The 277892-nt window shown below is 46.2% G+C and overlaps 27 protein-coding genes, 3 long non-coding RNA genes, 3 other non-coding genes and 3 pseudogenes across 57 annotated transcripts in view; 17 read left to right on the top strand and 19 right to left on the bottom strand.

Moving 5' to 3' along the window:
* The window catches only part of LOC120666532 (probable polygalacturonase), a 5791-nt gene extending 823 nt beyond the window's left edge, over positions 1-4968 (top strand). For 3 of the 7 annotated variants that reach the window (XM_039946397.1, XM_039946434.1, XM_039946405.1), the window contains exons 3-7: positions 289-615; positions 890-1010; positions 1099-1273; positions 1368-1438; positions 1955-2869. In XM_039946397.1, the coding sequence (XP_039802331.1) occupies positions 289-615; positions 890-1010; positions 1099-1273; positions 1368-1438; positions 1955-2691 (1431 nt within the window). In that variant the 3' untranslated portion in view covers positions 2692-2869. Of the gene's footprint in view, positions 1-288; positions 616-889; positions 1011-1098; positions 1274-1367; positions 1439-1954; positions 2870-3097; positions 4679-4773 lie in introns of those variants that run through there. The other 4 variants (XM_039946427.1, XM_039946422.1, XM_039946411.1 and 1 more) reach the window with 4 other exon arrangements.
* A 1161-nt stretch (positions 4969-6129) lies between these two features.
* On the bottom strand, positions 6130-11558 carry LOC120666517. Of its 2 annotated transcripts, none has more exons than XM_039946389.1 (6): positions 10858-11558; positions 9525-9739; positions 7521-7695; positions 7341-7426; positions 6805-6896; positions 6130-6676 (listed from the first exon to the last, which is right to left on the bottom strand). In XM_039946389.1, the coding sequence occupies exons 1-6, from the start codon at positions 11251-11253 to the stop codon at positions 6417-6419; spliced, it is 1224 nt and encodes a 407-aa protein (XP_039802323.1). In that variant the 5' UTR covers positions 11254-11558; the 3' UTR covers positions 6130-6416. The 2 variants fall into 2 exon arrangements, with proteins under 2 accessions (XP_039802323.1, XP_039802315.1); XM_039946381.1 differs by having other exon boundaries at positions 7521-7740; positions 10858-11553.
* Positions 11559-16778: 5220 nt separating this feature from the next.
* LOC120666510 (protein transport protein SEC13 homolog B-like) lies at positions 16779-19587 on the bottom strand. The gene is made up of 2 exons (XM_039946369.1): positions 19397-19587; positions 16779-18008 (listed from the first exon to the last, which is right to left on the bottom strand). Exon 2 carries the CDS (start codon positions 17980-17982, stop codon positions 17077-17079), a length of 906 nt encoding a protein of 301 aa, XP_039802303.1. The 5' UTR covers positions 17983-18008; positions 19397-19587; the 3' UTR covers positions 16779-17076.
* A 1726-nt stretch (positions 19588-21313) lies between these two features.
* Positions 21314-26549, bottom strand: LOC120666496. Of its 2 annotated transcripts, none has more exons than XM_039946359.1 (6): positions 25890-26549; positions 24623-24837; positions 22613-22787; positions 22432-22517; positions 21927-22018; positions 21314-21858 (listed from the first exon to the last, which is right to left on the bottom strand). In XM_039946359.1, exons 1-6 carry the CDS (start codon positions 26277-26279, stop codon positions 21599-21601), a joined length of 1218 nt encoding a protein of 405 aa, XP_039802293.1. In that variant the 5' UTR covers positions 26280-26549; the 3' UTR covers positions 21314-21598. The 2 variants fall into 2 exon arrangements, with proteins under 2 accessions (XP_039802293.1, XP_039802286.1); XM_039946352.1 differs by having other exon boundaries at positions 22613-22832; positions 25890-26546.
* Positions 26550-50141: 23592 nt separating this feature from the next.
* Positions 50142-51189, top strand: LOC120695910 (pectinesterase inhibitor-like). Its single transcript, XM_039979118.1, has one exon. It carries the CDS (start codon positions 50158-50160, stop codon positions 50878-50880), a length of 723 nt encoding a protein of 240 aa, XP_039835052.1. The 5' UTR covers positions 50142-50157; the 3' UTR covers positions 50881-51189.
* Positions 51190-54720: 3531 nt separating this feature from the next.
* LOC120666485 lies at positions 54721-56497 on the bottom strand. Of its 2 annotated transcripts, XR_005671762.1 has the most exons (3): positions 56372-56497; positions 55550-56299; positions 54721-54997 (listed from the first exon to the last, which is right to left on the bottom strand). It is a non-coding gene; the product is annotated as an uncharacterized LOC120666485 (long non-coding RNA). The 2 variants fall into 2 exon arrangements; XR_005671760.1 differs by having other exon boundaries at positions 55550-56462.
* Positions 56498-57198: 701 nt separating this feature from the next.
* Positions 57199-58878, top strand: LOC120695909. Its single transcript, XM_039979117.1, has one exon. It carries the CDS (start codon positions 57788-57790, stop codon positions 58745-58747), a length of 960 nt encoding a protein of 319 aa, XP_039835051.1. The 5' UTR covers positions 57199-57787; the 3' UTR covers positions 58748-58878.
* Positions 58879-62666: 3788 nt separating this feature from the next.
* On the bottom strand, positions 62667-63774 carry LOC120666480. Its single transcript, XR_005671758.1, has 3 exons — positions 63613-63774; positions 63208-63265; positions 62667-63032 (listed from the first exon to the last, which is right to left on the bottom strand). It is a non-coding gene; the product is annotated as an uncharacterized LOC120666480 (long non-coding RNA).
* An 8048-nt stretch (positions 63775-71822) lies between these two features.
* LOC120695908 (brain acid soluble protein 1-like) lies at positions 71823-73383 on the top strand. The gene has a single exon (XM_039979116.1). It carries the CDS (start codon positions 72071-72073, stop codon positions 73043-73045), a length of 975 nt encoding a protein of 324 aa, XP_039835050.1. The 5' UTR covers positions 71823-72070; the 3' UTR covers positions 73046-73383.
* Positions 73384-76634: 3251 nt separating this feature from the next.
* On the top strand, positions 76635-81239 carry LOC120666466 (O-methyltransferase 1, chloroplastic-like). 2 transcript variants are annotated; one of them, XR_005671755.1, is made up of 7 exons: positions 76635-76912; positions 77401-77576; positions 77651-77771; positions 78394-78518; positions 78946-79054; positions 79158-79325; positions 80793-81239. XR_005671755.1 is itself a non-coding variant. In XM_039946323.1 (7 exons), exons 1-7 carry the CDS (start codon positions 76651-76653, stop codon positions 80862-80864), a joined length of 1053 nt encoding a protein of 350 aa, XP_039802257.1. In that variant the 5' UTR covers positions 76635-76650; the 3' UTR covers positions 80865-81239. The 2 variants fall into 2 exon arrangements, 1 of the variants encoding a protein (XP_039802257.1); XM_039946323.1 differs by having other exon boundaries at positions 78946-79074.
* Positions 81240-81354: 115 nt separating this feature from the next.
* TRNAE-CUC lies at positions 81355-81427 on the bottom strand. Its single transcript has one exon. It is a non-coding gene; the product is annotated as a tRNA-Glu (tRNA).
* A 1905-nt stretch (positions 81428-83332) lies between these two features.
* On the bottom strand, positions 83333-83405 carry TRNAE-CUC. The gene has a single exon. It is a non-coding gene; the product is annotated as a tRNA-Glu (tRNA).
* A 9551-nt stretch (positions 83406-92956) lies between these two features.
* LOC120695083 (MLO-like protein 1) lies at positions 92957-96510 on the top strand. The gene is made up of 9 exons (XM_039978401.1): positions 92957-93103; positions 93245-93302; positions 93431-93657; positions 93838-93954; positions 94075-94134; positions 94374-94583; positions 94920-94987; positions 95094-95154; positions 96264-96510. The coding sequence occupies exons 1-9, from the start codon at positions 92957-92959 to the stop codon at positions 96435-96437; spliced, it is 1122 nt and encodes a 373-aa protein (XP_039834335.1). The 3' UTR covers positions 96438-96510.
* Positions 96511-102778: 6268 nt separating this feature from the next.
* Positions 102779-112339, top strand: LOC120666447 (MLO-like protein 1). The gene is made up of 14 exons (XM_039946287.1): positions 102779-103199; positions 103325-103382; positions 103490-103710; positions 104204-104320; positions 104442-104493; positions 104605-104696; positions 106333-106407; positions 106521-106609; positions 106709-106758; positions 108868-108908; positions 109106-109315; positions 109626-109693; positions 109788-109848; positions 110340-112339. Exons 1-14 carry the CDS (start codon positions 103059-103061, stop codon positions 110418-110420), a joined length of 1356 nt encoding a protein of 451 aa, XP_039802221.1. The 5' UTR covers positions 102779-103058; the 3' UTR covers positions 110421-112339.
* TRNAE-CUC lies at positions 111813-111885 on the top strand. Its single transcript has one exon. It is a non-coding gene; the product is annotated as a tRNA-Glu (tRNA).
* Positions 112340-114268: 1929 nt separating the features above from the next.
* LOC120666438 (pentatricopeptide repeat-containing protein At3g06920-like) lies at positions 114269-117097 on the bottom strand. Its single transcript, XM_039946283.1, has one exon. The coding sequence runs from the start codon at positions 117080-117082 to the stop codon at positions 114431-114433; it is 2652 nt and encodes an 883-aa protein (XP_039802217.1). The 5' UTR covers positions 117083-117097; the 3' UTR covers positions 114269-114430.
* Positions 117098-118346: 1249 nt separating this feature from the next.
* Positions 118347-121222, top strand: LOC120666459 (vesicle-associated membrane protein 724-like). Its single transcript, XM_039946313.1, has 5 exons — positions 118347-118817; positions 119424-119565; positions 119647-119767; positions 120578-120640; positions 120740-121222. Exons 1-5 carry the CDS (start codon positions 118541-118543, stop codon positions 120896-120898), a joined length of 762 nt encoding a protein of 253 aa, XP_039802247.1. The 5' UTR covers positions 118347-118540; the 3' UTR covers positions 120899-121222.
* Positions 121223-122026: 804 nt separating this feature from the next.
* LOC120666451 (protein CIA1-like) lies at positions 122027-133040 on the bottom strand. 2 transcript variants are annotated; one of them, XM_039946294.1, is made up of 10 exons: positions 132616-133040; positions 132326-132472; positions 131986-132204; positions 131738-131802; positions 131082-131147; positions 125928-126005; positions 125305-125367; positions 124525-124594; positions 122626-122709; positions 122027-122421 (listed from the first exon to the last, which is right to left on the bottom strand). In XM_039946294.1, the coding sequence occupies exons 1-10, from the start codon at positions 132796-132798 to the stop codon at positions 122344-122346; spliced, it is 1053 nt and encodes a 350-aa protein (XP_039802228.1). In that variant the 5' UTR covers positions 132799-133040; the 3' UTR covers positions 122027-122343. The 2 variants fall into 2 exon arrangements, with proteins under 2 accessions (XP_039802228.1, XP_039802236.1); XM_039946302.1 differs by lacking the exon at positions 122027-122421 and having other exon boundaries at positions 122677-122815; positions 124418-124594; positions 132616-133033.
* A 7377-nt stretch (positions 133041-140417) lies between these two features.
* Positions 140418-141230, top strand: LOC120666428 (annotated as a pseudogene).
* A 346-nt stretch (positions 141231-141576) lies between these two features.
* LOC120666413 (probable LRR receptor-like serine/threonine-protein kinase At1g56130) lies at positions 141577-148224 on the bottom strand. 2 transcript variants are annotated; one of them, XM_039946267.1, is made up of 24 exons: positions 148081-148224; positions 147774-147978; positions 147326-147397; positions 147104-147175; positions 146936-147007; positions 146560-146631; positions 146376-146447; positions 146220-146291; positions 145761-145832; positions 145597-145668; positions 145435-145509; positions 145255-145326; positions 145100-145165; positions 144922-144987; positions 144798-144842; positions 144646-144710; positions 144171-144553; positions 143885-144083; positions 143633-143791; positions 143421-143539; positions 143053-143263; positions 142670-142904; positions 142427-142577; positions 141577-142214 (listed from the first exon to the last, which is right to left on the bottom strand). In XM_039946267.1, exons 1-24 carry the CDS (start codon positions 148184-148186, stop codon positions 141840-141842), a joined length of 3108 nt encoding a protein of 1035 aa, XP_039802201.1. In that variant the 5' UTR covers positions 148187-148224; the 3' UTR covers positions 141577-141839. The 2 variants fall into 2 exon arrangements, with proteins under 2 accessions (XP_039802201.1, XP_039802194.1); XM_039946260.1 differs by having other exon boundaries at positions 146220-146447.
* Positions 148225-150516: 2292 nt separating this feature from the next.
* LOC120695907 (60S acidic ribosomal protein P2B-like) lies at positions 150517-151294 on the top strand. The gene has a single exon (XM_039979114.1). It carries the CDS (start codon positions 150545-150547, stop codon positions 150902-150904), a length of 360 nt encoding a protein of 119 aa, XP_039835048.1. The 5' UTR covers positions 150517-150544; the 3' UTR covers positions 150905-151294.
* Positions 151295-153381: 2087 nt separating this feature from the next.
* Positions 153382-154443, top strand: LOC120695906 (NDR1/HIN1-like protein 10). The gene has a single exon (XM_039979113.1). The coding sequence runs from the start codon at positions 153476-153478 to the stop codon at positions 154121-154123; it is 648 nt and encodes a 215-aa protein (XP_039835047.1). The 5' UTR covers positions 153382-153475; the 3' UTR covers positions 154124-154443.
* Positions 154444-159386: 4943 nt separating this feature from the next.
* Positions 159387-160456, bottom strand: LOC120666405. Its single transcript, XM_039946249.1, has one exon. The coding sequence runs from the start codon at positions 160247-160249 to the stop codon at positions 159578-159580; it is 672 nt and encodes a 223-aa protein (XP_039802183.1). The 5' UTR covers positions 160250-160456; the 3' UTR covers positions 159387-159577.
* Positions 160457-163350: 2894 nt separating this feature from the next.
* LOC120666398 lies at positions 163351-164919 on the top strand (annotated as a pseudogene).
* Positions 164920-166085: 1166 nt separating this feature from the next.
* Positions 166086-167035, top strand: LOC120666381. The gene has a single exon (XM_039946220.1). It carries the CDS (start codon positions 166279-166281, stop codon positions 166915-166917), a length of 639 nt encoding a protein of 212 aa, XP_039802154.1. The 5' UTR covers positions 166086-166278; the 3' UTR covers positions 166918-167035.
* Positions 167036-168855: 1820 nt separating this feature from the next.
* LOC120666390 lies at positions 168856-173379 on the bottom strand. Its single transcript, XM_039946233.1, has 3 exons — positions 173111-173379; positions 172745-172972; positions 168856-169369 (listed from the first exon to the last, which is right to left on the bottom strand). Exons 2-3 carry the CDS (start codon positions 172904-172906, stop codon positions 169196-169198), a joined length of 336 nt encoding a protein of 111 aa, XP_039802167.1. The 5' UTR covers positions 172907-172972; positions 173111-173379; the 3' UTR covers positions 168856-169195.
* A 16453-nt stretch (positions 173380-189832) lies between these two features.
* On the bottom strand, positions 189833-191174 carry LOC120695905. Its single transcript, XM_039979112.1, has one exon. The coding sequence runs from the start codon at positions 191072-191074 to the stop codon at positions 190103-190105; it is 972 nt and encodes a 323-aa protein (XP_039835046.1). The 5' UTR covers positions 191075-191174; the 3' UTR covers positions 189833-190102.
* A 7629-nt stretch (positions 191175-198803) lies between these two features.
* LOC120666338 lies at positions 198804-205519 on the top strand (annotated as a pseudogene).
* On the bottom strand, positions 199920-202173 carry LOC120666348 (delta-1-pyrroline-5-carboxylate synthase 2-like). Of its 10 annotated transcripts, none has more exons than XR_005671685.1 (4): positions 201658-202173; positions 200790-201011; positions 200559-200672; positions 199920-200099 (listed from the first exon to the last, which is right to left on the bottom strand). XR_005671685.1 is itself a non-coding variant. In XM_039946179.1 (4 exons), exons 1-4 carry the CDS (start codon positions 201079-201081, stop codon positions 200069-200071), a joined length of 318 nt encoding a protein of 105 aa, XP_039802113.1. In that variant the 5' UTR covers positions 201082-201651; the 3' UTR covers positions 199920-200068. The 10 variants fall into 10 exon arrangements, 2 of the variants coding, with proteins under 2 accessions (XP_039802113.1, XP_039802119.1); XR_005671683.1 differs by having other exon boundaries at positions 200559-200649; XR_005671688.1 differs by having other exon boundaries at positions 199920-200672; positions 200790-200856; positions 200962-201011.
* Positions 205520-208123: 2604 nt separating the features above from the next.
* Positions 208124-214771, top strand: LOC120666319 (IAA-amino acid hydrolase ILR1-like 7). Of its 2 annotated transcripts, none has more exons than XM_039946148.1 (5): positions 208124-208489; positions 213031-213156; positions 213458-213772; positions 213912-214040; positions 214183-214771. In XM_039946148.1, exons 1-5 carry the CDS (start codon positions 208139-208141, stop codon positions 214558-214560), a joined length of 1299 nt encoding a protein of 432 aa, XP_039802082.1. In that variant the 5' UTR covers positions 208124-208138; the 3' UTR covers positions 214561-214771. The 2 variants fall into 2 exon arrangements, with proteins under 2 accessions (XP_039802082.1, XP_039802079.1); XM_039946145.1 differs by lacking the exon at positions 208124-208489 and adding an exon at positions 211753-212228 and having other exon boundaries at positions 214183-214760.
* Positions 214772-215072: 301 nt separating this feature from the next.
* On the bottom strand, positions 215073-216667 carry LOC120666329. The gene is made up of 4 exons (XM_039946159.1): positions 216381-216667; positions 215946-216135; positions 215602-215802; positions 215073-215502 (listed from the first exon to the last, which is right to left on the bottom strand). The coding sequence occupies exons 1-4, from the start codon at positions 216665-216667 to the stop codon at positions 215242-215244; spliced, it is 939 nt and encodes a 312-aa protein (XP_039802093.1). The 3' UTR covers positions 215073-215241.
* A 21432-nt stretch (positions 216668-238099) lies between these two features.
* LOC120666293 (mRNA-decapping enzyme-like protein) lies at positions 238100-244492 on the bottom strand. The gene is made up of 8 exons (XM_039946115.1): positions 243748-244492; positions 243574-243614; positions 242803-242852; positions 241790-241934; positions 240946-241002; positions 240351-240471; positions 239699-240208; positions 238100-238437 (listed from the first exon to the last, which is right to left on the bottom strand). Exons 1-8 carry the CDS (start codon positions 243922-243924, stop codon positions 238387-238389), a joined length of 1152 nt encoding a protein of 383 aa, XP_039802049.1. The 5' UTR covers positions 243925-244492; the 3' UTR covers positions 238100-238386.
* Positions 244493-245963: 1471 nt separating this feature from the next.
* Positions 245964-250355, bottom strand: LOC120666285 (IAA-amino acid hydrolase ILR1-like 9). Its single transcript, XM_039946103.1, has 6 exons — positions 249921-250355; positions 247679-247804; positions 247127-247441; positions 246759-246887; positions 246262-246688; positions 245964-246166 (listed from the first exon to the last, which is right to left on the bottom strand). The coding sequence occupies exons 1-5, from the start codon at positions 250266-250268 to the stop codon at positions 246314-246316; spliced, it is 1293 nt and encodes a 430-aa protein (XP_039802037.1). The 5' UTR covers positions 250269-250355; the 3' UTR covers positions 245964-246166; positions 246262-246313.
* A 1230-nt stretch (positions 250356-251585) lies between these two features.
* Positions 251586-255968, top strand: LOC120666304. Of its 3 annotated transcripts, none has more exons than XR_005671662.1 (7): positions 251586-252236; positions 252614-252665; positions 253243-253363; positions 253461-254379; positions 254545-254696; positions 254987-255064; positions 255599-255968. XR_005671662.1 is itself a non-coding variant. In XM_039946123.1 (7 exons), the coding sequence occupies exons 2-7, from the start codon at positions 252645-252647 to the stop codon at positions 255719-255721; spliced, it is 570 nt and encodes a 189-aa protein (XP_039802057.1). In that variant the 5' UTR covers positions 251785-252236; positions 252614-252644; the 3' UTR covers positions 255722-255946. The 3 variants fall into 3 exon arrangements, 2 of the variants coding, with proteins under 2 accessions (XP_039802057.1, XP_039802063.1); XM_039946123.1 differs by having other exon boundaries at positions 251785-252236; positions 253461-253542; positions 254545-254689; positions 255599-255946; XM_039946129.1 differs by having other exon boundaries at positions 251785-252236; positions 253461-253542; positions 255599-255946.
* A 4189-nt stretch (positions 255969-260157) lies between these two features.
* Positions 260158-264214, bottom strand: LOC120666277. The gene is made up of 2 exons (XR_005671639.1): positions 263261-264214; positions 260158-260542 (listed from the first exon to the last, which is right to left on the bottom strand). It is a non-coding gene; the product is annotated as an uncharacterized LOC120666277 (long non-coding RNA).
* Positions 264215-266885: 2671 nt separating this feature from the next.
* On the bottom strand, positions 266886-268652 carry LOC120666270. The gene is made up of 2 exons (XM_039946089.1): positions 267834-268652; positions 266886-267263 (listed from the first exon to the last, which is right to left on the bottom strand). The coding sequence occupies exons 1-2, from the start codon at positions 268282-268284 to the stop codon at positions 267208-267210; spliced, it is 507 nt and encodes a 168-aa protein (XP_039802023.1). The 5' UTR covers positions 268285-268652; the 3' UTR covers positions 266886-267207.
* Positions 268653-277892: the final 9240 nt, after the last annotated feature.

Here is a 277892-nt window from a genome sequence, read left to right as displayed (position 1 = left end):
AACTTGGAAAACAAAAACGACGTCAACTTGTTACAATTGAACCTTGAACGATTCAGCGATAACAACTTAGTTGTCATTCTTCTTTTGCTTTTTTCTTCTCATGTGACTTTTGAACTAATAAGAAAAAAAAAACAAAGAATGGTTGATCCAGACGTGTATCTGTTTGTGGATTATTTTGTTTTGCTTTGTTGCTTTGTTCCCGCAAAAAAAACACGTTTACTGATTGTTAATAATGGATGACTTTTCTGTATTTATCTGAATATGACGTTCTCTTGGAATTTTTTGCAGACATTTCAAGTCCTTTTGGTTTTAGCGACGATTGTTGCTCAGACACAATGGGCTAGAGCTAGTGTATCAGGCATGCACTGCAATGACTTGACACCAAGCGTTGAAAGGCCCCACAGTGCCTCAATAACCGATTTTGGTGCTGTTGGTGATGGCACAACTCTTAACACGAAAGCATTTCAGAATGCACTCTTCTACCTCAACTCATTTGCAAACAAGGGTGGGGCGCAGCTGTTTGTGCCTGCTGGAAGGTGGTTGACCGGGAGTTTTAGTCTAATCAGCCATCTCACGCTGTCACTGGACAAGGATGCAGTAATTCTTGGATCACCAGTAAGATGATTTAACAAATGGTTTGTAGACAATAATTTGCCCACTTCATTTTCTGTTTTGCATCACCTGTACTTTTAAATCTGCTATTCTCATGCTGTTCTCACATCTCACCTTGTGGAAAGAAAGTAGAACGACCTGCGCATCTTAATCTTAACAATAATAAATAATAATTATCATGTGGTAACTGTAAGATCTCAGTTTTTTTTATAAGTAACTTTCTATGAACCAACAGTGTATCCATTCCTTTATGGTACCCTTATGAGTATATCTGCAGGACTCATCTGACTGGCCAGTTATTGATGCTCTTCCATCCTATGGACGTGGTAGAGAACTCCCTGGTAAAAGACATCAAAGTTTGATATTTGGGTCCAATCTTACTGATGTGATAATAACTGGTAAGTATTGTAGTTGCATCGTGCATTTCATTTGGCTAGCATTTTAATCTTCTGGTACATGACAAGGTATTGATGGTGCTCCTTTCAGGTACTAATGGTACCATTGATGGCCAAGGTGCAATTTGGTGGGACTGGTTTCACAACCACACTTTGAATTATACTAGACCACCCCTCGTCGAACTGATGTACTCTACCAGAGTTATTATTTCCAATCTAACCTTTATAAATTCGCCATTTTGGAATATCCATCCTGTATACTGCAGGTTCCTTTCTAACATTCCTGTTGTCATTTATTTCTGAAACACCATCAATGGCATGGTGAATTTATCATGTTGATTGTTTTTGCCCAATTAACAGCCAAGTCCTTGTCCAGCATCTCACGATCTTAGCACCTATCAGTTCACCAAACACTGATGGCATTGATCCAGGTATGATTTTTTTCTTTGGTGCAACTTGTGATGCTAGATTGCCTGAACTCTTTCTTTGGATTCATAGTTGTTTTAGTTTATGCCCTGTTTTCAACATCTAGCAGTTAGCCCCTGTGCTTACTAAAAGAATCATCATCCAAAAATTTAGGACCTTGTTCTTGCTTTAACAAAACAATAATTCTGAACCAAGGAAAAAACATAAGTAACTCTTTGAAATATAGAGTACATGCTGTATTCGTATAGTCTGTACTCAGGATATTCATCAGATATGTGCTTCAAGTGTAGCTTTGATTCTTGCTTCAGATATATGATCCCTAACTAAATGAACGACCATAGTTATTACATAATGGAAAACTTTTAATGTTGTCTCTTGATATATGACACCAGTATTTTCCTGTATGATTCTGTCAACATTGTGAACTCCTGAACTGCGTGTTTTTCTCCAATTTCTTTTTCATTTCTTGTCCATCACCATCTCTAGTACTAAATTACTAATGCAACATGAAAGTCATCCAGACTCATCTACAAACGTCTGCATTGAAGACTGTTACATCAGGAATGGCGATGACATTGTCGTCATCAAGAGTGGGTGGGATGAATATGGCATTTCATTTGCTCATCCTAGCTCCAACATTAGCATCCGCAACATCACAGGACAGACAAGGAACAGTGCTGGAATCGCTTTTGGAAGCGAGATGTCAGGTGGCATATCAAATGTTCGAGCAGAGGGTATTCACATAGTCAACTCAGTGCATGGGATCAGAATCAAGACAGCCCCAGGGCGTGGAGGATATGTGAAAAATGTGTATGTAGCTGATGTGAGCTTGGACAACGTTTCCATAGCCATCAGGATCACTGGAAACTATGGTGAACATCCTGACGAGAACTACAACAAGAATGCACTCCCCACCATAAGCAACATAACTATCAAGAATATTGTGGGTGTCAATATTGGTGTTGCGGGAATGTTGCAAGGCATCTCAGGGGATAACTTCAGCAATATTTGCTTATCAAATGTTTCCCTCAGTGTCAGATCCACGAATCCATGGAATTGTTCACTTGTCGAAGGGTATTCGAACTCTGTGTCACCTGAGATATGTGAGCAACTTAGAAAAGGTCCTGGGCCTGGACAAGTATGCTATGATGGCAATAGCTATCCAGCAGCAGCAGCACAACCCCAGTCGCCACAGAAGTCAAGTGCTAGCCGATTGGTAAATCCTTTCTTTTGCACAAGTTGGTTTCTCTGTAGGTAACCATTGAGTATATCTACTTGATGCATTTGTTTCCTTGTTTCCCCAGCGGTTTGGTAATTGTACTTTAATGGATCAGTGTTTTGTACTCATGTTATTCCAAAACCTTCTTGTAAGGGTATGTAGGTACTGATTATTAGTGGAAATGAAATAAATATGTTTGGCTTGACGAACAAGGAAAGCAACTAGTGTCATTATTTTATTTTTTTTGTTCAAGCGTGTCCAATGCTGGCCTAGATTTTCCTTGTAGCATAGGGGCACTTACTTTGAATTTATCTACCATCTGTCTTGATGTCTCCGTTCAAACAAACCTGCAGGCTTGGATAATTAAATCTTTTGAGGTTGGCTTAGATAAAGAATTTGGTTAGGCAAAAATGCACTATAACATCATGCAAAAATGTATTTGCAGCTGAAGTTTTCTCATTGCAGCAAATGAAATAGCTTCAGCCTTCAGGGGCTGCTGCGCAACTTCGTCACCCCCAATCCTCCTCTGCCTAGATGGGGCAGCGTCTTGCATTGGCGTCCACCACCACCAGTGAGGATCAGCTTGTTCAGAGACCGGCCACAGCCGACGTTGATTCACCGTGGAGTAGCTATGGCAGCACAATCCGCAGCATCTCCTACCCCCAAGAAGTTGGCTGGTCAGCTTGGCTTCGCCGGTCTGGTGGCACAACCCCCGGCAGCTCCGTGCCGAGTTCGTGCACTGATGGTTCCCGCCCAAGCTCCTCCGCCTCCTCTTGGGGCTCGGGCGCTGCAGGATTCAATGCAATCAAGGCCAACGAGCTCAGGTTGATTGGACGTCGGATGGTCCATGACGGGCATCTGCAGGCGCTGACAAGAGAATTTCTGGGCGGCGGAAATAGTGTTCTTCGGGAGTGGTTCACCGAGCTGGACGTGGATTGGGTTCTGATGATGACAGAAGACATGCCATGGCGGGCGGAACGGACGGTGGTCCATGACCGTGCACGGAGGTGGATCCGTGGGTTCACCACCATGGCACACGCCTTCCTTGCTATGCGATCTGATCTCAGGCATGCGGTGGAGGGGGCCAATGTGCAGGAGCTGCAGTTAGGAGGATTTGCCTCGGCCAGCATCTCCAAGATGATGCTCTTTGTTGATGGAGTAATTGCTAACGTCGACTGGACGCCGGAGAACCTCCCGGCGGCGCTCGATGTCTACGTCTGCATCTCGGACGCGACAGCATCCTCTCGTGATCAGGCAAGCTCCACAGCGCAGCAGATCGTCCTGTCCATGTATGGTGGTGCCGCTGATCATGCCGGCCTGGTCACCAGCAAGAGGCGGAGGCTGTCCGCCGCCATCCACCGGGCGATGAGAAGCCTCTCGGTGGACTACTACGGGGACGGTGGCGCCTGCGGGGCTCCACGAGGGAGCGAGGTCCACACCGCGACGCAGTACACCATGGATTTTGTCAGGCTGCTCTGGAGGAACGCGGGTCTGGCCAGCTCTGTGCTGGAAGACGATGGCGGTGGCAACGTGGTCTTGCTGGCGAGCGATGTGATGCGGCGCTGGGAGTTCTCCCTGGCGTCGGCGTCCATGTTGCTCCCCGACGCCGCCCTTCGGTGCGTGTTCTTGCTCAACAACTACGACACCATGGCCGAGGCGTTCCCGGACTCCGGGCTCCAAGATGAGATCGGGCGGTGCGTGGAACGTTACCTCGACGCGGCCTGGGCGCCCGTGCTGTCCTGCTTGCACGGTGCAACAGCGTGGCACTCGCCGCCATCGGTCAAGCTGGCCGATTTCACGGCGAGGTTCTGGCGAACCTACGACGCTCAGAAGCTGTGGCGAGTCCGGAGCCCGGCGCTCAGAGGGAGGCTGCGGAGAGCGGTCGCGGACTTGGTCGTCTCAGCTTACGCCATGTACTTGAAGGAGCATCCTCTTAGGGACATGGGGAGCATCATGGCACCTGAGGAAATGGAAGAGATGCTGAATGAGCTGTTTGAAGGCTGAGAAATATAATTACGGACACCTGGTATGAAAGTTATGCCTGTTTACATCATCATTATAGATTAGACCTATGGCTTCACCGATTTCTCAAGAATGCGTTTGTGTGCGTACAATTTGCAGGTCCGATCCAGCACGCGCGCTGGAAGTGTGCCTGGGTGCTGTTTTGAGTGAGTTTGTGAGTTCGTTTAGATATTGTACATGTATCTAGCTCAAGAGGCTTGAAAAAAAAAGTGAAAAGTATGTGTGTTCAAGCTTATTGCCCCTAGAATCACTGATTGGGATATGGATAACTTGATTAGGTGCATTGCATAAACATTTTTCATAGCTGGGATATTGTGGGTTTTTCCCTGTATAGCTCTATAATGTCCACGTCAAGTCGATGCAGTTGAGGTAGATGAAGAGGAGAGGAGCCTTCCACATTCATCCCTACTCAAGCTTTTGACATGCAGGTCATCGTCTTTGTAGATGTTACTGTATTTTCCTATAAATATAATGAAAGTTAGACAAAGACAAAATAAAAATGACCTACATTTTGTTACGGAGGAAGTAGTTGCCACGGAGTTCCTAAACCTAAGAAATACTTAGTTCTTTCTAATTTTTCTTAAACAAAGTTCTTTATACTTTTAAAAAAACACTAACTATGCATTGGATACATACGCTTACAAATGATTAATAGAAAGCTTGCCATACACCTATTAAATGTTTAGTTGCCTTTGAGATATAGTAAGAGCGTTATAGCATACCAATTTTTTTCTGAGATCTCGCAAATGAAGAATTGAAGTGAGTAAACCGGTTCTTTTATTAATATGGTGTTACTCTGTTTATACTGTGGAAACTTAGGTACAAGTTGGCAATATAAAAGTCATTATAATATAAAAATGTACTCCGATGTTTCTCAAGCCCAATTGCGGCACAAAACTTTCCACTAGTTTGTAGTGTGGGATAGCAACAAAAAAGATAAAATGTTTACCTTATCATTTCCAGCCAAACTAGCGTATGGGATATTTTTCAAACAAAATCACAAAACTAGAACTTGTTGGCCTACTATTTTGGTGTGCATCATAGAACTAAAACTATTTTGGCGTATAACATATAAACTGTTTTAACACATGGAAGATGGAACTGTAGTATTGACACTTGTAGACCTATAACTCTCACAAATCTACAATTATTTCAAAGATGCCAGGTGTCAAATAGTTCGACTTCTATGTGCATCTAACAACTTGCTAGAATAATTATTATACAAATGTAAACCTACTCCATTTTCTGTATGACATCAGTCAAACTGAATCTGGCAACGATGGGAATAAAGGGAAATGACACAAATACGGGAAACGGTAAAAGGCCTCGAAATTTTTACTAGATTTTGCCTAAGGGACGGAGGCCATTATTTGTGGAACAGAAAATAATCATCGCTCAAATCCCCAACAACTCCAGCTTAGATAAAAAAAATGTAGAACTCGAGATGAAACACGATGATAAGATAATTGTTATCAATTCTATAAATTTAAACTTTATAACCACCAGTTTCTGTTTTACAAGCCTCCATTATGTTGTTTACTCCACTCAAAAGTTTACCTACAGCAAAATGAATTATTGGAGACGTTACAAATTAGCTGTCTGGCGTTGAACTACTGAACCATATAAAAAAAAAGTTCAGAGATGTAAGCGCTACGTTACAACATAGTGTTACAGGTAGCCCGGCTCAGCCAACAACAGAAAATACTAAAAACAATTTACAGCGTGAGGCGAGGCATCTCTTGTCATCTCAATGGTGTGTTGTAATGGGTGAGAAAGAACCGGAAGTCTGGATGATACACTTGGCGATGGCGAAGCCAGTCATCGGCTGCCTGCATGAGGGAGGCCGCAAGCTGCTGCTCCTCAGGCCTATTCGATGACCAAACAGAGCTCCGCAGTTTGTAGGATGCCAGTCCAAAGACTGGCAATGTTAGCTTACCAGCTGCGTTCATACAGTGGTTAAGCCCTCCGAAACTGGAGCATGGTGGTGTCCTGGGATCAGTATCTGCAAAAAAAGGCATCTAGTTATTCAACAACATGATAAAGACAAGAGCTTCATAGAGCTATAAAGAACAAGTAGTCTATTTGATGCAAAAAGGACAAATCTGAACACTATCATAAGACAGTACTTACCCTTGGAAGGTGTCGATAAGTAATGAAATGTCAAGAAACACGCATCTAGATCCTTGAGCGTTGGTCCAGTAGGGATTCTGTATATGGGGTACCTGCAATTGTATGCCCCAAGATGAAACCAACATGTAGATTCATAGCAACACTTAGTTAAAGTATTGCTCTTCTACAGAATGTACTTTGACTCAAATTTTGAGTGCGACCCTTTGTTTCAGTCATCGTGAAATGCATTCTCTGTTTGGGCCAGCATAGCAAATATGACAATTCCGGTTATAGCAAGGATGGTAATCTTTCATAGGACTTAAGCATTGGTGATAAATAGAATAAGATGGAAAACTGCAACTGTGGAACTAAATGTCATGAAACTATTGTTAGTTCAATGAACACGGTGTAGAGATACAGAGATGAGAAATGATTATTTAGATACCCTAAAATAATATAGTTGGAAACTTGTCCAATGAGAAATGGAAAATCTCAACAAAAAAAAACTATGAACACCAGTGAAAATGAAAGGAGAATACAGATCATTGCAACCATACCATGCAACAGACATCCAACTGGTTGGCAGCAGATCGCAACTTCTGAACGTCTTCAAATCTGGAAATTTACTTGCAAGAATTGATACCTGAAGTGACATTTAAAGTAAAGCGTCAACAAACAGGAATATATATGATATCCATAGTCAACTTTCATTTCACATATGAAAAAAAAAGACTTGCCTTATCTGTTAAAGGCTCTCTACCAAATGGTGGATCCGTCTCGAGATACTCAAATATTGGACGTGTGGACGGTGAGTGCATTTCAGCATCATCCCTTTGGAAACCACCCTCCAATCGACATGTTGCTTCCAGAGAACCTCTTAACCGGTCAACATCAGTTTCACTGCTGCCTTCGCTGCTAGTATCCATAGATTCCCCATCACTTTCCTCCCAAGGATGCCTTAAGTAAGTGAGAAAATTAACTAAGAGAATGTTATGAACTATGAAATTCGCAGAAGCAAAAAAGACAGCAAATATGGCATTTTGAAAAGTTGCGATTTCTTTTGTTTGCTTATTTTTACTTCCTTATGTGGAATAATGTTCCAAAGCAGCTAATATTGCATAGCTAAAAGACTTGTAAATATAATGATCTGTAAGCAGTAATTCTAGAGAAAATACACCGCATATATAGGAAGAAGGAACTATTTCTTGAAAATACTAGAAAAGGTGTACTTTCATCGTTAGGGAATATGAAAACCAAGCAAAAGGACTAACTTATATACGTATATCCCCTTTTCTGCTCTATAAGCTCCAATCATATGAGCACTCAAATTAACTTATATACAATAGATCAAGTTTCTATCCCCAAATTTTCAACAACAGGAACATGATAACTATTAAACTGGCATCGATGATTAATATATCCTATGGTAGTTTTGATAACTTCATTTTCTTCCCAGCAAACTAATAAGATGAGTCTGAGGATATCTATCTTGACATCTAAAACGGAGTGAATACCTTTTGTTCTAATATGTTCTAGTAACACTTGTGAGGAAAATGTCTATAATAAGGAACCCAATGCCAACATGAAATATAATAGCTACTGGCATAGTTAAACTATTCACAAGTGTTTTTGGCTGGCAGAAGCGGGGGAGGAGGAGGGGAAGCTTGCTCCCATTGCATTGCTATGGCAATCATCGGTCCACAAATAATGTTGGATGACCAAGCTAAATGTGACAAGATCAGAAAAACTTGACAAGTCCAAGAATCATTTTGGATGAACAAAGTGAACATGACAAGATCGGTTAGGTTAAACAAAAAACAAACCAATCAACCATTACTGAATAAACTGAGAAGTAACTCCTCAATACGAGAAGATTATTCATAGATCCAAGTGAATCCATGAGTGAATCTTAGACCCCCAATTTCTATTAGTGGTAAAACCAAATTAATGGCTTTCTCCAAGCAGTCGAAAAATAGAACACCACACAAACGAACAACAAACAAATAGGCTACACCTGACTACAAAACAACTTAGGAGACGAACTGGGTAAACACTAAACTCATAGTTTCTAACTCAAATAGTTACAACCTCAAGTATGAAATAAGAAATAAGCTTCAATGCTCAATAGACATGATGCATCTTTATTTATATTGATAACATCAATATGAGTAAATCATATAAACAAAAATTAGTTAATATCATTTATCAACACGAATTTCTAGACTCCATCACAAAGAAAACTGAATCGCTGATCCTATAGAGTTTAGTATAAACCATGCTTCCATTTAAGATCCATTTAAAATTCACTAAGCTCGTAAATAATATACTGTAAAGACTGTTTTGGAGTAATATTTGAAACTTTTAATAGATGAAAGATGAACAATATATAAACAATATGTTTCATTGACCCTCCAATTTTAACATCTACCCACAAAAAAAAAAGATGAAGCATTGTGGGCAGAAGCTTTTGGATGGAAATGATTTGGCTGTCAAGATGGTCTGAAAGGTAACAGCACATTGCATAGCCATAAAAGAACTGCAGTCCCATCATTACAGAAAAGCAATGCATGAAGCTTCACAGTTTGCATAACAATTATAAGGACTCAGGAACCATGATACTTTTTTACTTCCGTTTTGCATTTACATGAGCGAATCATTGAAGAACAGAAATTTGACAACTGGCAAACAAGCAACATAAAACCAAAGAAAGGGAAGAAGGTTGAGCTTAAATGCTATCTTACCTGATCCTCGCTGAAACCTTTGAAGGGTCTGCATACAGCTGTATGGCAGAAAGATATGGTACATAATACTGAATCACAGAGTCGCTGCCATTTAACACAAGGGGAACACCAGCCCCGTAAAAGCTCCACTCCTTGAAAGCCTCCCAGAGATCACCAAGGCAGAAATATGGTGGCGAATTTGTAGCATCACCAGTCCTCCATCCCCTCATGCTTGTCTAGATAAATGCATAATCCATTAGCACAAACAAACTCAAATAGCAGAAACTGAACAAAATGAACATATTCTTATCCTCACACAAGATGTTTTATTATTATAATAGAAACTGTACCTCTCCTGAAAACAAGACTGCTGGCCTGAACATAAACAATGACACTGACTAGATTCTTTTGGCACTAAATTGTTCCCATCCAGCCACCACTGAGAAATAACCTATATTGGCTGACTCACACGACCAAAGACCACCATAGGGAACTCATCCCAACGCCTTTAAAAAAGTAGTCGCCTTTCTGCACTTAAGTAAAAAAATCTGATCCTTTGCTCTAGCAAAACTTTCTATTTTCCAATAAACTGCTCAGATAATTACCAACATCAACAACATTTCAGCACATTTTTTTTTGCTAATCTGGTAGTCTAAAAAAAGATTAACTGTCGTCTTATATTTTCGTTTCTAATTGCAACACAAGGATACAGCAGCAGCACTGTGTCAAATTTGCTGGAAATGCAGAAGTGGCACTTTAAGATAGAGATAGATGAAATTCCTTCACAGCTATGGGTCTCAAACTATCCTCATCCAAAAAGAAACATAAACTATATATATATATATATATATATATATATATATATATATATATATATATATATATATATATATATATATATATATATATATATATATATATATATATATATATATATATATATATATATACACCACCGATCATCAGGGATCAGGCAAATAATTAACAATCTGTTTTATGTTGCATTTTCGTGCCAGAAGCCCAGAAGCATCTCTCCACACAGTCAAAACAAGCATATTGCGCGCGCATCAACCAGTGAGTCGAGTATGCAACTCTTTCACCAAGCGGAAGTGAAATTCATTACAAGCGTAACTTGGCACGAGAGAAAAGCAGAGTCCCTTCACACGCACGGGTCTCAAACTTTCCCCAATCGAAACAGCAATACGAATCAAATCCAACAATCTGCAGCAGTACCGCCCCAGAACATCTCGAAGCACAGTCATCGGAAGCACCAAGCACTCCAATCGGCCGGAGCAAAAGGCAGGCAAGCAACTATCGCACAAATGGGGGAAATAGAAATTCTGACGAGGCTGACCTTGGGCAAGTACTGCACGGGCACGGAGGGCGTGGTGGAGCTGAGGAACCTCTCGAGATTCCCCGCCTCATCCATCGGCGGCGCCGGCGGAGGGGCCACGCCCGCATCGGCCGCCACCGCCGCCTTTGCGGACGGCTTGGAGGGCGCGTCGGGCCGCCTCTCGGCCTCCTTTGGAGGCGGGGCGGCCGTCTCCGCGGCCCCAGAAGGAGGCGGCGGCGGCTTCTGCCTGGCGGCGGCCCTGGGCGTGAGCGCCACCGCCGCGGGGGACGAGGGGCGCTGGCCCTTGAGCCGCTGCAGCTGCTCCTCCTGCTGCTGGCGGCGCACGTGGGGCGGGCTGTAGAAGCGGTCGACCCCGACGCCGCCGCGCGAGGAGGAGGCGCCGGACGGCCCGGCCATGGCGGCGGCGGAGGCGGCGGCGCTAGGGTTTAGTCCGGCGCGGAGGCGCTCCGAGGCCGCGGGGCGAAGGCGGGGAGCGGACGCCGCGAGAGAGGGGAGGCGGGGGTAGGGTTTTGGCGGGCGCTATTTGGGGGGGGGGGGGGGGGGTGCGGAGGAAGATCTGGGAGTGGAGGCGAGCCGCCGGGGCGGCAGCGGCAGGGTTGGGGAAGCAGACGAGGAAGGAGGAGGGGGGGTTCCGTTTGCCGGTTTGGTTCTCCGTTCCCCCGTTGCCGTGCTGCTCGTTTGCCGGTTCGGTTCTCCCGCTAGCGGCTGCTACGGGGCACCAAAAGGGAAGTGCGTGGCGGCGTTAATAAACGGGGAGGTCCTTTTAAAACTTCAGAAAAATGGATTTATCGTCGAGACTAAGAGGTCATCATGGGTCGTTAGCTAATGTTTGGTTTGGTTAAACTTAAAAATAACCCTATCGGTTCAAAAGTCTAATGTCTATTCATCTCTCGAAAACATAATCTAGATGGTTGATCAATGCTCTAGCTAACTAGTTCGAAGAATCAGAATGTCTAATATTACATCTAGTTAATTGGCTCCAAGTATATGTGTAGCTTTTCTGGTGAGCATTCAATCATATTCACTTTGTTCGCTGTTTGGTTCCTCCAGTTAGCCAACAGTATTTTCTTTTCACACAGTTCCAACACCAGCCTCCAACCACCAGCCAGCCAACAGTATTTTTCTCTCACACCACTCCAGCACCAGCCACCAGCACCAGCATAGAGAACAGAGTGATTATATCTTGCCATCTAACTATACTATTAGTCAAGAATATAACTTCATTGACGCTAAATATTCTTAGTGTAGTGGTATAATTTTAGTTCTATAGAGTCATAATACATATTTTTTAATACCGTTGCATCATCATCATCACTAGTAACGAAAGTACTAGCGTCTAGCTAGAAGTTAGATGCTTTCGATCAGTGTACCTGGTCAAACCAACGAGCAAGATGGCGCCGAGTCGTTGACAAGCCGAGCAGGTGTTGGAAAAGAAACAAAAGAAAAGAAAGGTATAGGTGTGGCGGCACAGCACAAGTATCGAATTCGAATAAACAAAAGGATCGATAAACTAAAATCGTGGCGAGTTGAGGATAAATAAGCCGGATAAGATTTCCAACCAGGTGCGTGCGCTACTGTAGACCGCCAGCGATTCTCCCCGTTCCCGGATCTCCACCGTAGCCCGTAGGCCGTGGCAGGACATCCGCCGGGGCCCACCCGCTCGATCCGCCCCGTCCACGCTGCCCGGGGCCCGCCGATCCGATGGCCCACACGCGACGCGTGCGCGCCCCACGCGCGGCTGGCTGGTGCCGTGCGGGATTCTCTAGAGCCATCCTGGGACGTGGCGAATATTCGCCGCACCGCGGCCCCCCCGCCCGTCCGGGTGTGGGACCCGCGCTGGGGGCCGGCTCGGGGCCCACGTGTTAGGGGCACGGTCTGGCACTCTTGCAGCAGGGGCAGGGGGCAGGGCGCGGTGGGGGGCGTGCACGGGGCCTCCCACGTGAGGAACGACGCGGGGGGGGGGGGGGGTGTGATTGGTCGGTAGGCCTCGCGGGGCGATAAGGCCGGCGACAGCGACCGCGACCTGGGGCCCGTGCTGACGGTGGACCACGGATGGGCTCATGTCGTCGGCGAGCTAGGGGAAGCGGGCCCCACGAGACAGGAACGGATCAGATCAGATCTCGGACGCGCGCGCGTGTGGTGTGGGTAGGGGTGGAAAGGGACTTCAAATTTCGTTTAGAAAATTTAAGAGCTGGATTTTAAAAGGATCGGGTTCTAATTTTATATAATTTTGAGCTAAAATATTTAAGGATCATGTTAGACTATGAAGAGACCATTAGAATCATTAGGATCATTAATTTTAAAGGAGCTAATTAAGATAAAGATTGTTATTTCAGCATTGTAGATGTGTAGATATTGAATAGATCAAGACCGAGCACATATGTGTGGGGATTTGTTGTTTTTATCTTATTTATGATTTTTTTTTTGCAAAACACAATCAGCCAGATGGGTTATTCATGGTGATATGTTGGGTGGCGGGAGGTGGGATGCGACAGAGCAAGATGATGAATGTGTTGGTGGGAGAGTAGAATGTTGGACAGACGCGTCTGTGTTCTCGTGGGTGTACAAAGGATGACTGAGGATGGTAAAGTCAAATTGGCCACTGAGAATTCTCTAATAAAACATCTAATCCAATTGTGTTTTAGGTTGTAGATCTACTATGCGGCAATGCAACCATAGTTTATATTTGCACTGGCAGTATCACGTTTCTTCCTAGTACCTAATCATTGCTCCGGCTCCGGAGTTTTGGAACCAAGACAAGCTATGCTACACACACATCACAAGTGCAATGTTCAAACTCTTGCGTGGATGGATCTTGCAGGAGCTGCCAACGCGCATGGCCATGCCTTATTAGCGGTTTAATTTGTTTAGGAAACGCACATGGCTGGTGCCAGGCTGGCACCAAGAGTGCCTGGACCCTTGAAAACGGAGGAAAAGAAAGAAGGCGAGAAAAGACGTGCGACGAGGCGTGGAGTCAAAGCGTGCAGCAGCTTCCTTCCACGCTGACTGCAGGTGTATCCATGGATCGGATCCACCGACGGGAATCTCAGCCAGCCCACGTCGAGTCAAAGCCACACGTATTAACATATTATATATATAGCGGGATAGAGAGAATACATTGTTTTTTTTGGGAGAAGAATAAATTGTTGTTACACAATCTGAGCTCTTACAAACCGGTACACGAATAGTGCTCAACAGTGATTTATCACTGATTTTACATAAAGCCATCGATGTCGACTGACATCGCGATAAACAAGCCTTGCTCTGCCCCTGTCACAGCAACAACATCTAGAAATACACCAGTCAGGGGTCAACCATATATACAGCTACGTATATGATGTATTTAAATGTATAGGAGACTTTTGAATCTAGAAAAATTGAAATGATCCGTAGTTTATTAAATTTTAAAGCGGAGAGTATAGATCTCGTATGCATGCAATACATGAGCAGAGCTAGTTTGCATTATTGCCCACCGTAGCCTGGACGCCACCACTAGATCGATCCGAGGCCACCGCATGTGCGACACGCCCTCCCACGCCGCGTCGCGCCGACCCCGCCACGCATATAGCAGCGGCAGGCGGCGACGTGCCGCGCCAGACACTGTGCCAGTGCCACCCCCCCCGCGAGCCCATCGAGCTACCGCCTACCACCTCTCCTCTCCCAGTCTCCCTCGCCCTCTCCCATGGCGCCCGCGCCGCGCGCTCTCGCCCACCTCCTCCTCCTCCTCGCGGCGGCGGCCTGCGCGCTCCTGCTGGCCCCGCCGCCGCTGGCCGCCGCGGACGACGGCGAGCCCCTCGTGAAGCAGTTCTACTACTACTCCCCGCCGCCGCCGTCCACGCCCCCGGGCGCCGGGGCCGGCTCCGCCTACCCCTCCCCGCCCGCGACGGGGGCGCCGAACGGGGGCGCCCCGCCGTGCAACTGCGAGAAGCCGCCGCCGGGGGCCCCGACGACGACCCGCGCGCCGGGGGGCGGGCAGCAGGGGCAGGGGCGGCAGTACGCGTTCCTGTCCGCGTCCTCCCAGTCGGCGCCGGCGCTCCGGCTGCCGCTCCTCTGCGCCGCCGCCGCTGTGGCCCTTGCGCGGCGCTAGGCGCTAGCTGGTGTCGGTTCGGTTCCCCGCCGCCGCCGCCGTCGTTTATGTGTAACAGTAACAGTGTAAGGCCCGTTTAGTTTGCAAAAAAGTTTGGCGAAAAGTTAATGGAACACGTTTCGTTGTTAGTTGATAAATAATGTCCAATCATGAACTAATTAGGCTTAAAAGATTCAACTCGTGTTAATCAATTAGACTGTATCTCGTGTTAATCAGTTAGACTGTGTAATTAATTATTTTTTTAACTATATTTAATATTTCATGCATATGTCGAAAGATTCGATGTGACATAGTACTGTATGAAAAATTTTGGGACTAAATAGGGCCTAAGCGAATTGATGCGTGTACTGCCGCTTGCAAAATTCACCGGGGTCTCCTAGGCAAATTGTGTACGTGGTGGGTGCGATTTTATCCACATTTTGTATAGGGTGGAATAGGAAAGACATTGGATGCTCCGTGTAATTCAGAAAAGAATTTACCAAGTGTTTTTCCCCGTGGAAATCTTATTAACACAAAATATAACAATTCCACAAACCATCACTGTAAAATTGTTCCTAAAAAAAACCATCATGGTAAAATTACACCAACTATATTTACACTTGTTCGTTTGGTTTGTCAAGCCAGATTAGCACTACAGTATCACTATTGCTACAGTACCGCCACATATAGTAAGATTCTCGATATTTGAAACTTTACAATAACCATTTGCTACAATAACCAGCTACTACCGTACCACTGACACTACAATATTTCTCTCTCACATAAATCAGCCACAACTAGCCATTCCAGCCCAGCGAACAGGCATTCCAGCCCAGCGAACAGGGTGTTAAATGGACTGTGCGACTGTCAGCCCAACAGTACGGTAGGCTGTTGGTGCGTGGCGCCCACCGCCGGAAGACTGCATCAACTAATGGACCTTCAGCCCAACAGTACGGCGGGCTGTCTGTGCGTTTCACCCTGCGGTAAAAAAAAACTGTGCGTTTCACCTTGCGGTAAAAAAAAAATCATCCACGGAGGAGGAAGTGGTCGCCATTGAGTCCCTAAACCTATGGAATACTTAGTTCTTTCTATTTTTTTCAAAACAAAGTTCTTTGTACTTTTAAAACACTAACTGATGCATTAGATACATATGCTTGTAAATAAATAATAGAGAGCTTGTCAAACAACCATTAGATGTTCAGTTGCCTTTGAGATACAGCAAAAACGTGATAGCATACCAAAAAAATTTCCTCGGATCTAGCTAGAAGTGGTAAAGGGCGTAGGATTTTGAACTAGAAAATCTAAGAGGCGATCTCTAATCTTATACAATTTTGAACTAAATAATTAAAAAGCCTTGTTAGGACCATAGCCCATTACCACCCCTAGATCTAGCATATCAAGAATTGAAGTGAAGAGTATAGGAGTACAAGTAAACATGTTCTTTTATTAGGTACAAGTTGGCAACATGTTTGAGTTAGTTTTAGATTAAAAAAATGAGTTATTTGGGACATCACTTTTACATAATTGAATCGCGAAGCATGGCTTAGCTGATGATATTTTGGTTCACAGGTATGCACCTGAAAGCCGTACGTTTGCCAGTTGATGAGACGAAGAATGGCTTGGTGGTGCAGTTTCTTGCTGTTTGACTGAGGAAACGCGTTTGCTAACACAAGTCATCATCGTCTTGAGCGTTGCACTGTCGAGCTGCAAGACGTCACATTATCTTGTGAGCATCGCCACAGCAGACCAGAGCACCCTTTGGCCTCCAGCTTGTCCAGGCTAGACAGGGAGCTATGATCCTGATAGGCACGACACTCAAATTCATACAATGTACAGAACCACAGCACGAAGAACATCAAAGAATGCTACCCTGCTTATAACATTACTTGCAAGCTGGTAGCAGCTGTGATGTTTCACCCATAGCAAAAACAAAGTCGACGATATACGGAACCAAGATATACAGAACTAAGCAGGTTCACCAATCAGAAAGTGGCATTCTAATGCTCACCCCATCCATCGAACAGTATAATTGCTGATGACAAAGTACTAAAAATATGTGAATATAGTGTTTATCGACGAGCTAGTAAAACACAAAGGCAAACTCATCTCTGTCGAAACATGGATCTGCAAGAGACTTGAAAATGTCACACAGCCTAGGGTTCAACCTTCATCACCTCCTCCCAGTGACCATCTGACCCTTCCTTCCAGAGTGTAATGTTGTTTTCACCAGCAGCTATGGACAGTATGTTCCCAGTCAAGGACCAAGATACCCTCCAGACAGGAGACCCAAAGTCCCGCGTGAGCTTTCCCTCCCACTTGTCTCCATCTTTCCCCTTGGTCCAGATGACGACCTTCCCGTCTTGGGACCCGCTGGCAATGGTCGACTTGGCCAAGCCCAAAACTGGCGCCCATGCGACATCCCGAATACAATCGGTATGCATGTCAGAGATAAGAGCACTCTCCAGCTTCCAGCTACCATTGACAAATCCCCAGACTTTAACAACAGAGTCAAACCCTCCAGAGACAAGCTTATAAACAAGCTCCCCTGAGCCAGCCAGTGAACCAAGTGCAGTTGCTGGAGCCCAAGAGATGGCAGTCGCGCCAACAGGGTGTGCTCGCTCAATGGTTGAAGTATCCCAACCCCCATCAGCTCGCATAGTCAAGATAGATATTCTTCCATCAGAAGACGCACAGGCAAGGCAAAGGCCAACCTCATATGGAGCCCAAGCAATGGAGTTGACAGACGACTTGTGGTCCGTAAACACATGGACTTGAGACCAATTGCCTCGAGCATCCTCCTTCCAAACAATGACACGGCCATCATAGCCGCAGGATGCAAGGACTGTACCATACTTTGGATGGGCCCATGCAACACGCCACACAGGACCATAGTGGCCACTAAGCATTGCAAGAACCTGGGATGGGGCAGTTGCAGCACCAATGTCGATGATCTTCACAGTAGAGTCTGAGGAAGCAGTAGCAAGGCGCTTGCCGTAGTAATCAATAGCAGAGTCGTGGACCATATCCTTGTGATCCAACTCTACTTTCTTTGACGCCATGTTTCCACGCTGAATTATGCTGCTGCCTGTTAGAATATGCAATTAAATTAAATAATCAACATGAATTCAGAAACAAAGGGTACCTAACAGCATTTAAAATGATCAAACAAAGCCTTAATTAATTGAAATGAAGGATTGGCAGTTTGGTGTCAATGTCGATAACAATAAAAACCAGGAAATGCACAATATCAGAAGAAATGTTCATAAACCATGGCCTATTAACATAAAATCTTGAGTGAAACAATAACATTTCTAGTATAATGCTAAATCTACAGGATGGTCCTTTCAAAATAATTAACATGGAAATAAAGAGGTTTTTATACTTCTTGTAGCAATACGAATCACCAGCGTTCCTGCATGACAAATTCATTATATGCTAGCCCTGTAAGCACTATGTTGACATAATGTCAAGAAGGAACACCACAATGAACGCAACACAATATAGAACTAACAAAATGGCTACTCATGAGCATTTTGACTAAGGGCAACATAATAAACACAGGAGAATCGCTTGGTTGGGCTGAAAGAAGGATCTTCCATTCACGACTCAAACAACATCAAAACAGCAAATTCAAGTTTCAGAACTATCCACATTTCGTTTCAAATTCCACCAGTTCCTACATTGGGAAAAGAAAACTTGGAGCATTGATTTTTCATTTTTGTTATACGGAAACTCATGATACCTTTGGATCCAAAGAATTTCTTGTAAGGTGAGGCATTTGAACGACCCACATAAGCATTTGCCTGGCAAACTAGCTAGCACTACCTATGTTTACAAGAGGCAAATTAGTACTGCAGAGGATACGAAACCCTAGGAAATGCATGCTCCACTATTTGTTCGGCAAGATTCAAAACACATAGCTGCGAGTTGCTACGGATCACGTCTATGAGAGGCAATAACAGCTCCTGGATCCAATGTAACAGAGCTGTAGGTCCCCAATTATCCCTTGGGGAGCCATGGTTCTGTTGGGCTGTTGGCTGATGAATTTTCAATCTAGAAGTTGCGGTTGCTGACCAAAAAAAAAACGACTGAACATCCCATGGCAATTCTTTTGCTGGTTAAGATTTCCAGGCTAGGTGCAGCAAACAGATCACCTTTCCACACGGACCATACTGGCAAGAATCCCGTTGGCAGTGTAACTACGCATTGTAAATTGATAAACCCAAGCAAACCCTAAGCCACCAATCCGCAGTCTACACACGACGGCGCGGAACCAGGGCCGGGCTCAACGACAGGCCGCGGGGTTCCCAGTCGAACCTTGAAAGCCCCGCACAAAATCCTGAGTACCTAACGCGCATCGCCGCGAGATCGGAGCTTCCGCTCCCACGCCGCGGAGCACGACCCGGATCCAAGGTTTCCCCGCGGCCGCAAGCGGAGATCCAGCGCGTCGAGGGGAGGATAGGGTCCGCTTACCAGGGGACGGGGGCGACGGCGGATCTCCGCCGCGCGCCGGCGCGGGCGGGCGTGGACGGCGGGGGCGGCGGGGCGCCGGCTGCAGGAGGGAGGAGACGGGCGGGGAGGTGGCCGGATCTGGATCGAGGCGTGTTGGAACTTGGAACTCGGACGCGGTGGAGGAAGGCTGCGGGCGGGCGGGCGGGCCGTTTGTGGTGGGTTGGGTCGAGCCGGATGTACGATCTGTTCGCTTCCTTCCTTTGAAAGGCTTTTTGCCTTGATCAAATTAGTCGTAATGATGATAAACATATAAAAATTAGTCTAAACCTCTATGCAAGCAAACGTCCACATAAGCCTGACTATCAATGATAAAATTAGTCGCTATGCAAGCACTTGTGTTGAGATAAATATACTTGAACCTGGATCAAATTCGTTAGGCCAGCTCAAGTGTTGCAGGAAAACAAATCGTAGAAAGTGTGAATCGAATCGTGAACACTAGAAGCGTTGAACCATGGCTGTTAGAAGAGAAATCGGCATTTGCTGAAACGTCGAACCGAGGCAAATTAAATAATACTATTTCATGCACATGGCTGTTGCCTCTAGCCACCCGCCCATGCAAGCGAGAGAGGGATGGAACTCTGTACATGGGTCCTACCAGTTTTTGACACCGAGGGATCGAGCGTTTCTTATGTTTGCTTTTCATCTCTGACAATGTTCGACGCTACACTGGAGCTGATCTTATGAGTATATCTAATCATGGGCTGCCCGACTCGACGAATCCGATCCGTCCGAAAAAACTTGACCCGATCCAACGAATGTATGGGCTTGGTAGGGGCCAACATTGTTGACCTGAAACTTGAAAAAATCAGGTACAACCCGTCTTGAAAATTATATATAAAAACAAAATCAGATTTTACCCAACCCAACCACATATCGGGTCAAGCTCAGGTCGAAAAATCCGGTCTGGTGAATTCTTTTGACCCAACCCTATGGATGATTAGGTTTACTTATAAGCAACCTAAACAACTGAGTGCTACATTGCTACGCTCAGTTTCCATTTTTCAGGACATGTATAGCAGTACCAAAATGATCTTTTGAGTGCCACTTTGCATATTGCCACCATTTTTCAGAAAACCAACGAATTGGGTCTATTAGACTAGGTTTTTTGCACTCGGTCCATGTGTTATATGTTGGACGGTTGGTCTATCTCCTCCTTCGTTTATTTTTTTTGCCTGTGCAAATCCAAATATCTTAAATAAATGAGCAGTAGCCTTTTTTTTTGACGGGCAGATAGCGCATACTACAATTTACTCCAATTTTTCTCAAGCACAATTGTGGCACAAAACTTAGTTTATTTAGATTCTTCTCAAGGCAGCGTGCCACAAAACTTTCCACTAGTTTGTAGTGTGCCATATAGAAACAAAAGAGTAAAATGTTTACCTTATCATTTCCAGCAAAAATTTAACAACCCGAGTCTACTATGTGATGTTTTTCAAACAAAAGTGGCCTATACTATTTTGGCGTGCATCATAGAACTAAAACTATTTTGGCGTATAACACAAACTGTTTTCGCAGAAGGAAGATGGAACTGTAGAATTGACACTTGGTATCATAAACCTGTAACTCTCACAAAATTACAAATACTTCAAAGATGCCAGGTGTCGACTTCTATGTACATCTAGTAACATCTTGCTAGAATAATTATACAAATGTAAACCTACTCCATTTTCTCTGTGTGACATCAGTCAAACTGAGTCTCCCACGATCGGAGGGAAGGGAAATGACACAAATACAGAAAACCGTGAAAGACATCAAAGTTTTTTGCTAGATTTTGCCAAGTCACGGAGACCATTTTTTGAGGAACACAAAATAATCATCGGTCAAATCCCCAACAACTCCAGCTTAGATGAAAAATGTAGAACTCGAGATGAAACACGATGATAAGATAATTGTTCTCAATTCTATAAATTTAAATTTTATAACCACCAGTTTCTGTTTTACAAGTCTCCATTATGTTGTTTACTCCACTCAAAAGTTTACCTACAGCAAAGGAATTATTGGAGACGTTACAAATTAGCTGTCTGGCGTTGAACTACTGAACCATATCAAAAAAAAGTTCAGAGATGTAAGCGCTACGTTACAACATAGTGTTACAGGTAGCCCGGCTCAGCCAACAACAGAAAATACTAAAAACAATTTACAGCGTGAGCAAGCCATCTCTTGTCATCTCAATGCTGTATTGTAATGGGTGAGAAAGAACCGAAAGTCTGGATGATACACTTGGCGATGGCGAAGCCAGTCATCTGCCGCCTGCATTAGGGAGGCTGCATGCTGCTGCTCCTCGGGCCTACTCGATGACCAAACAGAGCTCCGCAGTTTGTAGGATGCTAGTCCGAAGACAGGCAATGTTAGCTTACCAGCTGCGTTCATACAGTGGTTAAGCCCTCCGAAACTGGGGCATGCTGGTGTCCTGGGATCAGTATCTGCAAAAAAAAAGTATCTATTTATTCAACAACATGATAAAGACAAGAGCTATAAAGACAGTACTTACCCTTGGAAGGTGTTGATAAGTAATGAAATGTCAAGAAACATGCATCTAGATCCTTGAGTGTTGGTCCAGTAGGGATTCTGTATATGGGGTACCTGCAATTGTATGCCCCAGGATGAAACCAATATGTAGATTCATAGCAACACTTAGTTAAAGTATTGCTCTTCTACAGAAAGTACTTTAACTCAAATTTTGCAAGCGATCCTTTGTTTATGTTGTCGTGAAATGCATTCTCTGTTTGAGCCAGCACAGCAAGTATGACAATTCCGGTTATAGCAAGGATGGTAAACTTTCATAGGACTTCAGCATTGGTGATAAATAGAATAAGATTAAAACTGCAACTGTGGAACTAAATCTCATGAAACTACTGTTAGCGCAATGAACAGTGTATAGAGACAGAGATGAGAAATAATTATTTAGATACCCTACGAGAAATGAAAATCTCAAAAAAAAAAAAGCTATGAACATCAGTGAAATGACGAGAGAATCGGGATCATTACAGACATACCATGCAACAGACATCCAGCTGGTTGGCAGCAGATCGCAACTTCTGAACGTCTTCAAATCTGGAAATTTACTTGCAAGAATTGATACCTGAAGTGATATTTTTAAAGTAAACCATCAACAAACAGGAATATATATGATATGCATAGTTGACTTTCATTTCACATATGAAAAAGAAGACTTGCCTTATCTGTTAAAGGCTCTCTACCAAATGGTGGATCTGTCTCGAGATACTCAAATATGGGACGAGTGGACGGTGAGTGCATTTCAGCATCATCCCTTTGGAAACCACCCTCCAATCGACATGATGCTTCCAGAGAACCTCTTAACCGGTCAACATCAGTTTCACTGCTGCCTTCGCTGCTAGTATCCATAGATTCCCCGTCACTTTCCTCCCAAGGATGCCTTAAGTAAGCGAGAAAATTAACTAAGAGAATGTTATGAACTAGAAATTCGCAGAAGCCAAAAGGACAGCAAAGATGCCATTTTGAAAAGTTGTGATTTCTTTTGTTTGCTTATTTTTATTTCCTTATGTGGAATAATGTTCCAAAGCAGCTAATATTGCACAGCTAAAAGACTTGTAAATATAATGATTTGTAGCGTGAATTCTAGAGAAAATACACTGCTACACCACATATATAGGAAGAAGGAACTATTTCTCAAAAATACTAGAAAAGGTGTATTTTCATCGTTAGGGAATATGAAAACCAAGCAAAAGGACTAACTCATATATGTATACCCCCTTTTCTGCTCTAAGCTCCAATCATATGAGCACTCAAATTAACTTATATGGAGTAAGTTTCTATCCCCAAACTTTCAACAACATGAACATGATAAGTTTTAAACTGGCATTGGTGATTAATATATCATATAGTAGTTTTGATAACTCCATTTTCTTCCCAGCAAACTAATAAGATGAGGGCCTCAGGACATCTATCTTGACATCTGAAATGGTGTGAATACCTTTTATTCTAATATGTTCTATTAACACTTGTTGCGAGGAAAATGAAAATAAATAAGGCACCCAATGCCAACATGAAATATAATAGCTACTGGCACAGTTAAAGTATTCACAAGTGTTTTTGACTGGGAGGAGCGGCAGAGGGGGAGGAGGAGCTTGTTCCCATTGCATTGCTATGGCAATCATCAGTCCACAAATCATGTTGGATGACCAAGCTAAACGTGACAAGATCAGAAAAACTTGACAAGTCCAAGAATCAGTTTGGATGACCAAGGCGAGCATGGCAAGATCAGTAAGGTTAAACAAAAACTTGACCAACAAACCAATCAACCATTACAGAATAAAGCTAAGAAGTAACTCCTCAATACAAGAAGATTATTCACAGATACATACATGAAGTGAATCCATGAGTAGAATCTCAGCACCCCAATTTCCATTAGTGATTAAACCAAATTAATGGCTTTCTCCAAGCAGTCAAAAAATAGAACACACAAACGAACAACAAACAAATAGACTACACAAATGAACAACAAACAAATAGACTACACAAACAAACAACAAAATACCTTAGGAAACGAACTGGGGAAACACTCAACTCATAGTTTCTAACTCAAATAGCTACAACCTCAAGTATGAGATAAGCTTCAATGCTCAATAGACACGATGCATCTTTATTTATATTGATAACATCAATATCAGTTAATCATATAAATAAAAAATAGTTAATATCATTTATCAACAGGAATTTCTAGACTCCATCACAAAGAAAACTAAATCGCTTATCCTGTAGAGTTTAGTATAAACCATGCCTCCATTTAGGATCCGTTTCAAATTCAATAAGCTCATAAATAATCTACTACAAAGACTTTGTTTTGGAGTATTATTCGAAAATTTTAATAGATGAAAGATGAACATATATAAACAAATATGTTTCATTGACCCTCCAATTTTAACATATACCCACAAAAAAAGATGAAGCATTCAAGGTTTATGAGCAGAGCTTTTGGATGGGAATGATTTGGCAGTCAAGGTGGTCTGAAAGGTAACAGCACAATGCATATGAATCTTCAGAGTTTGCAGAACAATTACAAGGACTCAGGAACCATGATATTTTTTACTTCTATTTTGCATTTATATCAGCGAAATCATTGAAGAACAGAAATTTGACAACTGGCAAAATAAGCAACATAAAGCCAAAGAAAAGGAAGAAGGTTGAGCTTAAATGCTATCTTACCTGATCCTCGCTGAAACCTTTGAAGGGTCTGCATACAGCTGTATAGCAGAAAGGTATGGAACATAATACTGAACCACAGACTCTCTACCATTTAACACAAGGGGAACACCAGCCCCGTAAAAGCTCCACTCCTTGAAAGCCTCCCAGAGATCACCAAGGCAGAAATATGGTGGTGGACTTGTAGCATCACAATTCCTCCATCCCCTCATGCTTGTCTGGATAAATGCATAATCCATTAGCACAAACAAACACAAATAGCAGAAATTGAACGACAAAATGAACATATTCTTCAATCGTCCTCACATAAGATGTTTTATTATTATAATAGAAACTGTACCTCTCCTGAAAACAAGACTGCTGGCCTGAACATAAACAATGATACTGACTAGATTCTGTTGGCACTAAGTTGTTCCCATCGGGCTACTACTGAAAAATAACCTGGATTGGCTGACTCACACGACCAAAGACCACCATAGGGAGCTCATCCCAACCCCTTTAAAAAAGTAGTCGTGTTTCTGTACTTAAGTAGAAATTCTGATCCTTTGTTCAAGCAAAACTTTCTATTTCTCAATAAACTGCTCAGCTAATTACGAACAGCAACAACACTTCATCACATTTTATTGCCAATCTGGTAGTTTAAAAAAAGATTAATCGTAGTCTTATATTTACTTTTCTAATTGCAACATGCCAACACGAAGATACTGCAGATGCATTGTGTCAAATTAGCTGGAAAGGCAGGAGTGCCACTTTAAGCTAGAGATAGATGAAATTACGCCACAGCTATGGGTCCCAAACTTTCCACATCCACAAAAGAAAAACAAGAACCATATATACATATACCACCTGATCATCAGGCAAATAATTCAACAGTCTGTTTTATGTTGCATTTTCGTGCCAGAAGCCCAGAAGCATCTCTCCGCACAGTCAAAACAAGCATATTGCGCGCACATCAATCGGTGAGAGTTGGTGACAGCAAAAGCAAGTACGCAACTATTTCACCAAGTGGAAGTGAAATTCATTGCAGACGTAACTTGGCACGAGAGAAAAGCAGAGTCCCTTCACACGCACGGGTCTCAACTTTCCCCAATCGAAACAGCAACACGAACCAAATCTAACAAGCTGCAGCAGTACCACTGCATGTTCGTGCCAGAAACATCTCGCAGCACAGTCATCGGAAGCATCAGGCACACCAATCGGCAGGAGCAAAAGGCAGGAAGGCAACTATTGCACAAAGGGATGGGGGGATGAAAATTCTGACGAGGCTGACCTTGGGCAAGTACTGCACGGGCACGGACGGCGTGGTGGAGCTGAGGAACCCCTCGAGATTACCTGCCTCATCCGTCGGCGGCGGCGGCGCCGGCGGCGGGGCCACGGCCGCATCGGCCGCCGCCTTCGCGGACGGCTTGGAGGGCGCGTCGGGCCGCCTCTCGGCCTCCTTTGGAGGCGGGGCGGCCGGCTCCGCGGCCCCAGCCGGCGGCGGCTTCTGCCTGGAGGCCCTGGGCGTGAGCGCCACCGCCGCGGGGGACGAGGGGCGCTGGCCCTTGAGCCGCTGGAGCTGCTCCTCCTGCTGCTGCTGGCGGCGCACGTGGGGCGGGCTGTAGAACCGGTCGACCCCGACGCCGCCGCGCGAGGAGGAGGCGCCGGACGGCCCGGCCATGGCGGCGGCGGCGCTCCGAGGCAGCGGGGCGGGGGACGGGGGCGGGGGCGGGGGCGGAGTCCGCGAAAGACGAGGGGGGCGGGGCTAGGGTTTTGGTGGGAGTGGAGGAAGATCTGGGAGTGGAGGCGAGGCGCCGTGGCGGGCGGCAGCGGCAGTAAACAAGGTGGGGGGATTGGGGAAGGAGGAAGGAGGGGTGGTTCCGTTTGCCGGTTTGGTTCTCCGTTCCGTTGCGGGCTGGCCGTGCTGCTCGTGTGCAGAGCCCCTCCCCCCGCTAGCGGCTGCTACGGGCACCAAAGGGAAGTGTGTCGCGGCGTGAATAAAAGGGAAAGCGCGTGATTGATCCGTTTATGCGAGGACCCGTTTGGATTGTTTGGATGTGCTTATAATAGCGCTCATATGGGTGCTAAAGCTTTTGAATTTCAGCTAAACTTTAGCCACCCCATTACAACTCTCGTGTTGAAGGCTTAATTCGATATGTACCATTATAACTCTACCGTATTGGAAGTGCCTTTATTTTTTAAGGAACTATGCTACTGCCATTACAATTTCACACTTACTTATTCAAACATATCGTTGTTACTATGTACCATTTCAATGTGTTTATGGAAAAATTTGGACCAAAATGCCCTCATCTTCAACCTACCACCCCTATCTTATTTCTCCCATCTCGACCGCCATAGTGGCTGCTGGGCCGCAGCATCTCCGTCGACATCAAGGCGCTCCCTCGACGTCCGGTGGGCGTAGCTCCGCGTCCTTGGTGGCAGTGTCGTCGGCGCTGGCACAGGAGCCCGCCACTGCATCTGCACGACCTGAATCCACGGCCACAACCACGGTTGAGGCTCCGGCTGTGACAATCCAAGTTTTAGGGGTTAAAAATAAATTTTTTGTATTGATTTAAAATTTAAACCATGATTTCCAGAGCAAGGGTATTTTTGTTATTTTGGAAAAGTGCAAAGTCCTTTTTACAAAATAATTTTTTTTCAAAAGGCAAAATTTCAAAATTTATGAGGGGTTAAAATGTATATTTTGTTTTTCACTTTTACCCTCATAAAAACATGTATTTATACTTAAGGATACCCTTGCAATTTTAAAATATAAGTTGTGTTCTTTTGCAAATGAAAGATTTGGCGACTTTCAAAATTATTTCAAAACCTTTGATCTAGTAAAAATTTGCACAACATGAAAGTTGTAGATCTTAAAAAGTTACACAACTTTCATGTTGAACACTTTTTCATTTGAGCCCTAAATCAACGGAAAATTTTACTTTTCAGTTAGACCCCTGAACTTTTGGAAAATTACAAAACCACCCTTACTACCCTTCTTCCTCTCCTATCTGCTAAAACAAGGGCGCCGCCGCTCACCGCCGGCCTTCTCCGCCCCTAGTGCCGCTTTCCCCAAACCCCCAGCCACCTCCACACGTCGTGCACGAGCACTCCACCGCCTCCGCTGTCCTCCTGCATACGCGCCACACCACCGCATCTTGCCACCTTGCCGGCCGCCGCTGGGAAACACGTCGTCGCCTCCGGTTTCACCCCTCCCCTACCGAGCTCACCCCCAGAACCCTCCTCTCGCTTATCCTGTCCACTCTGGGCTATAAAAAAGCCTCGACCGGGCTTCTTCCCCAACACACCACCGCCGCCCCTTCTCCATCAACTCCGGCGAGCCTCCGCCGCCGCCGATCTGCCGCCACAATGATGCTCCGACCACCCCAAGGCCCCAGATAGCTTCACAGTGACCTTGTGAAGCTAGCTATCCACTCGATTCAACCCATCCCCTGCCGAGACCTCCTCGCCGTCGTTCACCCCGCCGCCGTGCCCTACCCCACTGCCGACAAGCTTCTCCAGTCACTTTCCCCGGCACCCAAGCCCACCAACAGAAATAATATCGCTAGTCGACGGAACATACGAACTCATCCAGGAATGTGACGGAAGACAACGAAGACCTAAACGTGAACCCGAAGTCCGAGAGTGAACTGTATGAAGTCCAAGCCAACGTGTTTGAATTAACTGAAGCTCTGAACTCTGATTCGAAAGAGCTGAAGCCTACTAACTCTATAGACTCTACTAAAGGCAAGCCCAGTGCATAATTCTATATTTTAAATTATACAACTTACTATCTTTATTTACTTGTGCATTTAAGTTATTAGAGTTGATTGGAAACCTTAGATGCATAATCCTAGGTACCTATTGATTGAACACTAGAACTGAGTTCGAATAGATGCTATACTAATAGGACCGGTAAAAGTCGAGTGATTGCTTGTCACTAGCGAGCTTTATAGGAATTAATTGTTTACTTTATGTAATCACAATAAGTACCATGGACGGATTGGGTTATTAGTTTCAACTAGTTTCATGGTGGAAATATGTCTGTGTTGATAAAATTTTGCTAAGGCCGCAGTGTGTGTGGTAGTGTTGATTAAGCGTTTGAAAGTACTAGCCACATGCCGTAAATATGGTACGCGGCAAGCCTAGTAACCAATCGGCCCAGCAAGTGGACATACCTCCCACTCTCCCTTAGGGATAGCATGAATAAAATGGATGTGGGATGAGGTTGGTGCCCTGTTAAACAATGTAGCACTACAACTACGACTATGAGGAACGAGGTGGGTGCCCTATAGTCGGGGAGAGTGGCCCTGATCCACGAACCGGAATGAAAGGCAAACGGTTGCTTGGGAGTGACTCGTCAGTGCTCCAAGCGTGTGTGTTAGGTTTACCTTGCCAATATTGAAATTCGGTTTGAACTATTCCGCCGCTCACGGATATTGAGCCTGCTTAATCTCTTTGCCACATAGAGTAAGAAGTGAAATAAAGATGATACTCAATCTTGTTGGATGAAAATAATTCTCTACCATGCTTGTATAGATAGGTGCAAACCTAGAATGGTTAATCCAACTAGAATCTGAAAGCTAAAACTTGAAAATAAGAACCTACTCTTTGTTGCTTTTCCGCAAAAGAAAACCCAGAGCCTTCACAAGCCTTACATGTCTAGTTAAAGGGATATTATATACCCTTAGTCGGGTCAGCCTTGCTGAGTATTAATATACTCAGTCTTGCTTTTAACTTTGTTTTGAGGTAACTTTTTGGAATGCTTGGTGAGATTGACGTCATATAAGGGCTTCATCATGATGTCATACATCATCGCTAGTTATTATTTTCTTTCCGCTGTTTATAAACTCTGAAGAACTTATTTACTTTCAAATTTCTGAGGCACCCTGTTTGAATTCTCAAACTTAGTTTATAATAACATTTACTATTAAAGTTGGTTATTGTAATCTCTGGTCTCACCTTCGAGTGAGGTATGTTGTTTCGATCCGAAATACAGTGGTGTTATTGGGATTTTACCCGACAGACTGTTAAATTTCTCAGTTTAAAGTGCATGCTAACCATTTTAGCAGTAATAGTAATGGTTAGCACACTTAAACCGGATTAATTTAGGCGGTTCTGCCACAGCTGAACCTGGCTCTGATACCAGCTGTGGCAGAACCGCCTAAATTAATCCGTTTAAAGTGCATGTTAACCATTTTAGCAGTAATAGTGATTGTTAGCGCACTTAAACCAGATTAATTTAGGCGGTTCTGCCACACCGGCGCCCTCGGCGGAGGGGCTTGCTGGCGCTGCTAGTGCTACTGCTTGACGCCGTCATGGGTGATGCGCGGTTGTTCGTCAGGGGGCCGCACGCCCAGCATGGCATACCAGCACTCGGGGCCTCCCGTGCTGCGGCGACGTGCACATCGTAGGTCACCGCGACCTGTGCCGTGCTGGGGAGGGCCGGCATGAGCCTGGTCGGGGACTGCATCCACTGCCGGGGCCTCGTGGATGTTGCCCACGACGAAGTACTTCTATGTGAGCGCCTGCGGCCTCCTCCTTGCTGCCAGCGTTGTCCGCCATGGCTGCCGCTGGTGGTGCTCCCGACGGCCTCCCGTGAGCGGTGGCTTCCTGAGCGCCGTGCCGACGGCAGGGCGGCTGTGGCCTACCGTGGCTCGTGTTGGTGGTGCTCCCCGTGTGTGGGATGCCTGCAGCGGCCTGGGCATCGTGCCGCCGACGGGGCTGCGGCGGCCCGGCTGTCACTTTGGCGGTCAAGATGGGGGAGAAATGAGATAGGGGTGGGAGGTTGAAGATGAGAGCATTTCAATCTAAATTTTTTCATAAACACATTGAAAGGGTACATAATGGTATATTTTCGGACAAGTGTGAAATTGTAACAGCACTAGCATATTTTCTCGAGAAGTAATGACGCGCTTAAAATACTGTAGAGTTACAATGAATCCTATTTTCATTTCTTTAAAGTTTAGTTAAAACTCAAAAACTTTAGTGTTTCTTATATGAATCCTATTTTCATTTCTTTAATGAACAATTTGTCATGAGTGCGGAAAGGCTCAGGTTAGCCCTCGGTTTCCATAAAAGATGGCTGATTGATCCCAATGGCCTTGTTAAGGACCACTGACCGTAGTGTTTAGTGTAGTACAATTTCAGATGAACCTGCTAGCAGCAAGAATATCATAGTTTCAATTCATAATTCTACACTTAGTCTGCTTGCAAAATAACTTTGCATGGTTATTCATCCTTGCGCTGATTTGCGTCTTTTGTATCTCTCCGAGCTATAATGCCTCTATTCTCTGGCTAGCAAGGTAAAGTTTTCCCCTACCATGACCATGGTGTATCACTGGCAGAAAATGATCTCGGGAAGAGCACATCGACATAATCTCTTTGGTTACGCGGATCGCCGCGCATGTTGGTGTAGTGGAGGGCTCCTAGATCGCTTACTTGCCCTGAGTGCCAAACTCGCATTGGTCTGGAACATTTGGTATGGAGAATTTTGTGCAAAGGCACTTGATGTATGAGGGGCCAATTGATTATCCCGGATACGGTAGAGGAATCAAGCTTCCATGCCTGAGACCCTCCCTCTAGTCGGTGAAGAGACTAAATTTGCAGATGGCGAAGAGAACCGGCACACCACAGTGCATGCAGCGGGCCTGTCCACAGGACTGGTGACACGATGTAGAGCCCGACGTGGTAGCCAACAAATCAAAGAAGGAACATCGTAGCAAACAGACACTACCAAGTTGCTCGGACTATCCGCATCACACATGAGCTTTGAGGAAGTCTATGTGTACTATACCTATGGCAGCCCGAACCCATACCATGCAGGTGCCAGAAAGGAATACAATTTTTTTTGAGGTAACAGTAAGGAGTACAGTCACGACCAAGGATTCTACTACCCACAAGTGTGCAATATTCCTATGATCCGTAGGTGGGACTGTCGACCTTGGCGGGTTATGACTACAAGAACCTCTGATCACTCGAGGAATCTCGACCTCACAGACTGCGTCAACGCCCTCTGGTAATAGTGTCAGACTCGGGGCCATGAGACTACTTATGTGGCATGGATCTTGCTGTGATAGGGGTAGGACATGTCATATACCTTGAACATGTTGTAACGTACTCGAATACGAGTAGGACTATTCGGTACAATTACCCGGATAGTGCCTAGGTAGACTCTTAAGCTCGTATCAAACCAGGATACCTACAATCATGTCCCCCCTCTCCCTCCACAGTATATAAGGGTGAGCAGGGACTCCCTCCAAAGCATAACCAACAATCTACAATCTCATCAGGCAATACAAACCACTAAACAGAAATAGAGCATTACACAACTCGCGGTCCGAACCTATCTAAATATCATGATTTCACCTTCAAGTTTATGATCTCGGCGACACCCTGTCTACAAATCTACTACCTCAGGATATCCCTCGGTAGGCTTGGCGACAAAATACCAACAAACAACAAGACCTAATGAGTCAAGACATTACGCACAACACCGATCTGACGTAGTAGAACTGGGGACTGCCAAAAAACGGCTCATTCGTCCGCGGCAGTTAGTACCGGTGAAAGGCCCTTGTTTGGTTTTGGTAATTGAGTGATAACTTAGGTGGACTAATAAGTGTTTATGTTGAGATACACAGGAGATTAGTCCACACAAAGACACTAGTATGAGCAACATGTGCCATGGAGGAGAAATGGCTAAGTGTTGATGCTATGCTCATATAATGTGATCGAGGAGCTCATTGCATATGAGACATGACATGGAGTTATGTGACCAAAGTGGAGAAGATCAAGACAAGGCTTGGCTTGATGGACCGGTTGCAATGGAGAAGGGCAAGTCAAGGCTTTCAAGCGAGGGACCGCGAGGCGGTGAAGCTTGGGCAAGATTTGGCGCCGATGGACCGACGCAACGGTGAAGAGCGAGCAAGGTCAAGATTGATGGACCAAAAAGGTCATGTGATGATATGGAGTGGATCATATCATTCAAAGAAGATCAAGCCAAGTGTTGACTCATGATGATGATCAAAAGGCTTGATGGAGTTTGGTGCTTGTGTGGCATCAACATTTGGGAAGATGAAATGGAATGCGCAAGGCAAATGTATGACTTGTAGGGCATTTCATTTCACCGGTCAAAGGTTGTGTAGAGAAGTGCATGACCGGATTTAGGATAGATGGCCGTACTATCAAGAGGGGTAAACTTGTTTGCATATCGGTCATCTAGTGCCACTTGAGCGATCTAACATTGCGATGTTGCTAGGATCGAGTGGCGTGGTGAGATCAAGTGAAAATCCTTTGAAAATGATTGTGCAATGCTAACACACATGCACATGGTGTTGTTCACGTGGTGGTGTTGGCACATTTGCAAAGGAGAAAGAGTTGGAGTTGATGTTGATCAACTTTGGGAAGCAAGAAAGGTTTTTCGGTTTTCTTCGGAAATTAGGTGGTATCTTGGAGTGGAATACTGATTTGATCCATTGTGTTTTGGATCAAGTATTCAGTTGGTTGTGTAGTCCTCTGAATTAGCTTTCCATAGAGTCCAAGATCACCTAATTTGGACATCGGAGCTAAGAGTTATGGCCGTTTTACCGAGGTACATTTCTGCTGGAAATAGACCTGCGGACGGTCCGCCCATGGGGGGCGGACGGTCCGCCGTTATCTCGGATGAGCTCTAACAGAGCCGTTTTTGGCTCTGTTGGTGGTCCAAAATGAACTGCGGACCGTTCGGTCCTTGGGGGCGGACGGTCCGCCTCCTACTGAAAATTCTGGGACAGAAACACTGCGGTTTCTGTGTGTGCACACGTTTTGAACGGCGGACAGTCCGCCCCTGGGGAGCGGACAGTCCGCCGGTCACTTCCAGATTTAATCAGAGACGTTTGCAAATCGGTTGGTTCGAAGTTTTGAACCGCGGACAGTCCACCCAAGGGGCGCGGACAGTCCGCCCGGGGCTCTAACGGTCGACTCTGACACATAATCATTGCAGTTCTAGCCGTTGGTTTTGAATGGCGAACAGTCCGGTTTTTGTGAGGCGGACAGTCCGCGAAAACTCTGTTTTCACGGGATTTGAGTGTAACGGCTAGTTTGGGGCCTCCCTCTATAAATAGAGGGTGTGGCCGGCCATTTGAAGGGGCTGAGCACCTTGGGGACTTGGTGTCCATGTGTGAGAGTGCTTGAGAGCCCTCTAGTCACTCTAACTTGATAGTAATCATCCGATCGAGTGAGAGAGCGATTCTAGTGCGATTGCTTTGAGAGTTTGCATCGAGTGGCACTAGGTGATCGTGTTGCAAGCTGGTGTGGTTGTTACTCTTGGAGGTTGCCACCTCCTAGACGGCTTGGTGGCAAGAGGCTCCGTTGAAGCCCGCAAGAAGATTGTGCGGTGCTCCGGAGAAGAGATTGTGAGGGGTATTGTGCTCACCCCGCGGGAGCCGCGAAGAGCAACTCTAGTTGAGCGAGACGTGAAGAGCAAAAAGTGGTCCGGCCGGATCATGTGCTAGAGCTCGGTGTGAGCACTCCACGTGGGAGAGTGTGACTTGAGAGTCACCACTAGCAAGAGGATCGGCGGCAATCTTGGAGCTTGTCTCAACGGGGATTAGCTTGGTGGCAACCAAGTGAACATCGGGATAAAAATCACCGTGTCATTTTTGTCTACTCTTCTTGGTGGTTTGCATTCTCCAAATCACAAGCCTTGTATTTACATTCATCTATATCTTGTGCTTGTGTAGTTGCTCTCTAGTGATTAGTTAGCTTGTGTAGCTTGCTAATCATCATCTTGCTTGTGTAGCTAGAAGTAGAGATCCTTGTGTAACTAGTTAGCTTGTGTAGCTAAGCAAGTTGAGCTCTTGGATTTGGATTGTGTATTCTTGTCCTTGAGCATCTAGTGAGTTTAGGTTGGCTTTGTGCTTTTGCTCATTAGAATTGTGTAGGAGCTCACCCGGTTTGTGAAGTACTAGTGCTTAGGCTTGTGTGACTTGGCATTAGAATTGTTAGGAGAGCTCTTACTAGCTTGGCACTCCATTTGCTTTGTGTAGAATCTTTTTGGAGGTGCCTTAGAGTTATAGTTAGAGGGGTGTAGTCTTGGCTAAGCGAATAGTTTCATTTCCGCATAAGTTTCGGTTAGCCGGCGCAATTAGTTTTAGAAAGGACTATTCACCCCCCCTCTTGTCCGCCATCTCGACCCTACAAGTGGTATCAGAGCCGAGGTCTCTCATTTGTGGTCCTTACCGACCCGAGAGGATGGCGACTTATGGGCTAGATGTTGAGTATCCACATATTTTTGATGGCACACACTTTGCACAGTGGAAAAATTGGATGATATGAAATTTTAAATTTATTTGCCCTCAAATGTGGTGGATGGTGGATGTAGGTTTTTCTCATGTGTTAGATGAAGGAAATCTAACTCCAACACAAGAGAAATGCCTAGATCTAGACATCCAAGCTACTTACATCTTGTTTAGATCTTTGCATAATTGCATTCTTGGTGAGATCATGGACAAGGAAACCGCCCATGAGATTTGGAGTTATCTAAATGAGAAATATGGGGCGGCCTCCGATGATCATGATGATTATAAGACCAAGGAGGAAGTGCATGAGGATGATGAGCACATCCATGACATGGTGGTTGTGGAAGATTGCTCCACCTCATGGTCAAGTGATGACGATGATAATCAATCTACAACATGTTCACTTGACATGATTGATGATGATTCAAGTGTTGCAAATTATAATTCTACTCAAAGCATACTTGATGATCAAGTTGGCTCGTGTACGGATGATATTGCTATGTGAAGCTCATTTCCATCTCCACATTGCTTCATGTCACAAGGTGACACAAAGGTATCAAATTGCAATGTGATTGATCTTAATTCATATGATGAGCTCTTGAGTAGATATGCTAGCTTGACCAAATTATTTGAGGAAGTGTTAGCCAAAACAATCAAATTTGAAAGAGAAAACTCTTTTCTCAAAGACACATGTGAACAACAAAAGCATCTACTTTATGTCATGAGTTGTTCACATGAGGAGCTAAAATTGATTCATGAGGAGCTTAGTGTTGCTCATGAGAATTTGGTACTAGACCATGCTTTACTCACTAACAAATTTTCTAGTAAAGGAATTAAAACTAGTGAGAGCTCATCACATGGGTTAAAAGATCAATTGCAAAATGTTGCTAACCCTTGTGATGTAGGAAAGAAACATGTATCCACCTCATGTGATGATTTATTGTCTATGCCATGTACTTCACATATAGATGATTGTTCTTCTTCTACTATGCAATATGAGACTAACCTTGTAGAAGAAAACAAAGAGCTCCAAAGTCAAGTGAAGTATTTGAGCAACAAGATAGAGAGATGGACAAAATCAAAAGTCACCCTTGAAAGTATAATCAAAAATCAAAGAAGTTTCGGTGACATGAGTGGCATTGGTTCCAACAAGAGCAAAGCCAAAGGCAAGAAATAGGGAAAGAATAAATATAATAGGAAGATAAAGAAGCAAGAAGAAATAAAGTTATCTCATTTCATATGCTTTCAATGCCATGAGATGGGACACTTTGCTAATGGTTGCCCCAACAAAGAAAAGCTCAAGTTGAAGAAGGAAGAAGAGAAGTTTAAACATGTCAAATGCTTCAAGTGCCGCACTTGGGGTCACCTCACCTCAATGTGCCCAACCAAGCAATTGGTGAAGCAACAAGAACCTCAACCAAAGCCACAAGTTGAGCAAGAGAAGGCACCCCAACTTCAAGTCAAGATCAACCATGATGATCAAGTTGATGATTTGAAGATGATGAAAAAGAGAACAAGAAGGGGTGGCAAGGCAAGAGCAAGACATCCAACTCATATTCAAGATATCAAGATGTTGAGCAAGAACAAGATTCAAGATAAGAATCCACATGCTCACATCAAGTGCCATAGTTGTGCAATATTGGGTCACCTAGCTTCGGGTTGCCCAAACAAGCTTGAGAAGAAGGCTCAAGCAAACAATGAGAAGCAAGGCAATGAGAAGCATCAAATGAGTAAGGAAGAAAAGGCTCAACAAAAGAGTTGATGCTACTTATGCCGGGAAAGGGGACACATGGCTTATTCATGTCCCTTAGGTAACAATTCTAAGCCTATTTCAATTGATGCAAATATTATGCTTAGAAATGATGGTAATGGTACCTCGTTTGTTACTATTGCAAAACATCCCGCTATTCATAATAAGGCATTGCCAAAGTATGTTGCTCCTAACTTGAGAGGACCCAACCTAGTTTGGGTACCATCAAAACGTGGTTGAATGTGTGTAGGTGCCAAAGGCATTGGAGGCTTGATTCAAATAAAATTCATATTTTTGATATTATGATTGAATCAAGGAATTGAAGCTTTTTGCATATATACAACCCAATGCCATGACAAGCTTATGAAGTCCAAAGTGCTTTCAACATACAAGTGCAATTATCATGTTGTGGGTGATTCATTGAAAATATTTGATGGCTTGCAAATTTATTTGTGTTAAATCTTGCTTTTGGATGAAAAATCTTTTTACAAATTGAAAAATGAGCTAAATGTCATTTACTTCTCAAATGTGGCTTGAAAACTAGTACATATGATATTTGGTTTTTATGTGCACTCTTTGCTTGAAATTTTTGATTTTTCAAAGCTTTTATGGGCTATTTATGAGTTTCCTTGATTTTAATTGTTTTAATTTTGATTTCTCGTTCTTACTCACTCATATGAGTCTTTGGATGGTGTTCATGCTAGTTTTGTGATTTTTGGAATTTTATTTGAGCAATGTTCCCAATTCAAAGTTGAAATTGTGAAAATTGGAAAAATTCTGGGCTGTCTGAATTTTGGTAGTGCGGACAGTCCGCGGGTAAGAGGCGGACGGTCCGCCATTCATGAGACTTGTTTACCAGAGGCTCTGCAGAAAAGTTTTAAGCTGCAAAATTACACTGCGGACGGTCCGCTCATGGACTGCGGACGGTCCGCTCTTGGTGTTTTCAGGAGGATCCTAACAGCTAGACTTATCATGAGCTACAAAGGTATATCTCTAGTTGATCACATTCTTTTGGGTGCATATGAGATATTTGAATTGGATATATATGCTCTTGTTGCTTACTACAAGATGATTGAATGGATTAAATAATTAGTAATCAAAATTGAGTTAGTTTGAATGGATATGATCATGAGATGACATTCAATATGGGATATGATTAGATATATGTCTTGTGAGTTTATTCAAATAAGTTGACATCAAATTTGATTCAATTTGATAAAGTATAGCTCAATTGCTCAAAATCTGTCATTTATTGAAAATCTGAGTAAGCTGAGAAGATAGCCATAGTTGGATGATCAAATCAATTTGGATTGGCTTGAAATTTGGTATGCATTCCCTACACTTATGATACTAGTTGCTGTACAAGTTTCATGAGAATATGATGAGGGATACTTCGGTTTTGGAGTGGATCTTGTCAATGCATGTGCAGCAGTTTTCAGCATACATCTATGAGTGAAGATGTGAAATCTGGTAGCAATCTAGAAATGCATTGAAGCTCAAATTTTTATGGCTGCTATATGACTTAGTGTCACACATCTCCACAAAATTTCGTGGCAATTCAACTTGTACTTTGAGAGATTTGATGTATTCTTTGAGAAGTACAAAATCTGCCAGAAAAGTGACAAATATTGGATTGATCTTAAGTCACTTAAATTAAAAGGTCCTTAAGTTGGAATCATCTTTACAAATGGTTGAGGAACCTAGGTTTGGTTTTGAGAGGAGCTAGAAACATAGAGAGATTCATGATAGTTCAAGTATATTCAAGTGGTATTCTCTCAAGCGAGCAAAGATCAAAAAGAAGAAGCAAGCCAAACACCAACAAGATAGTGCACTTGATCATAAATAATTCTCAATTCATATGGGTGAAGAATGGTTTTCATATTGGTATTCATTATCTTCACCAAGCTATTATAATTGGACTCCATGATGCTAGTTGGAGAGCTAAATTGGAATCTAATGACTATCCTCTACTCCAACGTAGCAAGGTGAAATTGTCTGACATATGCATTCATACTATGCTAATAACATGATTAATGCATATAGTCATATATAGTGATCATTCATGAAAAATAAAATAATTCTAAATGTTTTATGATGCCACTATTGCTTCTATGCTTGATATGATCTAGTGGTAACATATGACATGTTCATGAGCTAGTAAACCCAAATAGTTGATCTAGAAAATGAGCTTTCAAGTGTTTAACTCAACATTGTCAAGATAACCCTTAGAATGAGGTGTGAAGAAGCTTGTCATTGGTTCAAACCGAGTTGAATTATTTGGGCAAGTAGTCTAGATCAAGTCAAAGAGAAAGAAGCTCATGGAAACAATCTAGTTCAAGAATTGGTTATCAATGTTAAATTCAACAAAGTGGTCCATCATGATTTTACAAGTAATACTAGATTCAACAAAAGGTATATCATTGTATCTCTACAAGTGATAAACATGGTCATACAAGTGGTATTCATTCAAGTAGATCTAGTGCAACAATGGTGGTTCCACAAGTGATCCTCGACTTTAAGTGATCAATTCAAATCAACAAAGCTACCCTCATCAAGAAGAGCTCAAGATTCAAGTAGATTGACAAACACTTTGACATAGGGGGAGGAGCCCCACTACAAGGTATCAAGGTCAAGAATCCTACTACTATCCTACATGTGGCATTTCAATGTGGTCTTCATGCTTTCACATGTTGTTGTTACAAGTGGTGTCAATTTTAATCAAATTAAAAGTGTCCATCAAAAATGAAGATTCAAGACTCAACCATCTACCCAAGTCCAACTCTTTGTATCAAACCACAAGCGCTTCATATGATTGCCTACAAGGGGTATCCAAGTGGTAACCCTACAAGTACAAGAGGTACAACTTCAAGTGGTGGCCATTGATCTTCACATGGCAAATTTCATGTGGCTTCGGCCCTTTTTTTGGTCATTGATGACAAAGGGGGAGAGAAATGAATAAAGATATGAATTATCCTTTGATGACAAAGGGGGGAGATGAGATGGGAGTGCGATCATGGACATGGATCAAGAGGATCAATATTCTTGGACAAGAGGAGCACACAAGTAGGGGGAGCAAGCTCATGAACTTGGTTGCTTGCATTTGATATGTGTGTAAGGATCACCGGGGTGTCCGACCCTAGAGGGGGAGGGGGTGAATAGGGTCGCTAATCGCTTTTCTATCCTAGGGCTCAATCTAATTGCATAAGATAAACCTAACGCGTCCTACACATGCTAGTTATGACTAAGGTTTATCTATGCTACCCTCTACTTACCCCAAAAGACTTGCAACCTAGCCAATCCTAATCAAACTAACTAGGAAAGTAAAGGTAAGCAAGAAAGAGTAAATGCGGAAACGTAATGCGGTAAGTAAAGCGGTAAGGGAGAGGATATGCAAACTCCCGTGAAGACACCAAGACACACGATTTAACGTGGTTCGGTTAGGACACCAAAGTCCCTCCCTACGTCCACGGCCACTTGCTCACAAAGAACAAGTGGGATGCCGAGTCTCTTCGCTTGATCACCGTCTTGCCACGCCTCCAAGGCTCCCGACAAGCAAAGGCTAAGTGACGCCAAGTCACAAAGACGAGGTCACCGCCACCGTCTATCTCGAAGCGTCACCACGGCACCGTCTTCACTATCTTGGAGCTTTAACACCAAGTAGGGGCCTCCTTCCCCGCACAAAGTGTCGTTGCCACTCCACACCAAGTCGGAGGGTCATACGACGAGTACACAAGTTGCTTGCCGCAGCAAGACTTTCTCTCAAGCTAGTTCTCTCAAGAACTAAGCCTAAACAAGCACTAAGCACTCTCACAAGTGTGCTTAAGCCTATATGATGTACAATGAAGCTCTATGGTGGTTGGAGATGATCTTTAGCTCTAGTATACTTCTTTGAACTCCAGCACACTCAAATGGTGCGGCCTTGGGGGTATATATAGGCAGCACAAGCAAATATAGCCGTTGGAGAAAAGCTGCCAGAAATGTGCTTAACACCGGTTAATCCGATGCTCCCCAAATCGCCATCGTCGGTTTAACCGGTGATACTAAACTGCCCACTGAAAACTAGCCGTTACGTGTATGGGCAATCAACCGACGCAATCGACCGGTGTATGTAATGTTAGCGTCGGTTTAACCGGTGAGTGCAACTGTCCTCTGATCCTTGAAAAACAAACTCTCTGGACAACTGCACCGACGCCATTAACCGGTGCATCATCGGTTCATCTGATGTATGCATTTTCCTTGGTCTGCTTCTGCCATTGCACCGACGTATTCAAACTTCCTATCGTCGGTTCATCCGGTGCCAAACCCTAGCCCGCCGGCCATCTCTGTCATTGCACCGATGAGTACATTTTGCCTTACGTCGGTTTAACCGGTGATACTAAAACTCCCAGACGTGCTCAAGTCAATGCACCGACGTGTGTAATTTGCTTGGCGTCGGTTCAACCGGTGACTTGATTTCTTTTAGCGGAACCCCCGTAGGGGCGGCCCTTCGGGCCTAGCTTCGCCTCTCTTCTCTTTGTCATCACTTGAACCTAAAAGCCTGAGTATATCATCTAAGCAAACACATTAGTTCAAGTGTTGCGTGTGTCATCAATCGCCAAAACATTATATTGAAATATGGCATGAGAGGCCATTTTCGCTACAATGTGCATATTCATGTGCTTGCTTGCATTTGCATAAGTTTTAAAATTTATATATGCATTGCTTGTGTGTGATGTATGCTAGTCATAGAACTTGATTGTTGATTTGATAACTAGCATGCATAGATTGTAGCTAGACATTTTTTTTACAAGTGAATCAAGAGCCTTGCTAATATTGTTGATCTCATGAGGTATCTTGAGTTTTTGATGAATGTCTAGTTACTCATTGATGCTAAGGAATGAACTTCAAGGAAGCAACTCAATTGGTATCACATTTCAAAGGTTTATCCTATATACCTTAGCATCACTTAGTAGTAATAACAATCCCACAAATTTCATATTTATGCATGTGTGTGAGTTTAAAACCAAATCTCTTGAGCACACATGTAGGGGGAGTTATCACTACCAAGTCGGATTTTTATGGTGCTTATCCAATCTTTTCCAAGTGGTCTTAATGGTGGATAAGAAACATAAAATCCAAACCAAGTTAGCTATTTACACATGTGTGAAGTGCTAGCTTGTAATATGCTTAATTTCCATATCTTTATAGAGTTGTCATCAATTACCAAAAAGGGAGAGATTGAAAGGCCCTTGTTTGGTTTTGGTAATTGAGTGATAACTTAGGTGGACTAATAAGTGTTTATGTTGAGATACACAGGAGATTAGTCCACACAAAGACACTAGTATGAGCAACATGTGCCATGGAGGAGAAATGGCTAAGTGTTGATGCTATGCTCATATAATGTGATCGAGGAGCTCATTGCATATGAGACATGACATGGAGTTATGTGACCAAAGTGGAGAAGATCAAGACAAGGCTTGGCTTGATGGACCGGTTGCAATGGAGAAGGGCAAGTCAAGGCTTTCAAGCGAGGGACCGCGAGGCGGTGAAGCTTGGGCAAGATTTGGCGCCGATGGACCGAGGCAACGGTGAAGAGCGAGCAAGGTCAAGATTGATGGACCAAAGAGGTCATGTGATGATATGGAGTGGATCATATCATTCAAAGAAGATCAAGCCAAGTGTTGACTCATGATGATGATCAAAAGGCTTGATGGAGTTTGGTGCTTGTGTGGCATCAACATTTGGGAAGATGAAATGGAATGCGCAAGACAAATGTATGACTTGTAGGGCATTTCATTTCACCGGTCAAAGGTTGTGTAGAGAAGTGCATGACCGGATTTAGGATAGATGGCCGTACTATCAAGAGGGGTAAACTTGTTTGCATATCGGTCATCTAGTGCCACTTGAGCGATCTAACATTGCGATGTTGCTAGGATCGAGTGGCGTGGTGAGATCAAGTGAAAATCCTTTGAAAATGATTGTGCAATGCTAACACACATGCACATGGTGTTGTTCACGTGGTGGTGTTGGCACATTTGCAAAGGAGAAAGAGTTGGAGTTGATGTTGATCAACTTTGGGAAGCAAGAAAGGTTTTTCGGTTTTCTTCGGAAATTAGGTGGTATCTTGGAGTGGAATACTGCTTTGATCCATTGTGTTTTGGATCAAGTATTCAGTTGGGTTGTGTAGTCCTCTGAATTAGCTTTCCATAGAGTCCAAGATCACCTAATTTGGACATCGGAGCTAAGAGTTATGACCGTTTTACCGAGGTACATTTCTGCTGGAAATAGACCTGCGGACGGTCCGCCCATGGGGGGTGGACGGTCCGCCGTTATCTCGGATGAGCTCTAACAGAGCCATTTTTTGCTCTGTTGGTGGTCCAAAATGAACTGCGGACCGTCCGGTCCTTGGGGGCGGACGGTCCGCCTCCTACTGAAAATTCTGGGACAGAAACACTGCGGTTTCTGTGTGTGCACACGTTTTGAACGGCGGACAGTCCGCCCCTGGGGAGCGGACAGTCCGCCCCTGGGGAGCGGACATTCCGCCGGTCACTTTCAGATTTAGTCAGAGACGTTTGCAAATCGGTTGGTTCGAAGTTTTGAACCGCGGACAGTCTGCCCAAGGGGCGCGGACAGTCCGCCCGGGGCTCTAACGGTCGACTCTGACACATAATCATTGCAATTCTAGCCGTTGGTTTTGAATGGCGGACAGTCCGGTTTTTGTGAGGCGGACAGTCCGCGAAAACTCTGTTTTCACGGGATTTGAGTGTAACGGCTAGTTTGGGGCCTCCCTCTATAAATAGAGGGTGTGGCCGGCCATTTGAAGGGGCTGAGCACCTTGGGGATTTGGTGTCCATGTGTGAGAGTGCTTGAGAGCCCTCTACTCACTCTAACTTGATAGTAATCATCCGATCGAGTGAGAGAGCGATTCTAGTGTGATTGCTTTGAGAGTTTGCATCGAGTGGCACTAGGTGATCGTGTTGCAAGCCGGTGTGCTTGTTACTCTTGGAGGTTGCCACCTCCTAGACGGCTTGGTGGCAAGAGGCTCCGTTGAAGCCCGCAAGAAGATTGTGCGGTGCTCCGGAGAAGAGATTGTGAGGGGTATTGTGCTCACCCCACGGGAGCCGCGAAGAGCAACTCTAGTTGAGCGAGACGTGAAGAGCAAAAAGTGGTCCGGCCGGATCATGTGCTAGAGCTCGGTGTGAGCACTCCACGTGGGAGAGTGTGACTTGAGAGTCACCACTAGCAAGAGGATCGGCGGCAACCTTGGAACTTGTCTCAACGGGGATTAGCTTGGTGGCAACCAAGTGAACCTCGGGATAAAAATCACCGTGTCATTTTTGTCTACTCTTCTCGGTGGTTTGCATTCTCCAAATCACAAGCCTTGTATTTATATTCATCTATATCTTGTGCTTGTGTAGTTGCTCTCTAGTGATTAGTTAGCTTGTGTAGCTTGCTAATCATCATCTTGCTTGTGTAGCTAGAAGTAGAGATCCTAGTGTAACTAGTTAGCTTGTGTAGCTAAGCAAGTTGAGCTCTTGGATTTGGATTGTGTATCCTTGTCCTTGAGCATCTAGTGAGCTTAGGTTGGCTTTGTGCTTTTGCTCATTAGAATTATGTAGGAGCTCCCCCGGTTTGTGAAGTACTAGTGCTTAGGCTTGTGTGACTTGGCATTAGAATTGTTAGGAGAGCTCTTACTAGCTTGGCACTCCATTTGCTTTGTGTAGAATCTTTTTGGAGGTGCCTTAGAGTTATAGTTAGAGGGGTGTAGTCTTGGCTAAGCGAATAGTTTCATTTCCGCATAAGTTTCGGTTAGCCGGCGTAATTAGTTTTAGAAAGGACTATTCACCCCCCTCTAGTCCGCCATCTCGACCCTACAACCGGGCGCACTTTGGTCCGGTACTAATGTGCTCATTTAGTACCGGGCCTGAGCTACAGTGCGCCTTGGAGTCTTTTAGTACCGGCTGGAGCCACCAGTCGGCACTAAAGTGCGCCACCGACGACGGCCGGGTGCAACAGCTAGGTGACAACTTAGTACCGGCTGGAGCCACCAGCCGGTACTAATTGGCGCCGATGACCTTTAGTACCGGCTGGAGACTCCGGCCGATACTAAATCTCGCCGCCGCCACCACTCATGCTGAGTCATCATCCTCATCCTCTCCTGCTAAGTCCTCTCTCTCTCTCTCTCCCACCCTCCCTCCCTCTCCCTCCCTCTCCCTCCCTCTCCCTCCTCAGGTAGGCCGCAGGGCGCGGTGGCCCTCTCCGGCCTCCCGGCGGCGTGCCTCGGCCGGGCCGGCCTTCCGGCGGCGGCAGGGCAGCCTCCCGGCAGTGCGCCTCGGCTGGGCAGGCTGGCCTCCATGGCGCCCGGGGTAGGCAGGCAGGCCTCCCATGGCGCGCGGGGCCAGGCCGGCCTCCGGGACGGCGTGCGGGGGCTCGGCCCTCCTGCGGCGGCACACGGGGCCGGCCGGCCTCCAGGACGGGGCGCGCCGTCCTGACAGCGCGTGAGGGCCAGGCCGGCCTCCCGACGGCACACGGGGCCGCCTGCTGCTCTGTCTCTAGTATTTTTTAAAAATTTGTGATTGCGAGATGTATTCTTCTGAAATTTGTGATTGTGAGATCTATTCTTCTGAAATTTGTGATTGTGATTGTGATGTGATTTTTTTATTGTGATGACCGGTGTTGTGGGAAAGGGAAAAGAAAGAAAAAAGAGAAAAGAAAATAAAAATGAAAAAAGAGGCGGGAAAGAAAAAGCTATTTGGACACGAAGGCTTTTAGTACCGGTCACCGACCGGTACTAAGCAACCTTTTAGTACCGGGCAGCTTGACCGGTATTAAATGACGTGTCATCATTTAATACCGGCCAAGCGGTACCGGGTAGTTGCCTGGTACTAATGGGGGATTCCGGCCCGGTATTAATGATTGTTTTTCTAGCAGTATATCTTTTGTCATCTTAACCTTGACCCCACTGAGCTTCATCCCAGCTTCAGGAGGCGCCATGTATGTAAGTTGTTCTACTTGTCCTTTCGTTCAAGAGAAGCATTGCCAGAAGCATTGCCAAGCCATAGTAGTAATAAGAGTTCTATGTATGAATAACCTCAATAGAAAAATCCAAACAAATTTATTGCTTTGAATAAAAAATATGCCAACCATATGTGTGGAAATCCGTGCAAGTTTTTATTATCTTGGAAACGATAAATAATTACTCTATTCATGCTCTACAAGCACCTTATATTCAACGGGTTACTCCCCTAGTACTTGAGTTTGTTGGCACATGGTAGTCTTTACCTTTGAAAATTTTGTTTTTGCGGGAGCATGAGCTTAAAATTCTAAGTCCAAGTTGTCATGAGAATGGAGATAGTTGGAATTGAAATAAAATTGCATGATATAGTAGAGAACCTCTCAAAATTTCTTTAAAATAAATCATGGTAAGATTTTTCATTTGGTTTTATATGTCCTATCCAGAGCTAAAATATTTTATCACTTGAGCCAAATATAAGCTATTTTGAGTTACTTTGAGCTTTGTTGAATGATGAGTCCATTCGAGAAAGGTACTTGTCATCTATCGATCCTTCTCCTTTGTGTACCCATTGTTTTCTAGCCTCCAAATGTCTGGCATGTCAATTACCCAATTTGGATAATCTCCATCCACACAACAGCCCATAATCTCCACAACGAACCTGTCCATTCAGAATGATCTACTCCAATAGCATTATGCCAATAACATGCTCCATGTCGATGCTTCACCATTGTGGAGTAGGGTTCATCTTCTTTAAAAAATGATGAGAAAAGAGAAAAGAAGAAGACAAAGACCCATATTTCTCCAAGAGCCACAAAATAAGGAGCTCAAATAAAAAGACCAAAACTAACTTTTCAAGTGTGAGTCCATCTGCTCTCTCCCCTTAACATTTTTTTTACCTTCCATAAGATTGGGATTTGATCGAGTATATATCATCCTCCTGCGATCCACTCTTTGGCTTGGCAGCATAGGTAATCAAGGTATGCTATACTTTTTCTACCTACAACATATCAGCCTTAGAATCAAGGGATCTCTAACTTGATGTAGGCCAATGCGAGTATATTTGGTAGTGCATACTCGAGTATATTTGCCTATTTGGTGTAATGACCCTATGCACCATTGAAGTTTAGAATGTGTTAAGCCAAAAAGAACAAGATTTCAGTAACAAGAGTAAATAGCACAAAAGCATATACGACACAGATTCCTCGCAAAATAGTCACAACAGATTTTATCTTTATGGATGGATAAACTCGCAAGCGTACTAGAGAATCAAATAAAGGTCACATCATGATTCACATATGAAACTTGGGAGCATCTTAGATAAAAATGCCTTACCTATCCAACCTATTGCAAATTCATTGAAAATCATATGCAAAAGTTTTCAAACTTTTTAAAAAACATTCTCAGCTAATGGTGAGATTATGTATTATCCAAGAAAACATCTAAGAAGAAATTATTGATTGTCGTATGAAAACGGACAGATTGGACCCATTTAAATATCCACTTAAATGTTTGTAGCAGAAGTGTGGTGACTTTTGTATCTTACTAAGCATGATCAATTTTCTTGAAAATCATAAATATTTTTTGGTAAATGTGCTACATTTTCAATAGTTGGCCAATTGCACCGATAAGTGAAACACATTTGGTCTTTCCACCTAATAATGTTAATGGCATAAGAAACTCAAAGGGCTGAGGAACTCTCTAAAAAAGCAATACGATATTCTACTTTAAAAATATTTTTATAGTTATATAAAAAACAAACACATGGCATTGTGAGGTAAATATATAAGTTTACAGTAATTAAGTGTACTAATTTAGTTTAGAACACCGGAATAAAAATCATGAAGTTTAGATGCATGATTCTAATTAGTTAATGAAAAAAGAAAAAAATCTTATGTTACCCTCTAGCTTTTTTTACTTTATATGAAGATGGATTGGGTAATTTTGCACAATAAATTGCCAAATGTTTCATCCTAAGAAATAGGAAAAACATGGAAATAGTTTAGTAGTAGTGGCTTGTTGACTCAACAAGAAGTTGAAGTATATTCGTGCAACAACATTCATAACATTGGCCATAAATTGAATCCATTGGCCAATATAAAAAAACTGGCCACAAAATGCATAATCCATTAAGCCATATTCATAAACACTTGCAGCTGGTAATATTCGAGAGTGATATTTGGACATGTGCATTTTATCACTCATAGATGTATTAAACTTCAGCAATTAAACAAATATGATCAATATTTAAGAAACATGAACATGTATACTGGATTATCGCTTCTAGTTTGCTCGACACAGATTTCATACAAAGTCTGGCATAACAAACACATATTTCCATTATTTGCATGTTCTTATTAACTCAATGTGGTACCAGTAAAGTCCATAAGTATGATGGCACCCGTCACTGCTTCCTCTCCATGTTGTTCGATTTGTTTTAGCATCAGTTCATTTCCGCAATCTATTGTCGTCAGCGTGGTACTCACAGCCACTTCCTGATCTTCGTTTGGATTCTTCTTTCTGTTGTCACCATTTTCATACAACTCAGTTACCTTCCTAGTGCGAACTCGATTGATACGCCTTGTATTCTTCCATTTGTCTTCCTCTCTTTCCAATTCTTGTGCCTCCAACCCTTTCCTTCGGTAACGGAGCCCACAGGCATTGCATAAAGACTATGTGCGCCCAATATATCAAAACAAGAAATCATGCACTCATAAATCTATAAGGTAATACCATCATTGCCAGATTTGTGAAATTTCATATCAGGATATTATAGGATTTAGGCTTTACCTTGCGACCAAAGGGGCCACTGCGCCAAAGTGATGTTACCGTGGTGTGGCATTGAGTACAGATCTTCGACTTGTTTTGGTCCAAAGAGATAACAACCTTCATCAATAAAAAAACACCAAGATGATGACAACCTTGAAAACATATGGAGAATAAATCTAGAGAGGATTGAGTTAAGATTTAAGCTCTCACCTTTTGGCAAGAGGGATCGACCGCCATGAGAAGGAGTACAAGATCACCGAAACCACCTCCTCTTCCACTGTACACATCTATGTGCTGGTGGAAGCTTTGAGGGTATTTATAAAGTTTCAAGGATATGCTATATCTTTGTATAGCTTAAATAATTAATGCGAACACAAATCCTAGAGTGTACAACAACATTTATGGCAGATAAGCCCTTTTGAGATTTCTAGATTTGATACCGGAATAAATTTATTTAAATTGTTTGTAAAATCCATTTACAAATTAGATTTTCACATATTAGAAGTACAGTTGCAAACCCACCCTTAATTAGCTCATGTATATATGGCAGGAGTAGCCATGGAGGTGGACATGAAAGAGCTTGTGTATTATTAAAAGGTTAGTGTCAGTCAGATGAATTGGCCATGATTGTTGTAAAATCCCTTTGATATAATTCAATTTTTCAATTTTTCTTTATCTGTTATATTAGCACTATAGACATCAAGGATAAATAAGGTATGTCAAAAGTCGGGGGCCATATCCTTGTGGATTGAACTGGAAAATGAATTTATTTCCCCTGTATCTCTCCCAATGCGTATGGATCGGAGGGGGCAACAAAGTATCCAAACCAAAGCCTTAAATTGAGACAAGCATCTTGGTGGGCATGCCAGAAAATCCGTGGTGGTCTTGTCGGTATCCAAACTGAACCCTTAGATTAAGATATGCGCCTTGGTGTGTAGGCCAAACAATCTGAGTTGGTCCTGCCTGCGTAAGGTGGGATACAGTTGTGGACAAGTTCAGTTGAAGGAAATGATGTGTGGGCCCTAGTCATAACTGACGTATGGAGAGAGAGGGAAGGCGGGGTTTTGTATGATATGAAACAAAATGGGCTAAGGCTATGCTTGGATGAGTTCTAAGGCAATCTTCCTCTTTCTACACTTATACAAATTCAAATCCTATTCAAATTCAAAAAGTAACTAAATTCATTTCCCTGAGTTAATAAATAGACCATTTGATTAAATTTAAATGCAAGCAGGTCGAGCACCGTATGTGCCACAAAAACAATTTCGAACATTTATTTCATTAGTTTTATTAGTTTAATTAAAAATACGAAATGAATTAAATATACGCTACGGATTACAAATGGATTTTTCAAAAACCAATACAATGATTATAGAATTATCAAATGGTTTATCATAAGAAAACCGTTTGCAATGTGTTGCAGATGGTCGGCGCATACATCTTGTGGTCGGCGCATATATTGCAAGCTACTCCCAAATTCCCAATTTGGCAATGGCGATGTAAAACCCTGTGGCCTATCGATTCTGAGCCACAGATCTTCAACCGCCGACACGACATCTGTCGCGGGAGGCACATTCCACTCCCCTACACCGGCGGCAAGCCATGCCTGCAGCTGCGTGCAGGGGAGAGAAGAGGTCCCTGGCCATGGAGGAAAACTCGGCCACCTGTAGTTAAGCTCGCAGGTAGCAGTATACTATATATAAGCCCGTGCAGGCGCCACCCTTCCTCGCTCTCAGATCAGATCACCACCGCCAAGCTAAGCAAGACCATGGCCATGGCCCGCCCCGTCGTCGCGCACCTCTTCTTCCTCCTCCTCCTCGTGTCGACGGCGCCGGCGGTGCGGACGACCCCGGACGCCGGCACCCTCTTCGAGGCGTGCAACAAGACGCTGTTCCCCAAGGTGTGCCTGCAGGCGCTCAAGGACAACCCCGAGTGCCAGGCGGCGACGCCGCGGCGGCTGGCGGAGCTGTCCGTGTACGTGACCGCGGAGGTGGGCATGACGGTGACGGCGTTCGCGCACCGCGAGCTCAACGGCATCAAGGACGCCGTGCTGTACCGGTGCCTGGACACCTGCTCCGAGGACATCGAGGAGGCGGTGGCGCACCTCTCGTCGCTCACCCGCGACCTCACCGACGCCAAGTTCCTCGAGGTCAAGACCTGGCTCGCCGCCACGCTCGGCGGCACCTCCACCTGCGAGGACGCCTGCAAGGACGCGCCCGTCAGCGACGTCAAGAACGCCTGCATCACCAAGAGCTTCGAGTTCGAGAAGCTGCTGCGCGTCACGCTCGACCTCATCACCGAGGCCTCGGGCTCCATGTCCGCCGAGGTCGCGCTGCCGCCGGCGGGCTCGGGCGCCAGCGCCGTGGCCGGCGCGCCGTCGTCGTACGGCGCCGCGGCGCCGTTCGGGGGCTACGGCGGCGGGCCGAGTGCGGGTGCTCCGGCGCCGTCGTCGGGGCCCGCCGGTGCCTCCGACGCCGACGCGACGGCATGAGCGCCTTGATCAGATCCGGATCCTCCCAGATTTGTCGATTGGTGATCATGCGTGCCTGTCTGTTAAGAATTTAGGATCGTTTGGAAGGTAGAACCGCCGCATAACTAGTGCAGAGGCCTGCAGCGAGTAGGCCTGATCGAGCTGAGTGTTTTTTTTTCCTCTTCTTTTCTTTTCTTCTCTTTTTGATATATAGGATGAGCTGCTGCTGGGTGATCTATCGTGAGATTATTGGTGTTAACTTCGACATATGTTACAACGGTTAGCCATCGTTATATTTGTTCAGAATCTATATAATGCACGATTTGATCACTGCAGTACTACGGTTGTTGATTACGGTCCTGTTTATTTGTTTACTCACTGAAAAAAAAATGGTGAACCATGATCCGATCCGATGAACGGCACAGCCAGCTATCAACATGCCCACGTGTGTATATATATATATATATATAGACACACACTTATTTCTAAAGCAAGTAAGCAATCCTTCGTGCATTCTGCCTACCTTGGAGTTTCGTTCGTTCATCCGTCCGTCACGCAAAGTCCGAGTGTATGCTTTGTTATCCACACGTAAATGGAATCGAATTCTAATTGACGCTAGCATTCAGTTCCACGGCGGCGGGCCCTACCTACTGCATTTTCTGTGCCGAGTTTGATCAGGACTGCGGGAGAATGCAGTGCGGTTGGGCGTGTGAGGCGGAGCTCGGCCATGTGGGAGCCGGCATGGGCGAGCACAGGCTCGGCAGTGACGCCGTGGAGCAGGTCTCAACGTTGCGTGGACGCGAGGTAGCTTCATTGCCGCCTCGCGGCGACAGGCCGGAGGCGAGGTGGACGGGGCGCACGAGGCGGCGCTTGGTTGCCGCCAAGCGCGGGGTGGAGGCTAGGAGCGCACGGCACGGCCCTCGGTCCTGGTGCCGCCGCCCGGCCGCTGTTGCGAGGCCAGCGTCGGCGGCTCGGAGGGGGAGTAAGGCGCGGCGCGGCGGCTGGACTCCCAGCTCAGGCGAGGAAGGCGTGCCGCCGGGCCAGCAACGCGAGGGAGGTGGAGCGCCGTGGCCGGGCTGCTAGCGCGGGCGCGTTGGAGCAGGGAGCGCCGCAGTAGCATGCGGGGATAGAGTTGGAGGTCAGGCCGCGTCAAGGAGGTGAAAGATGGACTCGATTAAAAAAAGAGTAAAGTCCATTTTTGGTCATCCAACTCTTGCCCGAGTTTGATTTTGGCCATCCAACTCCAAAACCGGGTAGCCTTGACCATCCAACTCTCAAAACCAGTCACATTTGGCCATCCTGGTGGTTTTGAGTGTGGTTTTGCTGACGTGGACGCCACGTGGCAGTGGGGCCCACCTGTCAGCGTTACCTCCCTCTCTCTCTCCTCTCTATATCTCCCTCTTTCTCTCTCTTGAGCGGCGTGCGGCTACGGCTTTGGGTCGAGGAAGCGGCCGCGCGTTCGGCGCCGAGGACCCCCGCACGCCATCGTCCCGCGCTCGCCGCCGTCCGCGTCCTCGGCCGCCGTGTTGTGCCGGTCGAGGAGGGTGACCAGGGGAGCTGCCGCCTGCAGAGGAGGGAGTGAAGGGCCGCCGCCGACTGCTCTTCCTCCCTCCTCCCTCCCGCGCGCGCCGTGCAGCCGCCGCTCCGCGCGCAGCTCCACCACGCTGTGCCCGCCCCGCCCGCACACGTGCTGGTGACGCCGCCGCGGAGGGAGGGCGAGGCCGCCGAGTCGAATCGAGGGAGGGAGGGCGGCCCCGCAGCTCCACTCGCCATGCCCGCGCCTCTGTTCCGCAGGCGAGCTCAAGGTCGGCCTCGGCGATGGCCGCACGGGTGAGCGGGCCCGACCATCGCGCGATGCAACTCTGCGTTGCCGAGGAGCGCCACTGGTGCCCCGCCTCGCCGGCGGAGGGAGTTGGGGAAGGGGCGCATGGTGCCTCGCCTCGCCGCCGCGCCGTGAATCCGAGTTCGAGGGAGGCACGGCGGAGGAGCTCCCTGCTCGATCCGGCGCGGAGGGAGAAGAGCGCTCGGCGCAGGAGATGGGGGGTGGAGGGGAGAGGGAGGCGCGGCGAGATAGGGGAGGGAAGAAGGGCCCCCGCTCCGCCGCGAGCTCGCCCGCCCGCGCGGCGCGGAGCTCGCCGGTTCGGTGCTCGGACCACGCTGGAGCCGCCGTCCCTCCTCGCGCCGTCGCTGCCGCTCCTCCACCGCTGGAGCTACTCCGTCGCCGCGGGGAGGGATGCCGCCGAAGGGAGCAGGGGTGTGAACGTCGCCGCCCGGACTGCTCGCGCCGCCGCCTCGCCGTCAGCCAGGGGAGCAGGGAGATATAGAGAGGAGAGAGAGTGAGGTAACACTGACAGGTGGGCCCTACTGCCGCGTGGCGTCCACGTTAGCGAAAACCGCCCTGCAAAACTGCCGGATGGCCAAATGTGAACGGTTTTAATAGTTGAGTGGTCGAAGATACCCGGTTTTGGAGTTCAATGGTCAAAACCAAACCGAGGTAAGAGTTGGATGGCCAAAAATAGACTTTACCCTTAAAAAAAATTGACGTATTGGACTCACAAATCTTTTGAATAAGTGTTACAGCTCAACCTTTAGATGATTGGTCTATATAAGGCCTTGTTTAGTTCCTTAAAAAATTTCAACAATACTTGTCACATCAAATGTTTGGATATATGCATAGAGCATTAAATGCAGTTGAAAAAAATAACTAATTACACAGTCTAACTAATTATCATGAGATGAATTTTTTAAACCTAATTAGTTCATAATTAGATATTATTTGTCAGGTAACAATGAAATGTGTTACAGTACCAAAACCAATAACTTTTCATCAACTAAACATGGCCTAATTCTATAGATGGACAAAATTATATGGAGCATCCTGACTATACTCTTACAGGATCCCTCTCCAACGGCCAAAGATGTTGGTGATGAACGACATGCGTGAGTGAGAAATAACAAAAAGCAAATCGCAGAAGAATAGCAGAATGGCACATCAATCTAGAAAGTTTGGATCCATATACTGTTGTTTTGTTTCTCTTACTTTGTCGGGATGCGGATCAAACAGTTAGATTATTGAATGCATAACTTTAGAGATAGTATAACTAGGAATATTAGAGAAGGCCTAACAGAAGAAAGAGAGTGTGCGTGAGAGAGTGTGCGTGAGAGAGAAGAGACGACATGTGTCATGCATCTTATTATGTACATGATTATGTTTCCAATTCACTACTATGGTTTTAGCTATGATTAGCTAAATCTCTTCCGGCAATCGCTATGTCTATATCTCTACATTTTCTGAAGCAAACAATGATTCTCCTTAGTTCGTCAATTGGAATTCTAATCGAAATCCGGACAAATCAAACAGAATCGGAATTGGAATCCGTGCAACTCAAACAAAATCCTAATATGGACAAATCAATTGGAATCCCATGGGAACCTGGGCAATCAATGTGTCGCATTATCACGGCATGATCTCCACGCGGTATGAACGTGTATAAAACTGGTGGTACTATATAGATTGGTTATATTACCCGTAGCAACGCACGGACAGTATGCTAGTACAGTGAAATTCCTCTTTTGAGGTAGAGTTTAAGAGTAACTCTTTTGGCTGTAGTCATTTGCTTGTGAATAATCAAGGCTGGAACTTTTTTCATAATGTAAAAAATAATGGACACAGCTAATTTACGGCTAGCTGTCGTACCGCCGCACCTTTTTCGGAAAGTAAAAACGGAATAGCTTTCTAGCTTTCTATTTTAAGCAATCAAATCTCGTGTCGCCCGCACTGTCGCTGCAGGCATGCTGCCACCCCGCTGCACACGCATGCATATCTGCACTTGAACTGCTGATAATTTTGGTCAAGCAACATCTCACAAATTCTTTGGCAGCCTTATATATACTTCAAGCTATTTTGTGTCATAGTTCTGTACAAAAGCAACCTAATCTGGTTTACTTATCCATTACAATTTGAAGTATTTGTATTCTCTGGACACAACCATATGAGCTGCAAATGCAATGATCATACTAATTCGGATCTTGCAAGCAATTAATTCTAATCTGGAGACTATGATATGATGTTTGTGCATTTGCACTACATCACAAGCAATTCACCAATAATGACTGCACATTTGCTTCCCTTAATGACCTGCAATACATTTAAGAAAAGAATATAATACACAATGAACATGCACAATCATAAGATGGGAATGGTGAACATCAAATTTTAGACATTGATAGACATAACATCCTCCGTTGATAGACATAACACTAGAATGAATAATTTGCTAGTTGATTTAGTATCTCATGATGCAGTTGCAGCTGTGGCGCAAGCACAATCATTTGTGCTGATGTTTCTAGTATTATTGCCTATCAAAGAATAATATTATTGCCTAATTCCTACCAATATTATTGCCTAGTTGTGAAAAATGCTTCTAGTATTTGATATATTTGCCTACTGGAAAGTATTGACATGCTTCTAGTATTTGAAATATTTGCCTACTGGAAAGTATTGAAATGCTTCTAGTATTTGATGTATTTGCCTACTGGGAAATAATGAAATGCTTCTAGTAATTGATATAATTCTCTATAGGAAAGTACTACTATTTGATAGAAATACCTACTGCAAAGTACTAAAATCCTTATGATGATGTGAAAAAAGAACGAGACAACCATTTCAAACCAAACTAAAGCTCCATACCTGAAATCCAAATTAACAGTGTTGCCCCTTCCAGGCAGATGGCCAGGCGTTGATCAGGACCCGCTCCCCGGCCAAACCACGAGCCCGTCGATGATGATGATGCAGCTGGCCATGGATAAGTGTGGCGCCCAGCATCCTTGGTATTCTACAGGTTCAACTCCATCATGCCAGTTTATTTTCTGATTCAATTCAACAGTTTGACAGTAGCAGATCAAAACAAGCAAAGCTCGATTGATTAACAGATCACCTATGCAAATAAGTAACCATTTCTCCAATGATTGATATGTATAGCAATCTGAATCATATAGGATGCACTTGCAAGATGTGAAGCACTCTAATAAGTGTGAATGTCTAAAAAAATATGAAAGGAAAATATACTGATCACAATTTCTTCATTATGATATTGACAGAGCCTTTCAGAGAATATACTTTTATAAGCATAGAAAGGTGATGTGCTTAGATCTCCATAAACAACACCAAAGCTAGAAGTAATGATTCATGAACCACTGAAATAATTTCACAAATGCAAAAACCAGAACCACGATGCACCACTAAATCCCTAGCCCCCTCACCTCGATGACGGAGATTGGAGAGCATCCATGGGGGCTCTAGAAAGGAGTGCAAAACAGAGTCAAGGTAAGAAGAGGAGAGGCCCTCACCCCTTCGTAAGGGCAGGCGGTGTGGAGATCTGCTCAGCCACCATGGTTGTTGACCTCCTCCCTTTCTAGAAGCCCTCGTTGTTAATGTATGCTAGCACACAAAAATGAAGGGTGGATTAGAATGCACACGCGAGGAAAATAGAGAGAGATGGGATGAAATTACATGTGCAAGTGATGCATCCGGATCTGCGACCCGTGCTCTGCCGCCGAACGAGACCGCTGGCCGCCTGCACGCCACCGCCGCACACCCCCACGCCGCTGCCCGCCTGCTGCCGCACGCCGTTGCAGCTGCTCTGCGACGCCCCTCTGCACGCAGCCCCTCGCGCCCCCGCATCGCTGCCGAGCCCCCTCGCGCCGCACCACCGCGCGCAGCCCCTTGCGTCCCCTCCCGCAGCGCCGCCGTGCGCGGGCCCTCGCGCCCCCACGTCGCTGCCGCGGCCCTGCGCGCCGTAGGTGAAGGGTGGCGGGGAGGGGAGGTGCGACGGGGTCGGGGCGGCAGAGGAGGGCCGGGAGAGAGAGAGAGGCGAGAGGGACCAGGAAGATGAGAATGGGGAGAGAGGGGTGTGGAAGAGGAATAAACCGTGAGCCTACGGCCGGCCTAAAACAAGTCATTACCAAAAATAATATGTTCAAGAAAAAAACGACTCCACCTAATGACGATGTTCGCTTTCCTCTAAAACATCCATAGTACATTATTAGTACTCCTGAAATCAGCTCAAGGCCCGGGGACGAAGATCCGTGGAACATCCTCAATGGATACGTATAACAGGTACAGGAGAACGAACCGTGTAATGTCGGCAAGGAATACCCGAAAGACAGAAAGATGGAGCATCGGCCATCGGCACTCGGCAGGAAAGAACAAGTATGGTAATTATTAGTAGGGGATACTGTTTATCTTTGTCAATCAATCTCTAGACCATCTTCAGAGGAAGGCATGTGTGCTTATCTTTGTCAATCAATCTCTAGACCATCTTCAGAGGAAGGCATGTGTGCTAAACTGCTAATCAAGCAACCTCGTACTAAAGCGGAGGGATCGGAAGGAAGAGCTAGCTATTTGATTGCAGCTGCAAATCTGCAATGCAAGCACCCATCGTCAGCTGCCTGCACAACACACCTGCTCCCTGCGATTCCGCCGCAGGTCCAGCGAAACTATGGAGGAGTACGTCCTCGAGAACTTGGAGGAGCTGAACAGGGTGCTGGAAAGTAATGCCGGTGATGAGATGAAGGAGCTGACGCCTGACATCCAGAGGGTCCCCAGAGGGCTAGCTCGCGTCGGCAAGGACGCCGCCGTCTGCTACGTCGCCCCAAGGGCCGTCCCGATCGGCCCTTACCACCGCCACTCGCCGGAGCTCCAGTACAAGACCAAGTTCATGAAGATGGCGGCCATCGGGTGGTTCCTGGGGGGGGCTGGCGGCGGCGCCCTCACCGCCGAGATGGTGGTGACGGAGGCCTTCAAGGCCATCGCCGCCCCGCCCAGCCCGCGGAGCTTCTACGACGACCAGTTCGAGGACATCGACGACGAGCACTTCACCAAGTGGATGTTCCAGGAGACCAGGACGGCTGCTTCCTGCTGGCGTTCATGATGGCCATGGGGGGTCGCGACGGCGGCGGCGGCGACGCGGCGCTTCAAGGGCTGTCGACGGTGATCTTCCAGCCGCGCATCGACAGCATCATGAGGGACGTGATGCTGCTCGAGAACCAGATCCCATGGTGGGTGCTCGAGGTCCTCATGGGGTTCCTGCCCGACCCAGTTCCCGTTGACAGGTTCCTTTCTGTGATGGCGGCCAAGTTCAACGTCCGTACGACGAGCGGTGGTGGTCACGATCAGAGGGCCGCGGCAGGTCCCGACGTCGCCGGCGACGAACTCGGCGGAGGCCGGCAAAGAAGACCCATGCACCTGCTGGCCCTCTTCCGTGACCACCAGGTGGTGGGTCTGCGCCCTCCGCACCCTGCGCCAGCTGAAGACAACCGCCGCCGGCTCATCTCCGCCACGCCGTCGGCCAACTTCAGCACGGCCATGGAGCTCGCGGAGATGGGCGTGCATCTGGCAGCCAGCAAGACAGGGCGGTTCGGGGACATGGCCGTCCAGGGCCGGCGGCTCTTCGGGAAGCTCTTCCTGGCGCCGGTGTTCCTGAACGACCTCACCGCGTGCTGGCTCGTCAACATGGCGGCGTACGAGGCGAGCGCCGGCCGCTCGGCCGACGACTACGCCGTCAGCTCCTACCTCTACCTGGTGGCGCTGCTGATGAACCGGGAGGACGACGTGCACCAGCTCCGCAGCAGGTGCGTCGTCCACAGCACCTTCAGCAACACGCGGACGCTCGAGTTCTTCAAGGGCCTCGCGCCGCACCTCCACTTTGGGAGGCAGTACGATCGCGTCCTGCAGGACCTCTTGGACTACAAGCGCGATAGGCCGGTCTTCGTTGCCGTTCACAAGTTTCTCTACAACAACTTCAAGACCATCCTCACCGTCTTGTCCATCGTCGGTGTGATTGCGCCCATCATCCGGGCATTGTTTTACCGTCAGAATCAGAACTAGCTATGCTTGTTCCATCATGCATACGTGGATATACACGCGATGATATAATGATGATGGAAGTACCGGGTATAGATAGAACATGCCATATACACATGCAGTTACTCAGTTAACAATACAATTTTATTTTTGAACAGACGGCAAGAGATTTGCTGAATTTTTATTAGAAGAGGAAAAATAACAAAATAACAACCAACAACCCAAAAGAGAAAACAGACGGTGGTGCTCCGTCCAACAACTCTCTGCACCAAAAGCACACTAAACACCTGGGGGCAACTAACCAAACAACTAACCACTAGCCATGGTACTGGTAAAAGAAAAGGCTAAATTGAACTGCTGGAAGTCTTCCTTTGCTAGAAAAGCCACTTCCTCTACTGACTTCGAGACGTGATTGAAAGTTCTTCTGTTGCGCTCTTTCCAAATATTCCACCAAAAGTAGATAATAATGCCATCGAAGAAAGGTTTGTTATGCTTGTCGAATCTAACTCTGCAACTTTTCCACCACCCCTTCAATGTGGTCGACGCTGTGCTTGGTGGTAAAATCCCAACTCCTAGCCAGCTTATGAGTCTATCCAAACTCACTCTCGTGAAAAAGCATTCTTTGCATAGATGTGTCGGCGTTTTTGGTTCGCTATTGCATAGCTTGCATAATGTGTCGTGCTGCCAACCCCTTTTCGCCAAATTGTCAGCTGTCAAGATCTTTTTCTGGAGTAGGAGCCAGGTGAAAAAACGGCATTTGGGCTCGGTTTTGGCCTTCCAAATTGGGTGGAACACTGACGTTTGTTTTTTTTTGGGAGAAGGTGGAACACTGACGTTTTGGTGTGGCCAATGAACTGAATACGATATGCACTCCTAGTTGTATATTCCCCATTAGGTGTCCACCGCCAGGTGATCTCAGCATCTGCATTAGCATCTCGTTCCTGTAGCTGAGTCACCTCCCACAACTCGGCATACTCTCTGATCTCCACTCCTGTCATCAGTGGGCATACTAGGTCTATCCAGTGGTTTTCATACAGCGCCTTTTGTACCGTAATATTTTTTCTTCTTGCTTTTTGAAAAAGCTGTGGTGCTAAATTCTTTGGCGATAAACCATTCAACCAACTCGAATGCCAGAAGAGTGCTTTGTTACCCTTGCCCACTTTGACAATCTTGGAAGTGTGGAACAACTCTTTGTCCGTCATGTCACAGGGGATGTCTAGTCCTGTCCATGGCCGTTCTTCATTTTTCCATTGGAACCAAAGTCATCTAAGTCTGAGTGCCCTTGCTAGTCGTTCTAAGTCTGAGTGCCCTTGCTAGTCGTTCAAGGTCGAGTATCCCAAGTCCTCCCAAATCCCTTGGCGTGCAAACCGATGGCCATTTAATTAGGCAATGACCTCCGTTCACTTTCTCCGGCTCGTCTCCTTTCCAAAGGAAGCTTCTTCTCATCCTATCGATTTGTTTGATCAACTTTTTTTGGGTTGGGAACACTGTTAGATGATAGATTGGCTGCGATGTGAGGACGCTTTTGACTAACGTTTCTCTTCCTGCCGATGATAACATTTTCCCTTTCCAACCTGGTAGTCTGTCCCAATCTTGTTGAGGAGCGGCTGCACGTCTACCCTACGGAGCTTGCGAGTGTGTAGTGGTAGGCCCAGATATTTGCCGGGGAATGAGGAAACTTTCCCCGGGAAATCCATCAACGCATCAGATACCAGGTCTTTGTTGCATCAAATTGGAAATATTTCCGTTTTGTTCATATTGACCTTTAGTCCCGAACATCTCGTAAAGACTTGTAACAGTTGGCCGATGCGACTCAATTCCTCACGGTCCGGGTTTGCAAAGAGGGCTCCATCATCTGCATATAGGGAACGTCTTAATTTTGCCGCCTTTGGGAGGACCTGTTGAAGAACCTTTCTTTGGGCTGCCAGCTCTATTATTTTTTGAAGGGGATTGATAGCTAGGATAAAAAGTAGTGGTGACACAGCTAAGAAAATCAATGATGACAATGAGTGATTCGTGGTAGGTAGTCATCCCACACCGTAATCGCTGTGTTTAGGCAGCATTCCGGGTTGATCATCCTTTCGAGAAACTGAAGCATTAGTAGCGACCAAATCAAGTTCAAGTAATTAAACAGTACTAGTAAAGTGTACGTGCAGCACACACGTATTTTTTAAATACTATTTAACATTTATTATATATAGTGATGGTTTATGAAATAGTCCAAATAGAATACATGTGTGACATGCATTTTCAGAAAACAAGTAAAAAGTACTTTATATTTATAGGAAAATTAATAAATACTAATTTTATATTTATAGCAAAAGATGTATTTTCAGAAAAAAAACTAATAATAATGTAGAGTCAATATATTATTAATGAAACTAAAATAAAAATCTATAATCAATTTAACTCATACGGAAGCCAATCTATGCGGTACCGATGAAAAGAATGATTTATAATTCTGTAAATTTTCTCATATGGTTGCATCGACTCTGTTGACATGATCAGCATACATGCACCTCTTTAATGTTCCCTGGTCGTGAAAGTTCAAAGAACTAAGCATATATACATCCTGGGAGTAGCAAGCGAATATATAATTCTTTGCACGCATTCTTTCCTAGGTTTTTTTTTTTCTGGTCATGTGCATCATGTCCGGTCGCGTCCTGCAGGACCTCTTGGACTACAAGCGCGACAGGCCGGTCTTCGTTGCCCTTCACGAGTTTCCCAACAACTTCAAGAGACCATCCACCGTCTTGTCCATCTCGTCGGTGTGATTGCGCCCATCCTCCGCGCATTGTAGTTTCACCGTCAGAAATAGATGCTTGTTATTCCCTCATGCTGGATATCTTAGTAATTAATATAACTAGTTATTGTATTATCAGCCGGATGTATATTGCTCGGTCGTACGAAAAGAAGATAAATGCTCCCTCCGTTTCAAAATATAAGACATCCCAAGAATCTTGAAGAGTCAAAGCAATCTCAAGTTTGACCAAGATTATAGAGAGAAATATAAAGATTTGTGATATTAAATTGATGTACAATGAAAACATAACTAATAAAGAATCTAATGGTACTTAATTTATATAATAAATGTCATTATTCTCTTATATAAATTTGGTCAAACATAAAAAACTTTGACTCTTCAAGATTGTTGGAATGTCTTATAATTTAGAACGGAGGGAGTACATAGGGAACATAAAGGTGCAAACCGTGCAAACTTCAATCTGGACCACTGCCGGCCTAATCACACTTTTGTAAACCTCCACTCCCACCCCCCCTGCGCGCCCCGCGCAGGGGGGTGGGAGGGGAGGTTTACAAAAGTGCGATTAGGCCGGCGGTGGCTCAGATTGAAGTTTGCACGGTTTGCATAAAAGGGTTGGTTTGCACTTGATATATTTCCAAATATATAGATGTCACAACCTCAAGAACATAATTATTTGGACATGAATGGTCGTAAGGAAAACATGGGAGTGATCCTAAGTTAAAGAATATTGAGAATGAATAAAGGAAATTTCTTATTTGACACTGAGAAAATGGCCCGTTCCTTCCTAGGCCCTCAAAAAATTTTCTGTTCCCTATTTGACATCCACATTATGTTTTATTCCCTATTTGACATCACCTTCGCTTCCGTTAGTTTCTACCGTGAATCACCCAATAGGAACATTTTGACAAGACAAAATTACCCCGGAACCTCCCACCCCCAAGCCAGACTCGTTCTCTCCCCCAACCCCCGAGCCCGACTCCTCTTCCCCTCGTTCTCCTCCCCCCTACTGCTCCCACCCCCATCAAACCCTAGCAGCGGCGGCGCCTAGGCTTTTCCACCGGCGCGCAGCTGCAAACGGCACTAATGGAAGGGAATGAGGCGGATCCGAAGAGGGGGGGCAACATCACCAGGTGGGAGGATGCGTGCCCTCCCGCACCGTCGCCCCCTATCTGTAGAGAGAGAGAGAGAGGGTGCATCTTCTTTATTAGCTTATTCATGTGAATATTACAATATGGTACTTCCTTTTTTCATTTCCATCATACACTGGTGGATTCAAATATGTTGCCTGGAGCACTCATCTATCCCGCCCATCTCCTTTCTTCCTGGTCTACTTCATCCATGGAAAACAACAGGGGTGATTGGATCCGCCCTGCTTCGGACGCCGCCGCCGCTCTGCTACTAGCTCTTGCAGTTCCAAGTTTACAAGATCGGAGAGAATGAGGAGTACCTGCAGCTGGTGCATCTTATCGGCCGCCATGATGGCCACCTTCCTCTCCTGGAACTTGGAAATTGGTCGGAGTGGGTTATCGTCATGCTCGAGCCAGGCTGCTAGTCCACACACACATGTACATGCATGTATGACAAGAAGCAATCAATTGACAGTAATACAATTTGTTACGTATTCCCTCCTTCCACTTATATATATATAAAGATAGTAAAGTTTGAATCTTTATGCTTGACACCAGTGAGTGGCTCGTGTTTAGATCATCTGATCCCGCACCTTTATCGCTGTTACCACCTCCACCTCTGCAGAGTTCCATTTTGATCCTTTCAAGAAACTGCAAATCAAGTAAAAGTAATTAAGGTCTTGTTTAGAAGCAAAATTCAAAATTCCAAAACTATCTTGCGGCACATGCATGGAGTATTAAATCTAGACAAAATTAAAAACTAATTGCATAGTTTGTTTGTAAATTATGAGCCTAATTAGGCTATAATTAGACAATGACAGATTAATTAGTCTTAATACTCGTAGTTTACAGACGAATTTTATAATTAGTTTTGCGATTATTCTATGTTTAATACTTCAAATGTTTAAATATTCAATTTCAAAAATTTTACATCTTGCATCTAAACATGGTCTAAGTTTCAGGTAGAGTGGGTTGGGGCTTTGCGTTTCCACACATACCTTTAGTTGTTGTGTGAGAGCTCGTTGTTCAATCCGGCCGTCTTGCCCGCTGCCTGCTTCCACGGCTACAGCTGCCTGCTTGCCACGGCAGTCGTCGAACAGGCGAGCGCCATACGACTCGCGAGCAGGGGGTATTTATCGTCCGATCGGCGAGTGACGCACCTGCTGACGACCGGCGGTTCTATTAGTTTGGTGGATAGCAGGAAGCACAAATTCGTCGCCTCACTTTGCACGTAAAAAATCTATCGCTTTATTATTATTGTTCGATGCTGCGACGATCTTATCGTATCTTATATTCGTAATTAGCGCTTATTACTCTTCGGAAGTGCCAAGGAATTATTCTCCAAGCAGCTGAAAACCGGAATTAGGGTCTGCTCGCATGGTTTGGCTTTTTGAGGTGCTTTTGGTCTTTGGAACCAAATGATTTAGGAGTGGGGAGGGTCTAAAGGAAAAGCCACCTTTTGAACCATGGGAATTGGAACGGGTTCCTTTCCAATAATAGTAGGGGGATTCGGTCACTTAGAGCAAGTATTATGGAGAAGTTTGAGCCGGCGACATCCAATAGGAAAGAGAGAAAGGAGTAGGCGACATCCAATAGGAAAGAGAGAGAAAGGAGTAGGCGACTGTCGAGTCGCCCGCTTGAGCCAGCTAAATCTGAAGCAAGTCAGATCTTCTCCATTCAATTGCTTCCACGTATTGAGCAACACATTAAATAGCTGTGGGACCCGCCACCACAGCTCGCAGCCCGAGTCGCTGAGTCGCCCGCGGCAGACGAAACCATAAACCATGCTCTTACGCGTGGGGCTGGATCCACGTGGCTGTGGCTGTATGCACCCTTTGTATATCTTGGATTCGAACATCGCGATTCGCAGATTTGCCATTTCTAACATCAACTTTGTAAAAATGAAATTCCAAACGTGTGCAACTTGATTTTTACGTCATTGTGTGTATTTCCTCCCTTTTCTATTTCGTTTCCACTAGGTTCGTGCCTGTACGTTGCTACGGACAAAATATTTATTGTTAAATACAAATACCTTGCAAATGTATTACATTCAAACCAAGCTTGACAAGTCATGTGGAAATTCAATTAAGTACAATCATATATTTATTTCTATGAATAGATAGGTACCCATTTGCTGCTTCAATCGAGAATGAGCATCAATTTCATACAACAATAAAGACATACTCTTTGATATGAAAAATATTCGTGCACCATTCCAAAGTAAGCAAACAAATAGCTAGATAAGTGATACAATAGAACAAAAGTAAAAATCGGTGCAACTTTATCGCTTTTCATCTCGCTCTCTACTTTCGCCTCCACGGGAACCACCCTAAACAGAAAGCCTTCCAAGTGGGAACTGGTGCTCCAGTTGAGCATCTATTGTTTGATAATCCTGATCATAGTTTTCATTTATAAAGAAGAGAAAAAGAACACTAAATGACTTGTGTGCAAAGTCCAAAATTTACATATAAGGACCAATATGGATACACCGATGTAGAGTTGTAGGCCATCCCTGAATTTTATTGATAAGCACCAATAAATTTATTGATAAGCGCCAATACATCTATACTGACGTAGACAATCTCTGATAACGATAATAGTGACTTAAGAAGGTTGGTGTCTTATCAACGGCTTATCTTAGCGAGAATACATACAACTCAAAAAATAATCCAGGCAGGGGTTGTACCAGTAGGAATGTTCTTAGAGCTACAGCTAGAGCATGGTTCCCAACACCTTTCTTGAAATGTGTTATGGACTCCACAAATTGGCTTACTAACACAAAGCCCTCACACGGCTTAAAAAAAAACACATATAGTCCTCACACGCGGAAGGGAAGATTTGCCGAATTAATTTAAATACTTACACAACAAAAACAAGTTATGGCATGCATAGGCAACCACAAACGTAATAGAAGAAAACACAAAAGTACAATAATTTTATGGTACCTTTGCGTGCCACTAAGATAAGAAAATGGAATAATTGATGGTACAGGTGAGGTATGTATGTTGATGGACATTTCAGACTTTCAGCTCTGCAAACAAAATGAACAATCCAGAGAATTCATATGAGCATTCAGTTTTGTATTCCTTTAAGTGGTGAAGAAAATATGAATATTAAGTCTGCAGTCACCAAGCACCAACATTATGTTTTTAACTGAAGTCCAGTTCTAGCACACATAACTGAAGTCTCCAATCTGAGACCACCACACACAATGGGTACTTTTTGTAAACTACAGTCCAATATGAAAGCGCATGCTCACTTGAAAAGAGATTCTTTGCTACCTGATCAAAATTCATTGTATAATCCTTTCTTTTACTATCATTTCCAGATAGAATTCTTGAAGCAAGGTGGGAGTAAAGAATGAATAACAATCTGGTTTCAAATGTTTTGATTACTCTCTCCGGTCAATATTTATTGACGTTCTTGCTGCTACTTTTGATTGTCTGGTCAAGCTTTGGTGACCTGCAGTATTTCATAGCAAGTTTTAGCAAGGATAATTGGATACCTATTTGACTATGCAGCAGAATTAGTATTTCACAACAAGATTCAGCATGGATACCTATTTAACTATGCAGCAGAATTTGTATCCATGGCTACCCATTTTAATATGTTGACATTCTCTCAAACAGTACTTATTCATTAGTGCCCAAACAGTCTGATATGTGCATGTGTTGCTATTTGACTACGTAACAGATCAAATTTTCTACCATTAATCAAGGGGACGCGATTCTTATCTATTGCACGATCTGCCATGCCAAAATTTAATTAGAAGATGACAGTTACAAGGAGTAAATTATTCCCAAATCGACAAGCATATGTATGTAAAACAGTAACACACCTTAAATGAAAATTGAGACACGGGGTTGAGCTTCTCCGTCAGCAGGGCTGATGACGAAGTCCAGGATTAGCATGTCCTCCAGCAGGGGGCTGACAGTTAGTGTTACGACAGATGATGAGATCTTTGCGGTTTGCGCTGCACACCTGCGCTATGCTAGTCCGCTACCTGCCGGGGTGGTCCGTGACCATGCCTCGGCGACGGCATCCCCTGCACACAGCTAAGGGAGTGGCGGACTCATGGATTGGCTGGCCGACTTTTTATTCTCCTCTCGCACTTCCGGTGCCTTGGCGTCCCTCCTGATGCAACGAGTGAGGATCGGAGGGTGCGGAGGGTAGACGAGTAGTGTGGCCGCGGGGCGTTCCGCGAGCCTCAGTGTGCCCTCGAGATGCCGCCGATTGAGGAGTGGTGCTGCGCAACAGCGCAGGCAAGAGGCGCGGTGGCGGCTTCCGTTTGTGCGGCGATGCCGGCGCGACTGCAGCGGCGCGGCCGGGAGCAGGCGCGGGGGCGGATCGAGGTGAATGTAGGTCCGTGCGGCGGGATGGCCCGGCGGGGCGACAGTCAGTGGCGGAATCAGGATTGAGTCGAACCCCGGGCCGAGTTTTAAGTATAGTCGTCCACAAAATCACAGTTCAAAAGATACATGAAAATATAAACGGAAAGATAGATAACATACAAAAAACATCATCGCAAAGTAATATATTTATTCTTCTTCAGCAATTGATCTAAGTCCTTCTTCAGCAATTGATCCAAGTCCAGAGGTAGAAGCTACTGCAAAATGAAAAAAATTTGGGCCGAACCCCGGGCCATGGCCCGGGTGGCCCGGGGTGTGCATCCGCCCCTGGCGACAGTGGAGTCGCGATGGCATCAAAGAGGGCACGACGGCAGGGCTGGCGAGCGGACGTGCGTGGATCGGTCAGGCGGGCAGGGAACCGGCGGGGGGAGGCGATGATCGCACCGGGGGGAGGATCGGACGGGTGAGATTCCTAGTTGGCAGAGCCACCACAGGAGACAGGGCTAAGGTCGCACTAAGTTTTTTTCTCCCAATCATTCTTTTTAGTAGTAGATAGAGATAGAGAAGAGATATATTTCGTAGGTGTCATTTTACCCTTCACACTTGCATGTTCGTGCCCGTACTGACCTGTACTGCTGGTGGCAGGCGTAGGAGTTGATCGATGCTATGTCGCGTGCGCTACATCCTCCCACCACCATCCCTGACTACTCGGATCCCTACATGTCCGCCACTTGCTTCTTGGCGGCGGCGCCCCTGCTGGAGCGGCGCGGGCCCGGTGGCGCAACGCGAACCGGAGGTGCCCGCTGTCCTTGAACCGCCTCCACTCCGACTCCACGACGTCGCCGTCCGGGAGCATCGTGGGGTAGCGCAGCGTGCCGTAGCAGGAGTAGACCATGCATGTTCTGCTACCGGATGGCCTGCTGCTTCTCCACCATCGTGATGGCCCGCCGCCCGTACGTCGCCGGCCACCATCCCGATGGGGTCGGCGCGGCAGCCGAGGAGCGCCATGTCCGTAAAGGAGGCGACGCCTAGTTGACGCCGTACCGGCCGCGCGAGGTGGCCCAGGTGGAGGCTCCCGGCCAGACGGTGGCGTACAGCGATATGGGCTTGGAGGGGAGGTCACCGCCGCCCATGGCGGCCAAGCGCCGGACCTCGCGGACGTCGTCCATGTAGAAGGCCACGGCGGCGGCTTGATGGACGCGCTGAAGAAGCGGTGCTGTTACATGGACAGCTGGACTACGACATGAAACCAGACCCTGCGCGGCAGCCACCTCTCAATCGATTGATAGATAATCGACCAATGCAATCCCCATGTCCCCAGAACACTAAGGAAGGATTAATCGACAAATCAAATCGATTCACAGGTGGAGAGGTCGAGCAGGAGGCTTAGGGTGGGGCCGTCGGCAGAGCGGCAGAATGCTCATTTAGTCCCGGTTCCCAACAACTTTTAGTCCCGGTTCTTCAACCAGGACTATCCAGCCGGGACAAATGTAAAAATCTTTTTATCCCGATGGCTATTGAACCGGGAACAAAGCCATTTTTCACAGAAAAAAAAGCTCGCTAGCTCTGGCATGCTAGCTCCGGCATTCGTGTTCGGGAGCCAGTTCTCCTAATCTAAAAAATTATCCAAAATTGTAATCTTAAAATGAATGATCTAATTCATCACATGCATATAAGTACATACAAGAAAACACAACAAAATTGATTGATTCACATCACACAAGAAAACACATCTTATCTCACAAATCCAAAATTGATTGATTCACATCACACAAAGATTCACAAACAAAAAAAATCACCAACAAAGCACAAGTTCGTCGCCAGTCTTGCCCTCGCCGGCCCATGGCGGCAGGAGTCCCCGCCCCCCTGTGCTTGCTGCGCCCTGTGGTGGCGGCTCGCCAGGCACCCTCCCGCGCCGGTCCTTGCGTGGCGGCGGCAGCTGGGGCCGGCCCATGGCAGCCGGCGCCTGGCTGCGCGGCACGACTCAGCGGCCCGCATCAGTCCCCGCCGGAGCCTAGCCTCGCGCGTCGGCAGCGCCTCGCCAGCCCCGACCCGCGTCCCTGCCGGCGCCTGGCGGCAGCCCACGCCCGCGCTGCAGCTCGCCAGCACCACTTGCGGCGGCGGTTCGCCGGCCCCTGGCGCTGAGCAACGGAGGAAGCTAACGGAGGGAAGAAGATGATGGAGGAAGAAAGTTGTGGCTGAGAGGATGAGAGAAAGAGATAAGGTTGAGAGGAAGACAGAGAGGGAGCTTGCGATAAATAAAATATGAGAGTCGGAGCCGACCTATTTTATCCCGGGTGGGCAGTTCAACCGGGATTAAAAGATCCTCTTTAGTCCTGGCTGGGGTTATCACCCGGGACTAAAACATTTTGTCCCGGGTGGTAACTCCACCCGGGATTAAAGAGGACATTTTGGTCCCGGTTGAATTGCCCACCCGGGACAAAATAAATTTTTTTTTGCCTTCTACCAACTCTAGATTTTAGAACCTGGACAAAATATCTTATTAATCCCGAGTTGAACCATAACCGGGATAAATGTATAGGATCAAAGACCTGTTCTGTAATAGTGAATGTTAACAGTGGTGCGTACGGCGTACGACCTGATCCGGGATAACGACTAAGATCTACTCTGCATGTTGAGTAAATCACACCTGCTAAATAACTCTCTTGCGCTTTCGTCCTCGCTCGCTTCGAGCAAAAAGTTACAACCGGAGTTATTCAATTTTCCTGGGCCTGGTATTTAAGCTGGTCTGGACTCGACTCAACTTCCAGTACGGGACTAAATCCGCGCCGCTACAGTAGCTGCTACAGTAGCTCCGAATTTGGCCCGGCCCACTCTAGCCCGTGGGCTGTTACAGTGTATGGCTAGGATCAAATTCTACCGGTGGCGAGCAGAACAGAGAGCTAAGAATGGATGGAGCTGCACCGGGGTTTGGCCGCGCAAGAGGAGCGGGTGTTCGCCGGCGGCAGGTCTGGCGGCCGCCATGGCTCGCCAGACTGTTGGCTACGCTACTGATTGCTGGTAGCCCGGACACGGCCGCGCCTGCCGCCAGGAGGACGAGCAGCGAAGAGAAACTATCGGGAGTCGAAACGATACATGGAGAGTGGAGAAAGTCCAGATCGTGGCGCCGGCGAGCAGCCCCAACACGGATGTGTGCACATCCTGCAGGGCATCAGGCTCACCCTGGATGGCGGCAAGCCGGCAGAGGCTTGGCACATCATGTAGTAGCTAATCAAACGATGAATAGTAGGGAGAATAAAATAAACTCCATATTTCTACGAGTGCTGGTAAAAACATGACGACATGTGTTACATGATTACATCAAAAGAAGTATATAGCCACCAGTGGCGAAGCTGGAAAAAAAATTAAAGGAGGGCCGGCGGGTCGAATAAACTCCGATAATATTTACAGATACAAGAATTTTGTAATTTGCACTAGTTTTTCATTGACTGTACTAGTTTTTCATTGACCGTACTAATATGCACTACCTAGTCACATTATATGTTACTTAATGGTGCAATGACAATTCACAAAGAAAAATAGGAGTGGGAGTCAATATATCTTGTTGATTTTAGTTTTGCATTGGTTTCATGCAAAAATTAGGCCTAATTTAAAAAATATATTATATTATGCGATATGAAATCAATAATGTTTACAGAGCATACCATATCAATAATAATTATTTATAAAGGTTAAAATTGGAGAAGTATAGACATAAGCCATGGCTGTGATATGTCTATTGTGATTGCATTAATAGAGCAGATGGTTTGTTGTTACCGTCCATCTCGGCTGTGGCTGCCTGTCTGCTTGCCATTGGTGCCATGTCGTGCATTCGTGGGATGCTAATCGTGAGACATGAGTCCGCTGACACTCTCCACTCAACCACACACAGAGAACGGAGAGACCTTGTGGGAGTAGAGATCAGGGTGGATTCTGACTTCTGATCAGGGTGGATTCTGAGTTATGATCAGGGTGGATTCAGACTTCTGAGGAATCGAATAAAACTGTGGGCTTTTATTATGGGCTGAAGTAGGTTAAGATCAAAATCTGCTTAAAAACTTGAGCTGAGTTTAAAAATATACTTAAGAACTTGAGCTAAGATTAAGTTAATATTAAAGGGTACTTAACAAAATTTGTGTTGTTAGGGGGGCCATGGCCCCTGCCAGGCCCCCTAGCTCCGCCACTAATAGCCACCAAAATAAAATGAGCAGTGGTTAATCATGTCTTATACATGTATTAATATGCAATCTTTTGTATTTACGCGGACCATATGTTAATTGTGGATGCAAAACGAGTTGTTACTGGAATTGAATGAAGTAAATTGCTTTTCATATTCAAGAATGGGTAATAAGGCAAATTTCTATGGACCTAGTCGTATTGTGGAGCAAAATAAGAGTAAGTCATGCCCAGACAAGGACTCGAACCCGGTGCACAGATAAGCTTCCAATCCAACTTCCAGTATGCAACTTGATTAGATTGATTATTGTGTGGAGTAGGCTAGGGTACCGACAGCTGATAGGTTCGTTTATCTATTTTTGAACAGGTTGGCATTTCCCGAAAAGATTCTTCATTTTATTACCCTTTACAGATTTACTTTACCCGTCTAAATTCTTGAATAAACTGGCCCCAAGCCCAGACAAGAGGAATTTACGAACAACTTGGTTTACAAACGCTCAGTCTCAGTGTGCAACAAATAATTGGGAAAGGTGCTAAAATATTCCCCTTGCTATTTCTTAATTAATCAAGGTCCTCGTGGTGGCACAGTTTTGGCGAATAACGCCAGTGCAAGAACGTTGAAACAACCCTGACCGAGTGAGATGAGAGAGAGCCACACATCTGCAGTGTGGCCAAAGAAGGAAAACGAGGACACCTGTCGGAGGAGGCCCTCGTCATCCTGGGAACCCAAGACCACCCAACATGTGTCGCGGATGCCACCTTCCACTCTCCAACAATGGCGGGATGCCATACACGAAGACGAAGAGCAGGTCGCTCCGTGGCCTTGGGAAACCCCACGGTATATAAGCACCGTACCCCAGGAGCTAGCTAGCAGAACAGCCACGCAAATAAAGAAATCCAGCTCCATTGAATCCGAGCATCATCCTGCGCCATGGCCATGGCTCGCCGCTCCTCTCTGGCGCCTCTCTTCCTCCTCCTCCTCTCCGTCCTCGTCTCCGGCGCGGCGGCCGCCCGGACCGTGGCCGACAGCGTGCAGGTCGCGTGCAGCAAGTCGCAGTTCCCCAAGATCTGCGCCGACGGGCTGACGGCCACGCCGGAGAGCCAGGCGGATGCCCAGAAGGCGACGCCGCGGCGCCTGGCCGAGCTGTTCGCGGCCTTCGCGGCCGGGAAGGGCGCGGGCATGGGCGCGTCCCAGGAGGGCAAGGCCAGCACCAAGGACCCCGCCCTGCTCAAGTGCTTCGACGCCTGCGGCGACGACGTCGACGAGGCCATGGCGCACCTCAACGGCCTCATCCGCGAGCCCACCGACGGCAAGTTCCTCGAGCTCAAGTCCTGGCTCGCCTCCACGCTCGGCGGCACCTCCACCTGCGAGGACGCCTGCAAGGACGCGCCCAAGAGCGCCGACAAGGACGAGATCGTCGGCAACAGCCTCGAGTTCGAGAAGCTGCTGCGCGTCACGCTCGACCTCATCACCGAGGCCTCCGGGTCCATGTCCGCGGACATCGCCCTGCCGCCCTCCGACGCCGCGGCCGCGCCGGCGTACGGCGCGGCCGCGCCCTTCGGCGGCGACGCCTCGCCGTCCTCCGGCTCCGACGCCTCGCCCTCGTCCTCGTCGGCAGACGCCCCCGCCTCGTCCTCGTCGGCGGACGCCCCCGCCGCCGCGGCAGAGGGACCTGCCGCCGCGTCCAAGTCGTACGGCGGCGGCGCCAGCGGCCCCGCCGCTGCGGACTCGCCGGCGGCCGCCGCGGATGCGCCTTCGTCCGGCGAGGCCTCCAGCGCGCCGGCGCCGTCTGGATCCTCCGCCGCCGATGCCGATGCGCCGGCCGGGGACTCTGCCGACGCGCCGGCGCCGGGGTCCGACGAGACCGCTCCCGACGACGACGCCAACGACACCAAGAAAGAGTGATGAGCGCCACGGCGCGGGGCTTCGCCGCCTGTTCAAAGACGTTCTTTCTTTCCATGGCAAAATCTGCCGTCCTTTCCCCCCTCCTAACTACTACTACTACTATTAATTATCCACTAATAATAATGAAGCTTATGATTGGGCTGGCTAAGCACAACATGAGGCCCATTTAGATGAATGTGCCTACATGGTGAGCCTGTGCTGGAGCAAGACCGAGGCCCGTGGCAGAGTTGACATGTTTGTTTTAGCTTGTGGTTGTGCAAAGCAGCTTGCAGATTATAGATTTTTTTTAAAAATTTGGATTGTAACAATTTTCGATTGTAAGAAGTCTCTGTTTGGCATCCTGGATTGTGAGAGGATTGGATTCCCTTTTTTTTCTCCTTGTATATCTGCAGTACACCTTACTTAATGTCATGTTTTTTCCCCAATTGTCAAACTTTTAAACATGAATGCCGAGTTGGACATTTTGGTGAGAGAATTCTGTTCAAATATTTCTTTTTGATTGCGCATATCGGTTCGCACTACCCTTACGGTGTAGCATCAAAATGGAAAAAAAAGAGAGAGAAATAACTACTACTCGAAGAGAATTAGAGAAAAACAAGCAAATAATGCATAGTTTTAAATGGAGATTCGGCAAACATACAGTCATACACAGGTAGAAAAGCAAGTAAATAATTCTTTGGCTCCGTTGCTATGAAACTACAATCCCTGATTTGAAAGTTGTGGACGCCACAGAAATGCAAATTTTTCACCTAGCTTATCATCAAGAATAAGTTTGGACGTCTGACCGCATGGTCAGGTCAGGGGTTGTCCGAGGAGCGCCGTTTGCCTATTATGTTGGGCTGAGCCAAAATCCGCGCACCACCTGCTAGTTACGTGTCATTTCACTAGGTGTTTGTGGACCCTAATTGCGGAGTGGGCCCAACCACCAGCTCCTCCCAAGTCGGGCTGATGAAGCAAGATCATACTGAAGAGCAGATGTGGGCCGTCATCCTAGCTAGGTGGGTGTGTGCGTTGGGGGGGCTGCGAGGCAAGTGTGTGGGGGAAGATGCTCTGCTTCTCTGCAGGTGCAGACAGAGGCTACTTAGGCTCTCCGCACTCGTCACTCTCTAAATTCACTCTCTAAAAAGAATATTCCATCCTGGTAATCGAGATTCTCTACTCTACGTTCAGTTTCTCCGCGCTCGTTCACTCTCTATATCTCACTCTCTATATCCTAGTCATCTATATTTTCTACTCAAATCTATTCCACCCACCTCTTCTACTATCCCTGACGAGTGGGACCCACCCAACCTTATCTCCCACCCATCCACTCCCTCTCCCCATGTCTCTCTCCTCCCCTGCTTCTCCTCCGCGGCGAGTGGGCGGCGCCGGCCTTCCCCGGCGGCCCTCCCCGCGCCCGTGGCTGGCAGAGCTCGGAGGGCCCCCTGCTGCTCACCCGCCGGCGGCCCTCCTCCCTCCCTCGCCACGGCCCCCCGCGGCGGAGGAGCGCGCGGCCACTGCAGGGCGAGGCCGCGGCCATGGCGGCCTCCAGGGCTCCCGGGAGCGGCGGCGAGCTCCGCGAAGGCGGCGGGGCAGCAACGGGGGGAACGGGGCGCCCGACGGCCGCGGCGGCGTGGCCAGCAGGCCGGCGAAGGGGGCAGTCCACGCCGCAGCCTCCCCTTCTGCTCCCTCAACTCGCGTGCTGGACGCGGCTCGCTCGGGCGGGCGGGCGGGACGGTGCCGCAGGCGAGCTCGGCGGCGCAGGCGGGCTGCCTCGCCGACGCGTCCTCCTCCGCGCCTGCGCCCCACTCCTCGCGGCCTGCGCCCCACTCCTCGCGGCCGCCGCCTCCTCATCTCTGGCCGCGCTCCGCGCGCGGGGGGCGGACGCCCGTCCCTACCCCTGCCCCCGGCGGCGGGGTTGCTCGGCCCGGGGCGGGCCTGCGCGGCGAGGCAGGGCGGCGGCCTCCCTCCCTCCCTCTCCCTCCCTGGCGAGCTCCCCCACGGTGGCGCGCGCCCTCCCTCCCGCGCGGGGCCATGGCGCCCACCTCGCCGCGACTCCTCCTCGCGGCCGAGCTGCAGTGGCCCTCGAGCTCGCCTGCTTGGACGGCACGGCTCGAGCTCGGCGGCCCGGCTCAAGCTCGGCGGCCCGGATTCGGCGCCGGGGAGCTCCGCGCAGGGCGGCGGCCGAGCTCGCCGCGGCCGGGCCTTCCCTCTCCTCCCCTGCCCCGCACTCTCTCCGCCCTCGTCACCTTCTCTCCTTCCTCTGCGGCGCCTCCCCCCTTCCATGCGGGGCCATGGCGGCTCGGGGCGGGACGGCGCGAGCTCGAACAGGGGCGGCGGCGGTGGAGGCCCGCGGCGGGGCGACCTTCGCGCGGCCCGGCGTGCGGACCGAGCTCGCGCGGCTCGGCGAGCAGGGGCGGCCGCGGTGGTGCGGCGAGCGGGGCGGACGCAGCGAGGCCGCGGGACGGTGTGGGACCCGCGCCACGGTGGCGGCGTAGCGCGCGGCCGCTATCTGCGCTGGGTTTGGAGAGCGGAGTCTCGCCCGCAACCATAGAGAGCGAGGTAGCGCGCCCCGCTGCAGCGTTTTTCTCTCTAAATCGGCTCTGTAAGTTGCGTTGCGTATCGCTTACAGAGCCCAGTGCGGGCAGCCTTAGGCCTCCTCCAATGGTGAGACAACCGGTAGCTCATAGCTGCAGTAGAAAAGTCAGCACAGTACAGGCGTGAGAGAGGGAGTCCATCTCGGGAGCTGAGCGAGCTAGCGCGCCGCAGAGCGGTAGCCGCCTGAGTTCTACACTGTTTGAGTGACTAAAAAATTTAAGAGCTGGCCTCCGCGCTACCTTTGGAGGAGGCCTTACACACCAAAAGCCTTGGCGCTGGTGTGGAGTACATCTCCTATGTCTGGCTTCTGCTGTCATATGCAGGGATGGAGACTCTGCCGGAGAGGCTTCAGAGAAACGAGCCAATTCCGGCGCTCAAGATTGGCGGCGAAATCTACTCGCCTTACGAGGACACGGATCTCGCGACAGAGGAAGAAACCTATGCTTTTTCCATCGACATCCCAAGACACGGATTCATCGACCTCCCAACGCGAAGGCAATGGCTCGGAGATTGAGATTGTTGTTTCATCATAAGAACTCAATTGCGCTTTCTTTATTTTTCTTCTCATCGTGCTGGCGCCTCCGTTTTTTTTTCGTTTTTCTTTCTTCATTTGTTATTACTTCTTGTTGCCATGTGTTGGTGGCATTCGGACCAATCACCACTTCTATTGTACTACAAGTTATGTAATGTCCATGAAGGACTCGTTGTTGGCACTATATATATATATATATATATATATATATATATATATATATATATATATATATATATATATATCTTCGAGTATCTATTTCTTAAAATAAGGGATATAAATAATTTAGATACAAATTTAGATGTTACTTTAAGTTACTTCAATAATGATAGAGGTGATTAGTCAGAGTATAAATTTAGAAATCTAATTTATTTTTTTAATTAGATCACAATCTAATTTCCCACACCAATACCTGTTTCCCCACCAGGAGTGACATGTAGGAGTATATCTAATTTGGAATACGTTTCCCCGCAACAAAAACGGAAACTGGAGAAGCATGGTTGGATTATGCATTGTCACGGCCTCACCGGCGGCGGCCCCAACCGTGCGTCTCACGCCGCCGACCCTGCCACCGCCGCCGCGCCCCCTCTGCTGTGCCTGCTCCTTGGGCAGAAGGAGGCGCTCGCCGCGGCCCCCCTTGGCCACCGCCGCCGGCGCGCCCCGCGGAGACCCGATCCCGGAGCCTGAAGAGGTGGACCAGCACCTCCTCGCCGCCCTCCCCGCCGCTCGCGTCCGGGACGAGGAGTCTCGCCGCTCAGGTTTTGTTTATGTTTCTGACTTCCTTTCATGCGTTGTTGCTTGATTGAGTTTTCGATCTGGCTAGTGCTGCTGAACTGCGCGTTGCCTGTTCGAAGAATTGAGGATATATTGTAATTGCTCATCTCGAACTACCTGCCATTGCGATTCTTTTCCACTTGCGAAAGGCGAAACCTCGGTGGCTGTATATTCTTTCCATTATGAACTCATTTAGCAAGGGAATGGTACACGCGCACTCTGTTTGACATGGTTCACTTTCAAGTCATTTAATCACCCGCTCAAAAAAAAATCATTTAATCACAATGGGAGACGCTAAGTTTCTCATGATGCAAATGTTGGTGTATGTCCACTACTGTTTGAATCATGCTATACTCTTTCCTTGGAAAGCTCTGATAATAACCACTGTAGAGTATTAACTTTGTTAGGCTGCAAATGTGTGCTTATTTGTTGGTTCAAATGTAATGTTAATGTAATGATGCTATGCTTGCAGATCCTCTTTTCATTGATCCATACGCTGCAGTTCTTCTTTCACATGATGTGGCACACCGTCATATGGATCATCTAGTTCCACATGCAGTGGCTTGCCAAGACCATTATAGGCTGACAACCAGATATATTGATGACAAATTACAGAATTTGATCAGCAGTTCGGAAGATATTAGACAGGTAAATCTAACTAAATGTTATGCTAAACTCTTTGCTTCCAACTGATGGAGAATATGTTGGCTCATTCCTTATAGATTGTTCTGTTGACAGATGGAATGGACACTCGTCCATATAGGCTGAGCTGGCCTAGGCTATCTGTTGTATACGATGTGTCACCAGGAAAAGTTTTCAATACAGCAACTCGGCAGCTTAGAGGTGTAATATGGACTTATAGAATCACAAGTTCCTTTGTTTCATTTGTTTCGAAGAATTGATGACAAGTTTTCTCCCTTTGGTAATAAAAAATAGCATCTGGAGAAAGTAGCTCTCCACAAAAGCTTTTCATCACGGAAGTCGATTATTTTGAAAACAGATGTAGTGAAAATGTGCTGATTGCACTGTGGTTTGTCCTCCAGTTACAAGGCTGCCAACCAGGATAGGAGCCCTGGTTCGCGCAAAAAAGGCCTTTTGTTGTGTGTTTTTTCCCTGTTGTCATGGCGCGGTCGCTAAAGCGATAGTGTGTGGCTAGTAGCAGGCTTTCAGGGCCTTTTCTTGACCCTAAGTTCAATTCCTTTCGGGATGTCTCTCCTCTAAGGTTGATTTTTTTAAAACAGATGTAGCAGTGACCATAAAAATGCAATTAGCTCATCCCTTTTATGCTGCTAATAAGTTCATGTCTGATGTCTCACCAACATATTGGCCTCATAACGAGTGGCATACTGTAGACCATGAACTTATTCAGTGGCATCTGATTGATCTTACTTTTTTAAGAAAACTGAGAGCTTCATTAATGATTGCCAAAATTTCATGTGCATTCCTTATTTCTTGTGGTTCACAGGATCTGGAGCAAAAGTATCACGAAATCGTGTCTTGCTTCATACTCCTTTGGAGTCCCCTGATTTACAAGAGGGCTTGACCAAAAATGGCTTCAATGGGAATAGGCTCAGCTTATGGGTACTGCAGGTAGTTAGCTTGACTTGGAACCTTGGTAAATTTTTAGTTCATTTCCTTATATATCTGTTTAATTATATATAAAAATGCATATTTAAAAAAGCGAATTTACAAATGTTTTGATTGGACTTGAGCACGATTCAGCAATTCAGTCATGGTATATATGAATTTTTTGTCCTCTTAGCTTTCAGTCAGTAACAACATGGAAGGATTGAACCAATTTATGTCTTAACACTAGCAGATTATGTACTAAATGTATTTACATGAAATCTCAAACCATGAAACCAAGTTCAAAACAGGGAAAAGCTTCCCAGTGTACATGCACTCTTGTACATTATCATTGGTTTTTTGTGTCATTAATTTGGATATCTCAATATTTGGTGTTCTCTTGGTCCTATAATCATCTGATTTTTGTGTAATGAAAATTTAATCATTGCAGGGTTTACCTCTGCCCACAACCACGAGTTTGGAAAATCTCCTGCTTGTTATAAGCAATTTAGCAATGAAAGGAAGTATCTTCATAGGAGAACTGCCCCATTTTCCAGACTGTACGGCATCAATGGACATGGTTGATTAAGTATATACTTCAAAATCCCATATTGTCTTTAGAATGGGTTGTCAATAATTGTTCCCCTGTACATTGTCTTGCAGGCATTGGAACAGGACAATCTGGAAAAGTTTTTCTTTACTCAGGGTTTTCGAGTCAACTTTGTGCAATATGATGATGTTGCGAAGGATATTGGCTTAGATCTAGCTACTCCATGGGAATGTGGCAGAATGCTTTTTGTTGCAGAACAGCTGCGGTTTTCAGATGCACAGGTAAGCCAGTGAATAATTTCCACTTGATTTTTTGTTTCAGTTTGATATTTTAAAGTTAAGATGATCTGAGCAGATTTTGAGATCATGGCCAATATTTCACTGGTTTCTGGCCAATATGATCTGAGCAGAATATATCCTGCTAGATGAACAGTTTGCAAATTTTGACTGGTTTCTGGTAGACACTCTGAAATCTAAATTCAAATGATTCTGAAAAATGTCAACCTGACATTGGTCAAGAACAATATGATTTTTTTAAGAGCCAGACAAATAAAAAAATACTTTTTGATGCCCTATTTTTAGCTATCACTATCAATTCTGTATGAAATCCATTGCCAAATGCCAACAGTACATTTAAGTCCTAGCATAAAAAAGCACGTACAAGTAAGTAATAAACCACTGAGGGCCATTGTGTTTTATGTTTGAATTGGTTTTATACCATAAGAGGAAATGGTATATACATAATTTTTCGTGAAAAAGAAAACGCTTCACTATCGGTAGATGTGACTCCCTGCTCCATATCGTTATAGCTCTGTTGAGAAATTTAGATTGTAGATCTGATACCCAGCTAGTTCCTTGTGGCGTTTTTAATTTTATGTCAAGACCTATTCCCGGACCATCCAGTTGTAATACCTTGTGCAATCGGACAAGCCAAGAGATCAGGTCCTTAGATCAACTCTGTGCCTAGAAACAGAAAATGAACTCGAATGTGAAACACTGAAACCTATCTAGAAAAGTGAAATCTTTAATGACTGAAACTGCATCGCGGTCCTGGCCGGAGAGGCCATCCACGTCAGCCACGGAAAAAACCGGCCGTTCGATCGTGCACGGATGGCTCAGATTGCTGGAGATGGTATGCAGTTTTTCATAAAACCCCTTATCATTTTCTGAAATCAACCCGCACTCTAGAACCCTCTCTAGAAATTTTACAAAATTGCCTTCGAAGTTTGAAGAATCAACCTGCAGTCCACTTTCCTTTAAAACTTTACAAAACAAACCTCAATTTCCCACAAAATCAATCTGCGGTCAGCTTTTCTTGGTAATCATACAAAAAGTCCTCATTTTCTTATGGAATCAACCACCGTAAACGGATATATATCGAATAAGAACCTTCTTCTCTTAAAATAATTACCCATACCGAATACATGGAATCAACCTTCTTCTCTTATAATAACATCCCGAACCGAATAGATGAAACGCTGCACACTGTTGTAGTTTATATGAATCTCCAAGAAACTGCTAGCTTAGAAATAGCAAATGGTGCAACCTCTCAAATCTGGATTGCTGTTGCTCACCACCTGTACTAGTTTGTACCTTTCTGTAACAGTGATTTCATAAGAACCTTACCACATTTCTATCAAATCTTGCTTGTGAAATCATCCTTACAAATTCTTTTTTTTTTACGTTAAGTCATCCAGAGGTTTGCACTTTGAACATTCATTTCATTTCTCCTTTCCCTGGCATTCGTAGATGGAGAGCTTCCGGATGCATTTTGAAAGAATAGAGGAGGATGCCGACAAAGAAGGATTTGAGGAACTCTAATCAGCTACGTGATGTTTGACGCAAATGAGGCTTGATAGTGGTTTACTGGTTTTAGCTTTGTGCAGAAACCTTGCTATGGATCAGAAGGGACCTGGTAGAAGAAAACTGGAGCCAAGTTTCTTCTTGGAGAGTAGAAGAATCAACGATCTTTAGAACATAACTCTTTTGTTGATAAAGCTAAACCTAATTCAATGTTTGATCAGGAGGCGAGTTTCTTTTTTTTCACCTGTTTTGTATAGATCTTGCATTATCGGAGCAGATGTAAAAGGCTGAACCGACTTGCACATGGTCCTTTACAAACAAAGAGAAAACATAACCATGGCGCAGTATAGGAATCCCAGATGGAGGGAGGGATCAAATATTTTGTAGCAGGAATGTTCGGATGTTTGTTAGCCAGCACATGGACTTAGCTAGTTAGCCACGCATCCGTAGCATGATGATGAGCAGATAGAAACTGCAGGCAAGAAGAATTGAACCCCAAAAAAGAAAATTCCGTTGCCGGGACTCGAACCCGGGTCTCTCGGGTGAGAGCCGAGTATCCTAACCAGCTAGACTACAACGGATTGTTGGTGTGTTTACGTTACCACTATATTCAGTAGCTGATTTATGATTGCTACGCCTTTACGCCTCAGCGATGTTTCTGAACGTCTTCACTAATTTACATCACTTAATTTTGAAGAAGTTGGGTAACCTGCTCCTGTCATCACTTTTTAAAAGACGCGTGTGTGGTGTACAGTGTGCTGGTGCGTGCGACAACCAAACCAGGCAGCAGCTTTTCCGGTCACTGGACGTACTCGCCAAACGTTCGACGATGCTCCCGTCGGCGGCGCCGGTCCAGGGAGAAGAAGAGACCGGCGGCGGCGCCGGCGTGCACCGACTGCTCCGTGGTGGTGGTGGCCGTGCTCCCGAGTCCCGACGGTGTCGGCTGCCCTCTAGCTAGCTCCGCGGCTTCCCGCGCGTCTGCCGCGTCGACCGGCACCTCCCGCCGCTCGACGTCGCCTCCGCGTTCCCTGGCGCCGACCCTTAAGCTTTCCTGCGCCGCTGGGAGGCCTCGCGGCGCTCTCGTCGCACCTCCTCGGCCCGCTCGTCGCCGGCGCCTGCATCCCGCGCGTCTCCTCCGTCGTCACGGGCGTGGCGCAGGCCTCCCACGTCGTCCCCGTCACCAGGGTGAAATCTGAAATTAATAATCGCCGTTCAGGGGGCGGCGCTGATCGAGCCACCCGTCGGTGGGGCTGTTCTCGTCGGCCGGGAGACGCCGTCATGGCCGTCGCCGCCGATGGCGGCACGAGCTACCGAATCATGCAAGTTTTTTTTTGTTTTTTACGGTCATGCAAGAGTTTGTTGCCAAGCTCAAGTTCCCCTTAAGCAATCTGTGGTAGCCTGGAGTTTGGTTGCAATTACAAGGAAGTTTCAGACTCACCTTGTTTGTCAGAGATGTTAGATTTGAGAGAAATCAGTTACCAAGGTTGTATGATCTGGGGAAGTGAGATGGCTCAAAGGTCACAGTTGGTTTTGCGTTAGGAAAAAGTCTGTATCACCCCCTCACCTATGGGGGTTGACTACATAACTCCCAAACTATGAAACAGTCTATATCACATTCTGAACTTTCCAAAACCGATCAAATTACAACCTAAATCAGTTTTGAAAAAACATAGTAAATCATAGAAAAATCATAAAATAGAAAATCCAATTGTGTTAGACTCCAAATGAGTAGATCTACACAATAAACATATAATATGGTATGCTTTAATACAATTTTTTACAGCTATGAAGAAAAATATAGATCTAAAGCTACAACAAAAAAATATACTAAAGTATATCATATTATATGTTCATTGTGTAGATCTACTCATTTGGAGTCTAACACAATTGCATTTTCCATTTTATGATTTTTCTATGATTTAATATGATTTTTCAAAACTATTTTAGGGGGTAATTTGACCGGTTTTGGAAAGTTTAGGGAGTGATATAGACCATTTCATAGTTTGGAAGTTATGTAGTCCACACCCCATAGGTAAGGGGGTGATATAGACTTTTTCCTTTGCGTTATCCTGAACTGCAGTAATAAATTGCTCCTACATGTAACTTAGATTTTCAAGCGGGAGGGGAAAAAAAAAGGAGAATCTAACTGAAAACCAGTGGCAATGCGAGCAATTTGCTGTCCTTGGCAATTGCCGTTTTTCCGAATTTTTTTGTTAAGAAAGCCTTTTGTTATGTCCTCTCAAATGGTGCGCTGGCAGTCGTGTTCTTGTATTGCATTTTGCCTATATAGTGGTGTCAAAAACTTGAGGTTTTCTTTTTCCAATTAAGGGGGGCATAGGAGGTCTTTGACCCTGGATGGAGAGAGAGACAAAAAAAAGTGCGAGCTGTTACAGTGATGGATCATAATGTGATTTCTGCGTGGCTGAGACGGAGATGAACCCGACCATTGAGGCTAACAAAAAGGAGGAATAATAAAATTAAAAATATTCCGTTGCCGGGACTCGAACCCGGGTCTCTCGGGTGAGAGCCGAGTATCCTAACCAGCTAGACTACAACGGAATGCTAGCATGCTTGGGATAAAGGTCATTTTAACTTCTACTCCTCCTTGCCACCGGGGCTACAGTTCCACTGGACGTAGCCACAAACGGAACGCCCAGATGGCGAGCGTCGCGGCGTCAAGAACTAGAAGACGGCAAAGGCCAGCACGCACGACGCGAGCACCCAGTGGCGGGCACAGGGGGCCGGCACCCACGCCGTGGGATGATCTCTTGGCTAATAAGCACTGGAACTTTGCACTGTTGTTTTTGTTCCTAGAAAATAGGGAACTAAACTAGGGCAAATGTTAGGAGTCACTCGGGCTACTGGCAGTTAAATCATCGCACAAGATCCAATAACTACTTTTTGTTTCAGAACAAAAAATTTTTTGTTCCCGAACAAATTTTTTGTATTGCTAGAACAATTAAAAAATTATTTCGGAACAAAATAAATAATTATGGCTCAATTTGTTGGACCAGTTTAGGCCCCATAATATAAAATCTGTAGTGTGTGGTCTGCTGGGAGTCACCCGCGTAACCTCCGGCAGCGCCCCTAAACTAGCCCATGCCTTCTGCATTTGCTCATTGTTTGGTTTGCTCATTTACACGTGATGGGTTCCCGGAGAAGCCCGTGCTTTGGGCCCATTACAACTTTAGACCCATTATTTTTTTCTACTTTTTCTTTTGAGACTTCAAGCTGCAAGTGTCGCAGCATTATCCCTTCTTTTTTGTGTTTATTTCTCCAAAAAAATTTAATTTTTGTTTTTTCATTTATTTTTTCCTTGAAATGCTTGAATTTATTATTTATTTATTTTTATTTCCCTCTTTTTCATTCTAAAGCTCATTTACAATCAAATCAAATGTTCGTGATATGTAATATTTTGTTCGTTGTACATTATTATTTTTTATTATGTTTAATTTTTTGTTCATCAAAATAATTATTAGTTCATGTTGTTAAATTATTTATTTCTAGGATCCGAAATTAATTATTTAGTGTAAATTTTTTAAATATCGTGCAAACATGATCTTGTTTTGAAGGTATTATCATACGAAAGATAATTGTGCCATTCAAATTTAATTTGGATGCTCGGTTTAATACTTATAACTTTTTTTAATTTTAAAATTGCATGCATGTGGGTGATGTGATCATCCAAGTTCTTTTTGCATGTACAAAATCTTTTTTTCAATAGACCTAATTAGAGCCCAAAATACCGGTTCGATCGCTGCTTCAGGTGATGATTTATCCAACCCTGAAGCGACACATAGCCGCGCCCAGGTCGACAGCCTCCTTTAGATAAGTCCTTCAGCTGTCGAGTGTCGACCTCGTTTTCAAGCACTTATCTCCATCAACCTGCAATTTTCACACACTTACATATATAACAGAACGAGATTATGGACGTCAGCATCCACCCCACCCTATCCTCCGGTTTGAGAGTGCAAATATAAGATCGCCTATATATAAACTAAGTAAAAACTCAAAATTGCTTATTACTTACTAAACCTTGCAAATGCCAGCCTAATTTAATTTATACTTATTATAAATAAATAGCAAAGTTAAATAGGTGTTTTTTCTTGCAGAAAAGTGATATATGTATTTTCTCTACTTAATGAAAAACGTGCTCAGGCACGGTTATGAAACAAAACGATACATGTATTTCAAAGATTATTGTTTGAGAACCAATCGTTCATTCATTGCGTAAAGAGAACTTGGGCACAATTTGGATCAAACGATGAACTTCAAAAGGATTACAAAAGTTCTTGGGGGAATTTCTATACTCTCCAATACAAACTTGCCATTATTAAGGAAAAGTATAGTTTACACCATTGAGTTATTATCACGAAAGGCAGATTTTCAGCCTACAACTACAAAATCAGATAAGAAAAGTCATCCAACTATTAAAATCGGATAAATTTGGCCCTTGAATGGTTTTCAAAGGTGGTTTTTTTATTTTTTTACAAGTTATAAATATTCAAGTTCAAACTAAACAAATTTATATATAATTCATTTTAAATCAGAAAAATATGAAACGGGTGCCACAATTTTTCTAAAAATGCAACATATCTGTTTGTACTCTAATTGGTAGTTATTTGGATCCAATTTTCTCATGTTTCTAGTATTTATTTGCTTGTAGTTATGTCTATTCTTTTTGAACAAATAAGGTTCAGATATAGCATCAATAGATAGTTACATTTTTTAAAAAATATCAGTTTCATATTTTTCTATTTTAAAATAAATTAATTTTGATTTTTAGATCTAACAAGAATTTTTAAATTTAAAGAAACCAAAACTACTTTTGAAACCACCTAAAGGGCGAAATTTGTCTAATTTCAATAGTTATGAGTGGTCCATGTCTGATTTTGTAGTTTGAGGTTAAAAATCGGACTATTGTGGTAGTTTAAAGGTATAAGTTAAACTTCTCCCCCATTATTAATCCAAATAGTTTGGTTTATTTGAACAATGGATGCTCTACGCCTCTATGATGTACACAACTCGATGATGTGTAGCTTGTATGTGAAACAAACAACATGAACAGGTATTACATACGTCACACATAAGTTGATATGCGCGAGCACAAGCTACAGACATGCATGCATGATCACCAAGCTTCAGTTGCTGGCAGCCTGGCACACGGACTTTGCATTGTAGCACTTGATTAAACTCAAGTGGCCATTACAGTTTTATTTTTTCAGGAATATAATAAGGATCAATCTGTATCGCCCTAGTCTTACTACCCAAGTTAATCGGGCGATTAATTAAGGCTTGCAAGTTGCAACCAACTAGTGTGCATAATGAATCATTTCTCGCAGGTGTTTCTGATGGAGTGCAGCCTCACCAGGTAACAGACTCACGTCGAACTGATTAGTTCTTGACCTGTTTAATTTGTTGGAGGGATTAATAAGTTGCGTTGGGGTGCCCTGCATCCACATTGTCATGAGCTCAATATCTAGCTTGTTTGACGCAAGTTAGAGACAGCATGCGTTCACATACATTTACATTATTGTCAAAAAAAAAGCTCCATCACCTGTGTTAATTTGGCCTTTTGTGTAAAAGTCAGATCCATGAGCTCGGTTAACGTATCAGACATAGCAGGAGTAACTCGGTAAGTATGACCACGTGCGCATGGCATGCTTCTTTGATCTGGCAGATCCAGCTCAAGCGACAAATTCATTTGGTTGAGACAGCCATCTCATTGGGAGATGAGTTCCCATATCATGTCGGACAGAGTAAGTTCGTTCGTTATTGCTCTTCACTAGAAGAACCTGGGAAAGTGACATTTTATCACTTCCTAAAGTTCCAAATTAGATTTCACTCTAGTGTTGTCCAAAGTCAAACTTTTCTAACTTCAACTAAGTTTATACAAAAATGTAACAAAATTTACAACACCAAATAAATGCACTATCAAGACAATTAAATTGAGGATCCAATGAAACTAATTTCATAGTGGATCCATTGAAACTAATTTGATACTATATACATTGATGTTTTTTTCTACAAACTTGGTCAAAGTTAGAGAAATTTGAGTTAAAACAAATCTAAATTGAGCTAGAATGGAGAGAGTAGCAAGAAAGAGACTATACATCCTCCCGCCACTAGGATTGCATGATGTGAAACCATATGCTACGACAATATTGAGTCAAACCATTTTCTGGATTTGAAAATTTCAGTTCACTCTGGAAAAGTGACATTTTATTACTTCCTAAAGTTCCAAATTAGAGTCCACTCTAGTGTTGTCCAAAGTCAATTTTTTCTAACTTTGACTAAGTTTGTACAAAATTGTAACAAAATTTACAATACCAAATAAGTGCAATATCAAGACAAATTTCATAGTGGATTCAATGAAACTAATTTGATACTATGGATATTGATATTTTTCTACAAACTTGGTCAAAGTTAGAGAAATTGACTTAAAGCTAAATTAAGCTATAATTTAGATTAGCAAGAAAGAGACTATACATCCTGCCGCCATGTAACATCCCAAAATTTACCTAAATTAAATCACGCGCTAAAATATTTTTTTTCCATCGTTGAGCTCAAAACCTTCATAAACCTCTGAACCCTAAACCTGTCCCCTCGGAGTTCTGCCCCGACACCCGAAATCAGTCGCTGTCTCATTCCTCTCTTTTTCCTATTCCGCGCATCGCGTACCGCCGACCGTCGCGCCGCGCCGCGCCCGACCAACGCGCAGGATGTATCTCTCTCTCTTTCCCTTTTCTCTTTTACCCCATTTTTCTTTTTCTTTTCCTATTTTCTTTTCCTTCTCTCTCTCTCCTTCCTCTCCTCTGCCCCGCTCCCGCACGCCCGGCCTCGGCTCCCCGCGCTCGCCCCGGCCGCTCCCGGCTCCCTGCCCTCGCGCGCGCACCTCCTCCCTCGGCCGTGCACCCCGCCGCGCCAAGCAACCCCCTTGGGCCGCGCACGCGCACGGGCTCGCCGCGCCGAGCCGTGCACGCCGCGCACGCCGCACCCACACACCGCACGCCCCTCCTTCCCTGCACCGCCCCGCGCGTCACGCGTTCCACGAGCCCCGAGCCTCGCCGCGCCGCCCGTCGACTCGCCACCGCACTGCACCCACGTGGGGCACGCGCCCCTGCTCGCCGCGCCTCCCGCCGCCAAGCACTGCATCGCTTACCCCGCGCACGCCTGCTCGAGCCATCCCATCACCAGTGTTGGCCTCGCCGGTCGCCATTAAAGCGCCCCGCACCGCTCGCCGGACCGCCACCTGCCCCGGCCTCGCCACCGCCTTACTCGCCCTATAAAGGGACCCCCGCGCCGCTCCTCCGCCCCACAACCACCTCCGCCACCTCTAGCCCCCTCTCTCCTAGCTCCGTAGCGCCGCCGCCACGCGTTTCTTGGCCCGCCACCACCCGCCACTGCGGAGGGCCACCCACAAGCCACCCCGGCCCAAGGTAGGGGGCGCACCGGGATCCCCTCGCCTCCCCTCTTCTTTTCCCCTGCTCCTTGGCCGCCACCGAGCTCCGCAGCGGCGCCACCACGGCCTCCGCCGCTCACCGCCGCCGCCCTCGTGGCCGGGCCGCCTCGGACCACCCCGGCCCAAGCCACGACCGGGGATCGGATCATTCCCCCTCCCTCTCTCTTTTCCCTCACTCCAGAGCCGCCCTCGCACCTTGAGCCGCCGGCCCGGGCCGCCGCCGGCGAGCCACCCCTCCCTCCCCTGTTCTGCGGTCGGGAGGAAGGAGAGAAGGGCAAAAATGCCCAAAGCCCCCTGGCCTCCTTCCTTTTTATTTAAGAACCCTCCCACTCCTTTGTCTTTTTGCAAAAGAATCCATTCCCTTTATTCTATTTCAAAATAAACCCTTCCCTCATATAAACTTAATTCTAAATAAACCCCTGACCTTTTCCAGAATAACTCGGATAATTTATAAAATACCAATCAAGCCCCACCTTCTCAGAATAATTGCAAACAGGTCCCTGATTCCTTATTTGACCCCTGAACCTTTATATAACCTATCATTTCATGCGCCAAACAATCTCAGATCGACCTGAAACTTTACCACGCCTCTCATAACATAGTTCTGGCCATGCCATTAGGAAATCGCCCAAAAATATTACTTCCATCTCCATATTTCAATTGTTTCCGAATCGAGCTCAGCGATAAAACTTTTATTTCTTTTTCTTGATTGTGTGTTTGTTTGTATGCGTCGTAGATCACGGTGTGAACGAGGGAGAACTCGTCGACGAGCAGTACTGCGAGCAGGCGAACGAGGACCAGTTCCGCAATCCCGAGCCCGAAGGACAGTACTTCAACCAGGACCTCCCGGAAGGCTTCGAAGACGGCAAGTACATCCCCGCCCTTTGATGCATGTTTTGTCCTAGTTTTTTATAAACACAACCTATTGGCCTGTTTTACAAAATTGCATATGTTTTGCCTGCTGAAAACACGGTTGGATAGCCACCCCTTGATTTGTTATAACCATTCCTTAACTACCTAGGTTAATGTCTGAATGCGTTTGGACGTTAATCGCTACTAGAACGCTTAGGACCTTAAACTTAATACAATTTGTTTTATAAAAGGAAAATGTGTGAGTGTGTGGGAAGGGAAAATTGTGAAATTTCGAAAGATGAGTTTAGACGGGATGGATGACATTTCTGTGTGATTTGCCGATTGGTGTGCTCGTGCCTGTGTGGCAGAGCAGGGAAGGGAGATATCCATCTTGTCATCACTAAGGACCGAGTTGGTGTGTCATCTCACCTAACTCCACTGTCGTGCAAACCACTCGACCGTTGAATGAGCAACGGCTTAGCATAAACCCTACTAGTTAGTCTGATAGCCATCAGGAGAGCTGAGAGCAACGGGTGATCAAGGAGAAGGGATTAACTCTGTGTGACTTATGCCCCGGTTAGAACCTCTGTGATAGGTCAATGACCCCTTGGTAGATCCCGTGATGGCTAGTCAGGTCTAGCTAAGGTGGGTAATGGCTTTGTTGGGGTCTGCACCAACGCTTGTGGGTAAAGTTGCACACCTCTGCAGAGTTAAAATCTATTCGAATAGCCGTGCCCACGGTACTGGGCGAGTTACGGTGTGGTCACGCAACTAGTGTTTATTCCGGGAAGGGATGGGTTGGCGTGAGTTGTTTTGGGAAAAGTGTCCGACAGTTGTGCTGTGTGCTACGGCGGATGGGGAGTCCGATAGCAGCTTAAAACTTGGATCTTGTGTGGGTCAACACTACGTGTTACTCGGTACAAGAAAACTCGCTTTGAAAATCCTTTCTTTCAAATGAACCCCTGCATAAAAATTAGCTTTCCGCAAATTAACTCTAGTCTTATCCTTGATTTACCCTGTGCATTATATTCTGTTTATACCCCCCTCCGTGGGTGTGGTTGGACTTGCTGAGTACGTTTGTACTCACCTCATTCTTAATTTTTACAGAGGAAGATCCAGACTACGTTCCCGAAGACGTCGAGTAGGGCACCGTCCTGCACCCAGCCTTGCCTGTGGATAGGGTCACCCACAGGAAGTTCCGTATGGCGCAAGACTCTGATGACCCCCTCTTCGTAGTTAATGTAGTTGTGTGGGTTTTAGTTGTTATCCTCGCGATAGTGGCACTTCACTGCCCACTTCCGCGTAGAGTTGTACAGTGATGTACCATCTGATGTAATAAAAGTGTTATCAGCCTCCTGGGACTGATATTGTATCACTTTTAAGTCTTCTCTCATGAGGGGACGCTTCACGCCACTAGGATTGCATGATGTGAAACCATAAGCTATGACTCAAATTTGGAGTTAACCATATTCTTAATTTGAAATTTTGATACTTGAATCTAGTTTTTCCCTATCTTTGTTTGAGCGTTGTGGAAGTCAACCTTGAGCGAGGAAGTAATTTACTACTTAATTAGGTTTCTATATATACTGCTGCAATTTGACCACTCTTCGATCTTCCCATGTGCTAGCTTTGATTTATTTTAAGGGTATATATATTTCTTGATTTTTGGTCTTTTTTCACCAGATCCGTATTGTAACGAACATGGCACCATTCATGCCATTTCGAGTGATTTTGGTGATCGAATGACAACGCAATCAATGGGACTAATGGTTTTGTTAAGTGAACATTTCTAGATCACAAGGATGATGTAAAAAGGCCATACAAACAAATACACGAAGAAAGAACTCAAAGAAATGCTGAATTGGACGAGTTCTACTAAAACTAGTAGCACCGGAAGAACCGATGCCTATAGCATCGGTGCATCCGATGGTTGCCGGAAGATCCGACGGCCTGGCTTTGGTGCAAGACTGAGTGCCTCTGGAGATCAAGTGAAGAAAGAATGAAGCACCGGTTGAACCGACGGTGTCAAGAGAAGTGTCGGTGCAATCAACGTACTATGTTCCAGAGACGATGTCAAGCGCGAGGGAGCCACACCTTCAGCACCGGTTGAACCGGTGGAGTGTTAGAGCAATGTGTCGGTGCAATGACGTCAGCAAGGGCAACGGCTACATAGAGATCTAGAGGCACCGATTGAACCAACACTAAGTCATCGGTTAAACCGGTGGTTGCCAACTCAGCTGCAGAAGCGTTAGAGAAGCCAACGGCTAGTTTCAGCCTGTGAGTGACCGGAAGAATCGATGCTGAAGCACCGGAAGTTCCGATGCCCACGCAGAAAAGCAGCTAACGGCTACAAACGGCTAGTTCGACTTGGAAGCCTATATATATGAGCTCCCCCGGCCATTTGAAGTTGGCTGGAGTCCCAAGACATCACATACACACCCAAGAACACCTCCAAGACATCCAAGAGCATAAAGATCAAATCCTTAGTCCTTAGCACAAGCTTTATGAGTGTTAGTGCTAGGTTAGCTCTTGAGTGAGTGATCAAGCAAGGTTTAGATCCTTGTGCTGTGGTTCTAAAGTGAACCAAAAGTGTATCTTGGTGTGCCGGCCATCCTTGGAGCTTTGGTGGCTCGCCGGCAAGTCAACGACCCTCCGGCTTGGTGTGGAGCGGCGTCGACAACATTGTGCGGGGGACGGAGACCCCTCCTTCGTGGGCAATCTCCCTTAGTGAAGATCGGGATCAAGGTGACCGTGATTGTGTTCACGGAAGAGACTTGATTGCCGGGAAGCGATACTCTTCGCGAGTGCTTCAACAACGTGGACGTAGGTGCGCCTTTGTGGCAATCCGAACCACGAGATAAATCTTCGTGTCGAGAGTTCGCTTCCTCTCATCCCTCCATTTAAGCTTCCGCATTTCATATTGCAACTTGTGTGCCTTTACTTTCTTAGTGTAGTATCTTGCTAGGATTGGCTATAGGTTGCAAAACTCTTTTGGGATGAGGATTTCACACTAAGGTGAACCGTAGTTGCACATCTAGATAGCTTGATCTAGTTTAAGTTTTGTGCAAACTAATTGGAGCCATAGATTAAGGTTTTAATAGTGCCTAATTCACCCCCTCTCCCTCTTAGGCTAGAGCACCCGATCGCTTTCACGTATGCTATATTGCATCAGACGTACGCCTTACTTGTCTAGCACATTGATTTCTGAATACTGTTCAGCTCTAACACGAGACCGACTATTGACGTATCTAAACATTCTTGTCTTGCCAAGAAGTAGTACATTTAGCATTGACATGAAAAGTACACCCCAATGAAAACAGAGCAAAAGGACACACAATAAGTCTTAATCAGATTTATTACCATTGACTCTGGATCCTAAGGTCGGGAAATTGGATGAATATAATGTGGTTATATATTTTGGTCTATACACGCTCAACTTTATGTTGCGCATTGTTCCTCAATATTTTAATCTTTTGCGCAGGTGCATATTAAGTTCATCAAGTCGACGCTAAGTCGGGTTAAAGAATCTGTTGATATTTTAATTTGGATGAAATCATCCTGGTGGTGATATGATGTGCATACATGCACATAATAAAGTTGGATCGAAGAAGTATTCAATCCTTAGAAGGTCTCTTGTCGTCCTAAAATTTCTGTTATATAGTGAGCTGTCTATCTCTGTCTCACTACTGCAGAAAAGGAATGTTGTACCATGTAAAGCGCCATTATAAATAGACCCAACAAGAGGCAACTTTGCTGCAACCCAACCCAGCAAGCCCTTTTGACATTCTTGAGCACCATGGCCGGAGGAGGAGGAGGAGCAGAAGCTAGCGTCGTGCCGGAGATAACGCTGGAGTACACGCCCACATGGATCGTTGCCTCCGTTTGCTCCGTCATCGTCGTCATTTCCCTACTCTTCGAGCGGATGCTCCATCGTCTTGGCAAGGTGTGTCCGCTGATCTCTCTCATATATAGTCTCATGCAGCATGCGCCATGTGCATGTCTTCTATAGTTCATTGCAGTGTGCATGATGAGTTTTCACGCACCGGCTAGTGTACCAAATGATGACTTTAATTCTCGTCAACAGAGGCTACTGAAAAGAAGTAAGAAGACCCAATACGAGGCCCTCCTTAAGATCCAGAAAGGTTGGACACCATCTCTCTCTCTCTCTCTCTCTCTCTCTCTCTCTCTCTCTCTCTCTCTCTCTCTCTCTCTCTCTCTCTCTCTCTCTCTCTCATAATCCATATAATCATCTCGCTGTGGATTGATGCAGAGCTGATGCTGCTGGGGTTCATATCGCTGATGTTGGGCGTGCTCCAGGGTGCCACACAGAAGATATGCGTCAAGGAGAGCGTCATGCACCACCTTCTCCCCTGCCCGCTGCCGTCAGCTGGGCATGCCGGTGCCAAGTACGGCGCCACCATGTTCACCGGCGTGCTAGGCGGCGCAAGGAGGCTTCTGTCTGGGGGAAGCGCCACCGATGACTACTGCCTGAGGAAGGTATTTGCTTTGGTTTCATGGCTGGAATACAATGTTTGGGCAATAGTACACTTGATTGAACATACCTTGCACGGTTGTCTACTTGTGTTGGTATGGTTCAACGTTTAATCCTTGGACGACCATGCTACAATATGTTTCAATTCTTTCAAACCAGTTAAATATGATCATAATTTTGAACAGGGCAAAGTTCCAATTCTTTCACTTGAAGCATTGCATCGATTGGACATGTTTATCTTCAACCTAGCAGTCACACATGTGGTTCTTAGCCTTCTTACATTTGTCGTTGGAGTCGCACAGGTACTGGAACTTACAGAATGATTTTCCAAAATGATTTTTGCCATTTTAAAATCATTGTTGACCAATATATTTATGTTGGACAAATATATTTATCCTTGATTCAAAAACTAATGCTACTTTTCTGTTGATGTTGTTATAGGGTGGTATGTCTATACATGGTTACCATTGGCACCTTTTATTGTAAGTTAACAATACTCATTGGTGAGAGTTTTACATATGTCCACACAATCTACAAATTCTAACTAGATATGGGGATTGTTGAACTCTAAATAATGTAGAATAATCATAGACACCACACATAATCATTGTGTCCTTGGTGATTTTTCACTAATGAAGTTTAGATATAATAACATATAATTAAGTTTCCATTTTAAAAGGTAAAATCATGGATAAATGTTGTATTTATTAATCCTTTGCAGCTGTTGCTTGTGGTTGGATGTAAGATGGAGCATGTCATTACTGAGTTGGCTGTTGAGGTTGCAAAGAAACATACAGCAATAGAAGGGGATGTGATAGTCGCTCCTTCGGATGATTTTTTCTGGCTCCATAGGCCTAAAGTGGTCCTCTACTTGATCCACTTCATTCTATTTCAGATAGCGTTTGAGATAGCATTTTTCTTCTGGCTGTTGGTAAGAACAGTAAGCTAGTATCCCAAAATGTATCATCTTGGGATAAATGTTGAAATAGATATACAAATATATAGGAGGACTCTTATTATATTACCACAATTGACTATTGATAGTTTGATACTTAGGTTTGTAGGCTGTCTTTATTCTGAATCTGGTATGTTACAATATCATACAAAATTACAAGCTCAAAACACATGGCCCACTCAAATGTCAAACATCCCATCAAATTATATCCAAGATTTTAGCTTATTTTAATAATAGTTTATATTTATTTAGACTGATAAGGGTGTAAGGAGAAGTAGAAGTCACCTCTGACATCCATGTCAACCCTTGCAGGCAGCATATGGGTATAAATCATGCATCATGGGAAGACATGCACATGCTATTGCTCGACTTGTATTGAGGTATATATCATTAAAAAATATCTGTGTCAGTAGCAATACTTGAGATAATGTTTAGAAATTACAAACTTTATGATATATATATATATATCCAATTGCATGCTTTCAGTGTCGCCAGCCGAATCTTATGTGGTTACAGCACCCTACCTCTTTACGTGATCGTCTCTCATGTAAGTTTAATTTTTTGAAGCATTGTTATATTCAGCTTTTTTATATACAATAAATTAGCACTATAAGTTACACCAAGAGCTCATGCACAAGTGCTAAAATATATTTGGTAAAAATATTATCATGCTAGAAAAATGACGCATCAAATTTATAATACCCCAGTACACAAATACATGTATATGTTTATGTATATGTCTTCCGTGGTTTCAAGGAATTTGAAATTTAAATATTTTACTTATTATATATCTTATATTTTGACAACCCCAATTATGTTTCTAGCATCATTTTCTACCATATGTGTATAGTATCACAAATCATACGTTGAGGAACAACCATAGTTATTACCAAAATTGTGATTCATTGAGTTCTTTGTTCCTATCCATATCAAGCAATAAGCGGCAGCCATAAAAGATCCGAATATCAATAAAGAAACTTAGGACAATAGTAGTAAAAATATAATGGGCTATCAAAGTTCGGTGATGGCTCATCTCAACGAACCCATAATGTCTTCTATTGAATACGTGACTCTAAATACTATGACACATGTCCAGTAGTCCTCCTATGACCTCACAACTCTTAGATCATGCAACTATCTCCAAAACTCACAATTCAAATAATGACTTGATGTTGGAAATGACTAAAATGGAGGATGATGGTTCTAGGCACCAAAACACAATGGGGACAATGTAGTGCCAACTGAGGATGGGTCTACGTACATGCATCCTTCCCTTTAACTTTTCTGTTTATTGGTTTCCGTTATTGTCAATAGATATGGATTCTTTACTCCCTGCAAAACACAATATGTATTGGTGAGAATTGAAATCCATATCCAAAATTTATACCATGTAATTTCATGGTAATATAATAGCTATATATATTGAAGTAACTAGCCTAATAAAAGTTTTGAATAAGGGTGATAGTTTCTTTTTGTTGTTGGCTATTTGTTGTGAAAAAAACTTAGAATAAACTCTACCACCTACGAGGAAGTGTTTATTACAAATATGTTCATTTATTAAAGTCCTCATCAATCATAGTGGTTTTTATCCATTTACTCTTCTCTTGTTAGATCCAATGCTAATGCTATTTTTTGTATTCCTTTCTACTTATAAAGATGGGAAGCTCATTCAATAAAGCCATATTTGATGATAATGTATCTGAGGACCTTGTTAACTGGGCTCAAAGTGCTAGAAGACGTAAAGGGAAGAACAAAACAAATAATGCAGATGTGGCAACCTCTTCTACTGATGAGAGACATGGTGGTTCGGTTCAAATGACAGATGCATGAAAAGACTTATTAGCAATATAGTATGGGACTGCTAAGCTAGGCTAAGTGCTTAGCTAAGAACTACTAGTGGACTTAGTTGTATCTTGATTGAGTAATATATTTCCTTCTTGACTGAACTTGTCTTTGGTCTGGAGGATAAATAATGGATTACATCTCTACTTTGTTTTTGCAAGTTGTTTCTGTGTGCAATTACGTACAACTTGGAAACTCTCAATCAATCTTTTTTTCAAGTTTCACTAATGTTCCCACGGGGTTCAACTTTCAACGAATGTTTCATTTTCCATATTCAATAATGTTGATTAGGGTTCAAATGGTTTAAATGCTTTAGTAGTGTTAATTTGAACGTTGTTTCTGACGAGTTCGAACCTAGTTACTTTCGTGTAAATTTGATCTTTAATTTTACAGCGTGATTTCAGAATGAAGTGTATCACCTAGGTATACATATACCTGGACATGCAAGTCATAATATGTTCACAAAATTATCATATATAAGAAATAGCCACACAAAAGCTCAAGCTTTTTACATGAAGGCTTAAGCTTTTTACACGAAGCGAGGATGAAAGTGTAAAAGCGATATTATACGTATGCGAGCGTGTTTCGCATGAGGAGCTAGGTCGTAAGCAGATTTTAGAGCGGGGTGTTGTGCCAGCCATGTTTGACTCCCTATACAATAAAGGCAACATCCACATTTAGTTTAATGCGACCCGGCCTTGGTATAGTTCCCAGCTTCTTAATTAATGAGACCTGGTCGGGCCTTGAACTTCTCTTCTTAATCAACACATGCTTATTACCCTAGTCTTTGTGTTTCTTTTTCTTTTTCTTTTGAGGAATTAATCTTATAGACCGTTCTTAAATTCCTAAGATAATTGGTCAGCCACGACGCGACTTGCAAATTGCAACGATTGCGCTCATATTATGAACCATTTCTAGCTGGTATTGTTAACTGCGTCCTCCGCGAGGACCTATTTTTCTGTCAGTCTTAAAAATCTTCAGATCGATTCAGTCTCTCTTATAGACCCTTCGTAGGTCCGGGTAAACTGTGTGTGATGAGTTCATTGAGGTAAGTACGCGTGCGTGTATGTAAAGTTGATACTAATCAGTTCACTTAACACATGTGTACGTGATGGCAGTCCTACATGCCGCGGCACGACTGCAACATGCATTGCTTTGGATTCACGTGTGACAACCATTTCTTTTGGTTGACAAGAAGGCAAATAATCCCATGAAAGTCATCCCTTGCTTGCTTAATTAACTAGACTAGGTCCTCTCTATGGATGATGTCGCAGAGCGAAATCGTTGAGCTCTTCACCAGAAGCAACTGGGACAGCGACTTTTTATTAACAGCTAAGATCTATATTCTACTGCAAATAATAATAACAAGCCTTTCACTACGTCGTTTTTTTTTTAATTTTTTGTCAAGAAGCTGCAGTGGCTGTTGAGCTCTAACCCATTGGAGAAGCCGTGGACTTGGAAAAAAATACGAGTCTTGTGCTTGTCCACAAAGTGGAACATTAAAAGTATTAATGCACGTCATTTTGCCCGATCCATGTGGTCATCATAAGCCAGATTAATTGTTGGGCCTGCTGTGCAATCCATGTCATCGTGGAAGACACGACAACTATAAAAGATAAGGAAAGGCAAAGGTTGCTGCTGGGTCTTCTATACGTGCTTGCTGCATTCTTGACCAAGCAAGTGTTATATTGTGATCCAAATTCTGATGGAAGATTGTTGGAATTTGGGCTTGGCCCATTAAGGCCCATGTGGTGCAAACTTTTAATCCCACATTACTAGTAGAAGTTGAGGAGACCACGTGATTCTCCTATATATCTAATCCATAGGCTTCACCGGAGAATATCAATCCTATTATTCCTCTTGTAAGCCGCCGCTAGGCGTTGTACACAAACACCCGATATAGTGAAGTTCTTACTGGCTGTCGCCCGTGGTTTTTACCCTTCGCATTGGAGGGGTTTTCCACGTTAAATCCTCGTGTTTTTCTACGGTTTGATCTTTCTATTTTTCATCGTTTTGTTCGCCGTCGCTTCTAACAAGTGGTATCAGAGCCGTGGTTTCAAGTTAGGGTTTCGTGATGGCGTCGATAAAGTATGATCTACCGATGTTGGACTACAAGACAAGATTCTCGCTGTGGCAAGTCAAGATGAGAGCTATTCTGGCGCAAACCAATGATCTTGATGAGGCGCTGGAAAAATTCGGGAAGAAAAAGAAGGATGAGTGGACCGATGAGGAGAAGCGCAAGGACCGTAAGGCTCTTTCTCTTATTCAGCTTCATCTATCTAATGATATTCTACAAGAAGTGCTGCAGGAAAAGACTGCTGCAGAATTGTGGCTAAAACTAGAATCGATCTGCATGTCGAAGGATCTTACCAGTAAATTGCATATGAAGTTGAAGTTGTACACGCTTAAGATGCAGGAGGGTGATTCGGTGATGGGTCACCTATCTGTCTTCAAGGAGATCGTTGCTGACCTAGGGTCGATGGAGGTTAAGTATGAAGATGAGGACTTAGGTCTTCTTTTATTATGCTCTTTGCCAAGTTCTTATGCAAGTTTCCATGACACCATACTATCAAGCCGTGATGAACTAACCCTTGCGGAAGTTTGTGAGGCACTCCAGTCTAAGGAAAAGATGAAAGGCATGGTGCAGACAGATGGCTCGTCCTCTAGGGGCGACGCTTTGCATGTCAGAGGCAGATCAGAGCAAAGATCCTCAAGTGATAACAACGATCGTGGCAAGAGCAATGACGGTAGAGGCCGCTCCCAGTCCAAAGGTCCCAAGAAGAAATTCTGTAAGTATTGCAAGAAGAAATCTCATATGATTGAGGATTGCTGGAAATTGCAGAATAAGGAGAAGAAGAAAAATAAATCTGATGGTAAGGCTAGTGTTGCTTCTGCTGGTGAAAACTCTGAGTCAGATTGTTTGGTTGTCTTTGCTGGTTGTGTTGCTGGTCATGATGAGTGGATTCTTGATTCTGCATGTTCTTTTCATATCTGCACTAATAGAGATTGGTTCAGTTCCTATGAGTCTTTGCAGAACGGTGATTTTGTGCGCATAGGAGATGATAACCCGTGTGAGATTATTGGCATTGGCTCTGTTCAGATCAAGACCCATGATGGCATGATTCGCATACTGAAGAATGTAAGGCACATACCAGGGATGAAAAGAAATCTGATCTCGTTGAGCACACTTGATAAAGAAGGACTCAAATACACCGGTTCAGGTGGAGTTGTGAATGTATCTAAAGGTTCTCTTGTATGTTTGCTGGGTGATCTCAATCCTTCAAATTTATATGTTCTCAGAGGTTGTACTTTGCATGGTTCTGTTTCTGCTGCTAATGTTGCTAATGCTGAACCTAGTAAGACTGACCTTTGGCATATGCGTCTTGGACACATGAGTGAACTCGGTATGGCAGAATTGATGAAGAGAAACCTGCTGGATGGCTGCATTATGAGTGGCAAGAAGTTCTGTGAGCATTGTGTATTTGGTAAGCATAAGAGGGTCAAATTCAATACCTCTGTTCATACCACAAAAGGTACACTTGATTATGTTCATGCTGATTTATGGGGTCCTTCATGTAAGCCTTCATATGGTGATGCTTGTTATATGCTTACCGTTATTGATGATTACTCTAGAAGAGTCTGGCCTTATTTTCTGAAAAGCAAAGATGATACTTTTGCTGCTTTTATAGAATGGAAAGTTATGATAGAAAGGCAAACTGAGAAGAAGGTCAAGGTGCTTCGAACTGATAATGGTGGAGAGTTCTGTTCAGATGCTTTTGATGATTATTGCAGAAAAGAAGGCATTGTTAGGCATCACACCATACCATACACTCCTCAGCAGAATGGTGTGGCCGAGCGTATGAACAGGACTATCATCTCGAAGGCTCGTTGCATGCTGCCCAATGCCCATATGAATAAGCGTTTTTGGGCTGAGGCTGCTAATACAACATGTTATTTGATCAACAGATCGCCTTCTATTCCACTCAACAAGAAGACTCCTATTGAGGTATGGTCTGGTACACCTGCAGATTATTCACACTTGAGAGTTTTTGGCTGCACTGCTTATGCTCATGTTGATAATGGAAAATTAGAGCCTAGAGCTATTAAATGTCTGTTTCTTGGTTATGGTTCGGGAGTCAAAGGATATAAATTGTGAAATCCTGAAACTAGAAAGACTTTCATGAGCAGAAGTGTTGTTTTCAATGAATCTGTGATGTTTACTGACAGTTTGTCCACAGATGATGCTTTAGTTGAGAAATTGCAGTCACAAGTTAGTGTGCAGGTGGAGCTTATGGATGACCAGAAAAATGAAGTTGTTGGTAATGATGTTTCAGATAGTGTTCCTGATACTGTTCAGCACTCACCTCCAGTTTCACAGTCTGATTTGCAGCATGAGGAGGATGTAGATTTACCTATTACTCTTCGCAGATCAAAGAGGAGTTGTGGACCTCCAAACCATTTAATTGAGGAGTGTAATCTGACTTATTATGCTTTGAGTTGTGCTGAACAGGTGGAGGATGCTAGTGAGCCAGCAACATATTCTGAAGCCATTGATTCTGTTGATAAGAAGAAGTGGATCTCAGCTATGCAGGAGGAGATGCAGTCTCTTGAGAAGAATGGCACATGTGAGATTGTAAGCTTGCCTGAGAAAAAGAAGACTGTTCGCTGCAAATGGGTCTTCAAGAGAAAGGAGGGTTTGTCTTCTAGTGAGCCTCCAAGATTTAAGGCAAGGTTAGTTGCAAAGGGTTTCAGTCAGATTTCTGGTGTTGACTATAATGATGTGTTCTCTCCAGTTGTGAAGCATAGCTCAATTCGGACTTTCTTTAGTATTGTTGCTATGCATGATCTTGAGCTTAAGCAGTTAGATGTGAAGACTGCATTTTTGCATGGAGAGCTTGAGGAGGAAATTTACATGGATCAGCCAGAAGGATTCATAGTGCCAAGCAAAGAGAATTATGTTTGCAAATTAAAGAAGTCCTTGTATGGTTTGAAACAGTCTCCTCGTCAGTGGTATAAGAGGTTTGATTCATTTATGTTGTTACATGGTTTTAAAAGATCTGAATATGATAGTTGTGTTTACATTAAGATTGTTGAGGAATCACCTATATACTTGCTGTTATATGTTGATGACATGCTTATTGCTGCCAAGAGCAAAAAAGAAATCACTACAGTAAAGAAATTATTGAGTAGTGAATTTGATATGAAGGATCTTGGTGTTGCTAAGAAAATTCTAGGTATGGAGATTACTAGAGACAAAAAATCTGGTTTATTATTTCTTAGTCAGCATAATTACATTAACAAGGTTCTTCAGCGTTTCAATATGCCTGATTCAAAGCCAGTTAGTACTCCTATTGCACCTCACTTTAAATTGTCAGCTGCTCAGTGCCCTAGTTCTGAGGAGGATGTTGAATACATGTCAAAAGTCCCATATTCTAGTGCTGTTGGTTCTTTGATGTATGCCATGGTTTGCTCTCGCCCAGATTTATCATATGCTATGAGTTTGGTTAGCAGATACATGTCTAATCTTGGTAAAGAACACTGGAAGGCAGTTCAGTGGATTTTCAGGTACCTCAGAGGAACAGCAGATTCTTGTTTGAAGTTTGGGAGAACTGATCAGGGACTCATTGGTTATGTGGATTCAGATTATGCTACTGATTTGGATAGGCGCAGGTCACTCACAGATTATGTGTTCACTATTAGCAGTTGTGCTGTGAGTTGGAATGCTACTTTGCAGCCTGTTGTTGCTATGTCTACCACAGAAGCAGAATATATGGCTATTGCTGAAGCATGCAAGGAGTCAGTTTGGCTGAAAGGTTTGTTTGCTGAGCTGTGTGGAGTTGATTCTTGCATTGATCTATTCTGTGACAGTCAAAGTGCTATTTGCCTCACTAAAGATCATATGTTTCATGAAAGGACGAAGCATATTGATGTCAAGTACCATTATGTTCGTGATGTTATTTCACAAGGTAAATTGAAGGTATGCAAGATCAGTACTCATGATAATCCAGCTGATATGATGACTAAACCAGTTCCTGTAGCTAAGTTTGAGCTTTGCTCAAGCTTAGTTGGTTTGACAGTTTAGCCCAAGAGGCTATTTGGCGCCAGAAGTTCTGTTCTTTGTTGTGTTCAGGTGATGATTTTGATATGCTACAAGAAGGAATTTGTCTCAAGGTGGAGTATGTTATATTGTGATACAAATTCTGATGGGAGATTGTTGGAATTTGGGCTTGGCCCATTAAAGCCCATGTGGTGCAAACTTTTAATCCCACATTGCTAGTAGAAGTTGAGGAGACTACGTGACTCTCCTATATATCTAACACATAGGCTTCACCGGAGAATATCAATCATATTATTCCTCTTGTAAGCCGCCGCTAGGCGTTGTACACAAACACCCGATATAGTGAAGTTCTTGCTGGCTGGCGCCCGTGATTTTTACCCTTCGCATTGGAGAGGTTTTCCACATTAAATCCTCGTGTTTTTCTACAGTTTGATCTTTCTATTTTTCATCGTTTTGTTCGCCGTCGCTTCTAACAGCAAGAACATATAGCTAGCAAAGAGAGCGGCTGAGGTCGTCCTCGTCGTCCGAAAAGCCAACGTTGGCCTTTGGCCATGGCCGGAGAAGGAACGGGAACCGGCGGCGAGCCGGAGATCACGCTGGAGCACACGCCCACATGGATCGTGGCCGCCGTTTGCTCCGTCATCGTTGTCATCTCCCTAGTCTTCGAGCGGCTGCTCCACGGCCTTGGCAAGGTGCGCTACCTGCTGGCTGCTGCTGCCTCCCATCCAGCACCTACTGTAGCTGGATCAGTAATTCTTGTTCTCTTTAATTTCACTAACCAATTCAAATCATCTCCCATTAATTCATGCGTGAACAGAGGCTGAAGAAAGGCAGCAAGAAGCCGCTGTACGATGCCCTCCTCAAGATCAAAGAAGGTTAGTTGTTGGACACACCATATGCATCCTATTGTACTTTTCACTGTAAAAAAGATCTAGTGGCGCCGATGAGACTGACAATTGCGCGCGGCGGCCCGGCGGCGCAGAGCTGATGCTGCTAGGGTTCATCTCGCTCCTGCTCAGCGTGTTCCAGGGCGCCATGCAGAAGATATGCGTCCGGGAGAGCATCATGCACCACATGCTTCCCTGCCCGCTGCCGCCGCGTGCCGGTGTCAAGTACGGCGCCGCAGCGTTCACCGGCGTGCTGGGTGGCGCGAGGAGGCTCCTGGCTGGAGGAGGTGCCGCCAGTGACTACTGCCAGAGAAAGGTATAATTTGCTTGGTTTAATTTGCCGTCCGGAATTCCAGCTGGCAACCGGCACATTAGAAAAATTCAGAGACCTCCTCTAACAATGCCATATGTGCTTAGCAGAAACATACCAAGTAAAATTTTGAATATAGCTTCAGTGCAAGGATCGATGCCACTTGTTGCATGCGTCCGATTTCAAATATAATACAGAAAGTAGTTTTGCAAATATGATAGAAACTGTTCGTTGAATTTTTGTTTTTGAATATGAGTACTGCCTATGCATGTCATCCAAAACTTCGATAACTAATTCTGCTGGTGGATAGATGGTCTTTTTTAAGAAAAAAAAACAATATAGACCGTTTGACTTAGTTCATTCCCTTCTTTTTACCGGGTACCATTAATATCATATTATTCCGCACGTTTCCTTTCCTGTTAATTTGGTTGAAACTCACCTGTTTTCATTGTGTTCTCATGCATTCCGTTTGAATATTCATTTTTAATTTTGTGTGCAGGGCAAAGTTCCAATTCTCTCGGTTGAAGCTACGCATCAGTTACACATATTCATCTTTGTCTTAGCAGTCACACATGTGGTTCTCAGTGCTATTACAGCTATTCTTGGAATCGCACAGGTATCAGAACTTGTATCATGGTCCCCTTTCGCAAAAAAAAAAGAAAAAAAAAAGAAATTGTATCATGGTATACATAATGACCTATCATGTTAAACCTCGCTAAGATTTCATTGTCATGTAGACCAGAAACTGGAGACGGTGGGAAGAACAGATCCAACTCAATAATGACAGTGGTATGATACACCACATACTCCCGTACTTCCAAGTTTACAAATTACTAATAACTTCATGGCTTCACTTATATTAACTCTGTTGTATAATGCCACATGGGTCAAAATATGTAGATCCACAGATGATCAAACACGTGCAAGAATTCAAATTTATTCGAGATCACGTTAAAGGGCATGGTAAACGTTGGAAAATACATGGCTGGCTGGTATTTATTCCCTTGTGCCCAAAACCTATAAACACATTGTAACGAACATGGCACCATTGATGCCATTTCGAGTGATTTTGGTGATCGAATGACAACACAACACTTGGACTAATATGATTGTTAAGATGATCATTCTCAGGCTTTTAGGTTCAAGTGATGACAAAGAGAAAGAGAAGATAGGCGTAGCAAGGCCCGATGGACTGCCCCTACGGGGGTTCCGCTACCCGGTTAGCGGACGGGGGTCGAGGGGGAGCCGCCCCTCGCGGGTCTCAGGGCAGCGCCCTGAAAGCTCTTCGATTCAGGAGCACCGGAAGAACCGACGCCAGGGCATCGGAGCATCCGATGGTAGTCGGAAGAACCGACGCCTTGATACTTTGGTGCAGAAGGGAATCGAAGCCAAGTCAGCCTATAGGCACCGGTTGAACCGACGGTCTAAAATAGGGCATCGGTGCAATGGCCGTCCTTTGTACCAGAGACGATGTCAAGTGCCCAGAAGAAGTTTCTTCAGCACCGGTTCAACCGACGGTGCATCGGTGCATACCACCGGTGTAATGACGTCAGCGTCCAGGAGAAGATTCCTTCAGCACCGGTTGAACCGGTGAGGCATCGGTGCAAAGCATCGGTTCAACCGGTGGTCTCTGCGTCAGCCATCAGGAGTCCAACGGCTACTTCGTGTTATGAGTGACCGGATGAACCGACGCTACCCTGCCAAGAGGCATCGGTTCTTCCGGTGGTACGCAGATTCTCAGCTAACCGATGGAGCAACGGCTACAAGACTTGGTGGTCTATATATACGCCTCACCCCGGCCATTTGAAGATTGCTGGAGTTGCTGGACATCCCACACACACCCAAGAACATCTCCAAGCCATACAAAAGCATCAAGATCATATCCTTAGCCCTTAGCACACTTTGAGAGTGTTGTGTAAAGGATTAGCTCTTAGTGAGTGAGTTTGCAAGGCTTAGAGCCTTTGTGCTGTGGTTCATTAGTGAACCAAAACAAGAGCTTGGTGCGCCGGCACCTTGGAGCGTGGAGCTCGCCGGCAACGTCATCGACCCTCCGACTTGGTGTGGAGCGGCGACGACACCTTTGTGCGGGGGACGTGGAGACCCCCATCCTTTGTGGAGAAGCTCCTTAGTGGAACCCGGGGCCAAGGTGACCGTGATTGTGTTCACGGAAGAGACTTGGTGGCCGAGTAGCAATACTCTTAGTGAGTGCTACAACAACGTGGATGTAGGTGTGCCTTTGTGGCTAACCGAACCACGGGATAAACACCCGCGTCAAGAGTTTGCTATCTCCTATCCCGCTTTTTAAGCTTCCGCATTTCATTCTAGTAATTTGTATGCCTTTACTTTCATAGAATAGTTTCTTGATAGAAAAGGCTATAGGTTGCTAAACTCTTTTGGGATAGGGGTTTTACACTAGAACAACCTAGTTGCACATCTAGATAGCTTGTTTTAGTTTAAGCTTTGTGCAAACTAGTTGAAGCCATAGGTCTAAGTTTTTATTAGTGCCTAATTCACCCCCTCCCCCTCTTAGGCTAGAGCACCCGATCACTTTCACACATAATTTTTTTTATCTTTTGATGACAATGGAATTAAAGAACACTTATATATACACATCTTAAACTAATTCAGAGGTCGTTCTTCAAACAACTATACTGGTCAGTCACTGAGGAGGACTATACAGCCATGCGGCTTGGCTTCATAACGGTAGTTAATTAGAAATGTACTCTCAATCTTTCATCACTCAAACACCTAACTGATTATATTGTGCATGCCATATACTATGTAAAATAAACACATTTGTTGATCCCATGTCGTAGAAACATTGCAAGGGGCACCCGAAATTCAATTTTTACAAGTATATGATTAGAGCATTTGAGGCTGATTTCAAAAAAGTTGTTGGTATAAGGTAAATGACTGAACTATTGCTGTCTTATCTGCTTTTAATATGGTTTGTTGGTATATTAGTAATGTTGAAATATAATGCAAATGTGCTTTCCTTGTGCAGTTGGTACCTTTGGGCTTTGCTAGTGGCATTGTTACTATTGAACGTCCATGGTATAATTCCTATCTCACAAAATCAGTCCAAATTTCATTACTATATATAGCTAAAAGTTCGATATCTGACTTTTAGAGACATCATTTTTGAGGCAATTTCCTACGCGGCATTAGAAAAGTTTCCAATTCCTTACGTGCCACTGCAAAACTTCTCTCTCCAACCAGCCATGGCCCCAACTTTCTTTGGACTCCTATATATGCCACTGCCATCAACTTCCGTAGAAACGGGCAGCTAGCTAACAAAAGCCGAAAATATCCATTTCACCCTCTTACAGGTAGGCCCCATGAGCCGCCTTCTTCCTCCAGCCTCACCACTCGGCGCCTGCGCCTCCTGTCCAGGCAGGGGGCCACCTAGAGCAACAGCAGCAGGTCCAGCCCGTCACCTGTGCCACCGCGCGCAGCGTTGCCTCGCCCGCCACGGACACTCGCGAGCGCAATGGCCGACACCCTCCGCGGGGCACGATCCCATCACCTTCATACCTCAACGGCTGGACCCCGCCATGATGCAAGCACGGGCCCACCTGCGACGGCGGCGGTCAGGAGGAGGGCGGCGGCGGCGAACGTCGCGCGGGACCTGGCTTGGTCGGCGGTGGCGCGCGGGAACCGCTCGTGGTCCCGGCACGAGTCCCCGTCTCGATCGATCGCTCTCGCTCTCGCCCTCGCCATGCTGCTGCTGCGCGCGGCCACGCCCGCCAGGGACAATCGTGGTCGTGTGGAGCTCACAGCGCCATCGTTGTTCCTTCACCTCCACGCTTCCTCACTCCATGATGTCTACATCACCTTCCTTCCCGTTCCACGCCGACTCTCCAGCACCATCCCTCCACCCACGCTAGCCGGCGAGCGGCCATGGGCACTGCTGCCTGTGCATGTCTCCAACAGGCCATAGGCCACCTCCGGGCGGGCCGAGGCCACCTGGGAGCTCAGTCGCTCCCTCGCCGCCGCGAACACGCCCTGGCCCCCATGTCACCCCTCGATTACAGAGGCAGGCCCAGCTCCGGCAGCACATCCGCGGCGATTATGGCGGAGCTAGGAATTTGCGGCCGGGTATTCTACATATAAAAAAATCAAAAAATATATAATATAATGGACATTAAGTTATAATGGCCTCAACAAATTCATAATAGTAACCAAATACATAGTCCGAAGAAGGTTGACATGCGGTACCCACCTGTAAGAGAGGGACAAAAGAGACATTTCAAACTCCTATTAGTTGCCGTTACTATGAAAGTTGATGGTTGTGGTATATGAGTCCCAACAAAGTTGGGTTGATGGCTGGTTGGAAATGAGAAGTCTTCCGGTGGCACGTAGGGAATTGGAAACTTTTTTAATGCCACGTAGGGAATTGCCTCATCATTTTTAGATCCACTTTTATAAAGTGTAAATCACACATCTGATGCATTATAATATGTTATATGACTGTAATAAAGTTATCTAGGACGTAGTTATGTGCTTAAAGCCATATTTACAAGTTCATTGGCATCACATACCACATACGTATCAAACCCTTATAGATACTTTATGCGCTACTTACAAAGTAGGGGTGGTAAAGGGGCTAAAAATTAGCCTACAAATTTAAGGATCAGCCTAAAAAAGGGCAGGGTTCATATTTTATATAATTTGGAGCTAAGGATGATTAAGTGCTGAGTTTGTGAAGATAGTATTAGGGCTATGATCCATTGCACATGCGCCGGCACTGGAAGTACAGATGTGTCCAGGAAAGTCGATCCTGAACCGATGTCTTATACGGGTAAGCTGGTTCGATAGCTCGACGAGGACATCGATCCTTAGGGTGGGTGTGTTGTAACAAGCCAACTCATGGCTGTTGGGTTGAAATTGTCCCAGCACACGCGATAGGTGCTACGAGCACTAAGAACCCAGAGAAATAGTCACACATTGCTTAGGCAAGAGGAGCTAGACCAACTTAAATAGCTAGCTTGAGGAAGTTATTAACTCAGGTTGCAACCTTTTGCATGAAGCGAGGACGAAAGCGCAAGAGAGTTGTGTGGTCCATTCAACGTGTAGAGTGGATCGTTACATTTGGTCCCCTATTTACAAGTGGGTAAGTTGTGCTTGTAATTCTAAAAAATAATGCTTTGTTTGTTTCTGTAGGATGGAACGTCTACGTATGGTTGTCGTTAGCCCCTCTCATTGTAAGTAAACATATGCTTTGTCAAGATAAAATTTAATATTTACACATCCACAAGTTATAAGTACATATGAGGGTTATTGCGAAACTTTATAAATAATGCAAATTGTTACTATTTTTGTTGGATCTCCTTATAATAAAAAAGTATTATACTAATACAACTCAATAGGAAAATTATAGCATATATATTTTTTTTTGCAGTTGCTACTTGTGGTTGGAAGTAAGATGGAACATATCATTACTGAGTTGGCTGTCGAAGTTGTCCAGAAACATACAGCAATAGAAGGGGACGTGGTTGTCGCTCCTTCAGATGATTTCTTTTGGTTCCACCGGCCTAAATTAGTCCTCCTCTTGATACACATTGTTCTGTTCCAAAATGCATTTGAGATTGCATTCTTCTTTTGGCTGTGGGTAAGGACATGAAGCTAGTAGCTCCATAACTCCAAATCGTATTGAATTCAGGACAAAATTGCATTTACAACATAAGGATGAACTTGATGGTGCCACTCTTACTTATTAAATTATGATAATTTGAAATGGCGATGAGAATTCATAGTCACAAGTAGTTTACATGCAGTTGTATATCTTCATTCTATATCTGATGCACCATGCTATTATGAACAACAAAGTATATACAAGAGAAACTAGCATAGTCAAATATCAACATCACATAAAACTGTCACTGAATGTTTACTTTTAAGACCATTTATTTGCCTTTCAGGTATCATTTGGATTCAAATCATGCATTATGGGAAAATCAGGATATTCTCTTGCTCGACTTATAATAAGGTACCCTCTATAAAGATTTATATTAACAATAACACTTGATATTAACATATGTGGAAACAATAATTCATATATGTTATTTATGTGTTTTTTCTAGTGTCATCAGCCAACTACTTTGTGGTTATAGCACACTGCCTCTCTACGCTATCGTCTCTCATGTAAGTTTATAATGTTCACAAAGGACTTCTATTTCAGGTTGTACTTGATCTCTAGTGAACAAGTCAATTTAGTTTTTGCAAAGAAGTCTAACCATAAGTAAAATATTTACATAATTCAGAAATGCTACATCAAAATGGCACTGTGAAGTCCTCAAATATCACCATAACTTTAACTTATTGTCCAAATAAATATTCTACATGCACAAAGATAACTTTAACTCATATGACCTTATATTCTTCTTAGTGTCCGATCATGCTAAGAGAATAACACACATGATTTAAGCATTGAATAGGGGTGAATTTGTACCTTAGTATCAGGGCAATATCTTGGGAAAAAGGTACATCTAGTTCTGCATAAATAATGTATTGTATCTTTCGTATGGCATACACACATGTTCAACTATTCTAGCCATCATTGAACGCTAGCTAACAATACACTACTCTTAACCTCAAATCTAATGCTAAAATTATTTTGTTCCTTACATGTAAAGATGGGAAATTCGTTCAAGAAAGCCATATTTGACAATAACGTATCTGAAGGACTTGTCAACTGGGCTAAAAAATGTAACTAGTTTACTTTAACTAAAATACCCTGCGGACTGTCCGCGCCCAAGTGGCGGACTGTCCGCCGTACTATCCTACCAACCCGACAGAGGCAACAACTTCTCTGGAACTCTTTCCCAATCTACCTGCGGACTGTCCGGCCACCCCTGGCGGACCGTCCGCAGTTCAAGTACTCAACCCACCAGAGGCGAAAACGTCTCTGGACAATTTCCTAGACTCTACTGCGGACTGTCCGCGCCCAAGCGGCGGACCGTCCGCAGTTCACCCCTGCGAACCTCCAGAGACGACATCGTCTCTGGAACAAATTCAAGCCTCAACGGCGGACCGTCCGCTCCCCTATAGCAGACTGTCCGCAGTAAATCCTGCAAAAACAACCAGAGGCAACATCGTCTCTGGACAAAAACTAACCTGACCGGCGGACCGTCCGCGCCTCCCAGGCAGACCGGCCGCGACACCTAATTTCTAACCCTCGCCCCAGGCGGCAGCAAGGGCGGCGACGACGGCGGCGGCCGTACTCCTGCTCCGGCGACACGCCATGGAAGGGGAAAAAGGCTGTGAAGCATAAGAAACTCACCACGAATCCATTCTCGCGGTCGGTTCGAGTGGAGGGCGACCGGAGAGGCGGATCGGCGGTGGAACTGAGCTTCAACACCTCCAATGGCGTCCGGCGGTGGTGGGAAGGATTCCGGCCGTGAGGAGCCGGTCTGGAGGTTTGGGAAAGTGGAGGAGGGGCTAGGGAAGGTACTCACGCAAGGAATCGAGTTAGGATGGCCGGAAGGGGGAGATCGAGGGGAGGGGGGCGACGTCGAGGCGAGCGGTCTAGCTTTGCTCCGTTCTGGACGAAATGAGAAGGAAGAGAGAACTGACCAGCGGGTCCCACATCTGTCCAGATAAATATCTGGCGATGCCTCGCGGACTGTCCGCGAGTCAGGTGTTACAATCAGGACTTCAAAACAAATTCCATGAATGTGGCCCTCAAATTAAACAGGTGAAGCATAGATTTGAATGTTAATAGCATGAGAGGTATCAAAAACGAAATCAGAAATTCTCAAAGATGAGGGCAAAAAATGTCTTGGCATACTGCGGTTAAGCAATCTCTATAATGTCTCTATATTGGGGGCTCTCAAATCAAATGTGTGAGGGGGAATCAAACTAGTATGCTTCGCATGCGCATGGTCATGCAATGTCTCCACTATACTTCCCGCTCCTCATTGGTGCCATCCTAATTCCTAACACCAACGCACATCGAACTCAAAATGTGAGACGTGAAAAAAATCCGGGCGTTCTCATGGCACGAAGCGCTGTTACGGAAACAGACGGGTCCAATTTCCCCTAACCCCCTAATAATAAGTGCAGAATTTTATTGGATTAAGGCAGCTGAGTGTCAAGCTGTACACAAATCCGTTGTAGTCTAGCTGGTTAGGATACTCGGCTCTCACCCGAGAGACCCGGGTTCGAGTCCCGGCAACGGAATTTTTTGGTTTATGTGCCTGTGCAACATAAAAGCCCACAGCGCAAATTTTTGTCTATATTATATTTCTGTCAATTCTCCAAATAATGTGTGTAATAATTTCACCTCACTACGGTACAAAACACTGTAATCATACTGTCCGTGTGTATGTGTAATCATACAAACCTTTGTTTTGGATGATGATAATCTGATAAAAAGAGCATTCTAAATTTCTAATGACCAGATTATTCAGAGCACCTCTGCTTCTACTTGCAAGGCCCGGTGTTTCGATAGTCACCTCAAACAGTCTGGTGGGCAGTAGTTTCCTCCTATCCTGTCCTCCAAAAAGCACAAACTAACTCGATGTCCTATTGGACTCCACTTTTTTTAAAAATTTAGTCCCTGGACACGATAGACGAGGTCCCACAGATTGTTCTCCTGTCTTCCCTCTTGAGGTGTTCCACCAGCCCCGATGTACTTATAGTTGAAAAATGTGTGCCTGGAAAGAGTGAATGAGAACAGATATAAGTATATAACTGTTAAAAACGCTACATACACGAATGAGGGGGAACATAAAGTCTGTAGCAGGTGTATGTGAAGTGAAAGGGGTATTTAAGGAAGGGCAACAAATCAAAGGCAGTCGCCTAAAAATTTCAGTTCAACATCAAGCCAAGATGGAAAAACATCCTGAACAAAATGGTGATGTGAATGAATGATAGAATCATTTGACTCAACTTCAAATCAATAAGCTGGGGAAAGAACGCCCTCAAAGTATTGGAGAAGAAATATAAAAGGAAAAGACAGGTTTTCCCTGAATATGTTTTCCTCTCTGTTTATAATTTGCAATAATTTCCAATCTGTTACATTAATATTAGAACAAATCTGACTAGGTAATTCAGAAATACATCTAGAATGTCTTTTCAGAAAAATCACAAGGATTACCGAATCAGAAGTAATTGCATGACTGGACACCAACAAAAATAAGTGGGAACTGGACTTCAAAAAAAAAAATCTTTCAAAGCCCCAACTGTATGAGCCAGAGTAGCAAACATACCTCTTGATCAAACATGCACAAGACATGTGCAAACTAATCATGGAGACAAAACAAATTATGACTGCAATCATACATACTTGGTATGGCAACAATTTACCTCAAGCTCCAGGGTATTACTGGTCAGTAAGTTACCCAATCTCAGATTTTATCATCACATACTGATGCAAACTTCAACTCCAGTCATCTCATCTTGTGCTTGGGTAAGAAGAAATTTTCACCAAGTGCACAGACAAAAATAACATCTGGAGGAGCACATTAGTATACGATTTGGCTAACTTTCATCATTCCAGGTTGGAAAGTTATTAAGGATAGCTCATAATAAAAAAATCTAACAGGGTAACATAAAAGAATATGACATCATTCTTCTTTCAGAAGAAAAAAGAAATGGCATCCTGTTTTTGATGGCAAAAGATGAAGCCTCACCATATCTCGATCGGGAAAAGGATGCAACTAATGTTTAACAGTAATCAGTAATCAGAACAGACAAAAAAAACAAATCAATAAAAATACTAGGAAAACAAAATGTATCTTGCATTTATGTTTTAGAAAGCAGAAAAAGCAAATCAAACCACTGCGGTATTTCTGAAATGGGCATTACTAGGGAAACAAAATGTATCTTGCATTTATGTTTTAGAAAGCATAAAAGACAGCAAATCAAACCATCATGGAATTTCTGAACAGGGCATGAAGTAATTGTGCCTGTAGTAATAGATGCCAAAAAATTTTGGTCAAAATCCTATCAATCTCAGATTTTATCATGAATGGTGCAAACTTCAACTCTACTCAGAAGTCTTAACACAATGTGCTTGGCAGTTTAAAAATAGAAAAAGGACAACAACAGAACTGATGAAGAACACTCTAGAGGTCACCATAGTACCATACTATGATTTGGCTAACTATCATCACTCCAGGTGACCAGAATCCAGATGGTTGAACATAGACCAGAAATGCAAAGAAATAGTTTGAACAAGTAAATAACACACAAAGAAAAAATCCCAAAAGTTTGTGCAGTAATTCTATGCCAAGCATTGGACATTGGAGGCTCGCAATAATTGAAAGTTAATGAATTCTTTGATTGAGGGCTAGCTACGAACATAATTACCTGTCTTGAAGTTTCATTTAAACTTCTGAATCAGCATGCTGAGCCAGGGATTCTTTGACATCTCTGGCGAACAATCCTCAGTTTGTAGACATGATTATATGAAGCCACCAAGTAGCAATGGAGCTACAATGATATTATTCTCCTAGTTACCTGGCTGAGATTTGGAGATTTAGACCTCCTTTACATTATCAGCATTGGCAGAAATGCTTGACAAAGTGTTCACACCGAATCATAGAACACTATCTTAAGGTTGAACCACAATAACGTCAAAACTTCTTACTAATTATCAACCGGTCAAACAGTATGAACAAGCCTAATTAATTTGGCTGATGTTTGCAGTATGTCCTGTGCTATAAAATGATTATATTCATAACATCAATACTGTAAAGATAGCAACCAGTGAAGCTGAATTTTACAAGGATCTCGAAGCATGCTGGGACTTTGCAATCTCTCTCAAAACTGCACCCACAACAGCAGCCTGCTCAAGACATTCAGCTTTGTTCAAAGCATCTAGAAGACTGATGCATGCCTTTACATTAATTCTACATCCTCGTAATCGAGTTTCTTCAAATACCTGATATGCCTCAATTGCTCTATTCGCATGGCTCATTCCCTCTATAAGAGCATTGAAACTTGCTGCATCAGGGATTCCACCGTTGGCCTTAAATCTCTCAAAGAGACTGCAAGCATCTGTTATGTTCCCTACCTTTGCAAGCCCAGCAATCATGGTTGTGTAAGTCACAACATTAGGAACCAATCCCTGTTTCTGCATTTCTTGCCAGAACACAAAAGCCTTATTGTACTTCTGTACGCGGCAAAGGCCATTTATAAGAATACTGTATGTATAAGTGTTAGGTGAACATTTCATTTCCTTCATTGACTGGAAACAAATAAGGGCTTCATTGATTTCTTCAGCTTTCACTAAAGCATCCATAAGGCTGTTCCATGTGTAAACATTCGGAGTAAGACCCTTCTTCATCATCTCTTCTAATATTAAATAAGCTTCATCTATCCTACCAACCTTTCCAAATCCATCCATGAGGGAGCTATAGACAATAACATTCAATTCCATTCCTTTTGATTTTGCTTCCTCAAAAAGCATATAAGCTTCATCTAACCTGTCAATCTTAGCTAAACCATCAATAATTGTTCCATATGTAGCAATTGTAGGAGGTACACGCTTTGCCTTCATCTCCTCAAGAACTTCATAGGCCTTATCCACCTTACCAGATTTACAGAACCCATCAACAACGGAATTATAAGCCCGGGCATCAAGAACAAAGCCTTGCTGCTTCATGGCATGAAAAATGTTGGAAGTTTCTCTAGCATGGCCAGCTTTCGTGAGACCATGAATCAAAATGGAATAACTTCGGACATCAGGAAGGAAACCATAACCCTTGATGTCATCAAATATTGCTCTTCCCCTTTCAACATCACCAGCTTTGAAAGTACAGTCCATGTATGTATTGAGTAGGGTAAGATCAGGCCGGCATCCTCGACGGTTCATCTCTTTGAAGATTTTGTGTCCATCTTCTTTCCTCCCATGCATGAAGAAATTCCTTATCAAGGATGTATATACAACAGGATTAGCATTGTAGCCTGCATCTAACATATTCTCAAATAACCTATAAGCGTCATCGACCTGTCCCTTCTTTCCTAATCCATCAATAAGAGAACAGTAAGTCACAGGATTAGGTTTGCAACCTATTTGACTTGCAGTTTCAAAAATCTTACAGGCCTCCTCAAGCTTCTTTGCCTTGCAAAACCTATCAACCATTATATTCACTGTTAACAAGTTAGGGAACAGGCCAGCATGCTCCATCTCATCCCTTATCTTATAGGCCTCCTCAACCTTTCCAGCAATGCAAAGCATATCAATGATGATGTTATATGTCGAGGAATTTGGCTCTGCATCCTTCTTCATGGCCTCAAACAAGGTCAGCGCCTCATCAACTTTCCTCTTCTTCCCAAGGCAAGTGAGAATCGAATTAAATGACACAACAGATGGAATACAACCCCTCTCCTTTAACTGATCAAGCAGCTTATAGGCATCCTCAAACTGGCCCGCAGACCCATAACCCATAATCATTGTATTATACGCATATGCACAAGGCACAGCTCTTTCTGCCTCCATCTGACCAAACAGCTCCTCAGCCTCGCTTAGCCTCCCCGCCTTGCACAATACCCAAATCATGCTCGTGTACGAGACGTCATCCGGCTGCAGCCCTTGTGCCTTCAATTCGTGGAAGAACTTCCAGGCCATATCCACATTCCCAGCCTTCCCGAAACAATCGATGCACACATTGTACAGGACGATATCCGGCTCCAGGCAGCTCCGCTTCACCTCATCCACCAGCTCCAGTGCGCCCTCCACGCTCCCCTCACGGGCCAGTGCCCGCACCAGAGTCGTGAACAGCGGCACGCCCACCTCGTACCCAACCTCCTGCATCTGCCGCAGCAGCTCCAGCGCGCGCTCCGGCCACCCTGCCTCCGCCAGCGCGCCGATCAGCACGGTGTACGCCGAGAACGCCGGGCGGAACTTGAGCCGCCGCATGGCCGCGACAGCGCGCTCGGCGTCGTCGAGGCGGCGGGCGCGGACGAGGGTGGCGACGAGGTCGGCGCAGGCGGGGTTGGGGACGCCGTACCCGAGGACGCTCATCTCCTCGAGGACCTTTTCCAGGGCCGCGAGGTCGTGGGAGAGGAACGGGAGGACGGCGCTGTAGGCGTCGGCGGGGAGCGGGTGCGGGGACGAGGCGGAGGAGGCAACGAGGAAGAATGGGGCGGCGAGGGACGGGTTCCTGAGGGCGCGGAGGACGGGTACGACGACGTCCGCGGCGGAGGCGGGGGCGCTAGAGAGGGAGGAGGAGACGGCGTCGGCGAGGTCGGGCGTCCAAGAGGAGGCGGCGGAGAGGAGGCGGAGGAGCTCCGAGGCGAGGGGATTGGGGTGGTGCGGCGGAGGTGGTGGGTCGGTGGACGAGAGGTGGCGGCAGGTGCGGACGAGCGCGGAAGCGGCGAGGAGCGGGCGGCGAACCGCCGGCGTCCGCAGCGCCGCCGCCGCCGCCATGGGGAGGGAGTGGGAAAGACCTAGCAGGGGTACAAGGTGGGTTTGCCCGTTTGGGCCCTCGCGAAGTCGCAAAGACTTCGAGAATGGGAAATGGGCCAATGGCAGGCCTTATTTGTTCGGATGAACCTTTTTTTTTAATAAACTTCGGATGAACTTCAAAAGGTTATATTCTCTTGTTTTCCTCTTTTGAATTTTTCAAGGTTACGTTTTTCGCAAAAAGAGATACAAAACCTGCTTTTAAAAGATAATAGTGTACAGAGCTAATTAGACTGAGCTCAACAAGTAAATATCGTTTTTTCTGAAGCTTAATCACAAAATTTCTCCTAGTTGTAGCACACTTGCAAATAGCAAATACTCACCTTCCTCCTTAATTCTGGCATGACATCCTCCACTCTCATCGAGATTAGGATTTGGATTTTAGTGTCAGGAGTGTTTGAGAAATTGCAGGGTTCAAAGAGGAGAGACGATGAAGGTCAACCTAGTAGAGACAGTGATGGTAGACCAAGGGAGGGTCAAAGTAGGGGCAGTTCATACTGACACGTTAATGTAGCGACGAGATGATAACATCAGAATAAGATCGAGATGAGGCATATTGCTTGAATGGGCAGATGACACATCGTTCGGCTCATAGCATATGTTGATTTTTGCTAAAATTAAAATTTATGAGGGGATTCGCGTGGATGCTCACCTGAGTTCTTAGCCTCCGTGCTCCAAGCTAGTTTTAGAAAAACAAAACAAATAGTGCGGTCCATACCGTCGTGTCATCCCGGTCTCTAAACTTGCAAATCGACTATTTGAAAAAGTTATAAATTATTTTTTAATATAGAGTATTTAGATCACACTGTTTTGAGCCAGATGAAACTCAAAATCAAGTTTAGGGATTGCGACAAAACTGAACAAGTTTGAGAACTTAAACTGTCGATTTGCAAATTTAGAGATCAGGATGATACTGTTGAACAAGTTTAAGGACCGATAATAGACTTCACTCAATAGCGAACTTACTACACAACTTCTGGAAAGTTTTTTTTCAGAGTCTAGAAAGTTAAAAGAATCGTTTAAAAGCTAACTTTTTAAAACAAAAGGTCAGCTATAATTTTAAAAAAAGTTTCAAAAACTATTAGTTCAAACAAACAAATCTTAACGAGAGGATAGACTATAGTCCGCAGGACGGAGGTGGCGAACAAAGGAAGAAACCAGGCAGTCCAGCACGAGGAGTGCAAAAAAGCAACCAGAAAAAGCCGACCGGACGCTGGCAGGCAGCACGCATTCCTACTCCAGCATAGACTGACAGCGTTCGCCACTGCACACTCACGCGATCGCGCTCGCTACTCTCCCCCCCCGGCATCAAGAAACCCCCGGAATCGCCCCTCCACCACCTTTCCTTGCTCCCTCTTCCCTCCCGATCTTGCCAAGAATCCGAGATCCGCCTGCGGCGGCGAGCGGCCCCGTCCTGATCCGATGGCGTCGCCGGCGCCCGGGGGGAAGGGGGCCGGGGACGGCGGCGGCGGCAAGGCGGAGTGGCTGATCTACGCCTTCGTGGCGCGCGGCACGGCGGTGCTGGTGGAGTACACCGAGTTCACCGGCAACTTCCCCGCTATCGCCGCGCAGTGCCTGCAGCGGCTACCCGCCGGCTCGTCCTCCGTCAGCGCCGGCGGCGGCGGCGGCGGCGCGCCGGCTCGGTTCAGCTACGCTTGCGACCGGCACACGTTCAACTTCCTTCTCCACCGCGGCTACGGTGAGGCGCGATCCGGCTGCGATCAATCGATCCCTTAAGCCTTCCGCTCGTTTTCATCAGTAATGTTCTAGCAGTCTAGTAGAAGTAGGAAGTGCTATATGGGGGCAACCGGGCAAGGATTAAACTCTTGTGTGGCTTCTTATTTGTGCTCAAAATGGTAGCGGCAAAGTTCCAATCTTGATTGGTGCAGAATGTACATAGCAAAAGAGAATTACCGATCTGGGGTTCTGTCGCAATTGGACAGCAAGATCACCCTGAATAGGCACCATCGGTCCTTATGGAAACAAAACATTCCAAAATGGAACAAAAATGGAAGAGAAGAAAGGGAGACCATTTCAGGATCTTATGTTGAATAATGCTCTTCATTGTTAACACCAGGATCTCAAGCTCTGTCTCTGACAATTGCAGTCTCATAGATGGGAGGAGGCATATGTGTTTGTACACAACGACACATGGAACAAAACTATATCTCCTGGAGCTATAAACTTAACAGCAATGCTGTGGACCTTGAAGATCTGGCCACAACTTTTTAACTGATATAGATCGCGTGGTAATTTAATAATCTGTAGATTCATGGTGACACCTTGCTCTTTGACTATTTTGCAGCCTATTGTGTAGTTGCGAAGGAATCCGTTCCAAAGAATGTCTCGGTGGCCTTTCTTGAGAGGTTAAAAGATGACTTCATGAAGAGATATGGAGGTGGTAAAGCTGATACAGCTCTTGCAAAAAGTCTAAATAAAGAATATGGGTATGTCTTGTAGTAAGTTGTGTTGATAATTTCGTAGAATGTTTTTTCCTTTTTCTGAAATTGAGCTTTTCATCAATGCAGACCAGTTATAAAGCAGCACATTCAGTATGTTCTTGATCATTCAGAGGAACTAGACAAAACTTTGAAAGTGCAAGCCCAAGTTTCAGAAGTTAAAAATATCATGTTAAACAATATAGAAAAGGTATGTTATCCCTACCTTTGTATAAAGCCATTTCATGGGCCGAGGTACATGATTAATGTGTCCTATACTTGGTTAAGGTGCCACCTAAACCAATCAATCACTCATGTACAGAGATCATTTTCCATTACTGCTATTATTTTTATAATTGTGTTGTCTCATTAATACAGATAACTTCTTAAGCACAGAGAACAATTAAAGCCATTTTTTTTTCAAACGGAGCATGCACCACTAGTAAATTTATTTACCTGGTTAGGTGTATTGTTCTCTCAATTTTATGCTACCTGAACCTGCTTTTAGATGTTAGTTTGATTTCATCTTCTTCAGTAAAAGTAGCTGACTTTAGTAGGTAAATTGGTTACATTTTATGTTTCCTTGTATTTAAATTTAAGCATGCATACCCAGTTCCCACGAGCAAGTGTACATGACTTTCTATTGAAAAAAAAGTATATTTAATGTTAGAAGGATAATAAGATTACACACCAGTATGAGAGCCATCATTCCTGCTTTAGTTGTACATTAGACATGGCATGCAGACATCAGGAAATCATTCATAGTTGCAATCATTACCCTTCAAAGAAATGGTACAGGCTTTGCACAAGTTGAGTGTGTTGCATGGAAATTATCGACTTGCTCTTATGGCTGCTATGCACATTGTAATGATCATGTAAACAAAAGTACAAAAAAGTTGGAGATGTTGCCATACTTGTACATATTTGTTGAATTCCTGGAGCACTTCACCATTCCTTTTATTGTTGGCTTCAACTGGGTCCCTATTAGTTTCTTCATTTCTGCCTCCTGTGGTATCTTCAGACATTGGACCGTGGAGAAAAGTTGAGTGAACTCCAAGACAAAACTTCTGATCTTCATAGTCAGGTATATGTCATCCCTTATCAAAAATTCAAAATAGCAGTCTTGTGCTGCTTTTCCTTCCTGGCATGCATAATCAACCTGTGTTGTATGTATGTAATTCAGGCTCAGGAGTTCAAGAAACAAGGGGTGAAAATTCGTAGGAAGACTTGGTTGCAGAACATGAAAATTAAGTTAGTGGTTCTTGGAATCCTTTTGCTTCTTGTGCTTATCGTCTGGGTGTCTGTTTGTCAAGGGTTTGACTGCACAAAGCATGAAACATAGTAAGATTGATACACCACTACTACTGTGGTAGCTAGGAGTCGAGATGAACGTGAATTGTGCTGATGAAATCAATTGTACCGGCTTATGCTTGTCTCTCTAGTTTGATTTCATGGAACATTTACAACTATATGAGGTGTATTCAGAATGTATGCCCTGCCTGATATGATGTGATATGGTTTCTTGTGTATCTAGCCAAAAAAATGTATTCCTTCTTTCCTCTTTGCTGAATATAACATATATAGAGTAAACTAAGTGTTGTATGTAAACCCAATTGTGGCACTGCGGGCAATTATGACAATATCATTCAGTAATACTTATTTAAGATATTTCGGTGTTAGATTAGCTATTTTCCCCAAATGGAACGATGTCACAAACAGAGATAAATGTGTGTTTTTAATAGCAGTAAATCACGAGTGGAAATCTGTTTTAAAAAACCATTGAACTTCAATTTGGTTTGCCACCAGATTAGTGATTGCTATCAGCTTCAGATTTCTTACACCTAAGTTTATACTCCCTCCATTCCAAAATATAGGCCGTTTTGACTTTTTTAGATTTATAGTGTTTGCTATGCACCTAGATATAACATATGTCTAAGTACATAGTAAAATTTATGAATCTAGAAAGTCAAAACGATCTACATTTTGGAACGGATGAAGTAAGAGATAGAATCTGTTACAAATAGGAAAGCATGGGGTGCCATCTTCTTTATCAGATTGTTGGTTAAGCCCACTCTCACTTGGTTAGGTTCCTGCTAACAATTTCCATTTTGTTTGCTTCCACGGAATTGTTAAACTCTACAGGATGGTTGATCTTCAGTCTTGTGCCTGGAACTCCAAGCCACTAGTTTACCAGCTATTCAATCAAACGTTTACCACCCCCACTGAACTAAGGTTCCCATTGCACATTGATAGTCGATATCACAAAATTGTCAGCCATTCAAGTGAAACGCTAACAGGAGCCAATTCAGTTGCAAAGAAGAATATATAACAAGAATAGAGTACATAACAAAAATTACATGAACAAACCATTTCTCATCGTTTGCCAACCTCACCAAGGGGTTGCAGGGGCATAAATTTCTTATAACTCTTTCGTCATAAACCAAATTAATAGCAACAAGGTTTCAAACCATTGGAACAAGAAACTATAAATCTGTACTTTGGAGTCTATCATTTAGGCGAGCTGTATCTTCGATGACTTATTTGTAAAAATGGTTGGACCATAATGTACAAGCAAACAATTCCACATCTTGGTATGATGGAATTGTTCATACTTTGCATGGTAAATCTGATCAAACAACATCACCAAGCACCCTCTTGACATACACTAATAAACAAAACAGGGAGCAGAGTTCGGTAAAACAGAAACCCCAAAGGTGATGCCTGATCTGCTCTATAATCTCAAGTTACACACCTAGAACTAGGAGTATATTGTAAACAGAACAAAACTCAATCCAGTACACTCCCCCTCGGCTCCCACAATTTCACGGTGCCATCATCGCTTGCAGATGCCAATAACCTCGGGTCCTAGAAATTTGTTTGAGAAGATAAGTACTTCTACCCAAAAATAAGGAACCATTATGGATAGAAGTAGAGGCAAACACATAAGGTAGGAGCAGATGGAATTATTGAACCAGCCGAATAAATTGAGACTATTTTGTTGCTAATTTTCAGACATTACGCGCCATCTAAATAAATTGAGACAATTTGTTGATAATTCCCAGAAACTACCTGAGGACACCATCGGACACAGTTTATGTCCATGTCGTGGGCCTTCTCTTTCTTCAGTATTAGTTTGTATGAAGGCCCCTCAACCTGAAAAATGAGAAATTAAGAAAGTTGTCCATCCAAAGGTCATATACACTTTCCAAATTTATAAACAGCCCTCGACCTTTATTACCAGGAAAGCTTGAATAAATTAGAGTAAAATGCACTGTGGGTCCTTAAACTAGTTGAGCCGTTCTGTTCAGGTCCATAAACTTTGAAAATGCATTTTTAGGTCCAGGATCTATTTAAGTGAGTCACTTGAGGTCCAAAACGCCTCCGACTGCCTCTGACCGTCTACGTGGACGGCCAACTCGGATCCGACATGGACTTAGATCCAACGTGGACTGCTTCTCTCTCTCTTCCTCCCCATCCCCTCCTCTGGCGTCCTTCCCGTGCCGCCGCCCCTACTCTGCTCCCTCCCTCCGCCGGCAGGGGCAGAGAGCACCGCGTGGCCGTCGACCTCGTGCGCCGGTGGCCCGAGCGCACGCCGCCGCCGCTCCGCGAGCCCGCCGTGGCCCGAGCGCGTGCTACCTCAGCTCGGCGAGCTCGAGGCTCGCCGGCCGCGCCTCACCTCGCCACGCCTCCACTGCGAGCGGCCGGCGCGCGCGCGCGAGCTGAGGGGGCGGAGGGGGAGGAGTGGCGCCGGGGATGGGGGCGCCTCGCCTCGCCTTCGCTGCGCGACGGAGGGAGCAGGGGAGGGCGAATGCCGGCCGCCATGGCCCCGCGGAGGACAGGCTTGACGGCGGAGCTCGGCTGCGGCCGAGCGCGAGCAGGCGGAGCTCAGGTGGGCACTGCGAGGACGGCGGAGGAGGAAGGGGGCGGCGCGCGGTCTTCTAGGAGCTCTGCTCCGCTGCGCGAGGGAGGAGGAAGGTGGTGGCCGTGCGGATCCTCGCCGGGGAGGCCGGAGGAGGCGGTGGCTGTGGAGGCCGGAGGAGGCCACGGCGAGCGTGCGCGCGCGGGCCGAGCAGCGAGCAGCAGCGGCGTGCGAGCAGGGGGCGGAGCGGCGGCGTGCGGGAGAGCTCCGACAGAGACAGAGGGGGGGAGAAGCAGACGGAGAGAGCGGGGTCGGGACGCCGCCGGAGCTCGGGGTCGAGGAGGCCGCCGCGGCTGCAGCCGCGCCCCGGCCTGCCCGCCGCCGCCTAAGCCCATGGCCGCCGGGAGGAAGCGCCGGGAGGGAGGGAGGGAGGAGGGGGCGGCTCCGCGCGGCGAGGGAGGAGGGGGCTGCGCGCGCCGCCGTCGCCGCCATGGGCCTGGGCGCGCGTGCCGCCGCCGCTGGCTCTGCGCGCGAGCCGCCGGCGCTGGCCCTGCGCGCTTGCCGCCGCCGCGGGCAGCGCGCGCTCACCGCCACCCCGCGCCCCTGCCGCCGGAGGGGACGGGACGGCTCACGGCTGGGGCAGGAAGGGAGGGCTGGGGCAGCTCGCCGGCAGGGAGAGAGAGGAGACGAAGGGAGGGAGGGCCGGGCCCCTGCTCGCCGGAGAGGGAGGAGGCGCGGGGGCGCCGCCGGCTAGAGGGAGGCGGAGGCGTGATGGAGGGGGAGGACGGGGAGAGAGAGAGGGGTGAACAATAAAAAGAAAATCCACGTCAGAGCTGACTTGGCGATCCGCGTAGACGGTCAGAGCAGGTCAAGGGCGTTTTGGACCTCAATGGCTCACTTAAATAGATCCTGGACCTAGAAATACATTTTCAAAGTTCATGGACCTAAACAGAACAGGAGAACTAGTTTAAGGACCCACAGTGCATTTTACTCAATAAATTATGACTAGAATGGTGTATTTTCGTAAATACAAATTTAATGAGGCCAGCCAAACATAGCACATAAGGACTGAAATCATGAAAAAAACAAATGTGGGATGGAAGGATAACCATGCTACTCTTCTCCTCAGCAAATAAGCAGATTGCATCATCACCAGCACCACTAGCTATAATATCCTCACTGCCATGTGAAAGGAACAGGGAAATGCCAAAGAATAGTATAAGATACAGTTCAAGGTTATTAAAACGATAAAACGACGAAACGAATAGAGGGTAGATTTTAACGAAACGATGGACGTTTTAACGTTTAAACGTCGATTTCACAAGAACGTTTTCTCGTGAAAACGTCATTTTCACGACGTTTAAACGTCGTTTTAATAACCAGGATACAGTTCGACTAAAATTAGCACGAAATCATTAGATGCAACAACCACCGAATGGAAGTAATATGTTAGATTACTCAAACGCAAAGCAAGGTGCCCTCAGAAGCTGGAGAATTAAAAGTTTGGCCGCAAAAGAACGCTCAACCTATATACAATGATACTTTGAAGTTTCAAGCTATAAAAATCAATGGTCTGACTCAGTCAGAATTCTATCTCTAATCAGCATATTCTGATTCAGGGAAAAGTGCTTTAAGCAGATTTGTTAGCTTTTGGCCACTAGTTAATAAAAATCATGATATGTGGCATAATAAAGTTTATCAACATCAAATACAATGGGCCACAATTTTTAAAACAGTGGAGTGCACAATTCTCCCTATTAGAAGCCAGAGACTAATATGAGATGATTCATAAAGATGGACTGAATTCAGAAGCTGTTCCTACATTGTAGCTGACAAATTTGCCTAAGCTAATATATCAAGGATATCTTGGGGATGAGAATTCAACTGACCTTGACCAATGGGCTGAAAAAATAGTTCGATCATGATATCCTGTGAGAGTAGAAAGGTGTCGCCTGAAATCAAATAATAACCATTATGTTATGTCTTAAGAAAAAAATCATTCTGTTATGATGTGCAAATTGTAATGCAGAAAGACAACAGAGTTTCTGCATCTAGAGTCATAGAGTGATGTAATGGTGCTATCAGTTGTCCTAAAAGATACTATGAACTGAAAAGAGACTAGAGCTGTTCTACTAAAGTAAACTTATGTTCATCAAGCAAACCATAGTATGATGCATGTCTTAGCTAGTCAACTTCAATCAATATCAAAAGGACGATAGGCATACATTTTCCTGTAAAAAAAGGTACATCCTAGTTGTCCTACATTTGCAATGGGACAAAATTAGTACTTTAGTAGAAAACAGAAAGTTTTGATACACCAAAATAAAATTAATAGATGGCATAAAGAAATTAAGGTATTTGATACATATTCCAAAGCAGATGTTTGGGGAGTGGCAATAGAATTGTTACTACGACAGGTTCTTCTGCAGCCTAATTTTTAGAAAAGTCTTGAAGGATGTCACTCATGAAGGGAACATATGCATTAATTATGAAAAGAAAAATAGCATCTTACCAAGATTCATGACCTTCACCAGTTTTTGGTTGAGACAAATCAGCACTGGTGTCCCATATTTTTAGTGTGCGGTCATCACTGAATAACAGGTGTATTAGATGTATATGCTGTATTTCCTTTGTATAAGTCCTTACTTGTACCTCAAGCCATACGGCCTATATATATAAAGGTCACCCCCCCTCCTAGGGTGTGTGGTGTTTGCCCAACTCTCTACATGGTATCACGAGACCGGGCCCTACCCTAGCCCTGGCCGTGCGCCTCATCCCCCTTCCGCTGCCCTAGGCGTGCTGCTCCCTGCCGTGCGCCTGCCCCCTCCCCCCCTCCATAGCAGATCCAATCTGCTTCGGCGTGCAAATCCCTGCACGTCGTCCACCACACCACCGGCGCCTCCTTCCTATAGGTCGCGCCATCCCCTCCTCCTTCTCCTCCCTGGTTGATGTCCTCCTCCATCACGGACAGTGCATCCTCCCCTAGCACCACCAACATGGGAGACGCCATCATCCCCTTTGCCACTGTCAACGTCAAGTCCCACGTCCCTGTGACACTGGAACTTCGCGCCGGCAACTACACCAAGTGGAGCACCTACTTCAAGGCCATGTGCGGCAAGTTTGGACTCCTTAAGCACATCGACGGGACAGCAGCTCCTGCCGCCCCTGATGATACCTGGATCCAAACTGACTGCTGCGTCCGCAGCTGGCTATACGGCTCCGTTTCTGAATCTGTGCTAGACTTCGCCATGGCACCGGATCAGACGGCGCGCCAGCTCTGGGTCGCCATCGATGCCCACTTCACGGCGAACAGGGCTCCGCGCTGCATCTACCTCAGCCATGAATTCCACAACATCAACCAAGGCGACCTCTCTGTTGAAGATTACGGCCAGAAGGTCAAGCAGGCTGCTGATCGCCTTCGCGATGCAGGGGAACAAGTCGCAGAGAGCACCCTCGTCCTCAACCTCCTGCGTGGCGCCAACCCCAAATTCAGCACCACCTGCGACTTCATCGCCGGCACGCCCGGCATGACCTTCGCCACGGCCCTCGACCAGCTCGCTCTGAAGGAGCTCCGCCTCGCGCACGGAGCCTCCGTCACCGCCAACACTGCCCTGGTCGCATCGCCCTCCTCTACTGGCTGTGGCTCTGCCTGCCGCCTCTCCTCGGCGCCCTCCGGCGTGCCACAGCAGCAGCAGCAGCGCCGCCCCAGGAAGAAGCGCAACGGTGGCGGCGGCGGCGCACAGCAAGGCGGCGGCGGCGGCGGCTACCAGCAGGGCGGTCAGGCCGCACGCCCCCCCTACCCGACCGGCCCGTGGCTCTGTTTCAATCCATGGGCCGCCCAGTTGGGAGGACAGGCGGGCGCTTGGACAGGCCAGGGAGCTAGCTACCGCGGAGCCCCATTCACCACGGGCGGGTGGAGCGGGCAGGGTTTGCTGGGCTCTGCGCCACAGCAGGCCCACACCGCCTTCGCCCCATCTCAGTTCTCCCAGGCCCTTGCGCCTTCCTGGGACCAGGCAGGCCTCGTCGCCGCTCTCCAACAGATGTCTCTCCAAGGCTCGTCTCCGTGGGTCATGGACACCGGCGCCACCACCCACATGCACTCCTCTGAAGGTATACTGTTCTCCCGTACCCCTTCACCGCATTCTTCTATTGTTGTAGGCAATGGCACTAGTATTCCAGTCACGTCTCGTGGTCAGTCCTTCCTTCCCACCATAGCATCTAACTTCGTCTTGAACAACGTCCTTGTCGTCCCATCCATAGTTCGCAATCTCCTTTCCGTTCGTCAATTCACCCGCGACAATAGTTGTTCTGTCGAATTTGATGCCTTTGGTTTTTCTGTGAAGGACCTCAGGACGCGGCGCGTGATTCTTCGCTGCAATAGTGATGGAGACTTGTACACCATCACTCCTACAGCACCAGCCACTGCCCACGCCCTTCTCGCTGCTTCCACTTCGTTGTGGCATCAACGTCTCGGCCATCCTTCCCCAGCCACCGTCTCCTCGCTCCGCCAGAATAAACACATCACTTGTACTAAATCAGATCGCTCCCTGTGTCATGCCTGTCAACTAGGCAAACACACGCGCCTTCCCTTTAGTATCTCTACCTCCAGGACCTCTTCTCCTTTTGAGTTAGTGCATTGTGATGTTTGGACATCTCCTGTTCCTAGTATTTCGGGCTACAGTTATTATTTAGTAATGCTGGATGATTTTACTCATTATTGTTGGACGTTTCCTCTCCATCATAAGTCTGATGTTCATGAGTATATTGTTCAGTTTATTTCTTATGCGCACACTCAGTTCAGCCTCCCCATTAAGTGTTTCCAGACTGATAATGGCCGCGAATTTATTAATATTGCTACCACGGCCTTCTTAGCATCCCGTGGTATTTTATTCCGACATTCTTGCCCTTATACGTCTCCTCAAAATGGCAAAGCTGAGCGTGTTCTTCGAACCCTTAATAATTCTGTGCGCACCATGCTGATGCATGCCTCCATGCCGCCCTCCTACTGGGCCGAGGCCTTATCTGTAGCCACATATCTGCTGAACAGGCGCCCTTCCACCTCTATCTCTGGTGAGATCCCCTATATGCGCCTCCACGGCAGCTATCCGGCCTATGATCACTTGCGGGTTTTTGGGTGTCTTTGCTACCCCAACCTTCAAGCGACATCACCTCATAAGCTCGCTCCGAGGTCCGCTGCATGTGTGTTTCTAGGTTACCCCTCGGCACATAAAGGCTATCGTTGTTTAGACCTTTCCACTCGTCGCGTTATCATCTCTCGTCACGTTGTTTTTGATGAGCTTAACTTTCCCTTCGCTCGTGACGACCCTGTCCCATCTTCTTCTTTTGATTTTCTACAAGACGACGATTCGGATATATTTGTGCCTTGCTCTACTAACAATGCAGCGGTTCGGGCGTCGGTCGCTCCATCTTCGGATGTTGAGCAACCGCCTTCTTCTTCGACTTCTGGCGCCGCTGGTGCTGGTGGGTGCGGTCATATACCCCCACCAGCCTCCTCTACGGGCGCCTTCGGCACTGGTGGGAGCGGTTTCGTACCCCCACCAAACCCTTCGACGTCTTCACGACCGGGCGGGTCGATTGCAGCTCCTCGGCAAGCTGCTGCTCCTGCTGGTCCGCCTGGCCGCTTTGGTCAGGTCTACGTCCGACGACCTCAGCAGCCTGCTAATCCACCTCGTCGTCTCCCGTCTCCACCTCCAGTACGGCGCCAGATACAAGGGCCGGTGCGCGCGCGGCCTTCTGCGTCTGTGCAGCCACCACCGGCCGACACCTTTCACTTGGTGCCCCAGGCGCCCATGCGTGGTTCTTCGCCGCCTCCTGCTTTACGGCGTCTTACTCGTCTCCAGACAGGTACTATTCAGCCAAAGAGCTACAAGAATTTATCTGCTACACATATTGCTGCTTCTCCGATTCCATCCAATTATCGGAGTGCGCTTGCTGATCCTAACTGGCGAGCTGCTATGGCGGATGAATATCAAGCTCTTATGGTTAATGGAACCTGGCGCCTTGTTCCTCGCCCACCAGGGGCTAATGTGGTCACAGGCAAGTGGATTTATAAACACAAGTATCATTCAGATGGCTCTCTTGCTCGCCACAAGGCTCGCTGGGTTGTTAGAGGGTTTTCACAACAGCATGGAGTTGATTATGACGAGACCTTCAGTCCTGTGGTTAAGCCTTCGACTATCAGGATTGTCTTAAGTGCTGCAGTTTCTCGTTATTGGCCGATTCATCAGCTTGATGTGAAAAATGCCTTTCTTCATGGGCATCTTGATGAGACAGTATACTGCCAGCAACCTCCGGGCTTTATTGATCCAGCACATCCTGATCATGTCTGTCTGTTACAGAAGTCACTATATGGTTTGAAACAGGCACCTCGAGCATGGTACCAGCGTTTCGCCACATATATCCGACAGTTGGGCTTTGTTTCTTCAGTTTCTGACACGTCCTTGTTTGTGTACAAGGATGGTTCTCAGATAGCCTATTTGCTGCTGTATGTGGATGACATAGTACTCACAGCTTCTTCAGATGCTTTACTTCATTCTATTATTGGCCGGCTTCACACTGAGTTTGCTATGACTGATCTTGGTGCGCTTCATCATTTTTTGGGGATTTCTGTTACTCGATCTTCTGAGGGCCTGTTCTTGTCACAGCGGCAGTATGCTCTAGATCTTCTACAGCGTGCTGGTATGAGTGATTGCCATTCTACCACGACACCGGTTGACTGCAAGTCCAAGCTTTCTGCTTCAGATGGAGCTCCTGTGGCTGATCCTTCTGAATACCGGAGTATTGCTGGTGCTCTTCAGTATTTGACTCTCACTCGACCTGATATTGCTTATGCTGTTCAACAAGTCTGCTTGTTTATGCACGATCCTCGGGAGCCACATCTTGCTCTTGTCAAGCGCATCCTGCGCTATGTCAAAGGGACTCTGACTTCTGGTCTTCAGATCGGCATTAGCTCTGTTGATTCCCTCACAGCATACTCTGATGCAGACTGGGCTGGTTGTCCTGACTCTCGACGCTCCACTTCTGGATACTGTGTCTATCTCGGTGACACCTTAGTCTCTTGGTCCTCCAAGCGACAGACTACAGTCTCCCGCTCCAGTGCTGAAGCCGAGTATCGTGCAGTTGCTCATGTTGTTGCGGAGTGTTGCTGGATCCGTCAGTTGCTTCAGGAGCTACATCTTCCTCTCTTCAAGGCTACAGTCGTCTATTGTGACAATGTGAGTGCAGTTTATATGACTGCAAATCCAGTTCATCATCGACGGACGAAGCACATAGAGATTGACATCCATTTTGTTCGTGAGAAAGTAGCCTTAGGCCAAGTTCGGGTTCTTCATGTACCTTCTTCGCAACAGTTTGCTGACATAATGACTAAGGGCCTCCCTGTACAGTTGTTTACTGAGTTTAGGTCCAGTCTTGGTGTTCGCCAAGCTCCCCCTGCGACTGCGGGCGGGTATTAGATGTATATGCTGTATTTCCTTTGTATAAGTCCTTACTTGTACCTCAAGCCATACGGCCTATATATATAAAGGTCACCCCCCCTCCTAGGGTGTGTGGTGTTTGCCCAACTCTCTACAAGGTGTATGGCATAAGTAACTGCTTTAGGAAAACCCCAGCAAAAGAAATCTTAATCAAGTACCATAGTACAAACCTGCATGTGACCATCCTATCACCTTTCTGGTTAAATGATACTGCCCATACTGTTGATGAATGACCACTGGAATTAAGAAAAATGTGATCAATTCAAACAACAATATAATGCAAGCAGTCAAGCAGTGAAACTAGAAGAAATATTCGTGTTCTGTACTTCAGTTATAAGTCAGCAAACATAATCTCAGTAGATAACTGGCAAGGACAATGAATAAGTACAGAAAACTATCTATTGGTCATATATTTTGTAAGAGGGGTAGCATAAAATTGATCTCAACAAGGAACTGTGAAAAAAAAAACCCTACAACTTAACTGCAAATCTACAAAAACACATTGTTAACTTTGTATGCTTGACACAAACCCAGAATGGTGTTTCAGCAAAGTGAGAGCAGGGGAAGATGTACGTGAAATGGAGACTGATTAAAAATTTGCACAGGCAAAATATTTAAGGTGGTTTTCATAGACAACAATTTAGTCCAAATTGTAGAATGAACAACAATGCAGTGCAGAAGAAATAAAATGGGATGAAATTTCAGGCAGTGATTTAGCAGATCCAGGCAAACGAAGCTGAAATTTAGTTCATTAATGGTTAGGATGTGATGTATAAAGTAATAAACAAGGCGACAAAAAGAGCAATTATACCAAACAGCTCCTTACCAGTTATTGTCTTCAGTTAACGTCTGTACACAGTGCCACTCGTCATCACCGTCATCAGCCCAGACCTGCATCATACGAGCTGCCATATCAAACAATTTTAATAGCAGGTGAATAAATAGGCTCCTGAGTTACATAGCATCCCAAAATAGCAATGCGACTAGGAAAGAGAAGACGGCAATCACAATACACAGGACAAGCTAACGCAATCACATAACAAACGCGTTTGTTCAGTCGGACAAAGTTCTTACCCTGATTGTATTATCATAGCTGACAGAGACCAGAATATCGAGCAAAGGGTGCCACTGCACCATCTTGACGTCTTGCGTGTGCCCCGGCAGCACCGACACGCACTCGTACTCGTTCCCCGGCTGCACCTCCCATATCCACGCCATCTTGTCCCGGCTGCACGTCGCGAGCAGCAAACCAGACGGGCTCCACGACACGCTCTTCACCTCGTTCTCGTGCCCCTGCGCACCCGCGGCGGCAGAGTCAGCGTCCGCACGAACACAGCAGCAGCAGCAGCAGCAGCAGCAGCAGCAGGCGGTGGCGGGGCCGCCCAGCCACGATCCTCAAGCCCAGCGAACTCACCTCCAGAGTGGCGACGCACTCGAAGTCCGCGCCGTTGTACTCCCACACGGCGGTGGTGGCGTCGAAGCTCGCGGTGGCCAGCAGCCTCCCGTCGGGGGACCAGGCGCAGGACCTCACCGTGCGGTTGTGCGTGTCCTCCAGCACGTCCTGACGGGAAGGGAAACCCAACCAAAGCCGGCGGAATCGGTCAATCGAGCGAAGCTAATCGGCGTCGCGCCAACCCCTCAGCCAGCTCCTACGCGAGAAATCGAAGCTACCGGGGGAGGAGGAGGAGGGGCTTGGCGGCTTACCGAGCAGCGCCAGGCGCCGTCGGGGGCGCGCTTCCAGATCCGCACGGTCTTGTCGCCGCCGCAGGAGGCGAGGACGGGGCCGGCGCCGGCGGGGTTCCAGGCGAGCGCCCACACGCGGTCGGCGTGGCCCGCCAGGCGGTGGGCCTCGCGCAGCTCCGCGGCCGCCGCCGCGGCGCCGTCCATGCCGGCGATCGGTGGCGCCCCCCTAGGGTTTCGGCGATTGGCGGGGCACGGCGTACGGTCACTCGGAGGAGAGGGGGCGGAGAGGGGGAGGGGGAGGCGTGGTCAAACCGTCAAAAGGTGGGAGGCCGCGGCGGCGCTGGTGGGGCCACGGCGGTCGACGGGGGTGGTGGCAGCCGCCGTCGCTGTCAGCCGCGCGTGGAGGCCACGCGGACGCGGCGACACTAGCAAAAACCCGGGTCGGTGAATGGGACCACATCCAGCGATGGTGAGTTTGCCTACTAGACTTTCACTACTCGAAATATAAAATTTTTTGAACAACTTGACATGAATTTGAAAATAAAACATCGATTATGGAGAGGTGAAACTACTCGAAACATATTGTGCGCATCAACAGTTGGGGCGGGCAATTTGTCTGTGTTTATAGTTGAGGGAGTGCTAAAAATCAACTTATAATCTTTTGAATGGATAAATAAAAAGCACAGCTTAAATCCGGCCCTGGATCGGGGTAATTATTCCTGATGATTTTAACTGTCGGTCTCAGCAGGGGGATACATGAACCAAATTTAAGACGCTATACATTTTCAGAATATAGCCGATCAAATAAATCGTATAATGATCTGACACCGGATGATTTTACTTCATATTATGATCTATCACGCTCTAAATTACCTATAGGCTATAGTTGTGAAGCACGTCACAACCTTTTTTTTTTATCCGATAGGCGAGAGTCTGACTGCGCCGAGTCTAAAAGTGTGAGAACCGTCCAATTTGATACTATTTTAAATAAATCGTCAGTCATTATCATCCAGATGAGAGTTAACATGTGCTTGCCAGAGAGCATACCACGTGTTATCCCACATCTAGAGACACGAATAACCGACACGTCATTCATCCAAAATAATATCAAATCCGGTAGTCCCGGTATGTGCTCCAACATACGCCCAGGATCAGCATATACACATACTATTTACAATCGAATACATCACTAATAATCCACAAAGAGCAGTTTTATATTAACAGAGTTCACAACTTAACATTACAAGATCAATATAGGTGGGTTTCAAGCTTCACTTACAAGTCTTGGGCTCACGAAAGTCATATTAAGCAGAAACATAAAGTTTATTGCATTTACAAGCTCTCCCGAAACTCGATTACGATAAAGACTTACTAAAGTAATGACGCATTGCTTAAGGACATCATTACAACCACCACGACCTACTCTTCCCCCGCGTTCGGATCAGCGGGGTAGAAGTGGCCGAACACCACTTCCGGCTCACCTGCAACTAGGTTTAGAAAGCAACCTGAGTACAAAAGGTACTCGCAAGACTTACGCGATTACAAAAACAAGGATTATGCAATAGCTCAAGTAAAAGCTTTAAGGTTAATTAATTATTACATAAGCATTAGCTCTCTACACTATCACCTATCAGAATTAATTAATCTTGCCCAACCCCAAACACTTTTAGTTGATTAAGAGAGTAATATAATCTACAACTGATCATAACTATAACATGAACCATTCCCATCACAATCGAAAATCTATGAGTAGTTCATGGGATAAAGAGCGTGCTCATAACCGAGAGCGCGGCAATTCGAATTGATTATAACCTTGCAAGGGTGTACTACTTTACCCACACGACGCGAGGACCATGCGACTCACCCAACCGATCACGCCGGGCAAGGGGGTACTCACGTCAACCGTTCCCAACAAGTCTCGATCATTGAACCTCACACCTAGCTTACGAGTAGAGACTTAGTTCCACCAGGGACATTTCTAAACTTTCCTACACATAAGTCCACCTGGGGACACACTAAGCCTCTCTGCATAGCCCGTAGCCACGTAGCTAGCACTGCACATCAATGATCAAGTCAAAGAAGGTAATTGGCTCATCCATACCATTATATTGGATATGTGGTAGCACGGAAAGGTGTTCAAAACCGACGTCGTCCACTCGGTCCTTAATCGATCCAAGCGGACTATGCCCATGTGACTTCATTCTCTAGGCCCTAACATTCCGCTCGAATCTCGATACTACCAAACTCTTAACAACCCAACCAAACCAGTGCGATCAAGGATTATCGGTAAGTGTGATCCTCCAAACCATTCCTGTCTAGCGAGCAATAGAAGTATTCTAAGCAGGGCTAAGCATCTAGTCAAGTTAAGTAATTAACTAACTAACTAGTGCCAAGAATAGGGATAACAAATCAAGGATGGATTATGCATAAAGATAGATATAAAAATGCAATACATACTATATAACCCCACATTACCCGGTGATGTAACTAACTAACTCAGATTAAATAGAAGTAAGGAATCATGCTTAGCTGCTTGCCTGGGTTAACTTCGGGCTCGACCACGAACGGGATTTCGGGTTCAGGCTCCACGGACTCGGTGGGCTCTACGGGTTCGTTCTCCGACGGCTCGGTCACTATAATGCATGAATGCAATGCAAGAATTAAGAAATCAACTTAACAATAAGCATAAATCATGAAACAATTTGAGCATGCAGAGGACAATGCAAAGAACTCATGAAAATTGGTTTTGAAGCAAAAGTATTTTCCTGTAAATAACCATAAATAGATTAATTTTCAGCTACTCTAAGCAAGATAAATCGGGAAAGGCATCCAAACTTAGCTAAACAAATCCAAGAAAATTATCATGGAAACTAGGCAGGAACACAAGGCTAACAAAACTTGTTTTGCCATTTTACCACTTTCCAGCGCAAAGTTCTATATTAAACCATTTTCATATAAAGCATAAAAAAACAAACTAAAACTTTAATAAACAGCAAGGAAACATGTGAACAAGTTGCACCACTGAAAACTACACCTCACAAGGAGTCTAACAAAATTTAGTTTGGAATTTTTAGAGCAAAGCACAAATAAATAAGCATTAAACTCACTTTTGCAAGATAAAACTATAGATAAATCTATAGCAAGGTAACATGCAAAACAATAATTTTCCTAAGTAGATTTCATTTAGAGGAATCCAACAAAATAAGTTTCATAATTTTTGGAGTTATACATGAATTTCTACAAATTTTGCAAGTTTGCAGAAATATAAAACCTAATAAAACCCTAGCTAAAAGCTAGGCACACCCGAGGGCAGCCACCCCGGCCACCGACAGGTGGGCCCAGGGGGGCGGGCGGCACCACCAGGCCGGGTCAAGGCCAAGGCCTGCCTTGACCCCGCGCCTGGGCGCGCCCACGCGCGCGGCGTGCGCGACGCGGCGGCGCCGGCGGACGGCGGCGCGAGGCGGCGCGGCGAGGCAGGGCCAGAGCGGGGAAGGGGAGATGAGGAGGTGGCGGCGAGCCTCACCGGCGGTGACGCAAGCAAGGAGCAGCGGCGGACGTGCGGCGCGACGAACAGGGGCGGCGCGCGCGGCGAACCGGCGCGGCGGCAGCCCTGCAGGGGAGGGGAAAGGGCCGGGTGAGGAGGGGAATGGGTCGAGGAGGGTTAGGCGATGCTCCCCCCGCGAAGAATCGGCGCGGCACTCACCGAGGGCGGCGAATCGCGGCGGCGGGCGGCGAGCAGAGCTCGGAGCGGCAGCGGGCGGAGAAGGGGAACGGGGCTAGGGTTTGCGGGGAAGCGAGGCCGGTCGTGCGCAGATAAGGAAAGGGCGAGGGGAAGAGTGAAGCGGCGGCACGGAACGCGAAGATGGCCGGCACGTGGCGCGTCTCGCGAGGTTGAACGCCGGCGACGGGCGACGCGTGCGGTGCGGCACCGAGCAAAACAGAGGAGGGAGGGAAGGAGGCTGACGTGTGGGCCCGGCGGGGAAAATTCATTTCATTTTTTTTTGCAGGACTGTGACAAAAAGCAGCCCGATTGAAACAAAAAGTTTCCTGATGATTTTAACAATCAGTCTGAGCGGAGGATACACCAGGAATATCCGAACCAAAGTTTAAGACATTATATATTTTAAAAATATAGCCAGTCAAATAAATTGTATAATGATACAACACTGGATGATTTTACATCATGTATTAATGTCATTATGTTATTTACAATTTTACATCTAACATTTTTTTCCCTAGTCTTTCTTAACATGGAATACCTCTGTGAAAATAATCATATGCGCCACGATGCTTTTGTTTCTACGAGCGCACTGTGATACAAGCAAAAAGAAATACAGCCAAACAAGTTATTTTTTAAAAAAATCAGCAAGGAAAACACACCTTAGCTGATTAAACATTTATTATGATCTCTCACGCTCTAAATTACCTATAGTCGTGAAGCACGTCACAACCTAAATTTTTTTTGATCCGATAGTCTTAGTGGGCCGAGTCTAATAAGCAGCCCGATCGAAACAAAAGCATTCGGGCTTTATTCGAGCGTTTTTTTATTTTTATATTTTTCAAAATCGTTTTTTACAGAAATATATTTTCGGTTTTATAATTTACAGTTTTGTACCCCTACCGCCGGCTGCGGGGCGGCCGGCACCCTATCGCCCTCCTGCCGGGCGGTAGAGATCTGAATGTAAAGAAAATTTATTTTAATCGCATTTTGGCTCCTGGGGAGAGACCGCCGCCCGGCAGCCGGGCGGCAGGTACCCGCCGCCCGGTGGCGGGGCGGTAGGCCAGGCAGCCGACCGGCAGGGGGGCGGCAGGCCCCTCCTCCCAAGATAAACCTTGAACGCCAGTGCGGCAGTGCGGCATTAGATGTGGTTTTAGATATTTTGGATAGAAATAAAAATCGTTAGTAAAGTAGATGAATATAAAAATTATAATTTAGCAATTCATACACATACGCAACTGAGAACGAAATAGGTGATGCATAAGAACGAAATAAGTATAATATGACGACATGTTCATAACAAAAATACAAAAACAACTAGAAGCACCTCCTAACCACCTTGGCCATGTCGACCTCTTTTACGCTGTGCGTGGACGTGGTCTGTAGGGTATGCGTGTCGGTTTGGAGGCCCTACGTCTCTACCTGGATGTCCGGTGGCCACAGGTGTCTGGAAGGTAGGATCGACCCTGGCCATGTCGACCTCTTTTACGCTGTGCGTGGACGTGGTCTGTAGGGTATGTGTGTCGGTCTGGAGGCCCTACGTCTCTACCTGGACGTCCGGTGGCCACAGGTGTCTGGAAGGTATGATCGGGCTGCTAGTTAGGTGTAGAAAATAACCGACTCCAGTCTTCGAAGTTCGCCTCCAAGGTATCTTGTGTGGCTCTTATGCAGTAGCAATTAAAATATCTTAATCATCGTCTTATAAGTCATTTATTTGGGTACATATTCATCATGCGTACCTGTTGGTGGTGGATACGAAGAAGTACCCATATCAGGAAGCTGGTGACGCGATTCTGTAAACCGTTCAAATTATTTAAAATATTCATAGAAATAAGAAAAACATGATAAATTCGGGTTACGAATTAGGTATTTATCTTGCGTTCCTTCTGCTGTCGCCATAGGGTAATACGAAGAAGGTCCCGCATCATATAAGTGTTGTGATCCTATATATAAATGTAAAAGAAATTAGACTTCATACCAAAATTAATTGAAATTAAGATATGGACTATATATTTACCGAAATATCGTGGTGATGCCTGTGTTGGTTGAAATGACATCCCTGCAGCTGGTGCCATGGTACTAAACTGGGTCCCTCCGTGAGGTTGACATCCGGCAGGGTTTCGCCGCTGCAACTCTCTCCCTTACCCCTCCTCTCTCCCTCCCCCTCTCTGGATGTCGTGGGAAGCAAATGAGAGGGGAGGGGGGAGCTCAGCCTTTTATATAGAGGGTCGGGCGGCGGCCTCCCCCAGGGGCCAAAATACGATTAAAAATAAATTTTATTTACATTCATGTCTCTACCGCCCGGCAGCAGGGGGCGGGCCGCCCCGCGGCTGGGCGATAGGGTACAAAATTGTAAATTATGAAACCGAAAATATATTTATGTAAAAAACGATTTTGAAAAATATAAAAATAAAAAAAAAGCTTTATTCGACCCGGCCCGGCCCAGGCCCGCAGCACAGCACGCGCTAGAAGCGGAGCCGCCTTCAAGTGGGCCCGGGCTCCCACTCGTGCGCGAGCAAACGAAAGCCAAAGCGAGACGCCACCACCTTTCCTCCTCCCCCTCGCCTCGTTGCCTCCGCCACCGCCGCTCCGAGCCCGCAGCCGCCGGCCGTCGATTCCTCTCCGCTGCCAACACGAGGTACGATCCGGGCGCCCCGTTTCCGTCTCCTCCGCTCCCTGCTTTTTGGTCTGCGCCGCCGTGCGTTTGTCTTGCTTTTCCTTTCGAGCTGGGCCGCCGGCAGATGTTGCTCTGGCTGCTTTGAGCTAACTATCACCGGTTCCACCGGGGGTTGGGATTAATCTGAATCTAGCTGAAAGCCGTAGGGGTCCTGGTAGAGATTGGCCTTGAGATCAAAGAATTGAAGGGGTTCTTGGTCTGAAGGAAAAGATTCCTTGCTCCGGTGTAGCCGTGTAGGTGCTAGTGATATAATCTTTATTTGATTTAATCAATTTGTGGGAGGGTACAGGTTTAAGGGTTTTGCGTTGTTTTTCCCCCCTATTTCGGGCCTAAAGTTCTTTAACTTTCGTGGCGACGGCTGCCTATTGTATGTGTGACTTGTGTTTCACCCAACGAAAATACGAAATTGTCTTCAGAGGGGTTTATTAGCAGGGGAACTAAGCTGTAAGCTGTATGGTTCTGTGGTTGTGGGTTTATGGCAGATTTTGCAGCCATGGGGTAGAATTGCAAAAGCATGGTACTGTATAGGGAGATTATGGTATTGCTGTGCGTACTTTCTAGTTCATAATTACCTGGCGCCGAGAAGTTTTTTTGTAACTAGTGATTTCATTTCATCATCTCCAGGTGTTGCAGAGTTGGGTACCTTCTTGTTAGGCTGACCTTTCACTCATTCTTGTCAAGATTGTAAAACAAAGTAAAAGGTGGACTGTACAAAACGGTTAATCGAGTTGAAAAAAAAAGATAGAATTGCTATTCGGCAAGCATCTATGGTTGGTAGTGCAGAGGGGCCGACATATTTATTAATTTATATTGTTATTCATTTTCCTTTTTTTCCTCAGAAAAAAGTAACAAGTTACAAACACTCAAGTATATGATTGTGGAGTCTTGGAACAGAGAGGAACATGGCATGTAGTTTTAATTTGGTACATTTCGGTCATGGCCCCATGATCATTGTTTACCTCCAAATTTTTTATTTCATATCACATAAAGTAAGCTTCGTGATCGAAAGTTTCCAGTTTGTTTGTTTTCTAATTTTCTATAAGTAGATAGTATAGTACACTATAGACTTCCTGTCACTATTTGGGTGAATGCAGTATTTAGGTCTGTTTATATTGAACTACTAAAAAGGAGGTATTCCTGATCTGTTGCAGTATAACAATGGCACAATCATGTATGCTGAATTGCTTATGCTTATTTGATCTCCAAATTGATCGAATCTGGGCTAATGAGAAGACCTGTGTGATTTTTTTGTCCTAAAATGTACCTTAGTGCATATCATGATTTCCTGAATTTCCTTATAGCTTCTATTGCCACCTTGCTTGTTAGATGAAATTTTAGACTTGTTCAATCATGCTTTTTTATGCTAGGGAAATTCTTGTTAAATGATGTTACATGGTCTCACTTGGTATATTTTTTAATGTGCTTAAGGCTAAAATTTCGAGATGGCGACATCCACACTCTCAACTTCATGCACTCTCAGAAGCAACTTCGGCGTTCATGTCTCCACTGCTGCAGTGAAGAGTTCTTCATCTGTGAGTTTTGTCAGCCGCCCCTCCGTGACCTCTGGCCTGAAAACCTTCAGGAAGCTTGGTCTTGCTGCAATGGCTGTCTACAAGGTGAAGCTCGTCTCACCAGAAGGGGATGTGCATGAGTTTGAGGCTCCAGAGGATACCTACATCCTTGATTCTGCTGAATCCGCTGGAGTGGAGCTTCCATACTCAGTGCCGTGCTGGGGCTTGCTCTACCTGCGCTGGCAAAATTGAGTCTGGCATTGTCGATCAGTCAGATGGATCATTCCTCGATGATGCACAGCAGGCTGAGGGATATGTTCTCACCTGCGTGTCCTACCCGAGGTCCGACTGCATGATCCATACCCACAAGGAAGGTGAACTGTACTAGTCAGTTCCGTGGGGACTGAGATGCAGATGCACTTGAAGTTGTTAAGGAGCAACAGCCAGCAAATGCATTATGTTAGATATCCTGTCATGCAGAATGCAGCGATGCCCAAGTCAGCCAATTAATAGAGTTTAAACATGGAGCGCAAAGTTAGCTCATTCAGTTGTTGAAGTTTTTGGACGTCTCTGCTCTGATAATATTGGTGTAGTAATAAATAAAACGGAGAAAACATTGTGACTGAATGTTGCATGTTGGTATTGTACTATGCATCTTCATGGATCTTTTGGTCATGAAAATTCCAGCAGCCTGATCCTGCATAGTTTATGGATCTTACGTATCACCTCACCTGTACACCATCTGATTTGGCATTGTACCATGGAGCATCCTTGCAGCCTTTTTTTTGTTTGTTTATATCAGAGCTATGGAGAATTTAATCAGCATCTCTGGCATTGTTCCCATGACTTGGCTCTGTTGAAGGAAATTCTGCGTGTACAGCAAAAATCAATTCATCCCAATCACTGCTCACTTGCTCAGACTCGGAGATTATGATTTCTCTTCGTTGATGATTAGGCTTTTTCTTAGATTTATTAGAGACCTAGCTAAACGTTTTTTTTTTGAGCAGCACATATAGGTCTTCTTGAACTTGATCCTCTGAGAATGTTGATATCCCAAGCACATGAAAATTGCAACCATCAGAGTAAACCTTATTACGTTTAGCAAACCATAGCACTAGTTACATTTATCGCTATCATTAATTACCGAAACTACAATCTAAAGTTGCAAACTAGGGTCATTTTCATACAACATGTAAACCCATTTATTCGACATACAAGGAGTGATACCTTTTCCACCTGACACAATAGTTCAGAACGAGATGTATTTCCAACTCATATTTAACAGCGTCTGAAACGTTCACCTCAAACTGACCACCTTCAGCAGCGATCATCTTTGTCTTCACCTTCCCTCGATCTCGTGGCTTGCTCCGGTGATCGTCGGCGACCGGGTGAGCGGGTCGACCTCTTTCTGCCTGCCAAACTCAGGGGTACTGGTCGACCATCCCCAGTAGCTGCTCGCGCTGCAGCCACTGTCCCCGCCCCTGAGCTGCGATTCAGTGATGACGACGTAGCTTGGCTTCGCCACCTCCTCAGTCACCTCGGCTTTCCCGGTAAGCATCGCCACCACCCTCGACATCGGCGGCCGCCGGTGCGGCGAGCCCTGCGTGCACATGAGCGCGACACGGATGACTCTCAGAGCTTCCTCGGCGTCGAACTTCTCCAGCCTCGGGTCCAGGATTCGCAGTGGTTGCTCCCCTTCGTACAGGTCCCATGCCTGTAAGTTAACAATGGCACAGCAACATTCAGTAAGCACTAAGAATGGATGCATCAGCTCTCCTGGATAGATGGAAAGATCATCCTTTATTTTGCTATCAACCTGTGAGCTGAGAATTGTATAAGAATTGGTTGTCTGCGGTCGGCCGGTCGCAGAGGTCAGAATTGTTTCCTTTTCAGAAAAAAAAATGGAAAGTTCGTCGAACAGCTTACCCTCTCTAAGAGATAGATGTTCCTTTGATCGAGGGAGTTATCGGAGTTCGATCGGCCAGAGACAGCCTCCAGGGCGACCACCCCGAATGCGAAGACGTCGGCCTTTTCGGTCAGCTGGCCTCTCATTGCATACTCAGGAGCCAGATAGCCACTTGAACAATGGTGAGGTGAGGGAAGTTAAAGTCAGCTGATGTGTTGGAAGGTGCAGTCATCATAAGAAGAGCAGTAGTGAAATTTTCTCACAATGTGCCAGCGATTCTCGTCGTGCTGACATGCGACTTGTTCTCGTCGTAGAGCTTGGCTAGTCCGAAGTCGGAGACCTTGGGGGTGAGATCGGCATCAAGTAGCACATTGCTGGCCTTGATGTCCCTGTGCACGATGCGGATGCTGGACTCCTCATGAAGATAAGCTAGGCCTCTAGCGATGCCTAAAATGATCTCAAAGCGTGTTGACCAGTCTAGCTTCAAGCTAATATCTCCTGTTAATGCAGAATAAGACCTTAGAAATTTAGATGCTGGCAAAATGCAGAGAAGGAAATTTTTGAGAGTTGAGGAAGCGAGTTTTATTAGTAGGGATGAAACAGAGGCAATTTTGAAGGTAACAGGTATGCGCAGAGGCGCGCTCACCGAAGAGAGCTCGATCTAAGCTTCCATTTTCAAGGTACTCATAAACCAACAAATGTATGTTACTGTCAATGCAGCATCCATGCAGTTTGACAAGATTCCTGTGTTGGACAGCAGAAATGGTTGCAGCCTCTGCCACGAACTGTCTTTTCCCCTGATGAGATGATTCAGAGAGTTGTTTCACAGCTATTGCCCTTCCATCAGTTAGCGTACCCTGCCAAGTAAAGGCATTACTAAAGTTACATGTGTGTTTTGACCAGAGGCCAACAAGAAAGCTGTAAAGTTATATGCAGCTAACATATACCAAATAAGATAATACTCAGTTGTGATCTTGCAAGATCAAATTACATGGGCGAGAACAGGTGTGCAACCTTATAGACTGGTCCATATCCGCCTTCTCCAAGAACGTTCTGAGGGCTGAAATTGTTTGTAGCCAACTTGAGTTCAGCATAACTGAAGACATCAGGTTGTCCAATCAGGTCGTACAGTTCTGCATGTTTCAATTACACATGCACGAGAAAATATTCATCTTAGAATTTTTATGTCTGAGTTATGCACTACAAATATTAATTATATCTGATACCTTGTTGCTGTCGTGCTAGCCTTCTTCTCCTTTTTGTGAGCATAAATATTCCAAATAAGGCTGCCAATCCTAAAACTAATGCACCAATCAATATTCCAGCAATTGCACCAGCTTTGCTTTTCTTTTTCGGTACACCATTTCGCACAGTTGGAGTAAAATCTGGAAAAAGCTAAGGCCTAAGGGTTTTGCTTATCTGAGAAAAGCTAATGTAATGAACTTCTTCTGTTAACCTAACGATTAGTCTGGGCTTACTTGGAGTGACGCTTAATGCTGAGATCATCGGCCCATAGTAACCTTGTTTAGGGATGCAGCAAGTGCCCTTGCCAGCCCAGAAGAGATGGATCTCAAGGAAGTTTTTTGACACAGTTGCTATGTAACTCTTCCTAACTGCAGTAAAGGATTTTCCACCAGCTGTCTTCCTTATATTGAAGTCCTTTTCTCTAAGAGAACCCTAAGAACATGAAAATATTAACACTATCAAACAGACAATTAAACTGTTTATTAAATCATATCATGCATGCATTCAATTTATACATACCTGGACATATATGTCAAAGACTCTCCTTCCTAGGCTTTGCCAAGTCTGTGTGTCCGGATAAGCAGTCTCTGCAAATTGAAGCACAACAGTGTAATTTCCATTCTCAAGTCCAAGGCCGTAGTATCTCAGTGACGATGCTGACATCCTTGCTGTTTGGAACAGTTCTGAATCTGCTGCATTCTGAAACGGCTCATTGGAGCTATATATTATGTTACTTCCATTTGGGGCCTGGTTGAATTTTCCTACATTGCTGACACCCCATCTTGTTTGACCGGTAACATAATATGATGAAGCCCCAATGTCTGAAGGATCTACATCGTACATAGTATTATCTGACCCTTTCATAGACCTATTACTGCCACAGTCTACCGCGAAGGAATAATCTGCAGTTAAGACGTGCATAATTATTATAAACTTTTACCAAGATCCCTGACATCCTGTTACCTGCTATGGTCGATGAAGAGTGAAAATATACATTGTGGAGAACCAAGAAAACAAGGAGTGTCTTGCTGGAGGCAGTTTAGTCCTGAAGGTAGAATACTGAGCACACAATTGAAGTCAAAATTACAAGTTGTTAGACAGATTTATTAAAACTCAACCCTTGCAGATGTATAACTAGATGCCTACCTGTCATTGGTGCTATCAAGAACGAAGTTGTTTGCCACCAAATTTCTTGTACAAAACAAAACTTCAAGTATATTAATTTTTTCCTCTTAGCTAGGGAACACAATTTCAGAAATGTTTAACTTACAGATGCAAATCGCTCTCTGTAGCCCAAGAAGGAAATCTTCCAGTGAGCTGGTTATATGAAAAATCTCTACAAATCAAATAAATTAACTTACATGTGAAATAATGAATGTACCATTGAATTAGTCAAATAATTTGTTCTATACAGGAACATTACTTCTATGCTGAATTGGTTGACATACAAATTTTTTAATGAAGCACTTTTCACATCAGGCAGGCTTCCTGTAAGGCTATTATTCCCAAGAAACCTGAAACGGGTACAGTACAAGATGATGAAACATGGACATCAGCTTGATGGTGTTTGTATAGTGGGAATAATCGATCAAGAATTCCTTACAGGAATTCAAGTTTTTCCAGAGTAAGGATTGATCGAGGAACTTGGCCTATGATATTGTTAAAACTCAAGTCCCTGTACCATACGACAGCAATGTTGCTTGAGGTGAAGCTTCATATTAAATTTATGAAAAAAAAACAATATCATTGTAAAGTGGTACACTGGCCCATGACTGAAACTTACAGCAAGATTAAATTTGTAAGCTTAGACATATCAACTGCTCCAAGATTATCAGATAACTTGCAGTTCCTCAATATCCTGTAAGAAAGATATTAAATCGCAGTAACTTGTCACTTTGTGAACATATAACCAACTGTAAGGTTTACGCTTGAAGCTGTCACGCACAGGGTACTCAAAGATGTCAGACTACTGATGAAGGCCAACGAAGAGCTTCCATTTACAATATCACCAATAATTCTGGTCATTGTATTTAGAACATCAGTTATCTTGACAAGCTTGACCTTGTAAACTATGACAGGAACAATGCTGCCAAAGTACGAAATACTTACAAGTTTGTCAACTTGGTTAGATTAGACAAACTTGCAGGAATCGGGCCCTCAAAAGAATTTCCGTGGAGTACCCTACAAGTTCATGCTTTCAGAAAAGAAGTAATACCATACCTAATCCATTTGATTATAGAAAATCCAAGCTCTATTATATCCAGATGTTATGCGGATCAGTTTAATGACATGATTATGTGTCCTACTTCAAATGGGAAAAACATATGCAGAAAAGTTCTGTTGCACAGTTTTCAGTTGTCTTCTGAGTTCTGAATAATACATGATGTGAGGGGTGGTAAAGGGCCCAAGATTTTGAACTAGAAAATCTAAGGGCCAGGCTCTAAAAGGGTCAGGCTCTAATCTTATACATTTTGAGCTAAAAAATTTAAGGGCCTTGTTGGGCTGTGAAGAGGCCACTAGGGCCATGGCCCATTACCACCAGTGCTATCAATTAATAACAAATCTTACAGATCTTCCAAATTAGTCAAACTCCCAAAATAATCAGGTATTTTCCCTGTGAAATCATTATCTGAAGCTCGCCTGCAAAAGTAAAACAAAATATTTAGCATTGAAGATATGGAAGCACAGTGAACAATACAGCTGTGTCTCCATTGTTGACCGTACAGAATCCTCAGCTTCTTAAGCTTCGAGAACGTTGAAGGGAATGGACCGCTAAAACCACTGCTATCAATGTACCTGTTAGATAAACATTGCAGAAATTATCATGTTCAACAATAGAGATCGTGTAGTTTGAATTCTAGCTCTACAAGAAGTAGTGTTTTTGGCAATTAGAAAGGGGGCGTCTTACAGTTGCTCAAGTTTGGACAGATTGCCCAGTTCTTCAGGAAGTCCACCGCTGAAAGTGTCCAAACTGATGCCTCTGAAACAAAAGGAAATAAGTCAGGAGTGACAGAAATTATTTGCATGCCATGCTACTGGTGGAAAAAGGGGCATGTTTTCCATGATTAGCCTTTTGATCCAAATATTCTCCATTTGCATCTCACTCGACCAAACGAAGCACCATTTGAAAAGGGAAATTACATGGATGTCGTTCTTAACATATAAGTTACTTTCTTGATGAGAAGTTATGCATATAGTTTGTGCCATATGGTTGTATAACTTCATCAGGCTATAATTAATCAATAGTTGCAAATTGAGCAGCTATGCAAGAAGAGATTTCTTACAGCAAGTTGAGATTCGTGAGATTCCCAAGTTCCTTTGGAAGTGGTCCAGATAATGGATTAAATCCCAGGCTCCTTTAATTTTTGTGTTAAAAAAATAAAAGAAGGTTCAGACAAAACACTAACTCATGTATTACAAGAATCTGTAACTCGGGAAGTTGTGGCTCCTACAGGTGTTGCATTGCAGAAAATTGCCCAATGAATGCTGGAATGGGACCTGTCAAGTAATTCAGATCCAGGTTCCTGAAACCACACCAGAAACATCTAGCAGATTATTAAACAGTTCAGGATTTGAAACATAGGGTTGAGCATACGTTAGCTGCAAAATACTAATTTACAGCTTAACAGTTGTTCATATCATCATCAAGACGGAAGATAAGAGAGACAGCATACAGGTAAGTTAGATAGGTGAGGTTCTGCAGCTCTGACGGTATCTGGCCGACAATGTTCAGGGCGTATACCTTCCTGCACAAGTAAACAAGAAGTTGAAAAAAAAATATCCACATGGTACTAGTACAAAAGGGTAATGGAATGTCAGTTCATAAGAAATGGTTGGTGTCGGATTTTTGTTTCCGATTGCTCATATGTTTATCAAGAGGTCTGCAGCACAAGAGAGTTTGAATTTATTTTTCTTTTAAAGCATGGAGAGAGCCGAAGCTCGGCCTCCTTCCCCCCCCCCCCCCCCCAACCCTTTCCTGCACAGGCCTGTGTGTTCCTGCAACCTTCCATGGAGAAATCGGCAGAATTCACGGCAAGGATAAACCATTTCGTGATGGCATGGCCTCTCGGTGCCGGCGTCGAGCACCTAGTGTGCATCTGAAACGATACTGGGCGTACGTACAGCATGGTGATGTGGCAGACGGTGCTGTTGTCGTCGTCGGAGGAGCAGGCGCACGTGATGCCCGGGTTGAAGCCGTTGTTGCCGTCGAGCCCGGTGCCGTCGACGGCGGCGCCGCTGCAGGGCTCGCCGCTGATGTTCCACTTCCACGCCGGCGACCGCGCCGCGCTCTGGCCCCATCTCCCCAGGATCGCGTTCAGCGCCGCCGCTGCACGCGTGCCAACCCACGTTATTAACATGGAACTAAATCGAGGTAGCTAGCAATAGCATGCATGCTTTGTGAGTGAAAGGATCGAGGTGGCGCATGAACCTTCGATTGGATCGGCTCTTGCTGGTCGCTGAGCCTGAACTAGAGGTTCTTCGAAGCATGAGCACACGAGCACCAGCCACACTAGCACACTGCGGCCATGCCTCATCTCGCCCCCCCTCCCCACAATGTCTACTTGTCGAGGCTGCTCCGTAATCTCTCACCGAGATATAACGTCGGGACTTTAATAGCTTGTTATTAAGGACTACTACTAACCTTCTCTGTTTTTTTTTTGAGTGGACCTTCTCTTATGTGGGTGTACTAAGATTTCTTTTTTTAAAAAAAAGGAATAGAAAAAGTTCGTCATTCTACTCACAAACAATCTTGTTTCCGCAAACTTTCCTTTTGGTGGAATATTATTCAACATGTTCATCGTAATTTAGTCTTGGCCTTAGGGTAATTAATTATTCTTGCATTCTCGACCGTGGTACTAGTAGGTGATACGCCCTGATAGCAAGACTTTTGTGACAACTCCTCAAAGGTGTTGGGATAAGAAGGCCATGCATGCTTTACAAGAAATCATGGATGATGAATATGCTTGCATGTGTATATGACCCTAGGTGATACTCCGTGCGTTGTTGCCAGATTTCTTAAATAAAATTTTAAGGTGAAATTTGAAAGTAGAAACACTAATGTGATTGTCTGACAATATTCACAGAAATTTGGTGAAAAACATAACTAGATGGTCATAGTGGATGGTGATGTGGCGTCTCATATAATAAGTTCCTATATGACGTGGATAGCTTGCATGTTGAGAGAAATAAGATATATTATGTGTTAGTTTCTTGAAAACAAGCTAGCTAGCTAGTTCCAGCAGCCTTAAACCACGATACAAAGTGTCGATCCATTTTACCGGGCGACCGAGCAAAGTACTTGATGCTACCTCATGAGTGGAAAATTAAGCTACCCCTTTCTATCTCTTTTGATTGAAGAGGTGAGCTTGCTAATGTGCACATTGCACTAGGAAACCAAATCCTTGCACGGCACGGTATAGGACGCCGGCCAGAACAGCATGCAACTAGATTTTCACAAATCTAGCTTTAGAAATAATCATATACATATAGTCAAACCAAAGAACTAAGGCAGCACTGCACAGTTACATCAACTGTGTCGCCCAAGCGTCACTCTCATGCACTCGATGTCACGGCTAGAAAATCTTGGCGCCCTTTGTAAATCGTTTGAAAGAGGTGTGCTGCTGGTGGGTGGCCTTTTTATATATCAAATCGTGCGTCGTGACATCCGTCCATCACGTCAAAAGGGTGTAAAGACGGTGTCATTTGTTGGGAAGAAATTACAAATCTTAGATTACTTTTTTACAACGAACATATCGGAATAATAAATATTTCATCCGTTCTAATAAATTGTATCTTGTTTTAGCAAATTTAAATACATAATTTTACTATGTGTCTAGATAAATATATATTTGGCTAGTTACGTACAAAAAAGTATATATCTAGAGTCAAAACAATATACAATTTGGAACGAGAAAGTATCTGAGTTCGAGCATTATCGTGCATGCATGCGGTGGTTTCTCCGGGCGACTCGCGCACGGCATTGACGAAAACCGTGGCCTCCAGAGGTGACATCACCAGGAGACGCGCAAGCAATTAAGCCACCCAATTGCGTCTTGGTTTCCTTTGCTCTCGGCTGTCAAAAGCGGCGAGGCCTGCCGGCCACGTGCGACGTCGTGTCGTGTCATGTCATCCGGTGACGCACCCAACTTCCACCGTCGCACGGCCTTGATAGCTGATCCGACGGCACGTTCCGAGACTTTGTTTTTTCCTTTCTTTTTTTCCCCCTTGTTTGTTCACGTCCACATCGACGTCGTCACGTTTTTTTTTTTCCTTCTTTTGAGCATATAATCGACGTCGTCACGTATGCACGCGCAGATGCAGCAGGACTGCGAAAGACGAGCGCCCTTTTGGCCCGGCCCATCTGGGGACGATGGCTCGCTCGGTTCGCTCGCATTGGGCCGCGCACGACCGGACCGGGCGGGCTCGCCGAGAGGCCCCGATTTTTTGTGCCGGCCCAATCTGAGAGAAGCGCGGATTTTTCAGGTCCGCTTTCGATTCCCGGCAGACAATCCGCCCCATTTATATCATCTCGCCGTGACCGGGAGGACACTATGCTCTCCTCCGAGCGGGAGGAACAGGAACCGTGCACCTCACGCAGACGCAGAAGAGCCTCCCGCTCTCCTGCCCAGCAGCGGGCCGGCCCCACGCACCAGCGACACACACGTCTCCGCTTCCGTCGCGGCCACGGAAGCCCAGCCGGGATGGATTCGTAGCCCCCAAGCTTCGCCGCGGCGACCTTGCCTCGCTGGCGACACCCACCCCCGCAACGGCCGAGCCCCACCCGCACACGCCCTCCATACTCCACGTATATATAACCGCCGCGCCCCCCGCCGCTCCCAAAACCCCACCACCACCGCCCCGCATCGCCGCCGAAGCCCAACCGCCGGGCCGGGATGAAGTTCGTCGCCGCGTACCTGCTGGCGTGCCTGGGCGCCGCCGCCGCCGCCGCCGAGGGCGCGCCGGCGCGCCCGACCAAGGAGGACGTGCGCCGCATCCTGGGCTCGGTCGGCGCCGACGCGGGGGAGGAGGAGGAGGGCCGCCTCGACCTGCTGTTCGCGCGCCTCGAGGGCAAGGACGTCGCCGAGCTCGTCGCCGCGGGGAGGGAGCAGCTCGCCTACGGGGCCGCCGCGCCCGCCGCTGTCGCCGCCGCTCCCGCCGCAGCCGACGCCAAGGAGGCCAAGGAGGAGGAGAAGAAGGAGGAGGACGAGGAGGAGGAGGAGGAGGAGATGTTCAGCCTCTTCGACGACATGTGATCGGCCCGCCCGCAGGCCGCCCACCACGCGCGTGCGTTTCTTCCTCGGACGGGATGAGATGGGATGATCCGTCTGTGTGTGTTCTTCATTGCCTGCTGATGTTACCTTGGTCGGTGGCTCGGTGCTGGTGGTGGTAGTAGTACAAGTAGAAGCGGTGGTAGAACTATGGTGGTCTGAGTTTCGTGTCTAGTAGATAGATAGATAGATTGATCTATGGTCGCTTGTTGTCTAGAGAATCGATCGAGAACCCGTCTTGATGCCAAAGCCTTTTTTCGGGTGGCCACATTAATTAGTCCTCTTCATCGTAGATCTGGGTCTGTTCTAATCAAGTTTAAATAGTGTTTGTTTCGATCCGTTGATGAGAATTAACATGCTGCATTGCAATCCCAACTATCTGATATTTGAAATCTCCAACACTGGCGATCGATCCAGCTGTGGTTTGTGACAATGCGCCTTTCTTCTGAAACAAAATTTAAGATAAAAAAAATTTGGGGCGGGTGAAAACAGAGCAAAGCAGAGTCGCTTAAAAATTGGGAACGCAGAAACAGAGTCGTCACCGAGAGACCTCGCGCTTGCCTTTTTGTCTAGGCGACTCTGTTTGATCTGTGCTGGGCTGCTGGCTTGTCGTCCTGATAGACATGGAGCGGGTACAGATGCCGAGGTTTTGGCCGGATTGCTTCTGTTGAACGGAGTTTTCAGAATATGTTGTAATTGGGTTTGTCAGTTTGAGCAATGTGCCTTTCGGGTTTAGCTAGGATGATATGCCGTCTCAACTGAAAATGAAACAGGAAACGAGTCTCTCAGTGGTGCAGCTTGAAATAACTTTCGGTTTTATTGCCACCAAATTCCACCATGTAACGTGTCACACTAAATTACACATGGTTTTTGATAGCGTCACCAACAATGATGAGCATTTAAGGTCGGCCTCGCAAAATCATGTTTGGAAAGGGAAATTCAGAACGAATTCTCTGTCCGGTTCTGTGACTGGCCAGGCAGGCTTAATCTGGCCCGGGTTGACGTTCTCGACATGGGCTTCCGACCCTTTGCTGCAGGCCCACAGAGCTTAAACCGCTGCCTCTCCTCCTCCAGCCCACGAGCAAAAATTATTGGCTAGTCCGGCCCACAGACTAGTTACAAACGCTATCCACTTGTGCGTGTAGATCCGCATCCGCCAGTAGGCAGGAGCGGTACGACTCGTCTGGTGACGCGATGAGGTGATGGTGGCGAACCGCGTCGCCACCGCGTGCACGCATGCAGATGGACGCGGGCGTTACTATCCCCCACGTGCCACGTGATGACGAGTAAAGACTGACCGTGATGAAGAGATGTCAGGTCATTCTTATATTATTACGAATCCAGGATTCCCTCAACGGACACTGATCTTTGCACTAAACAAGCTTGTTGGCGGACTACTTATTCTAAAAAAAAGGGTCTAGCTCTGGTAGTTCACGATTACTTAGCTTTTTTTAACAAGAAAAAACTCTTCTGGTGACAACAATAATGTTCTCCACGATCAGGGCTGGAAAATTTTATCATCGTAATTTTGTTAAGTAAAAGTCTACGTAGAATTTTCATCATAATATCCATGTCTTTTTTGGACCAATTATATATTGCTTCTTTTCAAACATCATAAATATGCGAACGAGCGTAGCTCAGCTGCTATGGATGATGAAGTTACATTTTATGTATGAGAAAACGGGCATGTTGCATTCGGTCAGTCGGGGACTTATTAATAATTCGAATTCATTAGTTTTTGTTGTCACAAATTATCCTTGATTGGCCATTGCATTATGTTTCTTTCATCCCCATGTGTTAGGTGCTTTGGATAGACTAGATCCTAACGAATCACATGTAAATGCTTAATATAGGTATAGGCATACCGTCTTTAGATGAAGAAACCACCTAGATATATAGATAGATGGTCGGTCTAGTTCTTCCTAGTGCTTGCAGTAGAAGAAATGGTTGATCAGAGATGAGTGAGGGAGGACAGAAGCTTATCTTATTTCTCATATTTATCTTCGCTATTTATACTACTGTGCACTAGAGGAATCCACGCCAATTCTGTTGGCTGTTGTCCACTGATCATAGGCAAAACCATTAGAGATTATAGAGATTAAATTGTTTATATCCCAGCTATTCATTTAGGTTTTAACCACTGAGATCAATCCAACAGCGTGTAGAATATAAGGTTTGTAAAGTTTTTTTTTTCGGAATATGTACGAGTGGTAATAATACAGACTTAATTTCATCCCATGATAGAGTAGTAGTAGAAAAATTAAGCAAGCTGTATACCAAAAATATTTGACCATCACAAAAGAGAACTCCCAAGTCGTTTTATTGTCATTCTAAACTTTATGCTAATAATCATCTACACTTTATAAAAGCCACGATTCCAATCCAAGACTCAAAGTCAAGTCAAGATCACAATGCTATATATATCCATCACATCCAACTCAGAAAGCCAATGCAGCATCAACAGCAACAAAAGTTAGCCAGTTGACGCCCTTCTGAGTCAATCTCCTATAGCCAATCAAGGTCCGGCCCAGCAGCAGCCAAGCCACTGCTCCATTCATGGGGTTGCTCGACGAGTGCTGCGACGACTGCCGCTGCTACAGCTGCCGGGACTTCTGGTGGTGCATCCTCTGCCTCGCCATCCTCGCCGCCGTCGCCCTCGTCGCCGTCCTCGTCGCCGCCTTCGGCTTCGTCCGCCACGTGAGTGTCACCGTGGACGACGCCTCCCTGACGCGCCTCGCGCTCGTCGGCGGCGGCGGCGCGCCGGCGCTCGCGTACAACCTCTCGGTGACGCTCACCGTCCGCAACCCGAACTGGGCGATGAGCATGGCCAACACCAAGCCGCTCGACGCCGCGTACAGCTTCGACGGCCAGCAGTTCGACCGCGTGCGGCTCGCCGGCGAGGGCGACAAGCTCCCCGCCGGCAAGACCAGGGTGTACAGGCTCACGTCGGGCTCCGGCGGCGCGCCCGTGTCGCTGGGCAACGCCGGCGTCGCCGAGTTCGCCAGGGAGAACGCCACGGGGGTGTTCGAGGTGGAGGTGGCGGTGAGAGGGGAGGTCAAGTACACGGCGCGCCCCGCCAAGTGCGCCATCGAGGCCACCTGCCCGCTCAAGCTCCAGCTCGCGCCGCCGGGGCAGGCGGCGCCGGCGGCCGTCGTGTTCCAGAAGGTCAAGTGCAAGCTCGCCAAGGCAGAGAAGCACTGCTAGGCCGCCGAAAATGCCGGATGATGATGTTCATAAATAATCTCTGCAAGCTGATGCTGGTGGCGATCGACTGTTAGTTGTCATGCATGTTTGGTGTTAGTTTGCAATGCGTTTCGTCTGCACTCTGGCACTCTGCACTGCACGAACCAAAACTATGGAACTTGCTGTTTAATAATCTTCTGCAGTTAGGTAGCTAGTCACTGCTCTCGCTCGTAACAACCTTGCTTTGTTAGTTTGCGAAGCTTAATTCTCTGTTTAATTTGTTGCAAGTGGTACGTGACACCAATAAGAAGTAGAGGGTCTCACTTGGTCTTCATTTTTAACTCCCCTTTATTTCTTGCTTTGAGATCCAGACTCGCATCCCCTAAAGCTCGTAGGGTCTCCTAAACATCAAGTGGGAACTCTAGCTCGGTCAAAGCGCCGGAGGAACAACTGCTAGTACGCAAAGCTAGGAACTAATCCTACTAGCTAATTATCATCTTAGTTGCATTTGTGTTAATTTCAAGGTAATAAGGTCGCATGGATATATGATTATTGTTAGCTGTTGTCGTGTTGCAAGTTTATATATGTTGGTCAATGTGTGTAATGTGTGTTTGTTATTATGTACTATATATATGACAGCATGTTATAATCAGTTGAGCTCCAAATTTGTTATTCATTCTCGCTAGATGCAAGCATAAATTGTGCAGGTTAAATTATTAATATTTGCAGTTTGATTTCCACCATCGATATATATGTGAAGAGCCATATGCTCTTCCTTGTGATTTTGGTAAAACACTGTTTCTTGAGATACTATGCCTACGGCGAAAGAGCCTCTAGCTGACTTTGGTTAGATGGCTCTGGCAGTACTCATCAGGTCTTGGATTCGACTCCAGGTATGGTATGGGAGTGAATTTCAGTCTGAGGTTAAAAAATCCCCCTGGCTAGACAAGCCAACATTCGGGGGTGGGTGTTCTCAGCTGAGAAGCCGAAGGTCGCTTCCCCCTCCGGTCGAGTTTTATGAGATACTATGCGTGCGTGCTGATTTTCTGATTTTAAGGGTATATGCGAGATGGTTGAAATGACAAGCAGTGTGAGGACAAGTCCAACTTTTCTGAACCATTGTGTCTCAACTTAACTAAAACAATTATTAGAATGGTGGGTCCATGTGAATTATAGAGTGGATTATGTTTATTAATTAATTTGGGGTCATCGCTTGGCAAATAAAATGAATGCGATTTGGGCCTTCATAAAAAAAACTTATCACTTGGTTAACTACCTCACCTTTCAACATTGTATTCCATCCTATTCAAAATGCATGTCGTTTTAGGAATTTTGTCAGTCAAATTTTGTTAAGTTTGACCATCAATATACAAAAATTACATTGATTCACAATATAAGATTTATGTTATTACTAGATTAATTGTGAAAAATAATTTTAAAATATTAAATTACATTCTTTTGGAATGCCATATGTCTTTATAAAAATGGTTGCTTAAAGTGTAACCTTAGTTTGTCGATCATGCCGATATCCTAGGTAACACTGTTCTGCTGGCTGCGGCTGTTGGCTGGTGGCTGGTGCTGGTTTGTCGTGAGAGAAAATTACCGCTGGCTGGCTGGTGGCTGGTTTGGTGTGAGAGAAAATATTGTTGGTTGGCTAGAGAAGCAGCCAACAGAACTTAAAGGAAGTATAATTTATGTTTTTAAAGAAGATGGTTAAAATGAGAAATAAGTAGGTATGCATACTGCACCATTGTTCACCGTCTTGAGCTCATTCGTAAAAAAAATCAATTTTCATTTAGAGGAAGAGATCAATACCGCCACCTGAGAAAAGGAGAAACATTATACCACACCTATATGACACCACAGAATATTTTTTTATTTTAACCTATTTTTTTATTTTATTTTAAAAATAATCTACCCGGACAAATATTTGCAGATCTAACCCTTTTGGTCGCACCGTGTAGCGTGGCGTGACAAAAACACTTTGTCGCGCCATATGCATTGGCGTGACAAGGTGTGCCATGTTGGCACGCTTCGGAGCGCTTAGAAATGATCTGCCAGCGCATATTCCATGTGTCAAGCTTGTCACGCCACTCCCACCGGCATGACAGTACAACCTTGTCACGCCACCCAGCCGACGTGACAAGGTCTGATCTTATAAAAATCATAATTTTTTTTCATACGAACTCGTATGGAGATAATTTTTATATGAAAATTGTAGCTCTCAATGAGATCTACAACTTTGTAGTTTTGAGTTTTTTCATTTGAAGTCACTAAAATGGTCAAATTATTGATTAAAGCTTTCGACAACATATTAAGCACTTGTACCTCTATCGGATCGTCTCCAACTTGACATGTTTATTATGATTCCACCAATTATGTTTTATATAATATTCAATATATGAATTAGAATGGACTAACAAATATAATTTGATAAGGAATATAATGAGGAATCAAACTATAATTGTTTAGTATGGAATATAACGTAACACTCTAGGTATTATTAATGATAGCTTTAATATCTAGAGTGGTGGGATCTATGGGAGGCACCTCAAGTGATGGTCTTGGCTAGCCCAAGCATGTGGTGCGATCGAAAAGGATATATAGGATGAAGAACAACTAAAAGTACTCACTTTATCTCTACACTATTAAACTTGTAACATCCACGTTGCCTCCGCCAGTAGAGCCACTCGCGGCTCTCTACCCGGATCCGCCTCACCTGCCCTATGCTTCCCGCTCACATGTCTCCTGACGGTTTCTCACTCCACCACCTCCACCAACCTCCGGGCTCGCGCAGGCCAAGTGGGGAGAAGAGCAGGGCGGACGCGCGAGCGGCGGCGGCAGTCCTCATGCTCGTTGTCGTCGCGCTGGACTCCCCATTCACTCAAGCGGCTCTCAATGGCCGTCAACAGTCTAAGGATAAAACAATACTTCCTGATCGGAGTGCCATAAATGGGCAACAAGGAATAAATATATGTGTTATTTTTAAGCCCGATTTTCTCCCACTAATCCCTTATAGCGGCGAACAACATTCATGTCTAGATACACTAATCACTTATTTGCGACATACTATTGATGTAAAATTCTTGGAAATATTTTTTCAACCTATTTTACCTGGGATATCAAAAAATTATAGCGTCTCATATTATCTTGCAAAAGTATTATGGCTGGTGGTTGTCACCCTCTAGCAACAACTCAAGATTTAGCATTGTCTGGAGTAAATAATACTGAAAATGCATATGCTTCGTGCGCGCATGATCATGGGAGTTATGATTTGCATGCATATTCTTTGTTTGGATAGCTATTCTTTATGCTTTCTTTAACCCTTTATTGTGAAATTGATGCTTCAAAATTTTTCAACCACGCACGAGTACGGATCTAGTCTAAACTACTAAATTAGTAGTATAAAACCTACACATTTGTATCCTTTTCAAGCTGTTATCATATTTTAAGGTCTTAATCTTTCAAAAAGTTACTTGATCTAGGTTATAACTATAATTAATATCTAAGGTGTTACATTATATTTCATACTCAACGATGATATATTTTGATTTCTCATTGTATTTCTTATCAAATTATTATTATTTAGTTCACATTATTTCATATATCAGAATGTGGGTCGATAAATCAAAGTTATCAAATAGACTCGTGTGACAATACAAGTGTTTAATATGCTGTTAAAAGTTTAAATCAATAATTTAACCATCTCAGTGACTTCAAATGAAAAAAACTCAAAACTACAAAGTTGTAGATCTCGTTGAGAGCTACAATTTTCATATAAAAATCATCTCCATCCGAGTTAGTATGAAAAAGTTATGATTTTTCTAAGATCAGACCTTGTCACGGCGGCGGGGGTGGCGTGACAAGGCTGTACTGTCACGCCGGTAGGAGTGGCGTGACAAGCTTGACACGTGAAATATGCACTGGCAAACCCTTTCCGAGCCCTCCGATGCGTGCCAACGTGGCACACCGTGTCACGCCAATACATGTGGCGCGACAGAGTGTTTTTGTCTCGCCATGATGCTCGGCGCGACCAAAAGGGTTAGATCTGCAAATATTTGTTCGGGTGAGTTATTTTTAAAATAAAACCAAAAATAGGTTAAAAATAAAAAAAATATTCGACACCACCTTAGAAAACACACATGACGAAACACCAAAAAGCACCAAATCCACTACCACTAACACGCCATTGTCCACTACCACATGTGGTTTGAGCACAATATCAAATTCATGACGAATTCCATTTTCATTATGTGATATTTACAGAGATTTGTCATAGAAACTAGGCCCAAATTAGAGCTCATATGGGCTCTTTAGAAATCTGTGACAAACATTTATAAAATTCGTCATGGATTAAAGGATTTCTTCTTGATCAAGACTGAAACAAGCAATATTGAGACTAAGTAAATCTTTTGTGCAATATTGAGCAATCTTGGCCATTATTTAACACAAAGTGGTACAAATTTTAATTCTACCAGACTGTTTTTGAAAAATAAAAAGATTGCTATACCATTTTCAGAAGTTCAATTTATTAAACACTAAGAAATGTTAATGTCGAAGTTTATCTCGTTGAATGACAACCGAAAACAGCACCTTGTATAACTAGAGGGAGTACGTCACACCCAATTTTTTAAAATAAAACTGAATGCATAACTATGTGTATGTTAAGATCAAATTCCATAATATAGCGACATCATAAGTGAATAATTAGTAATAATATTATGAAAAAGAGAATTATGATGACTGAAAGTCTATGCATGAGAGATACAAATATTTTCTTGGAAATATAATGAAGGTTCCGCACTTCATAGGCAATTAGCCGGGAATCCGTGTAGAAAAAAGGAAATTCCAAAAAAATCTGGTAAATTCTCGGGAAAACCTAAACATTGGATCTAATAGATGTTCACATGTCAAAATTAAATATTTTGAGGCTATAACAGAAATTTGGTGATTGGTCAACTATGAAATTATGCCATCCAAGTTATCGAATAGTTATAGTAACAAAAAAAAAACATCGTGGGCTTCAACATCACATGCCAGGAACGCGGTCCTATGTATTTTTCCTTAAACAAATGGCTGATGGTTCAGTGTATTAGTTAACTACTAGTTGATGATGAATCCACTGAAAAAAAAACAGTACTAGTTAAAGAATAGACCAACTACCGGCACATGACCAGCCTGCTTTGTCCTGCGTGTTGGCATTTTGCCAAGAATCAAAGCATTGTCCAAGAACCACATGGAAATAGCATAAGCATTTCGTCTTAGCAAGTCAATCCTTTTCAAATTTCAAGCAGAAGAAAGCTCGATTGTTCAAGTTTCAAGAAAGCTAAGCAAATCTTGTTCATACATCTCGCAAGCAAAAGAATGAATTCAGAGAACAATTCAATCGCAACCAGCACCAACCACAAACAATGGTGTAGAAATCACAAGCAACCCCATACACTTGAACTCCATCTAAATCAAACCACCTCCAGGCTAGCAGTACTTATCATCCGACTTGGCGAGCTTGCAGTCGACCTTCTGGAACGCGACGACGGCCGTCGTCCCCGGCGGCGCGAGCTGCAGCTTGAGCGGGCAGGTGGCCTCGATCTTGCACTTGGTCTTGCGCAGCGTGTACTTGAACTTGCCGGTGACGGCCACCTCCAGCTCGAACACCCCCGTCGCGTTCTCCTTCCTGAACTCGGCCTCGCCGGCGTTGCCCAGCGCCGCCGCCCGGCCCTCCGAGCCCGACGCGAGGCGGTACACCACCGTCTTCCGGGCGCCGAGCTTCTCGCCCTTGTCGGCGACCTGCACGCGCTCGAACGGCTGCCCGTCGAAGCTGTACGCCGCCTCCAGCGGCTTGTTGTGCTTGATTCCGATGGCCCAGTTGGGGTTGCGGACGGTCAGCGCCACCGTCAGGTTGTACGCCAGCGCGGTCGTCGGCGGCTCGTTCACCAGCGCGAAGCGGGTGAGGGACGCGTCCTCCACGGTGATCCGCACGTGGCGGAGGGGCCCGCCGAAGATGACGATGACGATGACCACGCCGGCGACGACGACGAGGCCGGCGACGACGGCGAGGAGGATGAGGCAGTTCTTGATGTCGTCCCGGACGCCGTAGGGGATGCAGCAGCAGACCCTCTCGCCGCAGCCGTCGCAGCACCCACACATGGTTGCCTTCTCGCCGCGGCGATCGTCGGAGGTGGTTCTGCTTGGACGTCCTCGCAATCCCTGGATTGAGAATTTAAGGTCCGGCAATGGAAGGATGCGTTGGAGATGGAGCAAGGAAAGTATAGCATTCGTAGAGCTGGCTGTGTTCTTGGTCTTCGTCTTTGTTTTACACTTTTTATACAGCAAGTTGGCCCAGGCCTTATCTGGACTGTGCAGCTTTTGTTTGTTGTGCACACAGCACACATGGAGATGCTCAAGTGCTTTGGGACAAATGAAGATGATGCAATTAAGTAGGAAAGAAGACCATGATTTAGCTTTGTTTAGAGATCAATTAGAGTAAGGCAAACTGGATGGAACGAGGAATGACATGGCCAGTAGGGATCCTCTGGCTGTTCTCATGTTCAAATGGCAAAGAGTCAAAGGATCCACACTTGCAACCTGTACTGTGTGCTGAGCACCACTACTAAATTTTCAACTTTTCCAGGTACTTTTTGTGAATAGGCTGCGGTTATTGGCGTTGTTTAGATTTTCTTTTCCAAATGGACAAAGGTTTTTTTTCAGTTTAATTATGAAGCAATTTCCGGAGAGTTATTTATTAAGTGGCTAAGATTTGACGAAACACATAAAAATGTTAAATATGTTGTCGTGCACAGATTAAACCTTTTTCACCATCCTCAAACCTTTTTCTGGCAGGATTAGGAATTCATTTATTCGTTCCTCACTAACTCCAGCTGGAAAAGAATTCCACGACCACGACATCGCTTCAGACGTGCCACCAATACAATTAATTCTAGGGGCAATTAAACCCCAGTTTCGCCCTCCTCACAAGTTTTCAAATTCCAACACGAAATTGGAAGTTCCTCGCAATTCTTGTCTATTTTTGAGATTATAAAGTACAACTCAGACACTGACAATTTTTGTCTTCTAGCTTAGAATTATGAAGTTTCAGTTTTAAAGTTTTGGATTATTCATGTTGTGATGTTCCTAACTTTGTATTGCAATATATTCAACTTTACAGGATTTTAGATTCTGAGATATAGTTTTAGCTAAGGCCCTGTTTAGTTCCCACCCCGTAAACGCAAAAAAGCCGTAAACGCATTAAAGTGAAAAGGAATCTTGCTAATTTGAAGTACTAAATGAAGTCTATTTACAAAACTTTTTACATAGTTGGGCTGCAAATCGCGAGACGAATCTAATGAGCCTACTTAATCCATGATTCTCAACATTGATGCTACAGTAATCATCCGCTAATTATTGATTAATCATGGATTAATTAGCATCATTAGATTTGTCTCGCGATTTACAACCCATCTATGCAAAAAGTTTTATAAATAGACTTCATTTAGTACTTCAAATTGGCAAGATTCCCACGCAAAAAAAAATTTGCTTTTACAGCACCACTGAACTAAACAAGGCCGTGCACCCTATGATGGGGGGCGGTTTTATTAGCCGGAGCGGAGCAGCAGCAGCAGCAAATTGGAATTGAATGGCACCGGCTCTCATTAGCTGGACCCGACATGCCCGCCTCCGCCTCCCCTGCTCCGCCGCCCCAGGCTCTGGCCGCTGCTGCTCTGGCCCGCGGCCGCGCCTCGCCTCGGACACGCCGTCGAGCGTGGTCGCGTCCGCCGAACCCTTCGTGGCGCACGGCGAGGCGAAGACGGCGAGGCGGCAGCGGCCCGGCCTCTCTCCCCCTGCTCCGCCACGCACCGGCGAGCTCGAGCTCGACCCTCCCGGCGTGGATCTGGTTCAGCGCGCGCGCGAGCAGAGACCGCCGGCAGGTCGGATCCCGGCAGCCGCGCCGCCCCTGCTCCCTCCCTGCAATGCCGCCGCGGCGGGCAAGCTCCCGCACCGGACCGCGCGGGCGGGCGGGCGAGCTCGGCGGGGCCCAAGGAGGTGCGGCGGAGGTCGGGATGGGGCAAGGGGGTCCGTGGCGCGCGGAATCGAAGAGTGGCGGTGGGGAAAGTCCGGCGCGGAGGTGCTGGGTGGGGCAAGGGAGCTCGCGGCAGGCAGCGAGGCGGGCCGCGGCGGCGCACGGCGAGGCCGTCCTCCTCCATTGCCAGCTTGCCTCGAGCTCATGGATCTCGCTCTCCTCGCGGCGACCTTGAGCTCCGCCAGGCTAGAGCTCGATGGCCTGGAGCTCCGCGGCCTCGTGCGGACCGACGGGGCAAAAGCGGCGGCGGCACACGGCGGGACGGAGGCGCGGCGCGCGGCACGAGCGGGCCGGCCGGGCGAAGCGGCGGCGGCTCTCTCCGGTGGCTCTGGTGGCGGCGGTTGGGGATGGCGCGCCGAGGCCGTGGGCGCGCACTCCTCCCTCCCCGGCGGAGCTCTCCTCCCCCGCGGTGAGGCGGGCCGCGTGCAGGACGGCGGCGCCCCCTCCAGCTTGCCCCGCGCAGGCAAATGCGTCGGAGGAGAGAGGGAGCGCATTTTTCCATCGCCTCTCTCCTCCGAGGCATTCTGCCTCTCCGTTTGCATCTCTTGTTGGAGATGGTTGCATTCGCTACAGTACCCTGTGTTGAGGCAAAAATGGAATTGCCTCATCCGATGCCTCACGTGTTGGACTCAGTCTAAGTGTGTGCAAACCGCAAAGTGAGGCGGTTTTTACAATAGAGATTGTGCGGGGAGGAGAGGGATAGGCATTTACAACAAAACTGCTTGCCGTGAAAGAAAGCTCTGTTTAGTTTCCAAAAAAAAATTTACAGTACCCGTCACATTAAATCTTCGGACACATACATAGAATATTAAATGCAGTTAAAAAATATCTGATTACACAGTCTAACTGATTAGCACGAGATGAATCTTTAAGCCTAATTAGTCCATGATTCAAATTTTTTCACCAACTAAACACAAAATGCGTTTTCGGGGTACCAGTGGGGAAGCTCCTTGGCTTCGTGGTGTCAAGCCGAGGCATCGAAGTGAACCCAGTAAAGGTGGAGCAAAATCTCAATCTCCATTTGATACGGTGTTGTTATGACAATTTCCCCATGTTCAAAACATCACAAATTTGAATTCCAGCCTCCATCTTTTGAAAGCATGAAACAAGCTACACGTGCAGCAGTGCAGGTGAGCAGTGATCACCGGGCACAGGAGCAGTTACTGCAGCCACCAGTCACTGAGCAGTGAGGACTGAGGAGTGAGGAGGCAGAAGCAGAGCTGCAGGGACACAGATGTGAGTTGAGTTGTTCCAGTCACAGGAGCCAATTGCCCCTCCCCCCAGCCCCATCCAATCCGCGGCGAGTCTCGTTCCCCCTCCATCCATCCGCGCGCCCCAAGATTCGCTCCGGCCGGCGGCCGCCATGTGCTGCCTCGACGACGACTGCTGCTGCGCCGGCTGCTACGACTCCTTCTGCGACCGGTGCTGCCCCTGCGTCTCCCACGACGCGCGCGAGACCATCTTCGGCTGCTGCGTCTGCCTCCTCCTCCTCGGCGCCGTCGCCCTCCTCGCCGTGCTCCTCGCCGCTTACGGCTTCATCCGCCGCCCGGAGGTCGCCGTCGAGGCCGCCTCGCTGACCAGGTTCGCGCTGCTCACCTCCCCGGCCACCGCGCTCGCCTACAACCTCTCGCTCACGCTCACCGTCCGCAACCGGAACTGGGCCATGAGCGTCAAGAACACCCGGCCGCTGGAGGCCGGCTACAGCTTCGATGGTCAGCGGTTCGACCGCGTCGCGCTCGCCGGCGAGGGGGACGCGCACCCGGCGGGGGCCACGCGGGTGTACCACCTCGACTCCGGCGCCGCCGGCGCGTACGTCGCGCTCGGGAACGCCGGCGTCGCCGAGTTCGGGAGGGAGAATGCGACGGGGCTGTTCGAGGTGGAGGTGGCGCTCGCCGGCGAGGTGAGGTACCAGGCGCACTTCACCAAGTGCAAGCTGGCCGCGACGTGCCCGCTCAAGCTGCAGCTCGCGCCGCCCGGGACGCCGGCCGTCGTGTTCCAGAAGGTCAAGGCAAGCTCGCCAAGCCCGACAAGAACTGCTAACTGGCTGTTGATTTGTTAGTTTTTTGGAGAAATCAGCAAGTGTGACGGCCGATGGAAGGGGAGTGTTTGTTTTGTGCAGTTCATGGCTCTGAAATTGGCATTTGCTTTTAGCGCTGTCATCGCAATCTTTTGCACCTGCGTCAGGTGTAGAAGAAAAGGAGAAACTTGGAGCCAGCCAAGCTGATTGGGCACACAAGTTGGGCAGTATGGAACCAAATTCAGAAGCAGATGCATATTGTGAACACAGGGAGAGAAGATTTGTGACCAAATTCAGAAGCAGATGCATATCGTGAACACAGGGAGAGCGTTTCCCCAGTTTAGTTCCTTTGGAGGGTTCCTCCATCATCCAAGTCTCCCCGACCCAGAGTCAAGGCACCTAATTGGACAGGTCAATGGGGCCACAAATCACACGGCTTTGATTCTTGCATGTTTATCTGATGACTCAGATTGAAATTTTCATAGTTTGCACGGAGATGTTGGTTTGCACCTGATACGTTTCTTGTATCAGACCTGGCGTGTATCAGACCTGGCGTCCACCGGATCGATGAGGCCGTTCGGACGATCTTCAGATTTGCAGGTCATATTGAGAGTTCAATCCAGCGTTTACATATTTGTTTTTGTGAAGAAGTAGTGCAAAATGCAAATAGGGTTATGCCCATTAACAAGCCCTGAAACACCAACCAAGAGAAATTTAACCGTTAACGAAATGAGACATGGGGAAATGGGTGCCCGGAATGGTTCCACTACGGTGTTGTTCCTCTCTTTTGGAATTTTAAAAAAGTATCTTTTCACATTTCAAGTATTAAATATAAACTAATTAAAAAATTAATTACACAACTCGTCTGTAAATTACGAGGCGAATCTAATGAGCCTAAATAATCCATCATTAGCATATGTTTACTGTAGCTTTACTGTAACAATTTAGTGTCTAATCACGACTTAATTAGATTTATTAGATTCGTCTCGCGATTTACGATCCATTTGTGTAATATGATTTATTTTTCATCTACATTTGGTACATCATGCAGATGTTTTATAAATTTTTTGAAATTTTGAAGTTTGGATCTAAACAAGCCCGACATCTTGGATTCACGGCATGGGTCCAAAAGTTTAAGCATTCACCTAGTACTTCGGCCCGATGGGTCATAACAAAACATAAACATAAATATGCCCTGCTTGGCATGGCTTAATTAAGATCTTTTTTTAAGACAACCTTTTACCATCTTCCCACACAAGCTGCTTTTGCAGCAGAAGATAAAGCTAGACGTTTGGCATCTTCTTGGATTCAAAGTAGGGTCTTGTTTAGTTGGCTTCAAAATTCCAAAATTTTATAAGATTTCTCATCACATCGAATATTTCAACACATACATTAACTATTAAATGTAGCTAAATAAAATAACTAATTATACAGTTTGTTTATAATTTGTGAGCCAAATCTTTTGAGCATAATTAATTTATGACGGAATAATAATTACTAAATACAAACGAAAGTGTTACAATATTTTATATCTAAAAATTTACACATCTAAACAGAGCCTAGAGTAGAATTCAAACGCGTGTGAAATACAAGTGAATTTTCCGTCATGAATACAAGGTTGATAGGACATCTGACGCTGTATCCTACATGAAAAGATATGTGGGCTCCTATCCCTCAAAACTTTCCATAATATCGAAATCACATCGAAATATTAAATATAACAAATGATCCATGTATGAAATACTAAATGTAGGTAAATAAAAAAACTAATTGCATAGTTTTGATGTACGTTGCGAGACGAATTTTTTGAGCCTAGTTAGGTCATGGTAGGACAATATTTACCATAAAAACGAAAAATACTACGGTACGTTACAGTGTCCGATGTAACCTTTTCTCACAAAATTTCGTGATCTAAAACACGCCCGTGGTTGGTTGGGGCGTGCCCATCCATGTCTTGACGACCAGCCTTGACGACGGGCGGCTCCTCCGTCAAGTCAACGCGCGCGTCCATAGGCCCAGCAGCAGCCAGCTCCCTTGTCCCACGAGGACAGCCGCACCACCCAGCTCGCCTCACCGGCGGCGATGGGGAAGCTCGGCGACTGCTGGGACGAGTGCTGCTACAGGTGGGACGAGTGGAAGTACTGCCTGGCCTGCCTCGGCATCTTGGCCGGCGCCGTCCTCCTCGCCGTGCTCCTCGCCGCCTTCGGCTTCGTCCGCCACGCCTCCGTCTCCGTCGACGAGGCCTCGCTGGCCCGCTTCGAGCTGAACACGAGCTCGCCGGTGACGTCGCTGGCCTACAACCTCTCGCTGACGCTGGTGGTCCGCAACCCCAACTGGGCGATGGCCCTCAAGAACACCAAGCCGCTGGAGGCCGCCTACATGTTCGACGACCAGGTGTTCGACCGGTTCGAGCTCGCCGGCAAGGGTGACCGACACCCGCCGGGGAAGACCCGGGTGTACCACCTCGCCGCCGGGTCCGCCGCGAGGTTCGCGGCGCTCGGGAACGCCGGCGAGGCCGAGTTCCGGAAGGAGAACGCGACGGGGACGTTCGAGGTGGAGGTGGCCGTCACCGGGGAGGTCCGGTACACGGCGCGCTACACCAAGTGCAAGCTCGAGGCGTCGTGCCCGCTCAAGCTGCAGCTCGCGCCGCCCGGCGCCGCCGCCGCCGTCGTGTTCCAGAGGGTCAAGTGCGAGCTCGCCAAGCCGGAGAAGAACTGCTAGTGATCGGAACAATAAAACAGGAGCTTTCTCGTTTAATTTTTTTGTGTGTACTCGTGTTTGGTGGCGATGATCTCGTTCTTTTGAAATTCGATCTCGTTTGCCTTGTTTAAGTTTGAAATTGGCGCGGATTGGGATTTGTTTAAACGAGTTCTTAAATAGTAACGGCGGTGAGCCGGTGACGAATAGCCGCCGGAGCTGGTGGTGGACGCCGGGCTGTGGTCGGAGGTCGCCGGCGGCGGTGTTCTCGACGGCGATCGAGCCGGAGGTCCTGGACTGGCCGGACCTGGAGGTTCTTTTCTTGGACACAAGGGGCCCTCGGTAGCGGTGACGCGAGCTTTGTTTACCTGCAAGCTGGGACAGGAATGGCGAATCACTTCTTCCATAGGGGGAAAAAAAAAGCTGAACAAGGATTTGGGAATAAAGCGTGGAAAGGGACACGAATCACTTGCATTCAGCCGGCAGCAGGCTGGAAGAACAAATGACGCGCTTTGTCGGGGGGAGCACGCTCTGTTTTCTTGGACACCCTTGATTGTTTCCAATTCCATCCTGTGCAGTTTTTGTAATCGGTAAGACCGTAATGCTAGTACTAGGGCATCGGACGCCCTGTCACGTGCTCACATTCATGTTGCAAGTGGGAATTGTCTGCACTCAAACCTCAATAAGAGATGTTGTGGTGTACTTCTTATATTTGATTTTTGTTGCGATATACATGCGGTGGTGTTGCGGCAGGAGTTTAAGTTTATTATTAATGTTGCAGTGGAAGTTTGGAATGATATTGATGCTGCTATAGTTATTTTAAACTTATTTAATGGGTCAATATGTGATCATTGCAATGTTATTTTCAGTATGTTTGAGATGTGTGGTGATATTGCAGGTTACAACAACTATTTTAGGATATTCCATAAATTTATTCTAAATGTTTCAATAACTAATTTTTCATGTGACACATTTTCAATCTAATCAACTCCATAAGGGTTTCATGTCCATAAGAGTGGCAAGGTTTTTACGTTGGCTTGCCAAGCCTTAACACACCCCTTCTCCTTTACCTGGGCTTGGGACCGGCCATGACGGAGTTTTCAATCTAATCGACTAATTCTATTTATTTTATTATTTTTAAAAAAACTATTTTTTGGATTAAAAATATTGCAATTATAATTTTAAATGTTGCCAAGCATAAATGTTAGTATTAAAAAAACTCTATTTCTACACATTGTCGTTCGCATTGGATGTTGCGTGAAATATAGTGTTTTGTTGCGGTGGAATTTTCTATCATAGAATCGAATGCAGAACTATTTTTACATATATTATTGTAATATTGCAAGTAGTTATTTTGAATGTTTCACTATTTAATTTTCAATATTACAACGGAGTGTACGATAAAAATTTCCATCGGACATCCGAGCGCTAATAGCTCTGGTTTGGCCGTCTTTGTGTTTGTCGGACATGTCCCATCTCAACTCTTTGGTTGCTTCCTTTGTCCTGCCTTTACAACGTTTCTTCATCTACATCGACGTGTAAAGGGAATAAGGGATAGATGTTCTGTAACTTTGGATCGGCGAATCAGAGCCAAAAAAAAACACGTTAACATTGCACCATAAACATGCCCATGATCGATTTGATTAAACGACTGCACATCATAGCACCGGCAGAGGTAAAAAGCAGGGCAACAATGCCAAGCACAAATACACTACCACAGTACATAATACAAATGCATAGCATACTCCCAGCCTCCAAAAGTATCCATCTCTAAATAGGAGAAATAAATGGAACTTCATCTGGAACATGAACAATGATAGATCAACTGCCTACTCAAGTCAACCAGCCTCCCTGCAATTTATACTAGTGGTAGACATGTTACTTTGTACACTGTATAAGCACCAGACTGGCAAAGTGGTGTTCATAAATCTGAGAGAGAGGCACATTGCGGTGACACTACAGTGAACATCAACATAATATTTCACCTTTCATGGGCAGATAGCAAAAAATGACACTGCAATATATTTGGCCTTTGAGGGCAGAAACATCCATCACGGGAACAAAGAATGGTCAGGTAGCTTTCGAATTGAATTAGTAACCACCTACAGCACATTACAGATTACAACTCTCTACATGCTTACATGGGTGACAACCCGCTAGCTGGTCGTGGCGAGTGTACAATACAGTGAATCAGAGTACGATTCAGTCGTCCACTAGACGGCATCCCATAAGAGCGAGGTGCAGATTAACCTTTGGTTTGTTGGCTGCTGTACTAGAATCGAAGAACTATTTGCCACGGTGATCATCTGTTCTCATCGTCAATGGTTTCATGTCCCTCAATTTCACCTACTTCAGTGGAGGGATCAGTGTGTGTATGAACAGTGTTATTGCTGCCACGGCAATGTAGTAGCTGGCGCTGAAGGCTCTCAATAAGCTGATTAAGTTGTTGGATATTTTTCTCTTGAGATAATATTATCTGCAGATGGCACGTAAAACTTAGACGAGGAAAAGAACGGATATCTCCAGATATGATACTCAGCAAATAATGCCCTCAAGAAGTAATATTGGACCAAGAGGTGGACAAAGGATTAATTTCTAAATAATAAGGCCTAACATAGTTGAATCTTTTCATATTACAGTATTGCTACCAACACTTCATCAATAATTAGTTACTCCATGGCAATCAAATAGGATGCCAAGTATATGATTGTCAGACTCAATTCTAATTTACAATACTAGCCAAGATCAATCTCACTTTGGCTTCCTGCTTAGTTTGGTAGAATCATATAAAAACATGTGATTCTACAAAATAAATGGTGGTACCATGTGATTCTACAAATAAATGGTGGTACCATACTGGCAAAAAAAATTATACAATGATATCTCCAACTCTAACAGTTCTGGGGGTTTATTATAAATGGTTATCTGTACATATATCCAACTAATGCAATTTTAGTTTTCAATTATTCATGCTCAATATAATTTGCATAAATAGCGCATGATATTTTACTTTGCACCGTTTTTTTTGTTAGAAAAATGTGAGATAATTATAGGAGTACTTTCTTTTATGCCATTCCAATTGTGCACAATTCTTTATTTACTATGTGTCACATGTGGGGCCCACATCTTATTGAGACACTAATGGCGAATTGCAATTTTCTTCAATGGAAATAAGTAACTCTCCCTATTTATATACTCCCTCAGGTCACAAATAAATGACGATTTAGGTTGCCTGAAGTATCTAAACAATGACTTTAGTAGATATTTCATGTTGTGATTGAATTATTTGTTCAATGTGTGCTAAGAGTACCATTCGTGTGGTTTGAATCTCTATATCAAAGACGAATAAAATTGAGAATTTTTTTATCAGATGACTATATGTAACCTATGTACATGATTTTTAAAACATTGCAACATGTTGGGTAATTGTATTTCCAATTATTGTAAAGCAAAAGCCCTGGTCACCAACCAATTTCACATTTTAGATATCATATTAATTCTTCAGTTTTCCCTCCGATCTGATTCAGATTCAAGATTTTGACAACATCAGTTAGCAGGTTCAGCAACTGGAACAATTGTTTCTAATCTTGGCAGAATATATTCAGCATAAACAATTCATGTTTTCAAGGAGGATCATCAACCTTCAGTAACCAAGTGAGCAACCAATTCTATGTACATGATAGTTGTGAATTCCTGTACTATGGCCTTCATTAGTGAAGACCATTCAAATGCATGGATTTTATAGTCCAAAGAAAGACTTGGCAAACTGATGCTCCAATGTAATACCAGAATCCTTGTTTACTCACAGTGGACTCAGAAATCTCACCAATGAGACCTAAACCAATTCAATATGCCTATCATAATAAGGAACCAAAGGCTATCAAACTTAAATACATCATCACTATGCCTTTTTTCTGGGCAAAGTTCAGGACATTAGACATTTCACTTATCTGAATCTAAAAATTAAGTCATTCTACTCCAGGGCATGATTACCAGTTACCACTACATATTTCTCCTGAGGAATATAAGACAAACTACAAAGTGACAAGCTAAGTTAAGCTGTTAAGGCGTCTGTACAAGTATTGACGATTATTTGGGTGATGGTTAATCTGCATACCCAGAGAAATAGATCTATTGTCTCCTAATGCACGGTTGTGAATTTTGAAAAAAAAAAATCTTAAATTTCATATATGCAGACGCAGACCATGTTACAACGAATGCATTTTGCAAAATTTAAAATGAAAATAAAAGAAAAGAGTGAACAAAAATTCTCATATTTTATTATGTAAAAAGAGAAGCTAGCACATATAATATTGCACAATATAAATCTACATTGCTTGTCTTTTTAACATAGTACATATTGGCATGTTTGTACAATTGTTTTTTTCTCTCAATTCCACATGGGACATGCACCAATATGGACTCTCAATTATTTTGTTTTTGTATGGACATCCACAGGGGAGCCTTGGCGCAGTGGTAAAGCTGCTGCCTTGTGACCATGAGGTCACGGGTTCAAGTCCTAGTACCAGCCTCCTGCAGAAATGCAGGGAAAGGCTGCGTACAAAAAGACCCAAGTGATCGGACTCTTCCCCGGACCCTGCGCAAGTGGGAGCTACATGCACCGGGCTGCCCTTTTTATTGATGCTGAAGCTGAAGCAAATACAATGATAAGTGCACATGCTACTCTGCAGAAACATGGATAACATAATTGATGATGTGGAGTAGCAGTCAAACTGCCTAATTACAGAAGTAACTGAAAACAGTTGCCTGACTTGAGTTTGCCAAAAACATGTTAAGACTCCCCATTTCTTCAAAGGATTAATTTTAGTCCTAATACTGACGCCAAAACATACAATAATTGATCGTTATCCAATTGTTATCCTGTTCCACATCAACTCAGGCTTGGACCTCAAAGGTTGCGTTATTACCAAACAAGCATAAGGCATAACATAGCAAGCTAGATCTCAATTGGTCATGCATGTCATTGTGATGCTTTGAACACAACAGCGCTTCCCATTTTGCAATGAAGAGCATGATAGTTCCTTTATATCTGCTATTTTTGCTGAACTAACCAATATACACAAAATTCGTCCCTATGGTTCTTTACCTGCTAGTTGCAACTGACAACAGACCAAAAGTTCCATACTTCAGAAGCTAGTACTATTTTTAGACTGTTACCTTATTTGGAAGGGAAAAACTACACAGTTGTGAATTAAATGTAGGGAATCATCACTCCCGTGATTTCACTAGCTGTAAGCCTGTAACGGCAAGGTCTGTTAGTAACCGGAAACTCTGCTTGCAAACTACTCTAGAAATAGGTTTGCAACCGGTTGCAGCACATGTATGGCTCATGATATATGATGTAAGCGAACACACCGCATCTCCTTCATGCTATAAATTGATAGGTGCTAGCAAGCCAGAGGTCAGGTGGCAAAGTGCCCATTCTATATTTTTTTGGATTCACATCTAATGGGATATACTAACAATGCATTCCACAGCTGAAGTAGATTTCTAATGGTGCATATCTTCTAGTTCACTGAAAACAGAAAATCAGCTTGTTGTTCAAGATGTTACTAAAATCTATTGTAAACAGATCTTAAATATCCCTGTCAACCACTCTGAAAGACCAAAATCAATTAAATGCGTGCACAATTAGGCTAGTTTCCATTCAGTGACGCTTCCAGTTTCGACGTGTAACCAAATTTAGTTCAGATATCACTGCCACAAGCTTTCTTCGGAAGAGGAAAAGGGGGAGAAAGCATGACAGCTGCTTCAATTGCGAATGCACCAACCTTGCAAAGCACACGGGACAACTAAAAAGGATGTTAGGTCAGGTTGCTTGGACACGAACCTTTTCCTTGACGGCGTCCTCCCTGGCGAGCAGCTGCTGGCGTCGGCGCGCGGCGGCCGGGTCGGCGTCGGCGGCGTCCCCGATCTGCTGCTTCCACTCGAACTGCGACGTGATGATGAGGACGAGCAAGAGGAGGACGAGCACCACCGGCCTCGTATTCATCCCCGCGCCAGCCGATCCCCAATCCACAACCCAACCTCCTCACCACGCGAGAGGAAACCGAAGAAGCTAGCCACAGCAGGAACGCGGTGAGGAATCGAGAACCAGAAGAGCGCGTTGGAACTTGCCGGGAAGAAGAACTAGGGGGGTTCTTAATTCTTATCAAAAAAAGAAAAAGAAAAAAAACAGGAGGGTGGGTTCGCTTACCAAGAGAACTCCGGATCTCCGGCGGTCAGGGCTAGGAGCGGGGCGGCTGCAGATGCTGCTAGGAGCGCTGCCGGACGAGAACGGGAGGAGGGGGAGGAGGCGGCGGCGGCGGCGGAGGAGGAGCGCCGTGAGAGGGAGGAGCGAGAGGGGGAAGGGAGCGCGTGGACTGGCGGCAGAGGAGAGGAGAGGAGAGGAGACCAAGACGAGTTCTTGGGAAGGAGATGCAGATGCTGGCCAGGGGCCGTGTCCGGCGGACGTCAGCAGGGACAGCGGTGGTTAGCATAAACGAGTCTAATGATTTTATTATTACCAAATAAAAAGATGATACTAGTAGAGTTATAGAAAAGAGAATGGATATTTATATTTATATAAAGAGAATGGAGAGTTCATTTTTCAGCTTATGATCTTACTCATGCGTCATGTATTAAATGGTCTTAGACAACATGTGTCCCTCTTTAGTTGGCGAAAAAATTTGGGTTTTGACATTGTAGCAATTTCGTTGTTATTTGGTAATTAATGTCTAATCATAGTCTAATTAGGCTTAATAGATTCATCTCGTCGTAATTAGTTAAACTGTGTAATTAGTTATTTTTTTAACTACATTTAATACTCTATACATGTGTCCGAAGATTCGATGTGACGGGTACAGTACGAAGTTTTTTCGAACTAAACGGGGCTCGGAACCCTAGGCTCCTAGACTTTTAAGTAAGAGGAAAGTCTTTGAAAGCGGTTAGCTAGAGTTAATCTCCACTAAGTTCAAATTGGATAATTCATATCATTAGCATCTAGTATGAGGCGTGCGCTACCGCTATGCCCAAAGATAGTACCGGCCGTCAGATATACTCACTTCTCCCTCGGTACTAAATTATTAGCTGTTTTCACTTTTCTAGATAAATTATTTTTATTATGTATCTATATATCTAAATGTATAGAAAAAATCTATATATTTAGTAGAAAAGGTAAAAGGACTAATAATTGGGACGAGGGATTACATGATACCGCATTCATACCATCAAGCTGCTCCTAGGATGCATGTACCTGAACTTTGTCATTTTCACAGATATTTTTATAACAAGATGAGTTTTGCATCTAACTAGTGTGTGTATGTGTGCACATGCAAAGATGCAATGGTGACGGTGTCCTGACCCGGGGGCCCGGATCCCAACTAGTAAATGATGCGTGTTTCCTCGTCTCAGATGATGATGCAAGAGGCAATCACAGTAACGCACGGTTTATCCTGGTTCCGGCCGCGGGGTCGTACGTCCAGCAAAGGGGGTGTGCGAGGGCACTGTATTATCTTGCACCCGGAGTGCTTGTAGTAGGGGGTACAGGCAAGGTGAGAGAGGGAGGAAAGCTCCCAGGTCTCTGCTAGAAGCGGAGTCGGTTGAGATGAGTCCTTAGTAGTCCCTGAACGTCCTCTTGGAAAAGAGAAACCAGAGCGGGATCGGCCGAGTGAGAGTGTGAGAGAGCCCAAAGGAAGCACACCTCCTCCTTTTATAGTTACAAGGAGGGGCGGTGCACATGAGTGAGGGCATAGAAGTCGTCGTTTCCCCCAAATCGCGGGGCACAGTGGTTGGATACTGTAGGAAGTACACTGTGGGAAGGCGGCGCGCGTCGCTGTCGTCCTGGATTTCGTCCTTGGTCCTGCTAAGATCGCGCCGGCCGTCCTGCAGTGTCCCTGCAGGGGGCGTGGTCGTGGCTGATGTATGGTGTTCCATATACAGTGCGGCGGCGTTCGGTGGGCCCTGCGGACTAGGGTCCTGCATGCATCAGCGGCGATGGGGTGCATGGCGGCCAGGGGCCCCCTGGTCGGAGTGCGGGTGTGCACCCTAGAAGGGCCGGGGGACACGTGGAAGTCCCGGACCCCTGAAGGGGGGAGGTCCAGGACCCCGTCCATTTGTGCCGAGTGCCCCTCTCAAGAGGACACGTGACATCGCCGGACCCTTTCCCCAGTGGGAGGTGAGTCCGGATGGTCGGCGTCGGCAGAACAGTAACGGGAGCAGTGCCGAGCCTGTCTTGTCTCGCGTCGCATGTCCCACAGTGCCGCTACAGCCACCGGGATGGCGGAGCGGTGACCAGAGTCAGCAGATGGGACCCCGGTCATATCTACTGTGGGAGTGGCAGTCTGACGCCGCCCGTCCTTTGAGCCATGGCGGAGTGGCTGGCTTTTAATGCCTTCGTACGGCGAGCGGTTGGGCGGCGGGGCCATTTGTCCATTAGCCGAGATATGGCCTCGAGCGAGGCGGAGATGTGTCACCCGCTCGGGGGTAGGCCCGCTACCCTCGAGCGAGGCGGAGATGTGTTGCGCAATCGAGGGTCACGAGGGGAGCCCTCGAGCGAGGCGGAGATTGTCCAGCGGGCCCAAGAGGGACCCCCGAGCGAGGCGGAGATCGTTCCGCGGGTTCGAGGGGGATGCGAATGGGCCGCACGCTGGGCTTCTTTGAGTCCTTTCCTTTCTTCCGGATGGGAAGCAGGCCGTGGGCCTTCATGGGCCCAGTTGTCTCAACAGGTGTTTGTGTTTTAAGCGATCTCAGTACCCCAATTAGGGTGTCCCTCATTGTGGTACCCGACAGTAGCCCCCGAGGCTTTGGTCGAGTCAGGGGATTCGGCCAAAGGGTGATTCAGCGGTTTTTCCCTTTTGATGTGATCAGTCAATGCCGCGCATCCATCAGACGCGCCTGAGCGCCAGCCCGGCGGACGTGACAACACGCCGGTCGGGATAGTACGCCCGTGGGGGGAGTACTTCGAGGCGCGCGCCCCTTTGTTTGTTTATTTGAAGGACAAGACGTGTCCGCGCACTGAGGGGGGCCAGGGCGACGGTGGCGCCCGCTGCTTGGCAGCTGGTGCGCTCATCGCGCTGTCCCGCACGCAGGGCCTTGGCCCCGGCGTTCCTGGTTGCTTTGCGGCGCGCCGGTCGAGGGCAGCCGGCCAGAGCCGACGCTGCACCGCTTAGCGTCCAGGGGCTCAGCTCCGCTTTATTTCGTTCGGTCGTGTCTCGGCGCGGTGACCGAGGACCTCCTTTGCTTGTGGAGTGCTGCATCATCACGGGTGATACAAGCCTCCGCTCTTCGCCAAGCTTGAAGCTTCGTGCCCGGCGCAGCTATAAAGGGGGGTCGTGGGGTTCCATCTCCTCTCCAAACTCCCAACTCTTTCTTCCAGCATCGCCCAAATCTTGTAATGTTTCTTTTGCCTTTTTGTGACCGGCCCCCAGATGGGGTGGCCTGGCTTTTTTAGGTTTTTGGCGCTAGAAGAATGCTTGCGAGCGGTAGGGGAAGACCGGAATGGGAGTGCGCTCCATCCCTCAGGTTGAGTGGGATCAGCAGAAGAGCATTGGGCCCGTGGGGTCCTGCTCCTGCGATGTCCCCTAGCCTGAAGGGGGATGGAGACGTCTGATCATGGCGTTAGTGCCAGGTTGGGCGGCTGTTCTTTGCATCGTCCCCCCCCCCCGGCGACAAGGTTGCTCTCGGGGAGACGGTGCGGAGGGCGCTGTTCGCCAGCTCGACCCCCCGCGTGGTCTTCGGTGGAGGAGACGCTAGAAGAAGGCTTGCGAGGAGAGCGTCCCGCTGGACCTGTGAGGTCTGGGGGCTGCTTCTCGCATCCCTAGCAGCCTCGCTGTTGCGTCAGCTAGGGGCTTGGTGCCTTTCTTCGTCGCTCGCTTCTCCCCAAGACAGGGAAAATTGCCACGTAGGTGGCAACGTGTTTGTTTCTTTCGATGGCTTCGCGCCGGTAACCGTTTGTAATCTTTATTTGCATTTGAGCAATAAAGTCCCATTTCTCCTCTACAAGGAGGATTACCGAGGGTATAGGGGTGTACACAGAGTTACGACCCTCGAATATGTGTGAAGTCTCCTTCGCGGGGGCGCGTCAGCGCACCCGCGGGTGTAGCCCCCGAGGCCTTGGAGGAGAGTTTGTGCTCGTTCAAGGGCTATAAACGTTGTCCCACTGGGTAGCTTTACTGGGGCGGCTGCCCGGCACCTTTTTCAGCCAGCATCGGCACTCTTTCAGCCGGCCTCGGCCCTCTTAGTGCTGGTACAGCGGCCCGGCATTCAGCAGAACCATTAGGGGAGCGCACGTCAACAGCGGAGGGTTTGGTTAGACACGTGGAGCTTCGCAATTAATGGTTGTCGACTTATTCGAGGGTGCGATTTGAATCGTGGTGTGCGAGGAGCCCCCGAGCCCAGGCCCATGTAAAGGCGTTCAAGGGAACCCTCGACTTCGATTACGACCCTCGTCGCCCTTCCGCAAGGAGGAGGGGTGAAGCGCACCATGCTACCCATGCCCGGGCCGCGAGCTATGGCTGCTTCAGTGAGCTGTTAGCGGGTTGTTCAAGCGGACGTCCGTGCCCCGTTCGATAGGGGTCGGCTTGTGGTCCATAGACACATCACATAAAGCGCTCGCGAGGGTTTGCTAGGCGGGGCTCGGACCCATTCGGTAGGGTTCGAGGGCTTGATGCTCTCCCTCGATGGGATCCCCCTTCTAGGCACCCTCGACTGGCCTTGAACACTGCGTGGGATGTCTCAAACTCCGCATTTGAGGATAGCTTGTACGGCACATCCCTGCAGTCCCTAACTCTGGTGATCTGGGGCGCCTGTCGAACCCCCTGAAGGGCCAGGCTTCGAACCCCTGATCAGTGAGGCCTCGGAATGCGGTTCCTTCGAGGGTAAAGAGACCCCTTGAAGGAATATTCCATCGTGATCTGAAAACGTCGCAGAGTCGCGGGCCACGCGCGCGGGTCTTCTGCTGGTGGGGGGGGCGATGTGGCCCGATTCGTGCGGTGCGGTGTGGGCGCGCCTTTTCAGGCGACAGCCTCGGGCAGACGAAGCGGCGTGGGCGGCGGCTGACGGATGGGATAGCGCAACAGTCGCGCCACGCCCGCCGGTTACCGTGCCGCATTTATTACTTCGTGCGCGCGTGGGAGACTCCGCGGTCGTGGGGCCCATCCGTCAGCGATAGCAAAATCTACCGCATTCAATGTGGTAGATTTGGGCCGTGGCTGTGGATGTGCCCGTCGTGGTGAATAAAGATGAAGAGAAAGGGGATGTTTTGGGTTCACCTGGACATTTGCCTCCATCCTGCTTCGCCTTCTCTGCCTCCGTTGCTTCCTGAACCCGTAGCCAAGAGCGAGAAGGAAGAGGAAGAAGGAGAAAAAGAGAGAGAGAGAGAGACTTAGCTGTTTCGGAGCCTTCGTTCCCGCATCCCCCTCGACTCGCAGAGATGTCAGACATCTAGGAGCCTTTGCCGTGGGGGAAGTCCTCCGCCACCGTGGCGGTCCTGGAGCAGCGGTCAAAGACCGGCTGCTGCCGCGGATCACCGCGTCGGGGGCGCCGGCGTGGATTTCCCCGCATCCGGATGAGACCGAGCCGAAGTCCCCGCAAGGCTACGTCGTAAGCTTCGTGCGCCTTCACGAGCAAGGCTTCGGCGTCCCCGTCAGCAGGTTCATGAGGGCCTTGTGCATGTACTACGGAGTGGAGCTGCACAATTTCAGCCCCAACTCCATCTCGCAGGCGGTGGTCTTCATCGCCGTCTGCGAGGGGTACCTTGGCATCGAAGCCCACTGGGACCTCTGGATCCATCTATTCCGGGGCGAACTCTTCGTCGAGAACGCGTGGGGCCAACCGAGGCAGTTCGCGCGCGCCGGTGGCCTGACGCTCCACGTCCGCCCGACCCGGAGGAATTTTTACATCACAAGCAAGATGACGACAAACAACTCCGGGTGGAGCCGAGGGTGGTTATACCTTCGGAACTACAGGGGCGCACTCCCGGCGTTCACTAACAAAGTTCTCCGTGAGCGACCGCCGAAGTGGGACTGGGGGGTGTCGCCCCCAGCGCAACAAGCCAAGCTCGAGGGCCTCACCGACGTGCTGGTGCGTCTGGCGAGGAAGGGGCTGACGGCAGCGGCCGTCATCGTGAACTTCCACCGGCAGAGGGTTATCCCTCTCGTGAAAAGGGCCCTGCCGATTTTCGAGCTCACCCCTGGGAGCCAGGTGGAGGGCTCGAGGACGTCGAGCAAGCCCCTTTCCCACGCCACCGGTGGCGGAGTTCCCTCAAAATCCCGAGGATCTCTGGAGGATCAAGATGCGCCCCGAGCCGGGGTACATTTCTCTGGTAAGTTTTGGTTTTGAATTTGTTGTGTGTTGTGTAGTCCCCTTTTCCTGACCCCATCCCGGGTGCGCTTCGCAGGGGTTGAGGTGCGGCTCCTCGAAGCCCCCGGTCCTGGAACAATGCCTGATCAATCGCCTCCACGCGGAGAAGATGAAAAGGCGGAAGGACGCGGCGGAGGCAAAGGTCGAGAGGAAGAGGAAAAGGAAGGCGAGGCATGATAAGGCGTGCAAACTCGCTCGCGCGAAGGGGAAGCCGCAGCCCGCCACGCCCGAGTCCTCAGAGGAGGATGAAGAGGAGGCCTCGGATGCCGAGGACCACGCTCTGAGGGGCGACGGGGAAGAGGCGGGCGCGAGCCCCCCACCATTCTACCTGTGGGACGAGGACGAGGGGGAGCCGGCGGCGCTGGAAGAGACAAGGGCCGCGGCCTCGGCGCACCCATCCCGCGAGGGGACGGAGCGGAAGTCGTCGCCTCCGGCAGGCGGTGAGGAGACGCCTGCGCCCCAATTGCCGATCCGTGGCGACGAGGCTGCGGCGGGCGCGGAGTTGCCCACGCTGCCGGCCTTGAGTAACCAGGCCGACACGAGGGGTGCGCCCTCGGGGCAGTCTTCGAGGGGTGGCTCGGTGATCCGGGCTCGAAGAAGCGCCACGAGGAAGCAGAGCATGAGCGCTCGATCTGGGTAAGTGAATTGGATTTCGCTTTTGTTGCGTGTTTGGTGGATTTTCTTGATCCCGTTGTCCTGAACTCGTGTCTCTTGATTTCCAGCCCCGGGGTCGTTCCCAAAGATGCGGTGCAGCTTGCCCCGGCCAAGGCTCTCAAGACCGGGGCACGCAGCACGCCGCACACGGCGCCGCAGCCCCTGCCTGCTGTGGATCTCGAGGCGGCGGCCGCGAGGCTACAGGAGGCCATGGCTCGAGGTGCCCAGGCGGCGCAGGAAGCTCGGGCACAGGAGGAGGGTGACGCTGGCCGGAGCGGTGCCGAAGCAGCCTCTCCAGCCACCGACGCCGAGGAGACCGGCTAGGACAGCGTGGACGGCGCCGCCCTGGCAGTTACTAAAGTTGAGGCCGGTCAGGGCAATGCGGCTAGCGCCGCCCGACCGGACACAGGAGGAAAGACCGGCGGGGGCGCGCAGGAGCGCCCTGCCAACCGTGTGGAGGAGGAAACCCTCGTCTTCGAGCCCTCAAGGGCCGAGGGCGAGGGCGTCGCAGAGGAGGAGACGGCACAAGAGGCGCCGGTGGTGGAAAGAGCCCCCGTCCCGGGGCCCGCGGAGGCCCGGGACGAGGGTACTGTCGCGGTAGTGCCCGTGCCAACGACGCAAGGGGGTGTGACGGCGGTAGTGGAGCTGTCGGACAGCAGCGAGGAGTATGGGGACTCGATGGACATCGACCCCGCTGCTGCGGCGAGCGCCGCCACGCACATCGCCGAGTTCGCGTCAGCCAGCGCGGGCATGCTCGAGGCGGGGACGTCCGAGGGGGGCCATCTCGGGGCGATCGTCCCATCCGGGGTCCCCTCGGAGTTCCTCCGCAAGGAGCGAGAGGAGGAGGAAGCCTGGGACAAGCAGATGGGCGTGGGTCGTGAGATCTTGCAAGCCCTCGACCGCGCCTTCCAGCTCCACCAGAATGTGGATTACCAGGTTAGCCAGGTAAATACTTCCTCCCGAAAATTGCTCGGATTCGGTTTAACTTTTACGCGTCTTCACCAATGTCCTCCCCTCTGCAGTAGCTGAGGGAAATCTCGCACGAAAAGAGCGCCGAGATGACCCGGCTGTACTCCCAGATGAGCCAGCTCGGGCAGCACAACTCCGAGCTGGTGCTCAAGAACATTGACGCCAATACGAAAATGGCGGATCTGGGGGCGCGTCAGCGGGCGCTGGAGGAGGAATTGGCGCGGGCTGTCGATGAGCGGGACGCCCAGAAGGCGACAGTGGAGCAGAAGGCCCAGGAGGCCGAGACGCAAGCTGCCGAGCTGCAACGCCTTCGGGCGGCGCTCGAGGAGAAAGCTCGCGAGGCTGAGGTGCAGAGCGCCGAGCTGCAGCGTCACAGCACCACGCTCGAGCAGCAGAAGGCCGAGCTCCTCCACAAGGAGGTAGCCGTGGTTGCGCTCACCGGGACCCTCCGGGAACAGGGCGAGGCCCTCGAGGAGAAGGAGGTGGCTCCAGAACATGGGGGCCGCCCTTAGAGAGAAGGAAGCCTCCCTGTCCTCGCTCGGAGAGGCCGCCCGAGCCCAGAGGGAGGAGGCGCAAAGGAACATCACAGGTGAGTACCTTCGAGTTTTTCGTTGATTTGTTTCTTTTCGTAGCTGACGTTGATTTCCTTCGCTCAGAGCTGAGGCAGAAGGTGGCGGACGAGACCGCGGCGAAGGAAGCGGTCCGCACCGCGCTCACGGTGGCACAAATGGAGTTTGCTGAACTGGAGCAGACCGCCGTGAGCGTGTGTCAAGAGCTCGAGGGGGAGGGTGCCGTCTCGGGCAGTTCGGTGATTAGCCGCCTGCGCGCGCTAGGCGGTCGGATTGCCGAGCACGCCAAGAGTACCTTCCGCCTCGGTGTCCTGCGGGCTCTCGCCGTGGCCTCGACGCAATACCTCATGGATCTCCAGAGGGTGTCGTCGGGGTACGTCATTCCCAATGATGCTGACGCGGACGCCGCATCGGCCATCATGGATGAAGCCGACGCAGCCGCGGTGGAGTTCGCCACCGTCCTCGCCGAGAAGCTCGAGGCAAACATCCCTCCTATTGCCGAATTCCACGCCCCTGAAGACCCGCAAGGGGGGGGGATGGTAGCCTGTAGGAAAACTGGGCCTTGAAGCCCATGTAAATAGATTAGTGTTTATATCATAGTCGCGCTTTGTAATCACATCCTATGAATATAAGAGATTTTATTTCGTAATTTGAATGTGTGGCCCGTCGAGGCCTTGTGCGTTCGAGCCTATGTTTCTTTACTTTATTTCTGTGTTCTTCGTATGCGACTTAGATAAACATCTGCGAGAAAGTTTGCGTTCATAAGCAACGTAGGCGTAGGGTGGTGAGAGGGGTGCCGTATCCCGGAGGCGTAGGCGGCCCCACGACTCGGCCGGCCCCGTACCGTAGCTGCTTACGCCTCGCGTCCATTTTTTCCAAGGATACGAGAAGCTTAGGGTCGAGACGGAAATATTTCGAAAAACATTGGCGACTTTTTGGGGACGTTCGGGGGTTCCCCCCGTAGTAGCCCCCGAGGGAGGCTCGGCTTTGCCGAGGGTAAAGCCGAGCGTACCTCAGTGTTAGCGCGCATCCTAGCCTTCGAGGGCCCGGATGGTTCCCAAAAATAGACAAGTAAAGTGTACTTCTTTACTTTTTTGGGAAAATTAAACTGCGAGAACAAACGATGTACGAATAGCTTGAAACGCTAGGGATAGAAGCGACGTAGCTGTTGTATGTTCCAGGCGTTGGTGAGGACTTCGCCGTTTTCGTTTGCCAGCTTGTACGTGCCGGGTTTGAGCACCTCGGCGATTATGTATGGTCCTTCCCATGGAGGTGAGAGCTTGTGGCGGCCCCTGTTGTCCTGTCGGAGCCTCAGCACCAAGTCCCCTTTGTTGAGGTTTCGGCGCCGGACCCTCTGCGCTTGATACCTTCGCAAGGACTGCTGGTAGCGCGCAGAGTGGAGGAGCGCCATGTCTCGAGCCTCGTCCACTTGGTCCAGCGAGTCTTCGCAAGCTCGCCGGTTTCGTTGCTCTTGGTATACCTTGAGCCTCGCCGATCCGTACTCCAAGTCAGTGGGGAGAATGGCCTCGGCGCCATAGACGAGGAAGAATGGGGAAAAGCCCGTAGCTCTGCTTGGGGTCGTCCTCAGGCTCCAAATGACCGAGGGTAGCTCCGTGAGCCACCTCTGGCCGAATTTGTTCAGCTTGTTGAAGATCCTTGGCTTTAGTCCTTGGAGGATCATGCCATTGGTACGCTCCACTTGCCCGTTCGTCTGTGGGTGTGCCACAGCCGACCAGTCTACACGTATGTGGAAGCTGTCGCAGAATTCCAAGAACTTCTTGCCTGTGAATTGGGTGCCGTTGTCGGTGATGATCGAGTTCGGGACCCCGAACCTGAAGACGATGTCGGTGAAGAATTGGACTGCTTGCTCGGATTTGACCTTGCCAATGGGTCGAGCCTCGATCCATTTGGAAAACTTGTCGACCGCCACCAGCAAGTGGGTGAAGCCCCCGGGCGCCTTCTTCAGCGGTCCGACGAGGTCTAGTCCCCACATGGCGAACGGCCACGTGATGGGGATGGTCTACAGAGCATGGGCCGGGAGATGTGTTTTTCGCGCATAAAACTGGCAACCCTCGCAGGTCCGCACAACGTCGGTGGTGTCGGTGACCGCGGTGGGCCAGTAAAAGCCTTGCCGAAACGCGTTACCCACGAGGGTGCGCGGCGCAGCGTGGTGGCCACAGATGCCAGCGTGGATGTCGCGGATCAGCTCCTTGCCCTCGGAGATGGGGATGCATCGTTGTAAGAGACCCGAGGGACCGCGCTTGTGTAACTCGTTGTCGATTAGGACGAAGGACTTAGCCCTCCTTGCGAGGCGTCGCGCCTGAGCGCGGTCCGAGGGTAGGACCCCTCGAATCATCCAGTCAAGGTACTGGACGCGCCAATCTTGCGAAGTGGGGGCCTCATCAACTTCCATTGCCTCGGCCTCGTCCGCGGAGGTGGTGCCGAAGTCAATGTCCATGGGCTCGACCTCGTCCGCCGGGGGGTTCCCGCCGGAGGGCCCAATGGATGAGGGGCCTGACTCCGTCGGGTCCTTGAACTCGACGGAGGGCTTGATGATGTCTCGAGCGAAGATGTTTGGGGGGACGGTGGTCCGCCCCGACGCGATCTTGGCTAATTCGTCGGTGTCCTCGTTGTACTTGCGCGGGACATGGTTGAGCTCTAGGCCGTCGAACTTGTCTTCGAGGCAGCGCACTGCGTTGCAGTACGCCTCCATCTTCGCGTCGTGACAGCTAGACTCCTTCATTACTTGGTCGACGACGAGTTGAGAGTCGCCGCGGGCGTCGAGGCGTTTGATGCCGAGCTCGATGGCGATGCGGAGGCCACTGAGGAGGGCCTCGTACTCCGCCATGTTGTTAGAGGCGGGGAAATGCAAACATATCACGTACTGCATGTGTTCTCCGAGGGGTGAGATGAAGAGTAGGCCGGCTCCAGCGCCGGTTTTCATCACCGATCCGTCGAAGTACACTGTGCAGCATTCGTCCTAGATTTGCGGTAGAGGTAGCTGAGTGTCCGTCCACTCAGCCACGAAGTCGGCCAAGATTTGGGACTTGATTGCCTTGCGGGGGGCGTAGGTGAGTGTTTCTCCCATCAGCTCCACAGACCATTTGGCAATTCTACCCTCGGCTTCCCGGTTGCGGGCTATCTCTCCCAAGGGGAAAGACGAGACCACGGTGACGGGATGGGCCTCGAAGTAGTGGCGCAGCTTGCGCCGAGCCAAAACCACTGCGTAGAGCAGCTTTTGAATCTGCGGATATCGTGTCTTAGTTTCAGACAATACCTCGCTGATGTAGTACACCGGCCGTTGGACGGGCAGAGCATGACCCTCCTCTTGTCTTTCGACCACGATCACCGCGCTGACCACTTGGGTCGTCGCAGCTACGTACAAATAGAGGGGCTCACCGTCCGTAGGTGGTGTGAGAATGGGGGCACGGGTGAGCGATGTCCTCAGCCTTTCGAGGGCTTCTTGAGCTTCGGGGGTCCACGTGAAGCGCTCGGTTTTCCTCAAGAGTCGATACAGGGGTAAGCCTTTCTCGCCGAGACGCGAGATGAAACGGCTAAGGGACGCTAGGCATCCCATGACCCTCTGTACCCCCTTTAGGTCTCGGATCGGTCCCATCCGAGTGATGCCCGAGACTTTGTCAGGGTTGGGTTCGATGCCCCGCTGGGAGACAATGAAGCCCAAGAGCATGCCTCGAAGCACCCCGAACACGCACTTCTCGGGGTTAAGTTTTACCCCTTTGGCTCGTAGGTAATCGAACGCGATCCTGAGATCAGCAACCAGGTCGTCCGCCTTCCTGGATTTCACAACGATGTCATCGACATATGCCTCTACGCTGCGCCCAAGATGGTCTCCGAAAACGTGGAGCATACACCGCTGGTATGTGGCTCCGGCGTTTCTGAGGCCAAAGGGCATCGTAACGTAGCAGTACATGCCGAAGGGTGTGATAAAAGAAGTCGCGAGCTGGTCGGACTCTTTCATCTTGATTTGGTGGTAGCCGGAGTAGTCCTCGGCCTCCTCGGCCGTGAAGTTGTTCATGAAGAAGTTGACGTCGTCGGCGATCGAGTTTGCCGTCTCGGGGTAGGATTCGTCAGGAGACGACGTGATGAGGCTGCGGATCGACAGAAGATGATGACCCGGCAGGTCCTCACGCTCGATAAAGTTAGCGCCGGTTGACGAGGCGCGGGCGGCAGTGTTGCGCATCCCGAAGGGGAAGAGTGATGGCGAGGTCGAACCCCCCCTAGGGAGCACTGGTGCTGCCGCAGGTGACGATGCCAGCGCAGATGATGCCGAGGCACGTGATGACGAAACGGTGGCTCCGTTGGCGGTGACGCTGAGTTGCGACATGCCAGCCTCAACCCACGTGGGGGAGCAGTGGCGAGCCGCGCGACGCCGCTCCGTGCGTGCTTGTCGCGAACGCTGACCCGAGCGCCTGTTGCGCCGGGCTGGTGAAGTAGAAGTGACGGGGTCGCGTTCGGAGGAGAGGAGCTGCATGAGGTAACCGTTGCCGGTTGCTCTGAACTCGAGACTCCCGAACGAGATCACGCGTCCTGCTGGAAGCGGATCCGAAACACCCATGGGGTATGGGTTGGGTCTGCCCGCCATCCCTGGAGATCAAATGGGAAAGAGAGAGAAAATATCACGCAGCGCTCCCCTACCTGGCGCGCCAACTGTCGGTGTCCCGACCCGGGGGCCCGAATCCCAACTAGTAAATGTTGCGTGTTTCCTCGTCCCAGATGATGATGCAAGAGGCAATCACAGTAACGCACGGTTTATCCTGATTCCGGCCGCGGGGCCGTACGTCCAGCAAAGGGGGTGTGCGAGGGCACTGTATTATCTTGCACCCGGAGTGCTTGTAGTAGGGGGTACAGACAAGGCGAGAGAGGGAGGGAAGCTCCCAGGTCTCTGCTAGAAGCGGAGTCGGTTGAGATGAGTCCTTAGTGGTCCCTGAACGTCCTCTTGGAAAAGAGAAACCAGAGCGGGATCGGCCGAGTGAGAGTGTGAGAGAGCCCAAAGGAAGCCCACCTCCTCCTTTTATAGTTACAAGGAGGGGCGGTGCACATGAGTGAGGGCATAGAAGTCATCGTTTCCCCCAAATCGCGGGGCACAGTGGTTGGATACTGTAGGAAGTACACTGTGGGAAGGCGGCGCGCGTCGCTGTCGTCCTGGATTTCGTCCTTGGTCCTGCTAAGATCGCGCCGGTCGTCCTGCAGTGTCCCTGCAGGGGGCGTGGTCGTGGCTGATGTATGGTGTTCCATATACGGCGCGGCGGCGTTCGGTGGGCCCTGCGGACTAGGGTCCTGCATGCATCAGCGGCGATGGGGTGCATGGCGGCCCCGGGCCCCCTGGTCGGAGTGCGGGTGTGCACCCTAGAAGGGCCGGGGGACACGTGGAAGTCCTGGACCCTGAAGGGGGGAGGTCCAGGACCCCGTCCATTTGTGCCGAGTGCCCCTCTCGGGAGGACACGTGACATCGCCGGACCCTTTCCCCAGTGGGAGGTGAGTCCGGATGGTCGGCGTCGGCAGAACAGTAACGGGAGCAGTGCCGAGCCTGTCTTGTCTCGCGTCGCATGTCCCACAGTGCCGCTACAGCCACCGGGATGGCGGAGCGGTGACCGGAGTCAGCGGATGGGACCCCGGTCATATCTACTGTGGGAGTGGCAGCCTGACGCCGCCCGTCCTTTGAGCCGTGGCAGAGTGGCTGGCTTTTAATGACTTCGTACGACGAGCGGTTGGGCGGCGGGGCCATTTGTCCCTTAGCCGAGAGATGGCCTCGAGCGAGGCGGAGATGTGTTGCGCGATCGAGGGTCACGAGGGGAGCCCTCGAGCGAGGCGGAGATGTGTCACCCGCTCGAGGGTAGATCTGCTACCCTCGAGCGAGGCGGAGATTGTCCAGCGGGCCCGAGAGGGACCCCCGAGCGAGGCGGAGATCGTTCCGCGGGTTCGAGGGGGATGCGAATGGGCCGCACGCTGGGCTTCTTTGAGTCCTTTCCTTTCTTCCAGATGGGAAGCAAGCCGTGGGCATTTATGGGCCCAGTTGTCTCAACAGGTGTTTGTGTTTTTAAGCGATCACAGTACCCCAATTAGGGTGTCCCTAATTGTGGTACCCGACAAATGGGTACATGCACAACTTTATAAAGAGATACCGTACATATAGTATTATCTGACGATGGAGACGAAGAAAAGTAGCTCTCCACGGTAAATAGTGGACTGAGTTATTTATCTTTTAACATCAGATGTTTGTCAAAGATTCTAATAGGAAGTTTAATTTGGACCTTGTTTAGTTGCAAAATTCAAAATTCCAAAACTATCACATCGAAAGAGAATATTACATGCATGGAGTATTAAATCTAAATGAAATGAAAAACGAATTGCATAGTTTGCTTGTAAATTGCGAGACGGATCTAATGAGCCTAATTAGACTATGATTAGACACTAAATTATTACAGTAATCGCTACAGTAACTATATGCTAATGACGGATCGATTAGTCTTAATAAATTCGTCTCATAGTTTACAGACGAGTTCTGTAATTAGTTTTAAGATTAATCTATATTTTATACTTTAAATGTAAAAAGATTATATTTCAAAAACTTTCAACAGCAACTAAATAAGACATTGGTAGTAGACTGCACTCTTCAGTACTTAACAGAACCAGCACACGCACGCGGTGGAGGGTGTACATCGCCCGCGCTATAGATGATCGATCCATTGCCTAAAAAATTCTACTCCGTAGATCGGTGGTGTAAATTCAGCCCATTATCTATTTATGTCTGTAGCTACGCGGTCCAAGGTGGTAGGATCAGACTATCAATCTAAGCATCTCTAAGGTTGCTGCTGCTCATGGAAGGTTATAAGGCTGCTGCTACTCAATGAGTTGCGACCAGATCTTACTATTTTCTTTTCTGCTTTATTCTTTCGTTTTTCTCCCCTCTATTTTCCCCTTTCATTACCATTTCTCTTCTATCCATTCTTACAAATACTTTTAGTCCTATTTTATTTTCTAGTTATTTTTTCCTCTTATTTACTTACTTATTTCTTCTTCTATTCCTTAGTATATGTTTCCTCTATAACATATATCATTCTTCTTCCTTTCCTATATCTACACAAGTTCATAATTAACTTTTTAGAAAAGAAGCGTGCCTCATTTGTTCTTTATTTTTTCATTCTCTTCCATATTTTTTCTTTTCATTCTTTTTTCCTTCCATATTTTTTCTTTTATTTTTCCTTCCGTTACTTTTTCCCCTTTTTAACATATTTTTTCTTCTTTCTTCTTTTTCCCCTTATGTTTTCAGTTTTGTTCCTTTTGACTTCTTCTGCTAATAAGAATATACTGTTCGCTTTGTAGATTAAATTGTTCCGTGATGTTGACTTATTTGGTCGTGATATTCATTTTTCATATCTATCCTATACAATCAAATGTTCACGATGTATAATATTTTATTCGTTGTACATTATTATGTGTTCCTAATATTTAATTTTTTATTCATAAAAACAATTATTTATTTCCAGATCTGAAATTAATTATTTAGTTCTGAAGATCTTGTCATTGAAAGATAATGGTACATTTCAAATTTATGACAAGAAATACAATGATGCTATCCAAATTTAAATTTTGGATGCACGATTTAATAGTTATAACTTTTTTTAGTTTTAAACTTACATGCATATAGATGATGTCATCTTTGTTATCTTCTCTTATATGCCTGCGCAAAACCTCTCTCATCTATAGCTAACAACATGCATGCCGCCGCCGGAGCTTCACCGCCGACGTTCCTCGTGCGCTCGCCGCCGGCCAACGACAGGCAGGCACGCGCCTTCCGGCACCCAACTCCGTGCGCGCGCCGTGGCTCCTGCCACACCCCGACCGCCGCACACGCACCGCAGGCGGCGGCGCTAGCTCGTGCGCCTCGTCGCACGCCGGCCGGCCGGGCACCGCGCACCGCAGGTCAGGGGTATGATGGCCGGCCGCGGCGAGCAGAGACACCGAGTCCTAAGCGCTCGCGGTAAATATTTGCGCATGTAGGCATGAAAACTATCTATCATACCCCTCAAAAAAAAAACTATCTATTATCCGGAAGATATACTACTAGACTTGAAAACGTAATAACAGATCGACTTGAATCACTGCATCAGAGGATTCAAGGGGCACGATTAATTCCAATTTGGATCAAGTATATTGCTTTCATAGTGAGTCATTATCTTTATAAATTTTAGTCAAGTTCGTAAGAAATTTGAGGTGTTTACACGAGATTTTAATTGACTCGGGTTCCACATGTAGCTGTACTAATTTTCATATTACTGGATCTCTGTGGATGAATCTGGACTTAAATTGAGCGAGTTTGGTTGGATTAATTGGATTGGACATAAGGCATTTTAATTGGAATTGGATTGGATTATTTTGGAGGAATTAATTCACTTCTTGGACTGCACTCTTTGGATTGGATCTAAATCCACTACCATGTAATATAATGGCAGCGAGCAATTCGAAGAAACTCACTCGATTAACAAAATTCACGAAGCCAAAGAAAGAAAAACACAAGGAAATTAAAGGAGAAAAACAAAGACTGAAACTCTGTGCCGTATGTAAGCAACAGCAACATGCACACTCAGCATAATAAGCTCGCTCCAAATTAAACACCCTGTGAAGCGAGCGAGAGCCTAGAGGTTGGGGAAGATCACCCCCGCAACCGCCACGGCCATGGCCGTCGGGTCCCCAAAGATGACGCCGATCACGACGCACACCAAGAAGCCAATGACCCTGAGCGAGCGCTGCAACGCTGATCCGCCGCCGCGGCTCTTGCTCCTGGCGGCGTCCCTCCCCTGCAGCAGCAGCGCCTTGAGATCCTTGGCGCTCACCGGAACCATCTCCTTGCCGGCGCTGCGGTTGGTGGGGGCGGCCGGAACGATCTCCTTGCCGGTGCTGCGGTTGGTGCGGTGTGCATCGCCGGAGGGCTGCTTCTTGCTGCTGCGCTTGAGGCCGCCATCAGCGACGACGACCCACTTGGACTCGGAGGCCATGACCCTGTTGTACGCCTCGCCCACGGACACGCTGGTGACGGTCGTCTCGCCGGAGGCCACCAGGTCCCCGGCGCACGCCACGTGCAGGAACACCGGCCCGCCGCCGTCGCCGACGTCGCAGCGGTAGGACCAGTAGACGCAGCGCGAGCACCAGCCCTCGCCGTCGTCCGCGCAGAGGACGCAGCGGCGCGGCGACCTCTTCATGTGCAGCTTGAAGGAGAGGCCGGCCACCTTGAAGCGGTCCGGCAGGTCGGCGCAGCACGGGTGGACGTCGTGGTCGAGCTCGGGGCAGTGGTAGACGAACCCGCGCGCGGGGCCGCCGCACGCGTCGCAGTGCCGGCGGCCCGCGGGGGCCGGCGGCTTGTCGCGGAGCACGAACCTGCTGCCGCCGATCTCCCGGCAGGGAGGCGCCAGCGCGCAGCCGACGTGGAGGTCGACGTTGCAGCCTGCGCCGCACTGGTAGCGCAGGCCCCTGCCGGGCAGCCTGCACCCGTCGCACTGGAACTTGACGCCGTCCTCCGGGGCCAGCTTCATCTCGTGGCGCCCAAGGAAGCGGTGGCTGAGCGTCCGGGGGAGATCACGGTGGTGGGCGGGGACGCTCAGCTTGGTCATAGTAGTATTGATTGATGTCGATGGCCTGCTGATGGTGATGGATGTAGTCGCCGGCCGGGGAACTCTTGGGATCGGTGAGCAGGTGTGCTTTCGAGATGTGCGGGTTTTCACCTCACCGTGCCGCCCGGGAGACCTTATATGTAGTATCTATGGGGGAGGACCGGTGCCGGCATGGGGCGAGGGAGGAGCCGTTGACTGTGTTGACGCGCGCGTCCTGAGAAGCTCATCAACTAACTACTCCTAGAATGCTTTCTGGCGAAGGTAATAGGGCATCTTCTAGAGTGGCAACAAATTAAGTGATGGGTCACACACTTTATAGTACAATCTCGTCATCTCAAAACACATTTCGGTCGCCTTTCTATTTCTTTCCGCAAGTATAGAATTTCGTTAGTCCTCTAAATATAGCTTTGTTTTAAAAAAAATGGTGAAGGCAGGTGAAATCAAACGCCCGCCTTTTGCAGCTTCGAGGCGAGCTCCCTGCTCGCCATCCTCCTCCTCCTCCACGTGTGCAGTGCTCCTACTAGGGTTTGACCCAGCTGCGTTCTCTGCGTTTTGGCTTTGACCCAGCTGCCCCCGGGTCATCTGCAACCGCGCCATCGAACTAATTCCTTCCGCGTCTTCCTCTGAAACTCTGAACGTCTTCCTCCTCCTCGTGGTTTCCTTCCGCGCTGCTTCTCCCAAATTCCTTGGCTGATTCACCCAGTCTCTCTCTGAAAAAGTTCTTCCCAGACCAAGATTGAGTTCGTAACATATTCGATGATACACAGCCTGTGGATTGTCAAATATTTCCGACAGGAGCACTAGAACAGAATTGCAGTATTGCACTTCCGAAGGGTGTTCCCCAATTCAATTAGCGAAAAAGGCGGGTACTGCTGCAGAGGTTCAATACATCACGTACAATTCCATCAGGTCATACCAGAGGTTTACATTAATGTTTACACACCATTGGTACACTCAAAATCTGTTGCGCCAACGCCAGTTCGAGTGACCGGCGAACCCTAGCCGCCGCCCCTACTCCGTCGCCTCCCTCCGCCGCCCGAGCGGGCCGCCGGAAGACTGCGCGACTCGCGATGAAGGCGGCGGCAGGGCTCCTCCCGAGCTCTTCGGCGTTTCCATGCGGGCGCGGCCGCCTCTACCTCCGGAGAGTGCTCGCCGCCATCGGGATCCGGGGCCGCGTGGCCTGGGCGTGCGTGGGGAGGCTCAGGCATCCGCCGGCGCCTGTGGACGCGGCAGGTCGGCCTCGGCGGCAGACGGGGAGCGTGTCGAGGGAGCTGCCGCCGGGCGGGCGTAGGAGGTGTCGGCGGCTACGGAGGCCGGATCCGGTGGCCGCAGCGGTGGATCCATTGAGGAGTCCCCCCATGGGTGGATCTGCGGCCAGGGGCGGCGACCGCGCGCGCTCGGCTGGCGGCGACTCCGGGCTGGCAGCGTTGGCGGCTAGCGCGCACGGCTTGTGGCAGCTCTGGGCTGGCGTGCGGGCAGATGGCGGCACAAGCGTGCGGGCGGCTGGCGGCGCAGGCGGGCGCAGACAGCACCACCGTGAGCGTTGCCAGGTCGCGAGGACGGCGGAGGAAGATGGAGCTTCGGCAGCGGGCTTTGTGGAGCTGTGACAGTGGCGTCTCTCGGTTGGGGCGGCCGCAGTGATGGTGCCGGCTTGAGGCGACGAACGCGTGCAGTGGGGTGCCAGCACTCCGAGCGAAAGCCCTCGCCAAATTCATTCTGGTGAAATGGCGGCGGCGCCTCCAGGCGTCGCTCTCCCTGTTGAAGGCGTCATTTTGGAGTTGCAACCCTCCTGCACGAGGTCTCTTGGTGAAAACCCAGTCCAGCTCTTGGACGAGCGACGGCGGCGCCTGTGGGCGTCGTGACCTCCTTGGAGGCGTCGTCTCTAGAGACATCGTTCGGCGACTTGGCCGGCCTGCTGCTCGCGATTTACTTCGGCCGATGGTGACAATTCTGTCGGAGGGCATGCGGAGAAGGGGGTTGCCTACCTCACGCCAAGACGCCTGCTCTTTTGTTGGTGGCCGGGGGTCATCACTCGGCTGTTGTTCGCCTGCTTGCAGCGTTCCGCGGCGCCTGGTGGCAGGCTCCAGTGCGGTGTGGGACAGCGTTTGAAGGACGGCACTAGCGGCAACGACAATCAGTGACGACTTAGCCTGCAGCGGATCACGGCGGGGTGTTCAGCACGGCTGAACCCTTCCGGTGCGGTACAACGTCGGAAGACGGCGCGGGCGACATCTTCGGTCTTCTGGCTTGAGGGTGGCGTCTTCGTGCGAGGGGGAAAGCAACATGATGATCTCAAACCACGGAGGTGGTCTGGCGGCTTGGTTCAGTTCCCGGGGGGGCGGGGCACCTCTTCTTGCTGCCTCAACGGCAATCCCTGAAACGAGTACGGAGCGTGGTGCCGTGTGGCGGGGTGGAGGTCCCCGTGCACGAGAGAGGCATGCTGAGTGGCGGGTTGGAGGTCCCCGCGCACGCAAGAGTGGCGTCCAATGGCGGAAGTGGCCAGGCCCCCGCGCGTTGGGTTGCTCCGGACTTGGTGTTTTTCATACCGTCGGGCGGTCAGTTTTGGTGCTGCAGCACTGCAGCATTGGGTCCTGCACGGCAGTGGCCTCCTGGTGTGGTGGTGTCTGCCCCTTCTGCTCCTCTATCAACACTGGAACACTTCAGTTGTTTCGATAGCCTCAAGAGGGCAATGGTAGGTGGAAGCTGCGATTGTGCATTTTCTCCTCTGTCATCGTTGTGATTAGAGTTTGGCCGTGTTGATGTCCCAATCCAACCGGCCAGTGAGTATAGTTGAGCGGTAACCCGTGTTGACGTCCCAATCCAACCGGGCGAGTTTGTTATTTTTTTTCTTTTTGTTTCCTGCCTATGGCCTCCCAGGGCTGTAGTCTTGTATTTTTCTGCTATATCAATAGAAACGCACTCGTCGAGTGCCGTTCGTTCAAAAAAAATCTTGCAAAAGAAAAAACACATGACGAAAATGCAGAAAACACATTCTTCTTCTGCAGGTCCACTTCTGACAACAGAGTTGGCAAACACACGACAAAAATCATCCTGCTTCCGTGTTGCCGTCCAAATTAATCCGACTTAAGTGCATTATCCATCACCGTAAAGATAATCCGAACTAACACGCATTTAAAACGGAGTAACTGGACAGTTTGTCGAGTAATATCCTGATGCAACCACTAGAATTTCGATCGAAACAAAGCATACAAAATATCCACATGGAGGTAAGTCCAGAGATCACAATATTTCATAATTTTTACAACACATGGTCCAACATTAAATGTTATTGCAAACCGAGTTCGAATTCATAAACAAAGTACATCAGAGTTTAAAGTGCAACGGAAAATAAATGATAGTTCTAAATGACAATATAATATATCATGATGAAGCCCGTACATGAAATCATTCAACGTTATCATCATTGGACGGGGGACGCATCCCATTCCACCAACCAACTAGGAGGTAGAGAACATGACCAAGTCAACTAGCAATCATGTCCTCAAAGATCTCGTCACCTGAAAACAAAGCCACAAGTAAGACTGAGTATACTAATAATCAACAAGACTGACCCGACTAGTGAAATATACTTTAGCCGATTCCTAGATATGTAAGACTTTTGCCTTGTAGGGTTTGTTTTGCCGAAAAGCAAAAAACAAAAATTGAGTCCTTACTTCAAAATGTTTGCTCCAAGTTCTAGTTTGATTAAACATTCTAGGTAAACAACTATCCAACATTACACATGGCGGAAAAATTATCTTAGCATCCAACAAGATTATCATCATTGGTAATATTTCTCTTCTTACTCTATGTGGTAAAAGGGTTAAGCAGTCTCAATGGCCGTGAGAAATGGATTATTCAAATCGATTTTCTTAACCTTGGAAAGCAAAACCTAAACACACGCATGGGGACCCAGATGAGTCACCCACGCAACTTTTCTCCTTTCTTCCCGGATTGTGGATCAAGGCCACCCCGCTCAAGTACAGAGCTCGAGCCCGGCTCTACACTCACCATGTGCCCATGGGAATAAAGTTAAGAGGGTGAGGGTAAAGTCCACTTGCCGGTCCAATCAGTCACTTAAGCTTACCGATTACCATATTCTCGGTATGCGGTTAGTATTTTCAAAAACTTAACCACTACTACCAAACACTTCGACCTTAGCCACTTTTGCTATACAGACGGGGCATCAAATATCAACAGGAATATTTTCCCAATCCCGTCCGTCGACCTTATGATTCCAACATAAGTAAACAAACAACTCCTATATCTCGCAAGTGACAGATAATCACTCGACTTTTACCGAATCCTATTAGCATAGAATATTAGCTAACAACACATACTATTGTTCATATCATAGGTACCTAGGATCATGCAACTAGGGTTCAATCAATTCCTACAAATTAATGCACAATACCATATATAAATAACAGTTGCATAAGTTGAAAATAAGTGGTTATGCTCCAGGGCTTACCTTCCTCAGCAAAGCTAGCATTGGGCTCTTCTGAACTTTGGTTCGGGTCTTCACCAACTTCAGTTAGATTTATCATATCTCAAGAAGAGGATCAAAGAGGTATAAACTCCCCTTGAACCTGAACTGTGCATCTTCTGTACATGCTACACATACAATTGATAAGTGCTTCTATGGAAGACTGTAGGAGGACAGTCAGCAGTACATCACTGTAGGAGGAGCTGCATTCCATGCTGCCGTGGCAATTGAGCACTTGAAAAAACATGCATCAGCAGCATGAAACTAAATGGGAAGATATAGGAGCTATGCTCTTCATCCAGGTGACTTGAATTTTCTTTTGTTTGGTTTTGCTAGCGCTTTGTGAGGATCTGTGAATCCATTGCATAGTGCCATTTTATTCTTATTTTATCTTCTTTGATGCAGGTTCTTCAAGGGTATACTGAGAGGTAGAGATGGTTGAGGCTTAACATTTTCATATATGTAAACCAAACATATCATTGAGGGAAGAAAAATGGATGAAGAGAAATTTTGGCACTAATATTTCTATATATGAAATGTGCACCGCTCCGCGGCCTCCCAGATCATCCACGATAGCGAAAATAATTTGAACCGATCGATGCGCATCGCGCGGTCCTGCCGGCATCTCACTACCAGAAAAAGAGTCATTCGTCCACCTCCGGTTAGTACCAATTGCTTTAAACCTGGTACTAATGCCAATTTAATACCTGTTATACAGCACAGTGCCCCCTAGAGCCTTTTAATACCAGTTTTTAACACCAATCGGTACTAAATGCCACCATTTAGTACCGGTTGGTGTTATGACCCGGTACTAAATGATTTCCGGGGGCCCCAACTATTTAGTACCGGTTTTTAATACCATCCGGTACTAAATGGTGGCGTTTAGTACTGGGTGGTGTTATGGCTCGGTACTAAACGGTTATGGCCCGGTACTAAATGGTCCGTTCTGGTTACTTCAAAAAGATAGCATCTCCTATGTACTCACATGTGCTGTGTAGGTGGGATGGTAGAGGAGATTACGCGCGAGGCCACAGGTCACAAGTTCGAACCCCAGTGCACACGCACCGGTACCGGCTGCCGCAGCTGGTACTAAGGGCGCCTGCCTCCCGGTACTAATGGCTATTTTTCTAGTAGTGTCTCTTCTTTCGCTATGAGATGCTTCTGGATCCCTCGCGTGCATGAGCTCTCTCTTTCTTTCTTGGAAAAAGTCTATTTTTGACCATCGAACTATCGTCAAAGTCTGGTCTTGGCCATCGAACTATAAAACCGGACAAGTTTGTCCATTTATCTGGTTTCAGAGGTGGTTTTGGATATATTTATATTTTCTAAGAATAATAAAATATGGCTTAACCTCTAAAAAATTTAGCTAATTTATTTTATATCAAAAAATTATAAAATTAGTATATAAAAATTCTCTTGCATGAATCAATTTGGTCAATATACTAATCTATTATAGCATCAAACGATAATTTAAATAAATAATATCACAATTACAAGTAGTAAACACTAGCAAAAGGAACAAATAGTATTCAGACAACTCTAAATAGAGCATGGTCAGGGAGATTATATTTTTGAGAAATTTCGATATGCATTTCATATTTATCTAATTTAAACTAAATTAGTATGAATTTATAGAGATTAAATCAGATTCTATTAGTTTTAGAAAATACACATGTATGCAAAACCACCTTTGAAATTGGAAACATGGTCAAATTTGTCCAGTTTTCATAGCTCAATGGTCAAAGATACCCGGTTTTCAAGTTTGATGGCTAAAACTGAACTATAACAATAGTTCGATGGTTAGAAATAGACTTTTTCCTTCTTTCTTGCACTGCTTTTCAGCTTTCTTCGGCTGCCTTTCCGCTCTCGCCCCCTTTTCCCTGGTGGTACTGTCCACCGTCGATCCCTTCCTGTGCCTGCCACATGGCCGCTACCATGTGCTGCATCGCCGCCTTGACTGTTGCGGCTTCTGTGCTCGATCGCTTCGTCCTAACAGTGTGGCGGCTTTCTTCCTCCGCTTTCTTTCTCATCCAGATCAGAGCCGAACCGAGCTCCCTTCGCCGGTCCATTACGGACATCTCCGGTGGCCCCTCCTCGATTCCCTCCGCGAGCACATTCCTCACAACCCCCTCTATCTTCCCTAGCCCCTCGCCGAGCTTCTTCCTGGCCGAATCTGCCAGAATAGACCCCGCCACTGTCGGCCGCCATTACAGCTTCACTCAGAGCTCTGGCCTTCCATTGATGACCCTCCTCCGGTTCTCCTCCTTGCCCTCTGACCTGCAAAATCGAATCCCCGGTGAGCCCTGGACCCATCCGTCCTGTTTCCCCTTCGTTTCACGCATCGACGGTGCCGGAACGTGGTCGTGCCGGTGCAGCTGTCCCGCCACCGCGGCGCGCTCGTCGGGGGCTGCGAACATGCAGTGCCGTGCCAAGCCGCCAAGCCAGTGGCGGAGCCAGCAAAAATTGCAAGAGGGGCCGGAAGACCAAGCGAAGGCGAGCCGATAGTCATGGCCGCGATGGCAACGGCGCGGGCACGTTGTGGCATCCTTGCCTCCGCACGCAGCACGTATGGAATCACCCTCTGCGCCCCTCCAGCTCCCTATCCCCGGAGCCTTTTCTAATCTGCGACTCCTACTGAATTTGCGGCTACAGATTTTTTATGAAGTTGAAGTTGAGGTATTTAAAAAAATGTTAGGTAAAACGGCTTCAATCGCTTAGGATCATGGTAGCCGCAGAAGGCAAAGCCCTTTTACAGCTTATTGATAGCCCCCATAATGAGACCATTTTGAAAATAACACTTTAACTGTGGTGAAGCCTGTGAAAACTATACCAAACAGACTCTTAGAACATTACTTCTTGCTTGCTTGTAGTTATTGCATCTTGATGTATCTACTGAACTTTAATTGGAAGCGTGTATATTTGCTGCGAAGAAGAGGAGGGATTAAACTTTTTTTTGCGCTGTTAGGGGGCCATGGCCCCTATTGGCCCCCTGGCTCCACTGTTGGTGCAAGCACGCCGACCCCTCCCGGGCTTGCTGGCCACGGGACTGCCCTGCCCCGCCGCCGGCCGCCGGCTCGCCCTGCCCCACAGCCGTCCGTGGCCATTGCGTGCCTGGCCATGGCGTGGTCCAGGCTGCTCCCTCACCCTGACCAGCGGGTCCCTGCGGTCAGTCTATGGTTAGGGTTTAGGGATCTGTGAATTTGTTTCTTCTAGCTAATTAGAATGGTCCTAGCAGGCAATTGAAATCTGAATTCCTTATTCAGTTTGAGAATGACACTAACTGAAGCACATGATTCTGCAAGCATCTGGAGGGCAATATCATCTTCATTAGGGGGTGTTTAGTTAGTGAAAAAATTTGGATTTTGGTACTGTAGCATATTTCGTTATTACTTAGCAATTAATATCCAATCATGGACTAATTAGGCTTAAAAGATTCGTCTCGTCCTCCTAATCAGTTAAATTGTATAATTAGTTATTTTTTCAGCCGCATTTAATACTCCATGCATGTGTCCAAAGATTCGATATGATGGGTATTATAGAAGCTTTTTCACCAACTAAACGGAGCCTTTAGATGCATTTTACAGATTTTCCCTGCCACATACTGTCATCGGAACAGTTAAGTCATGTTTCTGTTTTGACACATTTAGATGAATCTCCAGTGAGCAACATCTTTTGATGAATCTAGAATTTGCTTGTATTGTTTTTTCCTTTTCTCTTCATTGATCCATGATATTTTCTGGTTTAAGCAGGTATTAAGCATAGTCTCAGTTTTTCTTCTAGCTGTCCAGAGCTTTTCTGATATATCTCCTCTGTTCCTCGCTGGTTTGCTGGAGGTAGTAAATCCTTGTACAAACAAAAAAAATGTATGGTTTCATTTTGCTGCGTTTCACTACTGGAAACCGGAATTTCCATGAGTGCACATACCCATAGGGAAATATAAAAATCCGACAGGAAAATTGAAAAATAATTTCCCTGTGTTTACACCGACAGGGAATAACCGTCAAGGATAAAACGACAGGGAAATAACAATTTGCCGTCAGTTTTTTTATCCATGAGGGTTTGTTAAATTTTCCCGTCGGTGAGCTTCCGTCAGGGAAATTCCAATCAACCAAACATGTCCATTCTTTTCCTGCCGACAAAAACACACAGAGAAATTCCAAACCAGACCTGACCATTATTTCCCCGTCGGCAAAAACCCATTGGAAAATTTCAAGCAACCAACAAAAAAAATATATTTCATACCAGCTAAAACTGACACATTACTATTTTTTTCTTCTAATGTTCTTATTCATAGACCGGGAAATACATTTTCAAAAGAATATGCTCAAATTTAATTTGACGGGTTCACAATCACATAAATTTCAATCAAACAAATCAACAACCGAAACCCAGATGTAAACCAGAGCTCAAAATATATAGTATGTACAAATTCAATGTCAAATTGCTCGGCAGCAATAATTCAATTGGTCTTACAATATGGATATCTATGGAAAAGAAACACTTGAATACTAAAGCTGCTTCACCAATTCCTCGATTACCCTGTAAAGTCAAGAAAGAAACACTTTCATCAAAGATACATTAAACAGTACGCAGCAAAATCCCAAACTGGACTGCACCAACATAAATTTGTAATTAGTTCAACAAGTGGTTTAATCGTAGAAAAAAAGTTGCAAAGAAAATAACAGAACTAATCAGTTGCAGGCTTGAAAGAAAATAGCAGGGCTTCTACCAAGTTGCAAACTTAAAAAACCAAGAGCATATTAGCTAGCATCCAGTTGTGGTAACTGATTTGGGTAAGTTTAAAGTATCCCAAATACAATGCTGCAGTAAAGAAGAAAGATAACTACTTATTCTTCAAATATTACTTCAGTGCAGAAACATGTTATCCCTCTACAAGCAGGAAATATATTGCTTGTAATGTAGAATATAGAGTCAGTAGCAATGTCTAGCCATTGAATTCAAGTATATCGCAAAAAAAAACACAGTTAATGGCGTAACTACTGGGATTGGGCATGCGAGTGTTGATGCCTCGTTGAGCTGCCGCTTGCTTGTCAGCTTGAAGCACCTTCTCCGGATACACCCCGAAAGCCTAGGCGTAGATTGAAGCAATGGCTAGTAAGAGCAACCAAAATAAATGACTGTGGCATCTAAAAGCAATCTGTTCATGCTATAAAGTGGCATAATATACTGTGGAAGAAGCATTATGAAAACACAGCCAACAGGAAGTACCTCTGCCCCTATACCAAAGCAAGTCCCATCAGAAAACTTTGTGCTTGCATTATGAAACAAAGCAGCACTGTTGCAGTTCAATGAAATGCCATGTCACTCAGTAACAAATGATGCTGCCATCAGAAATTTTAACCACAAGAACAGCGGAAAGAAAGTTTCAATGCCTCTCAACTTGTTGCAGAAAAGCCTCTGCAGCCTTTTCGTCAGTTGTGATGATGCAATCTGTATGAAAGGCAAATGTTGTTGGCATATTCACAATTACATAGATATCATATCCAAATGTTGTTGTCATCAATCAGTACACATCAGCAAAATAAGCAGTCCACCAAACCTATAAACTTCTAGCATGTTACTAACAAGATGCGGAAGTAATGAAAGGCAACTAACAAGATGCTCTCTAATAGCATGTAGCGGCCTCAATGTTACATGTTGGTAACCATACAAATGACACATGCTTATTTCTTTGAACTTCGATCCTGCGCTTATGGATAACTAGTTCAGATATCAGATTCAGATAATTATGGGCACTGATCCTATATGTATAACGGGGATAAAATGATTCAATAAACTGATAGAGATATCAAAACAACACATTCAGTTATCTGAATATTTGATTCATAACACGGACTAGCTGAATATTCTGAATTTATTGACAAAATTAAAACTTATATTACTAATAACTTCGGTATAAAAACATATTCTACAACCATTCTACAAAAGGTGGTCAGCATTGCTAAAATGCCAAATTGGTGGTCAGCATTACAACCAAAAAGCAGTCAGATTCCATGATAATAAATTGCTTCTCTTGGCCATGTAATTAATTAATCCAGCAAAATGATACTGCTAATGGATTTCAGGAGTTGCGTACCAAACCTAACCAAGAAACAAAGTATTCATTATCCCATGAGGTCGATTTATCCCGGGCGGCCAAAGAGGCAAGCCAGCGATGCGTGGATCAGCAGGTGTCGCTGCGTCTTCCTCCAGAACACCTGCAGCCAGCGATGAGAGAGTGAAGAGTCGGGATCCGTTAGGGATTAAGCGAGGGAACAAACAAGAAGAAATAGAGGAGGACGACGAAGAGCGGGGCGGTATCGAGGATGCACGAGCCAACGGCTGGCAGGGGCTTCCTCCTTCCTGTTCGTGTGGCGCGCACCGACCGCCGAGGACCTGCGGGCCTGCAGCCAGCACGCCCTCCGCGGGGACCCGCGCGTCGGCCGCCGTCCCTGCACCCCTGCTGCCCGTGCTAGCCGCCGGGGACCGCGCGCCTGCTTCCCGATTCGCGAGGTGGGGCGGCAGGCGAAGGCCACGGGAGTGCGAGCTGAAGTCGCGAGCTGGGGCGGCGCCGCGGCGGGCGGAGGCTAGGGGTGCTGCGAGGGAGGGGATCTGAGGCTAGGGTTTCTGCTACTTTTATATTATGGAAGTGTGATTGGAGCCATTGGATCAGAGATGGACGGTCAAAAGTAGCTGGGCTCTTTGGGCTGAAATGGGCCTAGTTTGCCTAATATTTTTTCTTTTTTCTTTTATTGCACTATTATGAAGTAATATATAAAAATAATTATCTTATCTATATCAATATATTTTCTACATGTAATAGACTGTATATTAGTTGTCTTTTAGAAGTTTCATTCATTTTGGAACTTATTTACTATTTTCTGCAATTTAAATGAATTTATGTGTGTTTATTGAAAATAATTACAATTTGAACTATGTATATCTCAAACAGTATTTAGAAATTATAAAAGATAGATTTTAAGGACGTTTGTGCAAATGTTCATATCCTACAATGGATTAAATGTGCAAATGTTTGATAGGGACAATTAAAACTTCTATTTACAACCTCGTTATACAATAATGATAATAATACCTAACACATCTCCGAAAATTCTATAAATTGACATAGACTCATTTCATAGATGTATAAGCTTTACATTTAAGTTTCAAAGAATTATAACAAAGTTGGACTATACTTTGTTCATAAATGGGTACATCACTCACTTAGTTTCATATAACTCAAGTCAAACTTTGAGATTTGAATACCTCATAATATTTTTTGAACTCATATGAACCCCAAATTTGGACACAACCTTACATTTACTATTATATTAGAAAATATGAAGTTGCATCACTAATTATTATACAAAAACATATTTTTCTATTCTCTACTTGGGTGGAAGAAAATAAGCTATATGTAAAAATCCAAAATAACAGCAATAATTATACAAATAAATAACATTAAATGAAAGAACGTGATTTTAGGAAAAATAGGAAAAAAGAACCATCAAATTTGGAGTTCATATGAGGGAGAAATACCACATACAAGTTTTAATCCAAAAGAAGAAAGATGGACTATACATGTGGTACTGGTGAGTTCATGAATTTCCCTGGGAGTTTTTCCATAACTGACAAGAAAATTTTGTATTTCCTTGTGTGCACATAAATTTCCCTGTGAGTTTTTCCACATCCGAGAAAGAAAATCTAAATTTCCCTGTGTGTACATAAATTTCCCTGTGAGTTTTTTTGCAACCGACAAAGAAAAGATGAATTTTCCTGTGGGTTAGGTTATTTCCCTGTGTGTTCTTTCAAAACTGACAAGGAAATGTGAATTTTCCTGTGGGTTAGGTTATTTCCCTGTGCGTTTTTCCTAAACCGCCAAGAAAATGTCAATTTCCCTATTTGTAGTCGAGAAAACCTTCAAGGAAATTGGACACACACAGGGAAAAGACGGTTTTCAGTAGTGTTTGTAGTCTTATGTAGGCAGTGGTGGTAGCTCTTTTCATGAACATTTATATTGTTGGACAGAACCAGTTATTCGACATTGAGATAGACTAGGTATTCTGAATTCATTGTAACCTTCATTATAGTAAATGCTTTCTACTACCTTATTGATAGCTGGATTTTTTTTGACAATCTAGGTTAACAAGACAACTCTTCCAATGGCGTCCGGGGAATATACCCTTGCAACTGGGGTTGCAATAGTATTGGTCTTTGCTGCTATGGTAACTATACTCTTTCAGTCTGAAAGATATTGGAACTTCAGTCATATTTTATTTTCCCTTCCCTTTTGCAGGATAGATAGATACTAAACCTAAAATGGCTTAAAGTGGTGTCTCAAACTAAGTGATATCCTCTTGGGGGTATTCGTGTTGAAGTCTTGAGTATTATTCTTTTTGATTAGTGGTGCTCAGTCTCGGCTAGTGAGATTGAGCAAACTTCGACTTCTAATGAATTATGAATATGTAATGTAAAATTGTAGTTCCAGGATCTCCATTTACTAACTTATATAAAACTATAATATTTGATCATTAATGCCAATGGGTTTATAATATTTGATCATTCATGCCAATGGGTTTGTAGATTTCTGGTAATATTGATTAGGACCTTTATTAAACAATTATATTCTGAATTTCATCGGTCATATTCCATAAGACTTACGCCATGTGTTATTTCTATTACAGAGCATTGGCCTTGGATGGGCTGTTGGATCACAACCTCTGTTTTGGGCTCTTTTCATAAGCTTCGTTCTTGGAACTGCATACTCAATCAATGTAAGAGCACATATCTCTGAACCTGGGCCTGGTACTACCATTTGAAATTTGACTAGGGTTTTTGGTATAAATACTAATTCCTAGGCTCGTTTATGGGAATTTGCCAATGTAGTTAGTGGTTCTCTTCTGCATTGCAAAGGTTTTCATTGTGCAATCTGCAACCTAATTAGCAGGCCATGACTTCTAGATAAGTCTAAATGGGGGGCTTTCTTTTAGTTACAGTGTTGGCTAACTTAGATGCAAACAGGCAAGTTTGCTAGTGCTCCACAGAGTTAAATGACTTGACTACAGGAGAAAATCAGACACTCTGAGCTAACGCCTTTGTGTCTAGAGCAAACTCATTTTGCAATTATAGAACCACAAACTAATGAGATGCTTATACAATCATCGCATTTCAATTTTCATATATCATGTGCTCAGAAGACTTAAATGGGCTTTACAAATTTTACTGATGAAGCATGAGATGCACATACCTCAACTTTGACGGGCCAAAATGGACTACAGAGAGAAATTAAGGGTTGAAAATGGACCATAGACCAAATCTGAGGCAGCAATAGTCAATAGGATACCATTCACTCCAAAGAAAAGGTGGTGGTTTTAGGTAGTCACTGAATTTTCCTAAATTTTCTACTCCTTGAACATACATATTCAGGGAACAATCTTTCTTCATTGGGTGAACAATTGACATCATCTTTAAAAATGAAGGAACACATGTTGTAACTTATCGTGCATTTTCTGGATTTATTATTATTATTTAAGATAGCACCAAGTTTTGTGTGCAGCAGTTGTCACTACCTGAATTACCTAAAGAAACTATATTTATATCTTTATTCTTTACAATTGCCATAATTAAGATGGAAGAGATCTGTTGTTGTTGCAGCACTCTGCATATTAGCAGTTCGCGCAGTGATTGTTCAGCTGGCCTTTTTTCTCCACATTCAGGCAAGCCTTCCTGTGGCTCTTTAACACGCGCTCTTTCTTGTTTGTGCTTGGCGCATGTGAATTTGCAAGATTTGGTTGCTTTAATAGATTAATTTATATGACATCCTAAACCTCAATTCGATGTGACAAAATTTTGTGCTAATAAACATCCAAAATGTCTAGCTGAAATTTCTTTAGTGGATACAGCTTGGTCCCTTTTGTTTATAATACCTGAAGCTTCATCAAATGGTCATGACAATGGGATGACAAGGGACTCATGGGAGTACATGCTTCAATTTGAGGGTAAATAATGCAATTATTCCGCAGATATTTTGTTGCTAAGAATATATAGTTGCACATTGAAAATATTCAGCATAGGTCGGATTAGGTAATGTCCTTGTTTGCTTTTGTTAGGTGTTTGCATCCGTTTGGTACTGAGGAGAAGGCTTGATAATGGCCGTTTGTATTATACTTTAGTTATAACAATCTTTTCCGTTTGTTATTGTAATATAGTATTCACAAGCAGCTGCTCCTACAATTATTTTTTTTGCGGTTTTAATCATAATTAGTAACAAATCTCAGTGATATTTCAGGCTCCAAAACTTAAGCGTTCATTTGCTCCCTTTAGTTTTTTGTTATCGGTTCTCAGTGCTTCTCCCTAATTTATCTTACAGATTTAAGGAGCTGCTAATAATGGATGGTTATTTACTATCCATGATATTTCATAAATTGTTTCACCCCGTATGTCTAGAGATATGACTTTGTAAAGCTAATGATATTATCATTATTTTACTAAAATAACTGCAAGGGCCCTACCATCAAATGACACTCAGGAAGAGAATGGCCCAGCTCCTACATATTTGCTTATAGAGGTTATTGGCCATCCTGATTTCCCAACAACAAGATGGACTATCATACTTTGGTTGTCTGGACCAAGCCTGCGAGGATCTTTTAGTTTAAGGGCCCAAAACTTCTTTATACTGCAATTGCTAATGCCCTATGCATTATATTGCGCGGAAATGGTTTACAAGGCATGGAATGCTGTCAAGCAAATTTCCAATTCAAATGCTGCCAGAAAATTTTCCGCAGAGCAAAGTACACTTCTTACCATTCAGATTAAGGAGCAATGTGCTTCCACTATTTGTTGCCACAAAACAGAAGCAGATTCATGTCAAATATTAACAGAATTAACTCTACAAAGGTAAGCACCAAACTTATTTCCTATTTCATAAATATCAGCTAAACTGTATGCGTACATGTACCTTCATAGTTAATCTTATATTTTCAAGGAAAAATAAAAAATGCTGCAGATTCACCAGTCTTTATAAATAAATACCCCTTAAATGTGGTTCTTTTTGGGAAAAGATGAAGGCTCACCAAGGTGCGCGCAAAGTACTCGTGTTGTTGAAACCTCCTCCGATTGTGTGTGTCCTCGATCTCAAGCCATTGCGTTAAACGGCCTTCTAAAACAAAAGCAAATCAACAAAGAGGGCAGGAAGAGTTGATGTCAAGGTACTGAAGGGACGTTAGGACTAACAATCCCACACGAACCAAAGACCAACCTTACATGGACAGCACTGCAGATTCATATAACAAGGAAAAGTTGCCTTAACAGGTTTGCCCCTTGGGGGTTGAGATGTAGCCGCGCACTCCATTTTCTCCTCGAATGAGAGCAGTCACAATTTCAATGGACGAGATCGTAGCGCACTAGTTCTTCACGTTACGATTCTCATTCAGTTCCTCCTTGATGTGGCCTCACCCTGCAAAAGGCTTGGCTTCTAGCTAGGGTTTGAGAAGAACTGAAATCAGCTACGGCTGAAGAGACGAGACGCAGGAAAGTTGTTGGATGATGCCAGCAGTGACACCGACTATTGTTTGTCCATTTCCGGATCTACTCGTGCCCAAATTCAGACGCCATCTAGCGCTTTAGGAAAAGAGCGCATACCACAATCCTATCTGATATTTCTGCTTTACCGGATAGGCCCGGTCCATAGAATTTCATTATCATAGAAATTTCAACTTTGATTTGAATTCATCATGGGCAGTTGGCTCGTCCACTGACCAAGAGAAAACGACCCACAACCCTACTAAATGAAAATTTTCTTATGCATGCTGTTGACAGGTTCAAAGAGGAGCAAGAAAAAAAATCCCTATACCCCTAAACAAAAATTCCGCAATCCTTTCGTACGCCGCTAACAATAGCATAGCCATTATAAAAAAACTCCCTCCGTTCTAAATTATAATTTGTTTATTTTTTTTAACTCTATGTTTGACCACTCACTTTATTCAAAAATTATATTTGGTACAAAATGCATATTTTGCCGAACTTTTATTTGGTCAAACTTGACAAAAAAAATGCCACTTCCTCATCTTCCAACCATTTAACATATAAGGCAAAATAGATATTTTGGTCCCTCAACTTTATCCCGAGAGTCAAGTTCGTCCCTCAACTTGTTGAGGTCAAACTCATCCTTATGATGATGATAAGCTCTATAATAACTGGAGATAAATGTAAAAGGTCCTTTTTATGCTTGGTTTCTTTTTCCCTCAATTTAATTTCACCGTCAACTTTCCGTAACATTTTATATGGTAGTACATAGTTATACAAAGTAGCTTTAATTTTACTCTTCATGAGTGTGCAATACAATATGTTGCATGCATGTGTAAATAAAATTCTATATTCCAAATTAAACACTTTGTGATGCTCAGGATGGAATCTTGATAAATCCGAAAATCCTGCTTTATCGGTAACCCTCAACTGAATTTTGCGCGCTAAAGGCCGAGCGCGGCCGATCAAATTAAAACTGTCCCATTTTTAGTCTCGGCCGTTTCGGCTTCACCACTCGACGCCGTCCCCGAGTGATCTCCTCCCTTCCGCCCGCCATGGCCGCCTCCCGCGCCTCCTCTAGTTTCCTCCTCCTGCCACTACTGCTCTGCTCGCACCTGATGGTCGCCCTCGCCGCGCCGGCGGGGGAGCTCCTGGCCGAGGCGCGCGCGCCGGGGTTCGCCGCGTGGCTGCGCGGCGTGCGCCGGCGCATCCACCAGCGGCCCGAGCTGGCCTTCCAGGAGCACCTCACCAGCGATCTCGTGCGCGCCGAGCTCGACGCGATCGGCGTCCCGTACAGGTGGCCCGTGGCCACCACCGGCGTCGTGGCGACCATCGTGGGGGGCGCCGGCGCCGGCACCGGGCCCGTCGTCGCGCTCCGGGCCGACATGGACGCGCTCCCCGTGCAGGTCCGTCCGTTTCCTGATTGTTCCTGCTGGTCCCGCAGCGGCGCCGTCATGATCCTGTCTTCTTGTGCTCAGTAGCCAGTATGGTTTGGTAAGGGCACATGTGTGGGTTCTAATGCTCAGAATTATTAAGTCGTAGGTGTGACAGAACCGCCAAGTTAAACGGCTTAATTAAGCGTAATGACCATCATTTGAATGCATCAGGCGCATTAGCTTAATTAAGTGTAACCTGACAGCCTGTTTCCAACCCACAGGCCGATCGAAACACACCAGAAGTCTCGCGCGACGGCGAGCACAGACGGTACCAGCATAATATAATTTCACAAAATAGATAATAACATAAATATTTATAAAACAACTTTAAATTTAGAATTTACATAAAATAAATGACAGCAGCAGAAGAGAATATGACCTGAGAGAAAGAAATTTGATTGAGAACCAATAAAACAACACGATAACTGTGAACACGTGAGGACGTCACATCGAGCCCACTGATGCGAATCCTGATTAGCTTCTAAACCTGAAATAGGGTAAACAACAAACCCTGAGTATACTAATACTCAGCAAGACTTACCCGACCAGTGGATATAACTTAGCCCACATATCTAGACATGCAAGACATTTGGCTGGTGGTTTATTTTGCAGAAAAAGCAACTAAAGTAATTCCTTACTTTCATTATTTTAGCTCCAGGTTCTATATAAATTAACTCTCATCTAATATTTGCATAGACCTACTATAGCAATCATGGTGATGCAAGCAAAATAATTCAATGAGATCAATATTTTATATAAACATACCTAACTCACATTCTACATTTTTGCTACGGTGTGACAAAGAGACCAAGACCCTCATAACCGCGAGACACGGCGAATCGATCCGATTTAACCTTGCAAGGTGGACCTAACCAACACGGCACGTATTTGCCCCGTCGGACAATACAAACCAATCATTCCCCTCCCCGCCTCGAACTACAGAACCGCCCCACCTGCATATAGTCAACCGAGCCCTACGAGAGACCACCAAAAGTAAACATATGCATCCCAATTCTCCGCGGCCACTCGACTGCCCTAAGGGGTGGGTAGAAGTTCTGTACTTTCGAAACAAGGCAGTACTCGGCTTACCGGTTTCGACTACCTCCTACTCCCGGCATGCGGTTAGTACAATTCAATCCCCGATCAGCACTGCCACAACGACCGGTCCTTGATCGACACAGGCGGAGCTAAGACAACCAGGAACCCTGTCCTGCTGCCATACCTAAACATCATCACTCCCCGCCCGGTCTCATAATTCCATATCACTTTCAATAACCCAGATACTGTAACATAACTATACATATAACTTATATCTCGCGAGTAACTGGAAATTACTCGCCTTCTAAACATCCTATATCTCGCGAGTGACAAGCAGTCACTCAACTTCTATCGATACTTATTAAGCATAGCGTTGCTATCGCCCTATACATACTAGTACAACTCAAGGAACTACGGATCATGCAACTAGGTTTCAAATCAACTCCTAAAACGTAATGCATAAGTAATAGCAACATATATGGATGTCATAATTTTAAAATACTAGGACATGCACCGGGGCTTGCCTAGGATGAACACTGAGTCAGTGTTAGTTAGACGATACTCGCTTGGCGAGCACCTGCCTTCGGTCATGCACATCGGGATCCATCCATCCATCTTCTAGATGGGTCCACCATTCACCGTCTTCTGGCTCGGCTTCAATGTCACATCCCTCACGAGGTTCATCTATCGTACCTAAATGAAATGCAGCAATGCATATGTATGAATGCACAGTTCTGAGTTGCTCAACAATATAGATGCTATTATTTTTCCTTCACGATAATATTTAGAAGTATTAAATAAAAGTTAATTATAAAATTAACTGCAGAACCCTGAGCTAAACTGCGAAACGAATCTGATTAGGTATACTAATCCATGATTAGCGGATAGTTACTGTCGTATCACTGTAGGAAATTATGGATTAATTATACTCATTAGATTCGTCTCGCGAATTAGCACTCAGCTGTCAAAAAAAATTTATAAAAATATTTTATTTGATACTCCAAAATAGTAAGATTCTTTTTGATGTGACAGAAACTTAAAAAAAATCCATGGAAACAAACAAGATCTCAGTGTCCTTGCTCAGACAAGTGTCTCGTGCAGTGAAGCCTCGTGGCGTTCGCGTCCACGACTTGGGCCCTGTTTAGATCTATAAAATTTACACTTTAAAACATCACATCGAATATTTGGATATATGTATAGAGTATTAAATAAGATCTACTTAATTTTTTTTGCATGGATGGGTTGTAAATCGCGAGACAAATTTAGGCCCCGTTTGGCACGGCTCTTGGGAGGGCTTCACGAGCGGCTTCACGTGAAGCGCTCTCAAACGTTTGTTTCAGGACCGGCTTCACACGTGAAGCCGGTTCTGAAGCCGTCGGCGGCTTACACAGGCAAGGTGAAGCCATGAAATCGTGGCTTCACGCGGCTTACACATCAATCTAACAAGTGAAGCTGTTTTGCCAAACATTTTCTAAAACGGCTCCAACTCCACCAGAAAAGCCGCTCCATCTGAGGAGCCAGAGCCGGAGCTGTTTTTGGAAGATCCGAAGCCCTGCCAAACGGGGCCTTAATGAGCCTACTTAATCCATGATTTGCAAGAGTGATGCTACAATAACAATCCGCCAATCATAGATTAATCATGGATTAATTAGGCTCATTAGATTTATCTCGTGATTTTACAATCCATCCGTGTAAAAAAATTTATAAATAGATTTTATTTAGTACTCCGAAATAGCAAAATTTTGTTTCAAAATTTTTACACCTAAAGGCCTAAAGAGGGTGTTGGGTAAGATAACTTTATGTGGGTATAATTATTTTTATTATAAAAACTATTATAAAAACCTCAAGGGAAAGCTACTCTCATTGGAATCACAAGTAATTGATCTGTTGGATAAAGTCCGACGAAGTATATTTTAAACTCTGGCTACCAATACATTTTATAAAGTCTGTTTTGATAAATTGAAAACAATACGTCTGTATGCTTAGATTTCCTTTACTATACTTTTATAGCCTTACAAATATATTAAAATTTATAAACGCCTTTGAACAGAAAAGAGTGGTAACATTACTTTCTCTTACAGGGACCTATGATGTTCAAAATGCAAATTATTTGTTGGAAAGAGATACAAAGTGTTTTTGACCCAAGGAAAAGTGGAAAAAGTGTTTAAAGCTTTGAAGAGAAGAAGAAGAAAAAAAAAGGGGGCAGAAAACAGCTCACTTGGGCTATCCAACTGATTGAAACAGAACAGGTTGCGCGTTCCAGCAGTCGCTCGTGACGTGCGGCCGGCTCGCCGCTCGCCGCGCCATGGCCTCGCCTCCGCCTCTCCTCGCGACGACGACTCCCCTCCTCCTCCTCCTCGTCCTGTCGCCCCGCCTCTCGCCGCTCGCCGCGGCGACGGCGTCGCCGGCTCTCGGTGGCGAGCTCCTGGGCGCAGCCCGCGCGCCGGGTTTCGCCGCGTGGCTACGCGGCGTGCGGCGGCGCATCCACGAGCGCCCTGAGCTGGGCTTCCAGGAGCACCGCACCAGCGCGCTCGTCCGCGCCGAGCTCGACGCGATCGGCGTGCCGTACGAGTGGCCCGTCGCGCAGACGGGCGTCGTGGCGACCATCGCCGGCGGCGGCGGCGAGCCCGTCGTCGCGCTCCGGGCGGACATGGACGCGCTCCCCATGCAGGTCCGTGCCCTTGTCGATTGGGAGTTGGATCGATCACGTCTCTCTCTCGTATTGGATTGGATTCCAACTGATTTCTTGGCATAAAGATAAAATTTTGCTTATCCTTTCATCTATTTTGGTCTTCTCAAATGTAGTTAGCTTCATTTTATTAGTTCATTACAATTTTTTTTAGATCAAGAACTAACAGGATTCGTTCATTACAAATAACTTGATCAACTACCAAATTTTCCTAGGTTTTGCACAGTTCTATTTGGTTGCTACTTGACATGTTTTTAAACCTCAGTATCTCTGAACTCTTATCCCTCTTTCTGTGTCCTGACTTGACTTCAGATGCCTTGTGTTAATTAAATATCTAATCCACCAATGACTTCGGCAATCGATCCAATTAGGAACACCAACCTAGAAGCACACTTGCCATTATAAATTCATTATCATCTTAATATCTTGTCCAGCCGTCTCAATTATGTTAGGATACCCTCTGCTTTGGATTCTAATACCTTGTCGAATCATATCATGGGCTTGTTACTTGACTTAATCAAAGCAGAGCCAGCGCTTTGTTAAACATAAGATGAACTGAGAGTAATTTGGGGGCAAGTTGGATGCAGTGCTTCCTGTGACGTGTGTCAAGCAGCAATCCAATTCAAATGCTCTTGCTAGTTGCTAGATTTGTAACTCTACTGCTTTTTGCATGGCCAGTGTGCCAACCCCCCCCCCCCCCTCTCTCTTTTTAAAAAATACAAAACATGGGTCCTCGGTTGGGAAAACTGTCTCTTTGTTGATTGCTCTGTGATACATTTGGCAGGAATTGGTAGACTGGGAGCACAAGAGCAAGGAAAATGGAAAGATGCATGCTTGTGGGCATGATGCTCACACAACAATGCTTCTTGGAGCAGCTAAAGTACTTCACTCTCGGAAGGATGATTTGAAGGTATGGCCAGGACTTATGATCTTGAATTAAGTCTTCCAATCCATGCCCAAAAGAAAGAAGACGGGAAGAGGAATCATCAGCTACTCAAACAGGCTCTGTCCAGTGACTTGATTATTCTTTTGGAAAAAGTCTATATCACCCCCTCATCTATGGGGGTGGACTTTTTCCATTATCTTTTTGTGGTTTGATTGACCTTTTTGGCCTTTTAGGTGAAGAAGGTTATGTAGTCCACCCCCATAGGTGAGGGGGTGATATAGACTTTTTCCATTATCTTTTTGTGGTTTGATTGACCTTTTTGTAGGGCACTGTGAAGCTCGTCTTCCAGCCAGGAGAAGAAGGTTACGCCGGGGCTTACCATGTTCTAAGAGAAGGTGTCCTGGACGATGTGTCGGCCATTTTTGGCCTGCATGTTGATCCAAGGCTTCCTGTAGGCGCCGTTGCATCCAGACCAGGGCCATTTCTTGCAGCATCAGGCAGATTTTCAGTGACAGTCACTGGGAAAGGCGGGCACGCTGCGGCGCCGCACAAAGCTGTGGATCCCATCGTTGCAGCATCCTCTGCCATCGTCAGCCTTCAGCTGATAGTTTCCCGGGAAATTGATCCCCTCGAGGCTGCAGTATGTGGACAGCTGCTTACCGTGTTTGCATTGTACATCTGTCTTTGCAGTCCATCTTATGTCTCAACTTGTTCAACACATGCTCAGATGTTACTAGCTCTGACAATGGAATGACCTCCTCTTTGTTGTTTACCGTCAGGTGGTATCAGTCACGTTCATGAAAGGAGGCCATGCTCACAATGTCATTCCGGAGTCAGTAACCTTCGGAGGCACCTTCAGGAGCTTGACGACAGAAGGCTTTTCATATCTTAAGAAGAGGATCAAAGAGGTAAACAATGGAACAATCACTCCATTATCTCCATTTCACCTGAAACCAGGGAAAGCATCAGTCTGTAGTAGGGATCAACCAAAATTTTTATTCCTCTGATGCACTTATAACTACAAATTACAACTTTGTACTTCTTTCAAAGATCATAGAAGCGCATGCTACCGTCCACCGCTGTGTCGCCACCGTCGACTTCATGGAGGAGGAGCACCAGCCATATCCAGCAACCGTAAACGACGAAGCGATGTACCACCATGCCAGAGAAGTGGCAGAGACCATGCTCGGGGAGGGCAATGTGAGGAGAGGCACCCCGTTCATGGGCGCCGAGGATTTCGCCTTCTACGCGCAGAGATTTGCGGGCGCGTTCTTCATGATCGGAGTCCGCAACAAGACCATGGAGGTGATGCATCCCCTACACTCCCCTCACTTTGTGATCGATGAGGATGTGCTGCCGGTAGGAGCTGCCATCCACGCTGCCGTGGCAATCGAGTACCTGAATAAACACGCAGCCCCGGCAAAGTGAACTGAACTTAGAAATGTGATGTGGATTATTGCTTCATTACTTGTACACAGCTCAGGATACTGAAGGTCAAGTTGTAGTTTCAATTCGCCTCTGTATTCTTTTCATACTTCGGTTGCCTCTGGATTCCTGCACGGTTTCTGGAGATGGAACTAAAGGAACATTTAACTATTTGGAGTACAATGTTTATGGTAGTAGCTTCATGTTTTTCTAATTTACAATCAATTAGTTTTGATTTTTTTAGATCTAACTAGAATTTTTATTTTTATTTTTATTTTTTTTTAAAAATACAAAACTACCTTTGAAACACCCGAATGGCTAAAGTTGTTCGGTTTTGACAGTTGCATATTCCTTGTTATCCGGTCTATAATTGAAGGTTGAAAATCAGACTTTTGCGATAGTTCAAATGTGCTAAATTAATTAACTTCAATAAAAAATTATGGACGCAGATACAAGGGATAAATCAATCTTCGGTCGACATCTTTATTACTTGACCAAATCAAACAAGACACAGAAGCAAACACACCACACAAACAAGACACCCGAGAGGGGAGGACGACCCCCAACTCAGTTCGTTCTTCGTTGTACATCAGAGAAATGCGTGCCAAACGAAAGCAAGCCAAATTGGAAACTGCAAGCCGGCCGGCCGATCGATCAAGAAGCAGCTGGATCTTCATTGTTCATTCAGAGATCAGAGGGGCGCACGTAGACGCCAATGGCGACCAGGTAGATCCCGCTGCGCGCGAAGAAGCCCACGACGCCCCCGCCGCCGCCGCTGCCAGGCTGCACCGGGACGGCGAACGGAGCCCCCTTCTCCTCCCCCCACGGCCCGTAGCTCCCAAGGTTGGTGACGAACTTGATCGAGGTTACCACGGCGGCGATGCCGTCGAAGCTGCCGACTGTCCCGGACACCTGTGTGACGACCTCAGACTCCCCGAGCTGGACCTGCTCCATCAAAGAGGAAAACTTTTGAAGTTGACACTGAAGGTGAGCACGACGAGTACAGTAACAATCCACTGCTGTTAATAGGTAGTAACTACGTACCGTGTGAGGCTGTCCGCCGGACCCGCCCCATGGACCGGCGGCGTGCTTCTGGCCGGCATGGTCGACGTAGGAGAAGGCGATGGCGGCGACGACGCCCGGGCCGCTGCGAACGGTGATGCTCTCCAGGCGCTTGGGCGCCTCGGCGATGTCCATGGGGTTCCCTCCGTTGCCACCCCATGTCCCAATCTTCGTGACAGGGTGCTGCACACACATACATGTTTATGTTTACGAGCTGCAAAGTCACTGACTGCTTGAACAGATGCATTTATGTATATATATATATATATAACATTATAACTATATATGCATATATGTATATATATAATAATTATACTATTTCTGACCCTTGTCCCTTTGAGCAGTGGGCAGAAGGCACGGATAGCGAGCTCTATGACGTTGCCGTCGCTTCTTTGCTCATGGAACTTCTTGGTGATGACGCCGGTTGCCATGGCAAACTGCCCGGTGCCCCCAACGATGGCCCACTCCCCAGCTTCAACGGTGATTCCCATCACCTGAAGTGTGGACCCACTAAACCTGCATCATACAAATATTCATGGACCCTTCAAGTGTTAGGAACTTAGGATGATGCATGGCAAGAAGGTAAAGATTAACAAAATATTCATGGATCAAGAAACTTGATATGATATATAGGAAGCTCAAACTATTTCATACCTTTTTTTTTTTCTGAAACGAATTAGGCAGGAAAGCTGACGATTATATTATTAATGTCAAGCAACTCGACAACCACACGACATGTCACTCAAACTATATTTCATTACCTTTGGTTCTCGAAGACGAGGCTGAAGGAGTTGAGCCAGTTGCCGGCTTGGATGTGCAGGCCCTGCGCGCGGGCGACGACCTTGGCGTCCGGCCCTGGCCCGTGGCACACCGCCCAGTTGTTGACCGCGGTGGCGCCCATGGGGCCCTTGCCGTCGATGATGAGGGCCTGGTTGGCCTTGGGGCCCAGGGGCGTGTGGAACAGGTACAGGCCCTGGAAGCTGAGCTCGCTGCACTCGGCGTGCGCGGCGCGGGGAGTGACCTGGAAGCTGGGGGCGTTGGTCGCCATGAGCGAGGGAGTAGGAGTAGTGCTAAGAAAGAGCTAGCTAGCTAGCTAGCTGCAGATGGTAGCTAGGCGTCGTTGATCTTGTGTGCTGTATGTGGAGCTGGGGAGGGAGGGAGGAGCTCTATTTATAGGGCGTCGCAGTGAGTGGCAGCAGGCTCAAGGACTCCATGCACGGTGGGCGTGGGGGTACGGCGTGTGGAGAATGAATCTGGAGATCCACACATGCAAAGCGATGTTGATTCATTATTCTGTCTCGACGTCTCGTGTAGCGGTGTAGGTGCACGCAACACGGGTTCCTATCTAGGAGCTCTCGATCGATCACCAAGTTGACGATATGATGAGTAATTAATGCATGCATGTATACAAAGATCATCTCAATGTCAGAGGAAGCTGCTGGATCGGATCTAAGGCAAGGATTGGGCTTTGGTGCGGCCGGCCGGCTCCAATGCAAGCACACGCAGCAGCTCCGATTCCAGCTGCGTTGGCTCCAGCTCTTTGTTGTAGCATTGTAGCAAGTATCGTCAAGGCGTTGCTTTTGGAGCGAGGGCATGTCTTACCGTCCAAGTGCTAGCTGTTATCGCTGCTACAGAATTAATTTCACTGAACCGGCGGTGGATGCTCAAAAGTTGATGGCTGAAGAAGTGGCCGTTGGAAGTTTGGAACCGACGGTGATAGTCTTGGTACATGGGATTGAAGATTATGAAAAGTGTCCTGTAGTTCACCGTGACATAACATATGATGCCGTATCGTTCGGTTATCCGAGAGTGGCCTTATTAGACCATTGGTTTCACCTTTGGATGATGTAAAACTGTCCGAGATCAATATCGGAAGAAAAATTAAAGAAGAGGACCCAATCTGGGACATCAAAGTCATAGAGATTTGCTAATAACAGCTAACCAAATCCAGCCTCAACGATAAGTACTAGCGCATGCTAAAACTTGTCAGTAAGCAAATTGGCCAACAGCTCCGTTTCTCTTACGCAAGAACAAAAAGCCAGCACTACTGCTAATAAACGGTGTCGATTACTGAACACCACAAGGAGAAACCAAATATAATTAATTAAGGGGGTGAAATCCCAAGTTCTCGCTCAGATTAAGGCCCTTAATCAAAAGATTATATTATTACAGGACTCCGTGGGCGTGCGTGTGCGTGTGTGCGTGTATATGAGCATATGCGTCTCGGGGGAGAGAAAAAAGATCCCATCCGGAAACAAGAAGAGAAATAAGTACCGCACGAGGCTGGCAGAGCGCGCTTTGGCGTGTATCACGTGCGCGCCTCAGACGACCGAGGACGTAGCCAGTCTACAGGCTATCTCAACACGACAACACTACAGGTCATTATATTATGTGATTTCAGATGAAATTAGTGATGTAACCCACAGGCGCAACACGCCGCTGTTTGCCATGAATTGTAATAATAAGTCTATCCTAATCATGCTTAGCATATGGTCGCCGACGGTCTTCTGATGTTCGCATGCATGCAGGGAGAGCCGCCGCGAACTTTAATCTTATACACGGGCAGGACAACAAGAATCGATCCTAATCATGCTTAGCATACGGTCCTAAAAGACGCCAGTACGTGTCCCTGCTAATTCTGTCGAACCTCGAGAACACAGGTGCAGCTTTTCTTCTTCTTTTAGGCCGTGTTTGGATGCAACCACGAAAACTTTTGCACTAAAAGACGAATGCCCGCATGCAGTATTAAATGAAGTCTATTTGTAAAACCTTTTTAGGAATGGGTATAAATTTTCGAGACGAATCTAATGAGCCAAGTTTCATCGTGATTGGCTACAGTGATGCTACAGTAACTGCGCTCAATTATCCTCTAATCGTGCGGTCAAAGGCCTCATTAGATAGAGCAACTGCTACAGTACCATAGTTATGGAGGTAATTTTATAATTAGACTTTATTTAATACCCCTAATTAGTGGTCAAAGCATCGTTTCTCTCTCATCAAAACATTTTCACATCTAAACCAAACATGGCCTTAGCGAGGGACCGAAGCCGGCGACCAGAGAGGGGGTGAATGTGAGCCGATTAAAAATTTCTTTCGAAATCGATCCGTCAGCCTATATCCCGAAAATCACCACAAGCCCTCAAACCTAGGATATGAGAGAATAGCTATGGACTAGCTACCTCTTTACAAAATACCCTAGGAAGCCGCGCGGAAGCAAAAAGAGGCAATTTGCAGAACTGAACTGCAGGGACCGGTCAGACCGGTTCAGGATACCGGTCAGACCGGTAGGAGCCACCGGTCAGACCGGTCCTTTCCAGACAGCTCGAAAATCAACCTCCAAACGATGAATCTTGAGCAAACGACCTTCAAATCCAACGAAACTTGGAGGATACCTTCACAACTATTCCGTGAACATATCCCCAAGAGATCTTTCCCAGAAGATTAACGGATTGTGGCAAATCAAGGAAAGATCAAAGTGGATTGGGGTTTTCTCAAGAACTCAAGAACAGCAATTCGGGTGCACTCGCGATTCCAGGGGATTTAGCACTTGACTAGAGAGATCAGAATCGCCACAAAGAGTCCAGCAAACCACGAATCAATGAACTTGTCTCCTCCAAACACTAAACACACCAAAAGAGGAGAGTTCAAGTCCAAAGCGCGAAATAGGAGGGGGAGGACGAGAACTCAGCACACAAGAGTGAACTCATCAGATTCAAAAGCCCAGAGGGCACTAGGAGGTTAGGGCCTCCTTTCCCAATCAAATCCACACAAGATTTCTCAAATCCATCATCCAAATCTATTCTAAAGAGAAGAACAGAGGGAGAGGAACACAGAGGCGGCGGCCTGGGGAAACAAAGAATCCACTGACACAATACAAAAGCCGCAATTAACCTAACACAAGTGAAGGGGTATTTATACCCGCAGGACCGGTCAAACCGGTACGCTGGACCGGCCAGACCGGTTGGTTAGACCGGTCAGACCGGTGCCAGGGACCGGTCAAACCGGTTGGCCTGCAGCACCCCCTGTACACGATCTCATCCGACGGCCGAGGTTCTTTCTTCGAAACGAAGTCTTCTCCGCGATGCCGCCGTCTTGATGAAGATCCAGTCCGCGGTTTTGGAGGGTCCGCGAAACCCGGGTAGGTGGCCGGTTTTGAGAAAACCGCCAAAACCTCACGCGCGGGAAGATTTCCGCCTCCACGCCGTGGCCCTAGACGCCGTTCCCGCCTCGGCCTTCCGATGGCCCTAGATGCCGCCCGACGCCCGTCACCTCCTCGCCCGCAGCGAGGCCCTAGACGCCGTCGACGCCCGTCGCCTCCGTCAGTCCCGAGACCGACGCCCGTGCCTCCACGACTTGGCGTCTTCGACCGCCGTCCGCCTCCTTGGTTTTGTGGCGCAAACCAAGAAACCCGCCTTCCGTCGCCGCTTGCACCATCGATCCAGGAGTGGACGCCACAGCTGCCGCCCGGTCCGAGCTCCGGTCCCGGTTGCCCTTCACCGCCGTCCACCGCACGGTCCATCGGCCACAGCACCTCCACGACAGCTCCCCGTCGACACTCGACGCCCGTGTACCTGCAATCCAAAGACCAAGTGCACGATCACACCGCACGGTTGACAATTCACTCATCACAAGCAGGATAGAGTACTCTCGTTCCTCAATCTCCCCCTTGATGAGTGCATTGTCAACACACCACAAACGAACCAAGAGAAGTGAAACCAAAGAAGAACAAAGAAGCACAAAAGAGAAGAACTCAAACAAGTGACGAAAAGCTCAGAAAGGCAAGAACAGTCACTTACTCAAGCAGAGATCAATCCCCTAAGACAAGGGCAACGGCTCGACGCAATCGATCAAAAGCCAAAACATGACTCCTCAAAGACAGAGGTAACGCTCGACGCAGTCATGCAAGAAGCAGAAGGAGAACGAGGAAAACCAGGAGCCAAAACCAAAGCAGAAACTCTTTTCCCTCTCACAAGTGCAACTCTCCCAAAATGATGTACTCTTAAAGCCCTGTGCACAACAAGTTTTTCAAAAATCAAACAAGTCTCCCCCTTGTTCGATCACTTCTCTCAAAATTCTCCCCCTTGTTGGCACATGCACACATCAAGCCTAAAAAGACCTAAAGCTCCCCCTGAAGCTGAAACTCCCCCTGAACAGATGCTATGCAATGAATGCGATGCAGGAGGTGTAAGTGAAAGCATTCAGGGATACAAAGATATGAGCAACATCTAGTCTCAAGCACGTGTGCATCCATAAACAAGACCTGCATCTAGCTCAACAGGGTATATCAAATCAGTCTAGAGCTAGGCAAGTTCAGTTTAGGAGAAAGAAAAGCATCACCCATGATCTAGCACTAACAAGTAGGGAATAGAAAGCAGTGCTAATCATACTCATACAAGGTGATCCAAATTAGCCAAAACAAGTTGCCAACATCCATTTTTCAATTAAATTTATAGCAATCAATTCTTAATGCCAGGGGTTGAAAGCTTGTCATGCTTTACTTAGCAATGAGGCCAAGTCTATGTCAAAGACAATCAGAAGCTTAAAGCACTCATTTCATTCATGCACAGCCTTGCCCGGGTTCTCACAAGTGCAAAGTGAGCCGTCCCGAAAGCTCGATCAGTGCGACAAGCAAACCCACCTGGATCTTTTCAATTCATTTCAAGAACAGTTCAAGCAATTTTATCAGATTTAAATCATTTCAAGTATGAATTGCTGAACGAAAAGCCACACTAGCATGAATAAGATAGCAAAGCATATCAACACTCCCTAACATGCTAGTAGCCAAGACAGGGTGAGCATGTTTTCAGATTTTCAAATCAAAATAGCTTAACTCAGATGATGTCATATACACAATGGAGCAAGCTATACATGATCAAGTTTATCAACTCACACTAGCAGGCACTAGAAGATCATAGCAATGTATACAAGAATGCTAGTGCAAGTGAGACAATGCAAAATGCAAACAATTACAATGCATATGCACAATGCAACTACGAAACCTAGAAAATCAAGAGAAGCAAAACAAAGACCTATCAAGCTAACCAAAACAAAAGTCAGCGATCAAAAGGGGTAACAAACCCCAAGCTCCCCTCGCAAGCGAGTAAAGGTGTCCTGCTCTAGCGGTTTGGTTAGTATATCTGCAGTTTGCCTCTCTGAAGGGACATGGATCAGGTCTATGTGTCCTCTCTTAGGGTTATCTCGCAGGAAGTGGAACCGGATATCTATGTGTTTGGTTCTGGAGTGTAGGACAGGGTTCTTTGCAAATGCTAATGGCTGACATGTTGTCTATAAAGATGGGAACCCTACCGAAACTCAATCCATAATCCTGCAAGGTTTGTTTCATCCAAAGTATCTGGGAGCAGCAGCTAGCAGCGGCAACATACTCAGCTTCTGTGGAAGAAAGCGCTACGCTAGCCTGCTTGCGAGAGGACCAAGACACCAAAGATGTACCGAGAAATTGACAAGTGCCGGATGTCGACTTGCGATCCAACCGACACCCACCGAAATCGGCATCAGAAAAGCCCACCAAAACCAGAGAAGAATCTGCAAAATACCAAAGACCAAATTCAGGGGTGAATTTCAAATACCTGAAGATGTGTTTCACCACCTGCCTGTGGGAGGTGCGCGGCGAAGCCTGATACCGTGCGCAGAGGCAGACGCCGAACTGGATGTCCGGTCGCGTCGCCGTCATGTACAGGAGAGAGCCGATCATGCTCCTATACTCCTTCTGGTCGACCGCCTCGCCGTCCAAGTCCTCATCAAGCGTCGTCGATGTGCTGATCGGAGTCGGCTGAGGAGACATGTCGCTCATGTCGAACTTCCGCAGTAAGTCTCTAGTGTACTTGGCTTGATGGACAAAAGTGCCCTGAGGAGTTTGCTTGATCTGCAGCCCGAGGAAGAACTGCAACTCACCCATCATGCTCATCTCGAACTCCCTGGACATCTTCTCAGAAAACTTGGAGACAAGAGCGTGAGAAGAGCCACCAAAGATAATATCATCCACGTATATCTGAACCAAAAGGAAATCAGTGCCAGATCGCATGAGGAACAAAGTTTTATCAACACATCCCATTTTAAAGCCCTGAGCCAGCAAAAAGGTTTTCAATCTATCATACCAAGCTCTAGGTGCCTGTTTCAAACCGTAAAGAGCTTTCTGAAGTTTATAAACACGGTTTGGAAACTTGGAATTTTCGAAACCAGGGGGTTGTTTCACATAAACCTCTTCTTCGATAAAACCATTCAAGAAGGCATATTTAACATCCATTTGGAAAACTTTAAAACCCTTGGAAGCAGCAAATGCAAGAAATATTCGAATAGCTTCCAATCGAGCAACAGGGGCAAAAGTTTCCTCAAAATCAATACCCTTTTTTTTTGCAAAACCCCTGGGCAACAAGACGAGCCTTGTTTCGAACAACCAAACCATCCTCACCCTGCTTGTTTTTAAAAACCCACTTCGTTCCGATGGGATTACAAGCAAGTGGAGGCTCGACTAAAACCCAAACTTAATTTCTTTCAAAATTTTCAAGTTCCTCATGCATGGCATTAACCCAATTAGAATCAGAAAGAGCGTATCCAATATCCTTGGTCTCAAAAGAGGCAACAAAAGTTGAATGAGCAAAGCCAGCGATACTTGTTACTTTGGACCTGGTGACTCGCTCGTTGAGATCACCTAGCATCTGTTGAGGTGGATGGTGACGCTGAATGTGTCGCAGTGCTTCCCGTGTCGAAGTCGCCTCCTCCTCAACCAAAGCTGGTGCCTCCTCAGGTGCAGCTGGTGAAGCCTGAGTCACCTCCTTGAACAGCCCCCGTGAAGTAGACGTAGTCGGATCGGGGCCGTCGTCATCGTCCGAGCTCGTGGCAGAGATAGCTGGGTCCACAGCACGCGTGGTAGCCTCAGCGTCGCCCTCTGCAGCTTCTTCCTCCTCATCTTCAAAGATGGAGGTGCCGAGCTCATCATCTCCTGCAACTTCAAAGACAGAAGAATTGCACGGTGCAGTCTCGTCGAAAGTGACTTCACAAGTCTCTCTGACGATGTTAGTATCAATAATCAGCACACGGTATGCTCTAGAGTGAGAAGCATATCCGAGAAAAATACCGTCAGACGAGCGAGACTCAAACTTATCAAGATTTCCATATTTCAGCACAAAGCATCGGCAACCGAAAACTCTGAGATGGTCAACACGGGGCTGGCGTCCAAACCGCAACTCATAAGAAGTCCTGTGCATGAAAGCACGCAAGAAAATGCGGTTGGACACGTAACAAGCGGTGTTAACCGCCTCAGCCCAGTATTTGCGAGGAGTCCTATGCTCATCGAGCATCGTCCTCGCCATCTCAACCAGCGTCCGATTCTTCCGCTCTAGAACTCCATTCTGCTGTGGAGTGTAGGGAGAAGAATACTGGTGTTTGAGCCCTTGATCACTGCAAAAGGCGTCAAAACGAGCGTTTTTTAATTCTGTGCCATTATCACTGCGAATCGCTCGCATGGCCTGGGGTAACTCGTTTTTCAACCTCAAGATCAAGTCTCGAACCAACTCGAAAGCCTCATCCTTGGTTCTCATGAAAAAGACACAAGAATAGCGAGAAAAGTCATCCACAATTACAAGCACGTACCACTTCCCACCAACAGACATCACCCAAGAAGGACCTACTGTGTCCATGTGCAACAATTCTCTAGGGTGAGCGGTCATCACCTGATTAACAGGCAGATGAGAAGCGGCAATCATTTTCCCGTGGCGACAGGGATGGCAAACAAGGTCCTTTTTAAACTTCAATTTGGGCAATCCTCGGATCAGACCAAGTGAGCTCAGTCTCGACAACAAATCAAAGCTCAAATGTCCAAGTCTCCTATGCCACTTCCACAAATCCGAAGAAGGACCAGCCATCAAGCAGTGAGAAGGGCCAAAAGGAGTTCCAGAGAAGTCAACCAAGAAAACTCGATCGCGAGGTGTAATCCGGCAAACCAAATCTCCTCTGGAATCAAGAACACGCGAACAACCCTCCTTAAAGTGAACCTCAAACCCCTCATCAAGAAGTTGCGAGGCAGAGAGCAAATTAAAACCAAGATTCGAAACCAAAGCAATTTCTCTCAGGGTAAAGCGATCAGAAACTCGAACAGCGCCAAGTCCACGTACCTTTCCTCTTCCATTATCCCCGAACACAATGTACTCCTTTGAGCGCATCGGGGTGAGGCTGGAGAACCATTTGTCATTTCCGGTCATGTGGCGCGAACAACCGGAGTCCATGATCCACCTGTTCTCCAAGCCTCCGACCTGCACATCAGTAGTGAGACAAAGAGTGAGCAAATGTCTCAACACTAGGGTTAGCAAAGTGAGAAGCAAACCAGTGTCGAGCCATTTGCTCTACAGAAGGGTTAGCAAAACCAGACAAAGCGTATCCCTCGTCCCGTCTTACCGCATGACTGACGAACACCACCGCAAGGAAAGCGTGGAGCCTCAAAACCTCCTCCAAAGCCTCAGTCCCGTGGTCCATAGCCGTACTGAAAATGACCAGGAGCACGACCGGCAAAGCGACCACCCGCTGGAGCACGGTAACCACTACCGTCTCCCTGACCTCCACCTACACGGCGCGCCCTAGCATCTCGCCTATCACCACGCCGAGAAGGACCATGCACCCGAGTAGAGTACATGTCCGTGTTCCGTCTCTCCTGCTCTCTCCTCATAGCTCGCTTCCTCCTGAAGCAAAACTCCTCCAGGTGACCTTCCCTGTCACAGAACTCGCAGTGGTACCTCACCTCACGCTTGGGAGGTGGAGGCCTAGCCTGCGGACGGGGAGGAGCGGCCCTCTTCTTCTGGGCAACCTGGGCTGTGGCAGCAGGGAGCGTGTCGAGGGGGTTCCTCAGCGCATTGGGCTTTGGAACCCAAACCTGCTTTTGCGGAGGTGTTTTCGGTGGTTCTTTAAGCACACCATCCACGGGGTCAACAAGCGAAGGTTGTTTGCTCGTGCTAGCAGCGTTTCCAACAGCCTTGCGAATCTTACCATACAACCTGTCAAAGTCTGACTTCGTGTATGTGTAACCGACCCCAAACCCATCACCACGCTTGAACTGCTTAATCATCATGCCCAACTGCGGCTCACTGCTAGAAACCCAACTCAGAATCGCTCTAAGATAGGTGTTCTCGTTCTCTAAGTTGGCTTTCTCTACAGCAAGACTATCTAAATCAGCAATCAAACCAGGGCAAACAGAGCAGTCAATAGGTGGGCTAGACTCTACGACCTTAGTCTTTCCAAAAGACTTGATCAAAGTGTTCTTCTCTTCTAGCTCCAACCTAAGTGTGGGACAAAGCTTACAAGCGCCAAGCAAAGCAGGCCTAGATCTAAGCTCCTCTAGTTCACAAACAATAGTAGCAAACTTGGACTGCAAAGAAGCTAGATCTGACTTGAAGATAGGACACTCATCGCATTCAAGCACATCACTAACAATGGGAGCGTCCTTGACAAGTTCAAGCTCATGGTTGGCCTTGGCTAGCTCGTGAGACACGTCAGAAAGCGAAGTCTTAGCAACATCTAAGTTCGCGACGTTCTCATCATGCTTGGCACGGAGAGCAACAAGATCATTCATGTGAGATATGCAGCCAGCGCACTCATCCTCACTAGATTTCTCCCTAGCACAAGCCAGCTCAGCCCTAAGCTTTCTACGCTCTCTAGCTGCTTCCTTAAGCAGCCTCTTCTGGTTGTCGAGAGCGGCGTACAACTCCCTAACCTCTGTATCAAGCAGGTCGATCATGGAGTTTACCTCTGAATCGCTCTCAGATCTAGGAGAAGAGCCGGAGTGCGTCGGTGTAGCATGTCCACCCGAAGACGCACGAGCACCATCGGCATCACCCGCCATGGTGCAGAAGCCCTTGCGCCGACCAGCCGCGAAGCAAAGGCCGATGAAGCCGGTGGCTTCCTTTTCCCGCTTCTTCTTCTTCTTCTTGTCGTCGTCGTCGGAGGTCGGTGAAGAAGAGCGGTCAGTGTCGGAGCTCTTGTCAAGGTCGCTGAGCTGCGCTAGGAAGGCCTTCTCCCGCTTCTTGGCCTTGTACTGGAAGCGCTTCTTGAGCGACTCCTTGTCGAAGCGTCCTCCCCGGTCATGACTGCGGTGCTTGTGGCGCCGACGCTCCTTGTTGGAGCCTCCCTCGTCGCAGTCGTGGTGGCGGTAGTAGTCGAAGGAGTTGTTCTGGCCACCGCCGGACTTCTTGGGGCAATCGGCGACGAAGTGGTTTAGATCGCCGCAGTTGTAGCACCCGGGGTTCTTTTTCCTCTGCCTGTTGTGGTAGACGCGCTGGAACTTGCTGATGAGGAGGCACAAGTCGTCGTCGCCCAGCGTCTCCAGCTGCTCATCTGAAACAGAAGGCAAAGAGGCAAGAGAAAAGCCAAGAGCAGAATTAGCGTTAGAGCTCGATCCACCTGGGCCTGTCACAAGAGCGACGCTCTTGGAAGGAGGGGCACCATTGAGCTTGGCTCGTGTCTGGTTATCCACCTCCGTGGCCTTGAGCTTGCTGAAAAGCTCGTTCACGGTCAGAGTCTCATAGCTTGTAGACTCAATGATCGTGTTCACCTTGAGATCCCACACAGAGCGGTCAAGTGCGTAGAGCAACTTGAGAGTCTTCTCGTGCTCTGTGTACTCAAGGGCACCAGCAGATCTGTTCGCATTGACCTTGTTCACAATCGACTGAAAACGACTGAACATCAGGTCAATGCTCTCACCCGGCTCCTGTGTGAAGTTCTCGTACTCACGCTGGTGAGTCTCGAACAGTCTGGCCTTCACCTGAGGTGTACCCTCGTGGTAGTTCTCAAGGCACGTCCAAATCTTGTGGGTTCCTAAAAACCCTGGACGCGTGAGAACTCCGCACGAGAAACGCCAGCGAACAAGGTATTGACGGCCTTGGCGTTAGCCTCGTGCTGGGTCACCTGAAGAGGCGTGGTCCGAACAGCCAGCACCTCATAAAGCTGGTTTGTGGTAATCTCCCAGACATCGGCTCCCATGCTCTACAGGAAGGCTCTCATGCGAATCTTCCAGTAGGCATAATCCTCGCCGGAAAACACCGGGATCTTACCAAGACTCGCCATAGTCGCCGAGTGGTTTTCGAACCGGTTAAGGTACTGAAAACCTCAACCTGCTCTGATACCAATTGAGGGACCGAAGCCGGCGACTAGAGGGGGGTGAATGGGAGCCGATCAAAAATTTCTTTCTAAATCGATCCGTCGGCCTATATCCCGAAAATCACCACAAGCCCTCAAACCTAGGATATGAGAGAATAGCTATGGACTAGCTATCTCTTTACAAAATGCCCTAGGAAGCTGCGCGGAAGCAAAAAGAGGCAATTTGCAGAACTGAACTGCAGGGACCGGTCAGACCGGTTCAGGATACCGGTCAGACCGGTAGGAGCCACCGGTCAGACCGGTACGACACACCGGTCAGACCGGTCCTTTCCAGACAGCTCGAAAATCAACCTCCAAACGATGAATCTTGAGCAAACGACCTTCAAATCCAACGAAACTTGGAGGATACCTTCACAACTATTCCGTGAACATAACCCCAAGAGATCTTTCACAGAAGATTAACAGATCGTGGGAAATCAAGGAAAGATCAAAGTGGATTGGGGTTTTCTCAAGAACTCAAGAACAGCAATTCGGGTGCACTCGCGATTCCAGGGGATTTAGCACTTGGCTAGAGAGATCAGAATCGCCACAAAGAGTCCAGCAAACCACGAATCAATGAACTTGTCTCCTCCAAACACTAAACACACCAAAAGAGGAGAGTTCAAGTCCAAATCGCGAAATAGGAGGGGGAGGACGAGAACTCAGCACACAAGAGTGAACTCATCAGATTCAAAAGCCCAGAGGGCACTAGGAGGTTAGGGCCTCCTTTCCCAATCAAATCCACACAAGGTTTCTCAAATCCATCATCCAAATCTATTCTAAAGAGAAGAACAGAGGGAGAGGAACACAGAGGCGGCGGCCTGGGGAAACAAAGAATCCATGGACACAATACAAAAGCCGCAATTAACCTAACACAAGTGAAGGGGTATTTATACCCGCAGGACTGATCAGACCGGTATGCTGGACCGGTCAGACCGGTTGGTTAGACCGGTCAGACCGGTGCCAGGGACCGGTCAGACCGGTTGGCCTGCAGCACCCCCTGTACACGATCTCATCCGACGGCCGAGGTTCTTTCTTCGAAACGAAGTCTTCTCCGCGATGCCGCCGTCTTGATGAAGATCCAGTCCGCGGTTTTGGAGGGTCCGCAAAACCCAGGTAGGTGGCCGGTTTTGAGAAAACCGCCAAAACCTCACGCGCGGGAAGATTCCCGCCTCCACGCCGTGGCCCTAGACACCATTCCCGCCTCGGCCTTCTGACGGCCCTAGACGCCGCCCGACGCCCGTCACCTCCTCGCCCGCAACGAGGCCCTAGACGCCGTCGACGCCCGTCACCTCCGTCAGTCCCGAGACCGACGCCCGTGCCTCCACGACTTGGCGTCTTCGACCGCCGTCCGCCTCCTTGGTTTTGTGGCGCAAACCAAGAAACCCGCCTTCCGTCGCCGCTTGCATCCTCGATCCAGGAGTGGACGCCACAGCTGCCGCCCGGTCCGAGCTCCGGTCCCGGCTGCCCTTCACCGTCGTCCACCGCACGGTCCATCGGCCACAGCACCTCCACGGCAGCTCCCCGTCGACACTCGACGCCCGTGTACCTGCAATCCAAAGACCAAGCGCACGATCACACCACACGGTTGACAATTCACTCATCACAAGCAGGATAGAGTACTCTCATTCCTCATTTAGAAAACAAACATGATACATGAGCACAGGCACGCACATGATCACTCACCCGCGCAAAGAACTGCAATACACATGTCCATCTTCTATAAAGATCTTCGAGAGATTGAGATGATAGCTCTCGAGATTGATAACAAAGGTATAATAAACTTGCCACTAAAAATATAATAAATATGAGCAGCCAGGATAAAATTAACTAAGCTATGCTCATGACAATAATAATTGTTCATTGTGTGCATGCCATGAAGGACAAATTGAGGCTTTCGATGGCAATAATTTTTTTTACGGCCACTGGGGGAGAGCATCCCTACATGAATTTTATTGATTGGGCTTTTGGCAGCCAAAATTACATATTACATTTTCAACATCTTGGGAAAAAACCAAGGGGAGAGGAGAGTACAACAGGGTGCAACAAAGGAAGAGAACTCACGAAGAAATCAAAGATAAAGCCATAACACTAGATGAATGACTACGATCGATGATTGATTAGTGCCAGCACCGAAACAGCACACTTGCCGGTTATACCGCAGCCATTGCACACAACACCACTCCTCGTAGCTACGCCGACCCGCTGCAACCCTCCATCTGAGAGACCGCCCAGCGGAAAGGGGACTAAAGGTGGTGAAGGATGCGCAGACCAAGGTTCGCCAGACACGATGACCTCCCTTGAAGTTGAAGATGACATCTGATAGCACATCTGGGCTCCACGTGCTTCCATCCAACACCGTCCACGTGCTACCTATTTGATTTGATGGCACCACCAACAAGGAAAGCATCGACAAAGCAAAGGCGCCAGAGGTAGGACAACACCCAACAGCCAATGCCAACCTCACCCATGAAGAGCAGGGAGGAAGAAGAAGGCACATCACACAATCAATCGGTAATAAGGACCTCCGCAATGACGTCTACGAGCAAGAAGCGATATTAGGGATGCCGCCGCCACTCGTCTAGTAGAACCGGAGCGGGGTTTTCACCCGGAGGTCCCCATGGTTGCACAAATGGGAGGTGGAGTATGATGACGCATCCAATAAGGTGAGTGAAGCAAAAAAAGTGCAATCGCCGTCGCCCCGAGAAACGGAAATGGCTTTCGCCAGGCTCTTCTACCCCACACGCCATGACAAGGCTCGTGTCCAAACACCTGTGCCCTCCTGCAATGGCACTAGTGCAAAACTCCTCCACCAATGCAAGGAAGGCTCTTGCATTGAGGAGCCAGGCGCCGTTGCGGCTGCGAGCCAGACCGTCTGTGGCACCGAGCAGTGCGACCCTTATGCTATTGAGGGCTCATATGAGCCTACTAGCCCATGGCGACACGCACTGAGAGAACCGGCAAATCTGGCACACAACGGGACAGGGCACCATTGGCGACATGCCAGTGACATCGCCAAGCCGAGGCCGCGTACGACTGCCATGACCCAAGCAGCTTGCCACCGGCCTGGGATTTGAACAGCCTACTGCTGGCAGAGTCCACACAACACCTATCACCATCATGAAACCCAATCACGTTGCCGCTTGCATGGCAGATCCGGTCATCTCGCGCACAAATCCAGCCATCATGCACTTGGATTGACCAAGGGAGAGGGAGGTGAGGAGAGGGCTCGCAAGGGCAGCCGCTTGGCACCCCTGCTGGCTGCTGTCCTCGGCAGGCAGCGTCGGCGGCCACGTGGTATCTGGATTGGGTGGGGAGAAGTTGGGTGACCGACGATCGCCCTCGAGTCGCCTCGTGAGGGAGACGACGCGAGGGGGGCACCCACAGCGCGTGCGAAGAGATGCCACCAGGCACGAGAGAGAAGAAAGAAAGGAGATCGGCGGCGGCTGGATAGGGAGAGGGGTAGGAATTAGGGTTAGTAGGAGAAAATAAAAGTATATATATGAGAGATCGTGGGATGTTAGTAGGCTGAACCATTAGGCCTCATCCAACAGCAAGAGCCAGCCGTTATCTCATAGCTACAGTAAAAACTGATAGCACAATATCGCACAGTAGTGCATAGTAGACGAGCGGTGAGAGAGACGCATCGGAGACGTGCGCGCTAGCACTTCACAACGCGCTAGTGCGTCCTATTCATCCATTAGAAAACTGGCCACGGCTTCCCTGTCTCCCATGCCGTGTGCCCATCCGTATCTCCGACTCCCCAAATGACGGCTTACTCGCTCCAAAATCTGGATCCCTTTAATCTTTTCTGCTTTCCATCTAATACCAGAAACAATACTAGTAATCAAAAAATAGAGGTACCCAATCAATGAATCATGCATGCCTTTAGCGTGAATAATTTAAGCAAATTGATTGGGCCTGCATCTTGCAGGAAGGCCAATTTCGGTGGTGATCAACTAGTTTTGGGTGCAGCAATTAATCTAGAGTTTGGCGATCGTGGCAGACTTGATTTTGATTTACGATGGGAGTTCATGGTGGGCATGGTTTCGCAGCGAGCAGCAAGATACCGTCGATTGAGAGTTGGAGACACGGACGGGCACACGGGAAGGAGACATGGAAGCCGCAGCCTAGAAAACTTAAGAGCTGGCTTTGAGCCAGCGTGTTGGGCACGGCTTTACAGGACTATTATCATGCTATGCTCAGGCCTACATATGAGCCAAAAGGAAAAGGTCATATTTACCCCCCCTGAACTTATGGCCGAGTCCGAGTTTCCTCCCTGGACTCGAAAAGCGTCCGAACTGGCTCCTCCGAGTCCTGATACCGGGTAACTTACCTCCCTGGCCAGGTTTGAAGGCTGTTTCGTCCCATCTGGCGCCACATTGACGCCACGCGGCCTTTATGATGTGGCACGGGCCCACATGTCAGGTGCCACCACACCAACACCCCCTGCCGCCGTCCGCTGCCTATCCGATTCCCCATTCCCCTTTCTTTCCCAAACCCTAGGAACCCTAGCGAGCCGCATCGTCCGCCATTCCCCATTGCTCCGAAACCCTAGTGAGCTCGAATCCTTGTGGGATGTCGCTTTCGGTGAGCTCCAGCACCGGTCACGGCTCGTCGAGCGGCGACGGCGTGCGCCGCTATTCGCCTATCCCGTATCGCAGAGGGCCGTTCGATTACGAGCCGTCCGTCCTCTGCCAGTGCGACAGGAAGGCTGCGCTCTGGATCTCCTGGAGCGATGACAATTTGGGAAGGAGGTATTTGAAGTGCTACAATGCGTGAGTAAGTTGGAGTTTTCGAGTGGATTTAGTTGATTTTGCCGAGTTGCTCTTAAATGCACCTCTGTCTGTGTTGGAGCTGCAGTCTGGAGGTTGCAATTTCATGGGATAGTATGAAGGGCCTGTTGATGAGTTCATCTGTGGCTTGCTCGTCGACCTCCGTGACATCGTTTGGGGTTTGAAGCGTGAAAGGGTGGAGCTGAAGGCTACTCTTGCGGATGCCGTGGTGAAGATGGAGCAACAGAAGGAGGAAATCAGTGCCCTGAAGGTGGAGAATGAAGCTCCGAAAGCTGCGAACAAGGCTTCGGCGCAGAAGTCTTTGATGAAAGCGGTCTTGCTGATTGGATTGGCTATTCCAGCTGCTGCTGTAGCAGTTTTCATGTGCCTAGGTTAGGATCCAGCAGTTTTAGAAGTCTTTTGGTACTGATGCACCAGGAAGTAGTGGTTTTAGTAAGTTCATGTTAGGCACGACAATGATCTGGATGGTAGGTCTGTGTTGTAGTATTGACAAGTGCTGGATCTGTTAGTATGTGTTGGATCTATGCTGGAACCTGTTAGTATGTGTTGTTTGGTAACTTCTTTTGTGGATCGTGTAATGGCACCATGTGGCGTCTCTGAACTGTTCCGATGGAATTGAAATGGTGGAATGCAACTAGATTATGCTAGAGGCAAAGTTGTCATTGTGTGATGTTGTGTATATGTTGAGCCAGTGTTGAAAAAATGTTCATGTCATGTCTCTAAAAAGCACAACCAATGCACATAATAACATGGTGCCATACGCTTTGTCATGTAAAACACAAGACCATAGTGTTTGCCATATAAAACAAAAGACAAACAGCCATTCAGTTTGGCACACAGCACAGACATCAACCAATAAGTCACAGACATCAACCAATAAGTCATAAAGTTTAGCGCACACATCACCCAATAAGCCATAAAGTTTGGCACTCACATCACCCAATAAGCCATACAGTCTGGCATACACATCACACAAACAGCCATTCAGTTTTGGCATACAGTACACATTAAATCATACAACTTGGCATACATCATGAACAGGTCAATCACCTCACAACTTTGCAGTGTCCCAAGGAGGAAGAAGAAGCATAGGGCCTGGTGCAGTGCCCTTTTCCTAACTTGTTTCTTCTTTGGTGGTTCATGGGCTGAACATGTTGCTGAAGCTGATCCAGACCTCACATTGATAGTAACAGTAGATCTTGCTGTTGAATTTGGAGCATGTGCAGTCAGCTGCATTGTAGCAGACCCTGATGGACCAGTTTGAACCCTTGCCTTGGCCCTGCTGTGCACAAGTCCTAAACTTTTTCCCTGCAAGGTATAAGCAAAAAAAACCAAGTATATGTTGTAGTTTTCTGACATTTCAAGTAACGTAGGATCTTACCTTTGAATTAGAAGAACTGGGCCCAATCGAATCTTGGCTTCCAATTTCCAAGGAGAGCTTTCTTTTGCTACTGATGCTGCCTTATTGAGTACCAGATGCAGTTCTTGAATCAACAGTAGGAGCAGTAGCAGGAGCAGATGCTTCAGTAGCAGTAGGAGCCATAGGAGGATCAATAGGAACAGATGTTGAAGTACCTTGACTGCCCCTCACAGAGGTTGTTTTACCATTTTTCCTATCACAAAAGGCCCTATTGTGGCCAGTACCTTTGCACTTGTTGCATCTAATGACAGTTCCCACTCTTGACACCTTAGTTGCCTTAGGTTTTTCATGAGGTTCTCTAGTCCCCTATGTCTTCGGCCTACCTGGCATTTTAATGTATCCTGGAGCTTTCAGTTTTTGTCTATCAGAGATTGGCCAGCTTTCTTGCCCTTCAACTGGCTCTAAGCAGTACATGTAAGTCTTTCTGAAATTTTCCACTGTGTAGCAGTCTGCAATGTAATGATCCAGAGAATTTGTCTTGAAGTAGACGCTGGATATTGCATGGCAACATGGCAGCCCAGATAGTTGCCAATACCTGCAAGAGCAAGTCATTGCCTGTAGGTCAACTGTGAACCTATGATCCCAATGTTTGACCTCAAATTTGTTTGCTCCATTACTTATTGCATGGCAGTAGCCAGACATTTTCAGATATGAATTCAGCTTCTTCATGATGTTTGGGCAAATTCTCCCCATCAACCTTTCTGATTTGGATCTCTGCTCCTGAATCCTCGTCATAACTTTTCTTCTTATGGCCTCTAACATTGTGATGATAGGAAAGAACCTGGCCTCAACTATCCATTTGTTGAATGACACACAAAGATTATTATCCACTGAGTCACAATTATTTCCTAACCTGAACCAAGCCCTACTCCAGTGTTGTGGATGTGTGTTCAATATGGCTTGAGCACAAGGTCTAGTCTCTTTTGCCAACCTAGCTCTAGCAAGATTGAATAGCATTGGGCATGGGGCCTTTGCACAAGCCCAGAACAACTTCTGGCATTCTTTCTTGAAGAACTCCTTCTTCCAGTTTGCATAAATATGCCTGGAAATCTTTCTACATCCAGCCAAGAAACCTTTCTTGCATGCATCAAAACAGACATACATCCTCCAAAATGTTGGAGGATCAACATCAGGCAGCTTGTTTATCATAACTGTGCTTCTAGGATTACTTCTAAGCAGCTCCAACTGATAGTCATATAGGACCTCATATTGACCTTTGGTTGCATCATATGCTTTCTGCATCACAATGGCCTTAGCTCTCTTCAACTTGGAGATGGAAGTATCAGCAAACATCTCTTCTAAAACTGTATTCTTCATCTGGGCAAAATTCCAGCTAGGGTTTGCCATTATGAACTTCTCATACTTGGCAGCTATCCTCCTAGCAGTGACATACTTGTTATCTCTTCTGGGAGGACATGTGTGCTCATCTTTAAATGTGGCAACTTGCCAGCTTGTTGTCCTTGAGTTCCTAGAGCACAAACACACCCAAGGACAATGAGCCCAGTCACATTTAGCTCTGACTCTAGTTGGCTCATCCTTGATGAAATTGACAACCTTTCTTTCATGAAACAGTACCTTATGATAGCCTCTTTGAATTCTTTCTTACCACTGAACTTCATCCCCAGCTCAAATTTTGGGACATCATCACTTGACTTGAACCTCCTATAGTGCTCCTTCTTCTGCCTTAACTCTCCATCACTGCCTAGCTCATCAAATGAGTCTTCATCATTTGATTCTAAATATGGAGTACCATATCCTTCACTTTCAACCTATTCTTGAGCTCCCTTTGAAGCTTGACTGCCCAGAAGCACATCATCAAGTGTAGCCATTTCACCATTCCTCAACTTCTTCTTGAAAGCTCTGAATTTTCTCAAGATATCAGCAGCTTCATCATCTTCTTCTGAGAAACAATCATCACCAGGCATATGATCACTATCTTCTGACTCAGCAGACACATCATCTTTGTTGGATGCCATTGCAACAATGACTTCCTTTCCTTTCTTGCTGGGACTCCTATAAAATTCTTGCAGCCGCTTAATTTGCTTCTCAACTTCTTCCATACTTTGTTGTCTTCTCCTGCTCGGGTTCTCCTCTGTCATTACTTCAACACAGTCATCTTTGGACATTTTCTTTTGCATATCCACAAGCTCATCCTCAAAATCACTGACATTCCTCTCCCTATCTGAATCATTACCAGAACTATTTTCCACTGGAGTATCCTCAACAAAAATATCAGCAACCCCTAGTTCAACTAAGGATGGATCTAGACATCCGAATTCTTAGAACAAATTTGATATTTTAAAATAGATATGCTTAAAATTTTATGCTAATCTTTTTTTATATTATCAAGCATATTATTACACATAAGAATAAAATTTTGTATAGATTTTTATGTATTATTTGCTCCCTACAATTAAAAAGGTGAAAAAAGATTCGAATCCGTATCCGATCCGTATTCGAATTTTTATATCTATTATTTGAGAATATATGTGATAAATTTGAGCTTTAGTTTTTATGAATCGTTATAAGAACAATGTTAAATACAAGGCTATGAATTTATATAGTAAATTCTATATCTTATTTGTCCATAATCGAAGAAAAATGACAAAAAATTTGACATTCGAATAAACATCCGAATCCATCCTTAAGTTCAACAATGTTGTCTGACATAAATTGACAAGCCCTGTCATCAACCAAAACACGCAGGCCATCATGCAGTTCCATTTCAGGAAACAACCAACGCAGCAGAACTCCTTTAGAGACATTCAAGTGGTCGCGCAGGTGCCCTACTACCTCTGGTAAAGATACCTTGTCCCTATCAATATAGGACATTGCTTCTCTGCCTCCAATATACTCCCTCTTATTTCCATGGTTGACAAAATGACCACCAAGATGGAACCTCACTGCCAGCATATCTAGAAGATCCATGACTCCAACCGAATAGTCACTTCCTACATGCAATTAACAACAACGACATGCTCAGTATCACACACCACTAATCAAGACCGACTCAAGATTTTAATATTACCAACTCAAGATTAAAATACACCTCCACCGAAGCCTCCCATTAAACATCTACAACAAATATCCTCGAATCTAGCGAAAAGGTGCCAACATTAGTGGATCCACTACGTAGATCCAAAATAGGAGCATTTCTTATTCCTAATCTGTCGCTGGGAACAGGCATCGAGGACTCACCGTTTCAACCGTCGGTGGTTACTTTCCCCACCAATGGCGACGCCTTTACCCACCACCCATGTCCCTGCAGATCCACCCGTCGAGGATCCGCGCACGCCGCCGGCGAGAGACGCACCACCCGACGGGGTGTTGCTGGCGGACGATGCGGCTCGCTAGAGTTCCTAGGGTTTGGGAAAGAAAGGGGAATGGGGAATCGGATAGGCGGCGGACGGCGGCGGGGGGTGTTGGTGCGGTGGCACCTGACATATGGGCCCGTGCCACGTCATAAAGGCCACGTGGCGTCGATGTGGCGCCAGATGGGACGAAACAACCTTCAAACCCGGCCAGGGAAATAAGTTACCCAGTATCAGGACTCGGAGGAGCCAGTTCGAACAGTTTTCGAGTCCAGGAAGGAAACTCGGACTCGGCCATAAGTTCAGGAGGGGTAAATAGGACTTTTTCCGAGCCAAAATGGTGACTCTGCCCAACGCATCGTGCGCCAGCACAGGCACTATTGCGCTTGGGCTGGGCCGTGCTAGTTAGTGCCGGGCCTCGTGCTGCCCATTAGACCCGTTCCATCTGGCACATTGTGCCGTAGGTAGCGGTAGAACTAGACCCATCCCATCTGGTCCATTGCGCCATCTCACGAGAACTACATTTTCCCACGAGAACCATATTTTTATATGATCACCTACAGTTATATGACAACTGCAAAAATCAAATCTAGTTGAAACATGCCATGAATCGAATCATCAGCCTGGCATAACTAATTTAATCCTAAACTCCACCAGTTCAATTTCAACAGGAACAAGTCACGAGTTACACATGATCACACACTCAAAATTGGGTGTCAAGGAATTACCAATTACCAATTCTACAACAATTCAGATGACATTCTAGCTAATGGTGAGGTCTTGCCCACGAGAATCATCATTAGATCCCAAAGTTAAGATATATGTTCTTGCCCACGAGAATCATTATTAGATCCCAAAGTTAAGATATATGTTCAGAACAAAACTTTTCTGCACCACGAATACAGCAGATGACATTCGACGGAGCAGATAGATTTCATAAGCATTTACAGATATGTAGAAAGTACATTAATACAAACTTCACCAAGCCATGAACTTCACAAATGAATTTACATCATAACTTGAATTACAGGCTTCACAACAGATAACAAAAGTCCAAACACAACCAACTTGTTGGAGAGGTCTGTTCATTCAATATTCATTATTGTCTGTTCACGATCTCCCGGTACACCAAATCGATAAATTCTTCGTTCTGGCAAGAAACAGTAAACAACTTCGTAACTTAGATGCAGGAATTAGTGTACAGTACAAGCAAACAAGAGATACAAACATCAACAGGAATGTTCTACTTGATGTGCAATTATTCAAGTCTATGGGGCGATGAGGTTCCAAGTGCATTATGCATAGTCATTGAAATTGAACAAGAAAGACAGTTGGGAAAGGAAAAACACAAACCGTAGATATGCAGCTCATTTCCCTTCAAAGACCACTCACACAATCAACCTACTAAAAACTGGATAAACGGTCCAGATTTTAATCATTTAGTGGAACCGTCAATCAGGCAGCTTCAGTTGAGCATGAGCGGTGTGCCCAGGGACCCTTCTATTGGTGGGAGGTTGCTGATGGTAGCTCCCTGAAGCCACATTCCCTTCACGACTCAGGGCTCCTTTTCCCATCAATCTCTTCCCACCCAAAGAAACAAACAACCCACCAAATCAACAAATATGCAAAGCTAGCATGGTTTTTAGCATGGCCCGGACGCTTCTATGGCTGATCTACATGTTCCTGGTGGCCCACCCTATTCTTAGCCAGACGTGCAATGGCGGTCTGAGTTTCAAGTTTGGTGGGTCAAAGCCTCCAAGCTTTTCGCTTGAGCTGCAGCGAGGGTCTACAAAGTGGCCGAGCAGCAATTGCTGTCAGTCATTACGATTTGTAGGTCCCACCCGGATGATGGAAAAGCATCACTGGTACATGGTCTTGATGAGACTGGCTGCGATGTGTGAAATAGTGTATTGATAGGAGATATGCTTCCTTGCAGTATGTTTACCTTTTTAGATGCAGGAATTTTCACCTTTCTTCTGGCTGATGTTTTTCCATGCTCAAAGGATAGAAAATGCGCAATACAAGTTGTGCTATGATTTAGCGAAATTGGTGGAAAAGGTTATTTGTATTTACACTCATGAACAAATTCATCTGATTGCCTATTAATGAACACACCAACTTTTCCTTAATCGACTAACAAGTACTGGCCAAACAACAATTTTTATTGAACCACAGGTTTAACCAGTAAACAATCGAACAGAAGTACCAGTTCAATTGCCAGTCCTGTCATAATAAATATTATACATATATGTCTATGATATAGCTAGATACTGAAAGGATACTGAACAAATTAGAGTAGAGCGAGAAATATTACTCAAACCCGACAACAACAGCGATAATGTGTATCTTCCTTGCAATACAAAAAGAAGAATGCATTCAAATTCAACAAGAAAATAAAATTAACAGCATACCTCCACAAGTCTCAGTAACGCATCTCTAACTTTGTCTCTGGACAGTGCTGGGTTGTAGACTGGAGCTGATGCAAGAGACGGCGATGGATTTGGTGGTGGAAACGGTTGAAGCAATGGAGTCCCATACGGTGGAGAAGGTGAAGCTGTAGGTAATGGAAAAGGCTGAAGCAAGGGAGCACTTTGCGGCTGCTGAGCATTACGAGGATGTTGAGGTGGAGCAGTTGGTACTGCAGAATTACTGCGCACCATTGCTGTCTGCGCTGATGTCAATGGTGAGAAATGTGATGGATTTACAAGGCTTGTGGACCTCACTATAGGACCAGTGCCACCATGAACATCAGCAGGTATGCCAGAAACTGATGAGGCCTGTGAAGGAAGCAAATGATGCAAGCCCGGTGATTGCGATGTAATTGTGCTAGGAGGTGCATGTGACAAAGGAATAGCACCAAAAGATTGATTTGGCTGTCCTGCAACAGCAACAGAGGCGGTGCCACCAGCGTTCGCAGCTGCCTGTTCCCAGAGATGCACATTTAAACTCAGAATAAAAGTTACAGCTACTATTTTGGAGAAAGTAGACAACTTTCGGTGGAAAAGCAGCTACAAGTTAATGGAGATGAGGGGACCAGTATAATGAGAAGAACAGTTTTCATACACTGAAGAATGCAGATAAGGGGTCCTCTTGAACGTGGGTAGCAGTTGATATGATATTTGATGTTTGCAGTTCCAGAGGACCTTCAACCAATGCAGGTGCTGCTTCAAGCTCTTCAAATTCACTAAAACAGTATCAACGTTGTAAAATACGCCACACTTTTTCCCAAAAAAAAAACCTTTATTTTATAAGATAGTGTGGCTCGACACTATGACAGTAATGCTGAAAATGTAAATAATTAACATCAAACAGCAGTAAGGTGCAGTGTTAAATTAACAAGAAAAGGTAGTATCAAGTCATGTTAAAACAGCACCACTATAACTTGCTTGTTTTCACATAATATGCTAACTAATGTACAATTGCTTCTCATGTGATGCAGTGCAAACAAGAAAATAAAATGCTATCCAGTAACATAACAGTATGCATATGCCTTGAGTAACTTTCAGTTCTTCACTGTATCTATTTGATGAATTCAGCATCCAATCGTCACGAATAAAAAAAAAATGGTAAGCACTTGTTTTCTGTAAGTTCCGGAAGATCCATAAAAAAATCAAAGCAGTATTTTGTTTGTCCAACTGATTAGCACAATATCAAGTACCTTTGAACGGAGGGAATCTTTGGCTTTGGAGGCACCTTCGAGAATGCATTCAGTATCCTGCAAAATCGCAGAGTGATGTATTGTTCACTAAAGGAATAGAAAAATTGCAAGAAAACTGAAAAAGCCCCAGTTTTGCTAACTAAGATAAAGTGCCAAACGGAGAAAGAAATAATGGTATGAATCTGCTATAGATCATATACACATATGTGATCCTCAAATTGCTGGAAATTATCAATCCTAATGACTGACACCAGTTTGACAATTCAACTCAACCTGTTCACTTTCATAGCTCATAGAAGTTACAACACTTGCTGTTCACTGACATATTTTTGTGTTTTGGCTGGTAAATTAGCAGTATAATCCAATTGGCAAAGTTTGTACATTTGAGAAGTACACAAGCACAACACAGGTTCAGGGTGCTACAAACTAAATCTTGAAGTTTGCAGACCAGAGTAGTGCTTTTTTACAAGGCTGGGGACTCTAAAGAATGAATTAATTACAACTTTTAACAAGGTCCATTTAGCAGGGAGTCAGCAAATCTTTTTGACCAAAATGTCAAACAGTCACTAATCACGCATCTCTAATAGCCAGTTAGAAAGTTCTGTTATTTTCATATCATCAATAAACTGATATTTTGTAGCGAAGGCATAACTGGACTAATTAACTCCATACACACAATACTCAATAAACAATGCCCACATGAGAAAAGTAGAAAACCAACATATTGATCTGGCTGCCTCTGCTTATCCCAAATAATGAATGGAGTAAAATACATATCCCTGAACAGGAGGAAGAAGACCCTAAAGGCAAAGGCAGGAGAAATAATAACAAATTTACAAGATACCTGCTAAAAAGATTCGCAACTTCTTGACACTCCTGGGAGTTGTAAAACCAAATTCCAATAACTTCTTGAGCAGAATTGCGGTACATTATATAAGGAACTTGGAGTTGGTATTCGAAATCTCCCAAGAGATCTTCAACTAGATTATCTGTTATAACAAGATAAAGCCAAAGAAATATGAAAAAAAATATTACTAGGGATGTAAAGGTAGAATAAGGCTGTAACTTTTAAGATAAACATAAAAAGCTTTTATCATGATCCAATTAAGAATAATCCAAAACTGATCTTATGACGACCAGCCAGTTTCAAGGAATATGTTTTCTCCCAATATTTTATCAACCATAGTAGCATCTAACATACTATAGAATTCAGCTTCAAATAGGATGCCATATCATAAGTAATCTATCTTCCTTTGCCTGTAGGTTTTATTTCAATAATATAAATGTGGACTGTATGGAACAGAGAATACAAAATTACAAACAAAGCTCTTAAAGGTCTTTTTTGTTTTTATCAAAATGATAAAAAGGATTGAAAATGGGTGAAATCCAAATCAACTTATCATCTACTAATTTGATAAACAAGACTATTGCATGCCCCTTTCTCAGCCAGAGAAGTATTTTAAAGCAAACATTACCATACCACTTAACTAGGTTTCAAAAATTATTGACGAAAGGGGGCAGTAGGAATTTGAAACGTCAATTCAATTACAAATTTTGCAAAGAAATATGTTTGATTGACTTGAAAATCTGAACCTTTATGAAGTTCATAAGATGGAATTATCTAAAATTTCAAGTACTTTCTAACAGCAGGAGCAAAGAGCGGTTAGCAAAGATCACAATTGTTCACAGAAAAAAATAGTTCACCAACATACTACTTGAAGTTTTGAACCACCAGGATGATACCGATCATCATTCATGTCACATGATCGAATCATTCTCATGTGTAAGTCTCACAAAGGGTAGACATAATCAATTATAGCAGATCAAACAAGCTCAAGAAAACTACATGCTAAATACCTGTATTCCGGCGATTCATAACAATGAACTGGAATCTGGGTTGGGCATTCCTGAAATAAATATACCCTATTTGTCAGAGACATACTAAGGTATCTGACACAAGCAGGAAATGCAAAGTGTTAAACTTTCATCATCATTATAAGGCCCACAACATTTCAGTTATCACTAGAAATAACAGAGGACATCTAGAAGTGGAAGACTGGAAACAGATAGAAATATGGACACATGTCAATAGATCAATGCTAGGATACGCAAATGCTTGCACTCGCAGGGAGTGAGTTCTCCCTGAGGGAGCTTTCAGTTTTAACTCTTAAAGCAGCATGACTTGGCAATCATTAAATTGGAGCTTTGAACCCCGAAGTAGACAATTCCAGGTCATGTGTCTCTCGAGAAGCGGCATAACTAACCAAATAACTGCAATCCTTACACCGCAATCGGATTGTCCATATTTTGTTCTTATGCCCTGCCGTGCATCTACTTTAACAGCATATGTGCTGCTGTGCATCTACTTTAGCGGCATATGCCACGCTGTGCGTCTAGAAAACAGAGAGAAGCAACGGACAGCGCAACTGCAGAAACTTAGCCGCTAAAGTTATCAGTTTTATTAGTTTCCTATGATCACCAACCAATCCAGTTTTTATGCTATACATAAGTTAGTTATATAATAAATTCCTACAATGGAACAACATTGATTATAGGAAAACTGTAGAAGTTTCGATTTTTTTTTATGCAGTTCATTCATGGTGCTAGGTCCGGAGAAATATTAGGAACCTCTTGACGACGAAGAGCGACCCCTCGACATCCTTCCGGCTCTGCACACAGCACCCAACAACAAGCACACACAAATCAGGCCGTGAACCAAGCATCCAAAATCCCCCACCGAGAAACACAGAGGGGCTTAGGGTGAAGCCGAATCCGGCGGAGGGGGCGGGCGCGCGCACGCACCCACTGGTTGACGTCGGTGTCGAAGTCGTAGAGCGTGACGTGGGCGGCGGTGATGAGGATGTCCTCGACGGCGGGGTCGAGGCGCTGCAGCACGGTGAGGTTGAGCGTCCGCGTGCCCTCGCCGTCCACCGCGAGGTTCGGCGTAACCTTCGCCCTCCCGCCGCCGCCGTGGGCCATGTGCCGCGCCGCCGCGGGTGAGGGACGGGGGGCGACGACCCGGCACTCTGGTGGCGGATTGCCTAGGGTTTGGGGGGATTGGATCGGGGCCGAGGGGGAGGGGGACGGGCGCAGTGGGCGGCGAGTCGAGACGAGGAGGACGAGGAAAATAAAAAAGAACCTTTTTTTTCTCTGCCCACCAAGTTTTTTTGTGGTTTTTTTTTCCGGTTTGGGGAAAGGAGACGGGGGAGGCGAGAAAAGATGGAGCCGAGATCCGGGACGGGAATGTTGGTGGCGGCGGCGTCGGGGATCAAGTGACGTGACGAAGTGTCAAGGTCACGTGCGGACGCGCCGCCACTCGAGATCACTCTGGAGAAGGCTGGGACCGACGGCTGAGAAAGCCCGGACGGTTGTGTGTTGCCGCCGGCCGGACTCCAATGCTCATGGCACGATCGTGCTGGTTGGCCGGATTCTTATAATCCGAGAATGAAGTTGGGTTTTTTTTTGAGAGAGAGAGAGAGAGCACTTTGATTGGCTGTTGGAGATGCACGGCAAGTATGAATGGATGCAAAATAGGAAATGCTTATCTATAAAATTACACCCGAACAACAAAATACACGTGGTTCGAGCTCAAATAGAGAGCTCAAATAGCTCCTCTTGCAGATTCTATTAGAGACAGGGTTTACAAAACCGACCGGTCCGGTCAAACCGCCGCCCTCCGGTAGCGGTTTATCGGACCGGATTAATCGGAAACCGGTGGAAACCAGTTAAATTCAAATCCAAATTCAAAAATGCATGTGTAACCGGTTTCGACCGGTTTACCGGTCCGGTCTGACCGGTTACCGGTGTTTTAATCAAAAAATCCAGCGGTTTAAAAGTGGTTTCCCCGCGCATATGCGGTGGCCCTTAATGGGCCGGTCCATTTTTTCTTTTTCTTTTTTGATTTAACTTCATATGCCCGCAAACTATACTAAATGGACGAATTTTTGAGAAAATTTGACACCATTAAATTCGTCGCACCTTGAAGTATTTTTAGAAATTTTTTGGGAATTTTTCATTTTTTGGAATTCAAATTTGAATTTTGAATTTCGGCCGGTTTGGTACCGGCCCAAACCGAAACCGGACCGGTTCCCACCGGTTTGGTTAACCCTGATTAGAGATTGGTTTCTACTATTATTATCGTGCATACGGTTATTATTTGTACTCCTATTATCTTACAGGACGGTGTTCTTGCCGATGGAAGTAGAAAAGATACTTTAATGGTATAAAATCGCCATCAACATCACATAGTTATGCCACGCCCAAGTCATGAAAAATTGGATTTCTAGTAGTAATTTTTTGGCAGATGGTTATTGAGTTCTTATAATTTTTCTCAAGTAGCCAGAGGTTTTGTAATCCAATTTGGATAATCTCTGAGGACAAATTAGCAACCAAGAAGCACAACAATTATTTATCAAAAATATGGTTGATCACTTAGCGAATAAATCTCGAAAAATATCACTATTAGACTAAAAATACATAGGTATTTGAGAAAATTCTAAAAGATCAATAACTGTTGTTCGTTTGCTACCAAATACAATTGTCTCCAATTAATCATTGAGAAGTGTTTCACAATTAGCATGAATGAAATTATTTTAATATTGGCATGTGATGTCCTCATAAGCATAGGTTTAAATTGGGCACGAAAATGGTATTGTGAATTTTTCCCAAATAATGACTTCATTTTATTACAGCTTTACCAGGTTTACAGTCGAACACATTATAACAGAAACCATGGTACACAAATTTTATTTTCAGATATTTCTTTCTTGTTTAGGACATAATTATTTTTGAGAGCATCCTTTCCTGTTCTTGCATTGTAGAAAATAAATTTTGTGAAGGCATTTCTGATCCCATTGGCATTTCAGAACTAAGTAGTTTCTATGTTCGCCTCTTTCAAGTGTCTAGACCCCAAGCATCTATTCTGATGTGCTACTTCATCGAAAAGAAGATCCATATATTTTGCTTTAATATTCACATTGCCTTTTTCTATTCTTTTAAAATTTAACTCAAGGGTGTAGATATAGTGGGTTGGTTCTGTTATTTTACAGCTAGCTCCTTCTCTGTGCCAAAACTCTGAGTAATGGTCATTCTGATGTACAAGATAATTCAACAACATGCTACTGCCCAAATTTGTTTGCAACCAATTTTTCTTCCTCAATGAAGTTTTATTTACATTTTCTAAAATGGTGGGTCTTCAACAAGTCCAATATTCTTGACGAACCTGCAAAAAAATTATTAAAATAAGAAAGTGGCATTCTGCATTCACAAATCATTGCAAGGCAGTAGGAAATCCAGATAAAAGAAACTTCAAGTCACCTGCATGAATGAAGAGGATTCATAGCTCCTATATCCCTTTTCCTATTCTGTTTCATGTTGATTCATGCTTCTTCAAGTATTCAATTGCCACGGCAGCATGGAATGCAGATCCCACGGGAAGCACATCCTCATCAATCTCAAAGTACGGGGAGTGAAGATTATGGACTGCTGATTTCGTGCTCTCGTTGCGGATTCCAATGTTGAAGAAGGCGCCCGCCATTCTCTGAGCATAGAACCCAAAATCCTCGGCACCCATTACCAGGGGAGAAACCTTGACGTTCTTTTCACCAAGAAATCTCTCAGCCACCGCCTTAGCATGACCATACATCCCTTCATCATTGATCACAACAGGATATGGCCTCATCTTGTCCTCCATGAAGTCCACAGAGGCAGTACAGTGATGTGCCGCTGCCTGTCCTTCTACAATCTTCCATAGAAGCACACATCAATTGTACGAGTAGCAGAAGCTACGCAGTTCAGGTTTGAGATGAGTTTACCTCTCTGATCCTCTTCTTGAGATATGATAAACCTTCATTTGACAGGCTCCTCAAGGTGCCACCAAATGTCACAGACTCCGGAATAACATTGAAAGCTTCTCCTCCTTTCAGAAAAGTGATAGATAGCACCTGATAGTTTCAACGGCAAGGAGTTGAGGAACCTATCTTTCACTTTCAGCATCTCCGCACAATTCATACATAAAAATAGGATTGTAAGTCGATGCCGAGGAACTCATGGAGCAGTGGCAAAGGCCACTGGCCGGGAGGCTCCGCCCAGGGTTCAAACCCTGGGTGCGGCACCTTAAACTTCAGGGGTCTCCCTTGGGTATCTCTTTCAAAAAAAAAAAGATTGTAAGTCGATCACTTACTGCACTCTGGAGTGGATCAATCTCCCGGGAGACAATTTGTTGAAGACTGAGGATGGCAGTGGATGCAGCTACAATAGGATCGATGGACTGCTGGGGTACTGCAGCATGTCCACCTTTTCCATTCATGATTGCTATGAATCGAGCTGATGTAGCAGAGAAGGGTCCTGGCCTGGATGAAACGGAACCTAATGGAAGGTCTGGGCTGACATGCAAGCCAAATATGGCTGACACGTCATCAAGACAGCCTTCTTGTAAGATGTAATAGGCCCCGCCATAGCCCTCCTCTGCTGGCTGGAATACAAGTTTTACAGTACCCTAATGAAGAGAACAAGATCCACACATATTACACGAGCATGTATTGCATATATGATCTAATAACCACAAGCGAAAAAAAAAGAAAATTAAACCTTGGCAAGAATAAGTCTCCAATTATCGAGTACATATATACCATAGCATACTGACTTCTATTTTCCTGATAGTATATAGTAAAGAACAATCCGGCCATGTTCTGCAACATTTAAAAATTAACCAGACATTTCAATAACATAATACCTTCAAGTCACCCTTCCGATCTTGAAGTAGCTTAGCAGCTCCTAGCAGCATTGTTGTGTGCGCATCGTGTCCACAAGCATGCATTTTCCCACTTTCCTGGCTCTTGTATTCCCAATCTACCAATTCCTGCCAAAGGATACCATAGTAAGCCAAACAACCATACCTGGAGTAGTATGTTTTCTGCAAACGTTAATAAAAGAGTGTAATAGGTTTGATTGTTTGCCTTACAGAATACATTGAATTTATATTCATGAATGCAATGCAAACTATCGCAAATGATCCAAGCATTTTTTTTATCCTCTTAGTTGACCTTGGCAATTTTTTATTTGGTACCATGGGAGTTGTCGTGGCAAGAATCTTGGTTTGTTGGGCTCTGTTTAGTTGGGAGAAAAGTTTAGGTTTTGATAATTTAGTACATTTCGTTGTTATTTGACAATTAATGTCTAGTCATGGACTAAATAGGTTTAAAAGATTCATCTCGTATGAAACAGTTATACTGTGTAATTAGTTATTTTTTCAACTGCATTTAATGCTCCATGTATGTGTCCAAAGATTCGATGTGATGAGTACTATAGGAAATTTTTGGGAACTAAACATGGTCTTATTCTATCAGATAGATTGCACATTGCAGATCAAATCCAAGTGACCTGACTTACGATGTATTCAGAGAATGTGATGGTAGATGATTACAAATCAAAAATTCTGATGATGAAACCAACTATATCATTATCATGTTCTATGATCCTATTTTCATGAAACTGATGCATCATCTTGCAATGCAAGTCAATTGATTCAGACTAGGAACAGCCCAACATTTCTCCCCCGCGTCATCCCGTTGGGGGCGACACGGGCGGCTCCCATCCCCCCGCCTCGTCACCCGCCTCCCACGCCCCCTTTCCTCGCCGCCGCCTGAGTTGCTCGCCGGAAGCCCGGCGGGAAGCGAGGAGGGCGGCGGCGGGGCCCTTAGCTCGCCCCCCCCCCTCCTCCCTCCTCTTCCTCCTCCCCCAACCCCTTCCCTCCTTCCCCTCATCCTTGCTGTAGCGCCGTGGGCGTGGTCGGCGGCCAGATCCACACCGGAGCTGGACGGATCCGCTCGGATGGCGGCCGGATACACGCTCTCCCGGTGTTTCCCAGCCGTTCCCGATGCTGGGGTGGTGGCTTCTTCGCTGGTGGGGGTCGTAGTCTTATGCTCCTCCGTCGCGTCTTGCGGTGTGATGGTGCTCCAGGCCCCCTTCGGCGGCCTCCGACTGCGACGTGCGTGTGGCCTGCAAGGCTTTGCGGAGGTGCTTCGGCGGCGTCGTGGTGGCGTGGCCGGCAGTGGCTTGCTCGGGTGCTTGTCAACGACACTATGGTGGTGTGGCTGACTTGCACCCAAGCGGAGGTGCGTTAGCTGAGCCATGGTGGCGTAACTGACAATATCGGCTTCTTCTTCGTGCCGCCGTCTGCGTGGTCGCTTTTGCTCTGACTGCTTCCTCGCAGCTAGGCCGGTTGAGGTTTTGGCGAAAGTTTGGATGGCGACGTCTGAGGGCGCCGCTTCCTCGTTGGAGGCATCCTCTCTAGCCCTCACCGTCCTTTGAAAATGCGGATGAAAATCCAACCCTTCTTGGGTCGTTGTCGACGGCACTTCTAGTGTTGTGTCCTTCCTGAAGGCGACATCGGGCATTTTCTGGCGTGGTGGTTCGGCATTCGTCGCTCAGCTGTGACAAGGAGTTTCTTCCTCTTCTTTCTTTTGCTTCTTTCTCAAAAAGCGAAAATAGAAAAAAAGAAGGTTGCAAGTTGTGGCGGCCCTGGTTTGGGCGCTGCAGGGATGGCGCTCGAGTGGAGACCGGCTAGTGTGTGGCTGTGTCTGAGTAGCGTGGAGTGTGGAGTGTTTACGTGGCTTGTGTCGATGTCCCAATCCGGTGGGCCAGAGTTGTTGCGGATCGTGTCGATGTCTCAATCCGACCGATAGTTGAGTTGAGCATGTGTTGATGTCCCAATCCAAATTACTCGTGTTGTTTTTTTCCCTTTTATTGTATTGCCTAGTCTAGACTGCATCTTCTTTTTAATATAATCGGTAGCTCTTCTGTCTGGTTCGTTTCAAAAAAAAATTGATTCAGACTCCAATATAATCAGACCCTACAGTTCAGAGGAAAGCAATTTCCACATGGAAGGCCGAACATTCTCCTGAGTATCACTAGCTAGAGAGAGGTCGTCTTGCCATCCGAGCGCGCGCAAGATCAGAACCGAGAAACAAACGGACCTGCAAGGGGAGCGCGTCCATGTCGGCCCGGAGCGCGACGACGGGCACGCCGCCGCCGCCGCCGCCCACGATGGTCGCCACGACCCCCGTCTGGGCGACGGGCCACCTGTACGGGACGCCGATCGCGTCGAGCTCGGCGCGCACGAGCTCGCTGGTGCGGTACTCCTGGAAGGCCAGCTCGGGCCGCTGGTGGATGCGCCGGCGCACGCCGCGCAGCCACGCGGCGAACCCCGGCGCGCGCGCCTCGCCCAGGAGCTCCCCCGCCGGCGAGGCGAGGGCGATCGTCAGGTGCGAGCAGAGCAGTAGTGGCAGGAGGAGGAAACTAGAGGAGGCGCGGGCGGCGGCCATGGCGGGCGGAAGGAAGGAGATCACTCGGAGACGGCGTCGAGTGGTGAAGCCGAAACGGCCGAGACTAAAAAGGACAGCTTTGATCGGTCGCGTTAGAGCATCCCAGCAATACCTTAAAACCAGACCCTCTATTTTTTAGTTAGGGCTCCCTCTATTTTTAAAGACTATTTTTTATTTTAACTCCAACAGTAATCTCTAAATCTATTCCTATTCTTTTAATTTAAAATGTGGAATATGTTTGTCGGTGGATATGGGGCTACCTAAAACTCCTGGAATGGAGGATGGAGGAAGAGATTTGAAGACCTCCGCTAAATAGAGCTCTGCTAGTTTGTCAAAAAAAAAAAAGCGCCGCGGAGTGTAGTTTTTTTATTTCATCTTCCAAATTTAAGATGAGAGTTTATTTAGAGGGTCTACTAGAGTCTGGAATTGTTCTTAGCATGCAAAATTCTACAGGAGGTTATCGATAAAGCAGAATTTTCGGATTTATCAAGATTCCATCGGCAGTAATAGATAAAAACCGTTTTTTTGTCAAACTTAATAAGAAAAGGCCACTTTCTTGTCCGCAAACCATTTAACATATTATAAAGTTACAGATAAAGCAGGATTTTTTTTTGCTCCTCTTTGAACCTGTCAACAGCATGGATGTGAAATTTTTTATTTAGTACTTAGTAGGGTTGTGTGGGTCGTTTTCTCTTGGTCAGTGGACGAGCCAACTGCCCACGAATTTAAATCAAAGTTGAATTTTTTTATGATAATGAAATTTCATCGGCCTAGCCGGTAAAGCAGAAATATCAGATAGGATTTTGGTATGCGCCCTTTATTTTCTACAGCGCTAGATGGCGTCTGAATTTGGGCACGAGTAGATCCCGAAATGGACAAACAATAGTCGGTGTCATTGCTGCATCATCGAACAACTTTCCTGCGTTTCGTCTCTTCAGCCGTACCCAATTTCAGTTCTTCTCAAATCTATACTATAATCCAGGGTTTAACTTCCCGTCGGGAAGTAATTTCCCGGTGAAGTCCGGGAACGGGAAACCGGGCGGTTTCCGGCGTTTCCTACCAGTTTCCGGCGTTTCCCGATCGGTCTCTCGTTTTTGAGTCGGGACGAGAAACGGGAGCCGCGGAAACCGCGACGGCTCCCGTCCGGGAAGTTGAACCATGCTATAATCTATACTATAAATGATAAAAGAATTGAGAATAATTTTCACCAAAATTAATTTAACTATACCTCTCACAAAAATCATTTTGAGGATCCACGTGTAAGGTCATTTGCTTGACAGCACTAGAGGCGGACTGAAAAAACGCACGAAGGAAAATGATTCCGCCCAAATTGATTTTTTTTTTCTCACCGCCCGCGACGCTTACCCGCCCGCATGTACCCACGCAAAAATCACGGCTCCTCGAGGGCGGTTCCCACCGGCGAATCTGGGGGCGGCCGGCCTGGGGGCAGCGAGCCGCCGCCGTATCTCGGGGCGGCCGGTCTCGGGCGCCGCCGCCCTTGGTCCAGTGCGAGCCTGGGGAGCGCCGTCGATCCACAACCATCCTGCCGCGAATCCCGCTGCCGGCGCGCGGATCCGTGCTCACCCCACCGGGATTCCTGCGATTGCGGATGCTAGCGCCGCGGACGCCCCCGACACCAGCCACGATTCCCTCGCCCAAAACAGATCTCCTCCGCCCTGGTGCAGACGCATCCTAGCTCCCGCTCCTGCGCCGGCGGCATGAGTGACCAAGTAAAAGGAGCTAGCGGCCTGATGCTCGTGCGCCGGCGGCCTGCTCCTTCTTCCGCTTCAGCTCCTCCCAACTGTCGTCGCTCGAGACTCCGCCAGCGACTTTGGCCGCACAGACCTCGCCGGTGCGTGGTTGAGGCGGCGGCGCCTTGGAACAACGAATGCTTCATGCTTATGCTATGCAATCCTGAACAAAGCATCCTGCATAGCAATCCTTGGAACAAAGCTTATGTTATGATAGGTAAAGGGCTACAGTGGCTGACATCATTTTAGTCTTTCATGAAACCGTAGGTTACTTTTGTCAATGAATTTAGGGTACAAGATATTACTCGCCACCGTTGGCTACAAATTTTAGTTGTTACCACTACCTGATGAATGAAAAAAATAAAATAAAAGATTGATACTAGCATCATTTATATACTTGTTGTCCACAAAACTGTAAGATATTAATTTTGCTGCTTCCCTGCATGAATTCAACACCAAATATATCTTGCCATATTGACAGTGACCTGTTTCTTTGTTGGGATTAACCATGACTTCAGTTCCTAACATGAATACTGTTGCTAAGCAGATGATTTTCTTATTTGAATAGCTTCCTAATTATCCTTTATTTTGCAGAACTTGGTGTTGCTTCCTAACATCTCCTGGCATGGACAACATCAACCCAGAGGTAAAAATATTTTGAGTCTGCTTCCTAATATTATGATGCTTGGTATGGAATCCAGTTGTTCGATTAGTACTCTATCTAGGTCTCTTTGGAGAGCATCGATAAAAAGTATGGTCTGCTTCCTAATTGATGTTCCTGGCATTAGCATCAAGACCGACGTTGATTGGATTTAGGGATCAAGGCCGACGTTGTGGTGGCTTGCAGTCGCAGACCACTTGTGTTGGTGTTTTTTTTTCCTGGATTGGTTTGGTCGTCTCCCCAAGATTGCAGGTTCTGCTGCAATAAACAGTTTCAACGTTTAGGGCATTTCTAGCTGAACTGAAATGGTGATCCCTAAATTGCATTAGAATTAGGCTCTCCAGTTGATTCACGTATTCTTTCTTTTGAGATTGGCTTGATAAATGAGAAGCATGATTCTACTATTCAGTTTCTTGGTATAGGATTCGTGGCTTACATGTTGTCCACGTATTGAGATTATTTTCTTCATAGATATCAACCGTGGCATGTCATGATGTTAGTGTAACATTTTGGTTTATTTACACTTCAGTTCTCTTCATGAATTTGTTCCTTCAAAATGCAGGACAAGCAGGCTATAATACATACTTTGGAAGAAGCTAGGAGGTGCCAGAGGCTGGTGCTTTGGCTTGATTTTAATAGAGAGGGTGAGAACATAGCATATGAAGTGATCGGAGTTTGTACAGGTTTGTGGACGTGTGTTAGTTAAGTATTAGGCTACCTTAATGATTTAAGTATTAGGCTAATTTTAACGAATTTGACTGAACTGGTGATCCCTATCAGGTTCTATTCTTCATAAACATGTGGGAATCAGACAAATCATATTAATTCGTTTTCAAGTTATGATTCAAGTATTGATACAAAGGTAAGGCTGAACTTTGGCTTCAAAGCAAGTGCTGTACTGCATGGAGAACATACATACATGGAACCCTGAATCGAGTTCAGTCTTAGAAGTATATAGAATCCATGTTTAATTCACTTCAGTTTATATGGAAGACCTCTGTTCTTAAGGCGTTGCCTAGGCGTCGCCTAGGCGACAAGGCGCAATTGGCAACCTGGGCGTTTGCTTCGCCTTGGCCGACTGCGTATGGCGTCCGCCTTGCGCCGAAGGCGTCGTCTAGGTGTCTATAGGCGTCGCCTGGGCGTCCAATTGGATGAGGCGGGCGCCATACGTGAGGCCCCAGGCGGGAAAGAGGGGAGGCGAGCGGGAACAGATCGAGCGGTGGGAAATCGAGCGGGAAAAGACCGAGCGGCGGGAAATCGAGTGGGAAATAGAGGCCGGCCACCAACAAAGCTTGCAATCGACGCAATTTGGGAGGGAAACAGGGAGAGCTGACCTGTGGATAGGGTTGGAAGAGAAGAGGGCGGCGCCTGGAGCTTGGGTCGCGGCAGCCGGCGGCGCATCCTCGGCGGCGCCTGGAGCTTGGGTCGCGGCAGCCGGCGGCGCATCCTCGGCCCATCCGCCCCTGGCCCCTTCGCCCTTCCACTGCTGCTTTTCTGCCCTCTGCTTCTCTACCGGCCACAGCCCCTCTGCTTCTCCACCGCCCCTCCAGCGCTGCCCCTCCGCCCCTGCAGCGCTGCCCCTCTGATCTGTGGAGAGCGACGCTTGGAGCCTAGAGCTGGTCCGCTAGGATTTCTCTACTGGTCGCCTGGTCCACGACGGCCTTGCTGGTCCACGACGCCAGCCCTCTCCTATGGCCAGGTAATTTCCAGTGCCCTCTTCTCTGCTCTATTGTGCCTGTGTGATGGTTGGGCAGATTGCTCTCAGCTCTGCTGCTTATGTAGTTCCTGTGCTGTGCTAGCTCTAGCTAATCAATAAACAAAGTACAGTGCCGATTAGCTTATTAAAGTTCTATTTACACTGCAGCCATCAAGCCAACAACACAATGGAGAGTCCAGCTTCTGTGGCAGCAGAGTATGATCCCAAGACTGATCCAAAACGAAGACCAGCAAAGTCAAATGATCCGGGCTGGGAGTATGGGTACTGGGCAGACCCTAAGGATCGAGATAAGGTGACATGTAAGCTATGTGACTTACATCATGCTGCTTTTGTGCACTACTTATATTGTCTTATTTAATGTGGAGTACTAGAGTCTGAAATTGTGGACTAGAACTACTATTAATTATGTCCACCAGGCTCTAAACTTATGGGCTGATGTACTGAACTAATGATGTTAGTTATGCACTTATGCCGTGTGATTGTATTGCTGTGTTGTGTGTTCATGCATTCCTGTTGACAGTGTCCAGTTTTTGCACTTAATTTCTTTTGTTAGTCTTGCTGATTGATTCATTGCTCATTATTTGTGTAGCTTGCTACTTGGGAGAAGAGAATGGATGGAAAGAGCAGCAGCAAAGGGGAGAATGGGTGCTACAACAGCTCAACAAAGGTATGTATGTGTGGTACTAAATTATGTTGTCATAGTATTCTAACATATGTCTATGGCGTTGCCTCGCCACGCGCCTTACGCGCTTAGGCGTCCTTAGAGGGGTGGGATCGCCACAGACGCCTCACGCCTTAAGAACAGAGTGGAAGACTAGATATATATGACTGTATGTTCAAAACCACACACAATATTCAGACTCAAATGCCAAAGTCATGCTAGAAAGCCTTTTAAATTTAGTTATCTATTACATATGGGTGGCTCAAATTAGATTGTTGGGATGAATTAGTTTGTTTATGCTCAATTTGTTAGCGCATCAAGCATCTAAATTCTAATTTTTTTCCAGTGTTGTTTTGTATCTTGGCTCTACATCTGAGAAGTAATTGTCATTCACCTGTTTGCTTATTGGGGATTTCTTTGATAGCACCATAGACTATACTGTTTGTTTTCTTCGCTGGTTTTCTTGCTCTTATTATCTGCACCATAGACTATACTGTCTCCCTCATTTATCTAGCTGAATCTGCAATCAAATGACCGCAGAACCCAAAGGTCATCGAGAATGCTGAAGGGACAAGAACAACGCCATCTGTTGTTGCTTTCAATCAGAAGGGTGATCGCCTTGCTGGGACTCCAGTAAAGCGTCAGGCAATAATAAATCCCTAGAATACTTTCTTTGGAACAAAGCGGCTGATTGTCGGCAATGCTCTGCGCAGTCTGTTCATGCACAAAGATTGAAAATCCATCACGAGCTGCACGCCTGCTTTTTTATTGACAGGACCAAGCGGATGCATGATATGCGCAGTGAACTATTTGTAATGGTTTGACAGGATCAATATACATTGTATCTTTTCATGTGAAATACACATAGATGTTTTAAAAAATATGCAATGTGATGGCTGTTTTCAAAAAATGATTTTTCTCTGCTTGCTCAGTACCTCCACGTATGATTTGGTAATTTGATCAAGATGGCAGTCTCGGATTGGCAGAGTTGTTGGAAACAAAGATCTGTACCTTGGCACTTTCAGTAAGAAAGATCTCTATTTGACTGTAGGTTTTGTATTTTGAATAGACAAATATGTGGTGAGCCGAGCCTTTTGAGGTAAGGGTACCTGCCGACGTGCCTCTTGTTTATTGCTCCGTACAAATGTAAGATTTGAGATATATAGTTTTGAAAAAAAAAGTATGCACTCCAGACTTTAGAAAGGAGTGTTGAAGTGGATTTCAGATAGTATGTAATTTTCTAGAGGAATGCTATGGCACCAATTACTCAGTCATTTTTCTGCATAACACTAATCTGCACCATCGTTACTGATCTGAAATTTGCGTCAAATTTGTTGACGCAAGTTTCTGAGCTACATCCAGTGCTGTATCAAGGCCTCAAGAGTTAGTGCTTTCATTGCTTGTGTGAACAATTAGGCCTCAGGTTTGCTAAATATCCAAAAATGTGTAATATATTTAATCTAATGGCTGCTCTGTCCATATATATGAAGAACAAATCAGTTATATGTCTACTTGTACAAGCCATCATTTATTTGTTTGTGAAATGTGGTAATTGTGATCAAATATATTGTTTGGTGTACATATGAAATTTAGCCGTGATGTTAGCACGAGCATCTTACTAGTCCTAGCTAAAAGCCAAGCCTTTTGGCCAGTGAGGCCACATCAAGAAGGAAACTAAATGAGAATCGTTATTAGGCTAGTAACGTAAAGAACTAGTGCGCTACTATCTCGTCCATTGAATTTGTGACTGCTCATTCGAGGAGAAAAAGGAGTGCGCGAGTACATCTCAACCCCAAAGGGGTAAGGCTGTTAGACCGGTCTCAATGGGAGTGTCATCGACACAGTTATCTAGACTGAAATTTTAATAACTGTGTCAGTAGAGTGTTATGGTGATGACACTCCTCTCTTCTCTTTCCTCATATTATTGGTATATATTAGCAAATTTAATGTACATGACACTCCCACTGAAATTGACCTTAGGCAACTTTTCCTTATTATGTGAACCTACAGTACTGTCGTTACAGGTTGGTCTTTGGTTCGTGTGGGATTGCTACTCCTAACGTCCCTTCTGCATCTTGACATGGACTCTTCCAGCCGAATTTGTTGATTTGCTTTTGTTTTAGAAGCATGCTGTGTAACTCCTTTTTTTTTTTGAAACAAAGTACAAATGTAGATGCTCACATATATGCATGGACGCTCACCTCTTCGAAGGCCGTGCAACTCAATGGCTTGAGGAGACACAATAATCGGAGAAGATTTCAACAATATATTATTGCCAAAATTTGTCTGTGTCCATTTTTCTTTCCTCAATAATATAATAATATGTTTGATTTACATTTAGGAGTGGTGGTAAAGGGCCTTAGAATTTGGGCCGGAGAATCTAAGGACCGGACTAATCATTATATAATTTTGAATTAAAAAAATTAAGGGTCATGTTAGATTGACCATAACATATTACCACCTCTAGGTACATCTCAGATCAATTGCAAATTCATGTTATGGAAGCGCAAAAAGGAAAAAAAGTATCAATTTGACTCTCAGACTCCAACCGTGGCCTACCATTTCAGAGAAAAATCAGAAGCATGGAAGAAAATTCTCCTGAGCATCACTGGAGAGACCGTCTGGGCCATCCGAGCGCGCACTGCCGCGCCGGAACACATCGGAGCCAAGAAACATACGGACCTTCGAGGCGAGCGCGCCCATGTCGTCCCGGAGCGCGACGGCCGGCCCGTCGCCGCCGCCGCCAGCGATGGTCGCCACGACGCCGGTCTGGGCGACGGGCCACCTGTACGGCACGCCGATCGCGTCGAGCTCGGCGCGCACGAGCTCGCTGGTGCGTTGCTCCTGGAACGCCAGCTCGGGCCGCTAGTGGATGCGCCGGCGAGGCGAGGGAGAGGCGGAAGCAGAGTAGTATGGGTAGGACGGGGAGGAGGAGACGCAGCGGCGGCGGCGGCCATGGTCGAAGGAGATGAGTCGAAGCCTCGGACGCAAAGCTGATTCTGTGCTGGCTCGCTAGAATCGCTCCTAGCAAGCGATGCACGCACGCACCGGCGGACTGCGCACGCATGTGCCCTCGCCAGACGTGGGACCTCTTTTCCTTTCCATTTTTCGTTATTCAATTATCTTTTATACTGTTATTGCTTACAGTGGCGGATGCAGGATGAGAACTAAGGGGGGCTGAAACAATGGAAATGTGAATTTGTGTGAAGATTTAATGGTGATTTCATGCTTTTGCTACAGTGTTTTACGTGTAATTATGTGAGCTTAGGGGGGCTGGAGCCCCCCTGGATCCGCCGCCGATTGCTTAGGTGTATATTATTTATGTCTGTAAATTACGTCTATAAGTTAGCTAACAACATTTCTTTAAGGAAGTTGTGACAAAAGTTACATGTATAAGTTACATATGACACAAAAGTTGTGATATGAAATTATCACGCGATAATGTTGTGAAAAAATTATGCGTGCAAGTTATACAAATATATGATAATTTTCTACTAAGTTATCATTTAAAATTTGTTCCTGAAGTTATAACTATATGGTGTGTATATCGTAAAAAGTTGTGCAACAAAATTATTCTGTAAGAAGTTATCAACAAGAAGCTAGGTGTCTAAATTATGTATATAAAATATGATATTCCAGAAATAGAAAGTTGTGGAAATTAAAACTTTCTGAAATTAGAAAGTTTGGGACTGTCAGGAATCGCTCGCTCGGAACGATCTCAGCGCGCGCCCGCGAATTAGCGCGGCCCAGCCTCGGAGGCGGCTTCGGAGTGGAGTGGCAGCACGCAGTTTGCCACCAAACTGAAAATCAAAATCCTACTAGAATCTTGGATCGTTGTGTTTATCCCCCTAAGTACTTCCATGCTTCATTACAAATCTCGGATGGTAATCTCAATGTTGGTAAAGATAATAAATTAATAACCCAGTCCACTGTTTACCGTGTCTTTAGGCCGGCCAGCCACTTGTTAGCAGAATGCGTATCACGTGCAGAATAACTGAATAAGCACAGTTGGTCCTACTTGCTGGCAGAAGAAATACACCTTGTGCACGCAATGCTTAACTTTAACTCTATCAAATTATCAGTCACATAAATCTTTCTCAGCAAATTTTGCAATAGAATAGAAGGACAGAAACTTAATGAAAATACTATGTGAACAAAGAGATCTAGGGATGCTGATTTTTCTGAAAGATCAATGTAAAATAGTCCTAGATCCAGATTTTCAGAACATATGATCTTTAGTCATGTTCTGCATATACAAAAGAATAAAGCACATGGAAGGAAAGTGTTTTATGTTTTCAGGAGCTCTTCAATTTATTCAACACACACCATACAGATGCAACATACTGGCAATCTGGCATGCTCAAGCTGAACTAAACCTAACCGAACCAGGCATTTTTCAATGATGCCAACACTGGCAAGTCCAGTTCACAAACACAAAACATGCTTCACTCCCAAGTAAGGGGGGCAGGGATGCCCTGAGCCCCCGACAGTCAAACACAGAATATGGCTTCAGTTAGTCAGAATGGAGGCCTGAACACTGTCCATCCTTCACAATGAGCAAGACGAACCATGATTTACCATCAGTACATGCTGCGGCCTTGCTCCATTTAGACAGGCACTATAGTGCAGAACCATACTGATGACTGATGAATCTTTCAGGAAAGTGAAACAAACAAAGAGCAACGAATTGTATCCGGTTCTGTGATAAGCAGAGCTTCACCAACACACCGCGGCACATGCCAAACAGAATAACTTAACTACTATAGATGTACTAGTAACTAAGATGAGAATTGATGTGCACTGCTTTCCTGATGTCAGTTAATCCAATTTGTAATTTTACCAGAAAATTGATGCCCCCGCCACCCAACCCCCTTTCACTTCCACACAAGCTGAATTATGTCAGATGATCTTGTCCCCACTACATTGTGGTTTCAAGATTCATACACAAATAAGGTGACTGAATTTGGATTTGTATCAAGTTGCCCACAAAAGCAAAAGGTCACAACAATAAACTAGCAAGTTTCTGGTTATAATCCAATAAGCCACATGATGTTGAACCACAATGAATTTATGTAGGAATGATATGCAGGCGTGCAATATATGAAATTGCAATGCTTTGAATTTATAATTGTCTTTTTCTTGGACCTAGATATTTTAAAATGCGGGAATGGTAAGCGCATTTCAGGATTTTATCACAAAGCGCGAATACTGAAGCACACATGGCCACAGATCAAGTAGTACAATGTAGGGGTTCACAGCTTGCATACAAGTCTAACACATTGAAGTTAATGATGAAGCTAAAAAGTTTAAGAGAAACAACTGCTTAAAAACCACCATCTTGAAGAGCAAGAAATTAAGGATAACACCAATCTCATTGATGCACAAAGTACTGCCCAACCATAGATTTCACTGATGCACCTTAAGTTTATCATGCGCTAGACTGACCCGCACTTGGTCCCTCGCCTATGCAAGTGCCTTTCAATGCTGCAGCAATAAAAAAAAGAGTAACATGAGCTGATTGAGGAATAAAACCTGCCCTAGATAACACTTATTCCCTACCAACCAAACATTAATAATTTACTATTTGTTGCAAGAACTGTTAACATCAACACATCCATGATCTCAATAAGAAACAACAACAACAACAACATAGCCTTTTGTCCCAAGCGAGTTGGGGTAGGCTAGAGATGAAACCCAAAAGACCCAAAGGTCACGGTTCAGGCACGTTGATAGCTAGTCTCCAAGCGCTCCTATCCAAAGCTACCTCTTTAGAGATATTTCAATCCTTAAGGTCTCTCTTAACCGACTCGTCCCAAGTCAGTTTAGGTCTACCTCTACCCCTCTTTACCTCATCAACACGCTTTAGAACCCCACTACGCACCAGCGCCTCAGGAGGCCTCCGTTGGACATGTCCAAACCATCTCAACCGATGTTGGATAAGTTTCTCCTCAATTGGTGCCACCCCTACCCTTTCCCGAATAACTTCGTTCCGGACTCTATCCCTTCTTGTGTGCCCGCAAAACCACCGCAACATCCGCATCTCTGCTACACTCAGTTGCTGGACATGTCGCCTTTTTGTAGACCAACATTCAGCACCGTATAATATCGCCAGGCGAATCGCTGTCCTATAGAACTTAGCTTTGAGTTTTTGTGGCACCCTCCTGTCACAGAGGACGCCAGAAGCTTGACGCCATTTCAACCAGCCAGCTGAGATTCTATGCCTAACATCTTCATCAATGTCGCCATCCTTTTGTAGTATCGATCCTAAATACCGGAAGATATCCTTCTGGGCCACCACTTGCCCATCGAGACTAACGTCTCCACCCTCATGCCTAGTCGCGCTGAAATCGCAAATCATGTACTCGGTCTTGGTCCTACTAAGTCTGAACTCTTTCGACTCTAACGTGCGTCTCCACAGCTCTAACTTCCTATTAGCCCCTGCCCTACTCTCGTCAACTAGCACCACATCATCAGCAAAGAGCATACACCAAGGGATATCACCTTGTATGTCCCTTGTGACCTCATCCATCACCAAAGCAAATAAATAAGGGCTCAATGCTGACCCCTGATGTAGGCCTATGTTAATAGAAAAGTCAGTAGTGTCGCCATCACATATCCGGACAAACGTCATCGCATCCTTGTACATATCCTTGATGAGGGTAATGTACTTAGTTGGGACTTTGTGCTTCTCCAAGGCCCAACATCTCAATAAAAAAACTGTCCCTAATTTTAGAACCGATATCTCCATCGATTAACAGATGAGGGCTATGGAAAAACAGGATTAATAGTAGGCATAAGGCATCAGAAGTGTAGAAGTTCATCCAAGTAATTACTTTTTATTATTGCTCATGTTGCATACCTTCCAGGGCCCCTGATTGAGGCTAGGTTGTTAGAGCATCTCCAAGAGTGACCAAAAAATAGAGTCCAAAAATTCTGGTTGTGGGAGCTTGCCAAAAATTATTGGGAGTGAAAAAAAGCACCTCTCCCAACAATTCCCAAAAGTACTCTCCCAAAACAAAATTTAAACAGTGACACATCATCATGAGGTGGACCCAGTTTTTTAATTTATCTCACAGGAAATTTACAATCACTGGCTGCTCTCGGCAATTTTTGATAGAAAGGCTAATTATTTAGTTACATCAATCGATGGATCTAATAACAGGATCAATTTTCCTGCTCCAACAATGCATTGTTTTGCCACTCCGGAACCTAGGAGATAGTACTACAGCTACTCACATTATATATATCCTCCCTTTGTGCTGTCAGTGAAACATCTATCACAGGAAAATAAAAGATCTAGTAGAGCAAAATCAAATCATATAGTCAGTGCATATTTGAGATTAACACCAACAAGGAATACTTGACAGAGTTGTTCTGTCAACAATGTCTACTACTCATCACTGAGAATGGAAGCAAATGTTGAAACAATGGAAGTTCAGCATCTAGCCCCGGGATACAAATCAAAGCAAAACTTCATATCGTGCGTACAGGAACCGGCCCGTTTTTTCCTGGATCCATCGGGGGAGGTAATCTAGAGGGAGCGTTACTGGGCGGAGAGGAGCCGACGCCATGGACAGAATGGATCCGGCGCTGGCCTGACGGAAGGCTGCTTCGTTGATGCTGGAGATCCTGTAATCTGGACGGAGGGATGGAGGAGCGTGGAAGACAGATGGGACACGGCGTTGCCTTGCTGCGCCCTGGAAGGTGCGATGGAGACGGCGGCCGTTGCAGAAAAAAGGAGTGACTGGGAGGGAAAACGCGCAGGGGGGCGCGCGGGAAGCGAGAAATGGCGGTCATCACCAGTAAATTTTGGGATTGGGAGCGAGTAGCCTTGGCGAAAATCTGGCTCACCAGAGCGCTTGTTTTGGGCGAGCTAAAAAATTGGGCAAGAGATTGGACCACTGTTGGAGCGTTGGTTTTCAGCTTTTTACCCAAAACTTCTTTTTGGGAGTGTTTTTAGGCACTCTTGGAGATGCTCTTAGGACCTTATTTACAATTAACTAAATTAAGGAGAAAACATGCGTCATGGATCAACAAATTTATTGGCATATCTAATCAGTTTCAAAGATTGTCCACAACAAAAGATTTAGGCAGCACCAACCCAATTTGGTAGCATAAGATAGTGATATTGCACTTCCATAAATATTGAGGAGCCTATCGCCATGTTAGTAGCTAAACTAAAACAAAAAAGCAAAATTGTACCTGGAGTGTAGAAGTTCATGTACGGAACAAAGTTGAAAGCTGTGCCCCCATATACCTTCTTCACCTTATAGGTCTTTAGATCAATTGTATAGACCTGTCTGGCCGTTCTCATGAAAATGATACCAACACCAGAGCCATTCACATTAAGTTTGGTTACGTCAACATCAACAGGGAACACTTCCTTGAGTCCAATGACTCTTCTTTCCCATTTAGCATCTACTTCGTGAGTATCCTTCCTTGACCACATGTAGAGTTCAGATTCAGAGTCATCTTTGTCGATGAGAACCAGTCCACCATCCTCTGTGGTTGTAAGCAGAGACTGCCGCAGAGTCATCCGCTGTGGGCATGGTAGTTGAATCTAAGACACTTGACGCAATTCCAAATAGTACTTGAGAGCTTTCCTTCGCATCTGAATCCCAAAGTAGAGAGTGTTCCCCACAAGCGCACTGCCCATCGGGGATGTAAAGAGGTAGTTTTGACCCGAGAAGATTGGTTCACTCCAGGCAGCAGCATCGGATGAGTAGGTCTGGACGATGGTGTTGCCATGTTTGGTGCACACAAAAACAACGAGGAAGGGTCCCTGGTGACGCCTTTCACACAGAGGACACGGCCGTGGCGGGCATCCAGCACGAACATGTCCCACAAGTTAGTGCGCCGGGTGCAGAAGGCGGTCGCAGGTCGCGGTGGAACTCGCGGAAGCGGCGTCGGAAGCCGGGGTCGGAGACGAGGCGGCACCAGCGCCTGCAGACGAGCGCCGCGGGCTCGTGCGGCGGCAAGCGGAGGAGCACCTCCTCCACGAGCTCATCCGGCAGCTGCAGCGGCCGCGGCATGTCGCATCTGCTCGTCGCCGGCGGGCGGCGGAGCTAGGGTTTTGCTGCTCCCTGGATTTCGCGATGGGGAATGAAAGGGTTGGCAGAGGAGTACAGTGAGGAACGGAAGAGAGGAAGAGAAAGCGTTGGACACTTCCAGATGGGCCCCGCCTCCGGATGTAGTGTAGTGTAGATGGGCTCTCTCCGATGGCGTTGGTAGGCCCATATCCGAACTGAGGTGAGATCAGCCCACCTGCTCTGCTCCTCGTCGTCAGACTGACTAACCAAGGTTTATTTTACAGGAAGGACGCATAGAAATAGAAATAGAAACTGAACAAAGGAATCATTTTTTTGAGTTGCTCTTGAATTTATTTACAGCATAGTACATACTGAATGTAGGCAAAAGTTCAGTTGGGATCATACACTTGATTCCCAAAATGAAAAGGGAAGCTGCACGGTGTTTCTGCGTCTTAGAGTGTTCAGACTGGTGTTCATTGTGTTACTATCTCGTTAATTAATGCTGCTCTCCAAGCTACAGTACAGTATTAGACTTCACATGAGGCCACTGGTTTATGCTCTCGCTCTGAATGGATGCCATCAAGCTGCATCTGCGCATGCAGAAACTGAACCAGAGGTCCAATTTTACTTACTTTTCCAGAAAGCTCTTTGTTTGTTCACCACAGACGCATACATACAGTGTACAGAGTACAGACACAGCACACTGGCTTACTCAAAGGCAGGTGAACCTTTTGGTACTATATACAGTTCTAGAGACACACCGGCTTACTGAAACTGAACCTTTTTTTTTTTTGAACGATCAGGATATACTGAAACCCAACCATATACCACACTGATGGCTGATGGATGGTTCAGCCAACGAATGATTTTTGCATCCTGTTCTGTCATAAGCAGAGTTGCAGGTACAGGATGTCAGATTCCTGCGTCGTCCACGTGGGGGAAGCCGTCAGAATTATAAGCCACACTGAAACTTAGCAGAAAGCGGTGCCATACTGGGCTAAAAATGTCTAAGATAAACTACTATTATGAGACAGAAGCCCTGATGGGCAACAAGTTAGGGCACCATCTACTAATTCACAGCACAAGCATACAGACACAGCACATCGGCTTACTGAAACCAAACTGAACCATAGCTCCCAATGCAAGTTTACTTGCCATTTTCCAGGGTGGCAATTCAGCATCAGAGTTCACCATATCTGATCAGCAAGACTACAAACCATCATGATTCAATCAGCAAGACTATGGACCATCATGATTTACCGGTCAGCCCCTGCTGCAGCCTTGTTCCATTCAGATAGGAATTCAGATAGCCCCCGATGCTTGTTTACTATATTTACTTCATGCATACTCGCTACTGAAAGTCAAAATGCATAACCGTAACCCCCAAACCTTGTGTTATTGAAACTGAAACAAGAGGCATTTTTCAGTGATGGGAATGCGAGCAGGTTCAGTTCAGATCACACACTTGATTCCCAAAAGAAGCAAACACAGAACAATCCTACCATCAATCCATCAACAAATCAAAAGGGAAGCCTGAGCATTCATTCTTGTTTCTTTATGACCTGCATTCAACATGATTCACCACCCACACTTGCAGCAACCATATGCCATTCAGACAGAACATAAAAGTTTTCAGTTGTACCCCAATCCGAACCTGGATGGGCCCTGATGATGGAGTAGACCTGTTGGGATCAGACGAGCTGAAACCAAACAGAAAAGGTAAAGAGTGGCCAAAGCTCCACGTGGTAACCTTAGAAAGAGAATGAGAGCAAGCCAAGTGAATGAGAGAGCAAATGGCCAAAAAGTCCCCACCTCCACCCCATGGGGAGCTATTTATAGAGAGGAGGAGATGGTTGTTTACGTTTATTCCATTGGTGGGGTTGAAAATTACAAAATGGCCCGTAGATGCTGCAAATAATAAGTCTCTGGACCTCGTGAACTGGCCCTTAGACACCCCCCCCCCCACCCCTCACCCCCTAACTTAACTCTCTTACACAAAGGGGGTCCCTAGTCTTAGGTGGCGGTCTAAAGCGCACCCCCAACAAGACCCATCTCCAAACTGAGATTAGCCCAACTAGCTGAGCACTGTACGGTGTTTCAGTGTTTTAGAGTGTTCAGTCGTGCACTATGTGTGTTTTCTTAATGCTGCTCTCTCCAAGATATTAGACTACACTTGAGGCAGTGAACCGGTGCCAGCCTCATCTTCAGGCCACACGGAAACTGAGCCCAAGAGCCATTTTTTATTTCTTCCAGGAGCTCTTGCTCTTCAATTTATTCACCATACACGCTCACAGGCACAACTTTACTGAAACTGAACTGAACCATACCCGAACAAAGAACGAATTTGTATCTGGTACTGTGATAAGCAGAGCTTCACTAATACAGTGACACATGCCTATAACAGAATACATTAACTACTACAGATGTACTAGTAACTAAGATGGAAATTGATGTGCACTGGTGTTACATGATGGCAGTTAGTTTTTCGGGCCCATTTGTAATTTTATCACTGGTTCTTTTGTTTTCTTGAAAATCAAGATGAAACCTGATGTGCGCTCATGTACTGATGATTCTTTGAAGATATTACTTATAGGGACCCTTACTTATAACCCCCCTCCCCACCCCTGGTGTACTTGTACAGAAGCAGAATTATGTCAAATGTTCTTGCCCCCACTACATTGTGGTTTCAAGATTCCTACATAAATAAGGTGACTTTGGATTTCCATCAAGTTGCCCACAAAAAAAATATATAACAACAATAAATTAGCAAGTTTCTGGTTATTATCCAATAAGCCACATGATGTTGAACCACAATGAATTTATGTAGGAACGACATGCAGGCATGCATCATACGATTTTATCACAAGCAGGAATACACTGGAGCACATGTAGCCACAGATCAAGTAGGACAATGTAGGGGATTCACAGCTTGCATACAAGTCCAACAGAACTTGAAGCCAATGATCAAGCTAAAAAATTTAAGAGAAACAACTGCTTACAAACCAGAACCTTGAAGACCAGCAAAGCTAACAATCGCATTGATGTACAAAGTGCTGCCCAACCATAGGTCTTGTTGATGCACAAGCTGCTGCCCAACCATAGATCTCACGCACCTTAAGTTTATCTTGCACTTGAGGGACTCGCACTTGGTCCCTCATCTTCCAATGCTGCAGAAACTTTTTCAAAAAAGGACTAACATCAGCTTATTGAGGAATCAATCTTGCCCTAGATAACACTTATTTCATGCCAACTAAACATCAACAATCAATTATTTACATCAACAGCAGTTAACATCAACACATGCATGATCTCCATAAGATAACTCCCTAATTTTTAGCACCGATATATCCATCGATTAACTGATGAGGGCTACCAAAAAACAGGATTAATGACAGGCAGAAGGAATCTGAAGTGTAGAAGAACCTCCAAGTAATTACCATTTCATTATAGCTCCTGGTGCATTAGCTTCCAGAGCTCCTGGCTGAAGCTAGGTTGTTAGGAACTTATTTGTAATGAGGGAATAATGTGCATCATGGATGGATAAATTCATAGGCATACCCAATCAAATTTCAAAGATTCCCCACCGCAAAAAGATTTAGGTAGGATCAATCCATTTTAATAGTATAAGATTGTGATGTTGCATCACTTCTATAAATAAGTTATTCAGGAGCTTATTGACATGTTACTAGCTAAATTATTTCCGGTTCTAAATATTGTAAAAAACCCAGAAATATGCAAAGGTGTACCTGGAGTGCAAAAGCTCGCATATGGAAAAACGAGGTCAGTTGTACCCTCGTATACTTTCTTCACCTTATAGGTCTTTAGATCAACTGTGTAGACAACATCGGCCACCCTCACGAAAATGATACCAAGACCTTCAGCAGAGCCAATCACTTTAGCTGTGGTTAAGACGACACCAACAGGTAACACTGCGTTAAGTTCAATCATGACTCTTCTTTCCCATATAGCATCTACTTCATGAGTATCCTTCCTTGACCACATGTAGAGTTTGGAGTCATCTACCGTGGCGAGCCCCAACCTACCATCCTCTGTGGTTGTAAGCATAAAGCGGCGAAGTTGAGATTGAAATGGTAACTGAACCCACGACATTTGACGCAATTCCAAATTGTACTTGAGAGCTTTGTCTCCGAACAGACAACCAAAGTAGAGAGCATTCCTTACAAGGGCACTGCCCATCGTGTAATCAACTTGGTAACCATGTTGCTGAGCACATACTGGATTGCCCCAGGCAGCAGCTTCGGATAAGTAGGTGTAGACCAAGGTCTCCCCACCCTCAAATCGAGAGAACTCAAGAACCACAAGGAAGGGACGATGGGAGCAATCAAGGTGGTCGCAGGCACCAGCAGCAGCAGCGGAGCATAGAACCGCAGCGCCATGGTCTACGAACCGCCACTCCAGAAGGGGAAGCTCCCGCTCCTCATCCGTGACGGGGTCCCAGACCACGACGCTGCGTCTCCCACCGAGGAGGACACGGCTGTGGCGGGCATCCAGCGCGCGCAGGCGCCCGCGGTCGGCCTGCGGGGAGCAGAAGGCGGTCGTGGGAACGAATCAGGTTGCGCAGTTGCCGTAGAAGTTGCAAATTATCCCCAGCACTGGGGGTGGCGGTGGAACTCGCGGAAGCGGCGGCGGAAGCCGGGGTCGGAGACGAGGCGGCGCCAGCGCCTGCAGACGAGCGCGGCGCGGACGAGATCCGCGGGCTCGTGCGGCGGCAAGCGGAGGAGTACCTCCTCCACGAGCTCATCCAACAGCGGCGGCGGCGGCATGGCACTTTTGCTCGGTCGGGCTCGGGGCTCCGAACCCGGCGGCGGATGCTACTGTGGATTCGGGGAAAATCGCACAACGACGGAAGGGAAAATTTGCCAGAGGACACAGGTAGAAGTTGTCCTTTGCTGTAGACCATTAAAATTTCGTGGCTTTGCCAAAAGACATAATTCTGTGACCATTTGCTGTAAGACACTAGACCACTTATAATATTCAAGTTTAATATGAGGATACTGGAAATGACTAATCTTCCCTTCATTATCTTCTACCTAGGCATGACTCGATTCTACCCCCATCCGGCCGATTCGGGTACATCGTTGCCCTGCGAACTCATCGTCACTGATGCCGCCTGGAGGAATCCCCGCCGGGATCGAGCGCCGCGGCCGCCGGGAGCAAGCCCCACTGTCGGAATCGAGCGCTGCGGCCGCCGGGAGCAAGCCATACTGCTGGAATCGACCACCACGGCCCGCTTGAGCGAGCACCGCATGGAGGGTTGTGGGCAGGCGGACATCCTCAACCTCCTGGTCGTCGCCTCCCCGGCGTTGATGGTCGCGCCAAGCCGTGCTTCCCTAGCTAGTCCCCTTGGTCCTCGTAGCGGGCTTGCGGCGTTGTTGCCCGAGCTGCTGGTGGACAAGCAGCTGCTGTAGATCCCGCGATGAGCACCTACAGCTTAAGTGGATCACAACCACGACCCCAGCAACGGCAGCAAGCGCAACGAGTTGATGACTAGCAGCCAAGCCTCCATGGAGCCGGAACAGTGCAGAATGAGGTGCTCCAATCCAAATCCACCATCGGCGTTGAGCGCGAGAGAGAGCCGGCCATAGCAGCGGTAGGGATATAATTGTCCTGTATGAGTGTTTTGTGACCCATTTGGATAGAAAATATTATTGTATGAGCTATAGTGTCCCTTGGCAAATTAACATAGAATTATAATGTCTCTGAGCAAAATTATATTTTTTTAATAGCCTACAGCAAAAGACACTTTTTAACGGTGTCCACCAACCAATTTTGCCAAGACGGAAGAGGAAGAGTGTTGGAGAGTTTCCAGATGGGCCCAACTTGCTCAGCCACTGCACCTCGGCCCTGTTTGTTTCTGTTTTTTTTTTGAACCTCGCTTATCCGAGCATCAGGAGATTAACTAGCTGTACGGAGGATAAACTGGCTATTTCGTAATCTGATTATTTTGATTTGAGTCGATTCTCTGAGTTGAGTAGTAAAATGTTTGAAATGCTCTTGAGACTGATGATATTTTTTTACTAAATACGAGCAGAATTTAGTAATTCTTATATTTTTTTGAGTATTTTAAATACATAATTATATTACTATTAGATCAAATAGATTAATATCACAAATATACCAATAAATATAGCAACACTAATTTCTAAACTACGAGTATATAAATGATTGATACAACTAAATCACAAAAACATAGCGGTAGCGATCGCATCACGAAATGCATTCATATGGACATCATCTCTGGTACCACCATCATCTGTGTTATCATGAGTTGGATGACGACCATCTTCTCGTGTTCTTGCTTTGGTTATCGACATCATCTCCGGTACCACCATCATTTGTGTTATCATGAGTTGGATGATGACTATCTTCTCGTGTTCTTGCTTTGGTTTACAATTGCAGGTTACAAACAGGCTAGAGAGGTAATAGGCTCCAGGTGTCAATGTTGTGTGGATATGTGTGTGTGCGTAAAAAGTCCAAGGGAGTGACGGTCTGATACATGAAGAGAGAAAAAGGTAAAAAGGGAAAAGATAATGGGGGATGTGTTTACATCCGTAGAATGGTGGTAAAAAATGTCACATCGGATACTGTAGCATTTTTTGTTTATTTGTGATAATTGTTGTCCTACTATGATCTAACTAGGCTTAAAAATTCGTCTCGTCGTGTACATCAAAACTATGCAATTAATTTTTTTATTTACCTACATTTAATGCTCCATGCATGAGGTAAAAAATTTGATGTGATAGGTGAATAGTGAAATTTAGAGAGAGAAATTTTAGAACTAAACACAGCCGGGGTAGAGGGTGTCCATTCCCATCCGTGGCACTGTGCCGGACGTGGCGAACAGAGATGGGGATGGTGCACTGCTGATGATGTAAGCTGTGTATATCGGACATTATAGTACACTGTAGCACTTTTCGTTTGTTTGTGGCAATTGTTGTCCTACCATGACCTAACTAGATTCAAAAGATTTGTCTCGTCGTGTACATCAAAAGTATGCATTTAGTTTTTTTATTTACCTATATTTAATATCCTATGCATGAGGCAAAATATTTGATATGATAGGTGAATAATAAAATTTGGAGAGAGAAATTTTGCAACTAAACACAGCCGGAGATCTGCAGGAGATGGTGAACCGGTCGTCCCCAGTGCTGACATCCGGGAGGTGTGGTTGGGCGGCGCGCTCCCCGGAGACGGGCGTGTCAATAATTGACGCCTATAACTTGTAACCGAGGCGTGGGTGGTCAGGGTGGGGCTTCCCACATAAGGAGATCACAAATGGGCCGTGGGCCGTTTTCGCGAGGCTGGGCCGTGTTCGGGCTGTTCCGTTGTGATTCAATGCTCGCCCAGAAAACCTATCCATCTTCCGCAATATTTTTTCCAACTTACCTCGTGCGATCTTTGCTGGCCATCCGATTTAGCTCCACCATCTCGTCTTCCTCCTCCGTCTGCCCCTTGTCCATCGTCTTCCTCCTCCGACATGCGCTTCTGCACCCTGCTCCCGCCATGCGTCGCACCCTGCTTCCGCCATGCGTCGCACCCTGCTTCCCGCGCGCCGATGCTCCGCCCTAGAGCGTCGCTGCTGCGCGCGCATGCCCGCACCCCAGCTTCCCGCGCCTGCCCCTGCTGCGCTCCCTGCCCGCCCCACGCTGCCGCGCCGCCGCCTGCACCACCGCCACCACTTGCTCCGCCGCCGCCGCCGGCCGCCGGTGCCGGAGAAGATGAGGAAAAAAATATTGGTTCAACATTTTTAGAATATAGATTCAACATTTTGGAAATACTACTTCAACATTCTGTAATTGTTGAATCAACATTTTTAAAATGTTGGTTTAACATTTTTGAAATATTGGTTCAATAATTTTTTCAGTAAATGGGCCTTGTGGGCTTTTAAAGATAAGTTGCTTAACCATCTTCCACAAGATGTATAGGAGCCCTGTCACACCCGGTTTTAAGAACAAAACCGAATGCATAGCTATATGTATGCCAGGATTAAGTTTCATACATATAGAGACATTAAAAGTGAATAATCAGTAACAGTATCACGTAAAAACAACAATTAAAAGATTATCAGAGTTATACAACTTATTCTGGAAACGGAGACTCCAAACTTCACAGGCAATCGACTGGGAGTTGCGTACGCCTAGAACTCAGCATCATCTTCAAAAGACTTCACAGCAACTTTTCCTTCTGAGCAGCAGTAAGCAAGGGTGAGTACACTTATGGTTGGTACTCAGCAAGGCCACAAGAAATAACCAGAAAGTGATTTAAATCCATCTTTAAGTTTATTAATCATGTGAGGGTCCAAGCCGCTCTTGACCGTGAGCACGGCTAACCGGTTAGTTTTAACTCTGCAGAGGTTGTACACTTTCACCACAATTCGCGTAAAAGTTCCGAAGAACTTTGAACCCAACCACGCATATGTGCTGATCAGGCACAATACCACACTTCCGAGGTGTGATTGCATAGGGACGCTACGAGGCTTTTCCAAAGAATCACTATATGTACACACTGGTCCCTTTTTTTGCGGTACCTCAGAAGACGAAGCTTCCTTCACCCGCTCCTCAAAGCACGATAACCCGAAAAAATCCACCAATCACCGCCCCAGCACAACATATAGATCATCTAGTTACTTAGCCAAGACCAGAGCCATATAGTATTGTGGTTGTACTGTTTTCTTGGGTGGTTATCCATGTTCCAATTAAATCAAGTACTCTTGTATATAAGCATAGATAGAAATATGGTTAGGGTCACTTGCCTTTCTCCAACGAAAAGCTACTCTTACTGCTCTTCAGCTTTTGCTCACTTGGAATTCTTGATTCTTCAATCTTCGAACGGCGATCCTTCTACTCGGGGCAAACATCGGGCAACCATACAAAGCAACAAACAAAAGATACAACTAAGAACAATACACCAAAACAAAGAAAGGCTTTAAAAGAACATACTAAAGGATAGGGCTCGCTGCTATGGTTACGAGAGCACAAGAAACGCGAAAAACGGAGCTAAAACGGCGATTCTATAGACTAAACTGTGCTTCAGGGATGTAGTCGCGATTAACTATAGAGTTAAGAGCTAGCGGAAAAGATTTGTAAGACACAACAAAGTGTGCTCACAGAGGATAAAAAGGTTACAAAGCTATTGCACACGTCATAAGGATCACGTGAGCGCAAGAATCGCTGAAAACGGAGTTAAAACGTGAAAGATATGGCTAAAACAAGATTCTAGGGACTTATTTGTGAAGAAATAGAGTTTCCAGGGGCTAGATCTGAAGAAACCAGGGACTAAAACAAAATTAAACCTAAACTACAGGGGCTAGAAGGCAAAACTACGCACTAAGGATGGCGGGTCTTATTTTGAAAAAAATCAGGGTTCTTTCTGCAAATAAAAGGACTTAAACAGAATTATTTTTGAATAGAGCAGGACGGCGGGTTGATTTAGAAAAAACCTAGGGTCCTTTTTGAAAAATGTCTAGGGTTGACCGGTATCCAGGACATTGACTCAGTTTTGGATCTAATCTCGCCCGTCGATTTTAGATCGGACGGCTAGAGAGGCTCGGAGCGAGCTGCCGGCGGCGCAGAGCTACCGGCGGCGAGGCTGGCGACAGTGTGCGGCGGCGGGTTCGCCGGCGTAGGCCAAAACGGCCGTCCGGGGCTCGATTTCGAGCGCTGCTAGGTCGGGAAGCGAGCGCGCAGCACGGCGGACTCGAAGGCGGAGCTTGCGCGGGGTAGAGGCGAGCGGAGCAGGCTTGCGGCAACGTAAGGCGGAGGGGCGGCGGTGAGCTCACTGGAGAACCGCGCAAGCGCGATTCCGGCCACGATTTTGGTCCGGGTTTGGATGGGGAGCTTCGGCGTGAGGCTACGAACTCGATTTGGGGCTCTAGAAGGCGAAACAGAGACCGGATCGGGGTGTTCGACGGCGAGGGCGGAGCGAGTGCTCCGGCGAGCGATCCTGAGCGGGACAGAGGGGGAAAAAGGGGTGAGGGAAGGGCCGGCGAGCATCTTTACCACGACGCGAAGCTCTGTACAGGTGAAGTCGTCGAGGGGAGACGGCAGAACGGCGGCGCGTCGCGGAGCTCCGAGCGAGCCCAACAATGGCGGCGGCTGCGGCTAGGGTTTTGCGAGGGCAAGGGCGGCGGCTTCGGTTCGATAGGGTTTCCAGGGGAGCGGCGTCGCTTAAATAGGGGCGAGGTGGGGCCACCTTGGCGTGCGCGCCAAGGCGCGGACAGCGCGGCGCGGAAACGGGGCGCGGCCGGACTCGGGGAGAGTCCTGGTCCGTCCCGAGCTCGGGGATGGCCCCGACAGGTGGGGCCCGCCTGTCGGTGGCAGAGAGAGGAAAGGGAGGGGGGCGTCGGGTTGGGCCGGGACGAGGAGATGGGCCGGAAAAAGGGAAATGGGCCAGGGAAAGGAGTTGTCGGGCCGGTTTGAGCTGAAGAAAAAGAAGGGGAAGGGGGAGAAGGGTGGGCCGGTGTTGGGCTGAAAACGTTTTCCTTTTTCTTTTCTCAAAACCAACGAACAAATTCAATTCAAATTCAAATTCAAACTCAAAGATTTGAATTCAAAATTGAACCACAAACAATAAAACAGATGCAAGGCAGCATGGATGCACAACAACAAAACACCTTCATTTAATTTTATAAAAACAATCAATTATCATTTATTTTTACTAAATTCTCTGTGAAGAAAAGTAAATGTTGGGAAAATTTTAAAATTATGAGAAAATTGTTGTTTTATTTTTAATTTTAATCACATCTTGAAATTCAAAAATTTCAGGGTGTGACAAGCCTCATGCTCGCCAGCTGGGCCTCACATCTTCTTAGCGCAGGGGGGCTAGTTTTATTCAGCGTTTAGGAATACCTACCTTTAAAATCTGTAAAATTGCATACAAATATAACATGATGGGATGTATGACTGATGTCTGATTTGGTTACGTCTTAGTATTTGATTACCCTTTTATGTTCCTGACGATGTCAACCAAGTGCTGCCTGTGATCTGTGCTCGAGATGAGTAGCAGATCTGATTTAGCATGGCTTGCAACCAGGATCGAGGGCACGCTCACCTCACCTCTGTTTGGAGAAAAAAACACATGAAAGGAAAGCAGAGATGCACCTTATAGCAGAAAACAAAGCAATAAGACTGTAAGATAGCAAACAAATACGAAACTGATGTTTGCTGATGTCTTGTTTGATTACCTATTTTTGATGTCAATCAAGTGCTGACTGCGAAGTGCAAACTGTATTTGGAGATAAGTAGCAATAGCCAATAGGAGGGGGCATGCTCACTAGTGGTTTGTTTGGAGAAGGATCAGAGAACTAGTAAAGACGAAAGGGAATGTGAAAATTCCAAAGCAAGAGAGTTGTCAGCTTACAGGCTCGATCGCGGGGATCTTCAATGGTTCTTCTACAACACTTCCTGTCTGTGAGCTTCCATGCATCTGTTTCTTATAGAAAAAGCATCAGCGAGAGAAGAGAGAAAGAGATGAGAAGCACACTACGCCAGTCTCAGTGGGAGTGTCATCGGTACAGTTACCAAAATAAATTAGGTAATCGAACCGGAGGAGTGTCATGGTGATTCACACTTCTCTCATATTCCATGACATTTCCCCTTCTCTCTCTTCATAATCAGTGGCGGATCTAGAAAAAATATTAGGAGGAGCTTATTCACTTTATCTTCTATCTATAGCTATTCTTTTTAGGCTTCAATGGCTACAAATTTTTAGGAGGGGCTCCATGCATCAAGCACGGGTAGGAGGGGCTCTAGCCCCGGCTGACCCGGTGGTAGATCCGCCCCTGTTCATAATGAGGTTGTCATGTCAGCAAAATTAACGTCCATGACACTTTCGTAACACTCCCACTGAGATTGGCAAAGTGAAAAGGCCAAACTGACCTAGTCGGTTTACTTTAATGGTCTTGCTACAACATTCCCTTGTGACCTGCCAAGCATCTGATGCTTACAAACAGGGGCGAAGCTAAAAATTTTTGGTACCAAAGTTGACGTATAGTAATTTTGATTTTCTACAGGGTCATTTGATATAAACTACAGTGATTTAAAGGTGATTTGCCGGTGGTGGCTGCAGCTCCGCGAATATTTTTTATTTTTAACCTATTTTTCAATTTTATTTTAAAAATAACCCACCCGGATATATATTTGCAAATCTAACCCTTTTGGTCGCGCCGGTCTGCGTGGCGTGACAAAAACACGCTGTCACGCCACATGCATTGGCGTGACAAGATGTGCCACATTGGCACGATTCGGAGCGCTCGGAAGGGGTCTGGCAGCTCATATTCTACGTGTCAACCTTGTCACGCCACTCCCACCGGCGTGATAGTACAGCCTTGTCACGCCACACCCGCTGGCGTGACAATGTCTGACTTTAGAAAAATCATATCTTTTTCATACGAACTCGGATGGAGATGATTTTTATACAAACATTGTAGCTCTCAACGAGATCTACAACTTTGTAGTTTTGAGTTTTTTCATTTGAAGTGACTAAGATGGTTAAATAATTGATTTAAACTTTTGACAGCATATTAAGCACTTTACCTCTATCGGATCATCTCTAACTTGACATGTTTATCATGGTTCTACAAATTAAGTTCTATATAATGTTTGATATATGAAATAATATGGACTAAATAATAATAGTTTGATAAGAGATACAATGAGAAATCAAACTATATCATCATTGCGTACGTAATATAATGCAACACAATAGGTATTATTAATTATAGCTTTAACTTGTGAGTTGGTCCATACTAATAGCGTGGCTAGTTTTGCTACGTTTTGTTTTTTTTATTATAAATACTTTGTTGTAGCAGGCTATTTTATTTGTTCCCCTAGAGTTTGTTCTTCAACAACTATACATCACTAAGTCTTATTATACATATTTTCACATTGCCTATCAAATTACGTGCATATACATTATATCTATTTTGTACAAATCAACTCCAAAGTTACATGTGCATATGTACAACCGTTTTGCCACCACCACCTGTATGGAGACTTCTCTACTACTGTTGTGCCGAATTTCTTACGGTCCCTGACGTTGTTGGAAGGCCATATACAAATAAGCATATAAAACAATCAATAATTGTGTCATTTTTTTGCATCCATATATTATGTTGTTTTGACCCATCATCATGCCCCATCATTTTACTTCCATCTATCAGGATCAACCTGATTTGATCCCCATTAGACGTGCCATACAGCATAGTCTTGATTGGGTGGGAAAGTCTGACAAATTTTTGTATTTGGCATGGACTCTATAATTATATTCTATTTTTTAATTCTTTAATTATGAAATTAGATATTTTTCAATTGTATATGATATGGCATCTTGAGTCAGTTTAGATCATTAGTTCTTCGTAAAACCCAATTGTGTAAATTCTTCTTCTTTTTAGATTAATGTATAAATTTCTATACCCTCTCGACGAACGTGTTGGCTCTTTTTTTTCTATAACAACACTTGCTTATTAATATAATATATATCTAGAGTGGTGGGACCATGGAGGCACCTTGAGGGATGATCTTGGCTAACCAAACCAAGCAGTGCAATCGATAAGCGTTGCGCTGACCAAAGGAGATACAGTGAAAAGAAGGCCATAAGATGGAGATTAACAAAGTACTCATTTCATCTAAACCACTTAATTACTAGTATAAAACTTACACATTTGTATCTTTTTCAAACTGTTATCATATTTTAAGATCTTAATCTTTCAAAAAAATACTTGATCTAGCTTATAGCTATAATTAATATCTAGGATGTTGCATTATATTTCATACACAAGGATGATA

Source organism: Panicum virgatum, chromosome 2K (assembly GCF_016808335.1).
Source record: "Panicum virgatum strain AP13 chromosome 2K, P.virgatum_v5, whole genome shotgun sequence".
Classification (NCBI taxonomy): Eukaryota; Viridiplantae; Streptophyta; class Magnoliopsida; order Poales; family Poaceae; genus Panicum; species Panicum virgatum.
Note: the sequence above shows the minus strand (reverse complement) of the source record. Positions and strands in the feature narration are given on the sequence as shown.

Coding starts and splice junctions, on each gene's coding strand:
- LOC120666517 (XM_039946381.1), bottom strand. CDS start 11,253: ATGGCCGGGCCGTCCGGCGCCTCCTCCTCGCGCGGCGGCGTCGGGGTC. Junction 6,897..7,340: donor AGTTGGATGTCTGTTGCATG/GTATGGTTGCAA, acceptor ATACAATTGCAG/GTACCCCATATACAGAATCC. Junction 6,677..6,804: donor CTTATCGACACCTTCCAAGG/GTAAGTACTGTC, acceptor CTTTTTTTGCAG/ATACTGATCCCAGGACACCA.
- LOC120666510 (XM_039946369.1), bottom strand. CDS start 17,982: ATGGCGTCAAAGAAAGTAGAGTTGGATCACAAGGATATGGTCCACGAC.
- LOC120666496 (XM_039946352.1), bottom strand. CDS start 26,279: ATGGCCGGGCCGTCCGGCGCCTCCTCCTCGCGCGGCGGCGTCGGGGTC. Junction 24,838..25,889: donor CCGTGCAGTACTTGCCCAAG/GTCAGCCTCGTC, acceptor GCATTTATCCAG/ACAAGCATGAGGGGATGGAG. Junction 22,833..24,622: donor AAGGTTTCAGCGAGGATCAG/GTAAGATAGCAT, acceptor CGCTTACTTAAG/GCATCCTTGGGAGGAAAGTG.
- LOC120695910 (XM_039979118.1), top strand. CDS start 50,158: ATGGCCATGGCCCGCCCCGTCGTCGCGCACCTCTTCTTCCTCCTCCTC.
- LOC120695909 (XM_039979117.1), top strand. CDS start 57,788: ATGATGGCCATGGGGGGTCGCGACGGCGGCGGCGGCGACGCGGCGCTT.
- LOC120695908 (XM_039979116.1), top strand. CDS start 72,071: ATGGCCATGGCTCGCCGCTCCTCTCTGGCGCCTCTCTTCCTCCTCCTC.
- LOC120666466 (XM_039946323.1), top strand. CDS start 76,651: ATGGTTGGATTATGCATTGTCACGGCCTCACCGGCGGCGGCCCCAACC. Junction 76,913..77,400: donor CGAGGAGTCTCGCCGCTCAG/GTTTTGTTTATG, acceptor CTATGCTTGCAG/ATCCTCTTTTCATTGATCCA. Junction 77,772..78,393: donor AGCAACTCGGCAGCTTAGAG/GTGTAATATGGA, acceptor TGTGGTTCACAG/GATCTGGAGCAAAAGTATCA.
- LOC120695083 (XM_039978401.1), top strand. CDS start 92,957: ATGGCCGGAGGAGGAGGAGGAGCAGAAGCTAGCGTCGTGCCGGAGATA. Junction 93,303..93,430: donor CCTCCTTAAGATCCAGAAAG/GTTGGACACCAT, acceptor GGATTGATGCAG/AGCTGATGCTGCTGGGGTTC. Junction 94,584..94,919: donor CATTTTTCTTCTGGCTGTTG/GTAAGAACAGTA, acceptor CAACCCTTGCAG/GCAGCATATGGGTATAAATC.
- LOC120666447 (XM_039946287.1), top strand. CDS start 103,059: ATGGCCGGAGAAGGAACGGGAACCGGCGGCGAGCCGGAGATCACGCTG. Junction 108,909..109,105: donor TGTCGTTAGCCCCTCTCATT/GTAAGTAAACAT, acceptor TTTTTTTTGCAG/TTGCTACTTGTGGTTGGAAG. Junction 109,694..109,787: donor CTTGCTCGACTTATAATAAG/GTACCCTCTATA, acceptor TGTTTTTTCTAG/TGTCATCAGCCAACTACTTT.
- LOC120666438 (XM_039946283.1), bottom strand. CDS start 117,082: ATGGCGGCGGCGGCGGCGCTGCGGACGCCGGCGGTTCGCCGCCCGCTC.
- LOC120666459 (XM_039946313.1), top strand. CDS start 118,541: ATGGCGTCGCCGGCGCCCGGGGGGAAGGGGGCCGGGGACGGCGGCGGC. Junction 119,768..120,577: donor TGTTAAACAATATAGAAAAG/GTATGTTATCCC, acceptor TGGTATCTTCAG/ACATTGGACCGTGGAGAAAA. Junction 120,641..120,739: donor CTTCTGATCTTCATAGTCAG/GTATATGTCATC, acceptor TATGTAATTCAG/GCTCAGGAGTTCAAGAAACA.
- LOC120666451 (XM_039946294.1), bottom strand. CDS start 132,798: ATGGACGGCGCCGCGGCGGCGGCCGCGGAGCTGCGCGAGGCCCACCGC. Junction 126,006..131,081: donor GATAGGATGGTCACATGCAG/GTTTGTACTATG, acceptor CCTGTTATTCAG/TGATGACCGCACACTAAAAA. Junction 122,422..122,625: donor GTGTCCGATGGTGTCCTCAG/GTAGTTTCTGGG, acceptor ACAAATTTCTAG/GACCCGAGGTTATTGGCATC.
- LOC120666413 (XM_039946260.1), bottom strand. CDS start 148,186: ATGAGGCATGGCCGCAGTGTGCTAGTGTGGCTGGTGCTCGTGTGCTCA. Junction 144,843..144,921: donor ACAGAGAGCGATTTGCATCT/GTAAGTTAAACA, acceptor GTTTTGTACAAG/AAATTTGGTGGCAAACAACT. Junction 144,554..144,645: donor TTTTCTTGGTTCTCCACAAT/GTATATTTTCAC, acceptor TCTTAACTGCAG/ATTATTCCTTCGCGGTAGAC.
- LOC120695907 (XM_039979114.1), top strand. CDS start 150,545: ATGAAGTTCGTCGCCGCGTACCTGCTGGCGTGCCTGGGCGCCGCCGCC.
- LOC120695906 (XM_039979113.1), top strand. CDS start 153,476: ATGGGGTTGCTCGACGAGTGCTGCGACGACTGCCGCTGCTACAGCTGC.
- LOC120666405 (XM_039946249.1), bottom strand. CDS start 160,249: ATGTGTGGGTGCTGCGACGGCTGCGGCGAGAGGGTCTGCTGCTGCATC.
- LOC120666381 (XM_039946220.1), top strand. CDS start 166,279: ATGGGGAAGCTCGGCGACTGCTGGGACGAGTGCTGCTACAGGTGGGAC.
- LOC120666390 (XM_039946233.1), bottom strand. CDS start 172,906: ATGAATACGAGGCCGGTGGTGCTCGTCCTCCTCTTGCTCGTCCTCATC. Junction 169,370..172,744: donor AGGACGCCGTCAAGGAAAAG/GTTCGTGTCCAA, acceptor TGCCATCTGCAG/ATAATATTATCTCAAGAGAA.
- LOC120695905 (XM_039979112.1), bottom strand. CDS start 191,074: ATGACCAAGCTGAGCGTCCCCGCCCACCACCGTGATCTCCCCCGGACG.
- LOC120666348 (XM_039946179.1), bottom strand. CDS start 201,081: ATGACAACAACATTTGGATATGATATCTATGTAATTGTGAATATGCCA. Junction 200,857..200,953: donor TTTCTGCAACAAGTTGAGAG/GCATTGAAACTT, acceptor GAACTGCAACAG/TGCTGCTTTGTTTCATAATG. Junction 200,100..200,557: donor CGCATGCCCAATCCCAGTAG/TTACGCCATTAA, acceptor TTGACTTTACAG/GGTAATCGAGGAATTGGTGA.
- LOC120666319 (XM_039946145.1), top strand. CDS start 211,863: ATGGCCTCGCCTCCGCCTCTCCTCGCGACGACGACTCCCCTCCTCCTC. Junction 212,229..213,030: donor TGGACGCGCTCCCCATGCAG/GTCCGTGCCCTT, acceptor TACATTTGGCAG/GAATTGGTAGACTGGGAGCA. Junction 213,773..213,911: donor TTGATCCCCTCGAGGCTGCA/GTATGTGGACAG, acceptor GTTTACCGTCAG/GTGGTATCAGTCACGTTCAT.
- LOC120666329 (XM_039946159.1), bottom strand. CDS start 216,667: ATGGCGACCAACGCCCCCAGCTTCCAGGTCACTCCCCGCGCCGCGCAC. Junction 216,136..216,380: donor CTCGTCTTCGAGAACCAAAG/GTAATGAAATAT, acceptor TGTATGATGCAG/GTTTAGTGGGTCCACACTTC. Junction 215,503..215,601: donor CCGGCGGACAGCCTCACACG/GTACGTAGTTAC, acceptor TTGATGGAGCAG/GTCCAGCTCGGGGAGTCTGA.
- LOC120666293 (XM_039946115.1), bottom strand. CDS start 243,924: ATGGCCCACGGCGGCGGCGGGAGGGCGAAGGTTACGCCGAACCTCGCG. Junction 241,003..241,789: donor GTTGCGAATCTTTTTAGCAG/GTATCTTGTAAA, acceptor GCGATTTTGCAG/GATACTGAATGCATTCTCGA. Junction 238,438..239,698: donor CGTTACTGAGACTTGTGGAG/GTATGCTGTTAA, acceptor GTTTCTTGCCAG/AACGAAGAATTTATCGATTT.
- LOC120666285 (XM_039946103.1), bottom strand. CDS start 250,268: ATGGCCGCCGCCCGCGCCTCCTCTAGTTTCCTCCTCCTGCCACTACTG. Junction 246,888..247,126: donor TTGATCCACTCCAGAGTGCA/GTAAGTGATCGA, acceptor TGAAACTATCAG/GTGCTATCTATCACTTTTCT. Junction 246,689..246,758: donor TCAAGAAGAGGATCAGAGAG/GTAAACTCATCT, acceptor CTTCTATGGAAG/ATTGTAGAAGGACAGGCAGC.
- LOC120666304 (XM_039946123.1), top strand. CDS start 252,645: ATGGACAACATCAACCCAGAG. Junction 253,543..254,544: donor ATTCAAGTATTGATACAAAG/GTAAGGCTGAAC, acceptor TTTACACTGCAG/CCATCAAGCCAACAACACAA. Junction 255,065..255,598: donor GCTACAACAGCTCAACAAAG/GTATGTATGTGT, acceptor AAATGACCGCAG/AACCCAAAGGTCATCGAGAA.
- LOC120666270 (XM_039946089.1), bottom strand. CDS start 268,284: ATGGGCAGTGCCCTTGTAAGGAATGCTCTCTACTTTGGTTGTCTGTTC. Junction 267,264..267,833: donor TGCGAGCTTTTGCACTCCAG/GTACACCTTTGC, acceptor TTTTTGAAAAAG/TTTCTGCAGCATTGGAAGAT.